This window comes from Pollachius pollachius, assembly GCF_949987615.1.
Source record: "Pollachius pollachius genome assembly, chromosome: 4".
In the NCBI taxonomy this organism is placed as follows: Eukaryota; Metazoa; Chordata; class Actinopteri; order Gadiformes; family Gadidae; genus Pollachius; species Pollachius pollachius.
Genome location: NC_136937.1, coordinates 22,750,920 through 23,029,544, shown reverse-complemented (window position 1 = coordinate 23,029,544; position 278,625 = coordinate 22,750,920). Strand labels below are relative to the sequence as shown.

Below are 278,625 nucleotides of genomic sequence, written 5' to 3'. Positions count from 1 at the left end.
CACACACTTTACATCTCATCACTAGGAGGACACACTGCGGCCTGACTCAGAGGAGGGAGCGGTTCATATGTTCTACATGCTAATATAGTCTTTGTCTTCAAGAATCACCTATTCAGAGATCACCTAGACTCTGCCACCCCCTCCCACCCCTCCTACTTGTTGTATGTTGTACGTCCTGGCACTTATTGTATGCACTTATGTATGTCGTACTTAGTTACAGTACCTAGTTGTGTAGCATCTTATCCGAGCTATCCTTGTTGTATACAGGGAATGGGTAAACCTAGTGATTGTTAGTGGTTCTTGGCACTTGGTTCTATGAACATCCTTACTGTACCGACAGTGATATATGATTGTTTCTCCTTCTTCTGACAAATGTACTTATTGTAAGTCACTTTGGATAAAATCGTCTGCTAAATGCCCTAAATGTAAATGCTACCGAACTGTTTAGATAACTTGCGTTGTGTTGCGCTGAGACCAGATGGGAGGAGATGATGTAGGATGGTCTATTTTTGTGTTGTGTTATTTGGTGCAGAGAAACTACACTTCTCCACTGGGTTTTTTGGTTGAGTTGTAGTGATGGAATGGCTCCTTTTTCTTCTGAGTGTCGGAGACCGGAGGTGAAACATCTAGAGAATACTGGCTGGAGACACCACTAGTGCTGTCCACATCCTCTCTGTGGCACACACTAGAGGAATCACTCACACACACAAACACACACACACATATTTACTCACTAAATCATTAGCCCATCTCCCAAAACATTCTTCCTCCCCTCACACACACCATTAGAAAGACAGACAGATAAACACACACACACACACACACACACACACACAAAGGCCATCCTGCTCTTCTGTGCCAAGTGATTTATCTGACAAGGCTATAATCTCTCTGGCCCAGATACCGACTACACTCTGCCCCCCATCCCCCAACTTGTGATGTCATCGTCACCACAATCCGTCACCATGACAACAACTATCGGCCCCATCCCCAAATTCTGTCACCGTGAAAACAGCAATCGTCCGCCATCACCACAGCTGTCCCCATGGAAACACTCAGTCCCGTGACCACATCCCCTCCACATGGCAACATCGAGCGACGTCGCCACAATCCTTCATAACAATCCGTCATAAGCCGTGCACACATTTTCCTCTTCATCACCACCAGACATCCCCATGACAACCCTAGTCACAATCAGCACCATCCTCAACTTCACCATCACCGTGACAACCATCAGCCTGGTCTCACCAACATCGCCCTCATCACAAGTCGTGGAGTCATTATCACCATCCTCCACCGATGACAACATCACCACGACAACCCTAATCAGTACCATCACTGGGACAACATTTAGCCTGGTAACCAACATCGCCTTTATCACACACATGTGGTCACCATCCTTGCTAGCACCAACATCACCATGACAACCCTTGTCACAATCACAGAGAGAGAGAACGAGAGGGAGAGAGTTAAAGGTGGACTTCCTCTGCGTGCTTCGGTGCAGTAAATTCCGGCTCTTCCTCTCCCCAGCACCCCTCTCCTCTGACTGTGCTGGAGGCAGTAAACACATCAGTACCCCCCCCCCCCCCCCTTACTGGAAGCATATGATCTTGATGTGATGGACAGGCTGACAGACAGGGGGACAGACAACAGAACTACTTTCAGAGGGGTACAGTGCTCTGGGCTAATTTGTTGAGTTTATGTGTCTGTGGCATGAGGCCAGTAAAACACTAAAAATGCTAAATGTTGAATTCTAAATCTAAATTTTGGCATCATCGGTTGTCGATTTTATTTTAAACGTAACTCGGGCTCCTCATGGCCGTCCATATGTGACGCAAATCCACTCAAAATTGTCCGGCTACCTATAATCTGTGAAATCTATCCCGGACCACAACCCTCGCTAGGTTACCAGAGGGGAATGCGCCTCTCCAATCCAATTAGTATCATCTCTCTCTCTCTCGCTTTCCCTCTCATTAGGGAGGTGGACCGAGTGAACCCAATGTTGAACTTTGAAAACCAGCTTGAAGATCAACAATCGGCTGCAATGGGCCCTATTCACCTTGCGGCCATCTTGGATGCGGAATTCCACATTCAGGATGGCTGCTAGGTCAATAGTCAGTTGGAATAATTGGACTGAAATGGAAAGTGACAACTTCTTTGTTTTTGAAAAATTTACAATCTGTTGCATACAAAAGTGCAATTTTCTTAGAGCACAAAATCAATTCTGCATTAATCAGTTTTAATGTAATGTCTTCATTAAATAAAGTAAATGCTGATAAGATGAAAATCTCTTGACATTTTGTTCGCACACTTTACCCTTTTTACTTATAACTTGGAATGGGCATTTACTTTTGTCTTAAACCCCCTCAAAAAAGTAGTATTTCATACAACAAAAATTGATTCTTATGCCCAAGCAAGCTTGATCCAAATGCAAAAATCTTTATTACAAAAACATAAAAAATAACCTTTAAATGAACAGTAAGGCATAACGATAAAAAGTGAACCTCCAAAATGTGGAGTAAATGAGAACGGGGTCCAGAAACGTGGAACCCCAATAAAATCAATGTCTGCATCAAACAGCACCTTAAAGTGAGAGCAACACACACACACACACACACACACACACACACAGATTCTGCCCTAGTACTCAAGTTGCCAGGAAAATAACTCCACTCTAAAATTGACCTACATTTTAGGCCAATTCCGCTTGATGGGAACGCAATGCTGGCTGTTGAAATGAATTCCCGCAAAAAAATACTTCAGGTCAACAGTCTAACACTGCCACCTGCTGGAACGTAAGCATTTTATAACAACTGAAATCATAGAGGTTTCCTTGACTGTGTATGCATCATTCAGAAATGGTGTCGCTGCCCAAGGGACGGATCCTTAAAATTCCTAAAGGGCGTTCAACCAACGATCAAACAAATCCCCTGACTGACAGCCAGTGAGTGCAGTAGGACATCTTGGTTCTTAAGGTCGTCTGGGTTCCGCCATCAGGTCCCATCAGGCGCTGAGATCCATCATGGTGGCTCGCTGACCACGCAGGCCCCACAGCCCTGAACTCCATCCACATCTTCAAGAATCTTAAGGAATCCAAACTTTCACTACCGACTAAGAGCAAACAGCGGGTCCCTCCATCCCGCCCTCAGAACCCCCCAGCCTCAACAATCCGGGGTCAGCGGTCAGAGGCGCAGGGGGATGACGGGCCAGTACTTGGGCAGCTTGCGGTCGCAGTTGCGGTCGAAGTTGAGCTGCAGCCCTGCCTCCATGGCCTGGATCTTTGCCGCGTCCACGCCGTACAGCTTCTTCATCTCCGCCCTGCGCCGTGCCCCTGGCCGCTCGTTGGGCGCGGCGGCCGTGCCCAGCCGCGCCCCCCGGTGGAGGTCCTGGTCGGCGGGCACGTAGCAGGCGTGCTCCTCGTCCTCCAGCTCCTGCTGCTTCTCTGGAGGGACAGAGGGAACAGCGGCTCTTAAAGCAACGGATGGCCATTTGTTTCAGAGGCCTTTTTTGATCATATTCAATAATTCAGATAATCTGACGTATACACTACCGTTCAAAAGTTTGGGGTAACTTAGAAATGTCTTTTTTTTTAAGAAAAAGCACAGTTTTCAATGAAGATAACATTCAATTAATCTGAAATACAGTCTAGACATTGTAAATGTGTCACTACTGTGTTCTAATGGTACATTGTTTAGTTAAAGTAAAGGAAGACTTCCTTGAAAAATGGACCTACTGGTAAGGCACAGACTTGGAAAAGTCTTTTTTAATAAACTCCCGGTACGCTAACTAAGTGGTTGATGCTTAGTTTTATGTGTAGGGACCCTAATCATGCTACTGCAGAGGTTTGGTGCTATTTTGTGCAACATTAGCCAGTAGCATGGAGGCCATTTGGGCTGTTACATTGCTCCGGGCAACATTGGGCAAGCTCTATACTCGATTATCAATGGAAAAAAAGGTGCACAATCTGTTCCTTCGGCACGAAGGAAATAATTGGACGGCCCATCTGTCTGTCTATCTACCAACACACTTTAACAACATGATATATCTAAAGAAGTGAATCAAACCCACTTCGAGAATGCATTCCCCCGATGCTGATGGAGCGTTACAGTAGTCAATTGTTCAAGCAGCTTTTACACTCTGAGAAGTATGGATGGCTGTTTGACTTGATTTCCACGTTTGAGGTGGTGCCGGTTGTAAGCCTATGTGGGATTGTGTACTTTATGTTTAATGTGAAAAGGGTGGAGCATCATAAGATAAGATAAGATAAGATATACTTTATTCATCTCAGCAGAGAAATTTAGGAATTTAGTATTTAGGAATACTAGTAGTTGTATGATCGTTGGAATGCTAGTGCAGTACTAGTCTATTCTTTACTCTCTCACAACACCATTAGCTATTGTGATTTACTCCCAACCACCGGCCATCATATTGTCTGTTCACAGAGGCACACACCTTCTATCAAAATCTTAACGTATTGGAGGCTTTCTTGGGGGTGTTTCCATTTATTTTCTGTTAGGAGTCACTTACTGAGTTCTTCTCTGTGCTTCTCCGTCTGGGCGAAGTACTGCCGGAGCTCCTCCGTGATCTCCATGTTGCTCACGTCACATTCAATCTCTGGTTCTCCTTCCTCCAAGTCGCTGGCCTCCTCCTCTTCCTCCTCACAGCCGAGCGGCTCAGGCGACTCCCTGTACCTCTTCTCCCCTCTCCTCCCCCGGCCGCCACCGTCCCTGGCCCCGCCGTGCCGTTCAGTGTACAGGTGGTTGAGTTGGTTGGAGGAGGATTTACCGGGGTACAGCTGACCGTAGCACGCCGGGCCATGAGCCACGAGCAGCGCCTTGCTAAAGGCGCGTCGGTGTGTCTGGTACCAGCCCATGGCCTGCTGGTAGTGCCGCCAGTAGCGACTGTACGAAGGGCTGGACACCCAGACGGTCTCCTCTGTGGCCTGGAAGCAGGGACAGAAGTACACAACACATACGCGATAGGTTTAGTAAATACAGGAATAGAGGGACGATGGCACAGTGATCACAAGCGCCGTTGTTCTGCCAATCTATGCTACCTATCAAATCGTGCTACTCATCGGTTCTGCACATGCGCATCACGACAATATTGAAAATTCCCAAATATATCCAGCAGGTTTTAACAATACTGTGCTACACTTTTCTTGCTTAAGTTATTTATTTAGTTTAATTGATTATTGATGCTTTTTTAAATTATATACATACATCACATTCATTGCACAAACTGTAACCCTGAAATCTCCAATAAAGATGTTATAATATAATATCAAAATATTCTACGCATATTCTTCCAGTTTACATGGGGTGAGCAGTGGTGTAAAATAACGTGGGAGCATCGTTTGATAAGAGGCAATTGGTCTGCAGAACAAAACCAAACACATAAGGGAGCGTGTGTTGATACTGTGCGTTAACACCAAACGCGACGGGTCGACAAGATCCCATACAAACTGAACGTAGAGACGCGTATCGGGCGAATTATTCGCTAGAGAAAACCGGTGACAAGTTTTGATTTGTTTCGCCCTTTCGCCCGTTCACGCGGATTTGTGGCGCGACAAATTCGCTCGAGTTTAAATATTTCAACTTTGACGCGAAATTCGCGTGATGACAGCCAATCAGCGTTCGACAGCGTGGCCACTGAGTGACATGTGTAACGTAAAAGCCAATCAGCGTTCAACCGGCCAACTCAGTGCAGTGCAGTCCGGGGTGAACCGCAGCATGGAGGATAAATTGATTGTTGCCGTTTGCGACTCCCGGAGCTCTATATATAATAGTATATAATATAATATAATATAATTGTATATATAATATCACGGCCAAAAGCTCTGTGTGCCTCCGGATGGCCCTAGCGCGGGGAGCTCTCATAGGGATTGGGCTTCTCGGGGTTTGTTTACCGGCGTTGCTATGGTTTCCGCTCTTGTGCGTTCCAACGGTTTATTAGGTAGGCCTATCTAATAAATCTCTGTCTAATCAATACTTCATTCACTGCCTCTTCCGTGGTCATTACAATATTATGAATAGACTGCGTCGGGTCCTCCGACGTCTCTCCCTCTTCCACAAAAGGTAAATACATGCAATGGTGGTTATCTCGGCCGTGGTTGAGAATGAATTTGCATGAAGCACCGTTGGCGGCCAAACGCTGTGGCGCGACAAATTCCTCGACAAAACTTCCACAGCGACAGATTATGATTTGTAACGCGACAAAACTTCGGCGACAACGCGAACGGGCGACAAATGTCGCTTTTGGTGTGAACGCACAGATGGGTAGCAGGACTCAGACTACGGTTGGAACATCTGACAACTTAGGGAGCATAGAATGGAAGAACACCGTCAATTTACCATGAGGATCCCTTGATTACAAGTCAACTTACCATGAGGATCACTTGATTACAACTTACAAATCAACTTACTATGAGGATCACTTGATTACAACTTACAAGTCAACTTACCATGAGGATCACTTGTGCAGCAGGATGGAGGATCACTTGTGTAGCAGGGAGTGGACCGCAGATCAAGTCAGCGTAGGCAGACTAGTCCCTGATAAATATAAAACATGGGATAGGGACATCATTAGAGCGTTACTCAATGGGATAAACGTCAACTTGAATAACCGGACAGCCGGTAGTACAGGAGAGAAAAGACGATGGACGTCAACAACTGAAAACCAAGATGGACGCACGCACAAATGGCGTGCGTCAACCACAGGTCAAAACACTTATATTTATCATTTATTGGCAGTATATAAGATATGCAGCGTTAACTGGTCATGGTGGGGTGTTTACCTTGTGACTCGTTGCTGGTTGATTGTTAAAATAGTCTCCCCAGCAGCCTTACAAGAAAACACACACTAGGTTGGGTCACTGGGTACCACAACAGCGCCCTCTACAGGACGAACGGAGAATACATACAGACCCCGGATGGGCATTTGTAGATTGTCATTGTATTTTTTATTTCAAATATTTAAATTAGCTAACTATTATTATTAAAAAAATATTTGAATAATCTTTCGATTATATCAATTTCGTTTTACCTCTTCCATGCAAATAAATCCATCGAAATATAATAGAAGAGAAGGCGTTTTTCAGACACGTGGTTAAGGTCATGTGACGTGGCGTAATAGGGGCGGGGTGTCATGTCAGAGGGGCGGGGCGTCGCGCCGCCACCACCGACTTGGAAGCGAAATACAACGGAGTCGAAGACTCGTATAATGTATTTCTCACCGTCGGAAGGGAGAAAGTGGTGACCATTAAAAGGCCGTGGTAAGCGGCCATTATAAATAGCATTGTGGGTTTAAATTTAAGCATTATATGTTATTATGGGTGTGCTGCTTTACGGACGACGGGCGCCAGATTCATTATATACCCAAGGTTTAATCAACGCCACTTTTAAACCAATATGTCCATTTAGTGATGGTCCAGAACTAGAAATGACCCCAGAGAGGATCTGAGACCTCTATTACAATGAATACAACGACACACAGGGAACACTTGTGTTATTCAAACGGAAAAAAGCATTCTAAATAATGTACTTTGTTAGGCACTTGTTTATTTGGCATTTATCCTAATAAACAAGTCAAAGTATAATAGTAAAGAAAATAAAGATTCGCTGCATTGGCCGGGAATTGAACCCGGGCCTCCCGCGTGGCAGGCGAGAATTCTACCACTGAACCACCAATGCTTGCGACAATTGACATGAGGCACATTTCAGTCAAAACTGTCTCTATCTCAGTTAAGATCCATGTGCTATACCTGTACTCGGGCGGTCTACTACTTCTACTCAGCAAACAACCTTTCGGATTTCTGATGCACATGTCCGCGTATGAAAAACAATACAGGCGATAACCCTCACGTGACACATCACCTGGCTGCTGCCGTCATCTGACCCCCAGGTGCACCTGTAACAAAATCCTAATCGAAAATGAATACCTCGAGACGTTTCCTCATCTCGCGCATTTCTTAACATATCACCAAACACGGAATGTGACTGATTGATTGATTGACGGATTGATTGATGTCATCCTGGTGCTTTGGCTCCGCAGCGCAGAGCCAAAGCACCTCCGGGAGACGCGTCGACCACTATAGGATCATATCATCCATTGAGACCTAACCCTCCAGCATGGCCTTCGAGCTGAACCCGTCCGAGACCCCAGAGGTACGCACGCCACGGTCTGGGTCATGAGAGCTGTGTACCCGCATTGGTTGTTGTCTGTTTTAATATGAGCGCTGCTTGTCTGTTGTAGTTGTTGTGGTTGTTTGTTTTGTACAGTCCCTGCAAAACAAGATTGAAGAAACGCGAGAGAGGGTTCGCTCGTACGATCCAGGTAAGGCATGTTTAATTTATGTTTATGCAAATGTCGGAAGTTAACAATATAATTAAACAATTTGTAGCCTATTTGAATCTCTTTAGTGTATTTTCTGGCTCCCAGAACGAGTTCAGAATGTCTCAATTGAGACGTTCAAGGGGATGATCGAAGTCTCATCAAATAAACATTGCTTGGGTTTTAAATAGCTTTCCCAATTGTCCCATTGTATTATTTATATGTATTGAAATGTTGTTCTGGTTTGACCGACTGTTTATATCTATTGTCATTTTGCACTTATGTTTTTATTTGTGTGTTGTAATCCGGGCGTCATTGAAAAAGCGAGCCTGCTCTCAATGGCCTTCCCTGAATAAATAAAGGTTAAATAAATAAAATAAAAATACACATGTTTGGCTTACAATGATGACCGCCTGAGCCATGACGGATGAGATTTTGTGTATGTATTTATGCATGTATGTATGTATGCATGTATGTATGTATGTATGTATGTATGTATGTATGTATGTATGTATGTATATGTGTATTTGTGTGTAACGCATGTAACTTTTTGTGCACTCCAGAGTATTTGGGCCGGTACCAGCCCGTGGACGTGCAGCGGCTCTGGGAGGATGATGGCTTTGTGGCGAGCTACCTGGAGGCCAAGCGTCACGTTGTGGCAGACACCGTGAAAATGATTGACGAAAGCCTGCAATGGAGAAATGATTTCAGCGTCAATGGTGCTGTAGCCATAACACAAACACACACACAGACAGACAGACAGAGATTTAATCTTTAGAGTAATCAAAAGCTTTTTACTGCATCAGGGTATTTGGTTAACAGCCGATGAAATTACCCTGATCATTAAGCTATATGCTACCCTGCGCTGTCTTAGTCAGAACAGTAAACGATGTTATAGTGCATACTTCTAATATATGAGCGACGTCAACAAAATGTTGACACTGAGAGGTTGACAATGGGACTGGCTGTAAAGTATTATAGAGGGTCTACTGTTGAAGACACAATGGGCAGAGTCCATGTGACTGATGCGTCAGCCTCCTTCTGTCTAACCCTCAGGGGCCCATGGAACTTGCATTTACATTAACATTGAGGGCATTTAGCTGACTTTTATCCAAAGCATCTTACAATAATTACATTGGTCAGAAGAGGGTGAAACAATATATTGCTGTTGGTAGGCAAGGCAGCTTTATTTATATAGCACTTTTCATACACAAGGCAGACTCAAAGTGCTTCACATAAAAACATTGTCATACAATAAAATTATTTAAAAATTAATTAATTGGTACAGTAAGGATGTTCATAGAACCAAGCGCCAAGCACTAACAATCGCTATGTTAACCCATTCCCTGTAAACAACACAGATAGCTAGGACAAGATGCTACACAACTAAGTACTATAACTAAGTACTTTAAGTGACCAGGAACTTGTGCCCTCTTGGCCCTGACGGCTTTCATGGTTTCCAGCAGTCAACATTGGTGTGGTATGTGTTTTGTTTTGCATACCCATGTTTCTGTGTGTCCTCCCCTCGCCAGACATCACAGAGGACAATCTCCAGAAGTCCTTCCTGGAGGCCGGGATGCACTATTTCCGAGGCTACGACAAAGACGGCAACAAGCTGTGTGGGTTTTTTGAAATAACAAATTTCTCTCTCCCCATGTATCTAGGAGCCTGCGACACTCTTGTCTTCTGCTAATATAAAAGGGCCTAAGAACCCTACAATGCTGAATCAGAATCAGAATTACTAAGAGAATCAGAATTATTACTTTTACTAAGTACACAAGAGGAAATTATTAGGCTTGGTCCCACAACAGCCACACACATGCCTAACCCTCAACATCAGCAACAATACAAGATAAGTAAAATTAAGTACCAGAAGCGGTAGTGGTACGAGCCAGGATTGATTCTAGTGCAAAAATGCTGGGAAATGTAGAGAAATAAGTATTTAAATAATCAGTTTTTGTATGGCCTGGAGTTTGGTCTGGGGGTAGTGGATTCCCTGGGGGAAGACATTGACAGTATGATACACAGGGAAACTCTTTCCCTTTTGGGATGCGAGTACATTAAGTAAACCAGGGAATACAACCCATAACCCTGCACACTGCGGCACTGCACGCTGATAAGAACCCCTGTCCCTGTTGGTGCTTTGACTCCATGGATTTATGTCGAGAACCTCTGTCAGGGCCAGGACTAATCTGTTGTTTGTGGCGTCAGTCTGGTTCCGCTTGAAGCTCCAGGCAAAGGACAGCCGTACGCTGCAGGAGAAGAAGAGGTACCTGGCCTTCTGGCTGGAGCGCTTCGTCAGGCACGAGCCGGGCGCCCTGCTCACCACCGTGTTCGACATGTCCGAGTCCGGCCTGGGCAACGTGGTGAGACTCCCTTCTGTGACCTCCTGTTTTATTTGGATGAGGCACCCCGGCCCACCACCTGTTGCATGGTTTTAAAAGAGGAGCGGACGAATCAACCCCGCGTAGTATGGGGAAACTCAAACTGCCAACACACTTGGGTACATTTGCACAAAATCCAAAAAGTTGGGAAAAGTTTTAGAGGAGCATTAAATAAATGAGGAAATACATGTTTAGCATATACCTACGACCCATAAAGGCCGTCTTATCCTAGCTATCTTTGTTGTCTACAGGGAATGGGTTAACCTTGTGATTGTTAGTCCTTGGCACTTGGTTCTATGAACATCCTTTCTGTACCGACAGCGATATATTGTTTCACCTTCTTCTGAAAAATGTAAATTGTAAGTCGCTTTGGATAGAAGCATCTGCTAAATGCCTTAAATGTAATGTAAAGGTGTAAGCCGCAGCCAGGGACTATTATCGTGACACTTTTGGGATTTTATCTTTAGTTGCTTCAAATATTTTTAATAAGCGTGAAAGAGTAATATGATTCAAGTGTTGCTTGAATCATAGGGGTTTCTAAGGAAGGCATCACCCTTCCGATACGCGAGTAGTAGTCTGCCTGATGTTTGTTTTAACAGGACACACTCCTCTCTGTGTCCACTCACTTCCCTTTAAGGTGCCGACCGCATGCGTTTGGACTTTGTTTATTTAAGCCTTGAGCAAAGTCACTGTGAAACCTGGAATTTAAGTAAAAGCTTTTACTAGATCTTAGTTTGACTTGGTTAGTTTGGCCAGGTATTTCTCTATTTTGTTTAACTTTATCACATCACTGTATATGGAAATCCACTTGATGTAAGAAACTTGTCAGTGATTGTTATATATGTTTGGTAGAAAGTGCCATTTGAGTAATGTCATGGCTAAGAGTTTCCTGGCGCTTGGTATATCCCACTTCTGTTGTGTTTAATGTTGAGCTTTCTCCAAACACCTGTTTCCCTCCCAGGACATGGAGTTCCTGAGGTTCCTCATCACCTGCTTTCAAGTGTATTACCCCAGACTGCTGGGTAGGTGTTGATCCTCATGAGACAACATTCACACAGCTCCAGAATCATCTGTTTACCTTTTGAATTAATACTACCCAGCTGTTTTGTACTTATCTATATTTTTTGGTTTTGTTCCCAGCTAAAATCCTCATATTTGAGCTGCCATGGATTATGAACGGTGAGTGTGGTGGCGACTCTGAACGCCGCACACCGAGCGGCAGCGTTCCTTGACAGTTGGGTGTGTTTAATGGGGGGGTGGGTTCCTTGGTAGTGAATTTCATGCATTTATAAAACAGCTTGATGCAATAATGCCCCATGAGTAAAAAAAAAAAAAGCAATGTGTAACGGTTTAAATTGTTTTTTATATATATATATTTTTATGTATAATATTTTATATTGTAAGGAAATGTAGTAAACATTGTGTAAACAGCATGAATTTTAAGAAGAAACTTGCCTAAAGGGGTTATTAATGTGGGGTGAAAAAGACACATGGAGATGCCGGGGATTGAACCCGGGGCCTCATACATGCAAAGCATGCGCTCTACCACTGAGCTACATCCCCCTCTCTAGACAGGCGGTTGACTCAAAGGGCGTTTCTTGCAAAACAGGTCTACCCTCCAATAGCTCTATCCCTTTCATTGCTGAAGAACTATGAGAACACACCCTGTTTTTTGTTTATATGCTTTATTAGTATATCCCTGATGTACTGAAAAAGTTGTTTGTTGACCTAGAATTAAAGTGTGTGTGTGTGTCCCCTCAGCGGCGTGGAAGATTGTGAAGTCCTGGCTGGGGCCGGACGCCATCGACAAGCTGAAGTTTGTGACGCGGCACGACGTACAGACCTACATCGAGCTGGAGCAGCTCCCCCTGCACATGGGTGGGATGGTACGCCCCCCCCCCCTGCCATGACGACACGGGGTCTGGGCTACTGGGGGACGGGTCATTCACAATTCATAATTCATTCAACCCTCAGAACAATCTCTTTATGTGAACAAGTCCTCCACAACGATGTTTAGAGTGCTTACTGGCTAATGAGGAAGCAAGTTTAAACTCTTAGCACTTGTTTTAATGAACAGCCTTACTGTACTGACAGTGATATATTGTTTCTCTTTCTTTTGACCAATGTTCTTATTGTTAGTCGCTTTGGATTGAAACGTCTGCTAAATGCCCTGATAGTAAATGCAAATGTAATGGGATGTTTTGTAGCGGTGAGATTGTTTGGAATAACGTTCCCGTGTCTTTGGCTGTGTTGCAGGATGTCTTCGAGTACAGTTACCCTCCTCTGCCAGAGGACGACTTCCAGCCGCCGCTGTCCGAGTCGGGCCAGGGGGAGGTGGGTGACGCGGAGGTCAAGGAGACGGACGACCCGGAGCCACGGCTCAGAAAGGTCTGTGGAAACAGAATGGAACAAACCGCAGCGTACTGCACTGTACTATGTATAATATTTTATATTGTCAGGAAATCTGACAAATCTAGTAAACATTGTGTTAACAGCATGAATTTTAAGTAGAATCTTGCCTAAAGGGGTTATTAATGTGGGGTGAAAAAGACACATGGAGATGCCGGGATTGAACCCAGGGCCTCATACATGCAAAGCATGCGCTCTACCACTGAGCTACATCCCCCTCTGGGTTAAAGCACTGGAGACAAAGCTTTCTTGTTGCAAAACAGGGATCTATAATAGCTTGATCGCTATGACAACACAACTATGACAACACGTTTTTTAAAAACTTTAAAAACACTATTATGAATCCTATGCATTATTATATGCTTTATGAATATGAAATAGTCTGGGGTCTGCATTTTGTCTTGTATTTCATTTATATTCAGGGAATTCACTTATATTCAGGGACTCTTATATCTAAATCGACAATTTAACAATAAGTACATTTCTCAGAAGAAGAAAAAACAACACTTTTTCGCTGTCGGTACAGTAAGGATGTTCATAGAACCAACAATTATAAGTGCCAAGCACTTACAATTGCTAGGTTAACCCATTCCACATAGACAACAAAGATAGCTAGGATAAGAGGCTAAACAACCAAGTACTATATTTTAATACGACATTGTACGACATACAATAAGTGCATACATTAAGTGCCAGGACGTACATCATACAATAAGTAGGGGGGGTGGGAGGGGGTGGCTATGCAGAGTCGAGGTGACTCTGAACGAGTGAGTCTTGAAGACAAAGACTTTTTTAAGGAAAGTCGCTACATGAAGTCCTATTTTGAAGTATACAATAAGCGTGTAAATCAAGTGCCAGAGATGTATTTCAAATGTACGTTTTCATAAATATCCAAGTTTTGTATGCAAGTTGAAGACCAATTGAGCACAAAGTATTCCACATACCTGTGCGCGTACGTTCCCATCCCCCGCTGTAGCTGTGTAGGCATGAGTGTGTGTCTGTGTGTCCCTACCCGCCATGTGTGGAGGAGGGGGACGGTGACTCCAGGGCCAGGGTCACCAGACGACCCACCACCACCTTCACAGGCTCCCTGCTCCGCCTCAGGTAGCGTTGGCTTCTTCCTAGCGATGACCGCTGACCTTGTTGTGCGACCGGTTTGGACGATCACAGTTGTGCCTCTCCTTCTCTTTCTCAGCCCAGGGCGGGAGCTGTGCTTCGGCCAGTCAGAGGGTGACCGACGATGTGTCATCCTTCTTGAGAACATCCCCAAAAACCTGGTGGCCTATAAGGTGAGTCTCGCCTTAACAATAAGACAAAGACTCTTTATTGCATTATGTGTAACGGCAATAAACAATGCTACATGCTAAACACTTGACGTACCTTACTCTGTAAGTCTATCCCTTTGCCATAACTCTTACTGTGCACCTGGATATGTTGTGTCAAGGTTCGTACCACGGCCCCAGACAACTACAGGGTGAAGCCCAGCAGTGGTGTCCTGGATCCGGGGTCCAGCGTGGAGATCATGGTCTCACTGCATGGAGGTAGATCTCTTCGCCCTCTATCGGTCATCTTGGTTCTGACCGCTAGCGGAGTTGTGGAATTTAATGAAGAATTCTGCGTTCAGTTCCCCACCAAGCTAGCGTTCAGAACCAAGATGGTTGCTAGGTGAATAAAGCCCATACACCCTTGCATACAAGTTAAGGAGCAATACTTTAAATCATGTGTGACTATACATTTAATGCTACATGCTTACATGTTAGAGTTTGATGGATAGATATGTAGTAGATTGAGTGTAAGAACACAAAAAAAAATCAGCCAATCACAGTGAGATTTCCCCTCACTGTGATTGGCTGTTTCAGGCTCCCAGGCCTCTCCTCAGGACCGCTTCCTAGTCATGGCCACTGAGATGGAGAAGGCCGTTGCCGGGGACAACCAAGATCTGGCCCAGTTCTGGAAGGACATCCCCAAAACTAAAGTGATGGAGCACAGGTGACGGCGGCTTCCCCTGAGGACGAGGAGGAGGAACATTTGCAGTGTTTTCTTTATTTTATGAATAATTATATTATTGGTATTGAGTATTCGGAAAGAGTTTTAACCTTTTTTTAATTGTCAAGTTTCTGTATTTTTTTCGATCTTTGCACAGATTTTGATTGGCCTTTTTGTGTTTCCCTTTCCCCAGGCTACAGTGTAAAGTTCTTCAAGGTGTTAAACCTGCCCACATCCAGACCACCAACCCCCACGCAGACCTCACTAACGGCGCTGGCGGCCAACAGGACACGCACACTATGGTAACGGCCCCTCCAGATTGGTTTAAGAGGCACTGCATGGTTAAGAACCATGTTGTGTATTATAATACTTCTACCTTTTACCTTCTGCCTCTAAAAACTATCTTGTGAAACTGTCTTGCTAAACAAAAGACCTTTAGTCTTCTTTCATGCAACATAAGCGCCTGTGGCACCTTAACGCCATATGCCCCTTAAAGGAGGAACCTCTGTTCTGTGTTCCTTCTCAAGGGTTCTTCCCTCTGGCCTGTGAGTCCCTTTGAGACGCGAGCTGTGATTAAGGTTGACCTAATGTAGCTAAAACTGCAGTAGTTTGACTTAAAAAGCCCTTCTCAATGCTGTTTGTAGCTGCTGAAACTTCTGGCTGGATCGAGGCGCCTGGAACAGAAGCTGGATCACTGCCTCTGGACAGAGAATGTTCTGATTGTCATGGTCACCCTACTGACTGCCATATTATCCTGTTGTCTCTACACTCAACACACTGGGCTGGGGCTATTTTAACGGGGCCCCAGGCTTCTTCGGCTGGATCCAGAGCACTGATGAAGACCCCTAAGTCGGGTATGGTTGACAGACTTCTAGGAGAAGGGGTGTATGTGCGCGGGAGGAACAAGCTGTTTGTTGTTTGTTTGTTGACCGAAAGTTGTATCCATTTCGGCATTATTTATCATCCACCTCTGGATATATCATTTTTTGTGAAATGTCTGCTAATTGCAAAGCTGGAAATAAAAATTTAAATTATAAAATATATCCTATGGTTTGGATTGCATGAACAAAATGTCATCAGTGTCGTTCAAAATTGAGTGCGGAGTACAAAAGTACAACCTTGGTTTATCTCAGGATGAGCATTTTGAAGCTCAAATACTGCATTCAATGGTTTGGCTGATATGTTTCCCTAGCAGTAATCCCTTTTTACAACAGCGATAGCTTGAAAGAAGGAAGGGCCACAAGATTCTCTCAATGCAAGCTTGATCAGATGGCCTTGGTGGAGCTGGTAGAAGTAAATGTTCCTAATGGCACATGATATGTAGAGACAGATTGTACTTGTACAACTCTATTTAGCAGTTCTGACCTGTTGGTGGTGCTAGAGATTTATCCAACAGAATCAAACTTGGAGCCTTGGACTATTGGGAACGATTTGGTAAAAGTCAGCCTGGAGAACACACCACACTAGAATAAGTGATAGAATAATAAAATACACAATTATCTGAAGTCAAGCAAATGAAGGACTCTATTGTGGTTGTCGGCACCATTTTTTTTCCCTCCAATAAAATAACTTGTGTGCCCTGCGCTTTAGTGACATCACAAGCAGGGGTGTCGACCTCGAGATATGCTGGATATACAGTCCCTGACAAAAGTCTTGTCGCTTGGGTACAAGTTGACCTTAAGTGCCCCTCAAATATATGTCTAATCAAATTTTTTTACAAGAAATGGTTAATTTCAAACCCAACAGCTTTTAAAATAATGTTTTGGTGCCAAATAAAACTACTGAAAAGCATTCTAACGTTCACAGCTTGGTAAAGCCCACTGAGTCAGTTTTTCAAAGACAAAAGTCTTGTCGCCTTGTCATATGATGCACCCAATCCTAGATTACAGCCTCACCTGTGATCAATAATTGATCAATCAATTAGTGGGTGTGTATAAAAAGAACCCCAGCACACCAGACCTTCATATCAACTGCAACTTGACCTCTGACAACATGCCTAAGATTCACCCTGAGACCAAAGCGTTGATTATCAAGAGGCTGAAGACCAGATCCACTGCTGAGGCGGCTGACACCTTCAATGTGTCTCAGCGTCAAATACAAAGAAAAAGATTTGAAGAGACTGGAGATGTTTTTGACAAGTCCAGGCCCGGCAGACCCCGCAAGACAACTGCTCGGGAGGACCGTTTGTTAGCTCGAAAATCTAAGGCCAGCCCCTTTTCCACTGCAGCAGAGCTCCACCAGGCCTGGTCAACTCAAGTCCCCGTGTCAACCAGAACAGTTTGTAGAAGTCTGTCTCAAAATGGCCTCCATGGTCGAATCAGTGCCCAGAAACCAGCACTAAACAAAAGGCATTAAAAAAAACGTATGGCATTTGTCAAGGCCCACAGCCTGCTAAATGGATGGACGCTGGAAATGTGGCAGAAGGTGGATTTCTCAGATGAATCTTTGGTTGAATAACATCATAGCCGCCGCAAATATTGCAGGAGACCTACTGGAGCCCACATGGATCTGAGATTCACCCAGAAAACAGTTACGTTTGGTGGCGGAAAAATCATGGTCTGGGGTTACATCCAGTATGGGGGTGTGCGAGAGATTTGCAGGGTGGAAGGCAATATCAATAGCCTAAAATATCAAGAAGTATTGGCTACCTCTTACATTCCCAACCATAACAGGGGTCAAGTTTGCAGTAGGATGGTGCTCCATTGCATACTTCCATCTCTACATCAAAGTTCCTCAAGGCGAAGAAGATCAAGGTGCTCCAGGACTGGCCAGCCCAGTCGCCAGACATGAACATCATTGAGCATGTATGGGGTAGAATGAAAGAGGAAGCATGGAAGACGAAACCAATTTTGATGAACTCTGGGAGGCATGTAAGACTGCTTTCTTTGCTCTTCCTGATGACTTCATCAATAAATTGTATGAATCATTGTCGAACCGCATGGATGCAGTCCTTCAAGCTCATGGAAGTCATACAAGATATTAAATATTGATCTCACAGTACCACTACTTAATTCACTCATGTTATGCAACATTTTTTTGTATTTGAAGTAAATTATTTGTTAAATTTTCACATTACTCTCTGTAGGCGACAAAACTTTTGTCTTGGCAAAATCTGACCTTTCTGTGTTCATTAAATGATCAATCTTTCTTCAGTGAAGCAAATTTATTTTAGTATATTAAACTTAATTTGGGAGGGTTTTAGCTTTCATATGAGCCATTTCTAAAACCAATGGATTAATTAAAAGTCAGGTCATAAGCTGTTTCTACAAAATCGATAAGTGACAAGACTTTTGTCAGGGACTGTATAATGCCGCCTTCAAAACACTCAGAATTTCGGAGGTTCGGACCTTAAGCTCGGAGGAAAGTGCTTTGAACACTTTGCTCAGTCTGAGTTTACGCTCAGTTTCATGCGGAAGTAAAGCTACCCGAGTTCTCAGAGTTCAAATCACAACAATGCCCATTTCGCTGTCATTACATTGACATACTAAAGTGAACTTGCAGCACGCACTAAGAGGCAAACTTAGCACCCATTCTAACATTACAATACATTATAGCTTACAATTATAAACATCACCAGATCATTGCTCGCTCATGTTCAACCTTCGCAAACAGTTCTAATAACTGATTCATCTGATTCAGCAAAGAAGCGCAAAGAGGCCCCTGTTGGCATCCATCCTTGTTATGAAGTCTAGTCTCACGAATGATGTTTTTCCGGTTTTATGACATAGCCTACAAACTTCTGAGAAGTGTTTCCTGAATGCTCTTATTTCGGAAGAAGTCAAGGTTTACGTAAAGAAACGTAAAGAAAGAGCCTCCGAGCGTTTTGAAGGCGGCATAAGCCTCCCAGTTACTACAGTCCACTGGGTAGGCTGGGAAGACTGATCTATCCAGCGGACAGCTGGGTGGATACACCCATTTGTGATGTAACAGAGCAGGGCATATTTATAAATTGCTTTTAATGGCTTCTCACTCACACCTGGTGGTAAAATGTCAATCTGACTGATTTTCACTCATATGTTATATAGCTGAGCCAATTTACTTTATTTTACAGTCACTTCCCTACTATACTTATCTTTAGTTACATATATACTTTATTTTATAAAGGTGCAGATTTGATACATTATTTATGCTATTTCTACAATACTGCTCTGGTGGTTATAGTTGCAGGCCTACCCGTAACCTCTTATTCCGTCATCCTGTCGCTGCTCAATGGACGCCACTGCTGGTGAGAGTAGGTGTCTGATCCTCCTGGTAACTATTGAAAGCCAGGAGGTCCTGTTGCCTCTACCTATATTATGTGAAATGTTAACAATTTTGAAGAGAAACTGTGTGTGCATGTATATGTGCCTGAATGACAATCATTTTGTTTCAATAAAGGGTTAGACAACATCATGCTCCACATGACCATGGGAGCATGATGGAGGCTCTGCTGGATTTCTCTTTTTCTGACCCATTTGATGTTTAAAAGATCAAAACAGAAGAGAGCACTGGTTTGAGAAATACTTGGTGCTAATACTTTTTGATGCAACAAACAAAGACAAATAATACTACGAGAGAAAAATGAGATTAAAATGCAGCAAATCGATCCATCACTGCATTGACTGCATCGATGCTTTGGTCTTTACGGAACTGATAAGGCTAGGCTGATGCAATCACACTATAATATGGTAAGAATCAACCAATCAAATCACATGACAAGCAGAAACATTCAATGGTCTTGATCATTTACGCAAATGAAAAAAATATGATTTCATAGGTTAGTTTGGCTACTTATAAGTCAGTCCGATATCTTCATATATATACCTGTATATATTTATTATCGTAAATATTTTAAGCACCAAAATCACTGGTGGTTTTGCTCCCCCTGGTGGCGGGTAGGCGTGTTCACCGTAAGGATCTGCTGCTTATTACACTATTACTACTGAAACTATTCACTGTTAACACTCGAACAGTTATCTCAACCTATATAACTATATATTACCTAAAGCTTAATATTGTAGGTTCCTTAGTAACACTCTTGTAAGGTATCACATAAAGCACAAAGCTGTAAACATAAACAAAAACTTAAACCCTGCTACAGGTATCACATAAAGCATAAAGCTGTAAACGTAAACAAAGAACTTAAACCCTCCTACAGGTATCACATAAAGCATAGAGCTGTAAACATAAACAGAGAACTTAAATCTAACAAGTGCACAACTTTCCGCTGTTTTTTCTCTTCACCAGCTCATACCACAGTCCAACAGTCCTGAGAGATCCAGACGCCCCGGCGGGCGTGAGACACGACCTGAAGAGGTCACATATGTGTTATTTGCCTCTGTATGTGTGTGGCTCTTTGCTTCCCTAGTAGTGTCAGTGGGTGTGTCTGTGTTACCTGGATTTTGGCCTGTATCAGGTGTTTCGTCTGTGTCTGGTGTTGTCTGGGGCTGTGTATTTTGTACTGGGCGCAAGTGGGTGCGATTACGCCTGAGCTGTCCTTCATTAGTGTGAATGAGGTAGGACCTAGGTGTTACCGCCTTCTGAATGACAGTGCCCTGCTTCCTCTCTCTTGTCAGCCACACGTCCTGAACTTGCTGCAGCTGTGGCAGGGAACGAACTCTGTGACGCAAGTTGTAACGGCGTTGTTGGTCCTCCTTCGCCTGCTTTTCAGACCTTCTGAAGCCCTTGATGTTCGGCCACCGAGGACGGAGCGTTGCTGGATGTTGTGGTATGTCGGAGCGAATTTGTCTAGTAGCCACTCTCCAACGGTGTAGCCCGATATGTCTGTAGCGCTTTTGCTTTGTCACCTCCTCCTTTCCACAATCCTTTAACTGTGGCCACCGCCCGCTCTGCCTCTCCGTTTGCCTGGGGGTATCTGGGGCTACTTGTGACATGAGTAAACCCATACCCCATGGCAAAGGACTCGAACAGTGAACAACTGTATTGCGGCCCATTGTCAGAAACGACAATCTCTGGTGTTCCATGGCGACCAAAAACATCCTTGAGGGCAGCTACAACAGTCACAGCTGAAGCTACCTTGAGACGGGCTACCTCTATGTACCATGAAAAATAGTCCACTACAAGAAGATATGTCTCATTTTCCCAGAAAAACAAGTCTGAGCCGACTCGTTTCCAGGGTCTATCTTGCACAGGTGTGGTCAGCAACGGTTCTCGCTGTTCTGCCCTATGCTGTGAGCACGTGCTGCAGTTTTCCACCATCTGACTGATTTGGACAGATAGTCCTGGCCACCAGACTGACTGGCGGGCCCTCGCTCTGCATTTTACGATCCCTTGGTGCCCACAGTGGAGATTATGAAGAATCTCCCGTCTCATGTCACTTGGGATCACAATCCTTTGGCCTCTGAGAAGTAGCTGTCCAGTCAGTGTGATGTTACCCTTTTCAGGCCAGAAGGGGGCCAGCTCTGGGGGGAGCATATGTCTTTCTGGCCACCCCATCTCACAGTACCTGATCAGCTTCGCACAGACCGGGTCAGTTTTCTGTCTCTCTATAATTTCTTTCAATCTGGGCTCTGTGGCAGGAAGACTTTGAGTGACCGCATCCACGAACACAGTGACCGCAGCCTCGTTTTCGCTTTCCTCCTGTGTGAAAGTATGCTCTATAGGGGCCCTTGACAATGTGTCAGTATGTACATGAACAATGTCATAAGTAAACCTCAGCAGCCTCAGTCTAAATCTCAGCACTCTCGGGGGAAGTTCGTCGAGAGCCATGGTGCTTAGCAATGGCACTAGTGGCTTGTGGTCTGTCTCTAATCTGAATTTCAGTCCGATGAGATAGGAGGACAGACGCTCACATGCCCACGTAGCTGCCAGAGCTTCTTTCTCTATTTGTGCATAGTGTTTTTCGGTATCAGACATACCTCTCTAGATGAACACAATGGGTCTCCATGTTCCATCTGGCTGCTGTTGAGTTAGGATCCCCCCTAGTCCAAACGATGAGGTGTCCGCCGACACGCACGTTTCAGCTGTCGGTGAGTATGCAGCCAAAACCTGTGTGGAACTCAGTTCTGCTTTGAGCCTTTGAAAGGCCTCCTTCTGTGGCTCTTCCCAACACCACTCGTTCTTTCCACATAGCAGGTCTTTGATCGGGCGTGTGTAGGATGCAAGATGGGGCAAAAACTTACTGAGGTAATTGGCCATTCCCATCACTCTCTTCACCCCTTCGATATCTGTTGGTGCAGGCATCTCTTGTATTGCTTTAATCTTCCCTGGGTCAGGTGTCACCCCGTCCACAGTGACACAATGGCCCAGAAACATCATGCTGTCTTTTGCAAACTCACATTTTTCCCCATTTAGTGTCAGTCTCTCTTCCTTGAGTTTTCGTAGGACCTGACGCAGTCTCTCATTGTGCTGGGTTTCGTTCTCGCCATACACAAGTATGTCATCTGTGTGACACACTGCACCTGCGCATCCTTCCATCACCTGAAACATGCGACGCTGAAAGTGTTCGGGCGCCGAGCTGATTCCAAACGGTAGCCTATTGAACGCATACCGCCCGAACGGGGTAATGAAAGTCGTCAGCAGCTTGCTTTCATCTGACAATGGGATCTGCCAGAAGCCCGACGTGGCATCCAGCTTTGAGAAGATTTTCGCCCCAGTGAGCATTCTCAGAGTATGCTCTACGGCTGGGAGAATGTGTCTCTCTCTCAGAACCCACTTATTTAAGTGTGTTAAGTCCACGCACAGCCGTATTTTTCCATTGGGCTTGGGTACGACGACAAGGCCAGCACACCATGGTGTAGGTTGTGTCACTTTGGAAACCACCCCCATGCTTTGCATACGGTCAAGCTCTGTTCTCACCTTATCATGCAGTGGGAGAGGCACACGCCGTGGAGAAGACAGGGCGTATGGGACAGCATCCGGCTCCAATGCAATCGTGTAGGGCTCCTTTAATATTCCCAGACCCGAGAATACAGTGGGGAACTGAGCTTTGAAATCCTCCTGTTGCACTTCCACTGTATGGACATGCTTCACTAGCTTGAGAGCCATAATCGCTGGGAGACCTAAAAGAGGCTTTGTCAGTTCATTAACAACATACACTTGTTGTTTTTTTGCCTTCTCTTTACTGGTCAGGTACCCTTCAAAACATCCTTTAACGGCCAGTCGGTGATGCCCTGGTCCATACAACACCTTACTAGGCTGCCTGAGTGTTCCATGTATTTTACTGGAATAAGTGCTGCTCGGAATTGCAGTAACTGCAGCTCCTGTATCTAGTTTGAATGCAGTCTCCTCACCGTTCAGCTGCAGCACTCCCAACCATTCTTCCTCTTCACCCGAGCGCACTTCTCCCAAAAACGCAAACTCCTCGTCTTCCGAACTAGTGTGCCCCTGTGTAATGTCATGCACACTCTTGGCTGACCTGCATTTTTTAGCGAAATGTCCTTTTTTATGGCACTTCCTACATTCCTCATTACGGGCAGGGCAGTCTTTCCAGAGGTGTCTCTTGGCATAGCCACAGTTGCCACATTCTGTGGGCTGGCTATCCGCTGTGTCATGAAATCCTTTATGCCCTTTGATGTGTTTTTTGTGTATCGCTTCAACATGCCCTGCTGAAGACTCTGCCCCTCTCAGCACAGGCTGTTGCTTTTTTACTGCTGCACTTTGTCTGACTTTTGTCATTGCCTTAGCTAATGTCAGTTCTGCGTCTAGCTGTAGACTCTCAGCTATAGCTTAGCATCTAGTATGCCGACCACTATTCGATCCTTTATCAGCTCTTCCCTCAGAGCCCCGAACTGACAATGTTCTGCAAGCGTGTGCACCGCTGTGATAAAAAATTCCATGCTCTCACCCGGCTGTTGACTTCGGCGATTAAAGCATGCCCTTTCATAGATCACGTTCCTCTTGCTGACGCAGTGCTTTTCAAACGCATCAATCACCGACTCCTACGACTTCTTGTCGGTATCAGACAGAGGTAAAACACTGAGGATGTCTTCTGCATCGTCACCAGCTGCATACATAAAAGCGTTCACCTGAACGCGGAAGGACGAGACGGGAGCCCAGGTTGAACGGGGCTCGGCGCCGCCGCCTTGGCCCCTGCCAGCGGCGGCCCCGTTGCAGCGCAGCCTTCCTCCCTGGTTGGGACGCCCGTCCCCAACAGTCCCTAGAAGTCCTGGGGGTGTGGTCGGGGACCACCGCCATCGGGGCCCCCACCAGTTCCTGCTGTAGGGCGGCGCTGGAGCGCCGTCCGTTCACCCCATCCTCCGCCGCCCTCCAACGCCTGGCCCTCCGACGGCCACGCCGCAATCCTTGACCCACCGACACTGCTCCGGCTCGAGGTCCGGTGGCCTGGGTTTCCGGAACCGGTCCTTGTCCTGTCCGGACTGGAATGCCACTGGCATTGTGCCACGGGAGAGGGCTGTCCCAGCCGCGTCCACCCGGGCACCACAGCGGCGGCAGCAGTACTTGGCCGGACCACACTGGTCCTGGCAATCATCCTCCGTGGACGGCTGCAGGCTGGGTTGGTCACAAAACTCCCGCTCCACCCTTCCGCCACGTCGAGGGCCACATTGAGGGTCGGGGGCATGATGAGGCGGACGTGCTGCCCCTGCTGCGGCGGGGCAAGTCCCTGAAGGAAAGCATGAAGGGCTAGCTCATCCCTAGCAGCAGCAGGGAAGTCGGGGTAGCCCCGCTGGGCGTACAATTGAATGTCTGCTGCGTAGACCCCCAAGCTTTCCCCCTCCCGGCGGCGGCGGCTGGTTAGCAGATCCCGGCTGTCGTTCACATCCGCCCTCTGCCCGAAACACCTCTCCAATGCCCGGAGGTCCCGTTGGTCCTCTGGGGCCAGGTCCAGGAGCGCCTGCACCGCCGTCCCCTCCAGCGCCAGGACGAGGTGGACGACCGCCTCCCCGGCACCCCAGCCGTTGTGCCACTCAACAAGCTGGAACTGAGCAAGGTACGGCTCAAGCTGCGTTGCCCCGGAGAACTTCGGCAGCTTCACCGCCGTCCTTGCCACCAGGGGGCGGTTGACCACTGCCATTCCTCCGTCCGTGGGCCGCTGCGCTCCCACAATGCAGGGTGCGTCGGCGTCAGTTGGGGCTTCCATGGGCTCGACCGTCAATCCCAATCCTTTATCCACGTGCGCAGGCCAATCCCACTTCTGACACCAATGTGGCAAGCAGCACGGGAAGGACGAGACGGGAGCCCAGGTTGAACAATTATGCAGTTCCGTGCCCCATACACCGCACGACTACGGACTGCCTTTATTAACAACCACGAACAATACAGAAACACGGGACACCTGACCAACACACACAACACTCTCACTAATGGTCCCGATCACACTACACATCACATAACAAATAACACAACCAATAAAGACCCTAAACCCGTTAACCCCACTTAACCTAACAACAGAATAAATTAACAAAACCCCTTTTGTCAACTGACAACCCCGATTCCCAGAATCCCCGCGGCTCCGGAACATGGCGCCCACACCCGTGGTCGCCACAATATGTAGTTTTCGCATAAAATGCAACAATCTTAAATTTACTAGAATCATTTATGTTAAAACAACCTAACTCTAATGGGTTAAGATTGCAAATCAATTCTGCTTACAACTCCAAAGCAGTAGGTGGCAGTTATTCCTAATTAGTAGTGCCCCTCTCCGTTGAAGGCCATGGTCAAGGTGACATGCCTTTGTTGGCAAAGAGGAACCGTCATTTTGAAAATATATATCATGTGTGGAAGAAGGTAAGTTTAATCTTTTACCATCCATCAAACAGAAAAGCAATACGTCTGCAGAAATGTTATCGACAGTTAGTTATTGTACTCTTTTGCATTTTGGATGATTTTTTCGTTACTGGAGGTTTTATTAGAGTGCATTAATATATCCGACGGTCGCCATGCGCATAGCTAACTAAGCTTACACGCTAGCATCCTGAGGTCGACGGCATCATTGACAACGCGCGGACTCATTTACAAAACCGCAGACGCTAATGCAGGCACGGAAAGGTCTTCTTGGCCGCGGAAAGGTCGGCACTTAATAGTCATTCGCTCTGTGTTTGGAAACTACCACGGCATCCTGGCACCTTAGCGGGGTTTCTCTGTCAACTTCACGTAGCATTAGCTCCTCTAGCTGGTAGAGCGTCAACACAGCCGTTCCTCGCTACGGAGCTTTTCACAGTCTGATGTTTTTCACTTTGTTGACGAGGTGTGCTACATTGAGTGTACTGTTGCACTGCTTGTGTGGATTAGCACATAGCCCGGCATTTTTCCAACCACCGACCTCGCCCAGCAACTTCTCAGGTGTCATAACATGAACATTTGCTATGGATGTCTAACCGTATCTGTCGGTCGCACCGCGGCACGTTCACACGTTCCACAAACACACAGAAGCATATATTCCATGTATTTGTCCACCAAAAATAATAGAACCATCAGTCATACACTGTATTAACTATTGTTTTTATATTTGTAGCTCCTTTTCTAAGAATGTTTAAAGTCATATTTCTCCCTCATCCTGTCTCTCTTTTCTCTCAATTTATCCCAGAAATTTGTGTCCAGTGTCATCTTACAAGAGATCACCATTCACCATACTCCGGTGAAAGTGTCCTCTTCTACGGCTTCATCAAACAAGAGTGACTGCGGAAAAGGGAGTCATCTGCTAGTGTCAGGTTCATGATTTAAATACTTTAGTATATAAATAAATGTAGTGACAAGCTGTTTAAGCTCAAGTAAGGTGAAAAGGGGAAAATAGGAAATGAAAAATATTAAATATTATGCCTGATTTTACTGTTCTGTGTTACTGATATGTGGAGGTGCATGGAGTGTAGTGTATCTTTTTCATATATCATATATCATAAAAATTGTTACATTTGAAAGAAAGTATAATTCAATGTTTCGTTTGCGAAATCTTCTACCAGTTGATTAAAATGTTTTTTATCTTTTTTGATTGGCCTACATACTCAGACTGATGCCATTGATGTCGGAAGAGAGTGCATCATCAAAGCCCTGTGTGTGTACCTGAATGAAGAGCCCGAGAACCTTGTGAAAGAATACATGGTATGTAATTTAGTTTTTGTGTGTTTGTTAGTTTGAGTGAGTGAGTGATAAAAATGGGACTGGTATAAGATATCTTTACATCTATTTCCCCCTTTTTTCTGTGAAGAACACAGATGGTGAAAGCAGTGAAGCTGCAATGATGGAGACGACATTTGGAATCTCTGTCATTCGCAAGGAAGGTGCAGAGCCAGATGTTGGACCGGAAGATGTAGGTATTGTTCTGGAGGGTGTGCAAGTTCTGGATGAGCGGGGAAACGTACCACTTGCTGTGGCCATGTTGTTTGCGCTTGTATATGCTCTTAACCTCAGCTACCCGCCACAGCTGAGATACACCTTTGAAGCTTTGCAGAAGATCATCATGGTGCTTGATGGAAACAGACTCTCAAAAAAAAATCAAACACTGAAAACTCTACTTGCGCGTTAGTCACCATCAATAGAGTAAATTACAGGTAGGGGTTACTCTTATGGGAAGGTATTTGAAGCCATTTGAGTATTAACTGTATTTACTAAAATGGCAAGCTGTGTTTCTGTATTAATACTTCCAACTGTTGCTATTTTGGGCTTACAAAGTAGAATGTTTTGAATTGTTTCTTTAAACAAAGGGAAGGTAAAAAAAAAAGGTTTTATTTTCTACTATACTAACTATTTTGTTTGACACTTGAGCTATGGATGCACAATGCTGTATTTTGTTTGTTCTCAAACATTTTTCTTTGCACTCAGTTGCCAGGACCACTTTCTGTGTATAACCAGCTTTGATTTGTTTTTTGGTAATCAGAAAGCTGTAAATATAGACACCTAATGTCAGTTGTTAAATGGTTTTGTCTGTGTATAGGAATGTATGTTGCAGACTGATTTCTCAAAAGCCATTTGAGCTTTTTTTGGCTACCTAGAAGAATCCAGAAATGTTCTGTTTCTGTAGATTTGTTTTACTGACATGAATACATTTTATATGTTGATGTTGCCAATGAGATGTAAACTGGGGGCAGGCTCGACAGTGGGCTCCAATTTCCTAACCCAGCAGTTACAATTTATGCTTGTACATCTGTCTATCTGTTGTTTTTTACAGACATAACATGATGTACAGACTGTTAAACACTGAAATTGCACGCTGTATTGTTTGTTGTATTTTCACAGCAACAGTCTGTTTTGCCTTTTCTGGTAAAGTAATTCCAACAAATCCAATTTGCTTCGTTTTTTTCTTTTCCAAACTTGACACCAGCTGGGGGTATATAGGCTGACATTTATGTTTAAATTGCTGAATATGTATATGTTAAAAATTATTTATTTTCTGAATAATTACTATTGATAAAGGTAATCTCTTAGGCTAAAGCACTTCAACCTAACTTTGTTTTGTTGGCTCAGCACAATTAATTCATGTACTGTACTATTTTAAAAAGTAGTTGTAACTACCCTATTAAATTAAGTAACTCATAATCCTATCATACAAGTTTAAATGGCGTAAGAAAATTACGTTGGTATGTTAAATTTACCAATACAAATCTAGTTGGACTGACCCCTGGTAATTAAGTAATAGTAATGCAAATACATCATATTGACCCAACATATTTACATTTTGTTCACTCAACAAAATAGTTTCTCGCTAACTTAAAGCATTTTATTTAGGTGGAAATTATTTCCATAATTTTATTACGCTCCGGGAACAAGTTATTTTTTTGAGTGCAAGCACTAGGTATCACGCCTTTGAAAAAGTGGAAGCTCAGGTGCACTGATTTGGAATGTGGCCCCGTATGTCGTCATAAGGGGCCAATTTACCTCCTCTTTCTCTGCCTTGCCCGCCCAGAGAATTTGGCCCGCCAATGAGACAATGAGCTACGACCGTGCGAGCGCCACGTGTGTGTGTGTGTGTGATTCCACACACACTGTAACTCAAGTGTTGTTCACTTCTTTTTTTTTTTATACTTAAATTTTTATTGAGTTTTTAGCATATTACAACTGCACACAGTCAGATCTACTTGCAAATGTTAATTCAGTGCAGATAGAACAAACAATTCAAACAAAAACAAACAAAAATAGAGCCTGTGGGAAAACGTGGTGTAGACAAGAAGACAAAATACGAAATATGTACAGTTAAGCACAGTTCGAGTAGATGCCTTACACTCAAATGAGTACAGATGAGCAAGTGTCCTTATAGTTGGTCTAAGTAAAGTATCCACTTCTGCCATCTCTTAGCATACGGATCTACCCTAAAACCTAACACACAAGTCAGTCGTTCCATTTTTCTTACTTCCTGAATGACGCCAAACCATTGTTGCTGCTTAGGTAAATCAGGCTTATACCAGCTTCTATATTGTGGTTTTCCTTGCTGCTGTAAAGAGTACTTTTACCAAGTATCGGTCCCTCTGTAGTGTAACCAGTGAAATGTGACCCAAGTACAAGACAGTGCATGACAAAGGAATCTTGTATCCAAGCACATTAATTAGGACTAAATGTACATCGTCCCAAAATGCCTTCAGTTTTTCACAACTCCAAAAAATATGTGAGTGGTGTGCTTCTAAGCAGCCACACGGGGTGTTGAAGATACTTTACTGCTGATTTTAGGTGTAATAAAAAACCCCACCAAATTTTTCCAGTTGAACACCCTCAGTTGTTGTGAACTTTTGGAAATATGTTGAGTTTCACACATATCGTACCATACATTTGATGGAATTTTGACATATAATTATTTTTCCCACCTTAATTTTAGATATAATGTTGAGTTGCCCTTACATTCCATAATACTTTCATAAAACATGGAGATTACTTTTACACATTTACTATTTGGCTTATATGCATTCATCATATTCTTTATAACAGGGTTTATTTCGTGAGAAATGTCCATCTTAATTTCATTATTATAATAATCTCTAAATTGTACATACTTAAATGTATATACAATACAAATGTTTCTTTTAGTTTTTGGAAAGTCTGTAATTCTTTGTTTTTTTCCAATATTTTACACACTGCCTTTTACTGCCCATTGTTTAAATATGGCATCACTTTCTCTTGGTTTAAATTGAGTGTCAAAGGCTATCCATCTATGTGCTTTCTGGTCTTTCCTTAGTTTAAATTGCCTTACAAAATCTAACCAAAATTCCAGTGCACCAGAGGTTATTGAATCTATTCGACTTTTGAATAATAGGGGATTTATTTTTCTCCTAAAACCGACTGGATCTGATAACCCTCAACATATGTCTCAATTTCCTTCCATCTATCGAAATAGCTATCATTACACCAGAGAAAAAAGGGACGGAACTGAGCTGTATAAAAGCAATCTTTGAGATTTGGGAGTGCCATTCCTCCTTTATCCTTGGCCAACTGCAGTGTTGTATATCTTATTCTAGGCTTCTTTCCATCCCAAATAAACCTAGAAATAAGCTTATCCCAGGTTAAGAACTGGTGCTTAGGGATCCCTACTGGCAAAGCCTGAAACAGGTATAGCAATCTTAATATGTTCATCTTAATTACATTAATCTTACTGCCAAAATCCGATGGATAGGTGGACCATCGTTCAATATCGTTTTTGATATTCTGATTAATCAAACTATAGTTTGCCTCGTATAATTTGTTCAAATTATTTGGAATGATCACCCCTAAATATTTAATTTCTTCCATATCCCATCTTAAATCATGTCTATGTTTTATTTCCTCTGAAGGCTTGTAATTAAATGAAAAAAAGTTGTGTCTTTGTAATATTTAGTTTGTAACCAGCATAGAAATTAAATTCTTCAAGGATTTCCATCAATATGGGGAAGAAATTCTTAGGATCCACTAAATGGCCCAAAATATTGTCCGCAAATAAACTAATTAAATGATCTTTTTGTCCAATTGTGATGCCTTGTATTTGTTCATGTTGACGGATTGTCTGGGCCAAGGATTCAATATAAAAAGCAAATAATGTGGGGCTGAGACAACAATCTTGTCTAGTTCCTCTTTGTAATATAAATGATGGAGATAATGACCCATTCATTTAAATTTTTGCTGTTGGTTGTTGATAAGTGATCTCATTAAATCTACAGATTGTTTGTTGAAAATCTATCTAAAGTTTGATACAGGAATTGCCAATTGACCCGATCAAAAGCCTTTTCGGCGTTGAATCTTAGTAATAGGCCTACTGCTGTTTTATTTTCCCTTTCTATTCTATCCACCAAATGTCGAGTCCTTCTAATATTGTCATGTGTTTGTTGTGTGTCTATTAATTCTGGGAGAATATTCTCAACTCTTTCCTGCGTAATCCAAGCCGTGTTTGCCTGCGTGTAAAGTTCTGATCTGTTGTGGTGCGTGCATGCGTGCTGCCTGTGTATCTGCAGCGCCTGCTTGCCTCGGCACGTTGCCATAGCGATCGATTTGATTGACGGCTGATGGCAGGGTTCATTGTAGGAGACATGCTTCCCCTGTGGACTATTGAATCGCCCAGATTTAGAAAAATAATAGATAGAATACCCGCGACTCGCAAGCCAACATCCGACAGGAAAAGATTTTCCCATTACCTGAACAAGTGTTATACCGACATGGAATCTAAGCTCAAAATAATTTTCGAGTCCTCCCTGGATCATGTGTCCACCACGGTTGACATTTGGTCCGCCAACAACAAAAGTTACTTAGGAATGATGGTGCACTGGCTAAACAGCATTAGCCTACTTTAAAACTTGAGAAGGCTGCTCTTGCCTGCAAGAGGGTGAGAGGAAGACACCCTTACGATGTCATAGCTTGCGAGCTTGACTGACCACTTAATTTTTGTCCTCATGTTTCCCAAAGCCTGTGTTTTGAACTTTGTGTGTTGCTACTGGTTGACCTCACCATAGCTTACTTTATCCTGTTGTTTGTGAATTTTACAGTGAGACATTTCTTTGTGCAGACAGGGATATTGTTCTTTCATATGGTTTCATATGCTATTTTGTATAGATTTATACAATAAACACTGAGTGATGATAGGGCTATGATGTTTGTCCATGTATCTACAGTAAATTAAGAAACGGGAAAGTAAAGTAATAAGCAGTGAAGTTACTTTTCAAATGCAGTAACTAGTAGTAATCTCATTACAATTTACAACTAATAACTAATTGTAGACTGGTGTGTCTTGAGAAGGACCACTGGCGTCAAGTAGCCACTAGATAGAGGTATTGGACCGCGTAGCAGGACGCGGCGTGACACATTTATCTTCAAGTATTCTTTCATTTCCAATTGTATCTGTTCTACAGCTGCTTTGTTATTTAACATACCTACATTTAACCTCAAACCCGTCTTCCTCTTCCTTCCTTCTATTTGAACCGTCAACTGAAGGGCACTGTGGTCAGAGACATCAGCTACCCAATTCTACATTATTTCAACCTCTTAACACTCACTTTTTGGTATAAAAAATAATCTGTCCTAAATACAAATATGGAGCTGGGTAGTGAGTGTAGTTTGTGTCAAATGGATTAATATGTCTCCAGACATCACAGGACCCGATATCATCCCAGGCTGTGTTAATAAATGTTGATACTTTGTTTCTATTTCTTGTTAAGCTCGTTGTGTGTAAATGTTGATTCAATACTACATTCGAATCTCCAACACATATACAGACACCCTGAGCTTCCAGTGCAATCACGTCCATTAATGATTTGAAAAACAGTTTTTTATATCAGGGGGTGCGTATACATGCACTAAGGTTACTATCCTTTTCAATCCTACCCTTAACAATAAGATACCTGGCCTCCTTTTCTTTTATTTCTTCATAGGATTCAAATTTAAACTTATTGGCACTGTTCTTTCTCTGCTTGTTAACAAATGAAGTTGTCAATAAAGTTGAGCCATGTTGTTAACGCTGTATGCTGAAGCACGTTAAAAAGCTCACGTTAAAAGCAATAACCTCTGCTGTGTATTAAAGGGTCGCAATGCCGCCATAAGCAATTTCTTAGATAGCAGCTAAGCTAACAGCTAACGTACATTTATGTAGATTGTGTTTGTTTACTTTGTATACGAAGGTTAAGAACTGATTATCAGGAGCCATAATGTACTTTTCTTTTATGTATTTCCATTGTTAGTAATTACCATGTGCATTAATATGTATTTTTGTGAACTGTGTAATAATTAGTTAGGATGTAAACAGACATAGTGAAACCTACACATGTTGTAGAGCAGTGTTTAGACATGGAAGACAGAACGTGTCGTTAACAAATGTGTCGCAATGTCTGTATATGTCTACAGAACCCAGTAAAAGAAACTATTCTTCAAGTCACTCTTGAGTTTAATTATTCAAGTGTGCTACAAAATTTGGTGGCAGTGTAGCCGGCTCTGCCTGCATTTCGCCAGCTACTGCGTTGTGTTCCGGTGCACTCACGACAGGACGCTGATGTTCATTTATGGCACTTTATTCTGTTCAAATTCCAATGAGAGTAAAGATTAATAATTCTCTTCACGGAATGAATTAGCCTCTCCCAATCAAGTGGAATGCAGACTCACTACAATATAATATTTCAAAACCAGAAAACAAAATACAGAATTATCATGGAAAATATATAATATATCGCATTAGGCTCATGTGTAGCATGTGTATGTCTGTGTCGTACGTGTATGTCTGTGTCGTGTATGTTGCATGTACTTTACATCGGGCTGTTTAGTACCATGGAACAATAAACCATACAAGAAAACATTTCAATTAACATATTACATTTTAAACCTGGTATTGTTATTATGCTACATACCTGTTCAAATTCCAATGAGAGTAAAGATTAATAATTCTCTTCACGGAATGAATTAGCCTAACACAAGAAAAAACAACTGAAACATTTGGGCTATATTACACAAAGAGAATGGCGAGCGCTAGCATACAATGAAACAAACCACGAGGTTAGCTATGTTAATAATCTTTAAAGCTCTCAAAACATCAATATTCTCGATAAAACACGACCAAATGTAAGTGCACCCATAATGAAATACATGTACAAGTCATCATGTGTACCAAAACTAAAGTTAGAACAGGTCAATTTCAAGTTTACATTGCACCGCTGTGGATACGCGCCTCTCCCAATCAAGTGGAATGCAGACTGAAAAAGGAACGCGAAAATCTAACACATAGCCACCACTATCCAACAGAGAGCGCACCTTCACAACAAACACATCTCCCAATACCTATAAATTACCACAAACAATACAAGATTTTGGTGAAATAAAACTCCCCTAACCACAAAATATAAAATGCATTCTTTAACCCGTTACAGCAGCGGTGGGATCAGCGGTGCTTCTGTGAGCTGAGAAGAGAGAGATTGAAGTGTCCAAACACAAAATGGAGCTGGAGAGTCTGCAAGATCAACTGACCAAGTCTCTGGTGCAGTTGCAGTGTAAACAGCTACACAAGGTGTGTTTTCAAGCAAAAATCTCTACTGAAAAGCAGACTAAAAAGAATACGCAGATCAGATTAATAAGTGAAGCAGCTGAGAAAGCTGTATAAAATGAAGAGGAGGAAGTGGCATCTGCATTTCTTGTCCGCCTTATAACAACTGCAAAGGAATTGATGCAAATTAATGAACAACCACAGTTGAGTGAAGAAAATTCTAGCAATGTTGGAGCATTAGCTAGTCTGCAGCAACAATATGCCGCACTGCAACTGAGTTTTCAAGCCTCTACAATGAAAATGGAGGAAGACATAATGAGGTTGACAAATAAAATGACCAGTCAGGAACCAAGCAATCCTGTGTCACCACCAACAACCCCCTTTTCAGTTAACCAACCAACAGCGTCCTCTTCAGTTACCAATCCATCTGAAGTGACCATTAGAAGGGAGTTCAAAATAAGTGGTCAAATTGGAGAAAGGGGCCAGAAAGACAAACTCTCATACTCTAATCTGACCCACCAGATTGATATGGGCTTAAGTAAAAAAAAAAAGTGAGGAGGAAATTGTTGAGGCAGTTGTTAGAGCCGTAAGTCCTGGCTTGACTTTACGTGACATGCTAGAAATAAAAGCAGACCTCACCCTTTCTCTTTCACCATCTTAAAGGGACATTACAAAGAGGACAGTTCTACTGATCTTTATCATCGGCTTCTAAATGTCACTCAATAAAGCAATGAGTCACCCCAGAATTTCCTTTTTAGGGCAATAGAATTAAAAGAGAGGCTGTTAGTTAAATCCAGAGAACTTGGTTCAGATGAACACTACAGCCCGGAACTCATTCAGAAAATTTCCTAAGAGCTTTGGGGATGGGACTCATTAGTGACAATATTAAATACCAGCTCAAAGCTTACCTGGATGATCCAGCGGTCACTGACGAGGTGCTGATTGTGAAAATCAACGAAGCAGCTATTCTTGAGTGGGAGAGACAACAAAAATTAAAAATTGAAAAGAGCCCAGAGTGAGAGAAATTCGAGCTGAAACACAGTCAGTACCAAAGGCAACAGTGGGAGCAGTTGGTGGACAAGAACGGGCATACTCCACACTCACAAAAGGTAAAGTAAACCGAACACCACAAGCAATGACTCACACAGAATCTGAACTTCTTGTTGTAATAAAACAGCTGAGAGGAGAGGTGGAAGAAATTAAAAAGGTCATGTCTGAGTCCCCTAGATCTTTTGCCCAGCAGCGAACAGGCAGGAAACGTTGCTGCAGAAACTGCCAGGAGAACAATAAAGGAGATAACTGCGACCATTGCTTCAAATGTGGACTGAGTGGACATTTGTCACGTGGATGTAGAAGTGGAAGGAGGCCCGCTGATAAACAAGGCCAGGTAGATATGTCATCTAGCACTGTTACAGCTACACCAACGCCACCTGTTGACAAAAACAACCAGAACGAAAAGCTCAGGGATGTCTACAAGATAATCACAGATAGCATCCAGCACTTAGAGGCTAAAGTGGCAGCTAAAACACAAGATATGACCCTACAAAAGGAGGAAGTGGTCAGTGTCAGTCTCCTCTCCCCAAAACAAAGAACAGAGTTACTCAGTCTGATTGGCAAGAAATATGTCATTACATGCCTGTTAGATGACGTAGGAACTAAAGCTTTGTGGGACACTGGATCACAGGTCTGCCTAATCAATGAGACATGGAGACAACAAAACATTCCACATGCTGCAGTCAGGAATCTAGCTGAGATTCTGGGAACAGATAGATTGGATAGGAGGGCAGTAAATCAGACACCAATTCCTTTTTCTAGGTGGGTTGAGGTCACATTCAAACTACCCTCAAACAGCACCAAACAGCTTGAGCTCTCTGTGCCAGTCCTTATAGCTGATGGAGATGGGGTGGCAGAACAACCAATCATCGGTTACAATGTAATTGAGCAGGTGTTAGCGATGGGTATAGAGCCACCAAGTACTGTCACAGAGGCAGTCAGTGCAGCATTCTCATTTGACTGTAAGAAAGCTGAAGTATTTCTAAAAGTAATGAAGCGTGGGGACGACGAGATAGGTGAAGCTAAGGTTAAAGTGGGTAGAGAGATGAAGTCTATAACAGTTCGTCAAACGAAAACTGTGAAGTGCAGTGTGAGGGCAGGCCCACTCCCAGACCACCAGGACGTGTTATTTGAACCCTGTTCACAAGAAGAATTACCAGAGGGGCTCAAAATTGAAGAAAGTGTGATTCACTTGCAGAGAGGTAGCTGGTCATATGTTGCTATTCCAGTCACAAACAGCACTAGTCATGATATCCTATTGCCACCAAGAACCATACTGGGACAAACACAGAGGGTTAAAACCATTTATCCAGCAGATACAAAACCTGTAGACATCAGTCTGTCAGCAGCAAAGTTCCCAGACACAGAAAACACACAAACAGTGGTGATAGAAAAAAGAGAAAAGACTAAAGAAAACACTAAAGAAAGAGAGAGCGAGGAGAATTGGGATTCCCCAGTCCCCCTTACTCACCTTACCCCATCACAGCAGCAGCAGGGCAAACAACTTCTCAGAAAGGAATGTAATGCTTTTGCTAAGGATGAACATGATGTAGGGACCATCCCCTCACTGCAGCTCAAGATTCGTCTTAATGACCCCACACCTGTAAAGCGAACATTCATATTAGTGCCAAAGCCGCTTCATAAGGAGGTAAAAGAATACTTGGAGGATTTGTTAAACAGAGGCTGGATAACAAAGTCTAAGTCCCCTTACTCCAGTCCCATTATGTGTGAGAAAAAAAGATGGAGGCCTTCGACTGTGTTGTGATTACAGGGAGCTGAATAAGATATCCATTCCTGATCGCCACCCAATACCCTGCATACTATATATGCTGAACAGCCTCAAAGGAAGTTCCTGGTTTTCGGTCCTTGACCAAGGGAAGGCCTATCACCAGGGCTTCCTGGAAGAATCAAGCCGTCCTCTCACAGCATTCATAACACCCTGGGGACTGTATGAGTGGGTAAGAATCCCTTTTGGTTTATCATCCGCACCAGCAGAGTTCCAAAGGTCTATGGAGGAGTGTTTGCTTTGGCTGAGGGATGAGGTTTGTTTGCCTTACTTGGATGATAATCTTGTACATTCTCAGACATTTGAACACCATCTGAATGATCTGAGGCAGGTACTGCACCGTTACCAAAGCCATAGAGTCAAGCTGACACCCAGAAAATGTGAGGTATTCAGAAACAAGGTGAGATTTCTCGGGAAGCTGGTTACTAAGAAGGCTACACTATGGACCCTGCAGATATTGACCCAGTGCAGGCCATGAAGCAGCGGAAACCTACCACCATTGGTGAGTTAAGAAAATTACTGGGATTTATTTCCTACTATCGTAGTTACCTCCCTAACTTTTCTTCCATTGCAAAACCCATGTATGATCTCCTCACCTCAGACAAATGTGTAAAAGGTAAGCCAAAACAAACCAGTCAAGTCTGGAAGAAACAAAATGGTGGAGGTCAGTTGCCATCACCTCATCCGATCACATGGTCTCCAGAACACCAACAGGTACTCTGCTGTCTTATTGACTTTCTCTCTGAGCCACCAGTGTTAGGGTATCCGGACTATGAACAACCCTTCACCTTACACTGCAATGCTTCACAAGTGGGGCTTGGGGCTGTGCTTTATCAGATGCAAAAAGGGAAGCTGGTGGTGATTGCATATGGGTCAAGGACGCTGACTGCCCCTGAGAGAAACTACCACCTCCACTCAGGAAAGTTGGAGTTCCTAGCCATGAAGTGGGCCATATGTGAGAGGTTTAGAGACTATCTCTATTATTCACCACCATTCGCAGTCTATACAGACAACAATCCTCTCACGTATGTGCTCACCACAGCCAGGCTTAGTGCAACTACTCATAGGTGGATAGCTAAACTCGCTGATTTCCAGTTCACTATTAAGTACTGTCCAGGCAAAGCTAATAGGGATGCTGATGGACTGTCTCGCATGCCCTTAGATATAGAGCAGTACATTCTTACATGCACACAAGCTGTGTTGCCCGAAGTTATGCACAGTATGACCCAGGCTATAGCTATTCAGTCACAAGAGAGTGAGCCCTGGCTTTGTCCCGTGACCATATCCACTGCTATCGCTGAAGACAATGATGGTGTAACATCAGTGGGGGAAATCCCTAAAACAGAGTTGAGAGAGGCACAATGAGAGGATCTAGTGATTTGGCAGGTGTTAAAATATATGACATCAAAACAATGGCCTAAGTGTGAAAAACGACCTCAAAACAATAAAATAGCTGGACTGGCAAGACAAAAACATAAACTGCACCTTAGTGATGATGGACTTCTGTACAGGGAAACGACAAACAGACTACAGCTCCTCCTGCCTCAAAAGTACCATCGGCTGGTTACAAAGAACTCCATGAAGATATGGGACATCTTGGAGTGGAAAGGGTGATGAATCTCATCAGAGAGCGCTTTTATTGGCCGCATATGCAGAAAGATGTTGAGCATTACATCACACAGGTGTGTAGCTGTCTGAAAACCAAACGTCCAAACAAACCAACCAGAGCACCTCTCACTAACATCATCACCACGTATCCTTTCGAGTTGGTATCAATTGACTTCTTACATCTGGACAAATGTAAGGGAGGATATGAACATATCCTTGTTGCGATGGATCATTTCACACGGTTCGCCCAGGCTTACCCCTGCCGCAATAAAGCTGCCAAAACAGCTGTAGAAAAGATATTTGGGTTTGAGGTTTGGGTTCCCTACACGCCTTCATCACGACCAGGGTAAGGAATTTCAAAACAAGCTGTTTGCTAAACTAAAAGAATACAGTGGGGTTAAGGGGTCCAGAACCACACCATATCACCCACAGGGGAACGGCCAGGTTGAAAGATTCAACAGGACAATTTTGGCCATGCTCAGAAACTTACCAGAGACTGCCAAAGCAGATTATAAAACGTCACTAGCAAAAATGGTTCATGCATTTAACTGTACTCGCAGTGAGGCCACGGGCTATGCACCTTATTTCCTCTTATTCGGTCGCACTTCTTTGGTAGTATAATAAGGGTCTTAACATATAAAACGAGGCATTGAGAACTTTGTAAGTGTACAAATTGTTTATTCAAAAGGACATTTTTTACACACAATACCATCAGTAGATCACCCGTCGATGCCATTTTGTTTTTAAGACTCGATAGGTTTTTATATGTTAAGACCCATATTATACTACCAAAGAAGTGTCAGGTTACTTTTAGCCTTTTAAGTGGTTTAAAATAGGGATTTAGTTTTTACCATAACCAGTGCCCCCACCGTTCCAAGTTTATAGGGTTTTGATAGAATCGGCTAAAAACAGCCAACTGAAGAAAGCGTCTATATGCGTTTTTTGTGCTCCAAAATGAACGTTTCAACTCGTTATCTTACAAAACATATCCCAAATCCATTTTACATCGGAATTACCCTTTAAATGTTCGCAATGCCGTCATAAGCAACTTCTTAGATAGCAGCTAAGCTAATCTTCTCCCGGTGCCATTAGGGTCCGGTGGCAGTACATTTATGTAGATTGTGTTTGTTTACTTTGTATACCAAGGTTAAGAACTGATTATCAGGAGCCACAATGTACTTTTCTTTTATGTATTTCCATCTTAGTAATTACCATGTGCATTAATATGTATTTTTGTGAACTGTGTAATAATTAGTTAGGATGTAAACAGACATAGTGAAACCTACACATGTAGAGCAGTGTTGAGACATGGCGGACAGAGCGTGTCGTTAACAAATGTGTCGCAATGTCTGTGTATGTTTACAGAACCCGGTAAAAGAAACTTTTCTTCAAGTCACTCTTGAGTTTAATTATTCAAGTGTGCTACACTTGCATAAAAACTATATGTCTTCTCTTTTTTCAATTTTTCCATTACCTTGGACCTTTTAATCGGGTTTCCAAAACTGTTCACATTTAAGGACTTTACCTCATCAGGCTGCATCACAACTAAACGGAGTTAATCTTACACCATTATGTTTCCACAGGCTGAACTTTGAAACCATAAGCAATGATAACTGGAACACAATAACAAGCCTAGAACGGCTTAGAACAAGCATTATAACAGTAAAGTGAAGGACTTCCAAAGTCTGAAGAGCATTCTTCAGTTTTTAGCTGAGGAGGGAATAGACCTCTCACAAGGAAAGGGCCCCCTCCCCAATAAGTCTGCCAAAAACTGTCTCTTGAACGTGTGAGTCCGTTGGTAGAGCCGAACTCTCGCTGCCCCGCCAGCCAGCACATGAATACAATGATTATCTCTATGTTAAGGGCCGCTTCTTTACCATCAGTTTTTGAAAACTACTGTTCATCTCGGCGTCTATGCTGAAATTTACGTAGGCGCTCTTTAGCGCGTCCGGTGTTACACCGAATTCTGTGACCAACCGAAAAGTGTGACCCCAGGGGGCGCTGTTGCATATGTTTAGCAATATGCCCGAGTTTGAAGCGTAGACAAGCATGACAAAAACATAAATAAAACATAAGATCTCCCCCCAACCAATTACTTTTTTATTAAAGGTGCTTAATAAATACATTTGTTTTGATTTGATTAGCATTTTACAGACCCATACAATGATTGCGTTTAGTACGGTCCTTCACCGTTGCTTCTTTACCCATAAAAAGCTACAGTCAGTGTTCAATTACGCTGATTTACCTTTGAGCATTTCCTATTATAGGCTACTGTGTAAAACACTGTTTAGAAATAATTTTAGCATCAAGAAAAGAAAGACCCACCGGTGGGGGGAGATCTTATGTTTTATTTAAGTTTTTGTTATAATGCAAACGTGCATGTTGCAGAAAACGTGCAACAGCGCCCCCTGGGGTCACACTTTTCGGTGGGTCGCAGAATTCCGTGTAACACCGGCAGTGCCCACATCTGTGTTTGATCCCACTCGCTGCTACGGTGTAACCCGCTGAAGAAGTTCCAACAGGTTACTCCTACCGGGTGTTCTCTCTGGCACCTCCACGCTGTATCCCCGCTGCCGGAGCTCCTGCGCTGCCTCCCAGGCACTGCCGTACACCTGCACACCGCTCTCCCAGTAAGAATGCGCAAGGTTAAAACGTTTATGTTCACCTTCGCTTTCTGCTCAATTATAATGCAATTTTAACTTCCTATTCTGTTCAATTTTCTGTCATGCTTTTTTTTTTTATCATGTTTCATGTGTCTTTTGCGGATTATATTAAATCTACTGTAAACGTATTTGTAACACCTTATTGGATTAGCATATTAAGAATTCTTTATACAACAATATTCCTTAAGTTGTTTCTTTAAACAGTACAAAACAAACTTAACCTTATACTTTATAAATCACATAAACGACATAACCTTGGGCCCAAGTAGGAAATAAAAGAGAATAAAAGAAAATGAGTGTTGTGATTGTTCCGTGTTGGATTCTTGCACGATATGCGTAATAGTAGTGGCCGTGCGGATCCTACCAATCAATCGATAACTCACAACCGGTCCAAAGAATTTCAAAATGTTCATCCCAGTTGATCCTGGTTCAATGGTAGCTCGCCATCTTTGGACGGGATCGGTCAGTATGGAATCAAGCGTCAAAAGAAAAACCTGACCGAAAGTATTTTCACAACAGAACTGCGTCGCACTGACGATTCATTCGTTTGTATCTGGGTTTGGTTATCTGACTAAATGAATTGCACAGTGGCTTGTTCTGGCTCGGAGCATGAACGCATGCGTTCCTCTCCGTCCCCTACGCGCGCAACTCACGGCACTGTCACGCGACCAACTCCTCCCGCAAACAACACTTTCACACTTCAAAATAAAAGTAACTCATAATGAACTTCAATCGAAAACCAACGTAACCTTTTTCATACACTTCAAACTAAATGGTTATATCAATACAGCATTTTAACCAAGTATATTCCTTCAATAGCCCACCAATTAATGCTTTAGTAGCCCTTATATTGACAGGGTTACATATTTTATGCATTTATTGTAACCCTGTTTTATTTTATGTTTTTATGTGAAGCACATTGAATCTGCCTTGTGTATAAAATGTGCTACATGAATAAAGTTGACTTGACTTGACTCTCATCAAAATGTCAATCCTCTGTGAAAGGCAAAATCGACACCCTCATTTAAGTCGTGCATTAACCGATGGGTGCCTCTTGGTACGGCTGTTTTAACAGGACCGCTTGCTCATTGGAGCGAGCTTCTGGGTCTGGTACTGGCCCCTCTTGGTAAGGAACACTCAGAGATGGGTATGATTGACGGGTGGAAGGGTGTGGACTAAACATGCTGGTGTTCATAAGTTGACTGAACGATGTATTCATTACTCATCCACTTGTCAGCTAAATGTTCCAGGCTTTCGTACAATTTTGAGTACTAAAGCCCGGAGAGAGCATTGACACGTTGAAATGGTTCATCGTTGCCATCATTTGTCCTCATGCTGTACACATAACTTAGGTGTATGTGCCTCTAGGTAAAATCATTAGTTTTTGTATCAAGGTATCAAGGGTCAACTGACATTTTCTGACATGTATTTGACTAACTTAACATAACTGCTCTCACACCGCAGAGTTCCTGCTTCTAAGATAAGATAATACTCATGGCTGGCCTGCATGTGGGTGTTTTACAGCAGCAGACAAACGCTTTAAAGTCTAGAAGACCGACCGAGTATGTCAGAAACGAACCGTGGTCTGAGAGCTGCATGGGGTAAGATGCATTTCCGTGCAATGAGCCGGAAAAAGCAGTCCTCTGCTGAGATGTGGAAGCAGGTGTTGTGGCTTCTGCTGCCGCTTCCATGGATAGGTCTGTGTGCAGTCAGCAAGGGTACGTTCACTTAGCAACACTATTATATATATATATTTTTTTTTTCTGTACATATTAATATTTATATCCTGTACATATGTTTTAGTTTTATTTAAACTATTTTGTTCTGAATTGGTTCTTAATTGCACTGTACCTTGTTACTCATTTTACTCTTTTTAACTTCTAATACTATATTTTTATTTTTTATTTATTGCATGCTAAGGAGCGCTTAAGGATACAACAATGTCATTGCCAGCTATGACTGCTTTGCTTGCTGGTGAAAAAATAAGTTTGCATCAATCTATGATAGGAAAATAGATAGAAAGATAGATAGATAAAACATTTTAGGGCCACTTAATTACCAATGAATCAAGCAAACTAATGTAAATAAATGTTCAGCGGTTGATTTGTTTGTTTGTGGTTGACATGATGTCCTCTTCGTTGCAGTGTCTCTAGTAAAAACCACGGGGTCAGAAGAAGAGTCGTTGGATCTCTGCTTCGGTCACACTATTGACACCGTCTTGTTTGCCACGTGTAAGAAGAAGAACGACAGGAACAGTGGGAAACCGTTTAAACTGCCTTATGCTAGGAACAGGAGCTTATCATGGACCCAACACAGCAACGCCTCGGGAATAGCATTGACTGTGAAAAATGACACCCTGTTTCTACACCTGAACGACCTCCGACCTTCAGACAGCGGGAACTTCACCTGTGAATGGATGTACCTATGATGGAGGAGTACACCAGCTGCATCTTCATCTTACACTGGACAGAGGCCTCGGTCTGTGAGGTTACTGTTGTGGGATCACTGTTCATGACGACTACGGTAATGTGGCCGCTGTAATTTAACATTTTACTATTCGTAATTATAGGCTATTATAGAAACTTCCGGTTGCCTGCGATTAAGGTTTATTTCGGGGTAAAATTGTCGATGAGAGCACTGTATTTTATGTGTATGTTTTGCCCAACGTCTGATTATTGAGGTGGCTGTAGCCTACTAAACCCCATCTGCTACTCTAGCCGTTGAGATGCTTATCTCAGAACTTTCACACCTAACTCCATAGAAAATGGTCTAACCTGTATTGGAGAGTCTATCCGAGATTGGCATATCAATGGCCACCAGCTTAAAGGAGACATATTATGGTGTTTTCCCAACAAGTAAACATAGTATTTGAGTTCCAGCAAAGCTGTTTTTGAAGCTGTTTACTGGAAATAGCTTTTAGGAAAAAAGATCTTGCCTACCAATATTCCCCTCTGTTTCAGTATCTCAGAATGCGCTGTTTCTGGTATCTGTAGCTTTAATGCAAATGAGCGGCTGCCCATTGACCAATGAGTTGTCAGACTGAACCACAGCATGGAGGAGATTATCGACAATAAAATGACCTACGTGGTACAAATACAAAAAAAAAAAATCTCTTCACGGGCGCAGCCATTTTGTTGAGAGCGTCATCACTGCTCTCGGTCTACTCTCAGATTTTCGAAAGATGAAGACAAAAAGGAGGCGTGCCTTCGAGAAATGCCGCAAGAAAGCTGGGAGATCTTCGACTTTCGACTCAGAAGTCTGCCGTTCGTGGACTCAGGAACACACCATTATTTCAGAGTGCAGCATAAAGCTCCGCTTCGCTGGAACTTCAGAAATGCTTGAGAAAAGGTAACTTGTGTGGACGCTACCGCATTACTTGGTCAATAAAAGTGCTAAGTTACTCAAAAGCTATTTTATTCAGAAAAAAGCTTTTTGTTGATAGTTTTTGGAACGCTTACATTTACTGTCAAGTCGCTTTGTCTCATTGACTTGGTCTCATCCGTTACGGTGGTACTTGTTTAGCAAGAGTGAATATTGTTAATTGATTGTTGAGCACAGGGGATTCATGCGTGACACCCCCCTGTTTATATTACAATGGGTCCCAATGGAGACTCTGGCCTCTCAGTCTTTTTGAAAATGTGGTTTGATTCATCACATAAATCTACTACTGTGAAAGAGAGTTTGTTGCTAGGAGTTGCAGAGAATCAGATTGATAACTTTCTAAATTGAAAGTAAAATAAAGAAATATATAAATATATTTACTAATATACAAACTACTGTTATTTATATTATTATCATCCACTTATTATTAGTTATAATTTACAAACACGTTTTTGTTAACACTATTGTCATTATATTAGACATAACACATTCGTAATAAGATTGTTATAATGATATAAATATTTTCCTCAGATTTACACTAGAATGCTATTTACATTAAGGCTTACACACGTCAGAGCTCAAGCATAGAGCACCCACATACACACAACGCACGTCAGAAGTAAATGCTTTCATTCTGCTGTGATTACCAGGGAGCCCTAAGAAACTTCATTTTGACAAGTTTTGTGCTTGGCTGAACAATTTAAATGGTAGATATGTGACTTAGCGGGAATCTCATACAACTCAGGCTGAAATATCTGCTTGTGCGGTACGCTTCAGCTCTGATATGTGGAGGATCATGTGTGGCGATGGTGTTATTAGTAATACAAAAAATAATACATATTGTAGAATAATTATAATAATTCAGCAGCCTTATGTCTTGTCCTCCCATCAGATGCCTGTGAACTCACACTGGACCCAAACACAGCCCACAGATGACTCTCTTTGTCTGAGGACAACAGAGAGGTGACGTGGGTTGGAAAGGAGCAGTCGTATCCTGATCACCCAGAGAGATTTGACTCCTTTAGCCAGGTGTTGTGTAGAGCGGGTCTGGAGGGGAGCCTCTTCTTATATATTAGTTAAAAACATATAATTGCCGAAATTGAGTGATAGGTTATGCAATTAAGAAAAAACAACGGTGGGCCTCTTCATAACTAATTTATATATTTTTTTAATTCAATAATGTAATAATTATTTTTCTAATAATTTTTGGTGCCCCCCCAGGTACTTGGTGCCCTACGCACTCTGCATACTTTGTGTATAGGGAGCGGCGGGCCTGAATAGTGCATATATATATATATATATATATATATATATATATATATATATATATATATATATATATATATATAGGCCTATAGATAAGTACATTTATGCATATATAAATATAAATACACACAAACACACGCGCACACACACACACACACACACACACACACACACACACAGACAAACACACACGAACACACACACACACACACACACACACACACACACACACATTTGATTTAGGCAGATAGTGAATATGGAGGGCCCTATTTTAACGGTCTGAAACGCAAGTGAGAAGCGCCAAACGCAAGTAGCTTTGTGGGCGGTTCTATGGCGATGTCGCTAGTTTACCGGCGCAAAAAATGACTCTTGCGCCTGGCGCAAATCTTAAAAGGGTTGTACTGAAGTAGCCTAATTACCCGTAGGTGTGGTTTGGGCGTAACGTGCAATAAACCAATGAGAGTGCCAGCTCCCATCCCCTTTAAGAGCCATGAGCGCATTTGAATCTGACGAGTTGATATTTTGACAGCGCGTCTGCAGTCTCCGATGAGACAGATGCACATGAATTTCAAACTTCAAATGTCTCACTTTATGGCCAAATAATACGGCCTAATTCACACATGGAATAAGGTTTTCTTCCACAACTTCAGAAATACTGAGTCCTCAAATAAATTTCGGCAAAGAAAACTTATATGATATAACATATGATATGCGGTAACTGTGGTTCTATTTAATGATATACACAATACATTATAAACATCGTTGCTTATCAGTATTGTATGCATTATCATTATCGACTTGTGTTCCTAATATGCATGTGACCCCCCGTTAATATACATTGCCATGGACTGTATTATGCGTTACGTGTTTAGTTTGCGTGTGTTTAAACAGATGGACGCACACACGCGCGCCCGCATTCATTAATTATTTTACACATACACACACGTGCGCCCGCATTCATTCATTCTTTTTAACACTTACTCGCGGTAAAACAATGTTTTCTCACGATCAAATACTCATCAATCCTAAAAGTTATGGCCATGTACACGATGTCTGTGTCAAGAAAATATGTGTTTGCTGTACGGTGTTTGCAGATGCATTGATTTAAAAGTACAACTTATTACCGCTGTATCAGCTGTTCTTTCCCAAATAACTTACCAAGAATGTGTGGCTAGGTAGATGAGAGAAGCAAAGTGTATGCGCGAGGAGCACAAGCAACATTATGCATGCGCCCTTAAAATAGCATCTGAACAACGCGCCACTGACTTTAAACCAGGTATTTCCTGGTTTGTGGCGCAAGTGGTTTCTGAAACTGCAAAATAGCGCCAGGGAACGTTTGCGCCAGAACACGCCTCCTCCTTTCGGCGAACCGCCCCTTGGGGCGCAAGATCATTCCCTAATTTACCGCAAGTGGCGCAGGAGGGAAAAGAACGCTCTGCGCCAGTTGCAAACTAGCAACGACACATGCGCCAGTGATTAAGTCAATTGCGCCGGGTGCAAGATAGGGCCCGGAATGTAAAAAGCACTCTGATTGGCTTTGGATATAGCCAATGAGGCACAGTGAATCAGCAGCATTAGGAGAGTAGAGTTAGGTTATATATCACAATTTGGCTAAAATATGACAATTTTGCTATTAGCATCAGCTTCTAACTAACTCCCCCGGATGCAGTGGCTCTTCACCCTCTCAGTCACACCGGATCATTAGCACCCTGGTTAACTAAACAGGTTTTATAAAGATTAATTCGAAAAGCTAATGATTTTCATGTGACAGGTTGGCCAGTAAACGGATAATGACAACGCCGCCTAGGTTTTGTACTAGAGCCCTAGGAGCTCAATTAATTTAAACTATTTAAATCACAAAAGGTTGGTTTGGGGAGGGATGTAGCAAAAACTCAGTAGGAGGAAGAGACTAAACTTTTAAATTAATAGCAATTTATTAAACCAAAGAATTTTGTCATTTTTGCACATGAAACAATACGCTACGAATCCCTGAGCCGTCTGGCCATAGGGAGCCTCAGTGATCAGCGCCGCTCTTCAGTCCCTCGTCCTTCCCCTGTTCCAGCATCGCTGCGGAAAACAGAAAAACAGTTTGGTGGCACCAGAACAAGTTCAGTTATTAAATATCTGTTTATGAATAAATTAATATGTAAATGATCTGATTTGTAATGTCCAGTACCTCTTATTAGGTGGGAGCAGCACGCAGTGCTCAACGATTGTTCTTTTTAGGTTTTATTCTATCTTTCTTTCTTATTCTCTACAACCTTTGGGAACCTACTCCTTCCTCAAATTTACCCCTAAAGACTCCAATTCAACTTTTCAATGTTCAGATTAGCTTGGAATCGTGTGCTTCCATTCACATTTAAAAAGTATTTTAAGATATAAGATATCCTACTTTAAAATATAATTTTTACAATGGATGTCAATGTTGAGTTCACGTGATAGCATGACTATCACAAAAAGCTAACCATTTCAGACGTGGCAGAGCACAACGTCAATATTTAACCTAGAAAAACGGATAAATATTAAACGTTTACATTATTTATTTTTTCACTGTCGCTAAAATTATCAATCAATTAGAAATATGATTGTTATTTATAGACGTTTGTCTGTTGGGACCCCCGTTTATATGGCTTGAGGCTATGCTTGCTACATATCCGGGTTACTAGCTGAGAAAGCCTAATCATTTTGTGCACTTAATTCAATCAACTAGAAGGAATAAGGTCATAACATACTTTTCCAAGTTACTACCACACACACACACACACACACACACACACACACGCACGGACGCACGCACGCACACAGACACACACACAAACACACACACACACACACACACACACACACACACACACACACTATCAGAACAGCTGAGCTCAATGGCGGAGTGGTAATCAGGAGAGTCGGGAGAATTCTCAGTGGCCGCTGGGCTGATTACTGTGGGATAACAATATTTCTTTATTTCTGCGCCGTCCGGCAGCCTGCGCTGTGCACTCCGCTCTCTAACTATCTCTCACATACAAACACACGACTGTTAACGTTGCAACCAAGTCTATGTGTGCAGAGCAGAGTAAATGAGCGGCCCCTCTCCAAGTGGCACAAGTGGGCCTTGAATTGCAATTGGTCAGAAACTTAATGACATTACAGTTATGAAAACATTGAACTCTGTTGCAGGCTCGTAGAGAGCGTATAGATTTTCCTGGGAATGGGATAGACATTGTGTTGAAATGGATATATTTCAACACAATGTAATGGATATATTCAGATTCCGAGCATCAAGTAAAGACGCTGCAGGTGAAATGCTAGGATTTAAAGCAGGGAGCTTGGAATTAAGCATTAGTTGCCAACATGCAAAGTATCATGTATATGTCACATTTCAAAAAAAGCTTTCCCCAATTTAGATTGTATCATTAGCTGGCCAGCTTGGACATCGCGCTTTAACAAATAAATGGGAGTAGGCAATGAAGAAGATGAAAATGGGCAGATTTTAGAAAAAGTAGCATTCTGGTCAGTATCAGAATGATTTATCATTACACATGTTGTATGGTGGTAGCATGTTTGTAGCCACAGAATGTTTTAATTTTTGCAGCCAAAGAGTCAGCCCAGTGATGCTGATGAGACAGGGCTAGGAGGTAGCAGAAAACTACAGGTGTGCAGACTGCACAATGTTATAAGTGCAACAAAGGATACGATGCAGTTTCTAGGAGCAAGTTTTAATATTGCAGGAAATGACAGGACAAATTTTATGATTGCAATATGCTATAATATCTAGGCCTCAGAGACCATCGTGATTTTATTATTTTTTTCTAAGGAGCTAGAATGGGGTCTTTAGTTGATTTTACAATTGTTTGTCAATTGTTTGTAGTTTTTGTTGGTTTGGAGGCAAGACAGCTGTATCAAGTACAGGGTTTCATTGTTCAGTGGCTCGTACATGGAAAACACCCCTGACCACTCCACCCAAATGGGTTGGGCCTGTCTGCATTATGTAACTCCCAGGCTGAAAGTGAGTCCCGATCTGGCCCTGCCTCATATATTCTATATTTTAGCTCAAATCTATTCAAACTTGATCACATTAGCTATTGTTTAACTCTTCACTATATTTGTTTTCAACCATTTTAAATTTTTTAAATGGTGTGCATGTTTACATTATTTATTCCATTTAGACTGTTCAAATCTCTTCACTTTACTTTACATCTTAAATTCTGTGGCTTTACTAAAACATATTTTCAACTTCACTTTGCATTACAGCTGCATTTTCTAGTTATTTTAGTTGTTCTGTTTATTGTGTCAGGGACAATGTATTCTGTTGCATTTGTAATAAAGCATAATCATGATAAACACCTCAAGTTGATCCAACTGAATGTTCTTGCGTGTTCAGCCGATGATTCTTCCTGTTTCTTCATTTGAAATCCTCCATGTTTAGCCAGATCTCAGCTCTATTGGTTATCCTAGGAGCACACTTCTCTATATGTCGATATTATACCATTATAATAGTATACTACAATAGTTTTCATATTATTTATACTTTTCCTTATATACTTCTTTTACTTTTTAAACACCTAAATAAGCTAATGTTAGCTTTCGTCTTTTGGACCATTTTATCTTTCACCATTGGCAGCTGATTTCATCTACAGCTCACGAAATGTTCTCAAACTTTTAATTCATCTTTGTTGTTTTCAGCATTAACTTTGTAGCTAGACATGTAGTTTTCTGTTATACAATTGTATTTTTTATTATATTCCTTGCGGCATGATGACAACATGATTATTAAGAGTCATGTAGTTTCATAGAGAGTCATGTTAGCTTCCTAATTAGACAGCCTAACACAACTCACCACAACCCTGTTTGTCTTCTTTCATACTGGGGCTGACAGAACCCTAGAGCTGGCCCTCACAAACACTGCAGTCCAGTACATGGCCTAACTTGTAGTGATTTTATCCCCTTTGGACCCTATCCTCCTCATCTCAACAAAACACAGCATGTCAGAGAGGGAAATCATGTTTTGGTCCACGTAATGTCAATGACAATAGCGTGATAGAAATAGCTCAAAAGCCAACCTTCTCCATGGTAACGGCGCTGTTACCCTTAAGGAATATGGGTTGTCAATTACGGCTCCATGACATCTGAACTTGATTGTTTTGTTGTTGCATGTTGGCTCCAAAATGCCCACCCTCCCCTTACCAGAAACGTAACTGGAACCATCTCAGTGTAGTGGAGTCTGTGTGTGTGTGTGTGTGTGTGTGTGTGTGTGTGTGTGTGTGTGTGTGTGTGTGTAGAGGCTTCATGTAGTTTGTTCTGTTCTCAGCACACATATTTGTATTGGCACACAACGTATGCCAATACAAATATTGAAACATTAGAATTAAACTGTTAGCATTGGCCTGCACGCAAGTTGCAGCAAGTGTCCCTTAAGTACACACAAGTTGAATGTGTAACCAGGTGCAAAATCACATCCCCTAGAAAGCACACTCAAACTCGGTAAACACTAGTCAACATACAAAAAATATATAATTGGACACTTAAAATGGACACTTAAAATCCCCTTTGCCACTCGGACTGGCAGTCCGGCAGAGAAAGGGATTGTACTCAAGGAGCTGAGCTGCCGCCGAGTTCCCCCCCGCCGGAGCTGCTCTTCCGCTGGTCGACAAAATTTTAGCTATGCTCTGATTGGAGGGGAGTGGGGAAGTGGGAGGTAATATTCAACTGCGCCGAAACTGACTCGCCTGTTTGGTTACTGTAGGAGGGGTACTTTCAGAAATGTACCAGAAATGTACCAAATACCAGAGGGGACACAACTATTTGTCACTTGTGATGGATGAATGTAAGCTTTACAAATTGTTCAAACAGTAAAATTGGTGCAAATGAGATGTTATTCACTGCTTATACTGCCACTTCCTGAAAAAAGAGAGAGACAACAAATTAGATGAATGTAAGCTTTACAAATTGTTCAAACAGTGAATATAGTGCAAATGAGATTTTCTTCACTGCTTATACTGCCACTTCCTGAAGAAAGAGAGAGAGAGAAAAAATAGAGGAAGGTAAGCTTTACAAATTATCTCTGTCCGATTTCCATTGAGTAGCCAATCTAAATTAAACCCAGTCAGTAAATCTCCATTCAGACAAACTTCAGTTCTCAGTTCAAAAGGCTATGGGGAAATGAAACTGAGTGCAAAACCAGCATACAACGTAATCAAGTTAAATTAACATAATATAAATTTATTGATGGTTCAAACCACCGTAAAAAACAACACCTTATTTTAACCTTATATTCCAAAATACATGTGTGATTTTGCAGATCCTAGCACGGGAATAGCTCCCCTTATCTCAGTATACACACACAATCACTGAAACATACAATCACACACACTACACAAAAATAGACAATTTAGTTCTAACACATATACTATGCTTCTAGAGACGTTTATGTGTTTATGTTTATTAAACGACTACTGGTTTGGACAGTATTAACTACCACGCTCCATCAGAGTCCTTTTGGGCGGGCCTCACTTCCCTCAGTTTGGTGAGGTGTGATTTTCCCTGAACTCAACAGAGTCCCCAGCGCTGGTTGACCCCTGGACTTCTGTGGACGAGTGGTAGGACTGTGACCAAGGCCGCCTTAATGCACGGGCTTACCTGGGCTAAAGCCCCAGGGCCTACGACGATCAGGGGGCCTATCATGAGCTGCAGTAAAAAAAAAGCTTTTTTTTTTTATATACTGCCCCCCGATCGGCGTAGGCCCAAGACAATGTGATTTTTTGTTTGGGGCTTATGAGCTCATGAGCCAAGAAACAAGAGGGCCACTAGTGGTAGCTGGGCCCAGTGGCCACTTGACACCGGCAAGTAGTCGACAACGGCAAAATGTCGGGAAATAATTTACGCTTTATAATCACTTTATAATAATTTATAATTTATCTTCATTGTAAGATCCCCTCTCAGGGGGCCTACGAAACCTCTCAGCCCCAGGGCCCAATGGCAGGTTGATGCAGGCCTGACTGTGACTGTTTAAATTTTCAGATGGTTGTGCTAAATAAAAAATAATAAAAAACCTTCAACTTGACTGACAATATAAAGGGGTTTGGCCTCCTTCTTGCAACTAAATTAATACTATTATCAAGAGAGAATGGGTGAGGGTACAGACGAGGTGTGAAAAGTGGAAGGAAGAGCGGCGGGAGAGAGAGTAATAGAGTGGCGAAGTCACGCCCTTTCCGGTAGAGCCCATGGGACCTATGAGATCAAAAAATATGAATGACTTTCAATGGGGAAAGTGAGGCGGCGGGGGGGGGAGAGATTGGAAGGACAGAGCAAAAGATGAGAGAGAGCAAGAGAGAGTGGGTGAGGGTATAGACGAGGTGTGAAAAGGGTGGAAGGAAGACCGGGGGAGAGAGAACTATTCGCTAGGTGCAGGGTCTCCAACGGTTTCTACTTCCGAATTCCGGTGTGGGTTGGTACGCTTCCGGTCTTGCTGCGCTAGTACCAGAGCGATTGAGAAAGCAGCTACACTATGGCGTTATTCTATTCAAGATGCTTGCAGGATTTGCCTTCAATCTTGATAAGTGACGTTCAGGTGTACGATTACTGTTTAGTTACCTAACATGAAATATTTTTAATAACTTGATTATGTCGAATCCCTACAGTTTCAAACAGAGATCCAGCACGGAGAGTCAGTGTGAGGGCAATCTGTCATATGGCCTACAGGAAGAGTGAAAAGCCTCACGACCTCAGAGTAGGGAAAACAAAACATGTATAACCTAATTCAATTTCTGGGTTGTTAATGTAGCTCGAGCTGGTGATGTGGATGTAGAATATAAAATAAGTCTAGTTTGCTGACATAAACCTTTGCGTAGCTTATCTTTCATTGACACCCCAGAAACTGTTCCTGTTCCTTAGAGTATAAGTATATACGTTTAAGCCCAGGGGTGGCCAAACTTGCTCTTATATTACTGGTCGGGTACATAAGTCAGTGTTAGGTAAGTGCTGAATGTATAACCTGAATCTTGGATAGTCTTACCTGTTCGACGTTCAACTTACACTGCTCTTACTTATTATGATTCCTGAACACCATTTAAGAGGTAAGTGTAGCATAAGTTTAGGTGTTAGTTTAAGCCTAGGGGTGGCCAAACTTGCTCTTATATTACTCCATGCACATGTTACCCAGGCATTCATTAGATAACTCTGGAGTACTATAGAGAACAGGGTTTTTCACAACTACTGTTACACTTTTAACTGGTCTTGTAATGGTCCTGGACAGTGTGTGTTTTTCTGTATGGGATCTGCAAGCAGTTTGGCCATCCCTGTTTAAGCCTATCCATGGTCAGGTACATGAGTCAGTGTGAGGTAAGAGCTGATAGTGTACCCTGAATCTAGGCTTGTTCTTGTTTAATGTTGTTCTTACATTGTTACACTTCTATGATACCTGAAAGCCAATTAAGAGATAAGTGACACCGGCTTATTTGTGTGGATGTCAAGTTGCCGTATTTGAAACTGAGCAGAACTAGATGTTTATTCTCTCTCTATCAGTTCAGTTAGTTTAATAAACTACAATGGTTGCATTTTTTCCATACCCACTATTGCTTGAACCATACGCCTGCTGTGACCTTTCACATATTTGGTGTAATTTTATAGTAATGCCATTATGACTTCAACGTGACATGTAAGTAATTGTGTTTACTTTTATAGATGACTTTTGAAAACAGCTCGCCTGTTACAATTGCTGCTGCTGAATGCTAGCCTGGCTCCGCCCGCGTAAGTACTTCCGCTCAATTTGAATTTCCCTTCAGTACTACGTCTGGGTCTGCGGTATGTTAGTGGGTTTTCTCCGTCCAAATTTTCTGCGTCCAATCAGCGAACAATGTGAGTAGCTGAGAACAACGACATTAAAGTCAGCTCTCGTTGACGGACATCTTCCCGCACGAAAAGTGCGGGAAGAAAGTGTTGCACAGCTTTTCCGAAACCCTCTTCCAGAAACCCCCAAAGCAGCAGATAAGATCAGGGACAGTGCCAGTACCTGTGTGTGATCGCATATCCAATGCAGAGGTGTGTGTTTGTGTGTGTGTGTGAAAATAAATTAACTTAGTTTAAAAAGTCACTTTAACTGAGTAACTAATATAGTTTTTATCTTTCTAGGCAATGATCCTGTCTTATATCGCCAAACACTCCCTTCCTCTCTCAATTGCACCTGACCTAGTGGAACTGACTCAGAAACTGTCTGCTGACAAAGTAGCACTGAACAGTGTCAAACTTTCCAGAACTGCTGCCTCATACAAGATGGTGCATGGTCTGGGCCACACATTATCTGAGAGAACAATCTCCAACTTGAAGCATTATCCTTTTTCATTAAATGTGGACGAGAGCACATGTAGCAGCAACAAAAAGGTGCTTGCAATGCTTGTAAGCTACTTCGACCAAGAGCAGAAGAATGTTGTGGTTGAACACTTAGGCTCTCTTGAAGTTCTTAAATTCAATGCTGCTACCTTGGAGAAAGCCATCTGTGACTACTTCAAGGAAAAATAAATTCCCTGGTCCAACCTGGTCAGCATAATGTTGGACACGTGCAACGTTATGCGAGGCAGCAAATCGCGATTGGAAACCAGAATCAGACAGAAACATTGCCCAACACTTCTCGATGTAGATGGTTGTAGATGGATTCCTGTCACCATGTGCACAATGCTGCAAAAAAGTTTGCAGAGCCCTTTGAGAACTACCTGGAGCAGTTGTTCATAGATCTCCATACTGACCACAAGTGGTCATCAGATCAGGTAAATTAATGTACATTTTACACTTTTAGCTTAAGTGCAATTACTAGTTTGTTTGCATTGTTTCTCTAATGCTTTGAATGGTGTCACTTAGGAATCTAAGAGGATATGTTATGTCTTAATTTGCAGCTCATGTACCTCAGAGAAGTCGCTGAGTACATGGACATACCTGCCACAAATCCCCAGAGGTTTATCCCCCACCGTTGGTTGTCTGCATACAATGTTGTCATGCATACCAAAAGAATGCTGCCTGTTTACAAGGTCCTAAACTTTGGTTTCATGGAGAATGAGGACAAAGCTCTGTACAAGGATCCATTGCAGCAGCTTTACACAGACTACCATGTCAGTGAGAAGGCACAGCAAAGGATTGCATTTTTGCACCAAGACCTCAGCAAGAAAGGTATGTATATAGTTATTGTAAAACTTTTCAACTGAATTTGATATGTTTGTTTAAACAAACAACTTAAATCCCCTTATTGAATGTTAGTTATCTTAGTTAATTGGAGTTCAACAGTCTATATCTGTTTGTATGTATATACCTATTAAGGTATCAACCTTTTCAGCATTGTTATATTAACAAGCTAATATGACTCGATAATGCAGTATTTGGATTTTTGTGCAAAAGAATATCATGTGCTGAGTAGTATTGTTGGTTATTCTTGGGTTTATTTTATTCATAGTTGCAAGTGTTTTAATGTGAATATCATCACGTTTCTGTGCTATGTGTTATTAATACATTGTGTAATTTTTTTTCCTTTTGGAAGGTATGACTGAATCAGGGAAGATGAGGAAGAGCCGAGTGGTAAAGAAGATATGGTTTGAGAGCCAAGGAGTAGAAATGCATCTCAGTGTGTACCTTGGTGTACTCCCAATGTTTAAGGAGTCTGTGATGGTTTTTCAGGTGAGTGTTTCTTCTGTAAACATATAAAACATAATAATTTTCAAGGCAACATATAGAAATAACATGCATTTTTTGGGGGGATAAAAGCTGGTTCAGTATTTACTGAAATTTGCCTTTTCTGTGCATTTAAGGGAAGTCAAACCCTGGTCCACAAGCTACATGATAAGCAGCTTGAAGTGTTTGTCAACTTTCTGGCATGCTTTATCAAACCTGAGTATCTGAAGATGTTGCCCAAACCATTGGTGGAATTGGACTTGACCAACCGGACACTGTATTCTGAAATATATATCGGAAAAGTGGCAGAAAACCTTGTTGCAGCCAATCCTAAACACACAGTTAGTGTGTGAAATAGTTTGCACAACTATAGTGTAGATATTGTTGTATTTACTAATTGTTATACTCTGCGTACTTCGTTCATATAAGTGAAAGAGTGCCAAGTAGTTGTGGAAAGAGGCCAGGTTACCCTGACAAAAAAACACTCTCACAGTAGTTTGATGGTAATATGGCTTCACTATAGAGAAAGTGTGCTGCATCTATGAACCCTTAAAAGTAACTTTTATGCATTTCATGTTTTACAGACAAACAAGGATTTTCTTCAGAAGGTGGCCAAGGCCTACGTAGCTTGTGGCAAGTGCATGCAGACAAAACTGCCACTTCGAAGTTTGACTCTACAAGCCTTGTCCTCTATCGATCCTATTGTGAGAGGCCATTCGGAGGCAGGGGCTCAACTGAAGAAGCTGGCTGGGATCATGAAACACCTCGTTCCTCAGGAGAGTGACATCACCAGGGAAATTATTCGGTACACCATCGACCCAACACTGGCCCAGTACAAAGAGGGAGACAACATGGTCATGTGGTGGGCCAATGTTATGAGCACAGGGAAATATCCAGCCCTCAGTAGGGTTATAAGAGGTGCCATATCCATCTTCCATGGGCCCATGATTGAGTCTTCCTTCAGCCTCATGGGAGACATAATTGACCCTAAAAGTTCAAACATGAACATTTCTACTTTTAATGCGATCCAGACAACTAAGTTTGCCATGAAGTCAAGGGGCATGACTGCTACCACAATGTTCCAAAGAGCTGATGTGAAGTTTGGACCAGTAGACAAGAGACTGTGCCAGAACATGAGGTCTGCAGGAAGAAGGGATAAAGCACAGAGAGAGGAGAGGCTGTTAGAAAGACAAGGAAACAGGTGGAGTATGGCTACCAGAAAACATGTGCAAGTGCACAAGAGAGCAAGAGGACTGCACAGGAAGAGGACAAGCAAGCACGGCTGAGACATGCAGCTAAGCAGAGGAATGCTGCTAGGCGTAAAAAGCTAGAAACCCTCCAAGTGAAGGCAAAGAGATCAAGGCAGTGATGGATGCCTGGCATCTTCGCTTTAAGGCAGAAATGTGTACAGATAATTGTTATAAAAATGTTTGGTGAAAGGAAAAATAAATAAAACACAATTTACTACTTAAAATCTGTCCGTCTGTCTCTTATGAAGCAGTGTATATTAAATTGAATTTCCTATTTATTGAAGCATATAGCATAGGCCTTCTTATGTTAATAGGATATAACGCTGTCATATTTTTCTGACATCGGGTAGCTCTCTCTTTTTTTGCCATACATGTGTTTGCATCCCTAATGACTCAACCCTCAGACTGAAGGCAATTCCCGCCGTCCTTAGCTGCACAGAAACAGAGCAGCGATGGCATAAGCCACGGACTATGGTAAGCACTTGATTCTTGATGGCACATTAAAATTAAAGCCCAGCCACAGCTACTACTAGCAAGTCCAGGGGCAGTTATTACTCACCGGGATGCAATGGTGTGATTTTATTGTTTTGGCTGAGGAGGACATTCTTTTGCAGCGTATCTACAGGGATGCTGCGGTGGCAGGGGATATAAAGGAGAAGAGGGATTATTTATTTTTTCACTTTTATCTTGGTAAAAACAGTGGTTGACTCTTTCACCTTTTTCCATCCTGTAGCTTTTCGATTTATAGTATGAAACGTTAGTCCTCTCATATATTAGTTGTTCAAACTCTTGGTTTTTGTTCAAGTTTGTCTAGTATATCCTGGGTAACGTCTTGTTTCTCTTGTCAATATTCCAATTTCTTTTTTAATATTTCAATATAAGAAGTCTCTATGATGCCATTTTTATTGTATGCCCTCTAAAGGCACACTTAAAGGCTTCTCAAACTGCATCTGGGTTGGCTGAACCTACATTATATAAAAATAAATCTATTATAAATTAAATTTAAAATAAATAAATAAAAATAAGTTTTTCTACAAATATCTTCCCCTCTAGCAGTTTTTGATTGAATTTCCAATACCCCCTGCCTTTTGGATGTTCTGTCATTTCAAGATGCAGTGATATAAGTTGATGATCAGACCTCAATTTGTCTTCAATCATTACTTGTTTAACTACATACCAGGGAAAATGAAGTAAGAAAGTAATCTATGCGGCTTGCTTGATTTTGCCTTCTCCATGTATATCTTTGTAGCTTGGGATTTTTTATCCTCCATATATCGACTAAGTCTTTCTCATCCATTATTGTTCTAATCTCTTTATGTGCTTGTGGGTGATACGAGATGTCAACGTGTGAGATGTCAATGATTGCATGTGTATGAGTTTGTTTTTTTATTTCTCCCCTGCAGTATTTCCTTATTAAATTATAAATTCTCTCATGTCATTTCCAGGGTTTTTTCATTGATGTTTTAAGTCAGTAAAACCCAAAATGTAGTGTTAAGACCACAATGCCACACTGAACAACTCCTCAATGTTCCCACATACAGACAGAGGTATTTCCTTATCAAACAGTTTGTTTTCTTTAACCCTATTTATGCACCTCTCCACATGCATTCTCAGACGTGCAATTGACTGCCTGATATCCTCTCTACTCATTTGCTTTTTATGAGAGAGAAAGGCGGGTCGATACACCTTACATCCAGCAAGGTTGTCAACCAAGAGGCCTTTGTCCACCATGAATGCCATGTCTGGCTGCAGCAGCTTTGCAATTCTAGAACGCTTGAAAATTTCCCGATCACTCATGGATCCCACATATAGTCCTGACACAAACTGTAAATGTATAAAAATATATATTGAGTGAGTGATGATGCATCGGACGGTGTATGTGTTGTGGTTCAGTGCATGTTTGAGTTAAGAGTGGTTATTGCTCTGGGGAAGAAGCTGTTTTTGAGTCTGTTGGTTCTGGATCTGGTGCACCTGTAGCGCCTGCCTGAGGGCAACAGGTCAAACAGATGGGAACCGGGGTGTGAGCTGTTCTTAACAATGTTTTTTGCTCTGCTGAGACAGCGGGAGTTGTAGATGTCTGCTAGTGAGTGGAGGGGGCATCCAATGATCCTCTGTGCGGTCTTTACGATTTGCTGGAGCCCTTTTCTGTCAGCTTCAGTGCAGCTCCCGTACCACACTGTGATGCAGTAGGTCAGGAGGCTCTCCACAGATGAGCGATAGAAGGTCACCAGCAGTTCACGGTCCAGGTTGTTTTTCCGGAGCACCCTCAGGAAGTGTAATCGCTGCTGTGCCTTCTTACTGAGCGCCGTGGTGTTGGCCGTCCAGGAGAGGTCAGCAGAGATGAGGGTGCCCAGGAAGTTGAAGCTATGGACCCTCTCCACACGGTTGCCGTTGATGTATAGTGGGTTGTGGTCTGTACTGTGTTTCCTGAAATCTACAATTATTTCCTTGGTTTTTGTGGTGTTGAGTGCCAGGTTGTTCTTTGACCACCATGCTGTGAGTTTCAGGATTCATCTGTGGGCAGCCTCGTCTCCTCCCGTGATGAGCCCCACCACAGTGGTGTCGTCCGCGAACTTGACGATGGTGTTATCTGGGTGGGCTGGTCTGCAGTCATGGATGTAGAGAGAGTACAGCAGTGGACTCAGTACACAGCCCTGAGGAGAGCCGGTGCTGAGTGTGTGGGTGGAGGAGAGGTGGGTGCCAAGTTTCACAGTCTGAGGCCGGTTGATCAGGAAGTCTTTTATCCAGGAACAGGTGAGTGAGGGGAGGCCTAGCTTTAACATTGGTAACTGTTAGAGCTAGGTGGGGGTCGAAGGTGGGAGGGAGGCAGGCTTTAATGTGTTGTAAGACCAGCCTCTCAAAGCATTTCATGATCACAAGTGTTAGAGCTACTGGGCGGTAGTCATTGAGGCTGTCTGTGACTGATTTCTTGGGAATGGGAATGATTGTGGCTGATTTCAGGCAGGATGGGAGGATGGCTTGTGTCAGGGAGAGGTTGAAGATGGTGGTGAACACCCCTGACAGCTGGTTGGCGCAGGCTTTAAGCACCTTCCCGGGGACTCCATCTGGTCCAGCAGCCTTCCTGGGGTTGGAGCCTTACTGCACTGAGCACCCGTCTCACGTCGTGCTCCAGAGAGAGTGAGGGGGTGCTGGAGGCTGGTAGGGGCCGGTGTGGTGTGGCTGAGCTCTGCTGTGGTGTCTGAAAACGTGCAAAAAAGCAGTTCAGCTCCTCTGCCAGCGACACGCTTGAACTCCCAGTTGTAGTGTCACAGCCTCTGTAGTTTGTAATGTGTTGTATGCCCTGCCACACTTGCCTTGGGTTGTTAGCCGAGAGCTGGTCCTCTATCTTCCTCTTGTATACTGCCTTTGCTACCTTGATGCCTCTCTTCAGGTCAGCACGGGCAGCCCTGTATGAAGCTCTGTCACCTGACCTGAAAGCAATGTCACGGGCCTTGAGGAGCATACAGACTTGGCTAGTCATCCAGGGTTTCTGATTCGGAAAAACAGGGATACATTTTTCCACAGTGAAATTTCCAATGCAGAACTTGATGTATGATAGCACAGCCTCTGTGTGTGTCAGGTCCAGGTGTTTAAATACATCCCACTCAGTGTGTGTGAAACAGTCCTGTAGTTGAAAGAGTGCATCCTCAGGCCAAGTTGTGACAGTTCTTGTAGCTGGAATTGTTCTCCTTCTAAGGGGGGTATATGCTGGAGTAAGCAGCAGGGACAGGTGGTGTGACTTGCCAAGGGGAGGGAGGGGTATGGCTCTGTATGCCTGCTTAATGTTCAAGTAAACATGATCCAGGGTGTTTTTCCCCCTGGTTGGACACTTTACATGCTGGAAGAATTCTGGGAGTACTGATTTAAGGTTTGCCTTGTTAAAATCTCCAGCTATGATGTCAACGCCATCGGGGTGGGCGCGCTGATGTTTGTTTATGACATTTAATAGGTGAGAGAAAGCTGTGCTAACATTAGCATCCAGTGGAATGTAAACAACAGTGACAATCACTGCTGTTAGCTCTCTCGGTAGAAAGAAGGGTCGGTATTTAACTGACGTGAACTCCAGGTCGGGAGAACAGTGCTTGCCAATGATAGTGTTATTGTTGGATCAGTCATTATGAACATAAATGCAGACACCCCCTCCTTTGCAATTACCCGAGTCCATGTTTCTGTCCTAGCGGTGGAGCGTGCGTCCTGCTAGCTGCACTGCTGCATCTGGGATTTGCGGGTGAAGCCAGGTCTCGGTTATCATCAGAAGTCAAAAGTCACGAACGTGGTGGTTTCCGGTTATTTGTAGTTCCAGATCCTCTGTTTTGTGAACTATGGAGTGAGCATTGGTAAGGTATATGCTCGGTAGAGGTGGCTTGCGCCGGCTCTGCGCCAGCTGCCGGGTCCGATGACAAACCAGGGTGATCCCAGAGGTCTCGCTACCTCGTCTGGTATGCTGTGAGTGCGATGGAAGTCGCCTGATACCAGTAACTTATAACAAAACCCAATGTCCAATAGATCCTGGTGACTGTATGATCGATTGGCGAAAGTAAACGCAAACATGCCAAACAAACAAAACAAAAAACACAGAAAGGGAGAGCCGTGAGCCGCTGCATCTGTGCGCGCCGCCATCTTGCAAATCTTACTTCAGGTGGGATCCACAGACGCTGGCTTCCCAGCAGGCAATACCGGAAGTGTGTCCAAGTATACACCATCTGACTGGCAGTGCTGCGGTGGATACTGACCTCTCTGCAACGTCCCTGAGAAGTACACCGGCATCAGGAAGAGCAGCAGCTCGTCAATAGGTGGAAGTTTCTATTGAAAAACCTAAAGAAAGTTTTTGTAACCTTGCAGACTAACATTTATTACTTATTGTTATTATTATTAAAGATTTTAATCAGAAGACATGATACAAAAGTGATCTGTGTAGCATTATACTTTAATTAGTTAAACCCCAACCATTGGTAATTATGAAACACACTATGTAACAGAATTGTGACACTACCACATTAGTTTAGGTGCCATAAACTTTCATTATGAATGAGTGCAAATTTTGCATGATTATTAACTTATCATTACTCACAGATATTAAGCTTCATTCAGAAGAACCCCTTGCACATATAATTTAATATAGAATTACAATTTTAGTGTTACATAGGCTACAACTCCTCTAGCCTACATACCATTGTTGGGTGAGATACTGTGTTGCTGTTGCTGGCAGATGCCGTCCTTTTGGAGCTGGTAATCCTCACCATCTTGCTGTTCACGGCAGGCTCCACCAATCTCCAAAATGCCATGAAATGCAAGTGGGACGCAAACCTGGTCTAGAAACGAATGTCCGCGTCCGATCCTACCAGACGCTGTATCCCAAAACGCTGCCGTAGCTGTAGCACCTCGACCTGGTGTTGCAACTCCCTTATTTGAAGACGCAAGAATTTCTTCTCCTCAGCCAACAAACTTGCTCTCACCCCTGTTTCTGGTATCACACAGTATTCGTGATCAGGTGGCAGTGTCACAACTTCCATCTCGGATTCAGATCCTGAATCCGAGATATCACTGTCTGGCCGCGGACGACGATCCCAAACACTGGGTCTGGGTACAGGTCATTCATATCCATTCCATTCAAAGAGAACAGGAAATGTTCCCTTTTGTAACCTTCTCAATCCACTAGCAGTCACAATAATATCCGTGGCATTAAGACGCCTACTACAGACCCGGGTGTGGTAGGGTTGAAGGCACGACCCCTTCGGATCGTTCTCGTCCACTCAGCCCTCAGCGCGGTGTCAACAGGGAATCAATGGAAGCTAATTTCCTTATTGTATTTAGACGAGTTTGAGCACTGGGCACACAACAATGTAGCGCTGAATTCCTCACCTGTTGATAGGCCAGTCGCCGTTCTTTCACTCGAAAAACACTCATACTACGTCTACAAAACAAACTTGCCGGTGCCGTGCCGCTCTAGCTGTCAAACGCTGCAATCAGAAAGTAATAGACCGGAAGCGTACCAACCCACACCGGTATTCGGAAATAGGGACCGTTGGAGACCCTCTGCATCTAGCCTATAGCTGTGAGCCAATTGAGCGGGGGAGGGAGGTGGGGAAGGTAGAGATAGTGTGAAATAGGGGAAAAGCAAGGCGGGGGGGGGGGGGGGAGAGATTGGGAAGGAGAGAGCAAGAGATGGGAGAGAGCAAGAGAGAGTGGGTGAGGGTATAGACGAGGTGTGAAAAGGTGGACCGAAAAGCGGGTGAGAGAGAACAAGATGGGTGAGTAGATTGAGTGGGGGAGGGAGGTGGGGAAAGGGGGGGGGGGGGTGAAGGGGGTGGAAAGAGCGGGAAAGAGAACAATTGATGCAAACGCAAACCAAAAATCACAGCTTTTACAAACACGACAAACAAAATCAAATAGACAAACTTAAATCCCCGTGGTTACATGCTACCCATGGTACCAATTTGAAGTTTACTCCTAGGTTTTGGTGCATTTTCTATGGACCATCCATTAACCATGAAAACGGTCGCCTAAACTTTGTCTGTACGAACGTGTAAACGTATGGTTACGTTGGTTTCCCTTTATTACTTCGTCGGTAGTCCCTTTATTCACATAAACGTGTAATCCTACAGGTTATGTTAGTTTCCCTATATTAGCTTATGGAACAGACTATGGATCCTCCATTAACCATGCAAAGGTCTGCCTAGGCTCAATGACCCTTGGCCCTATGAACGCTGGCCTCGCGAGTTCGCGCTAGTCCCGCCGGGATGGGATGTTGATTGAACAGGCTTTTATTGGCGTTATTATGCCCCCTCACTCCCCTGCGAACCTAGGAGGGTCACCTCCCTTCATCCTATCGAACGGGTAAACCTACAGAATCTTTAGTTTTTGAGTTTGAATTAGCTCGAAGGTGGCCCTTTATTCTAACGAACGAGTAATCCTAAAGGATCCGTGAGTTTTCCTATATTAGTTTGCAGATAGTTTCTTTAGTTTAGTTAGTTCGAAGGTGGCTCTTTATTCTAAGGATCGTCCATTAACCATGAAAACGTCCAACTAATTAGTTTGTTACTAGTCTCGCTTTATCACATGGACGTGTAAGGACTTGCTGGCTCTATTTAAGCCAGTTTACCGTTCAGTCGTCACTTGAACGTCCGAGGGCTAACGACACCCTGTTATAAGCAACCGTCCTGGACTTTACGACTCCGTCACATGAGAGAACGTATTATACCACACGCCAGGTTCTTTTAGGAGAATGACAATCAAAACTGGCTTACCGTGTATAACCCAGTCAACACTACAACATATTTCAAAAAGGCTCTGCTTACCTGAGGTGCGGCTGTTGACTGGGAATACAAAGCTCCTTGAGTTGAGTCGTCCGGAACTCAGTCCTCCTGGTTTGCTCGCCAATTGATGGAAAACTATTTTGATCCTTTGTGGTATGGTTGTCTCGGGCTAGGTATGACTCGGAGAGTGGTAAATATTCAACACGTGGTTTATTCTAACACACAAGGTAAACAAGCGTGCGTTCTGGAGGTGGTTCATGAAACATCTCTCGAACACAGGTAAACAAACCGTTATATTCGGAGTGGGCGGAATGGTAAATAAGCTACGCCTACATGTTCTAATTTACCCAGGTAAACCTCTGGTCTGTCTTGGCTTAAACAGAAATGAAAAAGTGGCCATGTTTTTAGTCTTAAACTTATATACAAAATCATTAAAACCTTATATGGTGTTGTCCATTATGTGGTGGAGAAACCATTCATAACTGTTGTTAGCTTGAAACATGTCATCCGAAAAAAACAGACTTGCCAATAATTTACATCACTTGCTGTAACACAGGAGGGATAATAATCAATGGTACAATGACACACATTGGAATCCGCTGTGTATGACAACAACAGAGATAGGTCAAGGCCTGCCCGCCCTCATTGATTTTCTGTAAAGCAAGAACCTATTCTACCAAATAAAACAACATTAACATCACATCCCCTTCCTGGCAGCAATGCCAATGATGACATAATGTCTACGCTTATTGCTGACATTAACCGCACAGTTGCAAAATATTACTAAACAATACAAGGCAAACCAGGCTGCCTCTTCTTACCAGGATTCAAAAGATATTCAGATGTTCGAGTCAGCTACTCAGTGACATTTTTTTGTACTACATAACTTAGAAAGTAAACCTAAACGGTCAAATTCCCCTCCAATCACTATTTGCTTCTGAGCTGTTAAAATGTCTTAAATGCGTCTTGCGTCCGAGAGTTGCGTGAAAGAAGCGCTCAGACACACCGGAGTAGAATGAGGGATGGGGCAGATAGTGTGACATATGGGTACAAAAATCAGGTTTTAACTGAGGAGGCAGTGTTGCCCCCTCGTGGCCCCGGGCCTGGACTGGAACTCAAAGGGGAGAAACTGATAGGCCTAGGGAATTAGAAAAAAAAAAAAAACAATAGTGTCCACTAAATGACGACTACAGATAATTACAAGAGTTGACGAGACCATCTTTGGTTAAACACAGTGATGTTTCCTAGTGACGTTTCTTAATTTGGAATTTATTCACTTACATTTCATTTTTTTCGTTTCTTTTTTGCTTTGTGTTTGTTGACAGTATGAGAAGCATACTGTCCAAAAATAGTTATATTGAAAAACATAATCGATGAACCCCTTTAATTTACACTTTATAAATAGGCGCATGTGACGACATCCGTCTGCTCCCAGGTTTGAACAGAATCACTTCTCCCTTATCAGAGTGGCCTATAACTGCTCCCTGATCAGAGGCGCCTAACCCGCCGCGGACTTTCGCCCCTCACGTTGGACATGTCAAAATAAAGCGGAGCAATACGATCCAGCCAGCCAATATGTTCAAATCCAAGTCGCCGAACAATCTTTCCAAGTATGTGTCCGAGCCGTGCCGCGCCGCGGGGGAGCAGATGTCCATGGTGGAGTGTGTGTGCAGCGCGGGCTTCAACTGTGAGGTCCACCCGGTACCTGGGGTGATCCAACCGGTACCGGGGGCGCAGCCCGGTGCGCGTGGCCACGGACCCCCCGGGGCGGCGTACTTCAAGGTAGGAGTGTGTAATTGAGTTAATATTTAAGTCATTTCTTAGTCATCTATGACTTCTTGGGCAGCGACACATTGAGGTGTTAGGCTACATCATGAGAACCGGGTTTCTTTTGGGGTTGCTGTCTCTGTATTTGTGCGGCGTTAAAAGTGCAATAGGTGTATAGTTGTGGTTTCAGTGACCACGTGTGTCGTGCTGAGGGCCTATGATATGAGCCGGCCCGGCAGTAGGAATCCCTACATGGTTTAGAGGTGCATTGGGGACTAGACCCTTCCAGGACACCTTCCAGGACCCAATTTTGCTTCATAAACGACGCTAATGCATAACGACGTGATGCTTCGCAGCTACACTCTACATTGTAACACTATATAAAGTTACCATATATATAACAAATATACATAAATATTGTAACTGCATATATTGTCATATATATGTATACATATGACAGTATAGACAATAGAATACAATAATTGCAACGGCTACAGTTGCACTTTGAACAGCGGTAAACAAGTGGTGTGTTTGTCTTACCTCACGACGTGACCCCTGGTCATGAATAGAGTCATGATGAACTGAACATGCCTCATGCAATATATTTGTTTATTTTTAAAACCTGAATTAGTGGATTCAGCAGAAACATAAGAGACATATATATGTATTTTTTTATTATGTTGCATTTCTTTCTTTCTCTTTTATTATGTTGCCTTTATTTCTTTGTCTTGTACCAGACATCTTTCAAGAGGGTGCCCTGAAGAGTCCAACATATATTACTTTTGACTTTAAGTAGAGTCACATTTGGAGGCTTATAGGAAGGCTTGCAACGTCTCCCTCTTTCTCTCACACACACACACAAACACACACAGACACACACACTGTCTTAAAGACACACACTAACTCCATGACACACACACACACACACACTAACTCCATGAAACACACACGCACACACATTATCTTAAACACACACACACACACACACACACACACACACACACACTTAAAGACACACAACACACACACACACACATACACGCAAGCACGCACACACACACACACACACACACACAATCTTAAAGACACACACACGTGTTTCAGGGCCATATGAGGTCCCTCGAGAGAGTCTCCATGGGACCGAAATCTTTATTTCTTTTGTCCTTCATGTTAGCTGAAGCCCGTGTCAAACACATTGTTTTCTGGCAATTTGATCTGCAATAGTGGGTGCTGCAGTCTGTAATTGCAGTTTTGCCAGAATATAATATCCATGTATGAGTAGAAAAGCAGTAAATTAGTTCATCACCATCTCTCAGGTGGAGATAAGTTAAGGCAATGTTTATTTCCAAAGTCATTTCACCAAATGGTTTTACAGATTTAAAAAGGCTTGCATTTGACGTCCTTTTGATTATAAGTTTACATGTGATCCTAATCCTGGCAGATTGTACAAATGTGGGCTCATAGAGTCCATGACATTGTTAATATAAACCAAGGTTTAAAAACACTGTGCCTCTCCCATGTCCTTCCCCCCGCTCTGTCCCCCAAGGAGCGCGGCCATGACAACCCGGCCTACGAGAGCGGGAGCCAGGGCGAGCTGTACCTCCCGGCCCCAAGCGTACCCGTCTACGCAACTGCCCTCGATCGGTACGATGCCGCCAGTCGCGTCCCCGACCTCCCCGAGGTCCCCAGAGGGGAAGCGACCCGGACCGTGTGGATCGGCGTGGAGGGGATGACCTGCGGCACCTGCGTCCGTTCCTTGGAGGAGCGCGTGGGGGTGGTGGCGGGGGTGTCCGGTGTGCGGGCGTCCCCGGAGGATGGTGCGGCGGTGATCGCGGACCGGCCGCGGGAGATGGTGGCGGACGCCCTCAGAGACGTCATCGGGGAGATGGGCTTCGCCGCCAAGCTGGGGGCCGGGGAGCGCCCAGCGGTCCTGCCGGTGCTGGGGGCCCCGGCGTTGGGGGCCCCGGCGTTGGGGGCCCCGGTGTTGGGGGCCCCGGTGACGGTCTGCATCTGGGTAGTGGGGATGACCTGCGAGTCCTGCGTGCGGGCCATCGAGGGGAGGGTGGCGCAGGCCCCTGGTGTGCGTTCTGTCACCGTGTTGCTGGAGGAGGGGAAGGCGACGGTGACCTTCGACCCCAGCGTGACCCAGCCACCGCGGCTCAGGGCCGCCATCGAAGATATGGGCTTCCGGGCCTTCCTAGAAGGTTAGGATCCAAGGAACAGCCGCTGTGAGATACGGTCACGTCCTGTACGTTTGGACTAAATAAGAAGTCCTTTAGGGTTCTTCTAATTCCTAAATTCCTTATTTTAAGTTTGAAACTAGGACTAAGTACTAAAAATGGTTGTAGATTCATGAGGTAGGATGTAGATTCATGAAATGCCAAACTGGCCAGCAACTGAACGCGAAACAAACACAACTTACAGCATATAAAAAAGATAAGCACACTTGATGTAGCAGATTTTCCGTCATTTCCTACAATGTAGTGCTATAGCTGTAACAGCTTCCTCGCTTTTCCATTCCTCGTTCATTTCTGTAGTATTCAAGTATGGAAAACAGTTACACATTTTGCCTTCCCTGTTCTGGCTGGAGAAGAAACATGTTCATGTGTTTTAATTCACAGCCTGTGTTGCCTTCTGTAACCAGGGAAACCAGAGCAAGTATTCCTTGGAGTGGATACCAAGGGCTCTTATGTCGGCTGGGACTCCTTTCCATTTTTTCTCCTTTGTAGGATTTAATGACACGGCAGTCTGCCAAAGAGGGGAATTAACTGGAGTCGTTAATTTTGTATGGTATATTATTCTATTTCGGGTGTCAAGGTCACAAATACTTAGGGGTTTAACTGAGTTCAAGGAATATTCATCATAAAAAGTGGCACATGCTGTGATGCTGCTTTGTTGTGGAAATACTGACGTTGCTCACTACAATATTTTCCTTAATGTATAATAATCTGTAATTTATTGCAATATAACCAATTTATGCCAGAAATAAATGTGTAGCATGTGGTTTGAAATGGTGGTTGCATTAAAGGTCCATGCTCCACGCCACCTAAGTGACTTTTATTGAGGTCCTCCGACCACAGGAGGTTTCTTTTAAAGTTGCAAAAAGTGATACATGGCCTGGTACTCCTTGTTGCCATGTGAGTGTGTGTGTTGATCAATGGTTGAACCTGTTGCACACTGATAACTCAATGGGCAACAGGATTGTTATCAGACTCGGCCAGGTGAGGCTGCTTAAACCAGCCATCATCCACACACACATACCCAAATACCCCAACACTGAAGCCCCCCCCCCATCCATAAAGAAATTGTAGAGAATTCTAGAATAAAATAATTACCTGAACCCCAGTGTCCCCACACCTCCCAGGGTGACCCGCCACCCTGACCTCCCCCTCCGTCCTCCTGGGGACCGGAGTCTGGGGCTGGTGCCTTGCCTGGCGGAGTTGTTGGTGTATGTGGCGTGGGAAGGGCTGTCTGGAAGTGGCTGCTGGGGTTGAGGTTCAGCTGGGCTGCGGTGGTAGCCACATGCTTGGGCGGCTAGCCACAGATGGTTGCCTCGCTTGTGATGTTTGCTGTGCTGCATATCCCGTCCTCCCCCATGCTCCCCCATCCTTCCCCGTCCTCCCCTGTCCTCCGCTGGGCTCCACAGAGCTGCTGGGGAAAGGGCTGTTGCTGGGGGGCTACGTTGCCGCTGTTGGTAGCCAGTCCCTGGACACCCCCCCATATCCCAAGCGGTTTGTAGAGGCCCCCTCATTGGGCACCAGTGTAGCAAAGGTCCATGCTACACACAACCTAGGTGACTGCCACACTCCACCTAGGTGACTTTAATTAGGCTCCTCCAAACATAAAGGACTCAGGGTGGTGATGTTTGACATCCGGTTTATTGTAAAAGTTGCAGAATATGATACATGGTGTGTCTGGTGATGGCTGGTTTAACCTATGCACACTGATTACTCAATGCCCAACATGTCTGCAGCCTCACCCAGCCCCAGAGTCCAATCAGACTCGGCCAGACAAGGCTGCTTGAACCAGCCATCATCCGAGCACACTCCAACAGTGGTATTGAAGGAATGATCAATCGCTACCACGTTGGGGCCTTTAATTGCTATCCTATATATCTTTAAAGCATTGTTTTCTCTCTTAAGAACCCTTGACCCAAAAACCGCTGGCAAAGTCATCTGACCCGAGCAAGGGTTCACCGACGCGTGGCTCGATGGCCAGGGGTAGCAGCACGGGGTCCCAGAGACCACTCAACAGCCACCTGGGTGACCTGTCGGATGCCTTGAAGATAGAGAAGTGCTTCATCAGTGTAACGGGCATGACCTGCACCTCCTGTGTCGCCAACATTGAGCGGAACCTCCTCAAACACAGAGGTGAGGACGTTATCGTGATGAAGATGATCCGATGACTAGCTCACGCTGGGGCGCCACTGGAAATGCAACATTGCCGTCGGTGACCTACATGCTAAATTTGTTAGAATTTAAACTTTGTTCTATGAGATGTTCTTTTACCTGAACGCACTTTGCCAAACCTTTCCAAAATGCTTAATTATCTGGAAACTTGATTTTAGTAAACAGAAACATTTTATCACGTTATTGCCAAAATGCTGTGAACATCTGCCGAATATATTTGGGGCGCACAATGATTTTTTGTTTTGTGTCGTGTCAACAAAAGGTATCGTGTCGGTGTTGGTGGCTCTGATGGCGGGCAAGGCGGAGGTCAAGTACCACACGGACCTGCTTGACGCCATGGCTGTGATACAGCTCATCGAGGAGCTGGGCTTTGGGGCTTCGCTCCTTGAGGATGACGCGGCCACCCAAGGGAAGCTGGCCCTCACGGTGAGACTTCATCCAGTGGAGGATAGTCGCATGGTCAGGGTGTTCCAACACTCTGTGTCCGCAGCCTTGATGCCCGCTAACCCTCTACCTGCTCCCTGATGAAATCAGTGTTATTCTTTTTTGAATTACAGTTTCCCAAACAACTTCATAGTATTCAGACTTGGTTAAGAAATGTTTTTGACAAATTTGAAGAAAGAATTTTTTTTTTTCAAATTCTGTTAGGTTTCAAACTTTTTAGAATTTCAAAAAATTAAAATTCCTGTTTTGAATTTTCATGAGTATTAAAAAAGCATTAAAAAAATATCACACTCATATCCGAAAAAATAATGGATCTGCATTGTTTATTGGGAAAGTGGGTCACAATAAAAAACAATGTAGTCATCATTGCGTGGCTATCAACACCAATACCAAGGAGTGTAATAACTCGGTGCTCCCCTGCTCCATGTCCAGGTGACAGGGATGACGTGTGCGTCGTGCGTGCACAGCATCGAGTCCAGACTCACCAGTACCAGAGGGGTCCTGGCGGCCTCTGTCGCCCTGGCAACCAACAAAGCTAACATTCGGTTTGACCCCGAATTGATTGGTGCTCGCGACATCATCAGGACCATCGAGGTAGTGCAGAACCACGTCTAAGACAGAACAACTATGACTACTATGACGACAACAACAATAACAAAGATGGCACCCTAATCCTTTCTCTGTTATTTATGTTCTTCTTAACGCCAGCAAATGGGGTTTGGGGCCATGCTTCGAAAATCAAGCCATCAAAATTACATCGACCACTCTAAAGAGATTAAACAGCAAGTATCCATTTCTTCATATTTCTTTAATAAATGACAACATAAATATCTAAATTAAAATATATATTTTTTGTAATTTAACTACGAATCAACTAATTGTTTCAACACTTATTGCAAATCTTGCAGCCAAGATATAAAATAGATACTTTGATGAATAATGATTGATTAATCAATGTAAAATTGTGATCCTGAAGTATATTTCATGAAGTACTTGAAACAGAGTACTAGAGTAAAGAAAATGGGTGTTGCGTGAAGACTTGATGAATCCTTGGTGTCCAGGTGGAAGAGCTCCTTCCTGCTGAGCCTGCTGTTTGGCGTGCCGGTGATGGGCTTGATGATCTACATGATGGTGATGGACAGTCAGCATGGAGAACACGGAGGAGCCATGCCCGAGGAGCAGAACGTGCTGCCCGGCCTCTCCATCCTCAACCTGGCCTTCTTCCTCCTCTGTACCCCTGTACAGGTACCCAGTAACCCCATACTGGGGGCCTCCTGCGCAGTGTAGGGCCCCAAAGCAAGTGCACATTGAGCGTCCTGTGTGAGCATGGTACTCAGCCAAACTAATCAAAGGTTTCCTTCCCAGATGGCCCAATATCATCGATTAAATTGATATCTAATTCTGATTATTAAAGTGGTCGTACATCCACACCAGATTTATTCAATTGATTATTTTATTCTTAATTCTAATCCAACATTAACCATTTCAAATCTAACCTAATGTAAACCAATCTAAATCGTCTGATCCTCATATACTCATGTAACCCGAGGTCTTCATCTCCTCCTCATGTAGCCCTAGGTCCCTGTGTTATCTTCATCTCCTCCTCATGTAACCTGAGGTCTTCATCTCCTCCTCATGTAAACCAAGGTCACTGTGATATCTTCATCTCCTCCTCATGTAACGTGAGGTCTTCATCTCCTCCTCATGTAAACCGAGGTCACTGTGTATCTTCTGCCCTAGATCTTCGGAGGCCGCTACTTCTACGTCCAGGCATACCGCTCGCTGCGCCACTACACGGCCAACATGGACGTCCTGATTGTGCTCGCCACGTCCATCGCCTACGTGTACTCGTGCGTGGTGCTGGTCGTCGCCATGGCGGAGGGCGCGGCCAAGAGCCCAGTCACCTTCTTCGACACGCCGCCTATGCTCTTCGTCTTCATCGCCCTCGGGAGATGGCTGGAGCATGTGGCCAAGGTGATTGGATTGGTGGTCGGAAGGTCACGAGCATTCGTAGGGAGCTAGCTAGGTAGTTGTAAAAGCTAGCTAGGTTGTTAGTTGGATATGCTAGCTACCTAGGGGATTATTGTTATGGGTAATGATGGCCAAAATAACCTAACAAACACACCACATATACAGTACAGATATAGGCACACGTTAAGGCCCATGGTGAAGACCACATGTCCCAACGATAGGGGCCGTCAGATGCTCACACAATGCACACACTCATTCAAATCTATCTGCTGATAACACTCGGCCACATCCAGGGGTGCTCAAGGCCAGGCAGGTGCTCTCGAGAAACCCCCACACCAGCCTTGACACACACAACTCGCAACACGCAATTCGCTAGAAGAAAACACATAAGACTGATACACCCAGAAGGACATTACGCTCATTTGAAGCAGAACCTCTACAGAGGCGAAGCTCCAGACGACCTCAGCGCTGTTAGGGACTTAGACATTTTCGCTCGATCGATCTCTTACCCTCTATAGCTCAGTATAACCTTTTTCACCTTACTAAATAAATCCGAGGCCCTCGTGCCGACAATTTTATCTCCTCTCCGTCTCAGTTTATCTGTTCAAGTAACTAGGCAGACTATTTTTCCCATCAGTAATTCCAAAGAGTTATCCTTTTCTTTTTTACCTTTCCCAGCAACAACTGGTTGTAAGATCACACAGACCTCTTGTCAAGTACATCTGCTCTCTTTGCAGAGTGGCCTAGCGTTCATGCAAGGGCGCAAAACTGTTAGAAGACTCTGTAGCGCTATGATTGGTGCTCACAAGACTAGAGAGGAGACTCTTGTATGCTGTCGTGGAAATATTAATCATAACTATAATCAGTGTTATATTATAATCAAATTATAAAAGTATCTAGTTACTGTGGAAAGTAACTATTGCGTTTACTTTCAAGTACATTTTTAAATGATCAAATGTGTCAAATAATTTGGACCCCATGTCCACCCCCGCCCCTCTGTAACGGAACTCAAAATACATGTGCATGTTCATGCATGGAAGCGTGGGATGCACGGAAGCATGCATCGTTGAAAGATGTATGAATTACTTTACACCGAACTGGCATTATGTGCATTTCACAATTACACACGTTCTATTAATTTGTTGGAGGGAAAAGTAATGGCTATACTATACTTCCATTTAAAGATGGCTGTTTTTGGATTATTTAGGTTCGCCATTCCAGTTTCATGTTGACTCACTTGTATCGTGTGTCCGACTATACGTGCTTCGAATGTGTGTAAACAATAACCGCCCAACTCTACCTCTGATTGGCTTACCGTGACATGTATCTCTCTATCTCAGCCAATCCTTTCATTAAGGCGATTGTCTCGTACCTACTAACCAAGGAAGAACAGTAAAGAGAGAGAGCGAGAACTAGTGGGTCTGATGAAAACAATTCTTAAATTATAGTAATGCGCTGCATTTTTAGGAAGTAACGGTGACAGTGCTATAATGATGGGAAGAGTAATCCAATTAGATTACTTCTCACTGAAAAGATTAACACAGTTAGCAACGCGGTTGTTTATAACGCCGTTATTCCCATCACTGACCATAATACACAATTATAAAATTACATTAACCTTGTTTACATAATTACTAGTCAATCTAACAGGAACTGTTTACATTCTCCTTGGACCTTAAGATACCACGCTTCCTCTCTCTAACTGAGAGATGTTAGGATTTGCATTCCCACTGGAGCCACTGAGTCTGATACTGAGGCCAGGCCAATCTACTGGCTTCTTTGTTGTGTAGATTTGTTTAACTGTATTGCAGTCTTGCAGACATGTCCACTTCCCCCATAGTGTATTGCATTTTAACTTGGCCTCTCCCGCAAATCCTAAACTCTCCAGGATGGTCACTCCCACTTACTCTTTGTTACCTGTTTTTTCCCTACCCACAATGCAAACGTTTCCCTTTAAGAATCTTGTTCACCCATTGTCTCCCTGACTGTATCCTTGGTAACTTTGCTGCCTGTACTTTCCCATGATCCTGTTCTAATATTAAATCAAATATTTCGCTGGCCGACGTGTCCTAAAAGGAAGTTTCACTTCATCATTTGCTTATATTAAATAACATTCTATTCTACACATATTGTGTGCTACTACATTTAGAAGTCTCATCTGTCCTAGACACAATATCTCATAAAGAATGGTGCCACGACCTGATGCTAGATGATGATTCTACATGGAAAAAGCTAACTAGCAAGCTGATGATACGCCATCATACAGGGATCTTGACCATGTTTAATGCCGTAACATAGTAGGTCACACCTGAGGTTTGTTAGTAGAGGTTAGTAGAGGTTGTTAGTAGAGGTTTGTTAGTAGATTATCAACTTTATAGATTGTATAAAACAAAAAAACACGATCATAAGCTTTGTAAACACTGTTATGAGCGTTTTATAACCTCATACTTATGAATCATCCATTTGACATTACAAGCTGTGAAATTACATTGAGATTTAAAGCATAAGCAGTAAATTTGTATACGTAAATACAATTCTCTGAAATTTAAGTTCCTTAAATTGAATTTAAAAATCCACTAATTCACTCGCATGATTATTATTGATAATAATGTGATGTCATTCTTATTAATGATAATGTCATGTCATTCTTATTAATGATAATTTTAAATCATTGTAATTAATGGAAATGTGATGTCATTCTTATTAATGATAATGTGATGTCATTCTTATTAGTGATAATGTGATGTCATTATTATCAATAATAATGTGATGTCATTCTTATTAATGATTATTTGATATCATTCTTATTAATGATAATGTGATGTCATTCTAATTAATGACAATGTGATGTCATTCTTAACAATAACAATGTGATGTCATTCTTATTAAAGATAATGTGATGTCATTCTTATTAATGATAATTTGATATCATTCTTATTAATGATATTGTGATATCATTCTTATTAATGATAATGTGATGTCATTCTTATAAATAACAATGTGATGTCATTCTTATCAATGACAATGTGATGTCATTCTTATCAATAATAACCGGCCATCTTCTGCTGGTGTTCAGAGCAAGACGTCTGAGGCCCTGGCCAAGCTGATGTCCCTCCAGGCGATGGACGCCACCGTGGTCATGCTGGGCCCAGACCACTGCATCCTCCGGTACCTCACACACACACACGCATGCACACATGCACTCACTCACTCACTCACTCACTCACTCACTCACTCACTCACTCACTCACTCACTCACTCACTCACTCACTCACTCACTCACACATGCACTCTCTCTCACAACCACACACACACAAACAGACACACACACACACACAGTTTTCCATAGAGCAATGGGCCAAGGTAAAACGTAATAAAATTATAATTTTTGGCCGGGAATAATACACACATTTTATTTCCAGATATTATGTTATGGGGTTGATCATCATTATGACACAGCCCCTTTAATGCCAAGTCACACAGTGCTCCAGTGACTGCTCCTTCTGAGGGCCGTGTTATACACACTGCACCAGCGAGACGGAATGCTGCAACAGTCTGGACTTCCACCACCTTAAAACTCCAAAACCAGTCTTTTACAGTGCTGCTCAGGTTATTCCTCTTCTATATAGATGGGGGTATAGATCAGTAGGTGATGTGTACGCCTTGGTATGGACATAACTTTAGTCCGTGAGGGGAATGATCCAGGTAGTGAGGCATGCGTTCGTGGCGTGTTTTTAAAAACACTTAAAGCACAACAGTGGTCTGAATCAGAGATCCAGGTGGCCGACATCCTCTGTTCACTGTTTTCAAACGGTTATTTTATGTAAGGGTTTCCGACCTCATCCGATGAATGTTTAACTACCGATCGAACTGTCATTACCACAGAACGAGTTGTGCACACAGTAGCTGAAAACACAGCTGACTTTTATTTGGACAGCATTTTAATATATTGGATTGTCACTCTTTACAGTGAAAGTGAAATGTGTTTTTTTTAAATGTACAACTGAATTATATGTATGCTGTTATCATGTTGTATGTTGTAATCAAGACTTGACTCCAACACTAGCCGCTTCGCTAGGGCTAACTCGCTAGTGCTAACTCTGGTGTGTTTGTCTGTGTGTGCGTGCGTCTGTATGTGTGTGTGTGTGTGTGTGTGTGTGTGTGTGTGTGTGTGTGTGTGTGTGTGTGTGTGTGTGTGTGTGTGTGTGTGTGTGTGTGTGTGTGTGTGCGTGGCCGCAGTGAGGATCAGGTTTTGGTGGAGCTGGTGCACCGGGGGGATGTGGTGAAGGTGTCTCCGGGGGGGCGGTTCCCCGTGGACGGGAGGGTGATGGAGGGCAGTTCCATGGCAGACGAGTCCCTGATCACAGGTAACCCTGGACCTCTGCTCCGTCAAGGGGCCTTGTGTGTCGGATCTGGGGAATAATGTTGTATGTTAATCAAGTGAACCTAGCTAGTGTTGTTGTTTAGCTCTGTGTGTTTGTAGGAAGTCGTTCATTAACTCTGTAAGATCTAAAAGGATCGCTGTCGCTACTTAGACATAAAATCCTTTTGATTTCTTGATTCATTCCTCCTGGGACTTGCTGAGTTTCTAAGTCTTTAGGACAATTCTGTGTCTCTCTGTCTCTCTCTTCTCTCTCTGTCTCTCTCTGTCTCTCTCTCTCACCCTCTCTTGTCTCTCTTTGTATCTCTCTCTCCCTCTCTCCCCCTTCTCTCTCTCCCTCCCTCCCTCTTCTCTCCCCCTCTTTCCCTGTTAATTCTCTCCCTCTCCAGGGGAGCCCATGCCCGTCAGTAAGCGGGTGGGTAGCCGGGTGATCGCCGGCTCAATCAACGCCCAGGGGGCCTTGCTGGTGGAGGCCACCCACGTGGGCTCGGACACCACCCTCTCCCAGATTGTGAAGCTGGTGGAGGAGGCCCAAACCTCCAAGGTGAGGCCGTCTGTAGTCTACACCCATCACAGGCCTTTCACACATTCTCCAGATAATCCCCAGTGAGGCTGGATGTGTGGACAAAAATGTAATGTAAAACCCTCACCTCCGGGATAACCTACTGGGCCCCTAGTGTAAAGTCTGGATTTTAACGCACCGGGCCCCTAGTGTAAACTCTGGAGTTCAACCCACCGGGCCCCTAGTGTAAACTCTGGAGTTCAACCCACCGGGCCCCTAGTGTAAAGTCTGGAGTTTAACGCCCCGGGCCCCTAGTGTAAACGCTGGAGTTCAGCCCACCGGGCCCCTGGTGTAAAGGCTGTAGTATAACCCACCCGTTTATTAAAGAAAAACGTCCTACATTGCTGCTCTTTGTTTCATGTGTCACATTCTTCTTTTCCAGTGAATTTATTAGCAGGCTACACTGTGTCGGGCTGCTATGATGTCACGATGCTTACGTAGCTGCCCTGGTTATCGCCATCCGGCCCCGCCCTACCTTAAGGGTACTGTCGGTGGTGGAAACGCGAGCCGCCCCTAACCGCACCTCACTGTACCGCACCTAACCGCAGCGCTCGGTGGAAATGCGCCATAACCCAACGGGCCCCTAGAGTAAAGTCTGTAGTTTAACCCACCGGGCCCCTAGAGTAAAGTCTGTAGTTTAACCGACCGGGCCCCTGGTGTAAAGTCTGTAGTTTAACCAACCAGGCCCCTAGAGTGAAGTCTGTAGTTTAACCCACCGGGTCCATGTTATAAAGTCTGTAGTTTAACGCACTGGGCCCCTACTGTAAAGTCTGAAATTTAACCCATTGGGCCCCTGGTGCAAGACTGGAGTTTAACCCGCTGGTCCACTGGTTTAAAGTCTGTAGTTTAACCAACCGGGCCCGTGGTGTAAAGTCTGAAGTTTAATCCACCGGGCTCCTGGTGTAAAGTCTGATGTATTGATGACTTTTCTATAATGCGACTGGCACGAAATCGGGAGCCTCGTACTTTGCTCTTCTCGTCTGTATTTTGCGTTCTAATTTGTTGCTGTTTTCCACTCTTCTGTTTGTTTCGCGGACACGTCTCCCTTCAAAAAGACTCATCCTCACAGAACCTCACTTGTCACCTACGACGTGTTGTAAACAAAACACTGCAACGGCGTCTGCTTTCTGCGTAACCTCCTGCCTCCTACACCCCTCACCAAGAGTAAACAGAGAATGTGTGAACAAGTGTGTTGAGGCTTATCTCCAGCGGTGTGTTGCGTGTGTGTGTGAAAGGCCAAGTCCAGATCAACTCTAGACCTGATGCTCCGCGGTTCAGCCTGAGTTCATGTGTGAAAGACCTCAAGCTGGCTGACTTTGTTTCTTTGTACGTCTGCTTATGTTTATCTTTGTCCATCACTCTGACCGTCAAGCTGCATGCAGGCCTGCCTTTATATTTTCAGCGCCGAATCACCAAAGTGAAATACGATGCAAAAATGTAAGTAATAAAATAGTCTAAATCTCTCTCCATCTACCTTTTTCTCTCTCACCCTTCCCCTCTCTCTGTCTGTCTCCGCTCTCTCTCCCTCCCTCCCCCCCTCCCTCCCTCACTTCCAGGCTCCTATCCAGCAGTTTGCAGACCGGCTAAGTGGCTACTTTGTTCCATTTATCGTCATTGTGTCCGTCCTAACGCTGCTGGCATGGCTAGCAATTGGCTTCATCAACTTCGACATTGTCAAAGACAACTTTCCTGTAAGGGTGTTGACAGGGCGGGGATGGTGGTGGTGGTGGTGGTGGTGGAGGGGGGTCATGACTCGTCTCATGAAGACAGCCTATGGGCTTTATTGGTTCTAAATTCTAGCTTGGTAAAGTAAACTGCATTCAGTTCCTCCCCACCCAGCTAGCATTTACAACCAAGATGGCCGCTTGGTTAAACCTTTTTTACTCTGACCTTAAAGCGAAATGTAACGCATTTTGAAAAAAGATGTGTGGACACTTATCATGATGACGGCTTGTAAAAATATGTGTGTCTGTGTCTGTGTGTGTGTGTGTGTGTGTGTGTGTGTGTGTGTGTGTGTGTGCGTCCTTGCTCCACGGTAGGGCTATGACCCGGACATCCCCCGCACAGACGTGATCATGCGCTTCGCCTTCCAAGCGTCAATCACGGTGCTGTCCATCGCCTGCCCCTGCGCCCTGGGGCTGGCGACCCCGACGGCCGTCATGGTGGGCACGGGGGTGGGGGCGCAGAACGGCATCCTCATCAAGGGGGGGGAGCCCCTGGAGATGGCCCACAAGGTAACAAGCTCTAACGTACATATAGACGCACACGTACATATACACGCAAACACACACACGCATACATATTTGCATGTATGAGGAAACAAAGCTTTCCTCACACATCAACGCAGTCGTGAACCTATTTTGGTTCTGCGTCGAGTTTTAGTGAGCAGACCAATCACAGCCCTAAGGTTAACATTTTTGGGAGACACACGTCAGGCCCTTGGACGCAAGGATGCAAGGAGGGTCCGCAAGGACGTAACGGGTCCGTAACCCCCTTGTGTTGCGTGAACGTTGGCCCTTTAATGTACGCACTTATTGTATGTCATACTTAGTTATAGTACTTAGTTGTGTAGCATCTTATCCTAGCTATCTCTGTTTATACGGGGAATGGGTTGACCTAGTGATTGTTAGTGCTTGGCCCTTGGTTCTATGAACATCCTTACCGTACCGACAGTGATATATGGTTGTTTCATCTTCTTCTGACAAATGTACTTATTGAAAGTCGCTTTGGATAAAAGCGTCTGCTAAATGCACTAAATGTAAATGTAAATGACATAGTGAGCAGAGAGAGACAGCAGCTGTCTGATCCCCTGGTGCCATGTTCGTCTGGGAACATCTCGACATCTCGTGTGGACTTATGTGATGCAGAGGAGCTGATGGATAAATCAGCGACCGTACTGGATGTGTGTTATCTATTCTAGAGTGGGCTCCTCTGACCCGCTGAGCTCAGTTTATAGGGACTCCTCCTTGCCCTCTGGCCAGCTAGGGGAGAGGAACCTGCAGGGTTTAAACATCAACAACAACTAGGAGGCATGTTGCTCAGGAGGTAGAGCTGGTGGGCTGGTAACCGCAAGGTTGCTAGTTCAATCCCCGGCTCCTCCTAGTGTCGAGGTGTCCCTGAGCAAGACGCCTCAACCTGACTGCTCCTGACAAGCTGGCTGTCTCCCTGCGTGGTTGACTCCCCCATCAGTGTGTGAATGTGTGAATGAACAGGTGAATGTGAGGCGATATTGTAAAGCGCTTTGAGTGGCCACTGGTTAGAAAAGTGCTGTTTAAATGCATTCCATTAAAAATGCCCCCCCCCGTTCCCATGTTCAGGTCAAGGTGGTGATGTTCGACAAGACGGGCACCATCACCTGCGGCGTGCCGCGGGTGACGCGGGTCCTCGTGCTGTGGGAGGCGGCCCGAATGCCCCTGAGGACGGTGCTGGCCGTGGTTGGCACCGCCGAGGCCAGCAGCGAGCACCCCCTGGGTGTGGCTGTGGCCAAGCACTGCAAAGAGGTGAGCCTGGGGACCGGGGGTGGCGGGGCCACCCAATGGGACCTCAGGTGGAGGACCCCACGTCTTGTGTCCTTTGGATAGTTACCGGTTAGCTGAGCACTACACCTTTTTGATGGCTAACTGTTTAGCTGAGCGCTCCACCTTTTTGGTTGCTAAGCGGTTTGCTGAGCGCTACACCTTTTCAACCAAATCCAAACGCTAACACATACACTCCCCCCCCCCCCCCCCCCCCCCCCCCCCCCCCCCCCCCCCCGGATCCCGTGGGTGTGGTGGCACAGGAGCTGGGCGCGGCTGTGCTGGGCTACTGCCAGGACTTCCAGGCGGTCCCGGGTTGTGGGATCAGCTGCCGCGTGTCCAACGTGGAGCAGCTAGTGGCAGCGGCCCCCGAGGTGGTGGTCCACCTGCAGGGGGCGACCACGGTCGAGAGCCTACTGACCGCAGATGGCCAGCCCCGCACCACAGGTAGGTGTGTGCGTGTGTGTGTGTGTGTGTGTGTGTGTGTGTGTGTGTGTGCGCGGTCGAACAATGAAGTCACAACTCTTCTCTGTTTTGGCACTGCAACGGTGGAACGAGCTCCCTGCCGATGTCAGGACCGCAGAGTCGCTCACTGGCCTCCTCCCTTACCCCCCGTCGCCCCTCCTCACTTTCTCTCCTAAAAACACCCGTCTTACGGACTTATTGTATGTTGTACGTCCTGGCACTTAATTTATCCACTTATTATATGTTGTCTGTCCTGGCATTTAATGTACACACTTATTGTATGTTTTAAGTCCTGGCACTTATTGTACCGACTTATTGTATGTTGTAGCCCGACACTTAATTTATGCACATGAGATATAAATGCAGTTCATTTACCATTTGACCTAATCTGTCAAACGTATCTATGATCAAACAAGCGATAGTTTGCACTGGTTCTGTAACGTTCTTCAATGGTTCTGTAACGCGTTGACTGGCGTCTCCCCAGCAGGCAGCGGCGGGTCGTACTCGGTGCTGATTGGCAACAGAGAGTGGATGAGGAGGAACGGCCACCACATCGGAGCGGACATCAATGCCGCCATGTCCAGCCACGAGAACAAAGGACAGACCGCCATCCTGGTGGCCATAGACGGTACTGCTGCTACTACTTCTGCTACTGCTGCTACTACTGCTGCTAGAACTACTACTACTACTAATAATAGAACTACTACTAATAGTACTACTACTGCTAGTACTACTACTGCTACTACTGCTGATAGTGCTACTACTAATACTACTAATGCCAGTACTACTACTACTACTGCCAGTACTGCTACTACTGCTACTACTACTACTAGTTCTTCTACTACTGCTACTGCCAGTACTGCTATTGGTACTAATTGGATATCCCAGATTAGCGAAATAGACCGAAGAGGAAACAGATGTTGGCCATAGACGGTACTGCTGCTACTGCTACTACTGCTACTGTTAGTACTACTACTAATGCTACTAGTACTGCTGCTACTACTACTACTATTACTACTTCTACTACTATTACTACTACAGCTTCTACTGCTACTACTACTACTGCCAGTACTGCTACTACTGCTTCAACTACTATTACTACTATACTAATACTACTACTACTACTTCTACTACTGTTACTGCTTTTGCAAGTAATGCTATCGGTACTATTTGGATATCCCAGATTAGTGAAATAGACCGAAGAAGATACAGATGTTTTAGCATTTTTTTTTGTAATATTTTTACTAATGTACTAATGTATACTATAGTTAACTATATATATAGGATATCTGTACTATATTTTAGAATAAAGCTGTCCCTATAGGTCAAGGTTTTTCTTAAGCTCTACAGTAAACTTTTGTGTTTTGTGTGCGCTGTCGTGTGTGTGTGTGTGTGTGTGTGTGTGTGTGTGTTTGTGTGCGTGCAGGTATGATGTGCGCCATGCTGGCCATCGCCGACACAGTGAAGGTGGAGTCGGCGTTGGCCATGCATACGCTCCAGAGCATGGGCATCGAGGTTGTCATGATCACCGGGGACAACCGGCGCACCGCCAAGGCCATCGCCGCACAGGTGAACGCACAAACACACACACGCATGTACACACACACAAGCACGCACACATATACACACATGGACGGTCTGAATGCATTGCAAAGATGTAAACTAAGAACAATGTAGACTTGGAGATGAGTACGTTAGGGATGGGTTTGGTCTCGTTTTAGATTGCTTTGGGCCTTTTTAATGGGTGTATTGATAACTTTCCTGTTGGTTTGTCTGTCTGTCTGTCTTTATTTTTATCTAGTAATTGATTTTCTGCCTGTCTGTCTTTCTTTATTTTTTAAGTGGATGTCTGATTATTTGTCTGTTTGTTTGTTTGACTTGACGTATTGTCCGTCCGTCTTTCAGTTTTTTTAACTGATGTATTGACCATCTGCCTGTCTCTCTTTTTGTTTTTATAATCAATGTATTAATTGTCTACCTGTCTGTCTTTCAGTTCTTTCGAGTGGCTGAATTAGTTGTCTGTCTTCGAGTTTGCTTCCCTGAGCCCCTGACTGTGCGTGTGTCTCCCCGGACCCCCCAGGTGGGCATCAGGAAGGTGTTTGCGGAGGTGCTGCCGTCCCACAAGGTGGCCAAGGTGCAGGAGCTGCAGGAGAAGGGGCTCCGCGTGGCCATGGTGGGGGACGGGGTCAACGACTCGCCCGCCCTGGCGCGTGCTGACGTGGGCATGGCCATCGGCACAGGCACCGACGTGGCCATCGAGGCCGCCGACGTTGTCCTGATCCGGGTGAGCTCGGGAACGCCATTTTCATACTTTCGTAACAATATTTGCATTACTAACTGTCGAGTTCTCCTGGCTTTTCTGCCTCAATGTCTGCCTGAATAGGTAAAATGGAAAGGAAAAGGAAAACATAGGCTAAGGAAAACATAGGACGCAATACACAACTCTTTTCCTTTGGACAAATATTCTTTCTTTTATTTTCCAAGTTTTCAAAGGTTTCCACCTTGTTTTCCATTAAAGGACTGTTCTTTCAGCTGGGGTTTGTCAGAAGTTTGCTAGGTGTTTTCAGCAGGTTGTCAGGTTGATAACATTTAAATAAAACGATAATAAGAGAAGAGAAAGTAAACCTACCGTATATCCCGCACTATAACGCGCACCGGATTATAAGGCGCACCTTCAATGAATGACCTATTTTAGAACTTTTTTCATAAATAGGGCGCACCGGGTTATAAGGCGCATAGCATAGAAGATACTGCAGTCAAACGTTTGACTGGGGATGCGTTATGCATCCACGAGATGGAGAGACGGTAGACGGTAGTTCGTCTGCGGATGGAGAGTTTACGTCTTTTCATAAAACGAAAGCACCAAGAAGGACCGCCTCGAAATTCATCGATGTTCATTTCCCGTACTAGCGCTGTTGCCTTCATTCGAATAGTGACTGTAGAGACACTTCTACTTGCTGCTCTCTGTTCAACAACCCACTGTTCGAGTTTGTCCTCTAACTGTGGCCATCTTGCTTTGTTCCCTCGGAAACTCTGTTTAGTTTTCTTTACTTGGCGCAGGTAATCTTCTTGCGTCCTCCACTTCCGTACCATTGATTCATTAATGTTGAATTCTCTCGCTGCTGCTCTATTCCCATTTTCTACTGCGTGACTGACAGCCTTGAGCTTGAACTCTGCGTCGTAAGTGTGTCTCTTGGAAGGTGCCATTTTGGAGTCTTTATACGTGACGTGGTGTGGGACTGTGAGTAAGCGCAGTAAAATGCTGTGTGCACTGACTACGATAGCCGTAATGCTGCAAGCGGTGTGGCTTTATCGTAGTCGTAGTGAAACATTTTATTATTATTATTAAATTGTTTTTATTGGTTTTTCATACTGAAACATTTTGACAGAGCGCCGTTTACAACCAGTATGGATCAACCAATTAACCAATTGATCCATATATAAGGCGCTCCGGATTATAAGGCGCACTGTCGTTTTTTGAGAAAATTACCGGCTTTTAAGTGCGCCTTATAGTGCGGAAAATACGGTACACTTGTAACCTACGGTCAAAATTATCAGCAATTTCATACTGCATATGATATATATATTTTCTTAACATATGCCACCTTTTACCTCCCAACAAACCAATATAAACAAATGTACCAAAACAAGGGGAAATCATTTACAACCAATACGACGACTATGCAGTCGTCTTTACATTGATGTGCAACCGGTTGTAGTTTTAGACTTTTGATTGGTCCTTTGTCTAGCCCAGTGGTCATCAACCTTTTTAAGCCCAAGATCCCTGGCCTCAGCCTTGGTGAAAGGCAAGATCTACCTATAGAAGCGTTGAGAGAAAAAACACAGCCAAGATTTTACTTCCAACTTGAGGCCTTTTATTTTGATAATTGTATTTGAATTACATTGGCTTTGGTCCAATGGTCCAAATTGATGCAACAAAGAAAACACTAACAAAGCATATCAAGCCTAGCAGTCTTGAATTTGACAATGTACCATAGATTCTAAGTTTCATTATATAATTTCATTCCAACACAAAAAGTAAAGGCATGTGGGCTATTTCCCATAAGGAAATTATTTTGTTCATAGTAACCAACAGCAACAACAAATCAACATACCTATTATTATTATTAATAATAATAATAATAATAATAATAATAATAATAATAATAATAATAATAATATTTACTTGCAGTGAGCAGATCATATGAAATGCCATTGTTAACTGTTATGATCAGTTATGATTATATTATTATTATTATTATTATTATTATTATTATTATTATTATTATTATTATTGTTATGATCTATATTATATATTACTCTGGAAAGAAACTATTGTGATACTTTCAAGTACATTTTCAAATGCTCAAATGTGTCAAATAATTTTGACCCCATCTCAACCCCTCTCTAACGGAACTCAAAATACATGTTCATGTTCATGCACGGAAGCATGCAACGTTGAAAGATGTTTGAATTACTGTCCCCTACTACGTAGGAAGGGGGCACAGTTGAATATTACCTCCCACTTCCCCACTCCCCTCCAATCAGAGCATAGCTAAGATTTTGTGGACCAGCGGACGAGCAGCTCAGACGGGGGGAACTCGGCGGCAGCTCAGCTCCGGGAGTACAATCCCTTTCTCTGCCGGACTGCCTCCCCCGCTGGAGCTGCCGGACTGCCGCCGATGCTTCGGCGGCAGTCCGGAGGAGGTGACATGGTAGAGAAAAGGGATTGTACTCTCGGAGCTGAGCTGCCGGACTGCCACCGAGCTGCCCCCGCCGGACCTCTCAGCTCCTGGAGGACACCCGCCGGAGCAGCCGGAAAGCTTCGGCGGCAGTTCAGCTCCTGGAGTACACCGCCGGAGCTGCCGGATTGCCGCAGAAGCTTCGGCGGTGGCCGAACGGCTTTGACGGCGGCAGTTCAGCAGCTACGGCGCGGGGAGCTCGGTGGCTTTATGATTCATAATATCAGCCAAGGCGCACATAGCTTTTGGCCTTGATATTACATAGAATATTATATAAATACCCATATATAATAGTATCATTATTATGTTATATTATATTATACCATATTATATTATATAGCTGTAGAGCTCCAGGAGTCCGCAAACGGCAACAATCCCTTCTCCTCCATGCTGTGGTTCAGTCTGACAGCTCATTGGTCAATGGGCAGCAGCTCATTTGCATTAAAGCTACAGACACCAGAAACAGCGCATTCTGAAGGGACGGAAACAGAGGGGAATAGCCGTAGGCAAGATTTTTTTTCCGAAAAGCTATATCCAGCAAACAGCTTCAAGAACATGTTTTCTGGAACTAAAATACTATGTTAACTTGTTGTGAAAACTGCATAATATGTCTCCTTTAAAGAAAGGACAGCGGATAAAAAAAAGGCGCCCATTCATTCCTATGAAAACTGCTCAATGGGGCAGGGCAACATCAAGGAGAGATTTGCTTCATGGGCGCCTAGTGCCAGATGCAGAAATACTCTTGTTTTCTAGCATTGTTAGCATTGTAGCATCGTAACAAGAGGTCTGAGCGAGCACAGTTGCATTGTTTACCGACCATGGAAGTATAAGTTACTAATTCCCCTGATGATTCTCTATATGTGATCTTTAAATTACACTCCTCCTGCCATCTGGGCAACAATTATTATTTATATTATTATTTTTGATTAGTTTGTAATCTAAAATATATAAGTTGTAATCCCTTGAATATACATTTTATTTTTGCATTTTAAAACAATCATAATTACCACTCAAGACTAACACGAGAAGTTAACGGAGCAATGCACTGAGGCCTCTCGGATGCCGGCCGAAACAACATTTGTTTCAATACGACTCCTTTCAGCTGCCCACCCCTCCTTTAACTGCAAACAATGGCTAATAAAACGCTTGAGGTGGCTTTTTGAAAAGAGAAAACTTACATTTTGGGCCTCTACGAATAGTAAAATCTCCTAACCTTTATGCCTCCTTTCCTTAACCTTTGTGGAAAATGTCATCGGGACAAGGAGAGATGAAAAGGTGCTTCCTTTCAAAGAAAGGAAAAGAGAGCGCTGTTTAAAATAGTGATGGGTCGTTCACGACCAAACCAGTTCAAATAAATGAATCTTTAACAAGAACGAACCGAACTGATTCTTCTCTCTCATTCAATAAATACTTGAATCTTGAATCTTGAATCATTCGTTCTCAGACTCGACTCCTCCCAGACCCATTAGTCGCTGACTCGCTGTTCGTTCACTGACTGTGACTGGTGAAGAGGGAAGAGGCTTAGTGAGCGAGCGTACGATAATACGATTCAATTTCAGTGAAATGGTAAATGCATGCTGTCTTTGTACTCATGCCAGATTAATCAAATATTTGAATGTCTTGTCAATCTGTCTCGTTCTTTCATGGTCTGTCTCCACCCGGAACCCCCACCATCATTGCTAAATCAAGTCTATTATCTTGCTGATATGTTAAACATCCAATAATCAACTTACACCCCCCCCCTCATCCCGCTGCGTTTGGTTAAAGTTGTAATGTTGTCTTGATTGATGACCAACTTTCACGATCATTTGAGAATGAGAACGAGGGAGGAGCTGAGTCTGACCGACTCAGCTGAGAACCGTGCATTCCATGATTCGATTCACCGCTACCGGAAACTCGACTGAACGAACGAAGGAACAAACGATTCTTCTTGGCAAACTGACCGACGCGAACTGAATCAAGGAAAAGAATCATTAAATCCATCACTAGTTTAAAATGAATTAACCTCCACTTTTCCTAACCGACACCATTGCGCGACGGCGAGTATTGCTGACCTCTATAGCGTAGTTTGACTACATCAAGCGCTCTTTCGATGCATGCGTTCTTGTCGTATTGATTTCAATCAGGTTGCCGCCAACAGTGAGAATCACTTAGGTCGGACTTGGCCAACGGGAATATTTTAGGCGACTTGAATCCCAATTCACATGTGAAAAAAAAGAGGCTAAATTTATGTAGATGTTAAAATTGACTGCCCCAGTAGTCTTTCTTAAATGTGAAGTCTGAGTTTTATTTTCTTACAGTGTATATTGTGTGCTTAATAACCAGCATAAATTAATTCATTTCGATTAAAATAATGTTTCTGGAATTTGTATCCGTTATTATCAATTGTATTTTCTTCTCTTCTCTTCTTCTGCTTTACCGTTTCTCCATGCGTCTTCATGTAGAGTCGGTAAACTTTGTCAGTGGCATGTTGCTTTAAGTATTGTAGCCGTAAAGGATTATCTCCTTTCCTTTCGTAAAGGTTGCTCAGGAGTGAACTATGCTAAAGGAGGGTTGAAGGATGCATCAAGGCTCCTTTCCTAAGCATTTTTAGAATTCAAACCACCTTTCCTCCAAGTACTTCTGGGTCATCTTATTAGGAAAGGAAATTTCCTATGCAAAAAGGAGAATTTGTAGAGGCCCCATGAATCGAGGGACCATGGACCTATTAAAAAGGGTCCACGTCCCACTAAAACAGCTGCGATACCAGGCTTGGCCGCTGAGCACTGGTGGATTGCGGAAGTATGCACTGCTCCTGGGTGCCTGGAATTACTTGACACCGACGTGGAAAGGCACTTTTGTCCAGGGCATAGTGTGCATTTCACGATTACACTCGTTCCAATAATTTCTTGGAGGGAAAATTAATGGCTATACTTCCATTTAAAGAAGGCTATTTTCGGATTATTTGGGCTCGCCATTCCTGCTTCTCGTTGACTCACATTGACTCAATGTGTAAACAACACCCGACCAACTCTACCTCTGATTGGCTTACCATAAAATGGTACTTGACCACAACCAATCGTCATCATTAATGCGATTGTCTTGTTCCTACTAACCAAGGAAGAACAGTAAAGAGAGATAGAGAGAGTAGTAACGCCGTTATTTAGAACGCCCTTATTCCCATCAGTGATTAAGAGAGAGAAGCAATTGCATAACTGAAAATTGGCATATTTTATTTGTGTATGTAGTTTACTATTAGTAGTCTGCTATCCTCCCTCTCCTCCTCTTTGGACTCCCTCTGTCCCTTCCACTCCAGACCGGCGCGATCTTCACCCCCCCCCCCCTTGGCTGTCTGAATTTCTGCAGACCCATAGAGCAGAGTTGCGGGCAGCTGAGAGGAAATGGAAGAGATCAGACTGTCCTAATGATCTATCTCACTATCTCTTTCTTCTCTCTGATTTCACCTCCACTGTGTCAACAGCCAAATCTGCCTTCTACCGGACCAAAATTAACTCCTCCGCCTCAAACCCCAGGAAACTGTTTTCCTTGTTCTCTTCCCTCCTCAACCCTCCCTCTCCTCCTCCTCCTTCCTGCCTCACTGCTGATGACTTTGTTACCTACTTTACCCAGAAAGTAAAGGACATTAGCTCCTCTTTTATCACTGCCACCATCCTCCCTCCCCCCACCTCTGCCTTTACCCAATTCATCCCTCTCACCTCAGACGAGGTCAACAGAATTATAACATCTAACCATGCCACCACCTGCCCCCTTGACACTATCCCTTCCTCCCTCCTCCAGGCTGTGTCAAACGACATCCTGCCATTTCTCACCGCACTTATTAACTCCTCCCTCACTTCTGGCATTGTTCCAACGTCTTTCAAGACTGCCAGAATAAAGCCTCTCCTCAAAAAACCAACCCTTAATACCACTGACATCCAGAATTACAGACCGGTATCTCTTCTTTCATTCCTCTCTAAAACATTGGAACGTGCCGTCGCTAACCAACTGTCCTCCTATCTCTCATCTAACAATCTGCTTGACCCTCACCAGTCAGGCTTCAAAAAAGCACACTCCACTGAGACGGCTCTCCTCGCAGTGACTGAGTCCCTCCGTGCGGCCAGAGCCTCGTCCCTCTCATCGGTTCTCATTCTCCTTGACCTGTCTGCAGCATTTGACACTGTGAACCACCAGATCCTCCTCGCCACTCTCGCCGAACTTGGCATAGCTGAATCTGCCCTTTCCTGGTTCACATCCTACCTGATGAATTGCACTTATCAGGTAACATGGAATGGCTCCTTGTCCAAACCTTACACGCTTGATACAGGTGTCCCTCAAGGCTCTGTACTGGGGCCTCTCCTGTTCTCCCTCTACACCAGATCTCTGGGCTCTGTAATCACATCCAACGGCTTTTCCTATCACTGCTATGCTGACGACACTCAGCTATTTCTCTCTTTTCCCTCATCTGACAAAGCCCTGATTGCAACACGAATATCTGAATGTCTGGCAGAAGTCAGCACCTGGACAACTGCCCATCACCTGAGGCTTAACCTCAACAAGACTGAGCTCCTCCTAATACTAGGGAAAGATTGCCCACACATGGACTTACTGGTCACTGTTGAGAATATCACTGTATCTCCTTCTCCAACTGCCAAAAACCTTGGTGTAGTGTTGAACAATCAGTTATGCTGCACCGCAAACATCACTGCGGTGGCCCGATCCTGCAGATTTGCACTTTACAACATCCGCAGGATCCGGCCCTTTCTCACAAGGGAAGTAGCTCAGCTTCTAGTCCAGTCACTGGTCATCTCCCGCCTCGACTACTGCAACTCGCTCCTGGCTGGACTCCCTGCCTCTGCGATTAAACACTTGCAGCGCATCCAGAATGCGGCAGCGCGCCTCGTGTTCAACCTACCAAAGTTCTCACATGTAACCCCACTCTTCCAAGACCTCCACTGGCTCCCTGTAATAGCTCGCATCAGATTCAAGATGATGGTACTGGCATACAAGGCAGTCGATGGAACTGCCCCTGCCTACCTCCAAGCATTAGTAAAGCCACACACCCCAGCTCGATCCCTCCCTTCAACTACCTCAGCTGGACGTCTGGTACCGCCATCGCTAAGAGCAAGCATCAGCGAAGTCACAACTTTTCTCTATTTTGGGACCTCAGTGGTGGAACGAGCTCCCTACCGATGTCAGGATCGCAGAGTCGCTCACCAGCTTCCGCAAAAGACTCAAAACTCACCTGTTCAGAGTTCACCTCGACCCTGCATAGAAACCAATGCACAGCCACCATTGAATGTTGTACGTCCTGGCACTTGTACATTGCACTTATTCAAGGTACTTAATTGTGTAGCATCTACAGTAGCTGCTATCTTTGCTTTACACGGGGAATGGGTTAGCCTAGCGATTGTAATACTTGCACTTGGTTCTATGAACATCTTTACTGTACCGACAGCGATATATTGTTTCACTTCTTATGACAAATGTACTTAATGTAACAAATGCACTTATTGTAGGTCGCTTTGGATAAAAGCGTCTGCTAAATGCCCTAAATGTAAATGTACTATTATTTTTTGGGAGCTACAGGGAGAGTCTCAAAGATCTACCAGTCGGTGCTTCCCTCTGGTGTGACATTTCTAAATTACTTAAATTAGTTAAATTAACTTTCATTTTTTACCTCTGTCCTAACAATAATCTGAAACTATATTTTTGTTTTTAACCCTGATCAAGTTACCATAAAATGTTGCCAGAAGATGTATCATGCTGATGATGAAAATCATCTTTCTGATGCCAATAAAAATACTTTCTGGACTAAAATCTATTGAAAAATTAACAAAATCTAAATCAATATATTTCAAATGAATCAAGGGAATGATCATCTTGGAGTATCATCACAGTTGCGAATCATGGGCTTTTAGTGTACATCGTTTTTTTTCTTTATAAATATTCTCTTTATCCCTTTATTCATTACTTTTGACTCTAGAGCTTCTGTAACAAGTCAACATCCCCGTTGAGGGATTCATTAAGTGGGTCTCCTCTTTATTATCCCCTAGAACGACCTGATGGACGTGGTAGCGAGCATTGAGCTCTCCAAGAAGACCGTGAGGAGGATCAGAATCAACTTTCTCTTCGCCCTCATATATAATCTGCTGGGGATTCCCATCGCTGCAGGTGATCTACACACGAACACGCACACACTCACACAAACACATTCGCACACACACGCGCACGCACATACACACACACCCACGTACACACGTGCAAACACTCGCACGCGCAGACTCGTATACGCACCCGCTCTCACATGCAACAAACGCACATGCTCGCACACGCTCACACACTCGTCGTAAATTATTGTGTGAAACATGTCTAGTGAGAATAATTCAAACTAATATCAACCCAATTGTATTGTCCTGGGGAGTGACCTTCACAGCAAATACAAACAAATGGATGCACTGCGCCCTTTTCAGATGACACATTTGAATGAATTGGGGAGTAGAACACCTTATCACCTATAGCCATCCAAACCTCATTCTCCCTGGTTTCCGGTCCTCATTAATGCCCTGGTCTCCACGCTGCGCCCCAGGTGTGTTCATGCCGGCAGGCCTGGTGCTGCAACCCTGGATGGGCTCGGCCGCGATGGCTGCCTCCTCCGTGTCCGTGGTTCTGTCCTCTTTGCTGCTGAGAACGTGAGTATGTGTGAAGACCTCCGCTCACGCTATCCCCCTCCCACCCCCTACTTATTGTATGTCGTACGTCCTGGCACTTAATGTACGCACTTATTGTATGTCGTACTTAGTTATAGTACTTAGTTGTGTAGCATCTTATCCTAGCTATCTTTGTTGTATACGGGGAATGGGTTAACCTAGCGATTGTAATTGTTTATCACTTGGTTCTATGAACATACTTACTGTACCACCAGCAATATATTGTTTCACCTTCTTCTGACAAATGTACTTATTGTAAGTTGCTTAGGATAAAAGTGACTTCTAAAATCCCTGAATGTAAATTTAAAAAAAAGTGAGCATGACTAATGTTAATTCTGTAGTCCTGGACGTTTCACAGATTTCCCGACTGCAAACACCAAAAGTAGATCTGATCTTATCTTGGGTTTCCTTTATTGTCTTTTAGTGTGTTTGGTTGAAATGCAATAGCTACCAGATATATAATTATTTAGCAGGGTTTTTGGGAAGCTTTCATAGCGGCATTCAATTGGGATGTGACCTAGCATCACAAACACTCTGGGCTGATGGGGACTGAACTGTGTGGTGTTGGCGCAAGAGTTCACATTTCCGACATCTTAAAACCAGTACCCCAAATTATGGGGAATCTCAAAAGAATTACCCGTCAATGCCATGTTGCCATAATTGTGTCCATTAACCAAACAGGGGCGTTGTACCCTGGTTTGAAGTACCCTGTTCTCCTTTCCGCCCGTCTCCCCGAGGCCAGCTACAAGAAGACGTCCACAGAGCTGTACCAGTCCCGGGCCAGGGGTCACATGCGGAGCCTGCAGTCCTCCCAGATCAGCGCCAACCCGGGCCAGGAGGACCGCCGGCGCCTGGGCCCTGCCTCGCTGGACCCTGACGGGCCGGCCGCCCGCCTCGAGGCCCCTGGAGCAGCGAGGGACTCGGTCTTCCCTCATGGAACACCGAGTCGTTTAAGAAGAGGGGAATGTGTCTGAGAGGGATTGGTCGATTTGTTAGTTGTTGTTGTTGATTAAAGGTCCAGTGTGTCGAATTTATAAACAGCTAGCGGTGGGGATTACAACCCACCGAAAACTCAGACCCCTCAACCCTCAAACTATTGACCGCTGGGGCCTTTCCTGGCCTGTGTTGTGTAAGGTGCAACATTAATTTTAAGAAAGCGACATTATCGGCTCTAGACTGCAAATAAATCATTTTTTTTATTTTATCAATCATTATCACTATGGTCACTGTACATGTTGAAGGACATTGTGGAGGTTACAGCCTATTCACGATTCCACACCCAGTCCTCTGATTGCATCCATAGTGGTGAACTTCATTCATAGACCTCTAATTATCATGCATGTTATATGTTTTGATCAGTCATCTCGATAGCAGTCGGCGCTCCAAGCCAATGTTGACTCGAACTGCGGGAGATGAATATACCAACTTTCCCGAAGTAGTGGTAGCCTAGTTTTAGTTTTCAAACAGGGAAATCATCCTCAAAAACGAACATCTCCGAAATACGGATGCATTTAAGAATGCATGCAAGTCTGTTCCGCAAGATTCCACTAAATTCTACACACTAAACACAACCAAATGTGGCTAAATTCCATTGACAAATCTGAAAACCTATGATGGAAACTTTTTATTCTCTCTTCTGACCCAAAATACTTTTTATTCTCTCTTCTGCAACATATTACTTTTTATTCTCTCTTCTGGAACAGATCCCTTTTTATTCTCTCCTCTGGAACATATTCCTTTTTATTCTCTCTTCTGGAATACATTACTTCTTATTCTCTCTTCTGGTACACATTACTTGTTATTCTCTCTTCTGGAACACATCACTTGTTATTCTCTCTTCTGAAACACAGTACTTTGTATTCTCCCTTTTTGAATACATCACTTTCTCACTGCATTTCAATGCTCTTTGAACAGAACCTGGTGATTATTTGTTGAACCCTCGTTGACAAGCTTTTCTCTGAGTTGAGATGTACTGCCAAACCAACTGGTTTGGGACAACTAGTCTTGCATAAAATAAAAGATGAATGAATTATTATTGATTTAAGTCATGTTTCAACTTTATGACCAACATATGAACCGTTAGTTTGGCCATGCCTCACCGTCCTCGAGAGGCGAGCCGCCTAGGGGTCCGGAAGGGAGTTGGGGTTGGGGTTGGTCAGGAAGGTCTTGAGCCATATAAGAGCAGGGACTGACCCCTGGACCATGAAGCGGCCCTGACTCCCAGGCTTACTGCTAGGAAGACGCCACAGGCTCAAAGGCACAGAAATGGATATGAACGCCAAAGGTAATGTGCCTCGTTTGTACGTTTCTGCAAACCGTGAATACGCAGAATCTCTACGTTTCAGAACCAAAATATATGTAATGTCAACTTTTGTAGATACGTGGACATCGATGTAGTGTGTATTGATCGCTCGTGGTGCTTTTGATGTGCTTTTGGTGTTTGAAGGGAGTAGAATGGGAGAAAACTGGCAATATGATGATTCATAATTTTTTTCCAGTTACGCTCTACCAATTTTCACAGTGAAATCAAAACAATAAGGGAGCCTAGCAGTATTTACAGATACATATATATTTTTTAAATGAGACCTTTCATGGAGTGAAAGTAGTAATATGTACAAATATTAATTGTTAACAAAAATAAATATTCGTGTTAGCACTAACAGCAAACGTGTTATGCTTACAAAATGGTAATTGAACTAATACACCACCATTTGGAAGTGAAGTCCATTAGTTTTGAGCCATCTCAACATTGTAAGGTCAGAATCACATTGTTGGTCAAAAAGTGATTCTCTCGCTCCGAAAAACATTTTGCACACGTAAAAACTAGAGAAGTTGATATTTCTGTTCCTTTTAATGCAAACGTGTCACCAGGCTTACAAGAGGGTTGTTAAGCAATACACCACCATTTGGAAGTGAAGTCCATTAGTTTTGAGCAATATCAACATTGTAAGGTCAGAATCACATTGTTGGTCAAAAAGTGATTCTCTCGCTCTGAAAAGCAATTTGCATACATAAAAACTAGAACTGCTTACAAAAGGGTAATTTAACTAACACACCACCATTTGGAAGTGTAGTCCATACGGTTTGAGCAATCCCAACATTGTAAGGTCAGAATCACATTGTTGGTCAAAAAGTGATTCTCTCGCTCTGAAAAGCATTTTGAACACATAAAAACTGGAAAGTACATAATTCTGTTCATTTCAAAGCAAACGTTTTATTAGGGTTCCAAAATGGTTATTTAAGCAAAACACCACCATTTGGAAGTGAAGTCCATTCGTTTTGAGCACAATCAACACTGTAAGGTCAGCATTACATTGTTGGTCAAAAGTGATTCTCTCACCCTGAAAAGCATTTTACACACATAAAAACTAGAAAAGTTGATATTTCTGTTCCTTTCAATTTAAACGTGTTATTATGCTTACAAATGGTTATTTAAGCATAAACAACCATTTGGAAGAAAATTCCATTAGTTTTGAGCAATATCAACATTGTAAGGTCAGAATAACGTTGTTGGTCAATAAGTGCTTTTCTCGCTCTGAAAAGCATTTTGCACGCATAAAAACTAGAACAGTTGATATTTCTGTTCTGTTCAATGCAATCGTGTTATTTTGCTTACAAAAGGGTTATTTAAGCAATAGACGACAATTTGGAGGTGAAGTCCATTAGTTTTGAGCAATATCAACATTGGAAGGTCAGAATCACATTGTTGGTCGAAAAGTGATTCTCTCGCTCTGAAACGGATTTTGCACACATAAAAACTAGAAAAGTTGATATTTCTGTTCCTTTCAATTTAAACGTGTTATTATGCTTACCAATGGTTATTTAAGCATAAACAACCATTTGGAAGTAAATTCCATTAGTTTTGAGCAATATCAACATTGTAAGGTCAGAATCACGTTGTTTGTCAAAAAGTGCTTCTCTCGCTCAGAAAAGCATTTTGCACGCATAAAAACTAGAACAGTTGATATTTCTGTTCCGTTCAATGCAATCGTGTTATTTTGCTTACAAAAGGGTTATTTAAGAAATACACGACAATTTGGAGGTGAAGTCCATTAGTTTTGAACAATATCAACATTGTAAGGTCAGAATCACATTGTTGGTCGAAAAGTGATTCTCTCGCTCTGAAACGCATTTTGCACACATAAAAACTAGAAAAGTTGATATTTCTGTTCCTTTCAATTCAAACGTGTTAGTATGCTTACAAATGGGTTATTTAAGCATAAACCACCATTTGGAAGTGAAGTCCATCAGTTTTGAGCGATATCAACTTTGTAAGGTCAGAATTACATTGTTGGTCGAAAAGTGATTCTCTCGCTCTGAAAAGCATTTTGCACGCATAAAAACTAGAACAGTTGATATTTCTGTTCCTTTCAATTCAAAAGTGTCATTATGCTTACAAATGGGTTATTTAAGCATAAACCACCATTTGGAAGTGAAGTCCATTAGTTTTGAGCGATATCAACATTGTAAGGTCAGAATCACATTGTTGGTCGAAAAGTGATTCTCTCGCTCTGAAAAGCATTTTGCACGCATAAAAACTAGAACAGTTGATATTTCTGTTCCTTTCAATTCAAAAGTGTCATTATGCTTACAAATGGGTTATTTAAGCATAAACCACCATTTGGAAGTGAAGTCCATTAGTTTTGAGCGATATCAACATTGTAAGGTCAGAATCACATTGTTGGTCGAAAAGTGATTCTCTCGCTCTGAAACGCATTTTGCACACATAAAAACTAGAAAAGTTGATATTTCTGTTCCTTTCAATGCAAACGTGTTATTTTGATTACAAAAGGGTTATTGAAGCAATACACGGCCATTTGGAAGTGAAGTCCATTAGTTTTGAGCAATATCAACATTGTAATGTCAGAATCACATTCTTGGTCAAAAAGAGATTCTCTCGCTCTGAAAAGCATTTTGCACACATAAAAACTAGAAAGTTGATATTTCTGTTCCTTTCAATGCAAACGTGTAATTATGCTTACAAAAGGGTTATTTAAGCAAAACACCACCATTTCGAAGTAAAGTCCATTAGTTTTGAGCACAATCAACACTTTAAGGTCAGCATCACATTGTTGGTCAAAACGTGATTCTCTCGCTCTGAAAAACATTTTGACATAAAAACTAGAAAAGTTGATATTTCTGTTCCTTTCAATGCAAACGTGTTATTAGGCTTCCAAAAGGGTGATTTAAGCAGTACACCACCATTTGGAAGTAAAGTCCATTAGTTTTGAGCAATATCAACATTGTAAGGTCAGAATCACATTGTTGGTCGAAAAGTGGTCATCTCGCTGTGAAAAGCAGTTTGCACGCATAAAAACTAGAACAGTTGATATTTCTGTTCCGTTCAATGCGATCGTGTTATTTTGCTTACAAAAGGGTTATTTAATCAATACACGAACATTTGGAAGTGAAGTCCATTAGTTTTGAGCAATATCAACATTGTAAGGTCAGAATCACATTGTTGGTCGAAAAGTGATTCTCTCGCTCTGAATTGCATTTTGCACACATAAAAACTAGAAAAGTTGATATTTTTGTTCCTTTCAATGCAAACGTGTAATTATGCTTACAACAGGGTTATTTAAGCAATAAGATGAGTAACTTTAATCTGATTACTCGTTTGGAAATAGTAATGCGTTAGATTTGTCGTTACTGAAAAAAGTGGTCCGAGGCCAGTAATGTGTTATTAAGTAACGCGTTACTGGCATCACTGGTGACTATCTCCACGCGTGCATATACGATTGCTATCCTTTTGCTTCATAGTTAACATACTGTGGCGATCAAACCAGAAGCGGAGGCAGGTATCCGGTGTAATAGCCGGTTGGCTTTATTCCACGAACTTTGCAAACTTCACAACAGCTTAACAAGGCACACATGTATCGCTCTACACCCACATTTCACACACTCCTACTCGGAGCTCGCACAGGAAGACACCCACACACACTGCGCAACGTCCCCCAATCACAAGCCCCCATGTTGCTGGACCTAGTAACCCTGCTTGTGATTGGACTACAGCGCTGTCACTCACTAGTACACATACCAGGGTCGCTACACTACCCCCCCACCACAAAGATCCTCGCCCTCGAGGAGACTAACAGCGACTACAGAACAAAAAATACATGAGCATGAAACAACTCAAATTGTGCATGTTTTTTTTTTTTTTTTTAATGTCCAACATTTCTTTTACTAACTAGGAAGATCTGGGCAGACTGCCATCACTTCCAGTGAGCCCAGGGCGCATTCTTGCCCTTCTAAGAACTCGGGTCTCACTCCTAACTACTCCTCTTCCCAGAGAGTGTCTACAAAGTCCCTGTAACGCCCCGGGGGTCTCCTCTGACGGCGGGGCCGCCCTCCTTCCTGGGCTGGAGCACCTGGACCAGGGGCTGAGTTGCTCTCCCCGTGAGGAGGGGACTGTGACGGTGAGGGGGGTGGTTCAGCTGGGTCTGGGCCTGACGGGGGCCTCAGAGTGAGCTCTGGCGGAGTTGGGGGTGGGGGTCCTAGCGTCCCAGGCCGGGAAATGGAGGCGTCGCCATTTGGATGAGACGTGGGAGGCTGAATAGGCGAGGCTGGTGTCCCCTCTGCTTGCCCCTGTGAGCCCCCACGGTACGGGGCCAACCGGTCTCGATGAAGCGCCACCCTCCTCCCCCTGCCGGGGAGCTGCACCCTGTACACCACCTCTCCCCACCTCTCCAGTATCTTGCAAGGGCCCACCCACTGGCTCTCAAGCTTAGGGCACCGCCCCTTTTTCCTCTGAGGGCTGAAGACCCAGACCAGTTCCCCAGCCCGAAAATGTCTCCCTCGGGTCCTCACGTCATAATTACGCTTCTGCCTCAGCCCAGCTTGCTGCTGCTGTTTCCGGGCAAAAGCGTGGGCCAAATCCAGGCGGTCCTGCAGCCTCCTGGCATACTCTGGACCTGGGGGGGCCTCTGGGGAGTCTGGTGGACGGCCAAACGACAGCTCGGCAGGGGTACGGAGCTCTCTCCCCAGCATGAGAAGAGAGGGCGTACAGGAGGTGGTTTCCTGCATGGCAGAGCGGCAAGCCATGAGCACCAGGGGTAGGTGGTCGTCCCAATCTCGCTGGTGCTGTGACGTGATGATGGCCAGCTGCTGGCCCAACGTGCGATGAAACCGCTCCACTAAGCCATCGCTCTGAGGGTGCAAGGGCGTGGTGCGGGTTTTGTGCATCCCTAGGCGCTCACACATAGAGGCAAAAACCCGGGACTCAAAATTCCTCCCCTGGTCGCTGTGAATGGTCTCCGGCACTCCAAAACGGCTGAACATGCCTTCCACTAGCACATCGGCCACCGTCACTGCCTCCTGATCGGGAATAGCGTAAGCTTCGGGCCATTTAGTGAAGTAGTCGATAGCCGTGAGTACATACCGGTTACCCTTGTCGGAGCGAGGCAGCGGCCCTACTACATCCACCGCCACCCTCTCCATGGGGGCTCCCACTGTATGCTGCTGGAGCGGGGCATGAGAACGACCGGGGGGACCCTTACGTGCTGTACAGGCATCGCAGCGGCGGCAGAAGTCCTCTACGTCCCGCCGACACTGGCCCCAGTAGAAGCTCTGGCGAAGGCGTCTAAGTGTCTTAGTCACCCCAAAGTGCCCCGAACCTGCAGCTCCATGCATGGCCTCCAACACTGCCTCTTGCAGGCCATGGGGGACCACGACCTGCCATCTCTGTTCTCCTGTTGCTGGTTGTGACCACGCCCGCTGTAGTACCCCCTGACACAGCCGCAGAGCCCTGAATTTGGCCCACAGCCCCTTGGTTATTGCTGAGAACCTTGCCACTTCCTCCCATGGTAACCGCTGCTGAGCCTCCACCCACTGTAGCACAGGTTTAAGGTCGGGGTCCTGCTCCTGTTGCTGCCTCCATTCAGCTGGGTCGACCATCTGCAGCTCGCGGCAGATGAGTTCTTCTACCCGACGCACAGCGGCACAGCCCCCGTTTTCCTCCTGCAGTTCTCTCTCACGAGTCTCTCTCCGCTCGCAATACTGGCACCCCACCGCGGCACACGGGCGACGTGACAGGGCATCGGCGTTGGTGTGGCGGGCCCCCGGCCGATGCTCCACGGTGAAGTTGAAAGCCTGGAGCTCTTCTATCCACCTGGCGACCTGTCCCTCTGGCTCTTTGAATGTCATGAGCCACTGGAGAGCCGCGTGGTCTGTCCTCACTCTGAACAGTGGGCCGCACAGATAGTACTTGAAATGCCTGATGGACAGCACTACAGCCAAGAGCTCCCTGCGGGTGACACAGTAGCGCCTTTCAGCCTTGTTGAACGCTCGGCTGAAATATGCCACCACCCGTTCCCCATCGGGGCCAGTCTGGGACAGCACACCACCCACCCCCGAGCCACTAGCGTCCGTATCCAGGAGGAATGGCAAGGAGGGATCAGCTGGGGCAAGAACCGGGGCTTCGCTCAGAGCCCGTTGAAGGCTGGTGAAGGCCTCCTGACACTGCTCGGTCCAGAGAAAGTCGCAGTCTTTTTGTAGCAGCTGAAACAGGGGGGCAGCGGTGCAGGAGAAGCCCCGTACGAACCTCCTGTAGTATGAGGCTAGGCCCAAGAAGCTCTTCAGCTGCTTCTGGTTGGTGGGTGCTGGCCAATCGGTGACAGCCTGCACCTTGTTCCCCAGAGTGCCAATGCCCTCCTCTCCCACCTTGTGACCCAAAAAGGTTACCTCTCGCTGCATGAAGTGGCACTTTTCTGGGTGAAGCTTAAGGCCAGCAGTCCTTATCCTCTCCAGCACTTGACGCAGGGCTCCCAGAGCTGTCTCGAAGGAACTTCCATGAGCCAGGATGTCGTCGAGGTATACCAGGCACTGTTGCCGGGGGACCCCGGCCAGCACCCTGTCCATCAACCTCGCGAAGGTGGCCGGGGCATTACAAAGGCCAAGACTAAGGACCTTGAACTGCCACAGCCCCCGCCCTGTGCAAAACGCTGTTTTGGGTCTTGCCTCCGGGGAGAGGGGAACCTGGTAATATCCGCTGCGGAGGTCCAAGGAGGAGAACCAAGAGGACCCGGAGACCAGGTCCAGAGACTCGTCTATGCGCGGCAGGGGGTAGGAGTCTTTCCGGGTTATCCCGTTCACCGGCCGGTAGTCCAGACAGAGCCTCCAACCGCTCACCTTCTTGGGGTCCATGACAACGGCGGCGGCCCTGGGGCTGTCTGAGGGCTCGATGATGCCTGCCTGCAGTAGGTTACGAACTGCCTCATCGCAAGCCTCTTGACGAGCCAGGGGGAGGCGGCGAGGCCGGCACTTGATGGGGCGTGCGTCCCCCGTGTCGATGTCGTGATGTACTAGGTGAGTCAACCCCACCTCCTCATCGCTCATGGCAAAGCTGTCTTTGAATTCTAGTAACAGCTGCCACAGCTCCTCCTGCTGTTGAGGGTCCAGGCCGCCACAGTTCTTCCTCCATATATCTCTCACAGCCGATATTTCCCCCTCTCTCTCTGTATTGGTCGAAAGTGACCGGGACGTGGTCGCGTGTACGGTGGACGTGGTCCCTGAAGGGGTGCTGTTGACTCCAGCCTCCACCGTTCCTCTGGGCTGCAGCTGTGAGGCTTTTGTAAGAAGAGGGGGAGAAGGTGAGAGGGGGGGGGTCGCACCTGATGGGGAGGTCGAGGTGAGAGAGGGGCCGACACTCCGAGTGGGAGTGGCAGGAGGGAGGAACGCGGCCGGGGTGATGTTGAGAGCTGCCCCTATTGATTCACCAGCCGGTGTGAAAAGTCTGACAGGGGGTGTGACAAGGGTGTCTATGGGCAACATAGTGACGACTGGTCCCCCTCGGAAACTCACCAGGCCCCTCCCAAAATCCAGGACACATCCTGTAGCTTTTAGAAAGTCCAAACCCAGAATACAGGGTTCCTGAACGGCAGCTATCCATAGCAGGTGACGTACCGCCCACCCCCCTAAAGTCACTGAAAACCTGCTTTTTCCTGTCAGGGGAGCTAGTTCCCCGGTGACGGTGCGCAGCCACTTGGCGGTCGGCTCCAACTGGGTCCCCCCAGGCACCACATCAGGTCTCACCAAGGAAACTGTCGCCCCAGAGTCTACTAGAGCCAGACATGGTACACCCTCCACAGTGACTGAAATATAGCACGACTCACCCACCGAGGCACGCCCCACTAAGATGTCAGGTACCAAGCTGGTGTCATCGTCTGCTGTGGAGGCTGGCTGGGAGGTAGGGGAAGGGGGTGGAGTCCGCATATTCCCCTCTACGCGGACCCGGAGCCGTTTCCCTGAGCCGGGCGCTGTTTAGGGCACTCTCTAGCCAAATGCCCTGGCTGTCCACACTCCCAGCAGACTCTGGGCCCTGGCCGCGGCCGTCGTACGGGCTGTAGTGACATAGCTCTGATCAGTTCGGTCATTTCAGCCGCCCAGGCCGGTTTCTCCTCCACTGTGGGGCCCCCGGCTGCCGTCCTCACCGCCAGCGGGCTTTCTTTTACGCTGCTCCCTGCAGCTACTCCCCATACGATCTCCCTCTCTGCAGCCATCTCCAAGGCTGACTGTAAGGTCCGTGGGTGCTGCAGCTGAACCTGAACCCGCAGTTCAGAGGGGAAAAGGGCTCGGATGAACTGGTCACGGGCTAGTTCGCTCTGTACCCCCGGTGGCATGTGTGCGTAAGCCCGCCTGGTCAGACTCTCTATGTCGTTGGCCAGTACACGTAACGGCTCCCCGGTCCTTCTGCATCGATTATTTAGTTCATTACGAAGGAGCTCTGGTTGTAAACATTGTCCAAAACGCCTCTGTAGGGCCCCTACTAAAGCCGTGTAACAGTGTCTGTCTTCGGGGGTGAGCAGTAGGAGACAAGTCAGCGCTTCGTCAGTGAGGCAGAGTGCTAGCTGTAGGGCTTTAGCTTCTGTCGACCACCCCACTGCATGAGCTAACAACTCAAATTGTGCATGAAAAGCCTCCCAGTCTGACCTGCCAGAGTACTTGGGTGTTTTAACGGAGGTAACAGAAGCGGGAAGATGAACGTTGTTTACCTCGCGCTGTTCTCTCTCTCCGGTAGAGAGAGGGTTGCTGCGCCGCGTGAAAGACGGCGTCATGCTCGACTCGTGAGCTATTTCCACCACCGTCTCTCTCCGGCTCTCCTTCGCCTCACGTGCAGCTCTCTCGTACCCGCTGGCGGTTCCCGACCAACCGTAGGCTCCTTCCTCCACGTCTCTCCTCTCCTCCTTCACTCTTGTCCCGCCGAAGTCCTCCATAACGTGCAGCTAGCGAGATGGCTAATCTTCTGCTGTGGCTAGGCTAGCTCCCGACCGGATCCTTAGTTAACGTCCGAAGTCACTTCTGACACCAGTGTGGCGATCAAACCAGAAGCGGAGGCAGGTATCCGGTGTAACAGCCGGTTGGCTTTATTCCACGAACTTTGCAAACTTCACAACAGCTTAACAAGGCACACATGTATCGCTCTACACCCACATTTCACACACTCCTACTCGGAGCTCGCACAGGAAGACACCCACACACACTGCGCAACCTCCCCCAATCACAAGCCCCCATGTTGCTGGACCTAGTAACCCTGCTTGTGATTGGACTACAGCGCTGTCACTCACTAGTACACATACCAGGGTCGCTACAATACCAAAACTTTACCAAATAAAGTGAGTTAAAAGCGAGGCCCGGCGCTCTTCCCAAACAGCGGAAGCTGCCATATTGAATTTACGCTTTTTCTTGAATGAGCTAGTGATGGGACGTTTGTGACCGAATCAGTTCGAATGAACAAATCTTTAAAGATCTCCTATGATACTGCTTTTCTGGTCTTAATTTCTCATTAATGACTCATATAGTGCAACCTTACATGAATCACAGCACAAAAAACGATGACGATTTTCGGGAAACTCTTCCTCTCATTTGGGTGCTTTCAGCATCCTCTGTCAACACTCGGCTTCGTCCTTCTCCGCCCCCTTGCCCTCCTCCCATCAACCCCACTCCTTTGTGATTGGTTACCTTCTGGAAGAGCATGTTGCAGCATTTCCATACATGGGAAATCCGGATTGTTCTACGTATATTAATCCCGGAAATTTGAACAAGTGAATCGCGACCGGCGTCCCTAAATTTTAGCGCTCTGCACAGCCACCCCAGACGGTTAGCAGGGAATACGTCTAAATGCATGTACGTCATTATTTTACACTTTAGTATGGTTAAACATGATTATAAATCATTATAACAACGTTTATAGGTCATAAAAGTCGAAAAAGCATGAAAGGTTTTCTTTAACAAGAATGAACTGAACTGATTCTTCTTTCTCGTTCGTCTCGTTTGTTCTCAGACACGACTCCTCCCAGACCCACTAGTCGCTGACTCGCTGTTAGTTCACTGACTGTGAGTGGTGAAGAGGCTCACCAAGCGAGCGTACGATAATACGATTCAATCAGTGAAATCGTAAATGCATGCTGTCTTTGTACTTTCTGTGTCATGCCAGATGAATCAAATATTTGAATGTCTTGTCAATCTGTCTCGTTCTTTCATGGTTCGTTCTCCACCCGGGACCCCCACCATCATTGCTAAATCAAGTCTATTATCTTGCTGATATGTTAAACATCCAACATCAACGAACGAACAAACGATCCTGAACGGTTCTTCTTGCCAACCTAACCGACGCAAACTGAACCAAGGGAAGTAATCATTGAATCCATCACTAGAATGAGCCCCCGTGAATGAGCTTACCGGCTAGCGTTTTGCACAGTGTAACCGCGCCCGTATATGCTACCGTAATGCATGGACTTGCCTCACCTCCGACATTTACCTCGAAGGGGGAAGGGAGAGGTTATGGTTAGGATTGGGGGAGAGAGGTTTAGGTTAGGGGAAGGGGAGGTTAAGGTTAGAGCTAGGGGAAGGGAGAGGTTAGCAAATAGATTCAGCTGATCACCCATCGTTCAGGTCCAAGGAGGCAGAGGAGTAAAGACCCTTGTAAAGACCCTTGACCCTCGTTATCTCAGCCATGGTTGAGAAGGAATTGGGGGAAAGGAACTTTGTCTTTGACTCCATGAAGTACATGAACTGCGACATGCTGCCTGTCACCTGTTGCCGCGAGGCACCACCACCCGGCAGCAGGGCAGCGGCAGCGCGCGGTTCAGTCTACTTCAGATTGATGTGGAAGTGGAAGAACCAGTGACGTCGGAGAACCCGACAAAGTCGTTTGTGATTCATAATATCGTATGGAGGCGCACACAGCTTTTGGCCGTGATAATATGTATTATATAATATAGATATCTATGTATTATATGAGATTATTTAGATATAGAGCTCCAGGACTGTAACGCAAGTGTTGTACACTTCCTTATTATTTGGATAATCGTTCTGCTGTTGGTGTTATGGCGCATAACACGTCGGACTCTCGTCTCTGGTATTTCCACAACGAGACTCGTAGTGGGGTTTTCTCTGCCATGGTTGAGAATAAATTGGGGGAAAGGAACTTTGGCTTTGACTCCCTGAAGTACATGTACCATGACATGGAGGAGAAAGGGATTGTTGGCCGCAAATTTCAGCCACTTGAGCCTCGCTTCCCGCTGCCGAGGAACCACCGCCTCGGCGCTGCAGGAGGCGGTGGTGCGCTGACCGCTGCCGTGGTCCCTCAGCAGAGAGGCTCCGGCGGGAGACATCCGCAGTCAACAATCGTGGAATACAATTCATTTCTCCTTCATGTCGTGGTTCAGTTTACTTCAGATTGATGTGGACGTGGAAGAACCCAACGCGGTCGTTTGAGATTCATAATATCATCTGGAGGCTCACACAGCTTTTTGCCGTGATAATATAAATATTATATGATATAGATATCTATGTATAATATGATATTATTTAGATATAGAGCTCCAGGACTCCCATGTGTTCTAGAATATTTACAGAACACGGCTAAAGGCAGTGTGCGCCTCGCCATTGCGATACATCCACTGTAAACAGAGCGCATGGTACCGTGGCTGCAAGCTGCTCAGGGCCGCTCCTGGCTGGACTTCCTGCCTCTGCGATTAAACCCTTGCAGCGCATCCAGAATGCGGCAGCGCGCCTCGTGTTCAACCTACCAAAGTTCTCACATGTAACCCCCCTCTTCCGAGACCTCCACTGGCTCCCTGTAATAGCTCGCATCAGATTCAAGATGATGATACTGGCATACAAGGCAACGGCGTAACCACGCATTCTTTGGGGGGGTCGTGTCCCCCCCAATGTTGAGAAAATACTAACCTGTCCCCCCCAATATACAGCAGGATAAAATGTAAAATATATGACATGTTCTCTTTTTATGAACCCTGTCAATGGATCGGTCTCTTGTTATGTCTTATTTATTTTCAATTTATTTCCGTTTGTTAAGAATCCCCCCTCCTAATTGTACACTTGTGCGATTTAGTTTGAAACCACCTCGCGACTTTCTGCGTTGTCATGGTTACCCCACACTCTTTCTTCAGTGAGAGCCAAGAAAGTAAAGAGTAATGGAGGATTTGAGGTTACCGGTACGTAAAAAGCAGAAGAAACTGGACCAACAGCCAAGCATACGGAGTTTTTTTCAGACAGTAAGTAACTTGATACCGAGCTTTGAGTAAGCAAATAAAACGAGTAGCCTCGTAAAAGCAGAATATTAAATATAGCTCATGAAGGTCAGTCGCTGTTCTTTTGATAAAATGACATGGTTACGATGCAGGCAGCACAGAGAGAGAAGGAGAGAGACAGCCTAGACAGGCATGCTGAAAGCAGTGGCCAGACAGGGACGTGCTCTGAACATGCAGGTGATCAGGTGAGTCATTTGAATGTAAGTAACGTTATTTAACGTGTTGGAGAGGAGGTAACGGACAATTTAAGGTTACTTAAAAAGCGGATAAAACTGGACCAGCAGCCGAGTGTACACGTTTTTTTTTTCTCCAGACAATTAGTAGCTTGATACCGAGCTAAATGTGTGAGTAAATAAAACGAGTAGCCTAATTAAAATATGAGTCGCTGTTTCTTCTGATAAAATGACGTGGGGTCACAATGCAGGCACCACAGAGAGACAGGGAGAGAGACAGGCATGCTGAAAGCAGTGGCCAGACAGGGACATGCTCTGGACATTAGGGCTTTGACTTCGAACTTCGTGATTCGAATATAATTCGAATATCAAAAAAATAAATCAAAATTCGAACGAATATTAGGCAGCCCTTAATATTCGAACCTTTTATGGGCAGGCCAAGAGGGAGAGACGTCGGAGAACCCGATGCAGTCTATTCATAATATTGTAACGACCACGGAAGAGGCAGTGAATGAAGTATTGATTAGACAGGGATTTATTAGAAACATAATAAACCGTTGGAACACGCAAGAGGCGTTCTACGCATAGCTGTAGAAGACCATTCTAGGCGTTCTACGCATAGCTGTAGACCGTCAAGTAGTAGACATAGACACTGAACATAAATAGTATGTACTAAGTATTCGGATTCAGCCCAGGTATTACTGAAGGCATTTAATGGTCAAAATATTATTAATAAATATTCGAATATATTCGAATATTAATATTAATAAACAAACGAAATTCGAATATGATTTTTGGGCAAAAGTCAAAGCCCTACTGGACATGCAGGTGATAAGGTGAGAATTTTGAATGTGAGACTAGACAGCCTTACAACATTGTTTATAAACTGGGCCTACATGTCAGCAATACATAAAAGTAGCCTACTTCTAATACAAGCAGAGTATATAGACCAAAATGATCACGAAGGTCAGCCACTGTTCTTCTGATAACATAATGACATGTGGTCACAATGCAGGCAGCACAGACAGACAGGGAGGCAGAGAGGCAGGCTGAAAGCAGTGGCCAGACAGGGGTATGCTCTGGACATGCAGATGATCAGGTGAGGAATGAATGTGAAATATAATGCAATTTAGTATTGCACAAAGACAGTCATTTTAAGTATGAAGCTAAGTAAGGCATTACAGGTACCTGCATCTTGTGTATGATAAGTGAAAATATACAGGTAATTCCAACGCTACACGTTATATTTCAGGAGACTGACAGGGAAAGAGAGACAGAGCCAGGCAGAGGAGGCAGTGGTTTAGATCAGCATAAGGAGGAGCTTGGTACCTGCCCACACCAGCCCAATACCCGCTTTATCGAAACTCAGTCCCTGAAAAATAAAACGCTCAAATTTCAGGACAGTTGGTTTAGGCAGTACAAATGGCTTCACTACAGTCCCTCACTGAAAGGTGTGCTTTGTTTTTATTGTTCCAAATATTTTGGAGAACAGAAATCCGCTTTAGCCAGTAAGGCTGATGGTGCTTTTATCAACACTGGTTTCAGTAATTGGAAAAAAGCTCTCCAAAGGTTCTCTGAACATGAAGACAGCGATTGCCATTCAGCAGCGGTGACAACATATTTGCACCAAAAACAGCCTGTCAGTACTCAACTTTCCTCTCAGTTGCAAAAGCAGCAGCAGGTGGCCAGGAATAGTTTCTTGAAGATTGTGGGGGGGGTGATGTGCTTGGCCAGACAGGGCAATGCTTTAAGGGGGCATGACAACAAAGAGGGCAACTTCCACCAGTTAATTAAGTACAAGGCAGAGGGTGATGAAGAACTTTCAAGCTGGCTTCAGCGGCACAACAATTTCACCAGCCCCAAAATTCAGAATGAGGTCCTTCAAATTGTCAGCAACACAATTGTACGCGAAATAACACAGGAAATCCACTCATTGCCAGTGGTTCAGTTTTCCCTTATAATTGATGGGACACAGGATGCAGCAGGAGTTGAGCAAGAGTCCTTCTGTCTGCGCTTTGTTGACAAAAACTTGCAGCCCAGAGAGGAATTCATAGGCCTGTATCAGGTCACATCCACAACTGGAGAAAACATAGCTAGTGTAGCTAAAGATGTTTTGATTCGCCTAAATCTCCCACTTTCACAGCTACGAGGTCAAACCTACGATGGGGCAGCCAATATGTCTGGCAGGATGCAAGGTGTGCAGGCTCATATCAAGAAAGAGCAGCCTCTTGCAGTATATGTTCATTGTGGGCCACACTGTGTCAATTTGATCACCCAAGCTGCCTGTGTATCCGCCCCCGTTATAAGAGATGCAATGCAGTTAGTGCATGAGTTGGGCGTTTTATTCAATCAGTCTGGGAAGTTCAAGGCTATCTTCACAGCTGTAGCAAAGTCAGATCGAACAGCTACGCATACATCTTTGAAGCCTCTCTGCCCCACCAGATGGACAGTCCGAACGCCAGCCATGCGCTCTGTCCTCTCACAATATGAATCTGTGCTCACAGCCACAGAAGAGATGTCTCAATCCACCACGATGGAAATGTCTGCAAGAGCCAGTGGCCTTCACAAAAGCTTTTTGAGGGGCAATACCATTCTCGGCATCATTCTGGCAGAAGATGTCATGGCTGTCATGGAGGAGCTGAACATTTCTCTGCAGCAGAGAAGCCAAACTACATCAGGGATGCTGGCTGCTGTAGACCATGTGAAAAGAGGCCTCCAGGCCAAAAGATCTGAAGTGCACTTTGACTGGCTGTACTCCAGAGGTTCTCAGATTGTCACATCTCTTAATCTGCAGCCAATCAAGATGCCTCATGTGCGGCAGCCTCCGAAGCGCTTCACTGGTCCAGCCACATCACATTCTCACTCCACTGCCCAAGCGTACTACAGAATGCAGTACTACAATACCTTGGACACTGCTGTGGTGCAATGCAATGAGCGCTTCAGCCAGGACGGGCTTCAAAGACTGCAAAAATTAGAGGATGTACTCATCTCTGGGAACATTGATGCAGTTGTGGATGAATACCCAGAGTTGGATGCCATGGCTTTAGAAGTGCAGCTGAAAATGTTCCAGGCCAACTACACTTGTACAACTTCCTCAGAGGTAGCAGACACTTTCCGGGAAATGGTGCCAGAGGTGCGACATCTTTTCAAGCAAGTCGAGATCCTTTTGAGACTGCTGATGGTTGTTCCTGCCTCCTCAGCAGAGGCAGAGCGAAGTTTCAGCGCCTTGAGACGGCTGAAGACATGGCTGAGAACCATGATGACGCAGACCCGGCTGAACAACGTTGCCATTTGCCATGTTCATCAGGAAAAGTTGGATGCTTTGGACAGGAAACAGATCTGTCAGAGCTTAGTTGAGCTTAATAATGAACGCCTCCAGGTTTTTGGGTCATTTATTTAGTTAATACTTTTCCATCTCAGTCCTATGCTGCCTTTCCTTTGGCTGTAGCACTTTTACACCTACATAGACATCCCATGTTCATTTCTCTTCTGTGTTCCAGTCAATGTAAATAATTTTCAGTGTAAATAATCAGACTTGCTTTTTATAGTAAAAATCAAGATTTTAAGTTTCATGCTTTGTGCAAGTCCCTGGAATTAAAAGTCCTCAGCAAATTTTTTTGTTAAAGTCTGTACATCACAAAAGTACATCAGTAGTTGTCCTAATTAAAATAACATTAAAAAAACATGCTTTGGGTTTGTGGTATTTTTCCATTGGAAGCTATCCTTTTTGCTACAGTACTACTGGAAGAGCATAATTGTAATTGGTAGGTGTGTTTAAGGTCAGTAAGCAACTAACCAAAACAAAGTGTGTGTGTGTATGTGTGTGTGTGTGTGTGTGTGGGGGGGGGGGGGGGGCGGGGCAGACATTACATGATTACACTATTCCTTTAGATGTGAATTCAAATGGTCAATGTAGTCCTCGAAACTATGTTCTAAATGTCCACATTTTCATATATAAATATAGAATTGTAGGCAATGCACTTAACAAATAATAATAAAAAATTGGACCCCCCCAATGTCTAAACCATGGTTACGCCCTTGATACAAGGCAGTCGATGGAACTGCCCCTGCCTACCTCCAAGCATTAGTAAAGCCACACACCCCAACACGATCCCTCCGCTCAACTACCTCAGCTGGACATCTGGTACCGCCATCGCAAAGAGCAAGCAAAGGTCGATCAGCGAAGTCACAACTTTTCTCTGTTTTGGGACCTCAGTGGTGGAACGAGCTCCCTACCTGTCAGGATCGCAGAGTCGCTGACCAGCTTCCGCAAAAGACTCAAAACTCACCTGTTCAGAGTTCACCTCGACTCTGCATAGAAACCAATGCACAGCCACCATTGAATGTTGTACGTCCTGGCACTTGTACATTGCACTTATTCAAGGTACTTAATTGTGTAGCATCTACAGTAGCTGCTATCTTTGCTTTACACGGGGAATGGGTTAGCCTAGCGATTGTAATACTTGCACTTGGTTCTATGAACATCTTTACTGTACCGACAGCGATATATTGTTTCACTTCTTATGACAAATGTACTTATTCTAACAAATGCACTTATTGTAAGTCGCTTTGGATAAAAGCGTCTGCTAAATGCCCTAAATGTAAATGTAAATGTAGGCCACACACACACCCACCCTCCTCCTTGACCCGCCTCTCTCCTCCTCATTTGTATTAATGCTACAGACACCGAAATGGCGCATTTGGGGAAAGCTCAATGTGCGACTGGCTCGTAGTGGCTGTAATTCTGCACCACGGCTGAATTGGAACGTCTTCAAATACTGTGTTTGGGGTCTACTAATATCTATATTAAAGCATCCATGAAGTAGCGTGCCATGGGACCTTTAAATGGGGTAAGTGAGGGAAATTTGAGCTGTGTTCAGTTTAAGTACAGTTTAATTGATTTGTCAAAAAGGACCTATATGATAAGAAAAGGTTGGGCCAAAGGGAATTCCTAAAATTAAATAAAAATCGTTACGAGTGAGAGGATGAAGGTGAATGGGCTATGGACTCCAGGCCGAGGGGCCTGTCGATGTTAGTGTAGACTGAGTCAACGTGAATAGATATTAAAGTGTGTTCAGGGACGATAAATGGCTTAGTTTTTCCATAAATATAAACAAGTTTTTGATGTAGCTCAGGATAATGGATTGATGAAATAATCTACAAAACTCAGCTAAGCGATAGGACTCAGAGAGAGAGAGAGAGAGAGAGAGAGAGAGAGAGACTACCAACCCTTGTAAAAATCAATGTTTGTGTGGGTAAGTGCGTGTAATGCCTCCTTATACCGTCGGGGGATGCACTAGCCCTTCAAACAATGTTTGAAGGTAATTCAAACTCGGTCTGCTGGTTTATTACACAAACTGTATCCTAACAGCTTTTCTACATCTATCATTTTTTCCATAATTCCGATTGTAACAATCGTTTTTTTTTTTGTCAATTTTATCGCATGATAAATGCACACACGCGGGCCACTCATTAATGAACAATATCTTTAACCTGGTGTTGTTTTAAAAGGTGCAACAACGTCGACCGCCGAGAGATTTGAGGTAGACGTCATTACTCATCTCTCTCTCTCTCTCTCTCTCTCTCTCTCTCCCCCCCCCCCCCCCCCCCAGGCGGACCACACGGCTCCACATCTCGCTCAAGTGGCGCCACCAAGCACATCAAGGGAGAAGGAGAAAGCTTTCTTTTCTCTTTCTGGATTCCTTTTTCCTAATGCTGGTCTACCATCGGAGCATTATAAGCGAGCAAGAAGGAACCAACCTTTGTGGACCTAGGATGAAAGACTAAGAGAAGTAGTTTGTGTTTGCGTGTGTGTGGGTTGGGGGGGGGGGGGGGGGGGCGATGACAACGACGACGACGAAGAAGTTGAGAAGACGGATTATTGGTCCTCACCTCGGAGGAAAGCCGAGGGTCCGCCGGCCGCGCGTCATGGCGTTTTAACGCTCAGGACGGAATACTCTGATCTGCTGAAGGGAAGATGTACAACGAGTTGGCGGGCGTCCTTTTATTTTTTCTCATCGTTCTTGCAACTCGGTGAGGATTTTACATTTTCAAGCGTTTCTCTATTTTTAAGAGTTCTAAATGTTCGTGCTTTTGTCTTCTGCTTATTTTTGGAACATCTTCCGCACGATACGAATCCATGGCACACACAAGCACACGCGCACGTGCGCACTAACACACACACACACACACACACACACACACACACACACACACACACACACACACACACACCGCTACTGCAGGTCAACGCGCGACATGAATCCATGAGTCTCATGATAACAAAAATGTGTCTTGAGATCATCTTAGAGACAGTTTTTTTTCCTGGGCGTTCTTCTTAATTCATGTCTTCCTCCTTCTTCTCCAACAGCTCCGACCAGCTGGAACACAGCGAGGACCCCCTGGACCCCCACCACGGCCCTGTCCGTCAGGTCATGGCCCTCCGGAGCCACCAGGCGGACGCCACTCACATCCTGAACAACTTACTGAAGGAGTACGACAAGACGCTGCGACCCAATATTGGTGGTGAGTTGAAAGTTGTCGATGGATCGAAAGCTGCTATATTATAATGCATGTTATGTATGTTATAATATGTGTTATAACTGCTGTGATGTTTTGGGTTAGGGTTAGGGGAGACAGGGGAGTCTAAATATTCAGGTTGAGCTGTAGTTTGATGGACATGGATTGTCATTGGTCGATTTGATCACAGCTTTATCTATTTCTACCTCTGTCTTTCTATGTATCTATCTATCCATCTACACCTTACCGTTCTGATAAGAGCCCCCCCCCCCCCCCCTCGTGATAAGGTCATCTCCACAGACAACCTTTATCCTACTTGCAAAGTACGTGACATTAGTGTATTCTGGGGAAGAGTATTATTGGAGCTGTGTCATCCCGTGTGGTTGTTGTGCTGGGAGCAGGCTGGCTGTGCCTCGCTCTGTCGCTTTCCACGGTGCTGCTGACTTTTGGCTGAGTGGGATTAATTCACATGCTTTGGACGAGCCACTGACTGTGGTTTAGGAATCCATCTCTGGCTTGAACCTCCAAAAATAAAAAACTTTTTTATGTAAAAAACATGAAACACTTATTGACAGCGCTCATGTGCAACTATAGATGATACTGAAATAAGATATTGGGTTAGCCAAATTATAACTCCAGAACAGATGTGGGCAGTTCACGTTGGATATAGTGGATCCTTTAATTAGGAGTCAAAACAAACCAAACAACTGGGTCACCTGAGCCCCTTAACAGTCCTGGGTCATTCTGTGGCTGCATGGCTACTGGCTCCCCTGTCAACGCACTTCAGTTCAGATCCAATATGTGGAGGACATGTGTGATACAACAAGGCTTAATCAGCAGATTAAGGGTAACCCCCTCAAGAGGGAGTCATCGACTGCAAATAAGGCAAACCAATGGTTTTATGTACAGGTATCAGAAAAAATGGAAATTAACTGCAAGCCCCCTTGGATAAAAGTGATGGCCAGGGAGGGATTGGTGCTGGGAGGGGGTCAAGATGTCCATTTGAATTCCTGTGGTTCTCTCCAGTTTCCAGGGTCCCTCTGGCGGTTAGCTGGCTTGTTACTACTCGCTGTCCTGCTGCTTTAATGTCCCCTTCCTGTTGAGCTCTGGCATATTATAACAACATCTTTCGTGTTACAAATCATAATATGTGACTGTGGATTGTGTGGGGATGATGGCTGGTTGAAGCAGCCTCACCTGGCCCGAGTCAGACTGATTTAATTCACATTTAGGGGATTTTGCTGACGCTTTTATCCAAAGCGGCGTACAACCATTCATTCACACATTCACACATCGACGGCAGAGTCACCAGGCAGGACGACAGCCAACTCGTCTGGAGCAATAATGATGAGGCATCTTGCTCAGGGACACCTCAACACTCATCCCGCTCTACCTCCTGAGCTACTGCTGACTTTGGGGCTTGGTGAGGCCGCACACCTGTCCTGCATTAAGCACAGAGGTTAAACCAGCCAGCACCAGACCGGTTTCATCATGAACAACCTGTGTTCCTGCTTCAGAGGACACAGCACAGCCACCGAGTTGGCAGCAAGGACTGCTACAGTGACATTTGGGGGTTGACAGTTTTCCTCCAAAGCCTCGTACAATACAATGATTGCTTCTGTTTCTTGCCATTCAATTAAAATAACTCTTGCAAACTTTGTTTGCATGGTATGAGGTTGCAACGCAGTTAAGACATGTTAGACAGACAACATACAATTATGAGACGGCAAGTTCAAATCAGTTTAAGGCTCTATTGGGACACTGGCCAAGGTGAAAGGGCCAACTGCCGTACTCTACGGGCCACACGGTACTAGAGATACAGAAAAAGGAAAGGATTCCTGGAAATGTTGAGTGACAATTTATTAAAATGAAAATGAATGAATGAATTCAACTTAAACTAATATCTGCATCGGAGTACACCGCAACCCATCCCACTGCACTATGTGTCGTCGGAGTGACGTCTTTTCTGTGTCGTTAGTTGTCGTCAAATTTCGGTAACGCCAGGCGACGTCTTTTCTTTGACGTCTACCAAATGTCTAATGTTGATGTCTGTGGGACCTCTGTGTAAGGGCTATTTATAGTACAAATGTGGTAGCATCAAATGTAGACTAATTTTAGACATATTTTTTATACTTCTAGATTTTATTTTCTGTTTATATGTTTATGGTTGTTGGCCATTGGAAAATGGGAAATAGCTATTTATTTAATTGGACGGCATAGCATAAAAAAGACGTGTAAAATTAGTCTAAATTTGAAATCACATTTGGACTATGAATAGCCCTTACACGGAGGTCACATGGACGTCAACATTAGACGTTTGGTAGAAATGTTGAACGTCAATATGACGTCCAAGTTGGGTCATGGTTTGACATCCAAATAGTTGACCTAGTTTGGATGTCAAATAGATGTCCAGAATTGGTCATGGACCGACGGACAAGATATAGACATGATCTGCACGTCTATCTGACGTCCAATGTTTAGTGGGATATCAACTCTTTAGCAAGCAAACATTGTGTAAATGTAATTTGACAAAACTGTTTAACTATCATTTTTGTTTTATTTTGTGTCGTCGAAAACTTTACAACTTTCACTAATGCCTTATTTCCACCGAGCGGAGCGGCTCATTTCGGTGCGGCTGGGTTCGCTTATATTGGCGATTCCAATGCCAAAAGTTGGGCTAGGTCCCAAAATAGTGAGCACACTGAGCCACTCTGAGCCGCTCCTTTACTTTTCTATCAATGTTACTTTATGCTTGTACTTTACAACTATTCAGTTGGAAATATTCTACTCTTTACTCCCCTCATTCATCGGATTACTAAAGTTACTTTAACATTTTTTTCTACAAAAACAATAGTTTAGGAAAGAGTTTATAAATTATGGTATCGCTCCTGGTTTAAGGGTTGCTATGATTTCACAATGCTTACGTAGCTGCCGTGCCTATCGCCATCCCTGATGGCTGCCCTAATATAAGGGTACTGTCGGTGGTGGAAACGCCAGCCAGGTTTAGCGTAACCGAGGTGTCCTGCTCTGAACCGCTCCGCTCCGCTACGTGGAATCGAGGCATTAGGTCTTTTAATATTGATCTGTCCTTTCGACTTATTGTCCTCCTTACCCTCCCCCAATGGAGTCCCTCATCTGGGATCCTTCTCATGGGTCCCTCCCTCTGGGGTTTTAGGGGAGTTTTTCCTCATCCATTAAAGGGCTTAGGGCAGGGGTCGGCAACTGGCGCCCCGCGGGCCATAACTGGCCCGCCAGACATAATATCTGGGCCGCCAGATTATTCTGAAGTTAGATGATTTTTTAATATATTTTTTTATATTGAATATCTATATCTGTTCGCTTGAATGTTAAGGGCCGGATACAATGAAATTTTTTTCTTTCACAACCGTTTTTGAATTAAATTGTATCAAATCCTGCTAATATTCCCGGAAGGTTAGAGACACACTCGTCACGTTCACGCGTGAGCTGCGAGGAGCTGAGCGGGAGTTATTGGAAACTGCAATATTAAATTAAATGGAACCCCCCTCTATAGGCCTATATGCAACAACCATGGCGACCTGACATTACGTATTTGTGTGTGATACTGCACGTAGAGAAAGGCAGGAGCTTTTGACAGAAGTCCACAAAAGATTTAAGACGCCAAGCTCTGAGACTTTGCTGTTTAACACAGGTAGAGTCTCTGATGAGGCTACTTCGCCTATAGCTTTTCTAACGGTGAGTAGGCTAGGAACGGAGGTTTGTGTGTGTGCGCAGCAACCGTCAGTCAGCAACCGCAATGGTGTGTGTATAGGTGTGTGTGTGTGCGTACAGTCAATCAGCACCCACCGTGGTGTGTGTGTGTTTAAGAGTGGTTGGCTGCTTTTTTAGGTGCACACTACTGCCCTCTCTCCAGCATAAGTCCGTTCTACACTGCCAAGCCGGTTCGGTCGAGGCTTGGCACGCCCGTTGATTTCACCGTCTTATCTCAAGTTTCCTGTATAAAACCGAGGGGGCAAAATCCCCCATTCGTCACGGCGCGAGCGTTCTTGGTTCACTGGAGAAGGCGGGGCTGCGCACGGAGTCTAGACCTCTTTAGAATAATTTGCATATGCCTGAATGTTTTTATTTTTTTATGAATGAAGACACCCGCATGCAAGAATGAGTTCATGTCTGATTGTAGGCTACATACGCGATTAACTATTTACGTGCAAAAACGCCAACATAATCTTTATTTTGCTGACCACTTTTGGGTTAGGGTTTTTTATCCTGACAAAAGCCTCGTAAGGACAGTTCATCTGCGTCTCTCTCGTAGATTGCACCATCTTTCAACGTCTTTGTTTAATACGACTGCATCAACTTCTCTCACTTGATCAGCAGCTTCCGGATTTCACTTTCTCTCCTGTTAGAATTGCTCATGATGATATCACTGAGTTGTCTCTGTGGAGACAGTGCAGCAATATGGAGCCAGTATCCTGCCATAATTCAAACCAGAAAAAAAATGTTTCAAAGGCTTGTAAGTCTGGGTTTGAAAACTCAACACCTTGTAAAAAAGTTTTTGCAACATTGAAAAAAGAGATTATAGCCTGAAAAAAAGTTCAAACATCTGCAAACATGATTTTGTGTTCTATTTTATCATCTTCATCGTTTTCACCAACACATTTTCAAAGTTAAAAAAATTTCACCAGCACATTTGCAGAGTTTAAAATCTGGCACTGTTCTAACAGAGTATTTCATTGTTTCCCGGTTTTGAAACCTTGTAAATGGCATTCTGCAAACAGGTGTTCATATATTGAAAAATAAGTTTTGAAAGGTTGAATATTTATTTTTAAAAACTTGTAAAGGTATAAATTTACACCATTGCAATGGATTTTTTTAGAACTCACTTTTCAGCACTGACTTTTCAGAGATTTGACCACACAGGCGCAAGCTTTAAATCACGTGATTATTGGCATTATTGGATTATTATGGATTATTGGATTATTGTGATTATTTTTTTTTCCTTTTTGCAGATCAACGATTTCAGACCTTTGACTGTCAGGAGTTTCAAAACGAATGCACGATAGATGTTATGTATGTGGTATACCCACATAATGAAGGAACTACTTTTTGTTGTATGCGTTGCCTGTTCTATGTGTGCGCATTGATTTATGTCCCCAGTTATGTAGATCCAGTAAAAAACTATGTTGACTACAACTCCTGGTCTAGACATCCTTATTACGTTATAATTATGAAGTAATACACAACAATTGGCGACGAGAATCGTGTTGTATCCCCGCGGTGCAATGCTCCATAAGACAGGTTGAATGTGTCTTTGATGGCCGTCAGGATCACGTTGTTTACCCACCCGCATGGCGGCTGCGTTAATGGAAACGCTACGGAGTATCCTACAGAAGAAGTGACCGGATAAAAGTTTCACAGTGAGTGAAGAGCAACGAAACAAGTGAAAATGAATATTGGACGGATGGATTGTTTTGACAGTACTGTAGAAGATTGGTCGGCTTATGTGGAAAGACTTGAACAATACTGTGTGGCAAATGACGTGGAGGAGGAGAAGAAGGTTGCGGTGCTTTTGAGTCTGATGGGAGCTAAGACATACAATTTGCTAAGTAACCTCACATTACCGGATAAGCCGTCTGAGAAAACGTTCCAACAGAATGTGGATTTGCTAAAATGCCACTTGAATCCGAAGCCACTAGTCATAGCCGAACGTTTCCGATTCCATAAGAGAGATCAGTTAAAGATGGAGTCTATAGCTGAATATATGGCGGAGCTGCGGAGATTGGCTGAACATTGTGACTTCGGGGCGGGACTTTTGGATGCACTCAGAGACAGGCTCGTATGCGGATTGGACAATGACAATACACAGAAAAGACTTTTGACGAAGAGAGATCTAACACTGGATATGGCATATGACATCGCCGTTTCAATGGAAACTGTTGCAAAAGACGCAATTCAATTGCAAACGAAAAATATGGGAGAATGCTCTGTGAATAAATTTCACACAAAACCAAAGGACAGAACACAGTCATGTTTTCGGTGTGGGAAAAATTCACATGACTCAACTGAGTGCTGGTTCAAAGATAAAGACTGTAGACAGTGCAACAAACCTGGACACATACAGAAAATGTGCAGGTCGAAGCAAAGTGATAACAAATCATACCAAAGGAAAATAGGAAAGAGGGACAGAAATGTACATCAGGTCAGTGAAACTGATTCAAGCGACTCAAATGCAGATTTGTCATGTCTGAAAATTCATTCTCTTAAAGAGACAGATCGTAACATCATATGGGTGACACCTGAGGTAGAGGGAGTGAAATTAAAGATGGAGTTGGATACAGGATCTGCCCTCTCAATCATCTCACACAAAGATTATGTGAGTACATTTCCAAAGGTGAAACTGAAGCCAACCTCAGTAATGCTGAAAACATACACAGGGGAGAAAATCTCTCCTATGGGAAAATTGAAAGTTAAAGTTAAACATGGGAAGGACAAGCAAAAGTTGGAGTTGTATGTGCTGCAGAGTGAGGGTGTGACATTTGGACGTGAATGGATGAGAAGCATTCATCTCAACTGGCAGTCAATAAAGGCAATACAGATCACCTCAAAGGAAAACAGAAGCACTACAGATGAAAGACTGAAACGGATACTGACACAGTCTGCACAGGTTTTCCAAGATGGAATAGGCACCCTGAAGCACCTGAAAGCACAGGTTGTTCTCGAAGAAAATGCAACACCAAAATTCCACAAGGCTCGTCCTGTGCCCTACGCCATTCGCCCAAAGGTGGAGGCGGAACTACAGCACTTGGAGGATCAAGGTATTCTTTCCAAAGTCGACTGGTGTGAATGGGAAACACCAATTGTGCCCGTGGTCAAGAAGACTGGTGCTGTACGAATCTGCGGTGACTTCAAGGTCACAGTGAATCCTGTCCTGCATGCAGACCAGTATCCCCTCCCACGCATTGATGATATATTTGCGTCCCTGGCAGGTGGAGAGCGTTTCTCAAAGATAGACCTTGCTCAGGCATACTTACAGATGGAAATGGAGGAGTCTTCACGAAAGTATCTGACGATAAATACCACAAAAGGCCTTTACCAATACAACAGATTGGTCTTTGGTATATCTAGTGCCCCAGCGATATGGCAACGCGCCATGGACCAAGTACTCCAAGGGATATCGGGAACCCAATGCTATCTGGATGACATCATTGTCACGGGAGTTGATGATGAGACACACTTGACAAACCTACAAAGAGTTCTGTTGAGATTGGAGGAGTATGGATTGAGGGCCAACAAGGACAAATGTGAGTTCTTCAAAGACTCAATTGAGTATTGTGGTCACATCATTGACAGACATGGACTCCACAAATCTCAGGACAAAATCGATGCTGTTCTGAGAGCACCAAAGCCGGAGAATGTGAGCCAGATGCGCTCATTCTTGGGCCTCATCAATTACTACCACAAATTTCTGCCAAACCTCTCCACTGTGTTGCACCCTCTACACCAGTGGTTCCCAAACTGTGGTACGCGTACCCCCAGGGGTACGCCACGTGACACAGGGGGTACGCGGAAAAATGCAAAAGAAAAAAAATAAAAAACATCGTTTGTAAAGAGCGTCATTACATGTTTAAACCGGCGGATTAATAAGCGCCTGTTCACTCACTGTCATGCATAGACATGTATAGGCTACCCTCTGGTGGTCAGTGAATTAATTGCACTGCCGAAACAAACACGTTGCCCGCCGCCCGGCTAACCGCCGTAAATGGATAAATGGCTAAAAAGGATAAATTGCCCTTCCAGAGGGACATCCACTGCTGCCACCAGTCAGCTAACAGTCGAAGGTGCACTTTCCAGCGACAACAACCCACATTATTCGTCACCTTCAACGTCGTCTACCTTTGACCGGGATGCTAGCGATGCACCTGTGGCTGGTCACGCTGAGAGCATAGCCACGGACAGTGGTGAGGAGTCCGATGCAGAGCCTCCTGATGCGGGAAAGCATGCAGCGACGGGCAAAGGAACAACCTCGTCAAAAAGGCGAAAATATGATGAAAACTATATTGCTTTGGGGTTCACTAAGATTAATACTGGTGGATTTACTCGGCCACAGTGTGTTATATGTGCAAAAGTACTGTCTCACAACTCAATGAAACCGTCACTGTTGCGCAGACATTTAGAAACAAAACATGCTAATTTGAGAAATAAGCCACGGGAGTTTTTTGAGCGAGAATTGAGAGGACTTTCTACCAGTAAGACTTGCATACGGGAGACAGATACCGTTAATAGGAGCGGGCTACAAGCATCTTACATGGTGAGTTACAGAGTGGCTAAAACTGGCAAACCACACACTATTGTCGAGGACTTAATTGTCCCTGCTGCCATGGATATGGTCGGGACGATGCTGGGGGAAAAAGCCAAAAAAACTATACAGACCATGCCTTCATCCAATAACACTGTTTCTCGGAGAATCAGTGACATGGCCGAGGACGTGTTAAAACAACTACTACGTCGTGTACGAGCCAGTGAATTTTACGCGCTACAGCTGGATGAGTCGACAGATGTAGCCGGCCTGGCAGATGTCCTGGTATATGTGCGATACATTCATGAAGGGACAATTAAGGAGGACATGCTTTTCTGCAAATCTCTGGAAAAAAGGGCAACTGGAGAGGACATTTTCAAAATGCTGGACACCTTTGTGACATCAAACGGACTTATGTGGACACAATGTGTTGGTATCTGTACCGATGGCGCACGGGCCATGTCCGGGAGACACAGCGGAGTAGTAACGCGCGTGCAAGCGGTTGCTCCTGATGCCACTTGGATTCACTGCAGCATCCACCGAGAGGCTCTTGCTGTCAAGGGAATGCCTGCCAGTCTGAAAAATGTTTTGGACACAACAGTGAAAATGGTGAACTTTGTGAAGGCCAGGCCCCTGAACTCTCGCATTTTTTCTGCATTATGCAGTGAAATGGGCAGCGATCATGAGACGTTGCTACTTCATACAGAGGTGCGCTGGTTATCAAGAGGCAAAGTATTAACACGTTTCTTTGAACTCAAAGATGAACTTAAGATTTTCTTCAGTGATCACAACTTTCATTTGTCTGAGCATCTGCACGATGAAAAGTTTCTTACACGCCTGGGTTATCTGTCCGATATTTTTTCTCGTCTGAACGAACTTAATCTTGGATTACAAGGGGTTTCAGCAACCATATTCAACGTGCGAGATAAAATTGAAGCCATGATAAAAAAGTTGAACCTCTGGTTAAACTGCACGGAGAACAACAACACAGAGGTCTTTCCCACGTTGCATGAATTTTTATGTGCAAATGAACTCTGCCTGACAGACAGCATGAAACACGAGATAACCGCGCACCTCCGTGAGCTGGCTGCACAGCTGTGCAGGTATTTCCCCGAATCTGACAGCTCAGACAGTTGGATACGTCATCCGTTTACAGATGTGCCTGCTTTCTTATCAACATCTGAACAGGAAAGTCTCATTGAGATCACAACAGATGGTTCCCTGAAAATGGAATTTAATCAGAAGCCACTGTCGGATTTCTGGATCGGACTGTGCACAGAATACCCCGTGCTGGCCAAACGCGCTGTTAAGACTTTGATGCCCTTTGCCACCACGTACATGTGTGAGAGTGGATTCTCAGCTCTGACAAGTATGAAAACAAAATACAGAGCAAGACTTTGTGTGGAGAACAATTTAAGACTCAGACTTTCTCAAATTCAGCCAGATATTGCAGACCTATGCGCATCCTCTCATGCACACCCTTCTCATTAAAGCTGCGGTGAGTTTGTAATTTAGTTTCAAGCGGTTTATAATTGAATATGTTCTAGAAATGTAGAAATGTTTGGTAGATTACTTTTTTCAAAAGTGAACTGGTGTTGCACACTAGAAATGCTGGTAAGAATTGATCCATTTGGTGAAAAATAAAAGAATATAGAAATGTATAGAAATATGTGTGTGTGTGTGTGTGTGTGTGTGTGTGTGTGTGTGTGTGTGTGTGTGTGTGTGTGTGTGTGTGTGTGTGTGTGTGTGTGTGTGTGTGTGTGTGCGTGCGTGCGTGCGTGCGTGTGTGCGTGCGCGTGGTGATGGTGGTGGGGGGACTTACAGACAGGTTTTTTGTGTGTGCGGTAGTAGGGGGTACATGGCTGGAGGTCAGATGTCTAAAGGGGTACGTGGCTGTGAAAAGTTTGGGAACCACTGTTCTAGACTATTTCTGTATCTGGCCTTTGCTTTCTTCACAGCACGTTCAAATTCAAATGTAGCAATTCTATATAGAATATAGCTTTTAATAACCCAAATTTTGTTTAATCTCTATGTTGAACCATGGCTTGTTATTGCTAAAAACAACACAGACTTCGATGGTATGCATGAGTTCTCAAAGTTCTACAAAGATGATTTAAAGAGGTGACTGTGTCAGTAAAATCGCCTAAACCATCGCATGCTTCCCTAAAAACATTCCAGTTCTTTTGTTCCATACAGTCACTTAACATTTCCGCAGCAGCTGGCGACCATTGTCTAACTGTCCTCGTGATGGTTTAGCAGTTTTTAATTGTTGACGGTACTGAGGCATTAAAAATATCATGTTATAGTCGATTGACCTAGAGGCGCACGCGCCACAGCAAGGAACGCCTGAGGGAGTGTAAAATAGCATTGATACAGGGTTTTCTCACCTCTCATAGCAAGGTGTATCTGTCATTTGTACCTGGGGAGTGATTTGTTCAAGTTGACATGGTTGAAATCCCCCATTAACAGAAGGACTGAGTCTGTGTGCGCTTTCTCAATATCGTGACTTGGGCAGCCAATTGCTGCATAGCAGATGTGGCTCCAGTCTGCAGGGGGATGTAAACAGCCACCAGGATAATGGAGGCGAATTCCCTCAGTAAATAGAAGTACCGACATTGGATAGTGAGGGCCTCCAGTTCAGGTGAGCATGACCGATGTATTGTTGTAGTGTTGGTACACCACCTTTCATTCACTAGGAAGGAGACTCTGCCCCCCTTCTTTTTCAGAGAGTCAGCGGTACAGTCTGCCCGGAACAGTGAGAAGCCGGCTGGTACTTTAGCTGAGTCGGGCACTCCCTCATGAAGCCAGGTTTCTGTGAAGCACATCACCGAGCAGTCAGCAACGTCGCATCTGGAGCTGATCAGAAGGGACAGCTCATCTGTCTTGTTAGCCAGCGATCGGACGTTAGACAGGATTATGCTGGGCAGTGGGCAGCGGTGTTTGCGCCTCCGTAGATGCACGAGAGCCCAGAGTTGGTTGGGTCGGCGGGGTCGGTATGGATTCAAAGTCCCTTGATGAGTACAGCAGTCTTTGGAGGAGACTGCTGCACGATGTCCTGAATATGCAGTAATTCATGTTTCTCATATTTAATCAGGCAACCCACACGATCCATACTTAGACAAACAATTAACAGCCAGAGTAACCATAGCAGCACCATGTCGGCATTCTCCGGCGCCATCATGAATCGATGATACTGATAGGCAAAACTCAATGTCCAAAATCATGTTTGGACATTGCTTGACCCCTAGGGGTCAGTGTTGGGTCCCAAACTGTTCATCTTGTATATAAATTATATTTGTAATGTTTCCAATGCCTTGAGGTTGGTTTTGTTTGCTGATGACACATATCTTCTGTTATGGGGAGAATTTCCTCACTAAAGAAATGAGCAAAATGAAAACATGGTTTGATAAAAACAAACTATCATTAAACTTAAGCAAAACAAAAATGATGTTATTAGGTAACTATAGAATAAACATACAAATCCATATAAAGGTAAATGGAGTTGAAATTGAAAGAGTTTATGAAAAGTTATAATAGACGATAGAGTGAGCTGGAAATCACACATTACACATGTGTAATCAAATCTATCAAGCAGCATTTATGTATTAAACAGTAAAACAGGTTCTAGATCAAAAATCACTCCGTATTCACTACTGTTTACTTAGAGAATACGGTCTTGGGCAACACTTAGAAAACTTAATTACATTCACTAACTATTCTCCAAATAAAAGCAATACGCATTATTCACAATGTAAGATGTCTGGATCACAGTAAGCCATTATTCATACGTCAAAATTATTAAAATTCACAGATCTTGCGGAATTTCAAACCACACAGATAATGTTTAAGGCTAAAATGAACATATTACCTTTAAACATTAAAAAATTATTCAGTGATCATGAGGGGGGTTATAATTTAAGGGGGAAATTAAATTTCAGAATGCAGAGCATCAGTACGACCAGGATATTATTTGTATTTCCATTAGTGGTTTGAGTGTGGAGATGAAGCAATGCCCAAACATTAAGTTTAAAATGAAATATAAAGACATTTTTTTCACAAGGTACAGGAAAGAAGAACGTGTTTAACATAGTGTATATTTTTATATGTATATATGTATTTGTATATTTGTATATATGGTGGTATTTATATAATATTGAATGTTTAATTCGATATTATTAAAAGATAACTAGACAATACTATTAGATAAATATGACAACAGGGCTCCAGAGTGCGACCAAAATATTTAAGAGTGCGACTAACATTTTTCCTAGGTCGCACTGGTGCACCCGACGCTGCCCGGGTGAAAACATAAATTTCAGATATGAAGTCTTAATGATAAACTCATCTGTCATTTCGTCGAGAAAGTCTCTGCTTATGAATGGTTAAGGCTACGTTTACATGATGACGGTCTAAACAGAAGACGGAAAAGTGGCGTCGCGTCTTCACTATGCATGCCAGGCGGCTAGGTGGTGCTGTGCTACACTATCACACAACACCGCCATGTCTGAGCAGATGCGTAGAATCTTCCTTCTTCTCTTATCCGCGCCACGAAAACCAAAAAGATCCTTCTCTTTTCAGTAATACTATCTGTACATATCCTGTACATTTCGTGGAAAGACTCCTGTAAGTTTATTAGAGCTGCCAGAGCAGCTTGAAGGTCCGACACATAGATATAATCCAACATGTTTGTTTATTTCCCTGTACTGGCGCATGTATGCAACGTAAACGTGTATGCAACGTGAGAAGATCTGAGCAGAGTTTTGCGTCTTGACAGTGTAAACGGAAAGTGTATTCAAGTTTTCCACTCTGGAGGGTTGTTTCAGATTTTTGCGTTTTTAAGCCCCAAAAATGCGGTCACCATCTAAACGAAAGGCACTTCCAATAAAATATTTTGTCGTTTTTACGCGCAAGCGTCCTCTGGAAAACAGGGCCTAAGAGTTCCCTTCCTTGTTTTTTAAGGTGAAACGCAGTGACACTTTGTCCCAGGACAGACAGCGCACTCCGGTATGAAGGAGGAGAGTCTGCTGCGCCTCATCCTCACAGCTGCGCACATAGCTGACTTTTATTGCTAGGTTACCTCTGTGTATACTGCAGGAGGGATGTTCACATTACGCATGCCCTTATTCTCGTGATATGTGTTTTGAAACGTTTCTATCATTATTTATTTAAATAAATTAAAAAACTTTAAATGTAGCCCTTAAATTTAGTTGTTTTTGTCAAACAAATGAATTAAATGCTGACTCATCTATTTAACATTTTATTATATTATTTATTTCATTAAAATCAAAAGGGCTTCGCGACCCCCCGTGTATCTTTGGCAGCGGAACGCATTGCACTGCGTTAACTGTCAGGAGTGCGGTCAGAATAATGCCGGTAATAGTTCATTTGTAAGTGGGTCAACAACGTTTCGTATCGAAACATTAAAAAAGCACAACATGTCTAAAAAACACACTACATACCGTGGCAAGTGTCATGGCAAACATTGCCAAAGAGGAGTTGGCATTCGCCAAATTTAAATCTGAAATTATTCTCATGAAGAAAAATGGATTAAACGTCAACCTGACGTGTAGCAATGACATGGCATGTGCACAATTCATTGGGGTAATAGCTGACACCTTAAAGCAAAAGACAGCTGCGGAAGTCGGAAATACCACATACATGTCCTTCATGATTGATGGCGACACAGACGTCTACCAAGGAGAGTGTGATCGTCTACAGCCGCATTTTGCGCAAAGGGAGACGACATTAAAGGCAACGCAATGAAAAATTTGTATTTGTATATATATTAATAATATATATTTTTGAGTTTTACAGCAGTTATTAGGAAGCTGATAACTCATTATGGATAAATCCATTAGGGAGCAGGGGTGAGATTGACCTTTTTCTTCTTCTCACCACTTTTTGAACAGGTGAAGCAAGTGTTATACAGTTAATTTTCATTTGTGGTTTTCATTGTGTATAAATATTACTCACAACTCACAATTACACCACTATTGGTACTTTCCACTTGCTTCATCATTTTATTTTATTGTTTATTATTGCTTTTTTTTCTTTACTTGTTCGAAATAAAAACATTTTCAATTAAATTAAATTTTCAATTCAATCATGCGGTAACATGTTCCAGTTATGCCCAGACTCATTGGCTTATTGAGTTTACACACTAAGGGCCCTATCTTGCATCCAGCGCAATAGACTTTCTACACTGACGCATGTGTCGTTGCTAGTTGGCAACTGGCGCAGAGCGTTCTTTTCCCTCCACCGCCACGTGTCGGTAAATTAGGGAATGATCTTGCGCCCCAAGGGGCAGTTCGGCGAAAGGAGGAGGCATGTTCTGGCCCAAACGTTCCCTTTTGCTATTTTGCAGTTTCAGAAAAAAATTTCGCCACAAACCAGGAAATACCTGGTGTAAAGTCAGTGGCATGTTGTTCAGATGCTATTTTAAGGGCGCATGCATAATGTTGCTTGTGCACCTCGCACATACACTTTGCTTCTATCATCTACCTAGCCACACATTCTTGGTAAATTATTTGGGAAAAAACAGTTGATACAGCGGTAATAATTTGTACTTTTAAATCAATGCATCTGCAAACACCGTACAGCAAACACATATTTTCTTGACACCGACATCGTGTACAAGCCCATAACTTTAAAGATTGATGAGTATTTGAATTCGAGAAAACATTGTTTTACCGCGAGTGAGTGTTAAAAAAAATGAATGAATGCGGGCGCACATAAAATAATGAATTCGGGCGAGTGTGTGTGCGTCCATTTGTTTAAACACACGCAAACTAAACACGTAACGCATAATACAGTCCATGGCAATGTATATGAACAGGGGGACACATGCATATTAGGAACACAAGTCGATAGAGATAATGCATACAATACTGGTAAGAAACAATGTTTGTTGATGTATTGCATATATCATTACATATACACAGAACCCCAGTTACCCCATATCATATGTGTGTTAAGTTTTCTTTGAAATTTATTTGAGGACTCAGTATTTCTGAAGTTGTGGAAGAAAGCGCTATTCCATGTGTGAATAAGACCATATTTTTTGGCCATAAACTGAGCCATTTGAATTTTGAAATTCATGTAGTCATGCATCTGTCTCATCGGAGACTGCAAACGCACTGTCAAAATATCAACTCGTCAGATTCAAACGCGCTCATGGCTCTTAAAGGGGATGGGAAATGGCACTCTCATTGGTTTATTGCACGTTACGCCCAAACAACACCTACGGGTAATTAGGGTACTTCAGACCAACCCATTTTAGATTTGTGCCGGGTGCGAGAGTCATTTATCCGCCGCTAAAATAGCAACATCGCCATAGAACCACCCACAAAGCTACTTGCATAGCTGTCGGTGAAAAGGTCTCTTTATAGGCAATCCCTTCCACTTGACCCTACCCCTTTGCAACAAATCTGGCTTTACAAGTCTCAGATCCATCTGGGCTCTCTTTCACTGCATATACCCAGCGACCTCCCACCAGGAACGGCGCCAAGATTCCACTGGAAGCTTTTAGACGTGAAGTCTGATTTACCGAACAACTGTTTGAAGAGTACAACAAGGAAGATTAACTTTTTTGTTCTGATCTGCTGAAGGAGTGAATGTGCCTCAATCGCACTCTGACCCCCCCCCCCCCGCGTACTGTTTATTTATTTATTATTAATTTATTTTCTTGAACATGTAGACATTAAGAAAAAAAAAAAATTAAGAATCAAGATAGACATATATGACAAAATTAAATAGTCCTATTACATGTTAAAAAAATGAGTAGAGGGAAACAAAAGCTTGTAGGTCCCTACCCCCTTCTTTCAGTTAAATTAAACATTTTCACGCTCATGTATTTATATATTTACATACCTATTTTCTTATAATTGCGCATTTCACAAACATCACTATTAGGGTGCACCATTTGCCACACTTTGCCACACAAAAAAAATTGAATCTGTAATCTAGGATAGATTATTTACACTAACTAAATTAAATTTCCATGAGAAATTGTATGAAATTCTATTGATATCTAAAGGGTCCACCGAGCCTCTGAAATGTCCAACTAATGACGGACATACAGCTGGGCTGAAAATATAGTTTTTCTTAAATAACGGCAAAAATAATGGATCTAGCCCTATAATGTCAAAGAAAGTTGAATATAAATATGGACATTGCGCAACAGTTGGTGCCAGTTGTGTGTCTCTATCTGTATTACTTCCTGAGATATGGCAGAAGTGTCATTTTTGGGGGGAAAACGCAATAAAAATTGCCTTCGCCAGGCATTTTCCATAATAACCGCATGAAAGTAAGCTATCAATAAAATCTTAAATTATATTCCATTAACTCACATTATAATTTCATAAGGTAACATAAGATTACCCTATTCTAGAACTATGAACACCTTAAATTTCAACGTCTAAGACAAACTGTAAACCTCATAAAAACATATCATATAACTGGGCAAATGGTTAATCCATGAACATAGAACATACAGAATTCTTAATAACTAAGCACCATGTGATTGATGTTTTAACATCAAAGAACATACACTCTTTAAATGTTTCCCTTCCTCTTCCTCAGGTTTTGTGTTTTCTTTCTGTCTGCTTCCGCCACCTGCAGAACATTCTGGTAATGTTCTTCTCCACTTGCAGAGCCTATGTAGTCTATGCTGAGCTTCACATTACGCTCTGCGCTTTCATTGACCACATTCATGGACTCCAAGTGAATCAAGGCGTCATTGTAGGCTGGCTCAGGAAAGCAGGGTCCAGATGCAGAAGATGAAAGATACACCACGAATCAGGTCCCACCAGGTTTGCCACTGTCGTCTTTTGGGTTATCTTTCCTGGAAACTTGGGTTTGCCGAAACCTGAGCCATATCTGTCATTTGGAGGTGTGCAGGAGGTAGATGGATGACAGCAAGCAAGCTTGTGGCCAAGGATTTCTTGTGCTGGGATGGTATCTTGCTACTGAAGAGGGCTAGTGGTACCATCTCAGCTGTTAGGTACCACTTGTGTCTCTCGAAGGCCTTCATTGCACTCTTCAAAAGTGACAAAGTCTCTAACATTTCTAGTCTGTTGCCTGGAGGTGATCTTGGCAGTAGGAAGCTGAGCAATTTGATCCTGGAGCAGAGAGAACTTGATGGAGTACAACAACTTAGCCATCCAGCGAGCCCGATGCATGGCACCTGGTTGCTTGAAAGAGAATGGTCTCTCCTCTGGATATGCATCCAGGAATACTAGGCACAGCTCTACAAATTCCAAGTATTCATCATGTTTTTGTTGAAGACTTTCTTTGGCAACTTGAATGGCATTAACCTGTAGACTGTGGATTACCTTCCAGGCTGCAGCAGAATAAGATGTCACATTGAGTCTGCACAAGTCCTGTGGTTCACTCTCAGGTAAGAGAGAGAAATTCTTCTTAAACTTCGAGAAGAGAGCCACCTCTGGGGATTTAGATGCTTCAATCTTGAGGTCTGTGAAGACATGGTCCAGCACAACCTCGACAACATGATGCCTGCAGGCGGACCACAAGAGAGCACGACCTAGCTTCTCCTGGATGCTGATGCAGGCTGTGGATAGATGGCCTGCGTTGGAAGCTGTTGTGTCAAAGGCCATATTGACCACTCGGCCTTCACACTTCCACTCCTCCAGCAGGTTGTATGTCAGCTCACTGATGATGACTCCACTGCCAGGTGTGTAGGACGGTACACCCAGAAGCTTACTGTCATGGGTGTTCCTTACAGAGACTCCTAACCTTCAGACTTTTTTGGTGTCGTCACAGATGGTGTTAACTTTGAGTCCCATTGAACAGTAAGCATCACAGGAGGTTCCCAGTTGTCCTTGTTGGATGTGGATATTTGCTTCATTATCTGTCTATGGCAGGGCTATTCAATTAATTTGGAATTGGGGCCAGTTCATGAAACTGAGGCAAAATAAGGGGCCGGAGAATATGAGTAATTATGGTAACAAAGAAATTACAACAACATACTGAAGGAGTCAATATAATCTATTTTGTAAATGCAGAACAACATATGAACATTGTGATGCAGTAAGACACATAGGCCCAAGGCATTGTTACATTCAAATGGCAATACAATGTTGAAAAATCCGAGACACAGACAATTAGAGAAATGCAATTAACTAACAGAAAACATCCACTTAATAGCACATAACTGTACCAACTTTACAGCTCGTTATCCTCAATTGACAATGAGGAGATAAATTTCAGTGTTACAAGTAAAGAGGGAAATAATTCTCAGAAAAATCAAACTGTCCCCCTTCTCCACTGGCTAAAAACAGAAATGCAGCTAAATGGTAACTGAATCCAACTCACACTTTTTTCCTTCTAGAAAAATAAAATAGACTGCCCCATAAATCCACGCATGGACTACTAATGTACTCACTTCTTTCCATTTTGAACATCAATCATACACCTTAACAATCAGTCTAGTTCAGCCATATCACAGGTATTTAAGATTGCACTCATTTGAGTTACAGGCAACATCAAATATATATCCAACAACAACAATAAAACCAAAGTGCATAGTATGGTACAGAATAGAACTATAACAACATAACAGTGCACGGCACTTTATCAAGGCAAAACATTTCAAACTGCATTCAACAATAATACCACATCAAGAAAAATATTAAGAGCATAATATGGGGTGAATAATAATTTTAATTGCATCATACTGTTCAAAAATCAATCCTCATTTCTTGCTTGACTAACATGCCTGCTACCTTGCATGTAGTTTGCCAACATTTGCCATCTAATGAGAAAAATGGCATTTTTTTGACTTGGCAAGAGCAGTGAAGTCAGGTGTATATGTTGTCAGGGCAATGCACAAGCACTGTTGCAGATGCTGGTCAGTGAGGGATATGCGATTGTGAGTTTTAATGGCATTCATGTGTGAGAATGATGACTCACAAGTGTATGTTGAGCCAAACATTGTCAGAAGAAAAAGTGCAAGACCCCTTGAATGTGGAAATTTCTCTCGGCTGACCTCATGGGTCCAGAATTTTTCAAAACCTGCCTGCTGCAATGACTGTCGCAAGTCATCTGACGACTGAATGTTGGTTGGTTCAAATGATGGAAAACGTCGCTCAAAAAGCAAACAGCGGCATTAAACTCATAATTTTCCATCAGAGACAGAAACTTGCCAGCTTTTTTCAATTTTGAAGATCGGAGAAACACCAGAATCTCCTCTCTTCGTTCACAAAACGTTTCAAAGCGTTTCCTTTGCAAAGCCATCTAATGTCATTGTGAATGAGCAAATCTTTATATTCAGCAGACATGTCAGTCAACAGCTTGCGGAAAAGGCGGTGCTGTAAACTGGAGGTACAACGGATGAAGTTTATAATTCCCATGACGGAGTCCATAGTCTCTTTTAACTGACCACTGAGCTTGGCACACAGGACGCTTTGGTGGATGAGGCAATGTAGCGATCTCACCTGCGGAGCCGCTGCTGCCATCCTCCCGGCGAGCCCCTGATCCCTGCCCACCATCGAGGGCGCACCATCCGTCACCAACATGTTGACGCGCGCCATATCCAAGTTATTCTCCTCAAAGAATGAAGCAATTTTGGTGAACAGAATCTCACCAGTAGTGTGCCCCTCCATGGGAATTAGTCCAAGCAGATCCTCACGAAAACATTCCCCATCAAAAAACCGCACATAGTGGCACAGCTGTGCAACATCACTGTTATCAGTCGACTCATCCACGGCCAAAGACATCACCTCTGCCCTCCTCAGCTTGTCCAAAAGCGTCTCGAAAACGTCCGATGCAAGGGACTCAACTCTCCTCATATTTGACGTGTCAGAAATTGGAATTTGTTTGATCGAATCGATAATGTTTTTTCGTGTGTTCTCATCAGTTACCACATCCTCAATGGATGCCAGCATACACTCCTTGACCATCTCTGAGTCTGTAAACGGCTTTTTCTTTTTGCCCAATATCCATGCCACTCGTAATGATGCCGCAGTTGCTCTCTCTTGATCCGTACAGGCCCGAAACAATATGCGACGTCTTTGCTCATAACAAGATGTAAGGCCCGTTATCTTCTGCCTCCGAGCAGCAGAGCCCTGTGGGAAAATAGCATCAAAATTAGCATGGGTTGTCTTGAGATGCCTTCTCAAATTATATTCTTTGCACACGGCGAGGCACTCGTTACAGATTAAGCACACAGGATTCGCATCAACGGCAATAAACGTGTATTTCTCTGTCCATTCATTGTTGAACTGCCTGTTCTCTGAGTCAACTTTTCTTTTTTTTAAGGTAGAGAGAGAAATTTTTAAATCAAACTTCGTGCTTGACTTGAAAGAAAGTCAGAGCAGGCCTCTTTGATTGGTCATGTGTGGTCCCCCAAAATATATGTCCGGCCGAAACAGGTAGATATTCTACGTGTTTTGCCTTTGCTTAATTGGGTGCATACTGCCTCCTACTGCACGAAAGAATGTAAAATTAACCATAGTATTTTTTTTTTTCTGATATTTTTTTTCATTACCCATATGTAATAACTACACTTCACTCCAAGGGCCGGTACAAAATCCCTCAGGGGCCGGACCCGGCCCTGGGGCCGCCAATTGAATAGCCCAGTATTAATGGAACCAAACCTACAAAGATACATGTATGTCTACACTTGTGCATTATTCTTGAGCAAGTTCTTGCTGCTGTTGTTATCCTATAGTCCTTGTCAGTACTTTGTCACTATGGCAGCTAAGCCATTGCAAAAGGATAACAGCCTAAGCCAAAAGGCTAAATCAGCAGCAACAAGGAAGTCCATATATGGACTGGGAGCTACAATAAGCAAAGATGATGCTATCATAACAGGTTCCCGGCTTCCCAACTCTAATCAAGTCCTCAGATGTCTGATGTGACACATCCAAGACAGAGCATCTGAGCTGCGTTCCAAATGGAATGCAGCAAAACCGGTGATGGAACAAAGTCAAATATTCTACCAGAAAGCCAACATCCCAATGATAACTCAGATAAAGGCCATGAAGAAGATAATAGCCTTGTCAGATGAGAATGTCAAGATAAGAGCCATTCCAAAGAACCGGAGGGAGCTGCTGGCTTCACAGGATAAGCTACAGAAGATGCAGGTCAAGCTTCAGGAGATGTTTGCCATCTGGCCTTCTAATGTGGAACAGCTCATGAAGAACCAAGAAGATCTGACCTTTCTCCACTCCAGACAGACAAACAGATTGGAAAGCAACCTTTGGTGCTTTGGACAAGATGACTGCTGCAAAGGAGGAGAGGAAGGAAGCCCGGTTGTTAGCGGAGAATGAGAAAAAACGCATGTATGAGGAACAGGCATTCACATCTAAGGGAGCCTTCAGCAGCAGAGGTGGTGAGTATTCTGATGATGATGATGAATCTTTGCAGCAGCCTTTCAAACAGCGACCAAACAAGTGTGTCAAAAAAACCGGCACCTAAGTCTTCATTCCTCATGACATCTTGAAGCGTTCCAAGCTGGTATCACTAGCCACGAGGATGAAGCTCACTCCATCTAAGCAAGCTGCTTTCACTCAGGGTGTAATCGAAGAAGCTGGCATTAATATATATAAAAAAAAGATTTCATAAAACCACACCAAATTGTTGGTGTGATCTTTGTACCCAATATTACATCAACATTTTTTTTAAATTGTGCATATAGTCTGTAGGGTGCTTTTGTAGGTATTACGCCACACTTCCACACAGTTACTCAAGTAAGGGGAAAACAGTGTACAGTACAGTGTATATAGTGATTTTATATTCATTATGCATCTTACATTGACTAGTGTCCCTCACATCAGGCCAATTTTGAGTGTACACGGGTGACCTGAGGTTTCCAGCTGAGATTGTGGTCTATTAATACACCCAGAAAGGAGTTCTCAAACACCCTTTCTATTTTAAAGGAGACCTATTATGGTGTTTTTCCAACAATTAAACATAGTATTTGATTTCCAGAAAACATGTTTTTGAAGCTGTTTGCTGGAAATAGCTTTTAGGAAAAAAAATATTGCCTAACGCTTTTCCCCTCTGTTTCAGTCCCTTCAGAATGTGCTGTTTCTGGTGTCTGTAGCTTTAATGCAAATTAGCAGCTGCCCATTGACCAATGAACTGTCAGACTGAACCACAGCATGGAGGAGAAGGGATTGTTGCCGTTTGCAGATTCCTGGAGCTCTATATCTATATAATATAGCCTAATATAATATAATAATAATAATAATATTATGTATGGGTATTTATATAATATTATATCTAATATCACGGCCAACGGGGGAAGCTCGGCGGCAGTCCAGCAGAGAAGGAGATTGTACTCTCGGAGCTGAGCTGCCGCTGTGAGTTCCCCCCGCCGGAGCTGCTCGTCCGCTGGTCTTCAAAAGCTTAGCTATGCTCTGAGGAGTGGGGAAGTGGGAGGTAATATTCAACTGTGCCCCCTTCCTATGTAGGAGGGGGCGCTGAAACTGACTCGCTTGTTTGGTAACTGTAGGCGGGGTACTTTCAGAAATGCATATCTCACTCAAAAAATCATGTGCAGACTTTTTTCAAAGTTTGTATGCGTGTGGGAGCACCAGAGACCCAAAACATCCCAGGAAGTGTTGTTTTCATAATATGTCCCCTTTACTGTTTTCAATCATTAGTTCAATATGTTTGTTTGCTTGAGTGTTACGTTTACCAAAAACAGACATTTGGTTTTCTTTACGTTGAGTGATAATTTATCTATATCAAACCACAATTTTAACTCGGTTAGCTCACTAGAGACATCCCCCATCTGCACAAACTGTTTTCTTTGTTCTATGTAGCTGCTATATTAATAATAGCTTGTTCTACTATCCTCATATCAATACCATTCCAGTCTGTTGATGTTTTATTTTTAAACTTGTTAACAATATAAATTATTTCATTTTTATCTGCATCCTTCAGATATATAGTATCTGGGTTTCTCTCACCCAAATAATGTGAGACACTTCTCCCTTGTGGAGGGTTTAACTCCTCTGCCAGTTTGGGGCCCACATTTACAAAGAATTTGTCCACCATCTCATTTTTGTCATTAATAATCTTGTCCTTGTCTAGAAATTCTTCGAGAAAGCCCGAACTGGTCGATTTATTTCTTATAATTGAATTTAGTATCTTCCATGTTTCCTTTATATTGTTTTTATTCTTATCTAGTAATTTATTATAATAATCTTTTTTACAATTTTGCATAATATCAGTTAATTTATTTCTATATCTTTTATACTTAATTTCTTTCTCCTTATTTCTATACTTAATAAACTCTCTGTATGAGTTGTTTTTTACAGGCCTTCAACAGACCCTTTGTAACCCAGGGTTTAACTGAGGAATTTGCTCGTTTTCTGCTTTCCTGAATTGGACAGCTTCTGTCATATTACATCAAAAAAGTTTGCAAGAAGGATTATAAGCATAATTGACCTCTCCTGTGTCATAAACCTTTCTCCAGTCTTGAGCCCTTAATTCATTTCAAAACTTGTTTAGAGTGTCATCCGTTCTTAATCTCCTTTGTATCATTTCATTCCTTTCAGTTTACCAGAGTTCACAGTTGTAGATTACAAACACCGGCAGATGGTCACTGATATCACTTAATAATAATCCACTTTCTATATTATCTATTAGGTTATTAGTAAGTATGTTATCTATAAGTGTTGCAGATTGAGATGTAATTCGACCAGGTTCAGTAATAATACTATATAAGCTGATGCTGTGCATTGCATCAATGAATTCCTCTATCGGTGTTAGTTTGTTAGGATTTAGGAGATCTATCTTGTGAAGTTAGCTTTTGCTCCATGTTTGTAGCCATACTCTCCATCACCTCCTTGAAATTCTCTATGCTACTGTGCGAGCACCTCCACAATAACATCATGCAGAATGAAAACTTTTGTCACTGCGGCCGATCTTGAATCCCACCTGGTGTCACACCCTCGCTCCAATTCCAATGACCTAGCCACATCTCTCTTTGCGCCTTAAGAAAAAGGGAATGACATTCGCTGCCGCACATGAAGTTGTGCAAGGTGTTGAGAGAGTCAAAAAAAGTTGAGGCATCTAGCGATGTCCGGGCCACAGCTGACCGGACAAGGTTTAACCTATGCAAGTGACAGTGTTTTTGAAGGTGCCCTTAAGGATGGCTTGGACACCCCCCTAATGCCCAGACACCACCGATGCACCATCAAACCCAAAACCAACGGAAAGGCTTGGGTCTATTCCAAAAGGTGTGACAACTTCTAATATTTTCTGTACTATCGCAACAGCAGTCATGTTGTCTGTGGCTACGAGGCCAACAGCGTGCTCTCGCACAGTCCTCATGTGTACATACCGTAAGCAATGACCACCAGCTGTTATTTAGATACATCCTTCCACTCGTCTGCTAAAATAGCATAGAATGATCCTTCATGCAGTTCACGTTTAATCCGTTGCAACAGTAGAGTGCACGCATCATCCAACAGGACATTAAGAATTTCGTGACTGAGCATCCTTGCATTGCTAGGGATTGCATCTAGTCGCTCTTGAGTTGCTTTGTCATGCCTGCAGACAAGTCTATAAAATTCAAGGAAATGACCTCAGTTTTTGAGCTCATTCTCTTGGTTGCCACGCAGGGGTACTTCTTGTTTGGCACAAGTGATAAGAACGTCCAGAATGACTTTGATGTGCTCCCGATTCCTCTCTATGATTCCACCCTGTCTGCCATTTGTGTTGTTGAGTTGATAGATAACAGAGCCATGCTCAGACATTGACAGCTTGTACTTGTTAAATTTCTCCAGTGCAAAATTGTGCGATTTGCTATTTTGGTGCTTTAATCCAGCGTGATTGAGGTGCTTCCAGTCCCGGTATCCAGTCTGGCTAAACTGCAACATTGTCCTTTACTGGAAATGACTTTCACACTTTCAAATCACTTGGAGCTAGCCTAGCATACTGACAAACTGCATCCGATCCCAAACCTCACATGTCTGGCACCTTCTGCTGAACTTGCGCAGAAAAATCAACATAGACATAACCAGCTTTTTTATTAAAAAATTTAAAACTAAATATTTTGACTATTTTATCACAAATGATGAGATAATTTACAGTTTTTTAATAATTCTTGATAAAAATTAAAATATTAAATCGTTTTATTTATTTTCTGCAAGAAAAGTTTTGGGTGGGCCTGTTGAACAGTGGGTGGTCGTAGCTCCATCCGTCCCACCCATAACGCCGTGCCTGCCTCCCACTGGTTGTTTGCCTCGTGCCAGTTGGGTGAGAGTGAAAGTGTAATTCTCTGTCAAAGAGTTCATCTCCTCTTTCATCGCGTTAGCCCACATCTTTGACCTCTTAGAGTCTATAGCCTCTCTAAATGTTTTAGGTACACCATAAGCCACTCTGTAGAAATAATCAACATTTTCACTTTCGTCATTATTACACTCTAAGTATTCTGGAGTCTTTCTCTGTCTCGTAGGATACCTCCTTTCTCCCTGTTCTCTCTGAGTACTATCTGGGGTTTGACCTGCCTCAGCAGTCTCCTCCACACTGGACTCCTTACTCTCCTTAGGCTGTCCCTGACCCTGGTTGACTATCTTCAGTGGTGTATCTCCATAACTCTCAATGTCGTCCTCCATGCCTATCTGTCTGAGTCTGACTATCTTCGCTACCTTTGGTGATGACTTTCACCAGCCTATTTTTGTCTCAGGATAATGCACGTTATATGCTGGACTATATTTATCATAGCCTACAAAGATTCCCTTTTTATACCTAGAATCCAGCTTCTTCTTATCCTGCTGATATACATAGCATTCAGAGCCAAATATCTTCATGTTAGATAGGTTAGGTGTTTTTCCGTGTAAAAACACGGTAAGGTGTTTGCTCTAGACCAGTGGTATTCACTATTTTTTTCAGGAGAGCCGCACTGACAGGACGACGTCAACAGGAGAGCCATTTTTACCGCAAAGTATCAAAAGCTATAAATCCAGTCAAAAATAAGTATGCCTGCTTAATAATATGTCCTCCCTGAAGCAGTGTTTCCCACAGAATTTTGTGAAACTGTGGAGGGAACCCGGTCCTTAGCGGGGTCCGGGGGCATGCTCCCCCGAAAGAAAATTTGGTACCTTTTAACCTGGAATGCATCAATCTGGTGCACTTTGAGAGGAAAATTAAGACTTGTGTGACTGTGTGCTATTTTCTGGAATAATGTGGAGACACTGGGTCACATAACATGGAAGCTATTGAAGAATAAGTTTATAAGAATAAGTCCATCCAAAGAGGACATTCTCTCTTGTTATGCAGGAAAACCGCCAATCTGGCAACCCCGCTGTCAGCGTAGAGCCGAGCAAGTTTAAAAATATTTTCTAGACAAGGCTATATTTCCACCTTTTAATGCCGCTGTTGATTTATTTTTTAAATAATTGTTTGTATTGTTTTTTTAAATATCTGTATTCACTGCATGATCATATCACTGTATATTTTTACCGCCATGCGAGCCGCAAATAGAGGCTTGGCGAGCCGCATGTGGCTTGCGAGCCGCGCAATGAGTAATACTGCTCTAGACGATTACTGTAGCACCTGTTGCGGATTTGAGCTGCTGTCTGTACAGCATATGTCGATAATTGCTTTGAGAGGTTACACTCCAACAGCATGCATCAGGACATGTCGAATAAGGTTCTCCATCCTCTCTCGGCAGTTCCGTTCTGATGAGGTGAGTAGGGTGCACTTGTCTCATGCCTTATCCCGTTACTCCTAAGTAAAGACTGGAACTCCTGCCCGGTAAACTCTGTGTCGTTATCAGACCTTATGCACTTTATCCTTGTCTGCTATACATGTTTCTGTAGCTTTTGTCGTGTTACTTTTTGCTTTGATAAAGTATAAAAACATCATTCCACTTTAATCATCAGTAAATGCTATTTCATACCTGTATCCATCTTTATCTGCTGGTTCTATAGGACCGCATAGGTCTGTGTGTACTAGCTCTAGCATTGGTTGTTGCTTTAGCATCTGTCTGTTTCTGCTTTGTGTAAACTTGCCCTGTGTGCATATTTCAGAGTTTTGATTGGACTTGTCATTTCCCTTTTATCTACATCTCTTCAACAACCTTTTCTAATTTTGTAACATCATCAAAATTACAATGACCAAGTATTCTATGCCACGTTTGAATGTCATGACAACCATACACTTCATCAACATTTTCCTATTCTACTGAGCTAAGGTAATACAGCCTACCATAAACATCCATTTTGAATATGGTACCATTCTTGTGGACCATCCAGTCATCACCGTCCTTGAAGCGGATCTTGGCTCCGTTGGCTGTCTCTGCTTGGACTGTTTTTTTGTTTGTTGTGGAACCAATGGGATGTAGAGTGCTTGGGTTGAGCCTCGTTTTCACTTGTCGTCCTTCGCTGTCCAGCAAGTAGACTTTGGCGTCTCCCATCATCTTTGCCATCCCGCTCACCTTGGTCCAATTGGCAAGCTCGATCATGTGGTCCTCGGGTCTGAAGCTCATGTCAACTGTTTTGAACTTTGTGCCATCGTTGATCATGTGTGTTGTGGTGCCGCAGTCAGTCATGAGAACCTTCTTGTTTCCTCTTTGTGTTTCTTCAAGTCCCTCATCTTGAAGAAACAGAAAGATGTAGGCTCTGCCACGTCACTCCATCAGCTTTCTTCACATGGTCACGGCCTCGTCCTCGACCGTGCCCTCTTCCTCACTGTGGCGTGTCCTATTTTCATTCCTCTCTTCTTGCCTGGTATTCGGCAGGACATGTCCTGGCCATGTGTCCCTTTTTTACCGCTCGTATAACACTCAACCACAGCCAGGTTCAGTTTCTTTCCTGTTCCTCTTCCACGTTGCCACGCTAGTTTTCATCACGTTGTCTTCTTCTACATTCACGTCACTCTTCCAATATTTTTCCGTACTCTCATAACTTTGCAGTTTTGTTTTAAACTCGCTGAACGTTACAATGTAATTTGTCTGGGTGATGTGCATGACGAATGGCTTGTATGAATCAGGTAGCCCCTTTACTACCATGGCTATCTGAAGCCCATTACTAATTTGCTCGTCTGCTCTTCTCAATGATGTGAATGTAGTCTCTGCTCTAAAAATATAGTCAATGACAGTTTCATTGCTAGCCTTAAGAAGCGAGGAAAGTTCACAATACAAACTCACAACGCAGGGTTTGTCCTTTCCCTCGCAGTGCTCGCGAAGAATCTCCAGTGCTCTTCTTCCATCACGTTTTGCGTCCCTCATTACCAATTCAAACTCTTGTTGTCTAGACATTGCAACAGCTCTGCATATGCCTCTCCGTTCTTTGCCTCATTTTCCGCGAGAGCTGCTTGGTCGTCCTCATCTATCTGCGGGTCCTCCAAATTAACTTTTCTGAGGCCGCGCAACTCCATGTGCGCGAGGAAACTCGTTTCCCAGAGTTCATAATTTTTCTCATCACCGTTGAATAAAAGTCTGAAGCATATTTGGCCTGCATGACTGGGCTCATTATCTATTGAGCTAGACATCTCTGCAGCAGTCTATTGTAACACAGTCACCAAAGTGGTTCACAAGCACCTGCTAGTGGCTAATATTCACGGAGAAAAAGGACGGACCGCCATCGTCTCTTTGGTCCGGGAACTCACTAGGCAGTTTATTCTGCGCATGCGCCCAATAGCATCCCAGTGCACGCAGGCACACATGTTTGAATATGACATCACTGCGTAGACTTATTAACATGGCTTTGCTATTCATATTATCAAATATGCTTAACAATTACCTTCGATGACATGCTTGTACACTGCAATAAACTTGGGGATGGTCTACTGGACAGCGAGGTAAAGATATACCTGAGATGAAGATGGCATAAGCCCATAAACCCATGTATGTACCCCATATGTGATATCCGGATATGATAAAAATATGAGCTTAAATCGCTCTCTATGGGAATAACACATGCTTATCTTGATCTACAATATAGCCCCGCCCCTGAATGGAAATTAACTTTCTACCAGACATTGGCCAGAATGCATTAAAAAAATTCGTATTGTGGGTTGGGAAAAGCTCAAACTGATTGTTTGGTTCTCCTTTACACTTTGACTACAAATAACTTTGTCAAACTTATGCCCAAAATGTGATTATTATTCACCTTTTTCCTCCACAGACTGAATTGGCTTAGAAAGGAAAGGAAGAAAGGAATCAGATGATTCTGCCTGATGATGTGGTGGGTGGGTTTTGAATGGGTTTCTTTAGACATTTGAGTATTGCTGATCCTTTGTTACAAAAGTAAAGGCTGCAGCAAAAAGTAAAAAATAGCGGGTCCAGTTATTTTTTTTATCTACTTTTGTCTATCATTTGATATTGCAGAGCATTGGTCAGGGGTTGACCTTGTGACGTATTTGCCTTGTAGAAGGACGGGTAGTTTTAGCTTTTTCAGTGCTGTGTTCAAACCCAAATGCATCCCAGAGCAGGATGCCGCAAGAATAAGGGCATTAGACAGCACGCAGACACACAAAGCAATTTGGAATTTCTATTCCAAAATGTCTGTCAACTGCAGCTATCCGGCACCTCAAGTTGCAAGGGGGGCAGCAGAAATGTCCTGTTGCCAAGAGCGCTACACTGTCGGACACGAAGAGGCACATGGTGGGGGAAGGGGGAAGAGTGGGATTTATTGATGCTAACTCCTGGTGATTTAGCGAGGTGCCCATTTCTAACGAGCGTCGTAAGCGAAGGGCCGCAAAGACAATACAGGCAGAAATGTAGGTAACGCTTTAATAAGTCCTTTAATGTACACTTATGAGTACTATATGTTGTCAAAATTGATATAATGTAAATTAAAAAAACGACATATACTGTAAATACAATGTTATAGCCGAGGCAAAAAAACACACATTAAGACGGCTCTTTGGAAAAAAATATAATTTTACTTTTAAAAACGTCAGAACTTAAGTTAAAAATATACTTGCACATTAACATTTTTTATTTCAGAACTATCAAGAACAACATTTAACTAAATAAAAAACATTTAAAAAATAAAAATGATGTCTGACACAAATTCCAGTGTGAAATGATTAAGACTTGACTATTCATTTAAAATAGTAAATGAATAAGAATAACAAAACGATCAAACAAGTAGTCTAGTCCTTTCTTTTCACCATTCTAGCCTACTCTGTACTGCTTAGCAACATCATGTAGGAGCCTACCAAGAGGGCCATCTTTGTGTTTCCTGCCCAGCCATTCAGACCACTCAACGAGACAAAGATGGTCTGACAATAAACGCTCAGTTTGATTGCCTCTTTGTCTCCAAACTTGCTCTTTAATGCTACGCCAGGCTCTTTCAATGTGATGAGTGTGGGCACCTGTTTGAGGATCTACATACCACCTTGAATGATTCACAGTCATGTGATTGTAGCCAAGCGCAGGCAGGGCACGATAAGGACGCCATTCATTGCTTATGATGGACTATCCTATCCTGACATGGTACGCTATCAGTTGGATGAGGTCTTGTCGACCTCTTCTTTCTACAAGGCACAGCACTGGCTTTGCTCTGTGACTCCCCTGCTGCTGCACTTCAAGCATGCCGAACACCCATTTCCGTCTTCTCCAAGTTCCACCCATTCTTCCTCTCCCATACTGTTGTGATGATGCAAAACAATAAATCATGAAAATAAACAGTAAACAACTTACAGGCAAAGATGTTTTCAACATAAGTAAATTCAAGACACAGGATCCTATCTATTTTCCCTTTTTGAAATAGTGACTGTCACATTGATGAGCTTCCAATTAATTGAAGAAAATGGCTAAATGCTTCAAAATGTCAATGGTAGCAGTAGTTCATTCTTAAATTACTAGAATTATAAATGCATTACTCAATTAGAAATTGCTTACATGATTAAAATAATTGTCATCATTCTACCATTCATATGTATGTGACAAATAAAGAAAACACGTACAACAATATCCTAATCTGTATGAAGATTCTTAAAACATTCAATATGATTAAATTTCAAGTACGTGCAGACACAAAAACAATAACTCACCTTGCACCACAAACCATTTACAGCTAGCCCTTTATTCAAACCCTACACACCTTTCTCTTATGGCGGAAATGGCTCTCATCGATTACGACAAATTCCCGTTGTCCACCAAGAAGCTGCCCTCTTCGTCGTCGCATTCGGTGAACAGCCCTTCGACAAACCTTCCACAGCTTTTTGGCCATCTTGGAAATGGTTGCGCTACTTGCAGCTACAATGTCTGTCATCTTATTGACCTGTCTGAGGCGTAGGCCCTGTGCAAATCCATAGAACCAATAAAATGCATGAGAGTTCAATGTTGTCACTCCCCTCTAGACAAAATCGACATGGTTGCGACGTTTACAGTTTGTGAGTGTTGCGTCTGTTGAGTGAGTGAGAGGCTGCCGGACGGCTCTGCATGGAACTTTTATAAACGCAATATTGTTATCCCGCAGTAATTAGCCCGACAGCCCCGAAATGTTAACGGCCCACCGGGAATTCTTCCGACTCTCCCGATTATCACTCCGCCGTGTGTGTGTTTGTGTGTGTGTGTGTGTGTGCGTGTGCGTGTGTGTGTGTGTGTGTGTGTGTGTGCGTGTGTGTGTGTAGGCGTTATTCGATAGCCTGATTATGTATATAGGCCTACATACGGTAGGAATATTCATACTGGTTTAAATAATAAATGTTATAGTATTACCCATCTTTGCTGAGCAAGAGTTTTATTCGAAAGTTCAGTGATTGAAACAAATTAAAGCCTGGAGAATTACGGTAGGCCTACCACTGTCATGTACCTACCCGATCAAGTGGACTGGGTCAAATTCACTGCAGGTCTCTCTTCTTATATCCATCTTACCAAATATATTTTATTACTGTCCTTCTCAACACTCTCTGATCTCACTAAAAGGCTAGCAGCACGAAATCAAGGGATATTTAGAATAGAAAAAAATGTGCGATTAATCGCGAGTTAACTATGACATTAATGTGATTAAATATTTGAATCCCTTGACAGCACTAATATATATATAAATACAACTGAGGACATATTTATACATTTCACTTAACAATTTATTACTCAAAAATGATTTACCGATAAATGAACTGCATCCACTGAAAGAGCGAAAGTCTGGACTTCGTGAAAAAAGACTTGTCCCTACTTGTTTTCACAGTCTTCGTCCCTCGTCCCTCACTGCTCTCTGGCATATCCTTAAAAAAGTTCACAGTATTGTTTAATTGGTTAAGTTATTAATTGGTAAACAGGCTATTGATGCAGCTTAAAAAATACCATTATTGTGCATCAATCACTATGAACTTTGTGCAGTAACCTACAATTTGCATCCCGTATGCATCCCGGGTCGGCTTAGCTCAGGAGGTAGAGCAGTTGCCTTGTAACCGAAAGGTGCTAGTTCGATCCCCAGCTCCCCCTAGCTGAGTGTTGATGTGTCCCTGAGCAAGACACTTAACACTAACTGCTCCTGACGAGCTGGCTGTCGCCTTGCATGGTTGACTCTGCCGTCAATGTGTATATTAACCGATGTAAGTCGCTTTGGATAAAAGCGTCTGCTAAATGCCCTAATTGTAATTGTATAATAGATGATGAAAAGGGGTTATAAATGATGCATGTTGGAACACAAAACTGCTAGTCAATTGTGCTTGTAGGCAGGCAGGCTAAATGTACAGATAGTTACATGCTACTTAAATGACATTAGCCAAAAAGGAAGAAGACGATACATTACCAGCTGTAATGATCCCTGCTATTCGTCTTTGAAAGTTTCATCTTCTGGTGACAAATGCAGCATTTTTTTTTTTCATGAGAAGTTTTTTTTTCTGTAGGTATTTGATTAGCTTTAATGTTTTTCTAGTTGAAGTACCTTCAAAAATGAGTTTTCTGAGCGCCTGCAGCGCCATCTTAGCATGCTAGTTTTGTAACAGCATATTAAAAGTCACAGATTTGTATAATATCTGTATTATACAAATAATATGTTGCCCAATTTTAGGCTAGAGATGCTGAATGCTGTTAATTTCCATTGCACACCTTGAACACCTTGTTTACTTATTATTTTATATCCTAGCACGCGGCCAAGATGAAGTCCTTGACAGGTACCGCAGAGTGTTGAGTGTCTTCAAAAAGAAGAAATCCATAACTGCGTCCTGTGAAAAAGTGGGAGTGGATCGTAACACCATTGGATTAAATGCTCCCATTGCGGAACTTGCCATTGGGGCCCCCGAAAAATATGCTGAATATAATGAGCAGCATACTGGAAAGCTCAGTGAATTTATTAGAAAATGTAAGGATGCAATTCATGAAAGTGACACTGTTGAGGATGCAGTTCAGGCCCTTAAGGGGAAGCTGTTGCCTTTGGGGAAGGGGAGTTTTTAGGGTGATTTTGGAATGGAAAATTAGTGTGAAGTTAAAGGTTTAAATACTTCTGCATAGCTGTTGCATTATGGAGGTTGAGATCAGCACTGTGACTTTAAGGAGTTTGGGGGAGACGTGGCTGTATCAGAAGTCAGCATTGTACTGTTGCAGAGGGAATCAGCAGAAAAGGGCCTTTTCACCACATATATAAATGCTTACCTTAAAAAAATTATCTGTTCAAATGTACACATTTATAATTTCACTGCTTTAGTTTAGAAACAGACAGCCATTTATTTTGCACTACCTTTCAAGCGTAGTTCGGCCTTGTATTAACACGCCATCTCGTGTCGGTGCATAGTCAATAAATGGGTTTGTAATGCGTTTATTAACTATAAGAAACTCATAAGACTTATTAATGTTATTTAGCAATCAATCAATAGTTAACAAGCTTCTTATAAGTGCTTATAAAAGTCTTATAATCTCACAATAAACATGGTTATTATGCTATTATTGACCCTTATAGATAGTCTTATTAACCCCAATTAGAGTTAATAAGCATATAATAAGGTCTTATTACCTATTAACAAAGGCTTTTTACAAGGACCTTAATATAAAGCGATACCGAAATGTCTTTAATTAGCTCCTTATGTAGCGTGGCGGAAGCAACCTGGTCCATCCTAATTGAGGCATTAGCTCGTTCTATAACTCTATGCTTTCTAGGGTCTAAAAGACTCAATGCTTACAATGCTATCAATGGGAACAAGAGATGCTAGTGCTGTTGCTGGCAGGGACAGGGCCGGTAAAACTGTAGCACAGTCTTTATATCACATGGGTAGAGCATTTCGGTGCAGGGCCTTGTGTGAAAGTGGGTATGAGTGAATCTTGGATAGGGTTTCACACCCTCTTCTCTTGACTCTAAGTATCATCCCTGGCCCTTCTCATATCATGCCGTGTGCAGGCCTCTCAGAGATCCAGGTAAGCTGCACTTTTGTAGCTGCAAACCTATTCTGCCATCATGTTAAGAGCATATTGATGTTCTTTTATTTTTTTATTTTTTTTAATTTATTCAGATCCCCATTAGCTTCCACAGCTGTGGTTGCTAATCTTCCTGGGGTCCACAAAAATACACAGACATATAAACATACATACAGTACAAAGACCTATCAATATCACAAAAGTTAGAAAAACTGTATAGACAACACTTCAACACATCGTACAAACATCATTAACCTCTCAATAAAAAAAAAAGTTTACAAGTACATCAAGCATAGAGTCATTCCTGTTGTGTAGATTCCCTCAGCACCTTTTTGAGTGATTTTTTTAATCTATATTTACCCTTGACCCTTCTTATGCTAATGCATAAGGAATTCCACTGACTGATGGCTCTGTAAATGACTGCCTTGTAAAGTTGATTTGTTTTGGGCTGTGGGAGGTCAAAACAGCCTTTTCTGACCAGTCTAGTCATATGGCTGTGCCTTGAGCCTGTCTGAACGAGCTGTTATGACAAAAAATTGGGTTTCCTATCAACAACGGCATTTCAGGTAAACATTACAAGACTAGATGTTACTGTAGCCAGTCAACCATGACACTGTTTTGCATCTTCATGACATTAGTTCTAAAAGTACATTGAAGAGCCAATCTTGCAGCTCTATTTTGAGCCAGCTGGAGTTTCTTTATATGTTTTTTAGCGGCGCTGGACCAAACAACCATACAGTACCCTAAGTGTCAACTTATCTGGGTTTTGTTGTTGTTTGTGCTTGCCCAACTTGAAATGGCATGGATAGACAGAGGACGCAGGACAGCTCAAATCCTTTTCCTTGTTTTTATTGAACATTTATTGTGCAACAAGCATTCCGGATTAGGATTAGGTTGAAAACCTATTGATGAAGAGAAATTAAATCAAGTTAGTTCTCCAAATAATTCAAAATGCGTAATCAAACATTTAAATCAAATCCAAATAAATCTGTTAGATATTATCAAAAACAAAATTATATAATTACAATATCACTATGTTATCTAATATCACTGTATTATCTAATAATCAATGGTCTTCCATACAAACATTTCTACCACGTGCGCCTCCACCAAAGGTGCCCAAGAAGTCACTAAGGACGTCTGCGCTGTCCCATGTGCTGTCACATGGAAGACATGACAAACGAGAAAAAGTGCCAGAAACCTGCGCATTGTGCAAACTACCCCTTGGTTCAAAAAATAAATGACCTACCAATGCGTGCTCTTGCGTTCTCCCGTGCACAAACCCTTCATGGCCCGGCCTGAAATCGCAGATCTTTATCGCCTCACCTGTGCTCACTCACCTCATGTGCCGCAATCAAGTAAGTGCCGCCCGGTGTGATCACAAATCAAACTGGCTTCATACATAGCGAAACCCCTCCGCTGATATGTATTCTAAATAACCTAAATGTGACCTCTGTCTTCACAACCATTAGTTGAGCTTTCATTTACAAATGATGCCTTCTGCATGAGGAGGTGGTTATTACTTCAAATCACTTTCAAGTTAATCTCGAAAAGAACTGACAACATAAATCACGTGTGATTTATACATTTCACCTCCATGGCCACTAGAGGTCGTCATCCATGAAACTATGCATATTAAAATCTAAATGTGTCTTCACACTAAGTGAGAGAAAACTAGAGCCTGAATCACCTGATTCCTGACTGAATGTGTCACATAGCAAGGGCATTTTCTAGTCATAGCAATACCCTGTCCCATTTTTACAGCAATTAAATCAATATGGTCAGACCATAACAATTGATCATCTATTATAATGCCAAGTAATTTAATTTTCCTTACTTGCTCTATTGGAATACCACCCATAGATAGATTTAAACAGGAGTCCCTGGCAATCCTTCTCCTGGTACCAATAACCATGCACTTAGTCTTAGTGATGTTCAATACTAATTTGTCATCCTCTACCCAGTCAGACACAGTTTGTAATTCTTTACATAATACATCAGTCAGTTCCTTGCATGTAGATGCAGCACAGAACATAGTCGAGTCATCAGCATACATTATTACTATTGTCTGTTCCAGAACATAGGGCAGGTCATTGGTAAAGATAGAAAATAAAAGAGGACCCAGACAACTTCCTTGAGGCACACCACAGAGGACATCTTTGCTGACTGATAAGCTTCCATTGAAAAACACTCTCAGATGTGATGTGTGGTACGTGTCGATGCAACGGTTCAGCTGCAGCACTTCAAATAAAGATGGCTGAACCCCGAATCAACAAGGCACGAAGGCCTTGCTGTCACCGTGTCACATGGTGAAACACATGTCTGTCTCTAAAAATTAACATCTTTGGACCCATAATGTCCGTCAGGATGGATTTAGCTGTACAGTGAAAATTTCAAAAAATAAGTTCTTCTTCACAATACCTTCACCAAAGCTTTAAATGACAAACAGTTTTGATATTCATGATCTATGGACTTGCTTGTGTGTGTGTGTGTGTGTGTGTGTGCGTGTATGTGTGTGTGTGTGTGTGTGTGTGTGTGTGTGTGTGTGTGTGTGTGCGCGTGTGCATGCTTTCATGTGTTTGAGTGTGTGTTGATGTATTGTAGTTGTACAGTGTCTGCCACATGGACCTTGGGACGCTGGTTCAATTCCAACCTCGTCCAAACATTATGTGAGACATGCCTTGAAATAGAATAAGGTTTACTGTGCCAAACCCATGATTTTCTTGAAAATGGCGCCCGCTGGGATAGGCGGTTCGTGGGGGTGTGGCTAGGAATACCTCTAAAATTGCTGGTATTTCTTTGTTCCTGCAGGCTCAGATTGTGAATTGTATACATGTCAAACATAACATATAAAATGCAGGAGTTTTATATGATGTGTGTGTTTGTGTGTATGTGTGTATGCATGTGTCTGCTTTTGTTTTCCTCCACTACAACCCCCTTAATGTGCGCCTTGGATACAGGCCTCCTAAACCAAACAACGACTTCATTAAAGAGTTCAGACTTTTTATCTGATTATGTTACATCTTATGTCGCTTGTTGATTTTAGGCGATTTCAAAACACATGTCTGTTGTCCCGATAAACCGCTGGTTAAAAAGTTTCACCATTTCATGGATTTGTTTGGTCTGGTGCAACAAATTAATCAGCCTACCACTATACTTGGTCACATCCTTTCTACTGCAAATGAGCTTCCTGGCTGCATAGAGAACTTAGTGTCTCTATTTACCTCATCTTGAATATTCAGCGAGGACATAGGACAATCCTCTGTCCATGTTGGGTGGCAAAAACTCTGCTTCCTTGATCATCTCCCCTGTCAATCAACCAGTCTTGGACCTTTCTATTAGTATTTTCCTCTGAATCATGTATGACAACCTAATAAAACATTTTTACAATTTTCTGACTTCAATGAAAAGATACAAAAAGTAGAATGGGGACATTTTCTGCAGAATAGGTACATTCTCAGTACAAAATGGCTGTAATAAAAATGGATGATGTTTAGGATGAACTTCCTGTATCACACGTGGCGGTTCATCCAGCTTGGGACTCAGTTCTGTGAGGTCAGGGGGGTGGTTTATTAGCAGGACACTTCTTTCTCTCTACTCTGCTCCTTTATTTGAATCCCCTTCGTTGAACGCCAGCTGTGCCACGCACACGCAAGTGGCCACTTGCCATTTACTGCTTGGAAAGTCTACAGATGAAGATGAAAAATATTGCAAATGGAAGCAGAGTTGCTCCTTGTTGTCCTGGCAACAGTTTACCTTTTCTTTTTGTTTTGCTACTACTGTATTGGCAAAGATGAAGTGAAATTAACTCTTTCCCTCCCTCCCTCTCGCCTCCATCTCTCCTCCCCTCTCTCTTCTGCCTTCTTTCTCTCCCTCTCTGCCCTACAGTGAAGCCAACTATCATCGATGTGGGTATCTATGTCAACAGCATCGGGCCTGTGTCTTCCATGGACATGGTGAGTTAAACCTCATATCTCTTCCTCACTCTGTATCCTCACGCCTCCCGCTTTAAATGTATAAATACTCCCTTTGCCTCCAAAATTCTCCCTTTCTGTCTCTCACTCCCTCCATATATTACTCTCTGTCTCATACTTACTCTCTCCCTCTCCCCACCACTTTCTCTCCCTCACTCCCCCATTCTGTCCGGCTCATCTCTATGTTTTTCTTCCTCTCTCACCCCATTGCTCAATCCCTCTCCCGAGATCTTACTCCTTCTGTCTTTCTCTCTCTCCCTATCGCTCACTCTCACACTCTCTCTCTTTTCACTGTGGACATCTCTTTTACAATCTGTTTCAAAAAGCACAGTTATGAAACTGTTAACTAAATCTTCATTTTTTACGCTTGTTTGCGTACCAGGAGAGACAGACATGTTCCACCTGAAGGGGAACACACTGTGAACATAAGGAGTTTTTGTTTTGGGAAAACTGCGGGAAGAACTTCCTGTTTCAGTTGATGTTGACCATTGGCTGCTCCGATCGTCAATTGAGGTTTCCTTGGTGATTGGCTGGTTGCATTGTAAGCCCTGCCTAGTTCTAGGTTGAAACTTCAGTGTGTACAGAAAGATGCAGCCTACTCTCAGTTCTAAAATTGAATTTAAGACTTTCAACTCATTAACATCTTAATCATCAAAGGAAAACAGCTGCGGGGAAGATCAAACCATCACACCATCTCTCCTGCCTTAAAGATAAAATACGTAATTTTCGGCAGGGGGGAGGGTGTTTCAATCAAAACAACAACAACAACAGTCTGGGTTCGATGATGTCGTTTACAGTTAAAAACAATCTGGCACGTCTCGGCAGTGATCATGTTCACGGATGAGGTAATGTATGAAAGTTTAATTCACGGAACGTTTAATCCCATAATGTAATTTCATTATAAGGAAATAGCCTTAACTAATGCCAGTCAAAGTAGCTTTAAGATGCTGAGTTTAGATGAGCTACAGATTAGTTGAATGGGGAATTCCATCGTTGGCAAAGTTAGCCTAGCCCTGTTATCTGAGGTCAAAACAATCAGTAATGTTTCAGCGTGTTGAACGTCGTTATACCTTCATATTGTAGCACATCGTAGAAGGCTAGATCGATATTAAAATGTCCCTTTTTAAATATTTCGGGAGTATGAGATCCATTGAGATGTTGCTCTAATATCACATGCAAAAGCTGATGAAACAGCCATCGATTACGGAACATGGATTATTAACCCCTTTATTCTGAGACGTAAATAAGACATAATATTTATATAACTATATAATATCCACCTTTGGACAAAGCAAACAATGTCCTCCTTCAGTTCATACCCTATGGACCATCTGTAACTGATATCTTTAGTTAGCTCTCCTAATGAATACACATTGACAAAAAATAATGATGGGTTATAATGTTGATGCGACAATGAAGTTGTGTCAATAATTCAGGTTTTCTACTTCTTAAATTTCTAACATGAGGTCCATTGTAAAAATAAACCTAATTTAATAAAGTTTCTAAAATGAAATCTATCGGAGGGTCAGTCGATACATAGTTTCGCAAGCGAGATACAATGGAGCAACTACGTTATTAAATTAGTGATCAGATAAAGCCTTGTGTGGTTGCTATAGAAACTAATTAGCTACAGCTGAGCTAACGTTATTCACCGTAGTTCTAAACATTGCAGCATTTTAAAAATGGACAAATTCATTGTCAATTTTAATGTATTTGGAGAAGGGAAGACATTTGAGGACTTTTTTAAAGAGCGACGAGGACGACGGAATGACAAAAGCAAAAGACAAGGCCCAGGGTACCCTTTCCGAGATCTGACAGATGAGGAGCTGCGTACAATTGAAGACGGGGCCCTTGAATCAAACACGAAAAAGGCAACTGCCTTTGCTATCAAGGGGCTATTTATTAATTTGAGTTTGAGTGTATATAATGTAATATAATATAATATAATATAATAATATAAATATAATGGCTAAATAATTTTGTTATACATTTATTGCAAATAAAAAATATTTTGAATAAGGAATGCATGTTCGATCTATCGTAATTAAAGGGGACTGCTTTTTGAGAGAGATGAACTCAAACAGAGTATACATTAAATAAGCATGCAATACGAATAAGAAAAAGCATAATTATTATAAGTATTTGAATTGTTTTATTAGGTTGGCAAGCAAGAAGTAGAATAAACTTGATAATCACCTCAAGGCAGGGCCATAAACAGTTGGATATGCCCGGCTCGTGGAAGGTTAAGCCGTCCATGAGCCAGGCATATCAAGCTGTTTATTGCCCTGCCTCTTGATTGATGTTGTTGATTATCCCTTACATGGCCATCGCATGCCACGTGGGGAGTTTTCTTTATTGCCCTCCTCCTCCCCCTGAAGAACACACCATCGCAGCCACCCTTCTCTTAATAAAAGTTATTGCCCTTATGTTGACAATTCTTTGTCAAATTATTTTTCTTTTAAAATCCCCTAATCGAACACACACCGGTTTGTATATGTGCTAGCTGACTGTTGCCTGGTTACGTTGTTGTTTCGGGGCGACACGAGAACAGCAATTGTGCTCCCCACCCCTTTCTTCCCCACTGTTCCCAGTCGAAGCAGCAGGCGCCTCTGCCCCTAATCATGTGAGATGATTGTGTTAGTGCAGCCAGAAGAGATGTGCTTAACAAGAGTCATATAGTAACAGGAGACGAGACCACGTGTGTAAAGAAAGGAGCCTGGTTCTCTAAGGTACTACGTTCCCAGGGGCCGATGTTCCCCAGATGGCACATAAAGAAACATGCCTAATGGATTGTGACGGCCGATGAATGGACATTTTTTTGGGAGTCATTTGTGAGTTTTGATAGAGGCTTTCTACGAGTTCAAAGAAACACAACGTGAAATTGTGAGAAAGGGTCGGTCTCTAGAATATCACTGGAAGAGGAATGGTACGGGCTCATTCCCTAAAGAAATTGTCTTGGCCATCCACGTGTATTGGACGGCGTCAGGCCCCGACAAGCCAACGTACAGCACTGTCGATCACAGCTTTTTGCAGGTTGACACCTTGTGGAGAAGTCGTGGACTTCGTAGAAAAATGGTGGGTGGTGAGGGAGAAACCAAAAAATGAGAAAGAGAGGGTGTGAAAGAGAGGGTGAGAAAGAGAGGGTGAGACAGAGAGGGTGAGATGAAGAGCAGTCCCGGCCCAGAGTAATTTGGTGCCCTAGGCAAGATTTTAGCTGGCGCCCCCTTGCATAGCAGCAGTCAATTTCACAATCAACTTTCATACAATCAAATAGAAACTGAATGTGTGTATTCAAGATTTTATTTCTTTGAGTAAAAAATATCACACCAAATAAAAACTAAAGAAAAAAACTTTGGTAAAATTAAAAATAGAAAAAAAATAAGGCAAACATATTAAGCCGAACACTGCACAAGAAAACAAGTGACATAAAATGAATTAAAAATACAAAATAAATAAGGCAAACATATTAAGCCGAACACTGCACATGAAAACAAGTGACATAAAATGAATTAAAAATACAATATAAATATGGTATTGCACAAAATAATAAATAATGAAACCAGTGCAGACATAACAACACACACTATTGCACACAGTAAAAGAAAGAAAAATGAGAGACCTCTTGATTCACCGCTATTTACATGATTCCAACAGAGGGGGCTATCTGCATGTTGATTGTATTAAAGGCCTCAACAACACCTCAAGAAACTCACTTTACAGCCTTACTCTTCTTGACTTTCTTGATGCAAAGTCATCTATAATGTCATCATATGACAGCTGTTTTCCAACAATATGGTTGATGCTTATAATGGAAAGCCCACTGAGACGTTCTTGTGCCATCGTTGATCTCAGGTAGGTTTTAATAAGCTTTAGCTTAGAGAAGCTTCTTTCCGCAGAAGCCACTGTAACAGGAAGAGTGGCGGAGATCCTCAGAGCAACCCACATATTGGGATACACCTCTGTTAGCTTTTTCTCGTGCAGGATAGTCAGGAGTTCCATGGCTGTCATGTTCTTTGCTGGCAAAGGGGGAAAGTTTTGCATTTCCACACAAAGTTCCCTGTCATTAATGTCTTGCTGCCCATCATGGGTCAGAGCGGTGCTCAGGGTCTGACATTGTTGTAGCAGCTCTTCTTTTGCTGAGTTGGGGAAGTTGAGGAGCACTCCAAACTTGTCCTTTACCTCTCCAAGGTTCTGAAATCTCTCATCGAGTGAAGAGACAACTGTATCCACGACCACATTAAAAATTGTGGTTTCCATTTACTTAAGTGCATCATTGATAGGCTCATCTGGAGACTCATATGCAAAGTGCTTTTTTGTGGTTCTTAACCGCTGTTGTTTCAGTACAGTGTCCACGTTCATCTCTTCACACATCTCCTTTGCAGTTGTCTGTGCATCAGAAAACCCAGTGGTTCTGTAGCAGGCCATGGAATCTCTGGTTTTCTTCAGCAAGTCTACAGCCACATCTACAGTGGGGCAAAAAAGTATTTAATCAGCCACCAATTGTGCAAGTTCTCCCACTTAAAAAGATGAGAGAGGCCTGTAATCTTCATCATAGGTAAACCTCAGCTATGAGAGACAAAATGAAAAAAAAAATCCAGAAAATCACATTGTCTGATTTTTTAAGAATTTATTTGCAAATTATGGTGGAAAATAAGTATTTGGTCACCTACAAACCAGCAAGATTTCTGGCTGTCACAGACCTGTAACTTCTTCTTTAAGAGGCTCCTCTGTCCTCCACTCGTTACCTGTATTAATGGCACCTGTTTGAACTCCTTATCAGTATAAAAGACACCTGTCCACAACCTCAAACAGTCACACTCCAAACTCCACTATGGCCAAGACCAAAGAGCTGTCAAAGGACACCAGAAACACAATTGTAGACCTGCACCAGGCTGGGAAGTCTGAATCTGCAATAGGTAAGCAGCTTGGTGTGAAGAAATCAACTGTGGGAGCAATTATTAGGAAATGGAATTACATACAAGACCACTGATAATCTCCCTCGATCTGGGGCTCCACGCAAGATCTCACCCTTTGGGGTCAAAATGATCACACGAACGGTGAACAAAAATCCCAGAACCACACGGGGGGACCTAGTGAATGACCTCCAGAGAGCTGGGACCAAAGTAACAAAGGCTACCATCACTAACACACTACGCTGCCAGGGACTCAAATCCTGCAGTGCCAGACGTGTCCCCCTGCTAAAGCCAGTGCATGTCCGGGCCCGTTTGAACTTTGATAGAGAGCATTTGGATGATCCAGAACAGGATTGGGAGAATGTCATATGGTCAGATGAAACAAAAATAAAACTTTTTTTATAAAATAAAACAACTCGTCGTGTTTGGAAGAGAAAGAATGCTGAGTTGCATCCAAAGAACACCATACCTACAGCGAAGCATGGGGGTGGAAACATCATGCTTTGGGGCTATTTTTCTGCCAAGGGACCAGGACGTCTGATCCGTGTGACGGAAAGAATGAATGGGGCCATGTATCGTGAGATTTTGAGTGAAAACCTCCTTCCATCAGCAAGGGCACTGAAGATGAAACGTGGCTGGGTCTTTCAGCATGACAATGACCCCAAACACACCGCCCGGGCAACGAAGGAGTGGCTTCGTAAGAAGCATTTCAAGGTCCTGGAGTGGCCTAGCCAGTCTCCAGATCTTAACCCCATAGAAAATCTTTGGAGGGAGTTGAAAGTCTGTGTGGCCCAAAAACATAACTGCTCTAGAGGAGATCTGCATGGAGGAATGGGCCAAAATACCAGCAGCAGTGTGTGAAAACCTTGTAAAGACTTACAGAAAACGTTTGACCTCTGTCATTGCCAACAAAGGGCATGTAACAAAGTATTGAGATTACCTTTTGTTATTGACCAAATACTTATTTTCCACCATAATTTGCAAATAAATTCTTTAAAAATCAGACAATGTGATTTTCTAGATTTTTTTTTTCATTTTGTCTCCCATAGCTGAGGTATACCTACGATGAAAATTACAGGCCTCTCTCATCTTTTTAAGTGGGAGAACTTGCACAATTGGTGGCTGACTAAATACTTTTTTGCCCCACTGTAGCTGCATGGAGGCTGACTGCAACAGTTTACTCACATGCTGGATTTGGTTGAGGATGTCATACCATATGGCTGTACAAATGGAAAATCTGTAAGATCCTATCTCCTCAGCCAAAGACTGGGCTTCAACTCTCACCACAGGGTCTGAAGTAGTTTCCCTCACCTCCAGAAGAGCCCCTCTGACTTGCCTATCCTGGTACCTTACTGCCTCAATGCTTTTCATCCTGCTTTCCCATCTCGTCTCTGACCATGACTTCAAAGTGGTTTTAACATGATTCAGCAGGGTATCCCATCTCTGGGTGGAGGCTGAGAAGACCTTGAATAGCTTTGTTAAATGTCCAAAGTAGCTGATGGCTTCTGTTGTGCTCTTTGCAGCATCAGCTATCACCAGATTTAAAGTGTGGGCACCGCATGCAACAAAAAAAGCTCTTGGGTTCTGCTGAAGCAACCTTCATGTTGGCACCGTTGTCATAGGATTGTCCTCTGCAGTTCTCAAAGGGGATGTTCAGCTCCTCCAGCCTGTTTAGGATGAGAGATGACAAACTTTCCCCTGTTGTCTCCTCTGCCACAAGAAAGCCCAGGAAATGTTCTTTAACTTGTGGTAAGTCTTGTAGTGATACTGTCCTGACAATGACAGAGAGCTGCTCCTTAAGACTCAGATCAGGGGTGCAATCTAGTATAATAGAGAAATATTTCATTGTTTTGATCTCATCCACAATGCTTTCCAGTATTTTGGAGCTGATGGAGTCTATCAGTTCATTTTGGATTGTTTAACCCAGATAATGTGTGTGACTGCTAGCTCCACTTTCCACCCTCCCAACATGCTGCTTCATTACTAGATCAAATTTGGCCTTGAGTTCCACCTCTTTCAGAAAGTTGCCATTGTCTGGTTTATTTAATGTATCTGTGGACCCCCTTAAAGCTATGTTTCTTTCAGCTAAGGACTGAATTATTGCCACCAATCGAGAGAGAACATCACGCCACCTGTTTCTCTCAGCCTCAGCGAGTGCCATCTCTTGCCTATCTATTGTAAACCCCTTTGCAAAACGGACATCCAACTCCTTCCATGTTGCCATGTGGGTATTGTGCTCCCAGCTATCCTCATGAGCTTTCAGCAACTGGCTTGCATTTTTCCAGTCCTTCAATCCCTCTCCTCTATTAAGTTTGTAATCTTTTGTAGAGAACATTTTGCAGCAGAAGCAGTGCAAGCTATCATTCTTTTTGGAGTACATCAGCCAGCTCCTTTTGATTTTTTTCCCATTAACTAAGACTCTTTTAAAAAAAGTTATGCTGACACCTTCTCCCATCGTTGTTTTGGGGAAATGTGTAACTGTTTTTGGTTTGAAATGGTCCTCTGTGAACTAACTCTCTCCCTACTTTGTCTGTAAGAAGAGATGGCCAGTCAGCAGGGTCTATAGGTGCAGCCTTTAGTCCTGATGCTGTGTCACTGGGCTGTGCAGAGGTAGACGGGACAGGAGCACCTGATGCTGTGTCACTGGGCTGTGCAGAGGTAGACGGGACAGGAGCACCTGATGCTGTGTCACTGGGCTGTGCAGAGGTAGACGGGACAGGAGCACCTGATGCTGTGTCACTGGGCTGTGCAGAGGTAGACGGGACAGGAGCACCTGATGCTGTGTCACTGGGCTGTGCAGAGGTAGACGGGACAGCAGCACCTGATGCTGTGTTACTGGGGGTGGTACTGAAATATTTTATAAGTGCATCTGAAGAGTATATGTGACGACCGCATGTTACATTTTAATAAAAAAAACAGATGCTTGGTGTGCTATACATGAGACTAATATAGACTAATAATGAAAATGTGATGAGATTCATTCAACTTTATTGTCATTGCAATGCAATTCAGTCTAACCACAGTGCAAAAACCAGTAAAGTGCAGTGAAATGAATATATTTGTATATATAGCCTATGAATGATATGTGAAAGCTTAGGTATGAAATATTAACAGTAACACACTTTAACTGCACTTTAACACTGATGTAAACTTTAACAAACATAAACTGTGACACATAAAACCAAATGCTTACAACCACCCTATTACAAAGCGGATGGACAACTAAAAGCATTTTAACTGACATACAAGCAGGAAAGACACCTTTAAAATAACACCTGAACAGGCCTAACGTTAAGTTTCCAAACGTCCCTGATGAATTTAAGGTGGAGTAACATTAACACACGTCGACTCAGCTATTTATTGATTATTAAACAATGTTGCTATCGTCCGAAGTAAGCTAGCAAGCTAACACGCTCCAACAACGGTAACTACGATGCATTAAACTATTAATTTCATGCACTTTATCACATTGACATTACTGTACCTCTATCTTTTTCACGTTTTTCCTCCTCTTCTTTCCTTCTTTTCCTTCCTTGGGCGCCGGATGGCTTCAGTCTTTTGGACATAATTCCGATACAGTGTCATTAATCTTTTTCTTCGTCTCGGGGTCACGGTCCGGTCAGATTCAGGCAGCTGGCCTCTTGACCCCGCCCCCCTCACAGAGGGCAGGTACAGAGCAACGAGCCAGGCAGGCACCCAGAAAAAAGGCTTCTCCATTATTTAATAGTCTTTGCTATAACTTTATGTTGCTGTGGGCCTATATAATATTTCGAAATAATAGTAGTAATGGCACTGGTAAAAAAAAAAGTAGTATTTATATATATATATATATATATACAGTGGGGCAAAAAAGTATTTAGTCAGCCACCAATTGTGCAAGTTCTCCCACTTAAAAAGATGAGAGAGGCCTGTAATTTTCATCATAGGTATACCTCAGCTATGAGAGACAAAATGAAAAAAAAAAATCTAGAAAATCCCATTGTCTGATTTTTAAAGAATTTATTTGCAAATTATGGTGGAAAATAAGTATTTGGTCAATAACAAAAGGTCATCTCAATACTTTGTTACATGCCCTTTGTTGGCAATGACAGAGGTCAAACGTTTTCTGTAAGTCTTTACAAGGTTTTCTCACACTGCTGCTGGTATTTTGGCCCATTCCTCCATGCAGATCTCCTCTAGAGCAGTTATGTTTTTGGGCCACACAGACTTTCAACTCCCTCCAAAGATTTTCTATGGGGTTGAGATCTGGAGACTGGCTAGGCCACTCCAGGACCTTGAAATGCTTCTTACGAAGCCACTCCTTCGTTGCCCGGGCGGTGTGTTTGGGGTCATTGTCATGCTGAAAGACCCAGCCACGTTTCATCTTCAGTGCCCTTGCTGATGGAAGGAGGTTTTCACTCAAAATCTCACGATACATGGCCCCATTCATTCTTTCCGTCACACGGATCAGACGTCCTGGTCCCTTGGCAGAAAAACAGCCCCAAAGCGTGATGTTTCCACCCCCATGCTTCACTGTAGGTATGGTGTCCTTTGGATGCAACTCAGCATTCTATCTCCTCCAAACACGACGAGTTGAGTTTTTACCAAAAAGTTATATTTTGGTTTCATCTGACCATATGACATTCTCCCAATCCTGTTCTGGATCATCCAAATGCTCTCTAGCAAACTTCAAACGGGCCCGGACATGCACTGGCTTTAGCAGGGGGACACGTCTGGCACTGCAGGATTTGAGTCCCTGGCGGCGTAGTGTGTTAGTGATGGTAGCCTTTGTTACTTTGGTCCCAGCTCTCTGGAGGTCATTCACTAGGTCCCCCCGTGTGGTTCTGGGATTTTTGTTCACCGTTCTTGTGATCATTTTGACCCCACAGGGTGAGATCTTGCGTGGAGCCCCAGATCGAGGGAGATTATCAGTGGTCTTGTATGTATTCCATTTCCTAATAATTGCTCCCACAGTAGATTTCTTCACACCAAGCTGCTTACCTATTGCAGATTCAGACTTCCCAGCCTGGTGCAGGTCTACAATTGTGTTTCTGGTGTCCTTTGACAGCTCTTTGGTCTTGGCCATAGTGGAGTTTGGAGTGTGACTGTTTGAGGTTGTGGACAGGTGTCTTTTATACTGATAAGGAGTTCAAACAGGTGCCATTAATACAGGTAACAAGTGGAGGACAGAGGAGCCTCTTAAAGAAGAAGCTACAGGTCTGTGACAGCCAGAAATCTTGCTGGTTTGTAGGTGACCAAATACTTATTTTCCACCATAATTTGCAAATAAATTCTTAAAAAATGTGATTTTCTGGATTTTTTTTTTCATTTTGTCTCTCATAGCTGAGGTTTACCTATGATGAAAATTACAGGCCTCTCTCGTCTTTTTAAGTGGGAGAACTTGCACAATTGGTGGCTGACTAAATACTTTTTTGCCCCACTGTATATATATATATATATTATATATATATATATATATTTTATTTATTTATTTTTTTTTTTTTTCTCCCCCCGTTTTCGTTGCCCGCTGCAGATTACGGCGCCCCTAGCATTTGCCTATACTGCCTATGCCCAGGGCCGGCTCTGATGGAGAGGGTGAGAAAGAGAGCGCTCCCCCTGCTCCTCCCCTCTTAAAACAGGGAAAACTCCTGTTGATATTGTTTCTTGTTGGCGCATGGCCGGTCCATGTGCCTCTCTGACCGTCTCAGAGCACATCTGGCACTTAAGAGCTCTGTCCATTAGTCGTCCAGGACATTTAGTTCTTGTTGTCCTCACCAGCCACACACACACACACACACACACACAAAAATAACACAAGCAACATCATTGATGCATGCTTTGTTTTTGTTTTTTATTCAGGACTCACAAATAGGAAAAATGTTTCTTTTGCCAAAAATAAACAGACAAGAGATGGACGTCCTGAATAATTGAGTCCAATGTATGATGGAAAGTCTTTGGATGGATTTTTTCAGGGGGGTTTAGGTAAACAAGCCCAGAAGCCAGACGCAAACAAGGCACAGAGCGTGTTTTAGTCACAAATTCAAATTGACAAAATGGAAGATCTCCACGACACACACACACACACACACACACACACACACACACACACACTGATACACACACAAGCATATTCATTCATGTATATATTACACATGCAAAAGGGGGATGCAGATAAACTGAAAAATCCTCCCATACAAACGTACAAGGCAGGGCAGGCATACACACAAAAACGCACACTACTCAACAACAAACATCAAAGGCTTTTGCACTCCGAAAGGCTCTCTGGTACTTGAAGAAAGAACACTGTGTGTCCTCCTCATGGCCAACTTTGATTTGGTTTTAATATTCTTAAGTTTCTTCGGGTTTTGATGGCCGCTTCAAATGTAGAACTCCCATTTAGACTAACTGTCTCTTCAAAGTGAGGACCAATCCCCACAAGCAGAGATTTGGAGGACTTGAACGAGGGGCCTGTGAGTGGGGGACGAGGCAGCACGGTAAAAGGTCCCATGGCATGCCACCAGGTGTGGTATGATTAGCCGCTACAAGCCGTTTTGGAAATCTGCCCCTTATGACATCACAGGTGGGCATGTCCACCTAGATGTGTGACGGATAGATGAGCAACATTTGCCACAGTCCACTGGGTAGACTGGTAGACTGATCTATCCAGCACACATCTAGGTGGACACGCCCACCTGTGATGTCATAAGGGGCAGATTTCCAAAACGGCTTGTACCGGCTAATCACACCACCCCTGGTGGCATGCCATGGGACCTTTAATGAAGAACCTAATGCCCATTCAGGGGTTTCTCGTACATGGGGGTTCCATGAGGGAGAGTCTGAAAGCTGAGATTACTAGGAGTAAATTGTTGATCTTATTTCTGAAGCCACTAAATGCACGTTCCTCAACCTCTTTCGTCAATAGACCTCTGGTTCAGATTTTTGCTGAAAATAACAAATTCAAAGTTAAAAGAATATATCAGAGGTACGAGGGCCACATTAAGGTACCAAAAAAATTTGACACCTTTGAGATTGTTTTGAAAATTAATTAATCAATGTGAAGTCTACAGGGATAGAGTAAATTAAGCTTGCATAAATGGAAGGTTTCATTTCCTCCTGAGATAAATGTCCTGTTTTAGATTGAGTTCAACCCAGTGTATTATCAGCTATTAAAGGTTGGCAGCCCCAAAGAACTACACACCCATAGTACAACATCTGAAATACCACGGCCAGGATTTGAATCCAATAATGTATTAAAGGGAGGTTTTATGGATGTAGGTTTAGGCAAAGTCTCCAAATAAAATCAATGAATCCAATGCAACTGATGCAGAAAGTACAACACACATGTGATGAGACAGTAAATAAATTACATTAAATTTAATTTACTGTGACAAGACAGTTAATTACAGCAAGGTTATGATGATACATGATTGTGAGGATATACAACACCCTGTGTGGATTGAAAATAGTTTCAAGACACTGCGTTATCCATTTCTGGTGTTTTTTTTCAAACACAACTTAGATTAAAAAAACAACAAATAACAAAGTCTCAGCTTTCATATGATATAGACTTTTTGTAGATAACATGACGTGAAAAATATCCCTATTGCGACCTAGCTCTTGTTGTTACATGGTTATTAGTTTGTTAAGGGTTGTTTAATGTAACTAACATTGGTTATGATGGACTAAAAGTTGAAAATCTAATTGTTAAACGGTTGTCTCACATTTCTTATGTCTTCTTTAATTTTGGGAGTGGGGAGGTCCAGATATGGTTCCTCTCATGATCAAGTGGTGCTGTAGGTAAGATTCAAGAGCTATTATTTTAGTGTAATTTTTCAGAAATGGCCTCTGCATTGTCAGCTAAATGTGAACAAAAATATGCGTTAGAATATGTCTCATATGAATATGAATATGAATATGACATGAAATGAGTCAATTTACATTTTACCTTTACACTCATCATAATCTTTCCCATGATCGGTTTGGGGATATCCATCTTGTCTTTGGATCACAGGTGCGTGAAATGCAATACTTCTCAAATGCTGAAAAACAAAGGGAGGGAGCAAAGAGGAAGGGTTTGTATCTTTCGTTTATATTATTTCAAAATGTTTCTCTCTTTAAAGATCTCAAATCTTAGCAATAGCACCTTTAAGCCCATTACTCTCCGACATAAGTCGTTTCTGGTTTCCTGGATCATCCGGGGTTGTCCAGGCTGACATTTGTCCCTATTCCTTAACAGGTGAGATAGATATTTTCCCCCCAAAAGGAGTTCGTAATGAGCCCATTTTGCAGCTCGGAGCACAGTTAGGCGGAATTGCTGCAGCTTAGTTTGTAACTCAACTAGAAGGTGACATAGAGTACATTTAAGCGACAAGTTGGCTTATGTTGGCTACTGGTTGGCTAATAATATAACTGTGGTTTTGAGTAAAAGTTGGTAGTCGTGAGTATGGTGAATACTTTGCTTTTTGAATCAAGCCCATTGTTTCTGGGGTTAATGCGAAGGTTTTAGGTTATAAGTAGATAATATGGCAGATTTCAGTTGTGAATGAAAGTATTTTAGCTTTAAGGTTTACACAAATGTTTTTGGTTAGAAGAAGATTCTAACCCTTTTTACATTTATTTTCTGAAGTGAGGTTAGTTTGGTATATAAAGTATTGGTAAGTAAAGGGCATTGCGAAGAGTAATAAAAGGTTTTGTAGATTGGAAGAAGATTGGTATTTCAGATGAGTCTGACCATGTGATGTTGTTGAGGTCAGAGGGAGGCTTGCCAATCAGTCCGTTCGCCAGTTATTTGCCCCTCTTTTCCGTGCTTGTATGATGATATGAGTTCAAATGGGGCCGACTCAGACAGGACCGAGAGCAAAGACAGAAGTTGCTTGATTACTTAATTTTTTTTCATGTATGTTACATTTTTCTTGCATCCCAAGCAGCTCTATTTACAAATATCACAGACAAGACATCAGGACAGGACATCAAAAACAGGACATCAAGACAGGATCCACCATTAAAATAAAAATACATTCATTCATCATGACATCACAGCAACAAACAACAACATTTAAGGCCCATCAGTGTGCATTCGGTCTGGGATTTAGTGCCTGGTTCAGTTCCAGGATTGATTGGTGAACAAATGAGTGCTTCAGTCTAACCCTTTTAAATGTTGGAACCCTATAACTCCGGTTTGATGGTAGTAGATTGTATTCTGTGTTTAGGACGTGGATGTGTTTGGAGGAAGTGTTGTTAGCCAACCTTTCTGGAGTGGTTGACCTTTGAGCAGATTTTCAATGGGTGGAGCATTTTTTTCTATTTTAAAGAAGCGGACAAACTCTTTTACCATGTGGGATTACTCTTGTACCATTTGGGGTTACTCATAATCACAGTTACTAAAAATGACAAAAGAATTTGTCGACTTGCTCCGAAAGATTTGAGTTGGCGGAGAAACCCAATTCTTTGTTTAGTTTTGTTGCAAATTTTGTCTATGTGATCTTTCCATGATAGATGATGGTCTATGGTTACCCCCAAGTATCTAAATGAGGACACCTGCTAGATTTTTTCTTGATGGATGACACGAGGAGCGGAATGAATACAATGTCCTCTGTTTTCTTGGTGTTTATCAGAAGTGCATTATTGTCATTCCCCTCGACCAGTTTGTTCACGCCAAGTTGGTGAACCTTAGGTTTTTCGGGGCCTGCCTGTAATTCCGACGCCTCATTATTCCAACATTTTAATGTTCAGAAATATTTCCCATTAGATCGACACGCCACTATGCCGACGGTTCTATGTTACGAAACGGAACGCATTGGTCCGAAGTGCCGTTTTGCCGATAAGTAAAAAAAGAGGCGCATTAGGCTGATGATCCTAAATGCCGAAAATACACAACCCCTGGAGTTGTATAGTCTCTCTCTCTCTTTCTCTCTCTCTCTCTCTCTCTCTCTCTCTCTCTTACACACTAAGCAACAAAATACAACCTACTAGGCCTACATCTCATGTTCACAATGCATATTGGAGAGAAAAGTGACAACACTTCACATCATTTCGGGGAAACACTAATAAAATAAATAAATAAAACCAGCTGCCATCGCTATGAGTCGCGCAATGCATGGGCATAAACTGGCCCGTGAGCTGGAATCAGTGCCGCTGTCTGACGGGACCATTTCCCGGCGCATCACCGATATGGCCCAGGACATAAAGAGTCAGCTGATTGACAGAGTGAAGAAAGGGAAATATGCTTTAGAGTTAGACGAATCAACGGATGTATCAAACTGTGCCCAGCTGCTTGTTTTCGTTAGATATAGTTTTGATTGAAAACTTAACGAGGACCTGCTATTTTGCGCCCCGCTGGAGGGAACATGCACAGGCGAGGACATTTTCACAAAACTTGACAACAAACTGAAAGAAGAGGGACTGTCTTGGGATGAATGCATCGGTGTGTGTACAGACGGTGCTGCAGCAATGCTGGGGAAAAAGAAAGGACTTAAAGCAAGAGTCTTATAAGTGGCGCCCCACATAAAATTCACGCACTGTATTATCCACAGAGAGGCTCTTGCGAGTAAAACACTCGGCCCAGAGCTGAAAAGTGTTCTTGAGACTGCAATAAAAATTGTCAACCACATTAAATCGCGTCCACTTAACACCAGGCTGTTTGCCACTCTCTGCAACGAACTGGGATCACAGTATGAGGGCCTGCTGTTCCACACAGAAGTCAGATGGCTTTCGCGGAGAAATGTTCTCAGCCGCCTGTTTGAGCTGCGGGACAAGGTGCGCTTATTTCTGATGGAGCATGGGTCCCAGCTCGCTGACCACCTGACTGACCCTGACTGGTTAACAAGGCTAGCGTATCTGTCTTGCAGAAGGTGAAAACACAAGCATCATGTCAATGAGTGATAAAATCTGCGCATTCAAGAGAAAATTGGATCGCTGGACTGCACGAGTTGAAATGGGCAGGATTGACATGTTTAATGAGCTGGACGAATTCATGGAAGAAAATGATCTGAGTGTTCACATTGTGAAGACGTCTATAACTACCCACCTTGAAGCCCTGCTGGAACACTTTTACAAGTATTTCCCTGAGGAAACGGCTCCGGAACAATATGACTGGATAAAATCCCCATTCACTGTAACCATCGCAAGTCAAATGTCAGCTGGCATGGAGGACACACCGATTGAGCTGTCATGTGGCCGCACTTTAAAGACAGATTTTAATTGCAAGACGCTTGCTGAGTTCTGGATTTCAGTCGAGAGGGAATATCCACAGCTGTCCAAGGCTGCGATGGACGTACTGACGCCGTTTGGCTCCACATACCTGTGCGAAAAAACTTTCTCTGCACTGACATAAATGAAAAATAAATACAGATCATGTCTAAGCATGGAGGATGATCCGTGTGGCCGTCTCCACAATTAAACCGAGAATGGACTTGCTGTGTTCCGCGCATAGCGCGCATCCATCTCATTAGATGAGATTAACGCTGAAACATAGTTGCCAACAACAATGTTGTTGGCAACAACAATGTTGTTGGAAACCATCAGTAAACACATATGTTTACTGTTGTAAACATATGTTTACAACAGTTTGTGGATATGACCCTGACTGAGATATTCTTCTGTTCAAATGGAAATGAAAGTAATGTTTCAAAGTTTGCACATGACAGCAATACTGTGCACTCATGTTACATGGATATTATTTTGACTGAGGTATTCTGCTTTTTATCAAACAGTAAATTTCTATATGTAAAATCATATCAGGCTGCTCTGTTCTTTTGTGTTGTCGTTAAGCCCGTGTTTGGATAAGCCTAGTGCGTATGGCCTGTGCGCACATTTTACTTTATTTTTTCAGTTACATCCGGGGATAGTGGGGGTCGCCAGTCTCTGGCACCGTTATTTTGGGGGTCGCCGGTTGAAAAGTTTGGGAACCCCTGAGTTATAGTACCGGGAGTTTATTAAGAAAAAGACTGATTTCCAAGTCTGTGCCGGCTGATTACCAGCTACCATAAATAATATAATAGAGGCGCCATATTATTTACGGTAGCCGGTAATCCACTTATGTGGACTTCCTGGAAACATGGACCTACCTGTAAGGCATAGACTTGGAAAAAAGTGTTTTTTAATAAACTCCCGGTATGCTAACTAAGTTGTTGATGCTTTGTTTTATGTGTGGGGAACCTAGTCATGCTAATGCAGAGGTTTGGTGGTATTTTGAGCAATATTAGTGGCTAAAAAAATGCAGATATGGATGCATTCACAGTGCCCTTAGCCAATAACATGGCAGTGATTTGGGTTGTTACATTGCTCAGGGCATTCGCGGGCAAGCTCTATGCTCGATTATCAATGAAAAAAAGTGTCTTATTTCATGGGTCTTCATGCCGAAAAAAACCCTGGGTTAAATCTTCGCTGGAACACTTTAATGTACTGTTCAAATCCAGGTAGCATAGTCTCCAGATGCCGTGTTCTTGAAGAAAGTAGTCTAAACCGGATCGCTTTTAACTCACTTTATTTGTTAAAGTATTTCGCTATTGTAACAATGAAGCAAAAGGAAGGGAATTGTATTTAACATGTGCGTGGAGTGACCCATGGCTGACCTATCTTCTAGCCACGGGGCTACCAACGGGGCTGCCATGGGTTTCTGACCTCCTCTCGCTCCTGCTTTGCGTTTGTATCAAGTAGGCGTGGCCTATGTGACGTATTGGCTCCGGCTTCCTTGTCTGTCTAAAAGATGCTGCCTTCTGTTGCTGGAGTAGTTATTACAGCTTGTATGTATTGTTCTGCTCTCCTTATGGCTATGTTTAGTAATTGCAGCTTATGTGTTCGATCCTGCTTCCTTGTGGCTATGTGGAGGTAATGCAGCTTATGTGTTCGATCTTGCTTCCTTTTGGCTATGTGGGGGTAGCTTATGTGCTTAAAATACGTAACACAGACAACACTGATTCATGTCCTCGAGCACTATTGCCGGTGCTTTGGGATAATTGGGTTGTAATTCATGAACACATTCCGATATTGTTCTAGTTGCCAGTGCCGCTTTGCCGCTGGGAGGCACGTATACAATAAAGATCAAAATACACCCATGGCAAATAAAAAGTTCTTAACAACATGCTGAGAATTTCCACATTGGGGTCACAGATCTTATATTTTACTAAGGGCGCATGGCACCAAAGATCGTTAATGTATACATAGATGCCACCTCCTTTAGATTTTCCTCAGCCAACTGCATCTCTGCGCTCACTAATTTGAATCCAGGCACTTCAAAGAGGTTATCGAGCATAGTCGATTGCAACCAGCTTTCCGTGAATCTTCATAAAATTCATTACAGTACCTTGTGTATGTCCATATTGCGTCTACTTTGTTGTTCAAAGAGCGCAAGTTACTGAGGATGATGGTTGGGAGGGGAGGCCGATTTTGTCTCCATCATAAGCGGTTCTGAATGCCACTTCTCCTTCCTCGTTTCTTCTTCTGTTTAGTTCTGATCAATGAGCTAATGTTTATGCTATCATATGAAACTAGGTAACCAAACGTATCTAATACTAACAGTTGTTTCATGCTAGCTTGTCAGGAAGGGGCCAAGTAATGCTCCCAAATGTGTCTGGTCACAAATACTGATTAAAATGAAACCTAAATTATTATTTCTGCCAAAATATCAATTATCTGAATGTTTGACCGTGAGAGTCAGTGTGTTGTGCTCTTGGAGTGGGTGGTCCGTTTCGGATTATATCGTTCTATCGCGCTGCAGACTGTTACCTTTCAGAAACAAGCCATTTAAACATTCTCGTATCAACGGAACGTGAAACGGTATCAGAGCTAGCGACGACTAGCATCTGGCTGCCAGGCTACCAGCCGACAGCGCTAACCGGTGGCCGGCTGACAGCTGCCAAAAGCAGGAGAAAGATCGAAACCGGGAAGAATGGGTCCGAAGAAGGCTTTCACGGCCGAAGAAGCCAAGGACATAAAAAGGTCTCTTGACTTCCTATCCGGCGAAGTTGCCGCGATGAGGAAACAGCAGAGAGAGATCCTAATCCTGGACGGGGAGATAAAAGTGTTGCGGATGCAGAGCGAGGAAAATAATAAACAAATTATCCATCTGGAAAGCAGAGTGTCTGACCTGGAGCAGTACACTAGGATTAACAACGTCATCGTTACCGGCTGCCCGGTGAAATGGATGTCAGCTCCACGGAGCAACAGGTGCCTGCTTTCCTGCAATCGAAGGGGATTGACCTGGACTGCTGAAAACCAGCGACAATCCGGCGGTCGTCATCAGGTTTGTTAACCGCAAACACAAGACCGCGCTGCTGAGACAGAGGAGGAAGCTGAAAGGAACTAACGTGTTCCTGAACGAGCATCTCATTAAACACCACACCGACATAGCCAGAATGGCTTGCAATTTGAAGAAGCAGAGGAAAATTCAGAACACTTGGACTGCAAACTGCAAAATATTCATTAAGCTAAATGGTTCACCCCCGGAGGCTAAAGTGTTGGTCGTCAAGCACATGGAGGAACTGGATAAATACCAGTGAGCAGCATGCATGAGCTGGATCATAAGGAAAAAAGCAACCCTCAACAATGACATAAACTCAAAGTATTCACTCAAATGCATCTGTAGACAATAGCCACATAACTCAGGGGATCATGAGTAATGACACTGAAACTAAAAACTTTGAATATACGGATCATAATGCACTGGATTTGGAGAACGAAATAGACCCGGACAAAAAAGATTGCTCTTCCATCAACAACAACTGACACTATTACACTGGGGAGCAGTTCAATCGGAGCATTAAGGCCGATGGCAAATTGTCAATTATTCACTTCAACAGCAGAAGCCTGTACGCAAACTTCACTTTTATCAGGGAATACTTAGAAACATTTTCACAACCATTCAATCATCGCAATATCTGAAACCTGGATCAATAAGGACAGAGAACTGGACTTTGACATAGATGGTTATGAACTTAGTTATATAAATAGACAAAATAATGGTGGAGGATGAGTAGCCATATATGTGGACAAGACATTAAATGTGAATGAATGTGCAAGACAGTATGAAAACAGTAGTGGACAATGTTTTGGAATGCATATCAATAGAAATCTGCAAAGACAAAAGTAAAAATCTGATCATTAGTTGTTTACATAGGGCACCTGGCTCTAATATTGAGGGTTTTAAAGACTGGATGGAAGACATTTTCTCCAACAAGGGTAACAAAGCCATTTTCATTTGTGGAGACTTCAATACTGACCTTCTTAATCCAAATAAACACAAAAAGACAGATGAATTTATAAACACAATGTACAGCATGAGCTACTATCCCATCATTACCAGACCTAGCAGAATCACATAACATTGTGCCACTCTCATAGACAATATATTCACTAACGACATTGAAAACAGTACACTAAGCGGACTATTGATAAATATATAAGCGTCCACCTACCAGTTTTTACAGTTTATGACAGGAACTATAAGAACAATAAGCCAGTCAAAAATATAGAATACAGATGAGCTAAATCTGAATAATCGATGATTGCTTTTAAAAATGAACTGCTGGCACAGAACTGGAATGAAATGTATGAGAAAATTGACATTAACAGTGCATATGAAGAATTTCTCAGAATATTCAAAACATTATACAATAAAAACTGTCCAATATACAAGAACAATTAAATACTCTCAATGTCCATGGATCACGAAGGGTCTACAAAATGCCTGTAAAAAGAAAAATACACTGTAACGAAATTTAAAAGGCTGAAAACAGAAGATGCTGGGAACAAATATAAAACATATAAAAATGAGTTAACTAAAATTATGAGAACTAATAAAAAAGACTACTATAGAAATATATTGGAAAAGAACAAAATCTATATTAAAGGAATATGGAACATACTGAACAGTGTCAGAAATTATCCTAAGTAGTTTTTGGTTGATGAAAAGGAGGAGTACAATATGGATGTTGTGGCCAACTGCTTTAACCAGTTTTTTGTCAATATTGGTCTGGAGCTAGCAGGAAAAAATCCTGATCAAGGGACATCTGAGCTAAATATGGAAAAATGAATTAGTATAAATGAATTCTCTATGTTTCTCACAGCAGTGGACAAAAGGGAAATTGTTGAAATTGTTTTGAATTGTAAGGGTAAAAAATCTAATGACTGATGAGATAGATATGACTGTGGTAAAAAGTGATTGATGGAATAACAAAATCATTCACATACGTCTGTAACTTATCATTCCAAACTGGTACATTTCCAAACAAAATGAAAATAGCAAAACTCATACAAATCTGGAAACAAACACGACTTCACAAATTACAGAGCAGTCTCATTATTGCCACAATTCTCCAAAATTCTTAAAAAACTATTAAGATATTGATCAATTATTGTTAAACTTGATCAAAAAAAATTGATGGTATTTGGAAACTGATGAAAAAATGAAAAAATAAAGATACAGATTGATGGCTTAGGTATTGAACGAGTTAGTCAAATAAAATTCCTCGGTGTAACAATTGATGAGAAACTTAACTGGAAATCTCACATAAAACATATACACTCCAAGTTGTCAAGAAGCATTGCGGTATTATATGAAGCTAAACATGTTCTGGATCATATATCACTACACATCGTCTATTGTTCACTGGTTCCACCTTATTTAAGGTACTGCGAGAGGTTTGGGGCAATAATTACAAAAATACATTACATTAACTGTTTATTCTGCAAAAAATAGCTATATGGAACATTTTCAATGATGGGTATAGTGATCATACCAAACAATTATTCATATAGTCAAAAATACTCAAATTAACAGATCTGGTTGAATTTGAAAAAGCACAAATAATGTTTAAATCAAAAAATAACAAACTACCGGTAAATATTCTAAAAAATGTTCACACAAAGAGAATGGAGTTATTTTTTACGGGGATTGGTTAATTTTAAAATAAAGGTGCGTACAACCAGCAAAAGTTTTTGTATTTCTGTCTGTGGGGTAAAATTGTGGAATAGGTTAAAAGAAGGGCTCAAGCAATGCCCAAAGATAAAACTATTCAAAACGAGGTTAAAGGAAATGATTCTCACAGGGTATTTTCATGAATGTTTTTTCTTTATTTTCTTTATTTTTTATTTTTTGAGAAATGTGTTAGAAATTATAGTATATATTTGATATGAACTTATAAGTAATATACTCAATTTTTTGAAAATGATATATTTGGATACATTAAAAAAATGATATATATATATATATATATACAGGGTGCGATTTGCCGGTGGGGATGGTGGGGATTATCCCCCCCTCTGGTTTACACGTCCTACCCTCTGCTGAATTATTTTTATCCTCGGTGGAGATAAAAATTATCCCCCCCACCCAAAGTATTTTCACCATTACATTGTAATAATTAACAACCAAAATACACAGGGTCCGTCTTCATTTGGAAACATTTTAAAATGTTTCTCAAAATTATCCCCCCCTCTGGTTTTTTCACAAATCGCACCCTGTATATATATATAGATATCTATATATATATAATTAATAATAATAAATGAAAATGTTAATAATAATTATTTTTATGACTAAGGAAGCTTAATTACAATGAGTTACGAAGGGGTGGGATTAAATAAGTGTAAACTTCTTCCCACTCCTTTTCGAACATGTTGTTACAATTATCAAGTATTTGTCACTCATGTATCTAATTATACTTTCTATGTTGTGTAACATATTTGTTTTCTGTATGATATTTTCTGTTTCTTTTAACATGTTCGAAATAAATTGAAATCAAATCAAATCAAATGTTAATCAATAATTACTTTTTCAAAAATGTTCACAATTACATAGTAAATGTAGTTTGTTGCATAGATATGGACACTGTGTGTCCTGAACTTCAGGGACACCTTCCTTATAGTGAACTGCACCCCATTTGCTTAATCCCTGTCTAAACGGCATAATTGCTTATTGTAACCTATCTGCTAACTATTATTGGTCTATTGTGATCAATGTTTCTTTGTGTTGTCTTTATACAGTAAGAGCCAGAAAAATTCTCATCCCCTGAGGCAATGGAGAAGCCGGACTCGGATTTGTCGGAGTCAAGTCCGTTGACTCCAATTTTTACTATTGCATAATTGTAATGGGATTTTTTTGTTGTTGTTTTAAAAGTAATAAAATATATATTTTCCTTAAAGTTTGTTTTGTGCTTCACCACTTTAACATTGTATTTACAGTATTTGTTGTTTTTTTATTCACATTTTATGAACCATGATAACAAATAGTACTCAGTAACTGTTAATAAGTATTAAAGGACTTATTAACCTTAATAAGCCTTGTTCCCGCTTTAGATCCCGTACCTGCAAAATTAAATAATTAATTGTTTAATAAAGGACTTATTAACCTTAATAAGCATTGTTCCACAGAGCATATTCTACTGCTAATAAAATAATAATGTATCTGTTATTATCTTCATGAAGCAACAACAAATGCTTAGTAAAGGTTTAACACTGACAATAGGTAAGTTAGTAAGACTCAATAGATGGGTTTGTAATGATTTTATTAACAACTATAAGAAACTCATCAAGACTTTTATTAATTTTATCAAGCAATCAATAAATATTACTTATAATAGTCTTTTAATGTCACAATAAACTTTTATTATGTTATTATTAACACTTTTAGATACACTTTTAGTCTTATTAACACAAATTAATGTTAATAAGCATATAATAAGGGTCTAATTATCTTTAACTAAGGCTTATTACATTGACCTTAATATGAAGCATTATTGACCTATTCTGTCGTTAAGGTTGGAGGCTGACCAAAGCACATCACCCTGTCTCTGTCTCTAAACACGCTAGTAATTAATTGTATACCTGCGCACTCTAAGGCCATTCAAACAATGCCCTTATTCATTTCCATGCAAAACATTTGAAAGAAAACAAAATACTGAGCGCTCGCATTTATTTATTTATTTACAATATTATGTAAATATATGTTTTGCACTGTGTGAAGGCAGAGCCAATGGGAAGGGGGATCATTAACCTTAATGTTTTGGCAGGTTGGTTGAAAAACTAAAATGTGTGACTAGAGTGCAAGATCATTTAAGTACAGCAGAAAGAAAATTGAGGTGCTCTTCCGGATTAAGACACTTTGAAATCAGCTTGTAGTTTCTCTTTGCCTTTGTGTTTCTGGGCATGGCCAAGTATCATGGTCTCCCGATCACAATTTACCTAACCCTTTAATAATATGACTAATTTTGCCAGAAGAAATTCAGTCTCTGTGCACGGATGTGTATTTATTTATTTGACAGGGACAATGCACAGCTCATTAGCAGTATGAGAGTTAGAGTTAGCTAATTTTCATCTGTACTCCCTGGGCAGGAAACAGAGGATAACATATCTGTCAAAAGGGAAACCTACCAGTGGTGCATAAAGACAATAACACACGATTTTACAAAACTAAAACACAACCATACAACACCAACAATAAAATCTCAACACACAACAACAACAAAATCACATCATTGGGCACCACAACAACAACAAAATCACAACATTGGGGCACCTCAACAACAACGGTATCGTGTATGGGGTCTAGACAAGCGATTCCTAAGCATTTTATTACTGTTGCATTTATTGTTGTGAACATGATAAATAGACCATCTTTACTACCGGTCCTCATTTTTTTCATTAATATGCCGGTCCTTGGAACAAAAAAGGTTGGAGGCCCTGATCTAGATGAACCCTTCCATCATAGGGGTCGGCCATCAGGATCGAGGATCGAGCACTTGTTGGTTAAATTATGACTCTAGAGCGGACACAAGGTAGAATGTTTTCGCACAATCAAATGTTCTTCAACATTTTTTAATGAATAATAAAGAAAAAGAGAGGATCATATTATTCCACATTTCCTTTGCACAATGCGCCATTTGTTTCAACACATTAACACCGACCATTCTACATCACAGACACTGAGGTTTTCATAGCAGTTTCTACATTATGTTTACTATCATTTAGAAAGCACATGATGGATGTATTACACATATTTTTATCTCCTGTACCCACTGCGAGAGTATTCTTCTAATACTCTGTTAGCGAGAGTATTAGAAGCTTCCATCTATGCATCGAAGGCTTACGTCAGCATCAAGATACGACAGATAATGTATTGTCTATAGCTGCAGGCAAGATTGTACATTTATTGAATTAACAAGTAATGGTCTTTGAGGTTATCAAACTCTGAGGTGACAGGGTCTACAAACTCTGGGGGATAGGAAAAAAATGTTTCAGAAGAGCTGGCCTTGATCTATATTGAATTCAATAAAATGTAGCTCTTGACTGTGCTGTTGCTTTTAAATATTTATGGGTGGCAGGGACTTGGGAATGTTTTAGTTTTTTTTCTGGGTGGTCTTAAAATGTATATGAAAGGGGTGTACAAACAAACAAACACACAGACACACAGACACACAAACACCTCAACGAGACAAAGTCATAACAACACTTTTGTATTTTTGTTAGAATTGTAAACTCTGAAGGCCAATTTCCACCAGATCCATATCAGTACAGCAATGAAGCAGCTGCGTTCCATGCTTTAATCCACACTAGAAGTGCTCCGGACACGTTCCGGCTGAGATATGGCTCAGCGTCGTCATAAAGGACGCAGTGTTTTTCCACCTCGAGGATCAACAATTCATCATCCTTATTTCAGCTGTTGACTACTGACTGAACTCCTGACTGACTTTTTGTAATGTTAATGAATCAGCGGGAAGTGTAAACTCATGAATATTCATAGACTATGCTACGTGATTGAAAGGGAGCTTCTCCGGCAGCGGAACAGCTCCTCCGGCGGCGGAGCAGGTCCTCCGATGGCGGGAGTCCGCATACTGCAACAATCCCTTTCTCCTCCATGTCGCGGTTCAATCTGGACTTCAGAGAGTCAAAGCCAAAGTTAATTTCCCCCAATTCCTTCTTAACAAAGGCCGAGATAACCCCCACTACGAGTCTTTACTTGTTGTGGAAGAGAGTCGGAGAACCCGACTCAGTATTTAAGATTCATAATAGCAGAGAATATTCCAGTCAGTTCAGCAGTGGTGCAATGAATGAATAAAGATCGTAAACACGTTGAAAGAAAAAAACATTTATAAAAACATGTACTTTTAATTCACGTGAAATCAAAGCGTATTGTTTTGGACTGTTTTGAAAACAGGTAGGCTTTTAGATTAAAATAAGCAATGCTGTAGCAAATCCTACGTCGTCATTTTTGTAGCATTCAACCAATACTGCTCCTTTTAGGAAGTATAGAATAAAGGGCAGGGATAATGCATGGTTGATGCCAGAGTTATCCAATTTACTCCATGAGCGCAATGTGGCATAGTCTAAAGCCAGGAGTACTGGTCTTGGATCAGACTGGTTGCTCTTTAGGCAGCTGCGAAATGCAAGCACAGTGGCAATTAGAAAAGCCAAAGCTGATCATTTCCTTACTGAAACTTCAAATAACCTAAACAATCCGTTGAAATTCTGGAAAACCATTAAATCAATAACTGGAAATAAAAATGTTATTGAGCTACCTCCATGCATTGTCAAAGACTTTTAATGAGCATTTTATTGCCTCTGGTTCACTTTATAACTCAGCTCAAGGCTCCTCTGCTTGCTCTGATAGTAGTTGTTTTTTTGAAGGACAAGCTTTAACTTTTGGCGCTGTTACACTTTCAGAGGTGCATAAGGCCCTGAAATGATTAGACACAAAAACATCGGCAGGTCCAGACCAGCTTGAACCCTACTTCCTAAGCTGCTGATTTTATTGCATCGCCTCTGCCTTATCTTTTTTATCTATCCCTGGAGACAAACGAAATACCCCTTATTTGGAAATCTGCCTTTGTTCTCCAACTGTTAAAAGGGGGGGACCCCACTGTGCTAAACAACTATAGGGCCATCTCCAAACTGTCTGTTTTAAATAAGGTGTTGGAATCCATTGTAAGCCAACAACTGAAGGACTTTTTGTCAACAAACAGTATTTTATCTGAATTTAAATCTGGTTTTAGGAAACAACATAGTAGGTCAACAGCTGCTTTAAAAGTGGTGAATGATTTTATTGAATTTTCAGACAATAAGCAACATTGTGCAGCCCTTTTTGTTCACCTATCAAATGCTTTCAATACCGTTGATCATGACTTTGTTAGAAAGACTGCAGCATCGGTTTGTCGGATCAAGCTGTCGGTTGGTTTAAAAACTATCGATCAGGCAGGTCTCAGTGTGTGCGAGCAGAAGTTATTACTTCTAGCTCTCTTAACGTATCCAAGGGTATGCCACAGGGATTGGTTCTAGGACCTTTATTATTTACTATTTACATTAATTGTCTGGATTGTAAAACCCCGAACACAAAGTTTCACTTTTATGCTGATGACACAGTGATATATTGCTCTGCGTCTACCCCAAATCAGGCTCTCTGTCAGCTCCAAATTGCTTTAAACCGTGTGCAATGTAACCTGTGTGATTTAAAACTTATTTTATAGACAAAGGTAATGCTTTTCACAAAAAATAAATGAAAGCCCTCAGACCTCCCGCTATAGCCACTTTGCAGGGCTCTGTCATTGAATCTGTGTCTCAATATTAATATTCGGGAATAACAATTGATGATGCTCTCTCTTTTAAACCTCATATCCAGCAGCTTTTGAAAGAACTAAAGATAAAATTAGGTTTTTACTTTAGAAAAAAATCTTGTTTTTCTTTTGAAGCCAAAAAAGACTTGTTGCTGCAACCTTTTTGTCTGTGTTGGACTATGGTGATGTTTTGTATTTGAATGCATCTTCAAAATGCCTACAGTCTTTGGACACGATCTATCAAGGAGCACTGAGAATTGTTACTAGTTTTAAAACCCTCATGCACCACTGCTCTTTGTATGATTCAGTTGTATGGTTTGCCATGTCCACCCGCAGACTCCATCATTGGCATATCCTAATTTATAAGACTATCCTCGGTGTTCTTCCTACATACCTGCAGAAGTACGTTATTCAGAAAAGCACAGGAACTATCAGCTCCGCTCTGAGGACTTGTTTTTACTGACTGTGCCTAGGGTCCGTAATGAACTGGGGAAAAGGGCATTTAGTTATGCTGCTCCTTTTTCATGGAACCAGCTGCAAAATGCGCTAAAACTTAAGGAGCTGGTTTCTATAAACAGGTTTAAATCCTTTCTTAATGATGTTGAAGCTGGCTCTCCTGTCTGTACATGCTTTGTTTGATGCTTTTCTGACTGTGACTCTATTTACAGTGGGGCAAAAAAGTATTTAGTCAGCCACCAATTGTGCAAGTTCTCCCACTTAAAAAGACAAGAGAGGCCTGTAATTTTCATCATAGGTAAACCTCAGCTATATATATATATATATATGAGACAAAATGAAAAAAAAAAATCCAGAAAATCACATTGTCTGATTTTTTAAGAATTTATGGTGGAAAATAAGTATTTGGTCACCTACAAACCAGCAAGATTTCTGGCTGTCACAGATCTGTAACTTCTTCTTTAAGAGGCTCCTCTGTCCTCCACTCGTTACCTGTATTAATGGCACCTGTTTGAACTCCTTATCAGTATAAAAGACACCTGTCCACAACCTCAAACAGTCACACTCCAAACTCCACTATGGCCAAGACCAAAGAGCTGTCAAAGGACAACAGAAACACAATTGTAGACCTGCACCAGGCTGGGAAGTCTGAATCTGTAATAGGTAAGCAGCTTGGTGTGAAGAAATCAACTGTGGGAGCAATTACTAGGAAATGGAATACATACAAGACCACTGATAATCTCCCTCGATCTGGGGCTCCACGCAAGATCTCACCCTGTGGGGTCAAAATGATCACAAGAACGGTGAACAAAAATCCCAGAACCACACGAGGGGACCTAGTGAATGACCTCCAGAGAGCTGGGACCAAAGTAACAAAGACTACCATCACTAACACACTACGCCGCCAGGGACTCAAATCCTGCAGTGCCAGACGTGTCCCCCTACTAAAGCCAGTGCATGTCCGGGCCCGTTTGAAGTTTGCTAGAGAGCATTTGGATGATCCAGAACAGGGTTGGGAGAATGTCAGATGAAACCAAAATAGAACTTTTTGGTAAAAACTCAACTCGTCGTGTTTGGAGGAGAAAGAATGCTGAGTTGCATCCAAAGAACACCATACCTACAGTGAAGCATGAGGGTGGAAACATCATGCTTTGGGGCTGTTTTTCTGCCAAGTGACCAGGACGTCTGAACCGTGTGAAGGAAAGAATGAATGGGGCCATGTATCGTGAGATTTTGAGTGAAAACCTCCTTCCATCAGAAAGGGCACTGAAGATAAAACGTGGCTGGGTCTTTCAGCATGACAATGACCCCAAACACACCACCCGGGCAACAAAGGAGTGGCTTCGTAAGAAGCATTTCAAGGTCCTGGAGTGGCCTAGCCAGTCTCCAGATCTCAACCCCATAGAAAATCTTTGGAGGGAGTTGAAAGTCTGTGTTGCCCAGCGAAGGCCCAAAAACATCACTGCTCTAGAGGAGATCTGCATGGAGGAATGGGCCAAAATACCAGCAGCAGTGTGTGAAAACCTTGTAAAGACTTACAGAAAACATTTGACCTCTGTCATTGCCAACAAAGGGCATGTAGCAAAGTATTGAGATGACCTTTTGTTATTGACCAAATACTTATTTTCCACCATAATTTGCAAATAAATTCTTTAAAAATCAGACAATGTGATTTTCTAGATTTGTTTTTTTCATTTTGTGTCTCATAGCTGAGGTATACCTATGATGAAAATTACAGGCCTCTCTCATCTTTTTAAGTGGGAGAACTTGCACAATTGGTGGCTGACTAAATACTTTTTTGCCCCACTGTATATGTTCTCTGTTTTTAATATGATTGTCTGTAACTGTGGAACTGTGCTGCTGCCTGTCTTGGCCAGGTCTCTTTTGTAAAATAGTTTTTTAATATCAATGAGACTTCTCCTGGTTAAATAAAGGTTAAACAACAACAAAAAAAACTCTCAAGCCAATACCCTGTCCTTCCCCCAGTCAGACCAGATCACACAGAGGGACACAAGGAGTTTATTACAGACACACACAGGGATTCAGCGATGGACTGAACACAACTGAGGGAACAGAAGCGGGGTTCATGACATTTGAATCCATCTATCTTACTGGAGAGGTGGATGAAGGGGGTGGTGGACAGTGTTGCCAGATTGGGAAGGAAATATGGCCCAATCTGGCAACACTGCTGGTGGACAAGCTACTGGGAGAGGGGTGATGTACGTGTTACTGGTAGAGGGGTGTGCGAGCTACTCGGAGAGGGCTGGTGGACGAGCTACTGGGAAAGGGGTGGTGGAGGAGCTACTGAGAGAGGGGTGGTGGGCAAGCTAAGGGGAGTTAAACACTAAAGCCAATACCCTGTCCTTTCCCCAGTCAGACCAGATCACACAGAGTGACACAATGAGTTTATTACAGACACACACAGGGATTCAGCGATGGACTGAAAGAAACTGAGGGAACAGAAGGGTTCATGACATTTGAATCCGTCTATCTTACTGGGGAGGTGGATGAAGGGGAACGTGGAAAGTGTTGCCAGATTGGGAAGGAAATTTGGCCCAATCTGGCAACACTGCTGGTGGACGAGCTACTGGGAGAGGGGTGATAGACTAGATACTGGGAGAGGGGTGGTGGACGAGCTACTGGGAAAGGGGTGGTGGAGGAGCTACTGGGAGAGGGGTGGTGGGCGCGCTACTGGGAGAGGGCTGGTGGGCGAGTTATTGGGAGAGGGCTGGTGGGCACGCTACTGGGAGAGGGCTGGTGGGCGAGTTACTGGGAGTGGGGTGGTGGGCATGGGAGGGGGTGGAAGAGGGTTATTTTCCACAGGCGTCACACTCAAAGCAGCGCATGGTTCATTGTTTTGGAGATAATATCCATGAATAATGCAGCTGCTCTGTCTTGGTCTTTTGTAGGTTAAGGCTGTTCCCTAAAGTGAAGGCTGCAGCCTTGCTAGAACACTTCCTTGCTAGTCACGTCCTATGGAGATGAGGCTAAAGTGCTGCCAAGTATTTGTAGTGTTCAGAGTTTGAAACGACTTGCTGGTGTGGAAGCGCTTCCGCTTTTTAAATATTGCTCCAGTGTTAAATATTTTAATATTTTAATTGTTGAAATTGTTATTGGCGACAGTAGTTTGTTTAAACACCACCTACTTACATATTAAAACAAATCAATCCATGCAAAATATAGCCTATCATTACCTTGCAAAAAGGTTTGAAAGAAATCGCACAGGTTAATTTTTTGCATTTACATGATTAATCTATAAAAAGCAATACGGCACAAAATATTTCTGAAATGTTCAAATAACTTCACTTGTGTAAAGCAGTGTGTATTGCTTTCTATATGCAATTTTTACATATCCTGCACAGCGTGTGAACGCAAAGCATTGTGGGTATTTTGGCTCGCTGAGAATCCATCGATGCATCCTTGAAAAATCTCGGAATTCTCAAAAATAAAGGACGCGAAAAGCACATCAATGCTCCCATTGATGTGTATTTGAACTGAACTGACATCATTCACTTTTACTCTGCTACTTTTCCAAAATAAAATGTATACTTTTACTTCGATACATTTCCCTTTTGCATTTTGGTTACCCGCTACAAAATAAAAGCTGAAGAAATTAGAAATGTCATGATGTTGGTACGTGGGAACAACAGGTTTGGCCAATCAATGGTAGTCCTAGCTAGATTGGTAACGTTGATCAATCCACCACGACTATATTTTGTTTAGCCTCATGGCAGGTAACAATGGTGTTGATGTTATAGTTTCTATATTTTGAAAGTTCCAATGAATCGCAATTTTATTAACAGTATTTACTTGTACTTTTACTTTCAATACATATACAGTATACAGTACATATAATATCTGATACTTTTTATACTTACTCAAGTAGTGTTCTATTGGGTGACTTTTACTTTTACCAGAATCATTTTCTAGTGTGGCTTCGGGTAATTCTTCCACAACTGGCTACATGTCAGTATGGAGGAGAGAGGGGTTAGGCGTCTGGCTCAAGGTAGTGCTTGTGGACATTGGGGATTAGACCTAGTAACTTAGCTATCTCTCTATCATCTTCCTCGTTCTCTCATATCTCTCATTTCTCTATCCATACACGCGCGCTGCATGTCTGTGTTCAACACGATTGCTATTTCTCCGCCTCTGTTATACGCCATTTTTCTGCACGTTTGTCCTACTAAAAAAGGTGTTTTGAAAGTCTGTACGATGTATAGTGCTACTGTATATATCCCTCTGAATGAAGCAGCAGACACATGGTGAGAATCCGCTAGGTTGACCTTCGCAATATAGCCAACAGACAGCGTTTTTACTCAGTCGAGTGCATCCAACTAATATAAACACGAGTTTAGAAACGAAGAAAGGCATTGGTGTTTAGATTTGGTTGATTTTAGAACTTCAAACAAAGTTGTGATCAGATCGAACACGTTTCAAGAGGTCAGCGTCAACAGGGGTCAAAGTTGGAATTGTAGGACATTTGAACACACAGACATACAATCTAGCCAGCGTAGCAGCTTTAATCTTCACGGCTCTAGTCTTTTGGTTCAACTTATCTCCCTATCTTTCTTAGACAATATACTGGACAGAAATAACCTTGTCATCCTTTCCTCCAACGACTGTAAACGCATATATCCTGAGCAACTACTCTTTCTCCTACCCGTCACTCGGATGTCAACCACCTTTTTTTCCCCCCATTTTGTTTGCCCTGTTTCTCTCTCTGTCTGCTCACAGGAGTACCAGATTGACATCATATTTGCCCAGTCGTGGGTGGACCCGCGTCTGCAGTACAACAGCAGCACCATGAGCATCCTCAACCTCAACAGGTGTTTGTTTTTTCTAATCCATTTAATGTGTCAGTGTGTCTACATACACACTAGAAACCCTGGTTGTATCAAGCTATGCTAGTGGCCATGAAAACATGGTGATGAGTTTGTTTAACAAAAGCTTTTTTTCAACCTGGACCCCATATTCCCGTATTTTTGCATCTAAATTACAAATGCTGACATTTATTTTTGAAATTGGTCCAGTATTGCGCGAGAGCACTTCAGCCTTTGCAGCCAAATGGCTGCAATGTAACCTATGGGGCAATAGCGGCGTTGGGCTTTCGTGATATTACGGTATCCCAGGGATTTAGAATTCTCAAAGGTATGTTTTTTCAATACTGCATGAAAAAAATGCAGATGGTCATCTTTCTATACAACTTTTTTGTTTTGTTTTGAAGCAGAATATTTAATTAAAAAGTTTTAAAAAAGGGTCTTGGCAGTTGCTTTGTTTTGTCTTTGCGACACTGCATTCGACAAGTAAGGGATAATGTATAGAACGCCGGTCATTCTCTGCATTATTGGCCTTCAGGTAGAAGCAAGACCGGTTCGCCCTGTCAAGGCTTATTTTTCGATGCCGGCGTTCTATACATTATCCCGCTTATTACAAGGCTACTTGCAAAAACTAAAACAAAAAAATACTTCACACAGTGTGTCTTTTACGATTTATTTGTTGCCATTCATAGTGTTGATCAGAAGAAAAAAATAGTTTGCCAAAGACGTTGATGTCGCTTAGCAACCGAATATGCTGGGGTTGATAAGTTACCGGACTACTTGCTGAGTGCTACGAAAGACGTGAATCAGAGGCAAAAAAAAAAAAGCTGACCGCTGGAAGTTGGGAAGGCCTGTGCAAGTGACGGGGCATTCCACAGCATTAAGAAGAGACGTGTAATAAGGAACAATAATGACCACTCTAAGGCGGGGGAGTAAAAACGTGATCACAGGTATCACAGAGTATTCTTCCCTAAACAGTATCCAAACTAAAGCACAATCAAACCGGATACATTTCAGGTTTAAAAGCGTTAACAATGGAAATACCATTAAAAATGCTGTTTTAAAGTGTATCCCGCTAACTCTTAGTGAACTCTGAGAAGCCAGTTGAGTTCTGGTGCAGCTGTAAAGCAGATATACTATATATATTAAAGATTAAATGACGGTTCCTATCTATAAACTATTATATGGACCTCATGTATTGTAAACCAAGTAAGACTTTTTTTGCACATTGCAAATTGCATACTTGACACACGGAATTGTAGGCATGACAATCTCATACATATAAACACATACAAAGACTGCTTTCAGAAGAAGCTCTGCTTTGTTTATCATATACCTTATACCCCGGTGAAATGGAAGGTATGACAGTTTGAAAACAAATTATATAGCCCTACATCCTCTGAAAGTACTTTTGTCTGACAAAATTACACATTACGTTTGATTTTTATGTCTTCCACATTAGTCGCCTAGACCCCAACTGATGGGTAAAAGGTCGAAAAAGCTTAAAGTTATCTTTTTATCCTATCCATTGGCGACATCCAAAGTGAAAGAGTCATTGCCACCCAGAGGTAACGACTAATCAGCCTCACACCTGGTGGTACAATTGGGGCCCTTGAAGTAAAAACGGTAGGAATTAAGGCCCTGTTTACACGAGGACGCTTGCGGGTAAAAACAACAAAATATTTTATCGGCAGTGCCTTTCGTTTAGACGGTGACAGCGTTTTTGGGGCCTAAAAACGCAAAAATCTGAAACCACCCTCCAGAGTGGAAAACTTGAATACGCTCCGCCGTAGCGTTTCTGTCTACACTGCCAAGACGCAAAACTCTGCTCAGATCTGCTCACGTCGCGCACGCGTTTACGTCACATACAGCGCCAGAACAGGGAAATAAACAAACATGTTGTATTATTTCCATGCGTCGGACCGTCAAGCTGCTCTGGCAGCTCGAATAAACTTACAGGAGTCTTTCCACGAAATGTACAGGATATGTACAGCTAGTATTACTGAACAGAGAAGGATCTGTAATTATGTTTTGGTTTTCACGGCGCAGATAAGAGAAGAAGGAAGATTCTACACATGCGCTCAGACATGGTGGTGTTGTGTGATGGTGTATCACAGCACCACCTAGCCGCCTGACATGCATACCCAATCGAAATCCACACACTTTTGCGTCACCGTATGCGTGCAGATTTCCTCCCGAAAACGCTAGTCTAAACGCGTATGTAAACGTAGCCTAAAGGAAGCAAGGAAGTAATTTTGATATTTGTTTACACACTGGAAGCAAAGCAAGTGGTTTAATTTGACCTTAAAAGAAAATGTTTAATCTGGGGGCAAAACCTAGACCAAAAAAAATTAACATGAAGAAATAAACCTGTTGAATGTGTGTGTTAAATGAACTGGTAATTTCTCGTTTCCCTTTTCCATGTCCCCCGCTAACGTTGTCTCCAAACAGCAACATGGTGGGGTTGATCTGGCTTCCTGACACCATCTTCAGGAATTCCAAAAACGCAGACTCCCACTGGATAACAACACCCAATCAGCTGCTGCGGATCTGGAACAACGGAAAGATCCTCTACACTCTGAGGTACAAAATATACCAGTGATAAAAAACGATAATTACATTTAAATAAAAATAATTAAACTATAATAAAGATAAAAGTGGCTTTTACTTGCATAATTCATCCAGATGTAGAAAGGGTACAAAGGATTTGGAGCTTACACCAGTTATATAACGGCTCATTTTAACAGGGTGCTTTGGCTGGGTTACCTACATGCCCATTGCCTTCAGCTGCAGAAATAAAACAAACGAGAAAATGAAGGTTAAAACCTGGATTCATATTAGTGAATTCAAAAGGTAGAGAAAATTAACAAAAAAAGAATGGAATGGTTTATTCTTTTTATTTCAGACCTTCATTTGTAATAGAAACTAAATCTATCATTTTGTAATTTTAAAATAAGTTGAGTTTAACAAGGTATTTGATTGACCTTTTTTGTGTTTATTTATTAGCTCATGTTTCAGGCTTTATAAAAAAAAAGAATCTATAAAAAATATAGTTGGGAGCAACCTACTGTATGACTGACCATATGACTGTATGAGTATGGTGATGGCCTAATGCAGGGGTTCCCAAACTTTTCAACCCGCGACCTCCAAAATAACGGTGCCAGAGACTGGCGACCCCCACTATCCCCAGATGTAACTGAAAAAATAAAATAAAATGTGCCCACAGGCCATACGCACTAGGCTTATCCAAACACGGGCTTAACGACAACACAAAAGAACAGAGCAGCCTGTTATGATTTTACATATAGAAATTTACTGTTTGATAAAAAGCAGAATACCTCAGTCAAAATAATATCCATGTATAGTATTGCCGTATGTATAGTATTGTAGCACAGTATTGCCGTCATGTGCAAACTTAACTTTGAAACATTACTTTCATTTCCATTTGAACAGAAGAATATCTCAGTCAGGGTCATATCCACAAACTGTTGTAAACATGTATACATTGTTGCTGGCAACTATGTTTCAGCGTTAATCTCATCTAATGAGATGGATGAGCACTGTGAGCGGAACACAGCAAGTCCATTCTCGGTTAAATTGTGGAGACGGCCACACGGAAATCATCCTCCACATTTAGACGTGATCTGTATTTATTTTTAATATATGTAAGTGCAGAGAAAGTTTTTTCGCACAGGTATGTGGAGCCAAACGGCGTCAGTACGTCCATCGTGGCCTTGGACAGCTGTGGATATTCCCTCTTGACTGAAATCCAGAACTCAGCCAGCATCTTGGAATTAAAATCTGTCTTTAAAGTGCGGTCACATGACAGCTCAATCAGTGCGTCCTCCATGCCGGTAGACAGATGACTCGCGGTGGTTACAGTGAATGGTGATTTTATCCAGTCATATTGTTCCGGAGCTGTTTCCTCAGGGAAATACTTGTCAAAGTGTTCCAGGAGGGCTTGAAGGTGGGTAGTTATAGACGTCTTCACAATGTGAACACTCAGATAATTTTCTTCCATGAATTCGTCGAGCTCATTAAACATGTCAATCCTGCCCATTTCAACTCGTGCAGTCCAGCGATCCACTTTTCTCTTGAATGCGCAGATTTTATCACTCATTGACATGATGCTTGTGTTTTTACCTTGCAATGACAGGTTAAGTCCAGTGCGTGAATTTTATGTGGGGCGCCACTTGTAAGACTCTTGCTTTAAGTCCTTTCTTTTTCCCCAGCATTGCTGCAGCACCGTCTGTACACACACCGATGCATTCATCTCAAGACAGTCCCTCTTCTTTCAGTTTGTTGTCAAGTTTTGTGAAAATGTCCTCGCCTGTGCATGTTCCCTCCAGCGGGGCGCAAAATAGCAGGTCCTCGTTAAGTTTTCCATCAAAACTATATCTAACGAATACAAGCAGCTGGGCACAGTTTGATACATCCGTGGATTCGTCTAACTGTAAAGCATATTTCCCTTTCTTCACTCTGTCAATCAGCTGACTCTTTATGTCCTGGGCCATATCGCTGATGCGCCGGGAAATGGTCCCGTCAGACAGCGGCACTGATTCCAGCTCACGGGCCAGTTTATGCCCATGCATTGCGCGACTCATAGCGATGGCAGCTGGTTTTATTAGTGTTTCCCCGATTGTGTGTGGCTTTTTTGCCTGTGCAATTAAATATGCCACCTCATATGAAGCCCTTTGAGCTTTGGTTGGGATTGTTGTTTGGTTAATTAGGATTTTCTTTTGGCCTTGCAACTCTTTCTCCTTTCTGCCGAAAAATATCAAGCGGTTTAGCGGCAAGAGAGGGGGGCTTAATTTTCATGTGTCTGAGCATTTTTCAGGCTTTCGGCTCTCACCTGCAAGCACCTCTGTACACACTTCACATTGGGGATGTTCTATTTCGTTGACAACGACACATGTGAATCCATACTGTAAATATTCCTCTCGATACTTGCGACACTTGGAGGAAGGCTGATCCGACTGCTTATGGACCCCCTTATGGCGGGCACCTCTTCCCGCCCCAGAGGTCGATGGCCAAGGCGATTCTCCGCTCTCCTCTGCTACCCTCTCCGCTGGCTTCTCTGCCTCCTCCGCTGACCTCTCTGCCCTCTCCGCTAACTTCTCTGCCCTCTCCGCTAGGTTCTCTGCCTCCTCCGCTGGCTTCTCTGCCTCCTCCGCTGGCCTCTCTGCCTCCTCCGCTGGCCTCTCTGTCTTTTCTTTGCTCGGTATTAACCAACGTTTCATTTTGAAAAATCATCAAAAAATCATCAATGAGCTAGTTCAGAGAAAATCTACTGGTCCACTTTGTGATGTTTACTGTGGAGCCGTAAAGTGACCTGACACCTGCAAATGATGCTATCGTTAATTTGTCGTAATCACCTCAGGAGGAAAATCTGTAGTTTTATTTTAATTTTAACTACCATGTTTCATAATTTTTACAACTATGGCTGAATTTTTCTGTATTTTATTTTTTCCAAATTAATTTTATTATTAATTTTTTTATAGTTTGATTCATGGAAATCATTCCGCGACCCACCCCTCGGCGTCCCGCGACCCCCACTTTGGCAACCCCTGACCTAATGAATACATGATGGGAAACATTTTGTGATGTGATGGCTCACAGAATAGTTGGTTGAGGTTGGACGTGAACCATCCAATGGTCATAAGTCCGATGCAATACCACTACACTACATGGACATGTAGACTGGCAAGGGCAGGTTGGAGTATATTTTGAGAAATAGAAGTCTTCCGTACATGGAGGTATGGTGAGCTTGGTCGATATGGTAAAATGGCTTTGCCTTAAAAGCTGGATAACCGGAAGTTAACATATCAAAACAATCACCAACCATGTTTCTAAAGCATACTGTTTCAAAATCCACTTTCAAACGGACGTTTGCAAAATTATGTGTGTAGCTCATTAAGGCCCAGCCTGCATTGTAGAGAGGCCGCGGTTCAGAAGGGCTTCAAATGAATGCACCTAATTTCAGACATAGACTTGAAATGTGGCATGGGTATACTATGGAATCCACCCTTAATAGTCATATTCAAAGACTGAGCATATGTGTTTTTGACGCAATGTTAGTGCAGTTTAAACATCGGAGAATGAGTTTCACACCATATAATCCCATGGTTGCTTGGTACATGTGTGACGAGTTTGCAGCTTTTACCACTTTCGGTACCAAAGCAGTTTACGTGTGGGTGTTTGGTCGAGTTGTACCCATTGCATGAAGTCTAAATGATCTGACTGGTTGCAATATGAAAGTTGTTCATCATGACAAATGGTGCATGCATATTGCACCTTCTTATTTGTAATGGTAGCCTGTTCTCTATTTCCTGAATTCCTGAACTCTAAGGCCTTGTTATAGCGCCACCTATGTGTTAATCTTGCCCATCTTTTGATTCCCTTACTAATTTTACGAGTTCTACAAGCCTGCCAATTTGTATAACTTCTGGAGCCAAAAAGTCAGGTTAAAAATAATATAGGGTTCCTACGTCATTCGTAGGACCCCTAATTAATGAGACCTTCAAAAGGGAAACTTTGGAACTTCACCGGCCTAAAGGGAAAATGAAGCAGGAACCAAAGAAGAGTTGATGTTGCTTTTCCTTTCACTTGAATGCACCGAATTGGGATGAGAGAAAACATTTATGAAGTTAGTCTGGTGCCTCAGTTGGTTTTAAACCAAGTGACATCACCGAAATGCGTGTATTTCAAGGTCATTCCTGTGTTTCTTGTGGGTCAGCGTCGGCCTTCGAATATGTGTATGTCTGTGTGAGTATGTATCATCTTGTGTGGATGCGTTTGTCACGTGTCCCACCAGTGGACAGCTGGCAACGGATCATCTTGTCACATATCGCTGACTGGAAAGTTTCCGTTCTTGTCCCGTTCATCATCGAGTAGCGTACATCGGAAAACGGGTGCAGCGGCCCATTAAATCCCGCTGTCACCAATCCCAAATGGAAGGGAGATGGTGTGGGTTCAAACCTCATCCTCATCCTCCTCCCCACATAACCCTAACCGGTTGACAAAATGATACTAAGCAGAGAAAAGTCGGAGAAGCTCTCTGGCTTGTTTAATCTTCCACATGATAAATGTTTTAGCAGGTTTTCTTTTGCGCTGATCCCTTCGGTCTGTGTGCCTTGTGTGGGCACCCGGGGTCTAAGTGGAGAATTGCATCTCTCTCTCTCTCTCTCTCTCTCTCTCTCTCTCTCTCTCTCTGTTGACTCGTGGATTGGGCTACTGTCTTTGGAACAAAGTTTTAGAAAATTCCCTGAGCGAAAAAGGAAAAGTGAAATTGCCGTAATGGATTATCCTTTCTGTATTTAAACAATGTTTATGTTACTACATATTCCTGAAGTAGCAGTGAGGTGTTTAAACACGTCTATATATTTATTTTGCCGCTGTTCAGTAATCCACGCGTTACACATGTCATGCCTGCACCTATTATGGCCTAGTCTGGGAACCAGAGGAATCTGCTAGCTCAGGTTTTACTTGCATAAGCATCAGCAATCACAACTGTTTATTTCATAGGGGGTGTGTTTAATCCCTGTACAGTGTGATGCCTTATTGGAGCACCCGAGAGGCTTTTTGATAAATGGATGGATGGATGCAGCTGATTTGTGTCAAACGTTGCTCTGATTGGTTGTAGGTCTATCTAGTTAATAAAAGAGAGGTTCCAGACTAATAGGCATTGGGGAAATGGTCCGTCGTTGCCAGGCCATGTAGAACCATCTGTTGATGTGATATTCAGAATAAACTCCACTCCTCCAGCACCGCAACCGGGCGTTACCCAACCCCCTGGGAATGAGGATAATGATGATGAGGATGCTGATATTAATGATGAGGATGATGATGACGATAATGATGATGATGATAATGCTAGTTATGATGATGATGATGATAATGCTAGTTATGATGATGATGATGATGATGATGATGATAAGGCTGATTATAATAATACTGATGATGAGGATAGTAATGCTGAGGAAGATGAAGATGATAATAATTATGATGATGAGGATGATGATGATGATAATAATGCTGTTGATGATGCCGGTTCAGTTTTTACTTATTCTCTCCAATTCCTGCCTTTCTGTAATTGTGGTTGTGTGTGTGCGTGTCCGCGTGCATGTGCATGTGTGTTTGTGTGTGTGTGTGTGTGTGTGTGTGTGTGTGTGTCTGTGTGTGTGTTTGTGTACAGGATGACTATCAATGCAGAATGCCAGCTGCAGCTCCATAATTTCCCAATGGACGAACATTCCTGTCCCCTGGTGTTCTCCAGCTGTGAGTATTGCCGATATGTTAACACACACACACTGGTGTTGGTCAGACGATATCGGTCAATGAAGGTTTGGGAGAGGCTCACAATGACTGAAGGCGTCTGACAGCGTTGAAACGCAGGCTTTTATCTGATGATAAAACAGTATTCTCCACCACCCCCTAGCCCACCTCTCTCCACTTCCGGCCGCACTGCACACCACCCCTCTTCGGTCTCTCTGTCTACCAACCAAGGGGAACCAAGCGACCGCCCGCTATTTAATTGCGGCGGCGGGCAGGGGGAGGGCTGCTACACTTCTTCCACTCCTCACTCTCTCTTTGGGTCTCTCTTGCTCTCTCTTCAGTCAATTCAATTAGAAAGGACCCACATCATCCCCCCTCTCCATTCATTGAGTCGGAGTCCTGGAGCTTAACATTATATTATGATGTGTCGTAATCGCTCAGATTATCGTTACAATGTTCACAGTGCGGTCGTCGCTGACGTATTCCCTGATTGCCTCATTGCCTGAACCAGCGGCCCCCATTTTTATTGTTGCTATAGCAACCAGCTGTTCTGATCCGTGTGATGGGGATAGTGTGCGTTTTGTGAAGTGTTTTTTGTTTGTTGACTGTTTCGGCTCACAGCACAAACCCACAATTACAGACTAATTGCTAAAACATTTTAAGAAATCCCTAAAAGCGATAAGTCATAGGTAGCCATGAAAGGCTTTATTAAAGCCCTTATTCAGCTCTCTGTTAACATCTCAATTGACATTTTCTTTATGACCATTTTTGATATATAGTTTTTGGATTACTTTTGCGTGACTCCCTCGGAAAACAAAAGGAAGGCAATTCTCTGGTTAAGGAGTTAGGGTCTTATGGCGTGTTTCCACTGAGTGTCGCGGTATGGTTCGGTGTGGAATGGTTCAGCAAGGTTCGCGTTTCCACCTTCAAAAGATGGGAAGGGTCCCAAAATAAGCATGCTGAGCCGTACCTATTTTTCGGTACTCCTCCGTTGGGTTAGCAAGCTATCTGAAAGGGTACTGAAAAAGTAGAGCTACACATGCTGTCCGTTGATTGGCTGACAGTATTGTCACTTCGTGCGACAGGAGGATAAAAAACAAACAAACAGCAAAAGCTTAGTTTTCTGAATAAAATGTCTTGCAAAAGTTTGCCGTCTTTCTTGGAAGTCCTACATTGTTGTTCTTTGTTTAATGTGTCGTGTTCTTCTTTTCATTGCATTTATTAGCAGGCTACACTGTGTCACGCTGCTATGATGTCACGATGCTTACGTAGCTGCCGCGGCTATCACCATCCGGCTTAAACCCCGCCCTACCATAAGAGTACTGTTGATGGTGGAAACACAAGCCAGATTTAGCCTAACCAAGCTGTCCCAATCCGAACCGCACTGTACTGCACCGAACCGTACCTCACCGCTAGCTGGATACGGCCATGGAATTGTTTGAAGAAACATATTTGCACCAAGTTGTACTTTAAAAGCAAGTCATTGCGATTAGCAACAGCCTTTTAGGCTAACGTTAGCTTGTAATCCCGTGGGGGGCCATGGCAGATGTTTGAGCAGCTAGCTTTTCCACAACACTCCGGATACATAACAGCTCACACATTTTGTGTGTGTGTGTCTGGGTTTTTCTGGGTGTGTGAGTGTGCGTTTGCCACACACACACGCACGCACGCACGCACGCAAACAGACACACCCACACACACACTGTGTCTGTACAGAGTCACACACACACAAATGCAAAGACAAACAAATTGAATGAGCAGAAATTGATTTTTGTGTGGTTCAGGTGCGACAACTCACAGGTGGGATTTGGATAATGTCATCTGATAATGCAGATGTTTTGTCTGCATAGTCAAAACTACCAATATTCTATGATCATTTCATGCAATATAACATTGGTTGTAGTTTTGTTGAGTCTGAGAGATTTCGTGGTCACTTTCCATGTGTCTTTCATTTTGATTGTCCAAACAAAATAATGTGTCCACACAAGATCTCATTAAATTTGACCAATTCACACACAGACACACACACTGAGTGTCTGTGTATATTAAAGACTTACATTTTGATATTATGTACAATTTGGATTCAGTCCGTAGGTTAAACAAACTAAAGAAAAACAGAAGGAGAATAGAAAGAGGAAAATATTTAATTTGTGGTGCTGGCCAAGGGACCGTTTAACCCTAAAAAAACAAGTGATTCTTTCAGGTCAGGCTCATTCAAGTTACTCCATTAGTTATCGACAGCCACTCTTCCAGATGAGTGAGCTATTAGCATAACCAGAGTTTTCTCCAACTCTAGTTGTAAATAAATCCATAGCAATAATGTGGAAACCGCAGTCGATAATGTAACAAATTTCTGAGCATAATATAATACGAACAAAAGGCATCAGGCTGATTATCATTTAGGGGGCCACTCAATGACAAGCAGAAGCGTCATCAACACGCCCAGTGAAGTGGTGTGAGAAATACAGACTTTCTACTCCTCATTCACATATAAGGTAATTTACATTCCATGCGGAGAAAATACTACCTCAGGGGTAGTATTATTCAGGAGATTTTCAGGGTACAAATGTCAGGATATGTTGTTCACACATACGGCCCATCAGGAGAATATCGGGACTTACACGTGTGTCTGAAAGCAGCTAGTGTGTGAGCATTTGATTACATTATAAAATTAGTCAATTTATGGTAACAAGGGTAATTGTTCAATGGAAAGTGTAGTATGCTATGCATGCAAATCAATTATTAAATAGCTTTTACTGTTATTCAGGGCTGAAAAGTGCATTGACATTTTAAAATGCAAGGCAACTACTATTGGTTAGTTGAAAATAATAATCATCATTTAGATTAAACATCTCTTCCAGTGTCCTGGCCAAGACAGGCAGCAGTAGCCTACAGTCACACATAGCATGCAGACAAAACATAAGAAAAATTAAACAACTAAAATAGTCCACAGGGGGGAAGGGGGATATCAATATTGCAAGACATTTCGGGAGGCTCAAGGAGAAGAGTAATATTAAGTTTGAGCAACAAAGTGTAAAGACGTTTCGGGGGGCTCAAGGAAGAGAGTAATATTACATTTGAGCAACAAAGTGTAGTCTTGTGATGGAATCTATAGACATAATTCACCATACTGTGTTATTGAAATGTTTTCGTTGCGTTATAGGGACACTGTCTCTTTAAGATCACGTGACTTGTGTGTTGATATGCCGGTGGGCGCGATGTTTGAATTTAACGTTTTTGATATGACAAAACAACCTAACGTTGCTTGTTGAGGTGAGAAATCGTCTGTTCCCTCCTTTTATCGCAATTTCTACAGTCTATAGACAGAACGTCTTACCTGGGAGAGTTTGTCGACCGCGGAGCCGTTATGTTTAAAAACATAACGTCTTACCTGGGCGAGTGTGTCGCTCCGGTGTGTGCGTGTGTGTTCTTACCTGCGTGTGTGTCGATGGCGGACCCATCATGTTTAAAAACATAACGTCTTACCTGGGCGAGTGTCACTGTGGTGTGTGCGTGTGCGTGTGTTTGCGTCACTTCCTTTGTCTTGACCTGCGGTGTGTGCGCGTGCTTGTGTGTGTGTGTGTGCATGTGTGTGTGTGTTTCCGTGTATGTTCGTGCGCATGTGTGTGTGTGTGCGGTGTGTGTATGCGGCGTGTATGTGGCTGCTTGGCACATACGCACATGACCAATTTGAGTAACTGGTGCGACAGGCCTGCTATTATAGTAGTAAGATTAGCCCTCTCTTTACTAAAACCAGGTTCACAGATTCTCTGTTATGACAGTCACTCGATAGCATTCAACAGTCTTGCCATCGGCTTCCGACGGAGATGCATGTCATCCAGTAGGTCTGAAACCACCCGAATATGGGATCGTTTCCTTATTGTAGTAAATTTATGATTTTACCTGTGGCTTCATGCAAACAAATCAATCAAGACTGTATCTGCTAATATAGAGTTTTGTGCTCCTTTTTTTGAGATTTTAGTTACAGGTTGTGCAAGGCAGGAAGTACAGACCAAGGGACTAGGTTTCATAAAGAACCCTTCCTTCCTTTCTTCCTTCCTTCCTAATTAGCTGGATAATGTAAAATATAATAAATATTAAAAGACCTTTCCACAAAAGGAATCCTTCCACAGGACAGACACAGGCCTGCCGCTCCGGGCGACCATTATTATGCTCGCTTAAATTACTTGGACCGCTAACAAGGAGATGGCTGGAGCCAAGCGGCAGATGGCGGGTATAAAACCCAGACAACAGCATTTGCAAAAAAATTGAACTGGGGATATTTGCCATCCCCCTCCTCTCTTTCTGTCTGCCGTCCAGATGGCTATCCGCGAGATGAGATTGTATACAAGTGGCGGCGCAACTCAGTGGAGACGTCAGACCAGAAGAACTGGCGGCTCTACCAGTTCGACTTCATGGGCCTGAGGAACACTAGCGGCGTCCTGAAGACAACGGCTGGTGAGTCGGGGGGCGTTTTACGACTATCGAAACCTCTTAGCCTTGTTTGGACCCAAAATATAGAAATTAAGAAATTAAGTAATGACAAAATGTTAAAAAAACGTCTGTACAGTTTGACAAATTTAACTACTGCACCATACATTCTTAAAAAATCTTTCAAAAGTTAAGACTTAAGACTGAGAACACATTAAGATAAACATGTTCTAAAACACTTGAAAGAGCGAGGGCAGAGATAGGCTGCTGAACCACGTTTTAGAATGCCCGTTGCCCTAGTAGAGATGTTACCATGACGCCCACCCTCCCAGCCCATTGGGTAAACATTTCACCCCGAGCTAAGAGCCGTGGAATATTCCCTATGGCTAGAACTGCAAATGGGTTCCTTTTGTTCTTTTTTTTTTTTTTTGCACGTTTGACATAAATCACTAGGATTAATGATTCAAAGGGAAGTTTAATTATTAAACTCTCCACTGCTCCTCTCTCCCTATCTCCTCTGAGCTCCGACACTGGGGGTAAGGTCTTGTACAATGTGGGCGGGACGCATTTCTGGCATTTTGTTTGGTTGCTTTGCGGAGTTGGTGGCTGAGAGGTGTAGAAAATATTTAGTGTAGTAAAACAAACAGGTGTCCAACAGTAATAACCCGACCCCACATTTGCCGAGACAATTTTGCCTACACAAGGGTTCCGAATGTCTTCTCAAAGAATCAGTTCAAAGAAGATGACGGCATGTTGTTAAGGGTCCCTTTAGTGAGGCGTTCATTGACCAGAGGATAAAGCGGCTTTATCAGCCTCAGTTTAACCTTGTTTACCAGCTGCATGTGTCCCACCTGTTAATTTTTTTTCAGATTATTTTTGGTGCCATATGCTCATCAGAGCATATGGATCACGGTCTGAACTGTATAATATGAGCTGGCTCAACGCTCAAAGTTTAAAACTCCTAGGCATCTGTATTTTTGAGTAGACGACACGCAAATAGGGCTTTAAGTGCTATAGGTTGAAGTTACCATAATGATATTAGGTACTATTCATATTAGTATATTAAAATTAAAGTTGCAACATGTCAAATTATTAGTTAGTTAAGGAATTCAATTTGATGCTGAGGACATTTCTTATAGACTGGTCAGTAACCAGCTGTAAATTCTTACGGCTATGTATCAATAGCTTATGAAGGAACCTTATTGTAAAACTTTACTGACAGTGTTAATGTAAGTAATTCATCTGATGTTGATGCCCAGTTCGGACCAGTGGGGCCCAAATTAGGGGTTGACACCACATGTCATGGTTTTGAATAATGTTTTTTACACTTTGGAATTTGGAGGCATCTAGTGGCCGTGCATGTGTTATTTAAGTATTTTCTGTTTTCTTGCATTGCTAATTACTCCTGTCACCTGTGTCTTGTTGCTCCTGTCACATGACCAATCAAGCCATGTATTTAAGCTCTGCTTTTGCCTATGTGCAATGCTTAGTCTTTGGTGTGCCACATTTGTACTCTGACCCAAGTCTTGTATAGAACATTACTATTGATTCTCTGTGTCTTGACCGCTTGCCTGCTCTCTGGACTACCCACTTGGATTTGCCCCTCTGGTATGACGTTTTGAACTTTTGTCTTTTTGGTGAAGATTTACCTGTTTTTGAGTATACCTTTTGCCTTCTCTGTTGGACTTTTTGCCCTTTTTGGATTTTGCCCTCACTTTGGAATTTTGTGATCTTCTGTGTTTTTGCCCAAAGACTTTGATATAAACAACACTTCAGTTAACCCTCTCTGCACTTGAGTCGATACCCTTCCCTTTTGTTCACTGGGTTTAGAGTAGAACTGTGGATTTGCAGATCCGGGCCCGATCCCCAACTCTGACACCACATCTCTTTGTTTATATGCTACACTCTATTAATTTTGGTTGTGGAGGCCTGATTCTGCAAAATCTTGCAGGATTCATGATTGGGAACAACAAATTTGTCAGTCTTGAGGGGAAAAAAAAAAGCCAAAGCTGAGAAAAATGTTAGTTGGTTTTCTGCCGCTTTCTAGCACTGTATTTGCATTTCCGAAGGAAATTTGCATTCTTGTATGTAATTAATTCCTGGAGGCATCCCTTTTTGGGGCTGGGGTGAGCAGACTTGCCCCTCCACTCTTGCACCACACATGACCTTATGCAGTGTGCGAAATACCCGTCCATATTCGGGGGGGGTCCCAATACCGATATAAATGTTGTCAGTATGCAGTAGGCCTATCATTACAATATTGTATGAATGCGAGCCAAGACAATCAGTCTATAGCCTACATGACATCACACACTAACACTTTTTGATAATCCGACAAAGTATTCATAGCAACACTGACATAGGAGGTTGCATTGGCTAAAGTTGTTTGGATACACGTTTCATAACAAGAGGCAAAGTAGTGCATTAAAATGCAGACACAACAATATTTGGCACCAATCTGGCGCACTTACAGAGAAATCAACTGAATAAATGCCGCTGAATAAATCGGAGACTGGCACGCAATCCGTGCACTTGCAAATGAGAGCCTGCAGTGTATGACCGATAGTGTGACATTATTTAACCATCCATCTACAGCAAATATGATCAGACAGATACGTCATTGAACACATACGTAGGCCTACACAAAGCACATTCGTCTAACCGTGAAAACAGGCCCATCGCTCAAATGGAAAAAAGCACCACGGCGGATGCTGACAGACAGCCCACAAAAAGCACCACGGCGGGCTCTCTCTCTCTCTCTCTCTCTCTCTCTCTCTCTCTCTCTCTCTCTCTCTCTCTCTCTCTCTCTCTCTCTCACCTTAAGTTAAGTTAAAATAGACCAAAGATGCCTTGGCTCAACTTCTTGTGGTTGCCGTCCAGGTTTCCAGGAAGAAGACAGGCGATGTCCTGCTTTAATCCAGCTTCTGACAAACGGAACTGGGTCGAATTTGTCCAGAGGAGGTCCGTTGAGGTCCACAAACAGGAGTGAAGACAGGCTGTCTTCGCGCAACCTGTTGCGCGTCTGGTGGTCCGTGTTATTAACTGCGGAAAAGCCTTGTTCGCACTCAGCTGACGTGGGGAGATACGTGCGACTTGCTATGCGCATACTTTCCAATGTTTTCCCCGGTGCAGTGCCCTGTAATTTCCAGTCTCGAAACTGCTCCACGGCCTCCCTGGTTGGTAATCCAAGTGCTTTCGCCAGGCTGTGTACTTCTGGTTCGCCATGCAAAAGCAGGTCCTCCTGCTCTCTTGGCCAAAAACGCTTGTCAAGAGCTTTGAGCATCATGACCAAATTTGACTCCGGTAATCGCTTAGTTAGAGACGCAATCACTGATTCATAAAACCGAGACCTGTTTATTTTCGCCCTGCCTTCACTCAGCTCTGCGCCCTTAAAAAGGATAGATGAGACGGACTGTTCGGCCTTCTTGGTTGATTTACCCCCACCAGATGTCTTCATGGTCGCCAAAACATTAATAGTTTGTTCGATGGCGAGACTTGAATCCACAAGTGACATTTCTCTTTTTTTGCAGCTTGAGAGACAGGCCCTGGAGTTCACACAGGATGTCTTTCATGGCAGCCAAATCTTCCACAAATCCTGAGTTAGCAAGGTGCTTCAGAAGTCCCTTATATTTTTGCCTTTCAAGATCATTGCGTGATGTGTCCTCACTGGCTGTTTTGAAATGGTGTGCTAGTGCGGGGAAATCTTTCCATACTGCCTTAACTGTTTTAAAGCTACTGGCAACCCATCTGATGGAGAATATTTGACCTATTTTCAGTATTTCCATGTCGAGCTCGGCCGCTGCTTCTCTAAGCAATCTGGCGTTCCTGGTTGACTGATTGTAAAGGGAGTATAACTTTGAAATAAAGAACTCAAACTGATTAGTGCCAGCCACTTCTTTAAGAGCATCTTTGACAGCCAGTTCTAATCTATGCGCCCGGCAGTGAACAGACTGCACGTTCGAAAACTTTTCCTTAAGTCTAACGACAAGCCCACTGGCTTTTCCTGTCAGCACCGCAGCTCCATCGGTGGCAATGCTTATCAGGTGCGTCTTCAAAAATTCATCATCCATTCCCGCTTTAAGTAGACTCGCCATCATCGAGTTAAAAATGGATTCAGCATCGACCCCATCTGTAAGTTCCACTAGATCCAGGAAAACATTCTGTACATTCCCCTTGCCGCTGACATCACATCTTACGTAGAGTATTAGATAGGCCCTGCCATGAATGGTGCTTTCGTCAATTGTGATTGACACCCGTGAATCCATTTCTTTCACACTGCAGACAAATTTGCGGCGCATTTCCTTGGCAACGTGACTGATTATTTCTGCGCATGCATGGTCAGATTTGTGGATATTACCAACTTCGGCTCCATTTAGCTCCTGCATTGTCATTAGTGGGTTGAGCTTTTTGTAGGATAGCCTTTCTTTTGCCACGGTGTAAGCTGTTCTGAACGAGACTGTGGTTGTCTTGAGTAACTCGGATTGTATGTCAATGAACGTGTTCGGGAGGGTGTCTTTCCCTTTCATCTGCGCTATTTCTACTGACCTTGTGTGGGCCTGGCTGTCCCTGTGTTTGTATATTTTCTTCCGTAGCCTCTTTGCCTCAGAGCTCGTAACATCACCGTTGATCCATTCTTCTGCGAGGTGTACACCCGGTCCCTTTTCTGACAGTAGCAACGTTTTTGCAATTCTACACACTAAACACCCCAATTTTCCTGCCTTAATGTCAAGCCAAGCGTTGCGATCTTTCCATTCGCCCACCTGCTTCAGTGTCCAACCAGCCGGCAAGTCACTTGTGCTAGCAGCAGTAGTAGGTAAAGTTACCGCAGCACCTGCTGCATCTTCGGAGCACTTAGCCTCAACTTCACGTTGTTCTTCTTCTGGGAAGCCGGGTGGGAGAGGATCCTCTGTTCTTGCCACTGTGCTAGCTGTACTAGCATCGTCTTTAGGCTCCTCTTTATCTCTGAGTGCCACCTTTTTGGATGTGAATCCAAAGTGTGTGAGTGATACATTCACGCGCTTTCGCTTGCTAGCCATTTTTAGTGTAACTCAACATAAGTCTTTATTCTGTTTGGCGCGCATGGCTAATTTGCATAGAGCACAGGACTGGCTGGCTCCGCTTGGCAAAAAATAGCACATTAGTTGTGAATAAATGTTTTGAATTCTGAATACATGGTGAGCATAAAACATTAAAGTGACCATTAATATATATATAAAATATTTTTTTTATTTTTTTTGGACAAAATTTGAGACCCCCCTCAAATTTGCTTTTGAGGCTTTCAGGGGGGCTCATGGGTCAATCGGGGGGGTCGAGCCCCCCCGGACCCCCCCGTATTTCGCACACTGACCTTATGTATTATCTCTGTGTTCAATCTCCAGACCCAAGCACAAATTCACTAGTCATTTTCTGCTGAGGTGACTGCAAGAGGGAAAATAAATCTAATAAACAAACCCATTAATTAAATCATTAAATGATATGCATGTATTTGCCTTTCTTCTCACTACCTATTTTCTTTGTAATTTGATTTGGCCCAGCTCTTTAGCTGAGCATACCGCCAATTAGCTAATCCAAAAATACCTTTACTGGTTATTTTGGAAATTTACTGGTTTTAACAATCTTGGAAAAGTGCTGCACGTCTCATTTCTCTTTCTTTCTTTCCTCTATTTCCATTTTTTCTATTTCTGTTCCTTTCCCTACACACCCCTTGTCTGCCCTTATCTACTAGCATCTAATATAACACCTCAGCTAGCATTTTAGCTAACATCTTATCAGTTCGAGAGTTGCTGAGGTCATGGGAGCCATTTTACTTTTTTCTCCGAGATGGCAGTTGGCTTCGTCTAATGTGCCATCTGATGAACTCAACACTGGGCCAATGATTCATGAACCCATCCCCCTTGTGCAATCTAAAACCCAAAGTGTAAAACAACCTATGTATTAATTTTATTATGTTTGTATTATTCGTCAGGAAGAAGTTAAACTCCTTTAATTTATTTTGTGACATGAATAAATATGAAACTCAAAAGCTCCGGAAATAAATTGAAAGAATCCCCAGCGAGTTGGGATAACACTAGCCTATTATAAATTCATCCTAATGATCATTTGTATTTATTTAAATGACTTTTTACATGACAAGGGGGGAACCAATTCAACCTCTTTGTATCCAAAAGAGATTGGATGTATCCATGGTGAACGTTCCAGCGGAGCTCTGTCATAGGCTAATTATGGATTAAACATCGGAAACCTGTTCTGAAACGGAACAAATGTCCCCCCTTTGATACTTCAAAGTGTATGTGCCAGCGTGTACAAAAATGTTATTTACTGCATGATTGTGGGAATGAGGCACTAATTGTGTAGTAACTCGAGTCACCACAGTGAAGGAAAATTGCTACTTTCAGTCAGTCCGTTTGACCGTTTATTCTAACTGTACGTACGGTGAACCCAAATGTGACATGTAGGCCTCCATATATCAAGTTACTTGTTTTTATAAATACATCCCATGCTCCGATGAGGCACCTCTGCAATGATCAAACCACAGTCCTATTTAAGCGAAAAACGATAGGCAACCTTCTCCTTGAACTACTGACTGTTGCGGTCCCATGCGGTAAACCCTGTTTATCGCATGGAAAACCCTGAACCCTGTGTCTCACAAAATAAAATAACAAAAAATCCCATCCTACCCTTGAATTTTAATTCCACCCCACCGCTAAAACATGAAGGGATGTGAATCTTCGGCCCACATTGAGGTCCTCTCCTGTCTTAATGAGGTGTCTCACACAAGTGCCATTAAACAAGGATCAACAAGGTTGCGGACAATTGGTTTGGATGTTTCTAGTTAATGTGGCGGCTCCACTCAGAGCCCCTTCACCGTGTCCATAGTTACCTTCCATAAGCCTTCTTCACCTTATGCAATATATTTTATTAGCTCTCCTTTAATTCCCTTTTTTGGCCTCACTTCATTGTAGATGCCTCTTTGTGTGTGTCTGCGTGTGTGTGTGTGTGTAATCTTTAAATTTGAGTTTGCTGGCGCCTAGTTCACTCTCATTGTTTTCCTGACCATCTTTTGATCTATTCGTTTTCCCTTCCTTTGGTTATTTATTCCCCCCACACAACCACTGATGAGTTGCTGGCTCTTGTGGATTGGCCCTTTCTCCCCCCATCTCCTCTTTCTCATTTCTCCTGTGGTGGGTATTTGGCCCATGTCCAGGGCCGCTGCTAAGCTTTTGGAGGCCCTAAAAGCATAACTGGTAATAAATTGGTCAGGGAGCCCCCCCCCCCCTGTCATCAATATATGTAATATATGAGTTATAATATAAAATATATAACTTTCTTAACAGCAGCATTACAATATAATAACAAATGCAGGCTGCAAAGATGAACAAATATAATTATGCACATGAATAAGGTATGAAAGGAAATCATCAAAACAAACACACACAACCAACTATTTTTCACACAACCAAAAATTACCTGAAAGTGCAGTATTGTCCTAATCAAAATATTTTCCTTACACTATGCAGAACTGTAACTGTTGGATAGTGTGCAATACTAAATTGCGTGTGCATTCTCAGAAGCCGCAGGTAGCTTTACAAACGACTTTTCCTGGCAGCGAAATCGCTAATCAAGTCATCATAAGACACCCTATGTGCCACTTAAGCGTTCTTGTCCTGTTGTTGACCGTAGATGTTTTTTTCATAACTAATATTCACCATTAACTAGTTGCTTATTAATATGCCCATGGCCCTTTATTAGTAATTATTAGACACACATTAATGCCTTATTCTTTTTAACCTTATTCTCCCCTTCTTACTCCATTAATTAAGATTTCGCCCAATATAAGCTAATTATTGTTTAATAACTGCAAATAAAGCCTTTATTGGATATGAGTAACAATGCTAATAACTAAGGTAAAATTTGGGCTTTGTAAAGGGGCAATAGCCCAAGAACAGTCGTTCCCTCTTTATTATTCTGAATTAGTATAGTCTATTCTTATGGAATACAACGCAAAACTACAAGTGATAATATTACCTGTATTAACTATTAATTAAGTCTTGTTAACTCAATATGTTCCCTATTCTAAAGTGGGGTCTTGTTTATATTCAACTCACAAATGCTTTGACCCTTATTAACCCAAACATCTTCCCTATTCTAAAGTTGCAAACTCTTCACATTTAGTTAAGTCATTACAGCCAAGTTATCACAAATGCAGGTTTATTTATTTTGAATAGCAAACAGTCAAGCCATACAGAAAAGACTCAAAATGGCATTCAGGTTACTGCACTGAACCAAAACAACGTACAAAGACAAAACCAGGACCCCAGGTCAATTATATCATTTTAAGCATTACATAACTCTAGGCTTGTGCATCAATGCCAGTTACAACACAGAGGTGCTTACAATCCATTAAATCAGCAAACAAAAATGATAAATACTTAACATTTATCTCTGACTTAATCAAATTAATTTAACTGAGACTTCTTTGTCGTAAAAATAAGACCGAAATTTGTTGCAGACCGGATATTTTTTTCATGTCATGGAAAAGCATTTCCAGTAGTCCAGGTCTGTGGTGGTTACCACGCCAGTAGGTCCACTCAATAACATCTAAGTGATCTTTCAGCATATTTTGTGTACTGTTTCCTCTAAGTCTCCATATAGTGGATTTTCACACTCCCCAAAGATCGCTCCAGGTTTTGTGTATGTGCACCTGTAATTGGATCAACAAAACATTCTCTATGGTTAACAGTTAGATGATTGTAACCTTCATCATGAAGACGGCGGTATGATCTCCATCTATCTGAAATGATGGAGCTTCCTTGACGAATGTGCTTATTTATGATGGAGAGGAGATGACGGAGATGGCTGAGCGGTGAGACATTATCCTGAAAACAGGTCTCCTCCTGTCTTCCTTGATGCCAAACATTCCAAACACCCAGGAACTCTGGTTGCTTGCCCGTCCTCTGTTGTACTGAAATGCACATAACCAGTCATTGTTATTGTTATTTCATGAATATGTAATGAAGTACTGAAACAATAACACCAAGTCAATGACAACCTTAATAAAGAAGTGAATGTTGCTGTAATCATAGTATTAAAGATTAGGGAATAAATCAAGGCACAACATTTCAAGTGTTTTCTACAGAATGTATCTTAATGAAGAGCAGCACAGGAATAATGTCATTTCTTAAAATGGGCCTTACTCTCCCCCATCATAATGATAACTAGATCAAATGGAATAATAATATAGTAGGCTACACTACAGACTGACACAATATCTTTGCAACATAATTAAGGCATCCAGTGGCATGTTTACATCTGGATAAAGTATTCCAAAATATATCATTGTGTGTGTGTGTGTGTGTGTGTGTGTGTGTGTGTGTGTGTGTGTGTGTGTGTGATTGATTTTCGGAGCAGCCCTTTTTTCCTTAACCACCTGTTAAACTTCATGGCTTCTTTGGGGCACTACCGAGAATACGTAGCTGGTTGTAGTTTAGTGAGAGGGTGAGTTTGGGCTCCACTTGCCATTTTGACCTAATGTTATATATAATGTTATATATAATATATATGCTAGCGGTGCAAATGTGCTAGTGTGCTTTGTAAACAGCACTCGACCGGAAATGGAAAACCGGCGGGCCACTATGAATCATGGGAAATAGAACAGTTGTGGAATAAGGTGGATCCCAAGATCTTTTTTCTTCTTCTTTTTAAGTTGCCTCGCCTTGATTTCACCTGCTATCTATCCTTGTTTAATCACTTGATAGGAAGGGGGAAAAAACACAGAAAAAAGCACGGAATTCCAACTATGACACTCCAGTGATCGACATGACTATCCACCAGTCTGTGTTTACTAGCCACCTACTATCTCTAGCGTATCCAATTATCATAGTATCTACTTCAGTTCCCCTGTCGTTCTGGCGGGCGCGGACACAGCCAGGCAGTTGAAGAAGCAAACGAAGAGTTTAGATATTTCGTGTGCAATGCACCAAAAATGGCGTGGTAACCACCCCAGACATGGACCACTGTGAATGCTTTTCCATGATATACGAAAAAAATATCCTGTCTGAAATAAATTTACATATTTCGTTCTTTTTTTTATGATGCAGAAGTCTCAGTTAAATTACTTTGATTAAGTCAGAGATAAATGTATCTGTCAAATGTTTATCTTTTTTTGTTTTCTGATTTAATAGTTAATTCAGGTAATATTACCACTTGAAGTTTTGTATTCTATTCCATAAGAATTGACTATCCTAATGCAGAGTAATTAAGAGGGAATGAATGTTCTTGTACTATTTCCCCTTTACAAGGCCCCAATGATGCCTTGGATATTAGCATCGTTACTCATATCCAATAATGTCTTTTTTAACAGTAATTAAACAATAATTAGGTTATATTGGGTGAAATCTTAGTTAATGGACAAGTAAGGGTAAAATAAGGTTATACAGAATAAGGTATTAAAATGTGTCTAATAAGTACTAATAAAGGGCCAGTATGTTACTAATAGGCATATTAATAAGCACCTAGTTAATGGCAAATATGTGTACCTGAATATAAAAAGTGTTACCATTTTTTTGTAATGTAATAATGTAATAATTATTATGATTTGTTTTTAGCAACCTTCATTTTGGGGGCCCCCGCCAGGTACCTAGGGCCCTACACGCTTCGCGTACACTGCGTATGGGGAGCGGCGGCCCTGCCCACATCAAACATTTCTGTGCAAACTGTTTAAGAATACAGAGTCATCCGAACTTAGAATAATTAGGGTAATATATTTAAGTAATAAACCTAGAATACCATACAACAAACAAACAACAGACATACAATAATCCAAGGCCTCACAAGTCCTCAGATGGGAGTTCGCCCTGTGTCTCTCTGAGATCCCTGCAAGGAGAAGTCCAAAGCATTGGCAAAAGCAAGGACTACTTACACACTTGCATAGGTCTCAGAAATGCTGAGAACAGCTCTGGTCCACACATGATGTGTGATGGAAAAATCCATATGTTGTTTCTCCTTCATCATGTAAGCTCTGTCTCCTATTCCTTCAACCCGGTACCACGGGATTTCGTGCTCATGCGCACAAACGTTAATCTATAGAATTGTGTCCCAGAGCCCTCTTCGTGCTAGACAGAACGAAATGTAAACCAATGCATTCTAAACGGGAGCGTTTCGCCGATGTTTTCGTGCTACACAGAACGAAATGTAAGCCAATGCATTTTGAATGGGAGCGTTTTTCAGATGTGCTCCACAGAACGTGTGTTTCTCAGACAATTATGTTTCCATTTTTGCATTTTTGAAGCAGACCTCCTCTAGCATGCTCTAGCATACAGATCTTGTTATAACGATAATTGAATAAAAGCTACATGGTCTACTTATAATATTATAACTAAATAATTGTATATTTAGATATATATATATAATATGTATTTTAATGTTTAATTAATTCAATATTAAACCAATGCATTTCAATCTGGAGATTGTTTTCGACTTCAGAAGGGGGGGCGGGCTGCGCAGTGCACGCTCTTGCATACAGATCTTGTTATATCGATAATTGAATACAAGCTACAATGGTCTACTTATAATATTATAACTAAATCATTTTATATTTATATTTATTTATATATATATATATATTGTGATATTTAATTAGTTCAATATTAAACCAATGCATTTCAATCTGGAGATTTTTTTCGACTTCAGAAGGGCGGCGCAGTGCACACTCTAGTTATGGATTGGTCGAAACAACAATAAAAAAAACAAAACATTTTTTCTGATTTTTGCAGCAGACCCCCTCAAAAACTGATACTAACCACGTCCCTTAAACCCAGTCTCACACCAGAATGTAGTATAACTACGTTGGTCCACAGCGCAAAAGGTTTTGGGTTAGGTGAAATGGGTGACGATTGGGGAGGACTTTGTGGTTGCAGTTGTAACTGGCCTATTGTACCGTGTGTGAGGTGAGGTCTAGGTGTGGGTGAAATGTGTGATGAATGTAAATACTTGTAGGATGAATGTGTACGGGGTGGTAACTGGTGGATGTATGTGTAGAATGGATGTGTAATGAATGTGTACTTGATGGTGGTTGTGTGTGTTGTGAATGAGGAATGGGTGTAATGAATATGTAATGGGTGATGAATCTGTAATAGGTGTATTGTGAATGATGGATGTGTAAGAGGTGTAATAGGTTTAAGATGTATGGGGATGGTAGACGAAAAGTATAGTAGGTGTAAGAGATAAATCGATGTAATGTGAAAGAGTGATGTGTAATAAATGTGTAATAGCTGGTGGTTGTAGTGTGGGTGTGTGATAGTTGGGGAGTGTATGTGGTGGTTGCACGTGTAATGAATGTGTCACAAGTGTATTATGAATGATGAATGTGTAGTGGGTGTATGGTAGATGTGTAAGGTGAATGTGATATGGATAGTGGATGATGGAAGTGTAATGGATGTGTATAAAATGGGTGTATAGAGTGGGTGTAGTAGATATGTATTAGGTGATGGGTGTATGCTGGTTATGGTGAATGTATGCTATGCTACGGGGGATCCATTGGTGTTCTATGTGTCTGAGTTGTTGGGTGGTCCATCTGGGGTCTGACTCTAATCCAATGATGGTGAGGTGGGTGACGGGGTGTTGTGCGAAATGTTTGACCAGAATGGTTTGTAGGTGCTGGTGTTTGATGTTGCGGAGGGGTTGTTTTAGTCGGATGATCATAGTATGTTTTGTTTCCCCGATGTAGTTTATGGCAGTGTGTGCATGTGATTATGTAGACCAGGCATGTCCAAAGTCCGGCCGGCGGGCCAATCTTGGCACAGAGTTATATTTTATATGTCCCGCGGCTCCCTTACGAAAATGTATTATTTATGGCCCGCCAGCCCGCCACCATTGCAATTTCTCTTTTCACCACATTGTGGCAGCACCATTCTGGCGCTAGCCACATCCGCGACCCCATTAACCTGACCCCTCCCCCCACAGGTAGGCTAATAAGGGTTAGCAATTGCATGGACGTATTCCTACATCATGGCTGCTGTAGCTAAAAAGCGGAAGGTCGATAAAGAGGACCGTCGCTTCCAGGAGCGATGGAAATTAGATATTTCTTCGCTGAAAGCAGAAAAAATTGAATTTGCCTTATTTGCAAACAGAGTGTCGCCGTTGCAAAAGAATTCAATGTGAAGAGACGCTATCAGACAACCCATGCTAATGCATACAACAAGTTCACAGGGAGCGACCGTGCAGAAAAAGTAAAGCAGCTTGAAGCTGGTTTAGCTTTCCAGCAGCGGCTCTTCACCCGGGCTCGGGGCTCCGTAGAAAACAGCACCAAAGCCAGCTATGAAGTGGCGATGCTTATCGCTAAACACGGGAAGCCTTTTACAGAGGGCGAGTTTGTCAAAGACTGTGTCATGAAGATGGTGGATAACATTTGCCCTGAAAAGCAGCAAGAGTTTGCTAATATGTGTCTAGCGCGCAACACCGTGGCCCGCAGAATTGAAGAATTATCAGCGGACGTTAAAAGGCAAGTGGGTGACAGGGGAGTGAATTTTGACTGTTTTTCTTTAGCCTGTGATGAAAGCACAGACGCGTCTGACACTGCCCAGTTACTTCTTTTTTTGCGAGGAGTGGATGATGAAATGAACATAACAGAATAGCTGCTGGACCTCCAAAGTTTAAAAGGCTAGACAAGAGGAGTGGATTTATTTGACTCTGTCTGTTCAGGTGTTGATGACTTTAAACTGCCGTGGAGTAAAGTTAGAGGTATTGTTACCGATAACGCACCCGCTATGGCTGGGGAACACAGGGGCTTATCAAAACTGATATGTGAAAAAGTCAGCGAACAGGGAGGCAACGCTGTTAAACTACACTGCATAATTCACCAACAGGTCCTCTGCGCTAAATGTGTGAAATGTTGTGCAACCGGTGGTAAAGACTATTAACTTCATTCGCTCCAAGTCGCTGCACCACCGCCAATTTCAGCGGTTCCTACTCGACACTGATGCGGAATATGGAGACGTTATCTATCACACCGACGTGAGATCGCTCAGCTGCAGGTCAGCGCTGCAGCTGAGAACTGCTTGAGGTCCAGACTAACTGACGCCCACCTGCGTGACATTTTACGCATCTCAACCACTGCTGTCAAGCCAGACCTGACCCGTGTCCTGCAATCCAGATCTCAGTATCACCCCTCTCATTAGTATCAGTAAGTTGCCTGTTTCTCTGTCATGTAAAATGTTAAATTGAAGTTTCTGAGTGGGTCAAATGTAAGTTTCATGGACAAATATACTTCTTGACTTCACAGGATTCATTACCTTCTATTTTTGTCATTTAACAGATCTGAAAGAAACACTGAATTAATTTGTAGAAACCTATTCTCACCTTGTGGCTTACACTGCCACTTTAAAGAAATACAATAGGCTATTGTTCTTTGACTGTACAGTTCATGTTACTTTGTTATGGTCAAAAAGTAGTCATTTGAAATATGTCTTCTGAAATTAACCTGGACGGGCTATTTCTCACTTCTTGCTTGTGTGGTGTGATCTGCAAATTGTTAGACCTATTGTATGTTTATTTTTTTGCATGTCCATTTTTTATGGTCAAATTGTTGTTAGTTTCCTATTGTTCTGAGTTAATGAAATTGAAGAAAATACTTTTTTCTTTTTTTTTTAAATTATTTTTAAAAATATTTTTATTTGAGTGCAATTCTTGTGATACAGTTTATGTGAATTTGGTCAAAAAGTAGTCATGAAATCATACATGTCTTCTCAAATTAACTTGGACATCAATTCCTCAACGCTTGTTCCTTGTGTGGTGTGATATACAAGTTGTGAAAGAGACTTTTTTTCTTCTAGCATTTGTTATGTCAAATTGAAGTCTATTGAAGACTATTGCATATTGTTAAATAAAAATGATGAAATGCAATTCATTTGTATGTGACTTTGTTATGGTCCAAAGATATGACGGGAGAGGCATTCGGCCCTCGAGGTATTTTAATTTTTCAAATATGGCCCCCTTTCAAAAATTTTTGGACACCCCTGATGTAGACCATGTTGGGGGAATCAATACATGGGGGATGGAGGTTATGTAGAGTGGTGTGGCTATGTGGGTTGGTGATGGATTTGTGTGGTTTGAAGTAGTGTGTGATAGACGGTGGTGGTTGTGTGGGTTTGCAGGTGAAGGTGGAGGTGACCAGGAGATCTTTGAGATTTTTATTTTTCCTGTACGCAGTAATTATTTTGTACTCTTGTAGTGGTATATGTTGTTGCTGTATGGTAGTGAAGTGGGATTTGATGCTGCGGTGTATGGAGAGGGTTCTATGGGAGAAGGTGGGGACGAAGGGTAGGATGGTAGTGAGGGGAATCTGTGGGTAAGGGTTAGGTGTGTGAAGGGGGGTGGAGTTTGTGGTTAGGAGAGGGGGAGGGGTTAAGGTTATGGTTAAGGTTAGGGTTAGGGAAGGGGTAGAGGTTAGGGTTAGGGGAAGGGGAGGGGAAGAGGTTAGGGTTAGGAGAGGGGGAGGGGTTAAGGTTAGGGTTAGGGGAAAGGGAGGGGTTAGGGTTAGGTGTGGGGAAGGGGAAGAGGTTAGGGTTAGGAGAGGGGGAGGGGTTAAGGTTAGGGTTAGGGAAGGGGTAGAGGTTAGGGTTAGGGGAAAGGGAGGGGTTAGGGTTAGGTGTGGGGAAGGGGTAGAGGTTGGGGTTAGGAGAGGGGGAGGGGTTAGGGTTAGGGTTTGGGAAGGGGTAGAGTTAAGGGATATGGGAGGGGTTAGGGTTAGGTGTTGGGAAGGGGTAGAGATTAGGGTTAGGAGAAGGGGAGGGGTAAGGTTAGGGTAAGGGTTAGGGTTGAATCTGGGGAAAGGGAGCGAGTTTGGGTAGGGAAGGAGAAGGATGATTGGGGTTGGGATGGGTACCTAGAGGTTGGTTGGTATTTTGTGTGCGTTGTATGGGATGTCTGATAGAGGATGATGGTGGGGTAGCTGGTGTGAAGTCGGGTGTAGTGTATGGAGCAGTGTGTGGGAAGGGTGGGGAGGGTGGGGTTTTGATTGACCTAAGAAACCTTTTACTGTAACCCCGTGTCCTAAGTGCTGTGAAAAGTGTGCTCATGGCGTGGTGGAGGTCAGTGTGGTGGGAGCAGATTCTGTGGTAGCGGGTGATTTGTGACTTGATGATGCCCCTGAATGTGTGTTTTGGGTGGTAACTGCGCTTGTGAAGGAGTGCATGTGTGTCTGTGGGTTTGAAATATACCCTGATGGTGAGTGTTTTGTGTGTGAGATCTGAGTGGGCTGTAGTGTGACTGTGGTGTCCAAAAAGTGTACCTGTGTGGTGTCTATTATGTATTTTACCTTAATTGTGTCGTGGTGAGTGTTGAGTGTGTGAATGAATTGTGGAAAAAGTGAGATGCCGTGTGTCCATGCACTTATAATATCATCTAAAAATCCGAAATAAAGTAGTTTGTGTGTGCATTTGTGTAGTGCTCCCCGCTCCCACTCGCTCACTGAAATAACTTGAAACTGACAAAAGTAATAATAAATAAAAATTTACTGAAAATTAACCAATGAAAATCAGACATTGCTTTTGAATTGTGGTTCAACAGAATCATTTTAAAAAAACAAATTAATGAAACAGGCCTGGACAAAAATGATGGTAACCCTAGAAAAGATTGAAAATAATTTGACCATAGGGAAATATTAAACTAAGGTGTGTCCTCTAATTAGCATCACAGGTGTCTTCAAACTTGTAATCAGTCAGTCTGCCTATTTAAAGGGTGAAAAGTAGTCACTGTGCTGTTTGGTGACATGGTGTGTACCACACTGAACATGGACCACAGGAAGCGAAGGAGAGAGTTGTCTCAGGAGATTAGAAAGAAAATTATAGACAAGCATGTAAAAGGTGAATGCTATAAGACCATCTCCAAGCAGCTTGATGTTCCTGTGACTACAGCTGCACATATTATTCAAAAGTTTAAGGTCCATGGGACTGTAGCCAACCTCCCTGGACGTGGCCGCAGGAGGAAAATTGATGACAAAATGAAGAGACGGATAATAACAATGGTAACCAGAGCCCAGAACAACCTCCAAAGAAATTAAAGGTGAACTCCAAGGTCAAGGTACATCAGTGTCAGATCGCACCATCCGTCGTTGTTTGAGCCAAAGTTGACTTCATGGGAGACGACCAAGGAGGACACCATTGTTGAAAGCAAATCATAAAAAAGCGAGACTGGAATTTGCCAAAATGCATGTTGACAAGCCACAAAGCTTCTGGGAGAATGTCCTATGGACAGATGAGACAAAACTGGAGCTTTTTGGCAAGGCACATCAGCTCTATGTTCACAGACGCAAAAATGAAGCATACCAAGAAAAGAACACTGTCCCTACTGTGAAACATGGAGGAGGCTCAGTTATGTTCTGGGGCTGCTTTGCTGCATCTGGCACAGGGTGTCTTGAATCTGTGCAGGGTACAATAAAATCTCAAGACTATCAAGGCATTCTGGAGAGAAATGTGCTGCCTAGTGTCAGAAAGCTTGGTCTCAGTTGCAGGTCATGGGTCCTCCAACAAGATAATGACCCAAAACACACAGCTCAAAACATCCAAGAATGGCTAAGAGCAAGACATTGGACTATTCTGAAGTGGACTTCTATGAGCCCTGATCTAAATCCTATTGAACATCTGTGGAAGGAGCTTAAACATGCCATCTGGGGAAGGCACCCTTCAAACCTGAGACAACTGGAGCAGTTTGCTAATGAAGAGTGGCCCAAAATACCTGTTGACAGGTGCAATAGTTACATTGACAGTTACAAAAATCATTTGATTGCAGTGATTGCCTCAAAAGGTTGTGCAACAAAATATTAAGTTAAGGGTACCATCATTTTTGTCCAGGCCTGTTTAATTAGTTTGTGTATTAAGATGATTCTGTTAAACCACAATTCAAAAGCAATGTCTGATTTTCATTGGTTGATTTTCAGTAAATTTTTATTTATTACTTTTGTCAGTTTCAAGTTATTTCAGTGACCATTGTGGGTTTTTCTTTCATTAACAGAGGGGTACCAACAATTTTGTCCACGTGTGTATGAGACCAACTATGTCTCAGGAGAGGTTTACAGCCTTGCAATACTCTGAATCGAACATGAGCTGGCTCTGTCACTTGACTTTAAGGATTTGATCAATGATTTTGCTACCTGGAAGTCTCAGCGGTTGGATTTTGGCATTTAAATGATTAGTGCAACATGCTGGGAAAAAGCTATGATGTTTTTCATATGTCTTTTTTCATGAAGTTGTTCACGTACAATTCATATAGTGTAGAAATATCTGTAAAAAACCTTAAGTGAACTTTCAAAGACTATAGAACACATTTATTAAGCTAATTTGGGGTTGTTGTCATATGAGTTACAGTAACACAAATATATAAGGTTGAGTAATATAATGCTAACTGAAAAAGTCAATTCTATTTGACTTTTTAGAGTGATTAGGTTTCACTTGCTTTATATTTATATTTTCTATATTGCTCAAGTTTTGATTTAACAACTTGATAAATCCTGTCTTTTTCTTACTGGATTGCTGATTACTGTAGAACACGGTTAGCTCATTTGGGGTGTTTTACATCTTATTTACAGCAACACAAATATTTAAGGTTGACTAATTTATTGTTAACGGATTTCCATTCTATTTGACTTTTTCGAGTGATTAGGTTTGACTTTCTTCATATTTATATTTTCTATATTGCTCAAGTTTGGATTTAACAACTTGATAAATCCTGTTTTTTTTCTAACTGGATTGCTGATTACTGTATTTACCGTGTCTTCTATTAAATTTGTGCACCTGAAAATATGTCCTTTTTCAGTGGATTTCCTGCAGTGCAGGTTGCAACATCTAATCATATTTCAATCAGTTAAGTAATAAATCAGTTTATAATTTTGACTGAATATAATGAGTTAGCGCCCAAGGGGTTGAATTCAGAAGCCTGTTTACTGAGAAGTTTGCAGGAGCCAGTCTATTAGCTTATTTCTGTCTATAGTTACTATAACCCAGGTAAATGTGTAACTAAATGTGCAAAGTAGTCTAGGTAAGTAGGTTTATCATGTTGTTATTCAGAAACAGGACTTTCTTCTGTTGATAATTATCACCCAATTTTTACCCAATATTGCCCAAAATTGAATGATTAGAAAATGCAAATGAATGAATATTTAATATTTAACATTTGTATATTTAATCAAAAATATTTGTTGAATATTTTTTTGGGGGGGGGGCGGAATTCATAGGGATGTCCCTGCTCAGATGCATTCTCATTCTTGCATGCTCTTGAATCATAGAAAAAATAAAAAACATTTGTAGAATGCAAATTATTCTATAGAGGTCTAATCTCCGTGCGTAGCCCCACCTTCTCCAGTGAACCAAGGCCCCGTCCACACGGAGCCGAAACGGGCGACAACGATCCGGTTTCGTTTTATGCGGTTCAGGAATATCTACGTATAGAGTCATTGCGAAACCGCATAGAGCTGTAGAAAAGCTGTAGTAAATATTCAAGGTGCTGGTTCTCCACAGAAAAAAGGGGAGCGCATCAAGCCTGCGCGCATACAGCCTGCGCGCTGTATACAAACATTCAGTCACGAGGAGATTCAACCTTTTAAATTGAGCAAAAATACTTTTTAATGTACAGTTAGTAATTAAATTCATCAAGTGGCTTTATTTAAAGCTACAAAAAGAATACAAATAAAATAATAAATAAAAAATTCAATGCAACTCTGACGTCCCCCAGCTGGTGGGGGGCTAATGACGTCATTGTTTGCGTTTCAGGCGTTCGCACAAATCCTTACACGAAACCGCATAGGTCCGGGTAGATTTGAAACTTGGGTGGTTTCAGAAATGTGCGGTTTTGGGCACCGGATTCGCCGACTCCGGCTGGACGGTTGGCCGAAACGCAAAAGACTTATGGGGTTTCACCAAAAAATCGGCTCTGTGTGGACGGGGCCCAAGAAAGCCGGCTCTGTGACGACGGGGGATTTTACCTCCTCGGTTTTACACAGGCAAGGCAGTGAAATTGCCGGGCGTGCCAAGCCATTACCGAACCGGCTTGGCAGTGTAAAAATACCTTATCAAACACACACACTCTCTCTCTTTCTATCCTTAGATTACCCTCTCTCTCTCTCTCTCTCTCTCTCTCTCTGTCACTCTCTCCAAATCCCTATTGCTGTCACTCAAATACAAGTCAGCTTTATTGCCAAGAAAGCAGTTAAAAATCAAACATGGAAAAAATAATGACGATGAATAACTAAAAACAATAAAGTATGTCTGTCTCCCTCCCTCTGATTCGATGGGCATTCCCCTCTAACTTCTCCCTCCGTTCTCGTCCTCCGTGTCCCTCCGTGTCCTCCAACCCCTGCCTAGGCGACTACGTCCTGATGACGGTGTACTTCGAGCTGAGCCGGCGGATGGGCTACTTCACCATCCAGACGTACATCCCCTGCATCCTCACCGTGGTTCTGTCCTGGGTCTCCTTCTGGCTGAAGAGCGATGCTACGCCCGCACGCACCGCCCTAGGTACCTGAACACCACCAAAACACCACTAGAACCGCCCTAGGTACCCCACCCTTTCCGAACACCACTAGCACCGCCCTAGGTACCCCACCCCCACCTCAACAACACTAGCACTGCCCTATGTACCCCAACCCCACCCCAACACCATTAGCCCCGCCCTAGGTACCACACCCCCACCCCAACACCACTAGCACCGCCAGCACCAAAGCCTCCACCACTTCCACCTACCAAGTTGGGAAAACACACACTACGCGTGTGTGTGTGTCTGCTGTGTGTGTGGAAGGACACACAGACACACAAACCTACCTTTATTGACACCTAATCAAACATCCCTTTAATAATTTAAAACTGTGGCTGTTTAATGTATTTAATTGTATTGTATTTAATTATATTAAATTCATCAATTTAACATTAATATTATTTTTGTGGTAGTTTTATTTTAGCCATTTCATTTGCAATATGTTTTATCCTATTTTTTCTGGTTATTTGTGGGTACCGGGGCATGCTGCATAATTGTGTGTAGATGAGAGAGAGAGAGAGAAATACCCCTGTATGTGTGTGTTCATGTGAGTGTGTGTAAGCGCATCAAAGATGCACACTCCAATAAATGCATATGTACTGTGTCTGTGTGAGAGAGAGAGAGTTATGAGGGTTGTGTGTGTGTGTTTGTGTGCGTGCGTGCATGTGACCACGTGCACACAGACTGCCATTCTAGATTATATTTCGTAAAAAATAAGACAGAAACGATACATTCCGGCATCTTTCTCATGCACGCAGTAATTAGTTATGGATATATTTAGTCTGTTTGGTTACCATTAAATGCATGTGTTTAATTTGCTCCCGTGTTTGGATTCATTAATATTTTCTTGCCTAAAGTCCACTGGCTGTTCTGTGTATGGTTAGTGTAGCTCCCGCTTTAATGTGGACACTGAGGTAAGAAGAGCTTATTTCCAAATAATCGGGTAAAATTGTGTCAAATACAGCGTGTGAATCAAATGGACTAACTTCAACGTACTTAAAACGATGTGACAAATAAATACATTTAAAATAAATTGGTATAGTGTAAACGTCGCCATGGCTGTGTCAATAAAATGAAATGTCATTTGAAATATATAGTTCTTCTCATCGAACGTCCTGCCGGTTATGTCGACTGAAATGTTAGGGCAATATTTTAAGCATTTGAAATTGTTACCATGTCACTAAACGATATAAAGGTGCATCCAAAGTTTGTTTGTTTTTACAAACCTTTGAGGTTTAGTTTTTGTATTTTCAGTGATATTTAAAATCAGACAAGGAAAATAAGGTTTTTGTCTCTTACATTTATTTCGCAAATGAAAATATAGATAATCTGGCCACTTGTGTTTTCAGTCTCTGTCTCATTTTATTTTAATTAATCAAGCTGATCAAAGGTTTTGTAAGAGAAAGACACTCCTTGCCGAATGTGACTAAGGCTGTTTCTCAATCTCGGAAATAGTTTCTTTCTTCATGTTTTTTCACTAGCAACCGTTTACCTTTGTTTTAGGGCATTTTTACCACTTTTTATTGAAAAATGTCCTTGGAAAATGCTACGCTATATAATGCGTTTTTATACTCTCTAAAGTCTTAAACGGTGACAAATCTTTGAAATCTGAAATCTCTAGACAATGTTTTTAAAGTACAACTCAGGCTCTTTTGATCTACACAAATAGATAGAATGGATCCACAACAAGCTACACCATAAACTTCGTCAGACAGCATAATCGTCGGGCGAGCTTCTACATATTTTTTCTGGCCTTTAGAGGCGTTTTCAGGCTCTGAACGCACGCAAACTATTAGCGTACCACAGCTGGTAACGCTCGCCCTGAACGCCGAAGGGATTGGAAAGTTTTATGTGTGTATGATGGGTGTACTGTAAATGTGCGTGCTGTCCTCCCCCCATCTGCCCTCCAGTAGGCTTTGGGTATCAAGCAGATAGGATGGTGGGAGGGGCGACGGACTGGGAGGTATGCTCAGAATAAGAAGCATACACTTTGCCCTGTGTTTTTAATGAAGACGTTCAAGAAATCAGCCTTGGTGCAGAATTACAGCCTCTACGAGCCAGTCTCACAATGAGCTTTCCATGAACGCATAGTTTTTTACCGCCAAAATTCTTTTCCCCCAATTCTTTCTCAACCATGGCCGAGATAATCCCCAGTAAGAGTCTCGTTGTGGAAGTACCAGAGACGTCAGAGAACCCGACGCAGTCTAGTCTTTACGCAAACCTTACCTTATGTTGCAGCAGAACGGTTTTCCAAATAACAAAGAAGTGTACAACACTTGCTTTACAGTGAGTGTATTCACACACACACATGTGGCGCTTGCACGGTTGTAGTTCATTGTCTCATTGGCAGGCAAAATTCTCAAAGCAGAGAAAGGGGAGGTAAATGGCCCCTTATGGCGACATATGGGGCCAAATTCCAAAAGCGTCTGAGCTTTCATTTTTTGCAAAGGCGCAGCAGGATACTTAGTGCTCGTTTTACACCTAACGCCATTTCTAGCCACTGGGGGACCATAGGCAGGCTAGGGGAACTAATTTGAATGTTAGAAAACCTCATAAAGTGACATTTTCATGCCATGGTCCTTTAAAGAGCTCGGTCTCTGACAGTCACCCTTGATCGCAGGCTGGGTCTTCCCCAGGCATATGAATCTAATTGAATGTTTACTTTCTTGCAAACTGAACAGAAATCAGCCAGGAACGACTGCTGAAGCTGTTCCATTTGGTACTTCTTGGTCTGTCCTTGTATGTTTCCGTCCTTGTACTGTCAATTGAAAAAGCTTTCAATAAATATAAAGATTTGATTTATATACAATAAGAAAAGTAACATTCAACAATGTCACTGTTACTCTTAGTTATTTTTCACAAGGCCTTTAATATCAACGGGATATTATTGAATTTGACTATTTAGGTAATTAGCTGTCGCTTCCAGTGAATTCTGACACTTGTCAATGATGAACAGGTATGACGTGACAATGAGGTCTAGATCAGTAGCAAGGCAGCGCACCGTCTGCAATCCACATCACCTGCTGACACCGGAGCTGTAGGTGACCACCTGTCTGCGTCAGAGAGCATATTAACGTGCACTTGGCGGCAGTAGCTCAGTAGGTAGAGTGGGTTTGGTTAACCCTAACCCTAACCCTGGTCCCTGAGCAGGACACCCCCCCGCCTAACTTCTCTTAGCAGAGAGGTTTGGCGTCCCCTGTCTATATAAGCTATAGAATGGAATCATGATGGTAACCCACCATCACTCCAAAGGAGACTCGACTTACTTTCCTAACGTGCACTCTTGCTATGGATCTTGTCATTTGCCTCTAAATATGTGCGTTAAAAGGGTATATTTAATCTGTATAGAGTCATTGCAGAGCTGATGTTGGCTGAGGATATTAATCCTGATAATGGCTTTAAAAACAAAATCCAGATGCCTTGTGGGAGCTTGAATGTCGGGAACTGGGATCCCACATGCTGTGACCGACTGATTCTGTAACTAATGCTGCATTCCATTCACCTCGGAAGTTGGATCTGGAAATGATGTCATGCTTGGGTTGGCGACCTTCCAGGATGAAAAGTCTGAAAACCTAGATGCTATTTATTATGAGCAATACCAGTTCTACCTGGTTCAGCCATTGTCAGCAATACCAGTGGATACTGCAGTACAAGTAGCCCTTATCTTTGTTCACATACAAACACTGTAACATGTCCACAGATAAAAGTTGGATGGTGCTGTGTACGACTGATTTAGGAGAGTTAAATAAGTCTAATAACAGTATTTAACAACGGCTTTCAGTCCTGTTCATGTGCAGAGCTGCCATCCTTGGATGCTGATGTGGGGGTTCGAATTAACGTAAATAGGTCCGATTTCCTCCAGGCCACGGCTATTTACAGTTGCATAGCAAACTGTATACACTTGGTCGCTTCGCTGAGTGCTAGCAACGCTATCTTTTGCCTTGGTGAATTGATCAGTCAAACTTTATTTATTGTTGAAACGTGGCTCAACGGTGTGCAACAATAAGAGGGAGACCACACATCTTGACTTAAACACATCATGTTTAATAAAGGATCTAGAATTCAATCATGAAATATGCTTCAGTAGATCAGTATGTCTGCAGTGTGTGGGTGCATGTGGACGAGTTTATGGGAGGAAATGTAGAAAGTGATACAACTAAACACAAATGACACAAAATGTCAGTCTGCAGGCCAGGGAGGAAAGTGAGCAAATCTGCCAGGGCTGCTTTATAGGCTCCTGAGCCAAGCCTGCTTTATAGGCTTCTGAGCCCAGTCTGCTTTATAGGCTCCTGAGCCAAGCCTGCTTCATAGGTTCCTGAGCCAAGCCTGCTTCATAGGCTCCTGAGCCAAGCCTGTTTATAGGCTCCTGAGCAACCTGGTCTCACAGGAATCCGTGAAATGACGCTTAACTCAAAATCCGTAGAATCCTCACGGAAACACGCCAATTTCCGTGATATGGCAATGGATTTTGCTCCAATGCAAGTTGATGACACTCATATTCTGTGGCCCACACACAGATACCCGTACAACGACTGAGTCGACCACGGGCGCTTAATTCAAAATCCGTGGTGGCCTCACGGAATCACTTAAATTGTCTGTGATATGCCAACGGAATTTGCTCCAATGCAAGTTAATGACACTCACATTCCGTGGCACACACACACACAGATTCCCCTCTCAGCGACCGAGTCAACCTGGTCTCACAGGGATCCGTGAAATGACCATAGCGTATATATATATATATGAATGAAATTCATATTGACGGTATGGGACTATATCCCTGTTCTCGCCCATGCACCGATCTTGAATTTAATAGACCATTTTCGTTGCTTCGAGGAGGTCTGGTGGTCTCCGTATATAATAAATAAATAAATAAATAAACATCTCTATATGACAAAATAAATAAATATCTATAAATATGTATGTGTATTTATATATATATATATGTATACATATATATATACACATACATATTTATACATAGGCCTATATATTTATTTATTTAGTTGCTTCGAGGACGTCTGGTGGTCTCCGTATATAATAAATAAATAAGTATGTATATACCTATTTACATACATATATTTATATATATTTATTTATTATATACGGAGACCAACAGACCTCCTCGAAGCAACGAAAGTGGTCTATTAAATTCAAGAAGGGCCGGCGAGAATAGGGATATAGTGCCATACGTCAATATGAATTCCGTTCATAGAATTTCCGAGAGGATGGTCAATGGTCAGATACAGATCTCGTTATAATAATGATTTATATCGATGTAACGAGAAAGGATGCAATGATAACGCCACGAAAATAAAGGCTAGGCCTACATGGTTATAACTATTTAAATAGAATTAACTTATAAAGCGTATAACAGACAACGAGGCAATCTAGTTGTGGGCCAGCAGAGGCTGCATTTTAACCAAATTCGGCCTATAACCTTATACATATAATAGTCTAATTCTATAAGTCAAATGTATGATATGCTGTAGGCCTATGTATAGGCTAGTTTTTTATATTCTGAATGTTTAAATATTGCCATACCTGAACCACATTCCCAATAGAAAAAGCACACCGTGTTACTTGGTGTTACAACCCTCTTCGTTGATTGGATTGGTGGAAGTGGATTGTCAATGGTCAGATACAGATCTTGTTATAACGATAATAGCTACATGGTCTACTTATAATATTATAACTAAATAATTGTACATTTATTTATAATAAATATTTTAATATTTAATTTATTGAATATTAAACCCATGCATTTAAATTGGGAGATTATTTTCGACTTCAGAAGGGGGGGGGGGGGCGGGCGGGCTGCGCAGGATTCGTCAAAACAACAATCCGATAAATCAGATTTTTGAGCAGACCCCCTCAAAAATTGAAACTAACCATGTTCCTTAAACCAAGTCCCACACCAGATTGTAGTAAAACTGCCCACAGCGGAAAACACATTAAAATAGCAGCTCTAAACATATGACACGCCTACATTTTTTTGGCCTATGGGCCTGCGTCCATGTCACATGACTGTCATGGTTGCTATGGTGGTTGCCATCGACCCCCCATCATATCTTTCAATTTTCCAATGTTTAGACTTGTAATTAATAAGTAACTTTTGAATTCTACTTGACTAATTTTTTAATCACTGTCTGGTGGCTAGTTACGTCACTCTGAGAGATGCGCACAGACATATTTGGTAGTGACACAGCCTATTACCTATTCGTGAAAGCAAAACATCAAGCTCATTGATTGAACGAGGCAGGGTTATTGGAAATAATTCATTAAGAGATCTTGTGTGAGAGGTCATTCCTCCCCCTGAGTGTGTATTGACTACTTCTGGTGATTGAAATGCTCATTGCAAGCTTCCTATTCATGTCTAGTGTACCCTACTGTCCACAAGCACCCCTCCTCCCCATATGGATATGGAGAATTGTTGCCGTGCCCCAATGGTGGTGATGTCATATCTATGAAAGAGGGCATTCAAATATACTACAATGATCAATTAGGAGGCCGAAGCCCTAAAGGAAGTGATGCAATAGGTAAGTTATGAGTTAAGGACAATAACAAGTAAGCTCTATAGCTTACTTGTTACTGTCCTTAACTCAGAACTGGGGTCTCTTTTATATCAACGGGGGTCTCAAAGGACGCATACAATCATCAACTTAGGGATTCCAGCCCTTCGCTTGCAAGATTTTGGCCTGAAGTTCTTCTCAGACCTACAACCTAGCCATCCAATATTCATATCTGAGAATCAGGCCTCTCTTTAATAATGACAAAAAGCCTCTCAGAAGTGTTGCCTGCAAGACCTAGTGGATCAGAATGTGGTTGAAAGACAGCTTTTGAGATAGGAAGGTCCTACCGCCTTGACTACCTTATTCTAGGGCGTAACTGGGACCCCCACACCGACCCCCAGGGTTAGGGTTAGGGCTGGCTTTTTTCCAGCGACGCACAATTTTCACAGATTAATCCCAAGATACACCCTGGTTGAAGGTCCAATGGACAAGATTCCATCTCTTGTCAACTAATTTAGATTAATTTCTAGCAACGGCTTGTTGCCAATGCGTTTCAACGGAGCATTTGATGATGCTGTGTGAGCCTTTCCTGTAGGGCTGGAGCCCCCAGTTGATAATGGTGTTTGTTCTTTGAGACCCTCTAAAGAGATCCCAGGTCTATAGCTTACTTGTTAATGTCCTCGCCTCAGTCACCTATTGCATCACTTCCTTTAGGGCTTCGGCCTCCTAATTGATCATTGTAGTATATTTAAATGCCCTCTTTCATATATATGACATCACCACCACTGGGATGTGGCAACAATTCTCCATATCCATATGGGGGGGAGGGGGGGGTGCTTGTGGACGGTAGGGGTACACTAGACATAAATAGGAAGCACACTCAGGAATGACCTCTCACACATGATAACTTCATTAATTGTTTCAAATAACCCTGCCTCGTTAAATCAATGAGCTTGGTGTTTTGCTTTCACTAATAGGTTAAAGGCTGTGTCACTACAAAATCTGCCCATGCGCATCTCTTAGAGTGACATAACTAGACACCAGACAGCGATTTAAAAAAAAAAAACGAGTCAAGTTCAATACAAAAATAACTTATTTTACGCGGTTTAAACTTGCTAGTCGAAACTGCCTAAAATGGAAAGATATTCCAAGGTGTCCTTCTATTTCCTACCCAGCGGACCCTAGTTTACGACAAAAACAACACAATTGACGGCAACTTAGTTGCCGCCCTTAACGTCGTTAACGTGGTTTGGAGCAGAGATGTTTGAACTCATGAAGTCGTTTGCAAAGTGAACGGTGCATACATTGTGTACATTAATGTTCCTTATCAAAGCATCCCGCTCCTATCACAGGAATCTAGAATCAATATGGTCGGGGCTTTGTTCAGGATATTCTGCATATAACATGAAAATGTATTAAATGCAGGATATATGCGTGGGTTGTTACAGAAAATGAAATAATGGCCATAGGTCGTATAGAAGTGCACATGGATGTATACGATAACTGTGGGAAAGGGGCGGTCGATGGCAACCACCATAGGATTGTTGTTTTGACGAATCCTGCGCAGCCCGCCCCCCCTTCTGAAGTCGAAAATAATCTCCCGATTGAAATGCATTGGTTTAATATTTAATTAATTAGTAGGAGTAGACCATGTTGCTTTTATCGTTAACAAGATAACATAACAAGATCTGTATCTGACCATTGAAAATCCACTTACACCAATCCAATCAACAAAGAGGGTTGTTACACCAAGTGTACACAGTGTACTTTTTCTATGGGGAATGTGGTTCAGGTATGACAATATTTAAATATTTATAATATAAAAAACTAGCCTATACGTAGGCCTACAGCATATCATACATTTGACATATGGAGCTAGACTATTATATATATAAGGTTATAGGCCGAATTGGGTTAAAATGCAGCCTCTGCTGGCCCACAACTAGATAGTCTCGTTTTCCCATTATACGCTTTATAAGTTAATTATATTTAAATTATTATAATCATGTAGCCTTTATTTTCTTGGCGTTATCATTACATCCTTTCTCATTACATCGATAAAAAAATTTGTTACGAGATGTGAATCTGACCATTGACCATCTTCTTGGAAATGAATGAAATTCATATTGATGGTATGACACTATATCCCTATTCTTGCCTGCCCTTCTTGAATTTAATAGACCACTTTCGTTGCTTTGAGGAGGTCTGGTGGTCTCCGTAGCCTATATAATAAATAAATATATCTAAATATGTATGTATGTATGTAAACAGGTATATACATACCTATTTTATTTTACCTATATATTTAATTATTTATTATATATGGAGACCACCAGACCTCCTCGAAGCAACAAAATAAATAAATATATAGGCCTATGTATAAATATGTATTTGTGTATATATATATATATATATATAAATACACATACATATGTATATATATTTATTTATTTTGTTATATATAAATATTTATTTATTTATTATATACGGAGACCACCAGACCTCCTTGAAGCAACAAAAATGGTCTATTAAATTCAAAATGGGTGCATGGGCGATAACAGGGATATAGTGCCATACCGTCAATATGAATTTTATTCATATATATATATAGGCTATGGTCATTTCACAGATCCCTGTGAGACCAGGTTGACTCGGTCGTTGAGACGGGGATCTGTGTGTGTGCCACGGAATATGAGTGTCATTAACTTGCATTGGAGCATATTCCGTTGGCAAATCACAGACAATTTAAGTGATTCCATGACGCCACCAAGGATTTTGAGTTAAGTGCTTATGGTCGACTCGTTCATTGAAATGTGGATCTTTGTGTGTGCCACGGAATATGAGTTTCATCAAGTTGCATTGGAGCAAAATCTGTGGCCATATCACGGAAATCGGCGTGTTTCTGTGAGGATTCAACAGATTTTGAGTCAAGTGTCCGTGGTCATTTCACGGATTCCTGTGAGACCAGGTTGCTCCTGAGCCAAGTCTGCTTTATAGGCTCCTGAGCCAAGCCTGCTTCATAAGCTCCTGAGCCAAGCAACCTCAGGTGAGTTGCATCTCGCCAAGTGGTTTGGCTCCGCAACCAGCTCCCTGCACCGAATACACACAGCAACACCACAACAGAATACACGCAGCAGCATCAACACAACAACAAAGGCACAATTACAACACAAAGGGCTTCCCAACAAGACACTAGGGAAACAACACTACAAGAGGTATAAACTAAAGAAGATTGCATGCTAGATTTGAAGAAAGGAAAGATTTGTATCTGGAATTATTCAACTCTTCAAAGGTGGTACTTGTGGAGTCATGGGATTCAAGCATTGTTTTTTTTTTTCTATTTTTAGAATGTCTACACATAAGAGACAGGCAGGTTTTCCTTGGCAACATTATTAAAAAAAAAATCAAATGTCCCCAAAACAACAATGCAACACAGTTGTAATGGGGTTTCTTTCCGACACATCTCATTATCCCTCTGGTCTAACGGGGAGGTTAGACAGAACCCAAGTGCACAGACAGACGACAGTTGTAGGACAGTTTCAAGGATTTATTCTGGTACAGGATCGGGCAGGCAGAGAGCAGACAGTAAAGTCACCGACAGGTGGGCAGGGAATCGTAGGTGGGTCAGCAGGCGAGGAGTCGGCAACAGGAGGGCAGAAGAGCAGATTGGGAGTCGGGAACTGGAGAGCAGACAGACCGACAGGGACTCGACGTCGGGCGGGAGGTCAGGCAGGCAAAGGGTCGACAACAGGAATTCAGGCAGGTGGATCAGGAGACGGGGACAGAGGGGCAGACAGACCGACAGGAGCTGGATGGCAGGCAGGAGGTCAGACAGGCGACGGTTTGTTAACAGGCAGAGTGGAGTAGACAAAGTCTATCGGCTGTTAATGAAACAAGAGACAATCTGGCAAGGACTGAGTGAAAGGAGAGGACTGTTATAGGGGAAGCACAGGTGAAGGTGGTTGGGTTAATTAGGGGAGATCAGGGTGGCAGGCAGGTGAATGGAAAAACCAGGGGCGGACCATGACATCAGGTGTATTTGAAGTCTGACATCCCCTAGTACCGTTTTAATGCATCTTTGGAGATGTGTGAAGCGCAGTGCAATCTTTTTACGTTTTGCAGGTGCCGGCATTAAACATACATTTTTTTTGCATAAAACGTGGGCGATTGCGATTTGATCACAGAGCAATGGTAGTATGCATGCATCGGTGGCCCCCCGTAATTTCAGACAATGCACTCCACCTTCTTCTAAGCTTTTGTCTAAAGATCACGCCTTCATCTGACCACGAGACACCTCGGTTGCTATGGTTTCATCCACTCAAAACTGAGGGACATTATTCATAAAAAAGAAAAAGGGGGGGAAATCCTGGAGTTTTTTGTGGGTTTGAAGCGACATAATCCTCCCCATCCCCAGAGCCTATCCCCAGATCCCAGGTGTGTTGGCGTAACCTCATTTTATTGCCCCTAGATAAGCAAGCGAGATAATGAACACACTTTTACACAGTCACTGCACTACTGAAAAATAAAGAACCGCAACTTTCAGTTCTGCTGAAAGTAGCCGGTTACGTATGCTTGAAGTACGTTTCCAGAAGCTAGAAGAAAAAAGGGCGAGAGAGTCTAGAAAAGCCCTTGGGTAGATCAGAGAAAGTACCTTGAAATAGACGGAAGCCATCATCTCCATGGATACTACAGGGGATTACAGTGGCATACGGCGACCATGAAAGACATCCACAGGATGTGGATGAAAAGATGAGAGAAGCGAGGGAGAGCATAGAGAGAGAGAGAGAGAGAATAGAGAGAACAGTCAGAGACGAAAAGGTGGTCATCTTCTGTGTGGTGTGTTTGTGTGTGTGTCTTTGTCTGTTAAAGCCCTCTTGTTGAGCATAGGTCTATTACATGTCACAGAGAATGTCTCCCTTACAAAGAATTTATTAAATTTCATTGAGAGATAGAGAAAAATATAAATATTGAGGTTCTCTAAAATTCCACAAAGAAAATGATAATATATCCTGTAAATAAAGTAGCCTACTGTAACATGGTCTGTTATGATACTGTAGGGAACAGTTTCAAAACAAGCACATTAATTACATATTCACTTAATAATTATTAAGTGAATATGTAATTATTTATTTTGAATTTATTTTAATTCAAAATAAAACACTAAATATAGATGCAGATAGTCATCTGAAGCGCCAATTAGGTCATCAGATGGATGTGAACTGACCTGAACTTATTCAAAGTAAATGAGCAGTGGTTCACCGGTTATTAGCTGATGTGACCAAGCAAGGGATTTAGTTATTTCAGGGGCAAGGCCACTTGTCCTGAAGCGGGGACATTTCTTTGAGATCATAAAGAACGCATTCCATGGCCTCAAGGCCATAAGGTAAAAAACATGATTTTGTTTCGGTCCTCCTTTATAGATAGATAGATAAATACTTTATTGATCCCCAAGGGAAATTCAAAGTCACAGTAGATTGTACATGTCACACACAGCATACACATAACAAACAAGATGATAATATAAAATATCCACATGGATAAATGGACTATGAAAGATATGCTAAGGTGTTCTTGGAGAAAGTGTTTCATGATGGTAGTGGAAATAAGAACGCACAGCAGTGCAGGGATATTATCTAGGAGCCAGCATTGAATATGGACAAGAAAAAGGTATAATGCAAGCATATTGATAATTTAAACAGTATAGCAGTGCAATGATAAAGTCTACAGAAAGACTAGAGGTACGTTCGCAAACATAGGCGATCGCTCGCGAGCGATTTAAAACCTTTTCGGTTAAGCATGCCGATGTCTTCAAACGTTCGCGAACATAAGCAAACTGTCAGAAGAGATAGTTCTCCTCAAGCAGACATGGATCACGGACTGCAAGATATGTGCTCCCAGATGGAGATTAACCCTAAACTATAGCAAGAACTGTGCAACATTTAAACAATTCCTTTGTCTATATTGAAAACATTAATTCCTTTCCTACACTTAGAGCAATAGATACATCGTTTAATATAGCCTATCTACACCCTTACTTCAACTGATGTCTTGTGCATCCTAAAATGTGATCTGAACGTGACATCGCAGTAAGTGGGCACAACTTCGGTGACGTAGCCCTCTATTCTTGAATCGTCCGAATTCCTTGTCTGCAGTATACTTTCTACGAGATCGACAACTTATAGACCTTCTTCTGTAAACTTGTCAATTATCATGGAGGCTGCAGCTAATACAATGGCCTTTCTTGTCGCCATTTGTTTGTTTACAGTTTGTTTACAGTTTAAAATGAACGTTTAGAACGTTGTCTAAAAAACATTCAAATTTTATTGTTTAAAGTCAACACGCTCGCTGCCAACGTTCCCCAATGTTCGCCAATTCTGAACGCACCTCAGTATTAAATATGTAAACAGTAATAATTGAAAGAGTAGGATAGACAGTCCAGGCCGGGGGGAGGGAGGGATGGGTTATGCATAAGTGCCTTTATAGCCAGTAAACAGTGTAACAGTAAACAGTGGACAGTCAGTAGTACACTGTTTACGGGAGGTAGTGTAAGCGTAAGTGGTGGGAAGGGAGATAGACTACGCAGAGAAGTATATCTCTCCTCTTCCTCCCTTCAGTGAAACATTGTACAGATGTACAGATGATTGACAAATCAATTCCTGAAAGCATTAATGCCTTTTTAATAAGCAGTGTAACACATCATTTTTTAACGAAAGAATCATTTAATTGTTATTCGTACTACGGTTTAGAAAAAGTTTAGGGTTTCATACCACCAGTACAATCATTGAATCCTTTAAGCTAAAATGTACAAGTCAAAAAATACATTTTCAATTTAATCTATCAATTAAATAGAGTCCTCATCGTTTGATGATTGGGATAGGAAAGAAGATCTGATCTTCTCTGGCCCATAAGAACTTGTGTTTGACCACATTTTGGCAACCCCAGCTCGCCAGAGCACTTTGACTGTGACACCCGGCAGCAGACTGATTCTCTATGCCAGGGGTCAGCAACCTTTTCAACATGCAGTGCCAGTTTGACATTTACCCGTTAATGAGTGTGCCTTAAGCAACAATATATTAAAAATTAAGCTGAACTATGACACAGCGACCAAAAACATTTCCAGAAGACATGGAATTGTATTATTTCCATAAAGTCCACAATCATGCATCAACATTTTAAAGGTTTTTTTGGTTGTTATATTTGCAACATGGGCTTACAAATTATAATCTTTCTGTAACTAATTTAAACATATTTGCACTGGGAGGAAATGCCCCAAACCGAAAGTGCAAAAAAAAATCGGTAGTATTGATTATGCTGCCGCATTGTGCAGTGACATTTTTTGATAATAATAATAAGAATTAAGTGTGCCAATGATTATAAAATGAATAATAAAAAATTAAGTGTGCCAATGATTATGCTGCCCCGTGCCAGTGGTGGCACGCGTGCCTAGGGTTGCCGACCCCTGCTCTATGCCCTTGTAGTAAGGCTTAAACACCAGCCTCCCTGCATCCACTACATTATAGAGAAATGGCTCTCTAGCTGAGAGGTGGACACAGGGAAGTCAGTACAATTGTTGACAGGTGCAACAGATTTGTGTTATTCTCCTGCTTGTAATTCAAGAAGACTTTCTAAAGAGGTCGGAATCTTTGGCCCTTGTGGTAACGCAACATTTCTAGCTATGTTTACAAATCCACCTTTTTAGTTTCATGATCATTTGAAGAAGGCTACCCCATTCAAAGGGGTGTATCCTAACTGGAACTTCGGTGGGTCGTGTTTTCAATCAGCGTGCTCACACCAGAGCTACCATACTGCTGTGAATAACAGCACTGCTCAAAACCTTTATCCATCAATAGCCATTCTATTCGTTTTCAGTCTACTACGCATCTGCTATTGGCTCGTCTGGTGCTCGTTTAATACCGGACATTAGTATCTAGAGCAAATGAATATAGCTATAGCTATTATAGCTCCTGTTGATGAAAATATATTCAGTTGATGTTAGTTAATGTTCTTCATCAATCTTCCATACGTAGTCAATAATATTCAAATGTGTTACATGTAAGATCGATCCAAGGGTTTAGGCTGTATTTTACCTCAAGTAACCGATATTCATCTGGTTCAGCTCCAAAGTGACTTAAACCAGGCTTCCAATCACTGGCGTGAAGTTGTGGGACTTAAAGTGACCAACTTTGTTCTGCTCCAAAATGGCCGCCACTGGGTGCAGGAAAAGCGCTCAACCTTTGTGTCTCCTCCCCCTCGCAGGCATCACCACGGTACTCACCATGACCACACTGAGCACCGTCGCCCGCAACTCCCTGCCCCGGGTGTCGTACGTGACGGCCATGGACCTGTTCGTCACCGTCTGCTTCCTGTTTGTCTTCGCAGCCATGATAGAGTACGCCATGTTGAACTACTATGCCTACAGTGTGAGGCGCCCGCCGCCAAAAGCCAAGCGCATGGTGAGGACGTCTTCAGTTTCCTTTGATATCAACTTAATGTTCACACACTTTTTTACAAGAGTCTGTTTATAGTCCCAGGTTTTTTGCGTGTGAGTGTGTGTGTGTGTGAATTCAATTCAATTCAATGTATGCATGTGTATGAGGGTAGGTGCGTGTATGCGTGTGATTTTGTGGTTGAACGTGAACATTCACTTATCATTCTCTTATCCTAGCTATCTTTGTTGTATACAGGGAATGGGTTAACATAGCAATTGTTGGTGCTTTGTACTTGGTTCTATGAACATCCTTACTGTACTTACAGTGATATATTGTTGTTTCTCTTCTTCTGACAAATTAGCTTATGTATGTCGCTTTGGATAAAAGTGTCTGATAAATGCACTAAATGTAAATGTAAATTTACTTGGGCAGTGATCTGGTTGAAGCTGCTATTTTCCTTTCCCACGCACACTTTGGTTCCAGCCCTAGCCTCCCTCCTCTGTATAAAACAAAAGAGGAGAAAAAGACGGAGAGAGGGAGAGGGAGGGACACAAAGGGGGCTAATGTGGTTGCGTGGGCTTGCACCTGTGGACTGAGGGTCTCGAGGCGAGAACGCTCGCCTACCCACTGTCGACTGAGTCACCCGCAGAACTCATTCTACCTGTACCCCTTCCTTACACACACACACACACACACACACACACACACACACACACACACACACACACACACACACACACACACACGCACACGCACACACACACTTCTTTTACCCCTCCCCCCCATAATTAATCCACCACATAACTTAGGAATCGCATGCTTCTGTGTGTGCCTCTCCTGGGGTGGTTGTGAGTCCCACGACACGCATTTCAGAGGCTTTCCTGCTTTTGAGGCAACGTTAAGTTTGACTATTACGATGTATTTAACGTCCATTTCCTCTTCCTCCTCCTCCCCTACTCATCTTCCTCCTCCTCCTCCTCCTCCTCCTCCTCCTCCTCCTCCTCCTCCTCCTCCGCAGTGGCGGTTTGGTTTGCAGAATGCCTCTTCTTTCCATTCCTTCCCTTTCAGTTTGTCTGCAGGGAAGCCTTGTTGCTAACTGCCTGCCGCCCCCCCTCCTCCCAGCCCCACTAAGTCGCCCACTCAATCGCTTCTCATCCAGCATCACACGGATCTGACTCCCTCCGTTTCTCGCTACGTTGCTCACTCTCTCTGTCTCTCGCTCACAGCTTTCTCTGTCTCTTGGCTCTCTTGCTCTATTTCCGCTCCCTCTCACTCAGTGTCTCTCTTTCTGCTCTGTGTCTTGTTCCCTCTGTCTCTCTCTCTCTCTCTCTCTCTCTGTCTCTCTCTCTCTCTCTCTCTCTCTGTGCAACCTAGTTTTCCTCAGTCTCTGTCCTGAGGGAACAGAATATGAGAAGACAAGGCAGGAAGAAGGGGTAACCTTGAATAAGATGTTTTCAGAGAGAGTATGTTATACAATATATTACAAGAGACACATGACTCGAGTTAGAAAGAGAATAAGAAAAATACAAAAAAAATTCTTCATTTGTAGGGGTTGTACATTATAATATATTCAGGTATAAGACTCATTCTCAAATGATACAAAAAATTAAAGGAAAATACTTTTATTTTCATACAGCTATACTGGAAAAATACAAAGCTGTTCTTATAATAAGTATATTAGAATAAAATGTATTGGATTCTTACAGACAGACACGCACAAACAGCACAGTGAGACACTACAGTATAAAATACCAGGGCATTAAGGAGAACAGGAGAAAGTAAAGTAACCAGACAATATCTCCTCTCTGATGACCAGAATGGGTCTACTCAGCCGACTAATTGCATCACATGGAGCCAGGCTTTGAGGGGGTCAGCTTTCTAAAGGTTAAGGTTTGTAAAGAAAGATAGAGAATGAAGTGGACGGAACTGGATCACGACACCAGATCAATATCAGACAGTGTGGTACAAACCAAAACATCACACTATTCATCTATTCCCTGTGGCGGCAGATTTCCATTGCCGTCGTGTAGAAAATAGCATATCGTTATGTACGTAATGTACAGCTCTAGGTTGGTGATAGGTTTGAGGTCTGCAACAGACGTAACTGATTATACGAATCCCAGCTGAATTAAAATCCAGCATTCCACTTTATTAAATGATAATTTAATTAACACGTCACAAGTGGCGGCTAATGATTGGAAATAAGCCGCCAAGGAGAGCTTAGATCAGGCCCTGGCTCTATGGGTACAGTTTCAGAAATTAATTACTGGATTAATTAGTGGAGAGAATAGCACCACAACACAAGCATTCATCTACCACATATATCTTGTTTCTTTTTATCGCTTTATTTGGCTCTCCTTCTCCTTCCCTCGCATCGTCACTCTCTCCTTTTCCCCATCGCTGTATACCTCTTTAACTTGCTCTCTCTCTCTCTCTCTCTCTCTCTCCGATTCATCCCACTCATCCTCTCTCACAGGGCTACTCGTTCAGCGCCGACCGGGGTCGGAGGTGTCTCTCTCTCTCTCTCTCTCTCTCTCTCTCTCTCTCTCTCTCTCTCTCTCTCTCTCTCTCTCTCCCCAAACCAGTAACTCATGCTGTCTCTCTCTCCCTCTCCCTCTCCCACAGGGATACTCCTCGTTCAGCGCCGACCAGGGTCGGAGGTCAGCGATGCCCAGGGGCAGCTCGCTGCTGTGGTCTCAGGTCTACGACGAGGACGGCTGCCTGTACGAGTGTCTAGACGGCAAGGACTGCCAGAGCTTCTTCTGCTGCTACGAGGAGTGCAAGGAGGGCGGCTGGCGGAGAGGAAGGATCCACCTCGACATCCGCCAGCTGGACGCCTACTCCCGCGTCTTCTTCCCCACTTCCTTCCTGCTGTTCAACATTGTGTACTGGGTCAGCTACCTCTACCTCTAGCCCCCTGGGGAGGGTTTAGTGGTGTGTGGGAGGAGATGAGTCCCTGGCTGTACCACCCCCTGACACGAGCCCCACCCCCAGCTGACCTCCTTCAGTCGGCCCGCGCCGCACCGCACCGGACCCCCAGGCTGTGAAAGGCGAAGGGTCTGGGGCTGATTTAACGGGGTTAGGGTTACAGGAGAACAAAACAATACTAGAAATAACCGGTCAGTGGTAGGGGCTATTGGTCTGAACCACAATGCCCTCCGTTGGTTCGGAGCATTTTTCAGGAACAGGGGGGCGGATCTTTTGAGCAATTTTCTTCTAGTTAGTGCTCAAAAAGAGTGCTACGATTCCATGGCGAGCATGGAAGTGATTAAGGAGAAGGAACACATGGGCTGGTTGGTTTGTGACTCTCTGAAAGTCAGAACCGAGACAGGAACAAAAACACAGCTATGACTCAATGAGCGTGAAGCGAGGATTGAGTAGCAGCGTTGTGCTGACTCCTGGGTCTACAAACACAGTGCCTTCTTCATGGACGGCGTGCCAGATCAGAGAGGGGTCCTCCCCGTTGACTGTATTACCTCATTGCAGCCCCTGCAGGAGCTGATTTTGTTTTGTTGTTCTCCAACAAGTGTAACAAGGAACTTTTAGCGTTTTCAGAATCATTAACGAACGATAAAATCATTGATAACTCGTCGTTCATTTTTCTATCTGGTTGTTTTCGATTTTAGTTACTTACTTACTTTTTCTGAATTTTGTATCGGAATAACTAAAATTATCATTTGTTTTGTTCTGCTTCAAAATGTATGTTTTCTGCATTGTTTTTCACAGTGAGTAGATGGTTAGCACACATGGGTGGTTCATTGTTAGGTGACTTGAATGTTGTCGTGGGCTGTGGTTTAGAGCACTCAAAGCTTGCTTCTTTCGGCCAGTGTTACTGAACCATGAAGCTTAGGTTCGAAACTGTACGACTGTAATTCAAAATGTATAATGTATAAATTGTATCAATTTATGTGGTATTTCTTACACAGACAATGACTACCATACAATTACTCACTCGTTCAATAATAAATTAAAAATAATAATTGCTAACTTTTCTTCCAGGCAAATACATCCAATGCAAGTTGAACGCCAATCAAATCTTGTCCGGGCGGGCAGTGTGTGGCTTATTGCCTTGGCCCTGAAACAACAACAAAAAGCCCATTGTATCTGACAGCACATACATCAGCATACCAAGTCAACCAAGTCAACGTTAAGTGTATCACAGTTACAGCCTCAAAGGACTCCAAGGGGTCCCGTTATATGACAGCCACTAACCCTAAGAGGCTGAAACTGTCCGGTGTATGTCTGTTTTATAGTCAGATCTTTTGGCTCTCTATACGACACCACACCACACCATCAATTGTTTGTCTCCGATGGTTGGGGGAGAAAGATTTGAGTCCTACAGTGTAGAGCGAGCCCCCACAGAGACAAACGCTGATGTTACATGGTGTGATACTCAGAGATATACAGGAGTACTTCTGAAAAATGGATGACCAGTGATGAGCCTGTGGATTGAGAGCGAGCATTCTTTCCACTCAAAAATTGATGCACACCCGTATGGTCACACTCACACACAAACAAGCAAGAGATCACAAACAGACAGACACACGAAGAATAAATATGCATGTACAGCCAGATATTCACCCTCAAGCACACATACCAACAGTTTGTTGTTTGGAGATGATGGACACAGAAACACAGAAACACAAATGCACCAATGGGTTTGTGTAGGGAACTACTTTTGAGGGGGCAACACCTTTGATTTTGTTGATTCATCTCTATTCCTGCAGCCCCCTCCTTTCCAGTTTTGGGGTAATTAAAACACATGATTCCCCCAGTATTTATATTTGCTCAGAGAAAGGGATTTTACCGTGAGTCTTAGCTAATTAGTGTTTTCTATTGTCATCAGTTGTAATGTAATGCAGCCAGGGCCAGACCCTCCGTTCTGCCATCAGCCTCCATGCACCAATCACATCGCTTTATTCATGCATAGTTTTTTTTGTGTGTTTGTATGTGTTTTCTGCCTAGAGAAATTGAGACATACTTTTGTTGTTGCATAAGCCCCCACCAACAAGTTTATATCTGGCTGTTTTTTGTTCTCTCCTATCTGTTTGTCTTCCATCTATCTATCCATATATACATATCTAACAATATATCGTTCTTTCATCTATTCCTTTATGTATCTATTTCTTGATCACTGTCTGTCTGTGTCTATTCATCGATGGATCAATAATCCAGCTCGATCTATTTATCAATTGCTGTATATCCGTCTCCGTCTATCTATCTACCTACCATCTATTTATTTATGTTTATCAATCACTATATCATTCTGTTTCTATCCATCTACCTACGATCTATCTCTTTCTGTTGATCAATCTGTCTATCCATCTACCTATGATCTATCTCTTTCTGTTGATCAATCACTGTGTATCTGTCTCTGTCTATTCAAGTCAATCTCTTCCCTATGCGTTTCTCTCACTGACTGTTAATGATGACCTGAGAGGAAGGGAACGGAGGAGTGCATCCTGTGCTGTGTTTTCTCTCTCTCTCTCTCTCTCCCTCTCTCGCCTACACTTTAACACAAGACAACACACAAGTGTCCTAGTGTGTTGAAATACCTAATACCTAATAAAGATACAACAAAACAAACTAGTCAACTAGTGTTTTGTGTGCTGTATCATGGAGATGTATGGAGACAACTACATACCCTACTAAAAGGGAATTTGAGGGATTTTTTGTTTTTTCTCAAATTCTGTAAAAGTCATTGTAACAGGGTTCACTAAACGCTTGGACACCGGGTTTGCGTTTGTAATCCAAAGACTGTTTACTTCGGTCCCCCGCAGTTCAACACACCACAGGTCATTAAACGTAACTTATACTCCGCTCCAAGCAGTTACAGGGTGCGTTCCTGGGGATCTCTGGTAGCGATCGCCTCTCTCTCTGCTCCCCATTCTCCCTACTACAAACAAAGCAGGCACATAAATACACACTCCCTTATTAATTGCGAGCAGGTGCCTGCAATCAGGCCCAATCACCCCAGTTGATCTGGTGCGCTCCCAACCCACTCATACTCCCGCTGCAGGCCAGACGCCGCACGTCCCCCCAGTCATACTGCAGCCAATTTTCAGGTATGGTTACCAATAATCCCCTCTACCCATAAACCCAAATTTGTGGTACTGCACCCAAAGGTGGCGCTATTGTAAAAAATCATGAATTAGGCTTATTTCTCCTCACCAGATTGACCTGGACTCAAAATTCTTTCAGAATATTAATCTCTAGAATCAGACGCATTTATTCAGGCTAAATATGATAAAAAGATTCACAGGCTACAAAAATAATCAAAAATCCACCAAAATCGCCATATAAAATCTTTAGACCAAGCCTAACAAAAATCATTGAACAGAATTTGTTTTACTTAGTTCAATTTGAGAAATATTTGCCAATAAAGTTGGAGCAGTTAGCCCATTTTTCTTATATGACCGTTTTGTTATTGTATAAAAAAACATGTGACTATTATTAGGTGGATACCAATACCTCCCACTACTAATAAACCCAAATTGTGGTATTGCACCCAAAGGTGGCGCTATTTTTAAAAAAATATGAACTAGCCTTATTTTTCCTTACGAGATGACCTGGACTGAAATCTCTTATTTGAGATGCATCTCTAAAATCAGATGCATCTTTTTCACCCTGGTCTTCTGCTCTAAAAATGTTTACTTTTCCCACAATTTCATAGAAAAGCCAAACGTCCACAGTCTTAACCCATTTTGCCTATATGACCATTTTGTTATTGTATAACTACCATTCGGCTATCATTAGGTGGGTACCATTAACAGTGCACATTTTCAGATCTGTACTCTTTTAAGAAAGCCCTTAATTCTCTTGTGAAATATGTGCTTGGAGTTTTCTTTATGTTGTGTGCTTATCAATCAACATTTTCACCATGTGAATGAGGCTTCATGTAGTTCAGGAATGTCAGCAGTGTTGTGCCTGAACGCCTTCATTGAACTCATGAACTCGTTCGTATTTTGGGTGAAGGTGAACTGAACTTACTGTATTACTGCCTGATGAACGTTACTGTGGGCTCGTTCATTCTGGTGTCTGTGAACGGCACGCTCACTCGGTTTAACTTCGTTCAATAGGGGGATCATTCGTTTATCAACACGGCTGATGCGCGCGCAGAACGCCGTGTTGTTTGACCGGTTGCCATGGTTATCTCCGTGTGGTTAATTTGCAGTTGCGGTGTTGTCAGCTTACTGTTACTTTAAACTGTAATCAGAAAACGCGGTTATATGCTATATACCCTATAGTATCTGTCGTATAAAGGCTGGGACGAATTTCAAATGATAAATGTGTACACTTTATGTTGAAAGTATAGACCGTCGCGATTTCCATTGAAACGAATGGCTTGGTGATTATTCTTCAAAATGAGAGCTGTTAAATTGTGAAAAATTAATTAAACTGTAATCAGACAACGCGGTTATATGCTATAGACCAGGGGTCAGCAAACTTTTCAACATGCAGTGCCAGTTTGACATTTTCTCGTTAATGAGTGTGCCTTAAGCAACAATATATTAAAAATTAAGCTGAATTATGACACAGCGACCAAAAACATTTCCAGAAGACCTGGAATTGTACTATTTCCATATAGTCCACAATCATGCATCAACATTTTAAATGTTTTTTGGGTTGTTATATTTGCAACATGGGCTTACAAATTATAATTACATATCAGAAACATTCAGAAACTCATTCAAAAACATATTTGCACTGTGAGAAATGTAAAAAACGAGAATATATGAGAATGTTGGAACCATCCACATCAATATCTTTAAGACATGTACAGCTTTGCAAAACCATGTGAAGGCAATGCATACAGGCCACTTGTAACAATATTTTAAATATTTTCTTCTCTATTACTCACAACATAGGTTTAAAAACTATTAATTGATCCCATTTCAGAAAACTGCTTTCTGTAACTGATTTAAACATATTTGCACTGGGAGGAAATGCCCAAAACAGAATAAAGTGCAAAAAAAAAATGGTAGCAATGATTATGCTGCCGCATTGTGCTGTGAATTATTTTAATAATAATAATAAAATAAAAAAAAAAGTTTTTTTTTTTTTTTTTTCAAAGTGTGCCAATGTTTATGCTGCCTCGTGCCAGTGGTGGCACGCGTGCCTAGGGTCTCCGACCCCTGCTATAGACCCTAGAGTATCTGTGGTATAAAGGCTGAGACGAATTCCGTTTCTGGCCAACGAGCAATGAGTCCTCCAACAGAAATCAATGGGATTTACAAAATGCGCTAAATGTGCAATAAAACACCATAGAAACTGTATTTCGCTACGATACTTGATTCAACCACTCTATTTCATCCTAGACAAACCACACAGGGGGCTCAATGTTCAGAATACCGGAAAAAAATAATAGCTCACAGCAACATATTGAAAAAAAGAACTATGAACTAGTTCATTTTTTGGAACTGTGAACTTAGTTCAACATTTTTAATTATGAACGTTTAACTGAACTAGTTCATTTTAAAATTTGTGAACCGAACTTTGAACTAGTTCACGTAGAAAGTGAACTTTCTCAACACTGAATGTCAGTGGCTCAACGGGATAATGCCATGTACTGGTGAGGCTTAGGTTGAGAGTTTGAATCCTGATTACATTCTGTCATTGCCACTCATTTAAGAAACACAACATTGAACAGCACCTGAAATTCATCAGGCAATCAACATTCCGGCTCATTCGTTTCCAAGAATCGGTCTGCCAAGACACAGTATGGCATTAAGGGTAACTTCTTTGTTAACCATTTTTCCTTCATAATTAACTCATATTTATATTTCTTTCGCTAGTGTCCTTGACTACAAATGTTTAATTTCCCCAGAATTTCAAAGATTTTTCAGGTATATGCTTTGAAGAAAGCCCTTAATTTACTTGAGAAATGTGTGCTTTGAGTTTTCTGGATGTTATGTGCTTATCAATAGACATTTTGACCATGTGAATGAGGCTGCAGTTCAGGTTTATAAGTGGAACATCTTTCCTTAAATATGACAGTTATGTTGTATTTATATATCTTACATTAGTGTGTTCTTGACTTTTAATTTTGCTCGGACACCGTTAATCAGCGCTTGCGGTTATATTTGTAATTATTTTTTAGCAAACCTAGCCGTGCTCAATTTGACCAAGGTAGTTCTGATCGAGCAACCTGATTGGTCAACTACAACTTAAGAATATATCAGATCATGACAGTATGGAAGAAATTAATGATTATATTCTATGGTAAACCATGTTTATTATTAGGCCTATATATCTAATGGTAGAAAACATCTAAAACGCCTCTGGATTTTTATCTAAGACTTGGCACGGCGCCAGGGAGTCAGAGCGTAAGTTAGAAGTCACCACGACACCAGAGGCTATGGGGTGGATGCGTGCTGACCTCAGCCTGGTGTTTAGATTAGTGTTTCCGGCCACTCGCTTAAAGGAATTTATGACTGATCGGCCGTGGGCGGCCGTGGGCGGACACCTCAAACAAGAAACAGCTTTGTATGTGAGGATAAAAAAGAGGCCGGGATCTGTTAACCGGCAGTGCTTTGCAAACTACTCGGCTTTGTTGTTGCCTTTTTAACGATAAAGTATTTTTGTCGTACTTGCTCCGGACCCCTCGATTTCTTTTGCTCTCTTAATTAGTCAAAGTGAAAGAACTCGGTTATTTTCTACCACAACAGCACACAGCCGTGGTACAATGCAATTGCAATGCAAGTAACCATGATGCAGGAGGATAAATATGCTTAACTTTAGGCATGGCTTTCTTCCTCTGTGAGTGGACTAAGCCACTGACGATAATGCTGGTTAAAGGAAATGAGAACCCAGGTTCAATTTCTGTGGTGCTGAACCAGAAAGGAAGCAGTCAAAGTTTTCAACTGTTGATTACACTATGCGTTTTAAAAAATGTACCATCTAGTCGTTTAGCCGATGCTCTAGATCAAAGTGGCGTACATTGAATTTTTGGTTGATCTATTGTAATTTATGATACTTATCTTATCTTTTTTCAATGCCAGTGTAAAGTACTCAATACACACTAGACTACATACATACACATTCATAAGAGTGTTCCGGCTGGTTGGCTTGACTAGGGAATGCGATTATGAAGGGCAAGGATGGACAATTGGACCAATATTTTGCTAAAACGGGCTCTTTTGCAACTGAGGTATTCTGGGTCTGCTGTCAGATGGGAGGCGGAGGGTGGAGGGTGAGGTGGGTGCTCTGAGACATGGGGGAGGGGGGGGGGTTATGTGTGCCCTCAAGCTCAGAATGGAGGTGATGCGGTCAGAAATGGTTGGGAATGTGGGTCCAATGACTTGAATCCAGCTGAACAAGGACCACGGACGCTCAATATGATTCATGTCAAAAGTTAAATGAAGTAGCATTGTCCGGGGTATTATGGGATGTTGGTGGAATCCCAGGGGGCACATACATTTTGAGCTAATGATGACTTAAATCACGATGACAGACGCACACTAGCAAAGTTGGCATGCTTCCACCCAGAGCCTCCCTGACCTAGATCGGAACGGAAGCGACGAGGCCGAGGAGGAAAAGAAGAAGAAGAAGAAGAAGAAGAAGAGACGCAGAAAATGAGTGGCCAGTTGAAGAACGCCTTGTTTTTGTGTTTGTGGATGACAGTGACAGGTGAGGGATGCTTTGGTGAATACTCTGCCCAGCCTGAGTCATAGCAGATGGGCCATACAAAGGGGGGGAGGGGGGGGATATAGCAGGTGGCCAGGTGGTAAGAACAAAACAACATGATTTCAGAGGAATCTAGCACCTTGCCAAACCACTTTTCCTGAACTTTTTGCCAAGATGATTTGCAGGAATATTTACAGATTACAGCAATGAGAACATCGGGGGTGATTTTTCTGAAAAATGGGCCAATAGAAGGAGCCTGCCTATGAATAGAGCTCTACCAAGCAAGACGGGTTAGTTGAATGGAATCTAGCTACAGCACCCAGACTTTCTTTTACTTCTTTACTTTGACTTACTAAGAAACATCAAAGAAGAGGTATTGGTCCTTTATGTAAGTCCATACTGTGGGAAACACACTGATGACCTTCATATAATCTGGTCAAGCACCAGGGAAATCAGGGTGTGTTGCCTCTTTTAAGGGCTTCACCGATAGCACTTACAAGCTGGACAGCGCTAAAGTTCTATGTAAAGAATTGTATCACGGCCTGTCTTGGAAATATCAATCATAGCTATACTATACAGTTATATACAAATTATATTAACCTTGTTTATATAATTACTATTCACATTAAAAGGAATTGCAACCATTCTCCCTGTATCTTAAGATACATCCCTTCCTCTCTCTCACTGAGAGAGGTTAAGATAGTTCACATTTGCTTGGTATACCTTAAAGTCTCTGACACACTGTCAGAGATCCCTGATAGAGCCATAGAGCCTCTATGTCTGATATTAAGGCCAGGCCAATTGACTGACTTCTTTGTTGTGTAGATTCCTTTAACTGTCTTGCAGCCTTGCTTGCGGACTTGCAGATATGTCCACATCCCCCATAGTGTATTGCAGTTAACTTGACCTCTCTCGCCAATCCTAAACTCTCCACGATTATCACTACCACTTACCTTTGTTACCTGTGTATTCCCTACCCACAATGCAAACGTTTCCCTTTAAGAATCTTGTTCACCCATTGTCTCACTGAATGTGCCCTTGGTAACTTCGCTGCATGTACTTTCCGATGATCATGCTCTAATATTAAATCAAATATTTTGCTGTCCGACGTGTGCTAAAAAGAAGTTTCTCTTCATCACTGCCATTCAACGTGGAAGTGGAAGAAGAGTTTACTGAAAGTGACCTCACATTTACACATGTTAGATGTGTTGACTCATGTGTTGCTTTCTGCCTTTGTTGTTACTGATAATGTTTTGGTGATACATTTGCTGCTCCCAGTTTACTCTGAGAGTCCTGAGACCAGTTGTTGAGTACATTCCATCGATGGATCTGATTTTGAGATTGGCAAAATATGGATCAGGGATCTCTGACAGTGTGTCAGAGACTTTAAGGTATTCCAAGTCACTGCTGAAATCATTGCTGCCCACTACTGGCATGGAGGGAAATACAGAAGAATAGGATGTAGGATGATTGTTAAAATAAATTCAAAGGCATTTCTTAATAAACATTAAAAATATCAGCTTCATTTGTCCCTTACTTTTGTACAGTAGGTCTAGGTTTTTTCCCTCCAGATGCATTTTGGAAGAAAACCTTAATCAGATTCAGTTAAAAGACAAAAAATGTAGTCTTCTCTTTTGTGAAGCAGGCCTGGTGTTTGGCAATTGAAACAAAATCGATTTTATTTGCAACATTCAATCATAGTATGAAAAAGAGCAGCAATAAAGAATATATAATAGTGAAATCATCTTGCTCAACTTTTGGTCATTGAAATAATCTTAGATGTGGCTGAAAATTGGATTGTGTTAAGGGTAAACGTATTGTAGCGACCCAGCAGGACTATGGGAGGAATTTATGGAGAGTTTGTGGGGGGAAGAAGTTGCCCTAGTTCAGCCTGATAGACCAGTTGGGATAGGGGGCGGGAACAGCTAGCCAGTGTTCGGGATCTCTATATGGTTTTGGGGAAACTAGCTGTACTGAAAGGACAATTAAGCCTCCGGTCAAACGTCAGCCACTCTGTACCTTCATCATTCCGCTAGTTAACCCGCAGTGTTGGGCCGCAAATGCTACAGTATGCTGTCAGATAACATATTTAATGTTTAACTAGTGTAACGTTTAGGTGGAGCAGTAAGCCCGATTTCTAAAGAGGCCCGGTCGATATCCTCCATTTAAAGGTAACATATTATACCACCAGGTGTGCGTGTGATTAGCCGTAACAAGCCGTTTTGAAAATCCTATGATGTCAGAAGAGGCTGATTTTCAAAACTTTTAACGGCTAATCACACTCACACATTAACTTGATTCGCTGCTTGTCTTTAATAGTGCATTTCCTAACAGTGGTGTTGATTGTCCCTCGACCCTCCAGAAAGGGTATATCACGCTGCTGCCAGTCAGTTGTTTAAAGGTTGTATAAATTAAAATGTGCTACTTTAGCTACTGACTGTAGAACCAAATTACTTATCCAGCCTTAGAATGACGCGCTGCAAGTGCTTTATCAATTGAAAGATGGTTCGTGGTTGTACCTCTAAAATGAAAAATGGGTTATAGGACCTGGTTTTCCGTTTGTCAGATAAATGCAAACAGTTATGGACTTTTCCTTTTCCAAAACGTAGGGCTTGTCCCACAAAAAATCTTTTGGCTCAATATCTTGCCAACTAACCTGATCAACAAGGGATACAAGACTGTTTTATTAAAAAAAGCTGAAACAACCAGAGGGTGCAATAAATAAAATAAATAAACAAAAAAAAAAAAGGGTGGCTCTAACTGTTCAGTCTGTCGTTGTCGTGTGCGACAGCTGCATTATGGATGTCGACGCTTATTGTTGTTTGGCAGTTCTTCTCTCACATTAATATGTGACTAGTGGTGCTAGCACTCAGTGCTACAGTATTGTTCTGCTAGTAAACCCATTCCTTTTACCCCCTCTTTCATCGTTAGTTAAACGGTATCATTTACTACATTTATTTTATCATTCTCCACTGCCATCTGTGATTTCTACGCATCACACATCACACACAGTGACTCCCTTGTGTCCTACTGGGCATAGACATAAAGAACATACACTCCTGTTTCATGTACCCCAGCGCCTTGTTGGTTATTTTACATTTACACTAAAGTAAATAAGCAGGTGATTTTATCCACAGTACCTTACAAGGGACACTGAGGACATTCAATGCACCTGTTCATGTTGGTTTGTGTTGTTTGTGTTACCCGTCGTCTGCATTTGCATGTAAAGTTTTGCACAAACTATGAATAAAAAGCTTAAGAAACGACTTATGGTGCATTTTTGCAGGTGCGGGTCCGTTCGGTGAGGCTTTGTGGAGTAGTGAAGGTGCGGTTCGGCACAGCTCAGTTACGGCTTGTGATTCCACCGCCGACAGTACCTTTATGGTAGGGCGGGGTTTAAGCTGGATGGTGATAGCTGCGGCAGCTACGTTAGCATCGTGACCTCATAGCAGCCCGACACAGTGTAGCCTGCTAATAAATCCATGGAAAAAGAAGACACAATGAACAAAGACCATCAATAAGGGACATCCAAGAAGGATGTTAACTTTTTGCGCAACATTTTCTTCAGTAAACCAAGCTTTCGCCGTTGTCCAGAAATACCTCGCGGGTACTGTTTGTTTGTTATTACTCCATGTCGCCCGGAAGTGACGATTCTGTCGACCAATAAACGGACGGCGTGTAGCTTCAGGCGTCTCAGTGCCCAAAGAGGAGGAGTACTCTGAGACGAGTATGGCTCAATACGGCTCAGCCCGGATCACGGCTACTTTTGGCGTTGGAAACACTAACCGTGCCGCACCTTTGCACAATGAACCGACCTGCACCTTCCGGTGGAAATGCGCCTTTAGACTTTAGCAGGATGGAATAGCGGTATCACAAGAAAGGCAATGCTCACACTCCTGAAACAGAAACAAAGGATCCAAATAGCATCATATGTAGCAAAAAAAACGTTGGCACCAAAGGTGTGTGACAAACATCCGGAGAACACTGTTCAACGGTCACATAGCAAGCTGTAATGACGAGGCCAGGGGCAGGTGTGAGGCCCAGAAACGCAATACTTTTACTTTGATGGACTGGTCAGGGGAAACATTCATACACTGGTCTGAATTAACAGTACTTTGATGAGGACAGGTGGAAACAGAAGTTCTGCAGTAATTAATAGACCCCCTGCCAGTAACATCAATAATCCCAACATACTATGATACCTGCAGCTCCGGGATTGAGTTGAAACCACCCCACCCAATTCCCTAACTTCCTCTGCTTTACACACACACACTCACACACAGACACACACACACCTACAGTAAATGCACGCGCGTGTGCATTGCCCTTTTATCTGCACATACACATGGATAAACATGAACGTGAGTGCTGATCCTAGAGTGTGTGTGTGTTGCGTGCGTGTATGTGCGCGCATTTGCAGGATTTGTAAGCGGCGAGTTGGCAGGGAGAGGGTACAAGCAGTGTCTCACAATAGACATCTCTGACTTCATTAAAGATGCATCTGTCTATTCCCGCATGGATCCTAAATCAAGATGCCCCCCGCCCGGGAGACTTTCAGCCACAATATTTATCGTTGTCAATTGTGGCATGGAAAAATGCCTTTCTCTTCCCTTACTGTAAATCTAGCCTGTGGTTTTGGTGTGACTAAAGGCCTCAACACCTGCATAGCAATGGGTCCCACTGGCTCCTGCCCTCATGGAGGCATTTTCAACGTTCCTTTGTCCTGCCATAATCTCCTGACTCCTGGGGGGGGGGGTTACGGAGGTTTTTCATTAGTGATGGGGGAGTCATCACCCAGGCCAGCTGTTGCTGCCATGCCCTTGAAAACAGTTTCCTGATTTGATTTTGAAATTGCTCAAAACCCACCACAATATGTGAATTATTTGGGGACATTTTTGGTTATTCTTCATTGGTCCAAAGACTTAAATGTTTGCACGTATTTCTACCACTGGAGAGGGATGTTTGGAATAAGTTGTAGTCATTGTGTGCAAATGGCCTGCTGAGGCTTAAAAATGACTTGTGAAAATATGAGTCATCACAATGATTCTTTGTTGTCCCGTTACACTGCCTAATTGCTTTGTAATTGCATCAGGCTTCTAATAACGTCTCCAAATCATTCATCGAAATAACATTCAGACTGGTTTTCATAGAAGTATCTTCATGATACTCTGTATTAGGCGGAATGGAAAGGAAAGGAATCTGCTCATCGACATAATGTTACATTTTCAACTGTAAACAAATAAAATCCATTCAAAAAACACAAAATTAAATAATAATGTTTTGTTCGTAGGAAATATGAGTCTGTTTTTTCAGTCGGAGAGTACGTAAATCTTCAGCCCTTGTTGCTCCCCTCCCCCTGCCCACATTATTTGCATTTGCAAATCAAGATTAACCAAAGGAAAAATTAACACCAATCTCGCAGCAGCTTTTACCCCGTCCCCAATTTCCCATCCCACCCCCCAAGCATCCCTGTAGCTGATGACGAGGAAACGGCTTGCAGACGGTTGAGATGGTTTCTGCCAGCATTAATGAACTCTCTAGGCAATTATGTTTACCCCACCTGAGCCCAGTTGGAGGGTGAACACAAAGTTGCCTACCTCTCACACTCAATGATAGCTGTTTAGAAACAGAAGAGGACTCATTCATGTTTTATTTCAGAGATCAGTTTTAAACGTTGACTTCAAATCCTTTAAAAGGCACAACACGGCATGATATCCTGAATTCAATTCTTTCCTTCCTCAGGAAGGGATTTGGGTCTAAAATAGCCACCTCATTTGATTACAGTGCTCATTCAGAATGGGTTTAAACGCACTGGGCTTTGATTGCTTTATTTGGCCACGGTAACACTGACACACACACATATACACACCTAGATCAGTGGTTCCCAAACTGTGGTACGCGTACCCCCAGGGGTACGCCACGTGACACAGGGGGTACGCGGAAAAATGCAAAAGAAAAAAAATAAAAAACATCGTTTGTAAAGAGCGTCATTACATGTTTAAACCGGCGGATTAATAAGCGCCTGTTCACTCACTGTCATGCATAGACATGTATAGGCTACCCTCTGGTGGTCAGTGAATTAATTGCACTGCCGAAACAAACACGTTGCCCGCCGCCCGGCTAACCGCCGTAAATGGATAAATGGCTAAAAAGGATAAATTGCCCTTCCAGAGGGACATCCACTGCTGCCACCAGTCAGCTAACAGTCGAAGGTGCACTTTCCAGCGACAACAACCCACATTATTCGTCACCTTCAACGTCGTCTACCTTTGACCGGGATGCTAGCGATGCACCTGTGGCTGGTCACGCTGAGAGCATAGCCACGGACAGTGGTGAGGAGTCCGATGCAGAGCCTCCTGATGCGGGAAAGCATGCAGCGACGGGCAAAGGAACAACCTCGTCAAAAAGGCGAAAATATGATGAAAACTATATTGCTTTGGGGTTCACTAAGATTAATACTGGTGGATTTACTCGGCCACAGTGTGTTATATGTGCAAAAGTACTGTCTCACAACTCAATGAAACCGTCACTGTTGCGCAGACATTTAGAAACAAAACATGCTAATTTGAGAAATAAGCCACGGGAGTTTTTTGAGCGAGAATTGAGAGGACTTTCTACCAGTAAGACTTGCATACGGGAGACAGATACCGTTAATAGGAGCAGGCTACAAGCATCTTACATGGTGAGTTACAGAGTGGCTAAAACTGGCAAACCACACACTATTGTCGAGGACTTAATTGTCCCTGCTGCCATGGATATGGTCGGGACGATGCTGGGGGAAAAAGCCAAAAAAACTATACAGACCATGCCTTCATCCAATAACACTGTTTCTCGGAGAATCAGTGACATGGCCGAGGACGTGTTAAAACAACTACTACGTCGTGTACGAGCCAGTGAATTTTACGCGCTACAGCTGGATGAGTCGACAGATGTAGCCGGCCTGGCAGATGTCCTGGTATATGTGCGATACATTCATGAAGGGACAATTAAGGAGGACATGCTTTTCTGCAAATCTCTGGAAAAAAGGGCAACTGGAGAGGACATTTTCAAAATGCTGGACACCTTTGTGACATCAAACGGACTTATGTGGACACAATGTGTTGGTATCTGTACCGATGGCGCACGGGCCATGTCCGGGAGACACAGCGGAGTAGTAACGCGCGTGCAAGCGGTTGCTCCTGATGCCACTTGGATTCACTGCAGCATCCACCGAGAGGCTCTTGCTGTCAAGGGAATGCCTGCCAGTCTGAAAAATGTTTTGGACACAACAGTGAAAATGGTGAACTTTGTGAAGGCCAGGCCCCTGAACTCTCGCATTTTTTCTGCATTATGCAGTGAAATGGGCAGCGATCATGAGACGTTGCTACTTCATACAGAGGTGCGCTGGTTATCAAGAGGCAAAGTATTAACACGTTTCTTTGAACTCAAAGATGAACTTAAGATTTTCTTCAGTGATCACAACTTTCATTTGTCTGAGCATCTGCACGATGAAAAGTTTCTTACACGCCTGGGTTATCTGTCCGATATTTTTTCTCGTCTGAACGAACTTAATCTTGGATTACAAGGGGTTTCAGCAACCATATTCAACGTGCGAGATAAAATTGAAGCCATGATAAAAAAGTTGAACCTCTGGTTAAACTGCACGGAGAACAACAACACAGAGGTCTTTCCCACGTTGCATGAATTTTTATGTGCAAATGAACTCTGCCTGACAGACAGCATGAAACACGAGATAACCGCGCACCTCCGTGAGCTGGCTGCACAGCTGTGCAGGTATTTCCCCGAATCTGACAGCTCAGACAGTTGGATACGTCATCCGTTTACAGATGTGCCTGCTTTCTTATCAACATCTGAACAGGAAAGTCTCATTGAGATCACAACAGATGGTTCCCTGAAAATGGAATTTAATCAGAAGCCACTGTCGGATTTCTGGATCGGACTGTGCACAGAATACCCCGTGCTGGCCAAACGCGCTGTTAAGACTTTGATGCCCTTTGCCACCACGTACATGTGTGAGAGTGGATTCTCAGCTCTGACAAGTATGAAAACAAAATACAGAGCAAGACTTTGTGTGGAGAACAATTTAAGACTCAGACTTTCTCAAATTCAGCCAGATATTGCAGACCTATGCGCATCCTCTCATGCACACCCTTCTCATTAAAGCTGCGGTGAGTTTGTAATTTAGTTTCAAGCGGTTTATAATTGAATATGTTCTAGAAATGTAGAAATGTTTGGTAGATTACTTTTTTCAAAAGTGAACTGGTGTTGCACACTAGAAATGCTGGTAAGAATTGATCCATTTGGTGAAAAATAAAATAATATAGAAATGTATAGAAATATGTGTGTGTGTGTGTGTGTGTGTGTGTGTGTGTGTGTGTGTGTGTGTGTGTGTGTGTGTGTGTGTGTGTGTGTGTGTGTGTGCGTGCGTGCGTGCGTGCGTGTGTGCGTGCGCGTGGTGATGGTGGTGGGGGGACTTACAGACAGGTTTTTTGTGTGTGCGGTAGTAGGGGGTACATGGCTGGAGGTCAGATGTCTAAAGGGGTACGTGGCTGTGAAAAGTTTGGGAACCACTGACCTAGATCATTCACAAATAGAAAAAGGGGAGAAACCTTTATCAAACCACCTCATTTCAGAAGCAGTTAATCAGGACTTTCACATGTCTTCTCTAGAACTTGAATCAAGTAAAATATGCATGCCTAGCCTCCTTGCCCGCTAAAACTTCACAGACGACGCTATCAGAACACGTCATCACTTTGGAGCGTTTTCCGCATGTTAACCAGGGACTGAAACCACACACATACACATACACAGCTGCATGCATGGCAACCTCTGTGCATGCACGTGTGAGGGTGACTGATAATCTTTACGAAGCAGAGACCCCATTGAGACTATTTATAACCCAATCAGAAAGCTATTCAGCAACCCCACCTCCCACCACCACCTCCTCCCTTCTCCTTCGCTATGACTGCTGCAGCCACACCAGGTCCCTGTGTGTGTGTGTGTGTGTGTGTGTGTGTGTGTGTGTGTGTGTGTGTGTGTGTGTGTGTGTATGTGGCGGCAGTAGGTGGTAAGCCTCAAAATAATTTCATTACCAAAATAGACATTTAATTATAAAGTAATTTGCCTGCAGTAACAAACAAAGAAATCATGCCCCACTCCCAAAAATTTAAATTGCTTGTTTGTAGCTTAGGAGTAAATGCAGTGTGTTTGTTTGTGTGCACAGTAAACCAGGCTGGCTTTCCTTCAGATGGACATATCAGGGGTTTTCCATCCTTTTTTGACTGGAGTCACATGAAGTGACGAAATTTTGACCGTCATTATAGCGTTATGTACCAAATTTACCCGGCATTTGTCGAAAGAAAGGTGACGCACTGCAACAGAGAAGAGGGGAAGAGTGGTTGCCGTTTTCAGCTCACAAGCTGGTGTGAATGATTTTCTGATTTTCACCCATATCGCCATGAATCTTTCATCATCCTGTAATGACACGTTTGTATAAATCCTAGGGGTGTAACGGTACACAAAAATCACGGTTCGATATGTACCTCAGTTTTTAAGTCACAGTACGGTACGGTTAATAGTTAAAAAAAACTGCTCGTTTCTCAACAACGAAGAATGGCCGTAGATAAGCAGCACTGAAATAAACCACCAATAAACTTGGTTATGGCATTTGCATTTCTGAATTCCCAGACAGGGGTTGTTGAAATAGTGTTGTGAGCTGGGTTTGCACAGCGGTGATAGTAACACCTGGATGGTGCCTTTTCAAATGCGTGTGTATGTTAAAGTGCTGTACGTAGACACAGAGAGCCCTCTCCATAGCCGGTGAGCCTGTCGGAGACCCTCTCCGTAGCTTACGTGCGCATCCAATATTTTTTAACTATCCGTCGATGCCATGGACCTATTGGTCGACGCAACGGAGACGGCAAGGGCTGCGATTGGCCCTCTAACAAAATCATTTCCTGAATCACTTCTCCGGTCTGACTTTGCACCTTAATTACTTTATACATTGTTTACTTTGCACCATAAGGACCAATAAAACACCAAATAAGATTTGAAAAGCTTTGGAAGTTTATTTACAACACATGGTTTGTAGTCAACATATAAGATAGATTGGGCGGCAAATTGCATTGCGTATCCGACATCCCGATGGAGAGCTGCTGAAGGGTTTCCGTAGTTACGGAGTCGGATTACGGAGTTGGAGTAGTATACTTTGGCTAAACGGTCCGGGGGGAACTCCGACTTCAAGTTTTAAATTCCGCATTGCACAACAAGCCTTTACATTCGCCATATAAACGCTATGTACGCCACATTTACGAACTGCGGTACACCTCTGTAACCACACCGAAGTGCCTGTACCGTGACGGTTCGGTACAAATACGTGCACCGTTACACCCCTAATAAATACTGACCAATATTATATCTTTCAGAGACTGGCTACAATTAGCACCCTAAATCCAACATCTGATAACAGGCCAGGCAGTATTATCACAGACTACAGCTTTTCTGCTTGCCTGCATCATCAGGCGGAGGTTTTGGGATGATTAAGATAGGGTGACCAGACGTCCCCTTTTGCCCGGACATGTCCTCTTTTTGAGACCAAAAAATGTGTCCGGGGGGTGATTTCAAAATTGTCTGGGATTTTGAATTTTGTTAAAGCCTCTAACATGTTTACATTGATTTTGCGTTGCGTTTCTCTTGGTTGTTCACAACCTAGTTAGGCTACGCCCTCCCCCTACTCAGTTTTATTCGCCTTGCATTGGTGGAAGTGAGTAGGGGGAGAGGTAAGGTAGAGCCTCTGGATTGCACGCTCTGACTGTAGAGTTACCGTCATTGGTCGATAGCCTTCTCTCTTGAAGCATTTAATTGGTCAGCATAATCGATAGCCCAAACTTCCTTGTTTCCCACAGCACATGTGTCCGGCATCTGCAGCTATGCCAAAACGTAAATGTACTGTAGCGCCGGTCAGGGAGAGACGGAAGAATGAGACGGGAGACAGGTTTCAACCGCTTAGCACCACTCTCGCGCCCCTTACACCGCACGACTGCGACAGTTGGTTCTTTATTTTAACAACGAACATAACAGAAACACGGGACACCTGACCAACACACACAACACTCTCACTAATGGTCCCGATCACACAACAATGGAACAACACACAATTAATAAAGACCCCAAACCCGTTAACCCCACTTAACCCCAACAACAGAACAAATCAACAAAACCCCTTTTGTCAACTGACAACCCCAACCCCAACTCCCAGAATCCCCCGCGGCTCCGGAACATGGCGCCCACACCCGTGGTCGCCACAGTACGTTCACGGAAGGGGAGTCTGTGCACCCAGAACAATTTCAAGAACATGACCTGTAAGGATTTTCATTCCTACTTAATGAGTTATCGTCGATTGTTGGGAAAAATTCAGTCCTGCCGCACATGAGGGGTACTGAAAAGTATCCTTGCCATAGTGTAATGGACATCTTTTGAAATGTCTGAAGGGTTTTATTTTGTACTTTTTACCTTTATTGTTTTATAGGGAGAAAAAAAGTAACAGAAAGAAATACTTGTCATCTGAAAGAGAGAACCACAGTTTACTTAACAATTTACACACTTTATATATATTTTTAAGCATAGGACTGAATGCCACAGAAATATCAAAAAATGTTTTTGCACATTTACAACATTCAAAACTTCAGGGAAAAGTATTCCTCTGCTGGTGTTGCTTAGGCCAATTGCCTTTCAAGGCAGTGTTGCTTCTGCATATTAGTGTTGTTAAGGGCCAATAAAGCACATTATCATACATTAGTCAACAAATGTGTCAACATGTATGTTGACACATTTGAATGCAGTCACATATTACATTAATACCACCCCCCCTCCCTAAAATATATAATCATGAAAATAGCAATTAAAAATTGGCAATCATACTTAAAGTACGAATACAACTTCACAAAAATATGACTGCACAAATATAAAATCTAGGCAGGGTGATATGCACTTGCTCTTTAGTAGCTTAACTACAACTGCCAAGGCTCAGAACAAATGAGTGCAATTTGCATACAAATCTGAAAAATAATTACACAGCCTTTCATAACTTGCTTTTTGGTCTTCAAAGGATCACAAAAATGTTAAATTTCTCTGAGGTACGCTCCAATAAGCATTCTAATTCCCACACCATAGTCTACACATGTCAATATAAATTAATTTGGCCTCTAAAATGTGTGTCCTCTGGGTTTCATGATTTGGACAGGGACCGACCGGGAAAGATAAGCACTGTTAATTTCCCATTTTTACCATTAGCCGTGTTGTCCTCAGACCAACATCCCAAGTGTGAAAAATATCCACACTGGGTCAACACTTTAGTATCTACTGAAATATTACATTTTAAAGGCTGTCTTCAGTCGTCTCTGTGTACCTCTGTGCTTGCAGTTCGGAGTGACCAGTTCACACTGGAGCCTGACTATTACTATCATGTGAAGAACCAAACCAAAAAATCTGAATTGAGCACTTAAGGCTTGCAGTGTGAACAGAGCCTTTGACAGCAGTCTAACAATAAAGGGCATGATGGTCAAGAGGAATGACTTTAATTGAAATGTAGAGGATATAAAAAAAATCAGTATTTATGCCAACTTAAAATACTTGGAATGGAGTAAAGTAGTGTTTGTGAGTGGATAATGGCCCCAGTATGATACTGCCACCAGTGTGAGAATGCAACCAGTGTGCTAATGCCACCAGTGATACTACCAGCAGTGTGATAATGCCACAAGTCTAAAAATGCCACCAGTGTGATAATGCCACCATTAGTACTACAACCAGTGTAATAATGTCACAAGTGTGATACTGCCACCAGTTTGATAATGCCCCCACTGTGATAATGCCCCTACTGTGATAATGCCCCCAGTGTGATAATGTTACAAGTGTGATAATGCCACCAGTGATACTACTACCAGTGTAATAATCCCACCAGTGTGATACTGCCACCAGTTTGATAATGCCCCCAGTGTGATAATACCCCCAGCGGCAAGTGGAGCAAACACAAATAACAAACCAGACCAGTTTTTTAATTCTTGGCCACAGCCTCTTGTATGACTGGACAGATAATATGGTAACCAATGACGATAAGGCTTTACTGGAGTCCACAACTATCAGGCTATGGGGAAATAAGGAGGAAACAAACAAAAGACAACCTCTCCATTTTCCATTTTCCGTCCGTCCGTTCTCCAAAATATATTTTGCATGGCAACATCTCCTACATACGTCTCTCTACATGCCCCTCACCTGTCCCAAGCCCAGTCATGAATCTGCAGTCACCCAGGTTTCTACGGCTCCAAGTCTTTCCTCACAGAGACGGTTGGAATTTAAAATGTTGCTATGAAAAATGCATCGCTGTGGCTCTGCTGGTATTCCACTGGGCCGTGTTTGCTGCTGACTACGGAGCTCACAGAAAACTCATGCTCCTTGACAGTTCCTTCCCAATTGCACCACAGGCTCAGTCAATAATGTAATCGGACACAACACGGGAGCATTTGATGGCCTATTAACAACGGAAGAGAACATAACAGACGATGCCCATGGCTAAGCAGAACGACAGAGGAGCCCCGTGATGTGATGGTGAGATCTCATTCTATTTTTAAATCCATTTTGTGCTAACGTCGTCCTAAATCACACCAAAAGGGTAATGCAGAATTAATAGTCGCAGTGATGCATTGTTAGCGAAGTGCACAGGCAGTTCCTGCACGGCCATTGCAAGTATAGTCCCTGTTTGGCCATGCCACCAGTTTGGCAGCCCTTTACTGTCCAATCCGTCTGGCAGTGGTCGGCCTCCCTACTGTCATCATCTATCTTTAGTCATTTTTACACTGCCAAATATGTGTTATACCCGCCCTTTTCCTGGCATGGTCCGCGCGTTTACACTGACCGAGGTAATAAACCAGGCTTGATTTCGCACCCCAATATTCCCTCTCGAACCTTACACATATTGGGGGTTTCATTTTCATGTAAATGAGATTAGACGGCATCGCGGTACCAGGGGCGGGACTTGGGTAGAGGTGTTGATGACACAGCAACATCAACATGAGTAGTTATAACTGGAGACAGTGAAATCTGCAAGCTGTTGACCATCATGGGAGATAAGGTGATGCAGTCGCATTTAACCAATGGGTAAAGATGGTGCGATCTACGAGAAAGCAGCAGAGGAACTTTCCTTATGATAATAACATGTGGTCAGCAAGGTTTTATAAAGAGGTCTCTGTTTGTAGCCCCACCTACACCAATGAACCAAGAAAGCCGGCTCCTTCACGAAGGCGGAATATACCCCCTGGGTTTTGAAATTGCGTGAAAATGCCAGTGAAATTGCAGGGTGTGCCAAGCCGCGACCATACCGGTTTGGCAGTGTAAAAATGCCTTTTGACTCCCCCTCTCTCGACGGGGCTAAATGGAGAGTGGGCAATGTTGGGGTTACGGGGCACAAGGCTGAAATGAGGTAGGTAAAAGGGCCCAGGGTTTTTTCAATTTGTTGGTTTATGCATTGAATGGGGCTTTAGGTGTGAGAGTGTGTGTGTGTCTGGGAGTGCTTTACGAGTGCTGCTGGATCTGGAGGTCACTTTGTCAGTTTTTACCACAAGGAAACCCATGCACATGCAATCAGCTGCTGTGTGATATGGCTAGTCTTTCACCAGCTTAAGCCTGCCACGAAGATATGATGATGACCTCAGTGCTTTGCCAGAGCTGCGCTTCATGTTTTTGGTGGTATGCTAGCCTCGCAAAATAAACTTTGATTAATATCTAAAGTCTGAAGGCAGAAACGCTCAGATCCGGGTGAAAGACGACTCAATTTCTTTCGCTTCATATTTGTTTCCATCCTGTTAGCGCTATTGTCAAACACATAGTCAGCCAGCAGTAGTAAACTCTAAAACAGTGCATGTAGCGGGATCAAATTAATTGCACATATTAAATAGACATTAAAATCCCCTTCTGGATGCTTTATCCACTTCACCCCTTACGGTTTCTGTCCGAGGCTCCGTCCCGTATCGCCCCAGAGGTTCTAACATAGGATGAGCAGTATACTACAACGTTAGCTGGGCAACATTAATATCCTATGGGTGAAAATATTGCAAATAAATGCATTTCACCTATTGTATCTGAATGATATGGTGTGATTTGTTAAATCCCCTGTCAACCAACAAAGTCGCATGGCAACTGTTTTGACTTAGTAAACCAATCAGAAATTAGACCCACCTTTAACCATCAGCAGACGGCAGTTACGGAGATTAATCCTTTTCGGGACGAGCCACAGACGAGATTGAACGTTAGCAACTGTTTTTGAATAGTAAGCTACAGAACAAAGATTCCCCCGTCACTAAAAGTCTCGAAAAGCCTGTGCATTGAATCGAAACCCTTGGTGAGTCTCCATGTGAAAAGATTAGGATTAGAATTGTGTTTTTGGGACGAGAAATGACGTGCTAAGCCGCTAACTGGCCGCAGCTAATGCTGCTTGCTAACTTCTAGCGTAGCGCGTAGTGTCACTACACTTGGCGTGGCGTGTCGTGAGGCCTGTTGCTGGGGCTGCGGTCTGCGGGCAGACTGTAGTTTTGACGGTGGGTTAAGCATTTTCTTCACTGTGTGATGTTGCAGTGTGTTGATGTGTCAGTGATGCTGCTAGCTGTGTTAACCCTGAACCCTGAACAAAAGAGGCAAATTCTTATCATTTCTACAGTGTGGTAGGGACAAGAGACTTATTTCTATTTTTTTTCCTTCACACCTACCAAACCAGAGTAGTTTCCACAAGGACTGAGTCAAACTCAATCTTTGGAATAGGCTGTTCAAAATGTTTACTGTGTACTGTTAGTGTTATTGAAATGTGTAATTGAGGGATGTTTTAAGTGTTAGCAAGAGGTATTTTGAAAATCCTGTTGTTTTTTTTTTTATACTTTATTTTGTAAGGGTTGACTCTTTTCCAGAGTCTTTTTTTCCGGAAGAGTAACTAGAAACTTCCTGGTTTCAGTATTAGAATCATACAATCTACTAATAAACCAAAATATATATAACTAAATCTACTAATGAACCAAAATATATATAACTAAATGTGTGGTGGTATTGCAGAAGAAGAAAGAAATCACAGCCTTCTGTAACAATTCTGCAGAGGCTGTTGGGACCATGATTTGATTACAGTCCTTCAACTGGAACTGAAAAAAACACAACCTCCTCCTTTTGCCGAGCTGGTGTTCCTTATCAGGATGGATGAGGACAGACACGCCTCAAAGGAAGATCGAATGAGGAGACACCTTGGTCTACAAAAGCAAGTTCCTGTGCCATTCAAGCCACGAGCTGCAACGCACCGCCAAGCTGTTAACTCCGGTGAATTCTCTGATGCCACAGCCGCTGAGACTGATGCATTAAAAAGACAAATTGTGAATCTTCAATCGCAAGTTTCTACTCTGAAATCACCGCAACCAAAGACCAAGACAAGCTATCCCGAATCAGCAGAGATCAATGAATTAAAGAGACAAGTCAAAGAAATCAAAGCTCAAGTTGCATCAATGAACGTTACTCCTCAAAAAGCTATTTTTGATTTTTGTTAATAGTCAAAGTCAAATCCCCACGCTCGGAGTGCAGAACCACCAGATTAAAAAAAAGACATAACAGAGAACAGCAGAGCAGCGAAGTATTAGTGGGCTGGCTTCAAACCGCCCTCGTCCCACGTGAACCAAATCCTGCCCTGGTTGAAGAAAAGAGGCGTCAGTGTAATGAAAAGCAACACAAGTGGGATCAGTTAAACTACTGAGGGTCGCAGTTGAGGGCCAAACAGGGACTAACAAGAGAGAAAAGCGCCCAAAGAAAGTTGAATATGTAACTAACTCTGCTCAACATGAAACATCATCATCGAACTTCCAAAGGGGCTTGTGGGAACAAAGTGCACAGCTCAGATTATTATTGGAGGAAAGGAAGTAAATTGTCTTTTAGACACCGGATCTCAAGTCACTACAATCCCCCAGTCATTCTACAAGAATCAATTATCAAGCTATCCAAAGAATCTGCTGAATGACCTGCTGGAAGTTGAAGGAGCAAATGGACAAGCTGTGCCTTACCTTGGATATGCAGAGCTGAGTCTGACCTTTCCCCAAGAGTTTCTAGGAACTGAAACTGAAGTGCCCACATTAGCGCTAGTGGTTCCGGATATGACAAACATGCCCCAGATCCTCATTGGCACCAACTCACTAGATGTCCTCTACTCAAGCTACACTGAGAAGAAAATCAGCCGTCCTCAGTCAGCACTTAAAGGTCCCATGGCATGCTACTTTATGGATGCTTTAATATAGATATTAGTAGGCCCGAAACACAGTATTTGAAGACGTTCCCGAAATTCAGCCGTGGTGCAGAATTACAGCCACTACGAGCCAGTCGCACATTGAGCTTTCCCCAAATACGCCGTGTCGGTGTCTGTAGCTTTAATGCAAATAAGAAGGAGGGTGGGGGTGAGGCCCTGAGCAGCTTGCAGCCATGGTACCATGCGCTCTGTTTACAGTGGCTGTGTATCTTTAGCCGTGTTCTGTAAATATTCTTGAACACACCAGAGTCCTGGAGCTCTATATCAAAATAATATCATATTATACATAGATATCTATATCATATAATGTATATTATCACGGCCAAAAGCTGTTTGAGCCTCCAGAGGATAGTATGAATCTCAAACGACCGCGTCGGGTTCTCTGACGTCTTTGGTTCTTCCACGTCCACATCAATCTGAAGTAGACTGAACCACGACATGGAGGAGAAAGGGATTGTTGCCCGCGATTATTGACCGCGGTTGTCTCCCGCCGGAGCCTCGCTGCCAAGTGACCGCCGCCTTGGCAGCGGTCAGCGCTTAGGCACCACCGCCTCCTGCACCGCCGAGGCGGTGGTCCCTCGGCAGCGGGAAGCGGGCCTCAAGCGGGAGACATTCGCGGCCAACAATCCCTTTCTCCTCCATGTCGTGGTTCATGTACTTCAGGGAGTCAAAGCCAGAGTTCCTTTTCCCCCAATTCATTCTCAACCATGGCTGAGATAACCCCCACTACAAGTCTCGTTGTGGAAATACCAGAGACGACAGTCTGACATGTTATGCGCGATAACACCAACAGCAGAATGGTTATCCAAATAACAAGGAAGTGTACACTTCCTTGTTATTCCCTGTAACTTGCGTTACAGTCCTGGAGCTCTACATCCAAATAATATTATATAATGCATAGATATCTATATCATTTCATACATATTATCATGGCCAAAAGCTGTGTGTACCTCCAGACGATATTATGAATCACAAACCACTTTGTTAAGTTCTCCGACGTCTCTGGTTCTTCCACTTCCACATCAATCTGAAGTAGACTGTACCGCTCGCTGCCTGCTGCCGGCTGCCCGCTGCCGGGCGGTGGTGCTTCGCGGAGGTGGTGCCTCGCGGCAACCAGCGGCAGGCAGCATGTCGCAGTTCATACTTCAGGGAGTCAAAGCCAAAGTTCCTTTCCCCCAATTCCTTCTCAACAATGGCTGAGATAACCCCAACTACAGTCTTGTTGTGGAAATACAAGAGACGTCAAAGAACTGACGTGTTATGCGCCATAATACCAACAGCAAAAACTTGCGTTACAGTGTGTGTAATCACACACACACACACACACATGTGACGCTCGCACGGTCGTGTCTCATTGGTGGGCCAAATTCTCTGGGCGGGCAAGGCAGAGAAAGGGGATGAGCTTAGATTCTTTATGACGACATATGGGACCACATTCCAAATCAGCACGCAATGAGATTTTCATGCCAAAGGACCTTTAATGGTTACAAAGCTGTTCTAAAGACTCTGGAAGTGAGACAGAAGCAAGCAAGTACTGATGCCATTGGATGGATAAAGGTAATGGGAAACACACCCTAAATCATTCCAGGAGGATGCACAGTGGTGCTAGATGGGCTAATCCATGTGAACAGAGCTCACACAGAACAATGGGTCACCCTGGAACCGCTGTCACAGTCCTCGCTGCCCAGCGGGTTGCTGGTGGCTAGCAGCTTACACACCTTACCTGCTGAATGATCCTTTCACACAGTTCTGATAAAGAACGAGACAACGACGAACGACATAGTGATTCCCCCAAAAACTGTGCTAGCTGAGGTGCACGCTATCCAACAAGTAATAACAAAAGAGCAGTACATAAGCCCAAGTAATTCCAACCACAGCAAATCAGAACCTGCCCATTCCAAGATGGAGTTTGATTTTGGTGATTCTCCTGTGTCACCTGAATGGAAAGACAAAGTTACATCGCTGTTGAACTCCATGCCTGAAGTCTTTGCTCAAAATGACCTTGACTTGGGTCATACAAATAAAGTGAAGCCTCACATCAAACTAAGTGATGAGACTCCTTTCAAACATAGAGCCAGACCTATTCACCCTCAGGATGTGGATGCAGTGCGGAAGCACCTTCAAGAACTGCTAACAGCCGGCATCATCCGCGAATCAGAATCTCCCTTTGCATCACCCATAGTGGTGGTTCGAAAGAAGAACAACTCAGTACGCCTGTGCATTGATTTCAGGAAGCTCAACTCCCAGACAATAAAAGACGCATACGCCTTGCCCAATCTGGAAGAAGTTTTCTCAGTAATGACTGGCTCAAAGTGGTTCTCAGTCCTCGACCTGAAGTCAGGCTATTATCAGATCGAGATGGAAGAGGCTGACAAGCAGAAAACTGCATTTGTGTGCCATCTTGGATTCTAGGAGTTAAACCGGATGCCACATGGGATAACAAATGCACCCAGCTCATTCCAAAGACTGATGGAGAGGTGCATGGGTGATCTCAACAGGAAGGAAGTGTTGGTCTTCATTGACGATGTTATAGTCTTCTCTAACACTCTAGAGGAGCATGAAGTCCGACAGCGACAAGTCCTTGTTGCAGTCCTAAAAGAATATGGACTGAAACTGTCTCCAGAAAAATTTAAGTTTTTCCAAACTTCCGTCAAATACCTGGGCCACATTGGGTCCCAAAATGGAGTTGAGACAGACCCAGGGAAGATTGAAGCCCTAAAAACCTGGCCAAGGCCAAAGAACCTCAAAGAGTTGAGATCCTTTCTTGGATTCTCTGGATACTACCGAAGGTTCATTCAAGATTACTCGAAGATCACTAAACCTTTAAATGATCTCACCTCAGGGTACCCCCCTCTCCGGAAAAGCAGCAGCAAAGTAAAGGAGAAGAGCGGTCAGTACTTCCATCCCAAAGAGTCTTTCGGTGAAAGATTTCAACATCCTGACTGAAAAGCTCACTTCTGCTCCTGTCTTAGGTTTCGCAGACCCCAAAATCCCTTATATATTGCATACAGACGCCAGTACCACTGGCTTGGGCGCTGCATTATACCAAGAGCAAGATGGGAGGAAAAGACCGATAGCCTTTGCAAGCAGAGGGCTCACCAAGAGCGAAGCCAAATATCCTGCCCACAAGCTGGAATTTCTAGCCCTCAAATGGGCTGTCACTGCAAAATTCAGCGACTACCTGTATGGGACAGAGGTCACAGTGACAAAATCGACTTGGTTGCGACGTTGACAGTTTGTGAGTGTTGCGTGTGTTGAGTGAGTGAGAGGTTGCGGTTTCACAGCTCAGGCTGCCGGACGGCACTGTAAGTAACTTTTATAAACGCAATATTGTTATTCCGCAGTAAACAGCCCGGTGGCCCCGAAACGTTAACAGTCCACCGGAAATTCTCCCAACCCTCCCGATTACCACTCTGCCTCCGTGTGTGTGTGTGTGTGTTGCTGTGTTCCAATATCCATACTATCCGTACTTACTAGCCTTAGTTTGAGTATGTAGGGCGTTCAAATTCAGATCGGGCAAAAATAAGTGTACTGAAAGGACCCGGATGGTGTACTCAAAACGGTCAAATCGCGAAGTGTGGTTCGACGTACACTTTTCGTACTCAACGGCAGCCATTTTAGCTACGTAGCAGAAGATGGCGGAGCCAGGCTGAGCCAAAGTCGGCGCATTTTCCACATAACCTGCATTAATAGAGTCATTTTGTAGTTTTTATAGCTTTTTATAGCTGCTAGGCATAAAGAGTTCACCTATCAAAGCAGGATGTTTATTGCAGGGGAGGAGCCGCGGCGGCAGTCATGATCGTAATTTCCGGTTAGTGCACCACGGAGTATTCGATTTGGAACAACACTGACATCTGAAAATTAGCGCATTACTGAGTACGATAGTGTAGTACGTTTAAGTGTACTCATGGAAGTATGGATATTGGAACACAGCACGTGTGTGCGCGCGCGTGCATGCGCCCAGGCGTTATTCGATTGCCTGGTAATGTGTATTCATGTATGGTAATATTCATACTGGTTTAAATAATAGTATTATGCATTTATATAGCGCGATTCTGGAGCTTGCTGCTTTGCTTAGAGATGATCCAGAGCAAGAGACTACGCCACATCAGGCGACCGAAATGATAGTGAAAGAGCTCATAAGTGTTTTTGCCTGGGTTGTAGGCAGTGGAGGGAAACGCAACATTAGGTTTTGACTAACTGGTGTAATGGCCTCTTCTTTTTGTAAACGAGACAAATACCATGGTCTATATAACATGGACAGTCGGGTCACAAGTTGATCTGGCTGCCTCCTGGTATTAGGAAGAAGACTAGTTGTAGTTGTTAGTGCTGCAGCTGATGAAGTGTCTGTGGCTAAATGGCACAATGGAATGGAATCTCAACTTGAATTATTTTCCCCCCAAAATGGTATGAGTTCGAATCCCATATTTATTATAAAAAAAAACACATTTTCCATTTATTTTGGTTTAAAATGGTTCTATGTGACAAGTTTCCTCCAATTAGACTCCAAATACGAATGTGATGGGTATGTTTTTGACATTTTATTGAAAACAAATCAAAGAGGCATTCGTAAGGACAGCTACGAGTCTTTTCCCGATTTCCAACAGCTGCCGTAGCCACGACAATAAGCGACACATTCGGCTGATGGTCACGAGTTAAACTGAAACACTGGGTTGAATTCACTGCGGGTCTCTCTTCTTATATCCATCTTACCAATATATTTTATTACTGTCCTTCTCAACATTCTCTGATCTCACTAAAAGGCTAGCAGCACGAAACAGCAGCATGGAAGAGATGCGCTACGCAAGGATAAGAAAGAATACCGACGTTGAATTTGCAACATTTTGCAACAACTTATTCTAAATCTGCCCATACATGGACACGTCAGAATTTTGCGGTTTTCACTGGCTACAATGTTGCATCTGTGGCTGCTGGTAATGCAACCACAAACAAGTCTACTCTACAATCCTATTTTCATCATTATAAGGTTTTTTTTTATTTTTTAATTGACGGCACAGCGATATGGGGCTATTCCAAAAAGATCCGGGGCTATAGCCTCGAATGAGCGCAAACAGAAATAAAGATGGGGAAGACTGATGAAAGGGAACTGAGTAGGAATGTGGGGAGGAATACGGTTAATGTCACCGATTGGAGATGAGGGAGAGACCTGGCAGAGAGAGAAAATGTACAGGAAAGAGAGAGACAGAATGAGAGTGAGCAGGCAGGGAGACAATGAAAGATTGAGAGCGAAAGAGACTTGGCAGAGAGAGATAATGTACGAGGAAGAGAGAGAGAGGGTAAGCAGAGAGAGACTCAGCAGAGAGAGAGACAGTCAAACTGTGTCAGATAGAGAGAGAGAACAGGCAGTGACTAAGGCAGCTGCTGGTGTGATGCTGTTTTTTCAGATTTTTCAGGACACTTATTCCTAAAATAGTCATCGCAATAAGTGAGTGAGCAGAGAGGGACTGCTTGGATAGAAACACACAAGTACACTCATACAATAAATATGTTTTTACTGAATCTGTAGTAGAACGCCTTCACACAGTTCACGTTAAATGACTAGGATAACATTGCAGGCACCGTGATTTACAGCATTCACATGAGGAGCTACGTTCAGGAACATTTATATCTTGCCCCCGTTCACACAAGGCAGATCAACGCCAGGATATGGGCCAAGAGGCCGCCCAGCAGGGGTGCTAATCCAACATTGAGAGAAGCTCACGTTTTTCATACCAGGGCCCTAATTCCCGATAACGATGGATCCATGCTCGTACGATCATTCTCATGATGGATCTTGCGATCCATCGTAAATTTCTTTGGAGCGTTTCCCGAAACTCCTTTTAACATGAACGCGCGTTCACTGCCCTCACAACATTCGTAGGATTGTAACTATCTACTGACACAGTGCTGAAATGGGCTCCGTAGGAGGGGGAGACGCAGGAATGTCGCAGGAAAATGGGGTTAAAAGCGTTAAAATATCTCCCCATCAAGGCCAACAGCAGAGTAGCATACGAAGAGAATAGACTGCAATAATATAAATGCTAAAGATATTAAAACACAATTGATTAGGCCTAGGCCGACATATGTATCAGCCCTAATGCAGTGTGCGTACATTTTTTTACGGCATTTTCCCCCCTGAAATAATTCCATATTAATAAAAATCAAAAATAGCTTGTGTGACAACTACATTTATCTTAATGTGCTGATTTCTGAAACATGCTTTGCACAGCAAAGAGAGCCGAATTTATCTGAATTTATCATAAGGTTTCATTGATTGTCGCGCACTCCCCTATGTCTTCTGTCATTCAGGGCCGCTGCTGGCCATTTCGGTGCCCTACGCGAGCGGGGGGGGGGGGGGAAGGGGAGCCTCTTTTTATATATTAGGTAAAAACATAATTGCCGAAATTGAGTGATAACCATAATTTTTGGTGCCCCCCCAGGTACTTGGTGCCCTACGCACTCTGCGTACTCTGCGTATAGGGAGCGGCGGGCCTACTGTCATTGATCAATATGAAGACATTTTGGCCACGATGGTTGAATTAAAATCAGAGGGAGACAGCAAGTGCAGCTCGAAAGCGACCTCCCGCACAAGAGCAATGGAATCATTTGATTTTATTATATGCCTTATAACGTGGCGTTTGATCTGTACATTTTGGCTGTGCATGTATTATAGGAATTTTAAATTGCTGCAATAAATTATGTTGTTGTTGACTTCTAACATGTCTCTATCTTTGCTGTTTGAATCTAACAGTAGTCATTAAGTAATATATTGGCGGTAACCACTGTTTTTGGTTGCAAAATTGAGCCAGCTGGGCATTCCGTGGTATTAGATGTGTTTTAATAAAACGCATCCAATACATGGAATGTCCGCTGGTGACGCCACTGAGGCTAGTACTGAGTAGGCTAACGATGCTCTTAGCATCCTATGAGTACCCCTGGAGTCCTCGGTCACTAACGAAAGTGGCGCTTAGTTGATTAAACCCGGTTAGAACTAACGTCAACTTCCACTTGAGGCTAAAGCCGCTCCATCAATCCAGTTCAGCCGCGCCTTGCTCAGGTTAGTTCAAGCCAGGCTTATGTTATCGTGGATTACGTGCGCTCATGAGATATGTAACCAGCCCGGAACCGTGAATGTCGAATCATGGATCAAATGTCTGAAAAGGACAGAGTGGGATCTTTTCCAGCGGTGAACAGAAGCTGCTTGTGGAGGTCTATGAGGAGTACAAGCATATAATAGCTCAACTAGGGAACACCGTAACCATTAATTAAAAACAGGCAGGCCGCCTGGCAATAAAATCGCCGATCTTTTGAATGAATATGTAGTATTAACAGCGTAACATATTTTAATGTAATATTGATTAGTAATCAGGGAGATAGTCTTGAGGTAACATGTCGGACTTGCACCCGGTCGTCCGGGGTTCAATCCACACCTAATCAGTAATTTAGGAAGGATTACTGGAGAAATAAAAAAACTTTTCATGCCATTTATTTTCCATTTCTTTGCCTAGGCCTATTCTAAATTGACTGACCTTAGTATTTTTCTCAACAGACGTTGTCTTGTCTGCCTGCCGTAAAACACGTGAATGGAATTTCTGTGGCTGCAATTTCCCATGCAGCATTGCCTCTGTCATTGTGACAAAGGCTTATCAGTAACATTAATATAAACATTAACTTTACCATGGGTTTTTGCAAGTTATATTTGGGTTCTAAGGATATTGTAAGACATATTTATTATATAAAAAAAAATATTTTATATTATTTCTCTGATATAAAGGAAATTTCTTGCCAATGGCAAGAAATCAATGACGTGCCCAGGACGCGAACTCGGGTGACCCGTACTATAGTGCAGATGCTAAACCACTCACCCAAATGCTGGTTCCCAATTTCAATAGAATACATAAATTTGTCTGACGCTTGTCAAAATTTGTCAAATGTGTTATGAAATATCCATGATAACAATAGATAGCAATTCTTTTCATTATTTTATTTGCCTCATTTAATCTTAGACCCTTCGTGAAAATATACGCTGTTTGTACATCATATATGTACATTTATGACAAAATCGTGAAGCTCAGTCTGTTGCTAATGATATCAAAATATTGTTGAAAACTTAAAACAATTAAACAGAAATCTGAAATAGTTGTGTTATAGAAGCATAACTAAACTATGTGGGAAATATTCGATTCCTGACCACTTTTACAGTCTATAGGCTTTGGGTCTATAGAGTGATGCCCTAAAGCACAGCCAGGTATGGTGTGTAACGGAGATCCCAAAGCGCACTTCTTTGGTTAGTACTAAATAAGAACAACTTTCCATTTGTTCACTTGCTTTAATGAACGACAGCAGTGAAATGACAATAACCAAACATGTCATGAGCAGCTGAAAGTGCTGGTAGGTTTACATCTAAACAGAGTCCTTCCTGTTCTGCTATGTGCAACAACATAGAGGTCCGTAGTGCAACAACATAGAGGACCATAGTGCAATATTCCCTATCTCCCCCTGAGCCTTTAACACTCTAACACAAAGGCTGATAAAAATAAAAGAAAAACAGTATCGAACGAACGGTCGTATGCACTTTGTGCCATAAAAACGAGCGGAAAGTCCGACATGAACGCAACGCCCACAAAACCCATTAAAGACTACCCCACAGCAAAGTCCTTATGCCAGGCAGGCACAGTGGTCTTCCTGGTGGACCGGCACAGGCCTGCCGCCGGCGACACGTCGGGTGGCGGTTGGAGAGAGGTCACAGGGGCCACAGAGGCCGGCGGCGGCGTACGAAGCACGCCCTGGGCCGGCACCACTTGCACGATAGATGAGGGCTGCGTCCAGCACCAGGGAGAGCCTGCAGGTGGCAGCGCCGGTGGTGGAGTGGGCCCTGACTCCGTCACGGGCCTTACTTGGCTGCTCGCAAGACCAGGCAGCTGCAGCATTGCATTAAGTGCTGGTACAGCGAGACGAGACGCCAGATCATCAAAGATCGAACGAGGTGGGGGCCGGTCGCTGTGGACCGGGTAGAACTTGCGCAGGAATCTTCGGTTCCGAGCTGAGACCCTGCCCGACCCGTCAATCTTGACCACGTACTGATCGTGCTGGCGCACCTCAACGACACTGCCCGTCCTGTCCCACTTGTTAGGGTGAGGCCCCGTCTGGTTCTGTACGCGGACAAAGTCCCCCACCTCGAGAGGTAGGAGGCGTTTGGTGTGCTCCGCCGAAGTGCCAGCTGTGCGGAAGTGGCGTTTGCGGAGGGCCTCCTCCCTCGCCGTCAGCGTCTCACGCCACATAACGTGCGGCCTGTACCTCCCGGGGGGAATCGGGATGAAGTCGCGGATGGGCCGGCCGAAGACACACATCGCCGGGGATAGCTTCGTGTCAGGGTCCGGCGTATTACGGTATTGGAGTATCGCCCTCTGCACAGCGTCATGTCGAGTTCGCCCTTCGGGCCTGTATTGTCAGTGGTGAGCCGCTTCATCGTCTTCACGCCGATCTCTGCGCGGCAGTTGCTGTGGGGGAAGGCCACCGATGAGAGGCGGTGGTGCACGCCCCATCTGCGAAGGAAAGACCTGGTCTCGGCGGAGGTGAACTCTGGGCCCCCGTCCGATGCAAGCTCTTTCGGAGTCCCGTACGTGGCAAAGGCACGGCGTAGTTGGCATATGAGGTCCACGGCGCCACCCGTCGACCTTGAGATGATCGGCCAATTCGAGTAGCGGTCAACTATCACAAGATAGTGTACACCCCTGTGCATGAAAAAGTCTGAACACACAGCCTGGAAGGGGTAAATGGCCATGACAGGCGGGTTCGGCGGCGCCGCGGGCGTCATCCGGTGGCAGTGTTCACAGCCATTCCGAGTGGCGCAGATGTCAGCCGACATGCCTGGCCAGAACACAGACGATTCCGCGCAGGTGGTCATCATGGAGACGCCTTGTTGGGCAGCGTGCAGGGCGCTCAGCACTTCGCCATGGAGTGAGGGTGGTATGACTACCCTATCCTTGTACAGGACCACCCCGTCAGCTGATGTGATGTCCTCGCGGTACTGATGGAAGCCACGAATCGCCACCGGCATCCCAGCCCTTGACTCGGGGAAGCCGTCTGCTGCCATCTCCTCCAACGCGCGCATATCGTCGCTGCTGCTCATGGCCTCCCTGACGCGGTCCCATGTCACGGACTGCAGCGATTCAAGCCCCGCAGCGCACCAGGCCAGGTCACCTTCCTCAACATCATCGGCCCTCGGCCCTGCCCACAGTATCAGAGACAGCACATCAGTGTGTGCGCTGGGTGAGAGGTGGGCCACCATGGCGGCATTGTCGTCCGGAAGATCCATGGGCGACGGGCACGGTGTGCCGACATGGCATCTGCAGCCCTGTTCTTCATTCCGGGGACATGTATGATGCGTAAACGATAGCGCAGGGTCTTCTCCTTGAGGTTCCTGAGACGGGGGTTGGGTACGTCGTCGAGTGCCCTGTCGCCAAGGAGTTTGAGCAGTGGCTTGTGGTCGACCGCAACAATCAGGTCCCTGCAGCCCAACACGAAGTAGCGCGCTTTGTCCAAGGCATCAGCGACTGCGAGCACCTCGCCCTCTACAGGCGCGTATCTGGACTCGGCCGCGTGCATGAATCTGCTGCCAACCAGGGTCACCTTCCATCCATCAGCGCAGCAGAAGGGCCTGACCGGCGCGCACTGACAGTGCTTCTGGAACAGGCAGAAGCCAACGAACTCTTTTGACCAGTCCGTGGCGAGGCATGTCGGCTTGGACTTGTCAAAGATGCGGACGCCGTGCTCGATCTCCTGGACGATCTCCTCCTTTGATTCGCGGAAAACGTTCTCCAATTCCGGAGACCACTGGAAGCGTACCCCATGCAGTAGGAGTTTCCGGAACGGTTGCATGTGCTCAGCCATACTGAAGGCGTAGGCCACTTGGTTGACCAGTCCGAACCAGGACCTGACGTCAGTGACATTGCGGGGTCGTGGGAAGTCTCAGATAGCTCCAGGTAATGGCTGCATGGCCGTACGTCAGACATGGTGATTGTGAAGCCCGCAAAGTCCACCGAGGGTGCGGCGAAGACAAATTCATCCGGGTTGAGGATGATGCCATTCCTGCCACAAACGTCCAGCCATTGTGCCGCCTGGAAGCAGCTCTCTTCAACTGTATCAGCCCACAGGAGCGTGTCGTCCACACACTTGGTCTTGTTGCCGATGTCCGCAACCACCTCATCATAGCGCCGTGAGTAACCGTCACCTGACGCCACATACCCTTGTGGCGCCGAAAGGTACCGGTAGCGCCCCCATGGTGTGATGAACGTCATCTTCATGCAGCGGGACGCTGTGGTAGCCATTCCAGGCGTCGAATACAGTCTTGCGTTTCCCACTGGGCACCTGTCTCGCTTGGTGGAAGGGAGATTGAGTGTGGTGGGTCTCACGGAGCGCATGCTTGTTTAGTGCTTGGAAATCGACCGTACGTCGTGGCTTGCCGTTCTTCTTCGCGCAGATCACCATGCGGTGACACCACGTCACTGGCGTGCCAATGGGCACTTCTTCCAGCACTCCGAGACGAACGTCCTGGTCAAGGCCCGCTTTCACCTCACCTTGCCAGTGTATGGCGACTGGGATGGGGGTGTGGCAGGCGACCCGCGTTGCATTCTAATCGAGCATGAGACGAAGCGGTGGACCAGACATCCTCGGCAAAGGCTGGTGGGGACATGTATTGAATGTGCTCTGAGCATATAGTCCAAGTAAGTGTCTCCGTAGAGCTTCCCTGTTAGCCCCCGTGGCCCGCATGGGGAGCGTGGTTGGCCTGGTTGGAGGTTCTGCACGCCGCGGGCAGTCACATGGGTCTGAGGTCGCGAGGTTGACCTCCCCGAGTGTTGGGAACCTGTCTGAGATCATGCCCAGGTCCACACAGGCTGCACGAGACAGGAATATACGGTCTGAGGTGTCAGTCACGTACGCGATCTGGCGTGTCTCCATTCTTTGGGCGTCGCTGCTGTTACCAGCGAACCTGACAACAGCGGCCCCGAGAATCCGTATGCCCTCATTATTCGCGGCCTTCATGGTCATGGATCGACCATACGACTCAATCATCTGAAATGTGTCTTTGAACTCTGCTTTGTACTCATTCTGAATCATAGCGTCCATCTCTCTGAGGGCGCACTCACACTAGGCCATCTGTACCGTGCCGTATAACTTATTCTTGCATGCGGGTGTCTTCATTCATAAAACAATAAAAACATTCGGGAGTGTGCAAATTATTCTAAAGAGGTCTAGACTCTTCTCCAGTGAACCAAGAAAGCCTGCGCCGTGACGAACGGGGTATTTTTGATCAAAAACTCAACTTCACTATCACACCAATGTGAACCGCTTGCCATCTTGTTTATTGTTTACTGGTAAAGAAGGGTCGCATGGACTATACGTCATTCAGCTTAGGTTGCGTAGCCGTGCGTGTGCGCGTGTCGGCTCATTAGCATCTGTACCGTGGCCTGAGCAAACCTCTCCCAAGTGTGCTCAGACCACGGAATGGAAGTGGTCTTGAGTACGGTTGGCGTGCCAAACGATCTAGACTTGAGCACGGGACTGGTGTGAAACGGACTTGGGCACGGTACAGATGGCCTAGTGTGAGTGCGCCCTGACTCTTTCTCTCTATCGACCACTATCTTTCTCTCCTGCAATTTATTGCCCGGCTGTCACACTTCATTCCATTTTCTTTATATTCTTGGGGGGTATTTTGTGGCGACCTTTTTGTGCAGACCTATTTGTGTTTATGTTGTGTTACTGCTATTGCCGACCTAAAAAAACTCCTAACGGTGACTCAGGAATCTGTCTTCAGCCTTTGCATAGTAATTTATTACAAATAATATTACATATGACACATATTAAAAATGACTTATTTTGGTGGATTCAATCCAAGAGTGTTTTTTGAAGGATGTATTAAACAAAGAAAATAGCCACGGGGATGTGGAAGAACATCTAGAGATGATACATCTATTTGAGGCCACAGGTCCTTAATAAAGTCAGGTTTTTGTACTTAGAAAGTACAGTTAAGTAAATCGACCAAGGAAAAGTAAACAAAGAAAAGCCCTCCCTGGCGACATCCTAAATAAATGATGATAGAACTAAAAGCCGGAGTGCAGGTCCGGACAGAGGAAGGCAAATTACGCAATAAAACCAAAAAAGGGCATCTTGCTAATCCATTAGGCCCAAGTTTTCCCTCCATCTTCTCCATCCATCTTCTCCATCCTTCACCCCCCCACACAGACTTAACCCTGTTTTTTTGTTTTTTTTAACTTTTATTTTAGAGGTTTTACATAATTTTACACATACGGACAAAAATCTGAATAAGTAGACGCATACAATACTTACACCCCCCCCCCCCTCACATAATCAGACAAGACAGTCAAAATAACAAAAATAAACACTACCTTGATGTTAAATTAAGTAGCAAACATATTAACAATGAGTCAAGATATACAGAAAACCAGAAAAAAATGGAATAAATAAATAAGACACAATAATTAAGATAAACAAAAAAATAAAAATTTGGGGCAAATTTCACATGTCCATTAAAATAGTCTCTTCACTGCAGGATTCAAAAGAGGTACCCACCAGAGCACGTGGTACTAAGAGGGGGCAGATATTTCAGTCCTTGATGTGCTGCAGCACTGGGTCCCATATGGCGAGGAATTTCTGAGAGTTGCCGGACAGTTCATATCTCAGCCTCTCTACATGTAAAATGCCCGTTAGTTCCTTTAACGTTAGTGTCAAACTGAGAGGCTGAATCTGATTTCCACAATTTCAGAATACATCTCTTAGCAATTACCATGCCATAAACCAGGATTGTGCAAGCATTATGGTCCAGCTCTTACAAGGTTGTGGAATATCCGAAGAGAGCGGTTTCAGGATCAGGAGATAAAGAAACATTTAAAACAGTAGAATACGAGTTTATAGAGCAGGATTTTATGCTTTTTAGCGCTCCCTCCCAGACATCGTCAGAAATTCCAATGTTTAAGTCTTTTTCCCAGGTCTGCTTTATTTTTAAAGTAGATTTGTCCTGCTGGTTTAAAAATATTCCTACAAAAGATGAAATCAGGTTTTTAGCTCCTGGTGTGCCCAGCAAAATTTTGGACAATGAATCATCGGCGGGCAAAGGACTCAAAGGATGGTATATTTTGTCTGACATAATTTCTCAGCTGTAGATATCTGAAGAATTGAGCTTTCGAAGTGAAATCTTTGATACTAGCTGCTCAAATGAACCAAAGTGACCATTTAAATAAAGGTCTTCTACTGTTACTATTCCCTTCCGACTCCAATCTCTGAATGCTGAATCTGTGAACAATGGGGGGAAGGCATGATTATGCCAGATTGGGGCATGTATGGACGTGCTCGGTAGTTCACAGGACCTTCCTAATTTCTCTGACCGTTGGACAGGATAAAGTGGTCTCTCTGACCATTGAACAGGATAAAGTGGTCTCCTCTGAAGGAGGCAAGCGATCTGGGAGAAGAGAAAAGGAGCGCGTAAGAGAAGTTTTTGGGGCCAAGCTTTTTTCAACGGCCAACCAGGGGTGCAGAGCAGATCTAACGTCTTTTTCATATGCAAATTGCCAGTACACCATCACTCTAGCATTGGCACCTCAGTAGTAATGTAAGAAACACGGTAACCCCAGTCCGCCATGCTCCCTGGGTTTCTGAAGATGGGCCTTTGAGATGCTATGTGCTTACATTCCCAAATGAAAGGCCTTATAATATAATCAATTTACCTAAAGTAGGATTTAGGAATACAAATTGGCACGTTCTGAAATAGATACGGAAGTCTCGGCAGAGACACCATCTATACTGCGTTCATACGGCCAATAAGGGAGATCGGTAACGTTCTCCATTTCTCTATGTTCTCCTTTAGTTTGTTCAACCTTTCCATGAAATTAACCTTAAAAAGAGTCTTTGGATATTTAGATAATTTAATGCCCAGACACTTTATAGTGGTATCCTCAGGTACGACTCTGTGGGGCAATGGTTCGTCCGGGGTGGGAATCTCGGTCCGGTCCGATCTCCTGCTCTGGAACGACACGTTCTTCCCCTAGACAGAGTATCAGTTCCTGTTTTATGCACCACACCTGCGTCCGATTGCCTTACTCCTTTGCAGGTGTTTCCAATTGCGTTAAGGGGTGCCGCGCTAATGCGGTCCCTAGTGCCCTCTGGGGGGAATGGGTGGTAGACCGCGTGTACCATCTGCCCCCTGGGCTTCCAGGGCCGCTGTGTCAGGGCCGGGTTGCCACAATATGTATCGTATATAATGCAAATATTTGCTTTAGACATAAAGTACAGGAGTCCCATAAGAACAACAAGCCATAACCCCCTATTCTTTATGCTTAAGAAGACGATGCTGAATGCGCCATAAACTGCATTGTCTGCTAACTAAGTCTCCCCTGCGTACTCATTGAGAAAATAAAATGTATATTACAACTGACTGAAATGAGGATAAAACTGTATAATTATGTATGAAGCATTCATTTGATTACTTAATTTACATTTTTACTGAAATCGCCCTCCCTCTTTCTATCCAACCTGTTGAAAGGGACGATTCACAGAGATAAAATAAGGAAGTGACCTTGTGCTCCAACTCTGTACATGGATCATCATTAAAATACAATCTATGTCGTTGGTAAGAGACAATACGGTGCAAGAGACGGCTGGTCAGAATAAATGTCCTTGAAAGAGAGGCAGTGAGAGGAAGCGAGATGTAACGACAGAGAGAGAGACAGAGAGAGAAGGAGAGAC

The 278,625-nt window shown here is 43.0% G+C and overlaps 4 protein-coding genes across 5 annotated transcripts; 3 read left to right on the top strand and 1 right to left on the bottom strand.

Annotated features, from left to right (window-relative positions):
* Positions 1–2,429: 2,429 nt before the first annotated feature.
* Positions 2,430–6,893, bottom strand: gemin8 (gem (nuclear organelle) associated protein 8). Its single transcript, XM_079734984.1, has 4 exons — positions 6,797–6,893; positions 6,464–6,551; positions 4,528–4,942; positions 2,430–3,442 (listed from the first exon to the last, which is right to left on the bottom strand). Exons 2-4 carry the CDS (start codon positions 6,464–6,466, stop codon positions 3,183–3,185), a joined length of 678 nt encoding a protein of 225 aa, XP_079591110.1. The 5' UTR covers positions 6,467–6,551; positions 6,797–6,893; the 3' UTR covers positions 2,430–3,182.
* LOC307074706 (motile sperm domain-containing protein 2-like) lies at positions 6,630–16,151 on the top strand. Of its 2 annotated transcripts, XM_079734981.1 has the most exons (16): positions 6,630–6,719; positions 8,053–8,165; positions 8,280–8,334; positions 8,895–9,050; positions 9,864–9,950; positions 10,543–10,697; positions 11,677–11,737; positions 11,856–11,894; positions 12,477–12,601; positions 12,972–13,103; positions 14,101–14,228; positions 14,320–14,413; positions 14,569–14,665; positions 14,984–15,113; positions 15,304–15,412; positions 15,755–16,151. In XM_079734981.1, the coding sequence occupies exons 2-16, from the start codon at positions 8,130–8,132 to the stop codon at positions 15,905–15,907; spliced, it is 1,557 nt and encodes a 518-aa protein (XP_079591107.1). In that variant the 5' UTR covers positions 6,630–6,719; positions 8,053–8,129; the 3' UTR covers positions 15,908–16,151. The 2 variants fall into 2 exon arrangements, with proteins under 2 accessions (XP_079591107.1, XP_079591108.1); XM_079734982.1 differs by lacking the exon at positions 6,630–6,719 and having other exon boundaries at positions 7,988–8,165; positions 14,152–14,228.
* Positions 16,152–66,812: 50,661 nt separating this feature from the next.
* Positions 66,813–95,245, top strand: LOC307074225 (copper-transporting ATPase 2-like; the record flags this gene model as incomplete). The annotated part of the gene is given in 23 exon segments (XM_079734244.1): positions 66,813–66,827; positions 66,830–67,111; positions 68,643–69,300; positions 71,239–71,466; positions 71,768–71,931; positions 72,382–72,543; positions 72,658–72,735; positions 73,012–73,194; positions 73,690–73,923; positions 76,997–77,088; positions 77,404–77,529; positions 78,160–78,287; positions 78,691–78,845; positions 80,420–80,554; positions 80,903–81,097; positions 82,181–82,363; positions 82,642–82,829; positions 83,335–83,471; positions 84,270–84,412; positions 84,924–85,127; positions 93,618–93,735; positions 94,151–94,253; positions 95,014–95,245. Coding segments are annotated over 23 exon segments (4,143 nt in total), but the record flags the coding sequence as incomplete, so codon positions are not given.
* A 20,197-nt stretch (positions 95,246–115,442) lies between these two features.
* LOC307074392 (gamma-aminobutyric acid receptor subunit gamma-3-like) lies at positions 115,443–237,833 on the top strand (the record flags this gene model as incomplete). The annotated part of the gene is made up of 9 exons (XM_079734540.1): positions 115,443–115,518; positions 153,960–154,027; positions 186,672–186,763; positions 189,206–189,337; positions 194,949–195,031; positions 199,349–199,486; positions 219,811–219,963; positions 234,748–234,944; positions 237,546–237,833. The coding sequence occupies exons 2-9, from the start codon at positions 154,019–154,021 to the stop codon at positions 237,831–237,833; spliced, it is 1,092 nt and encodes a 363-aa protein (XP_079590666.1). The 5' UTR covers positions 115,443–115,518; positions 153,960–154,018.
* Between the last annotated feature and the right edge of the window lie 40,792 nt (positions 237,834–278,625).

Bases quoted from the DNA above. Each gene is read 5' to 3' on its own strand.
- gemin8 (XM_079734984.1), bottom strand. The intron at 3,443-4,527 runs GTAAGTGACTCC...CTGTCCCTCCAG, and splicing joins GAAGCACAGAGAAGAACTCA to AGAAGCAGCAGGAGCTGGAG.
- LOC307074706 (XM_079734981.1), top strand. From the start codon at position 8,130: ATGGCCTTCGAGCTGAACCCGTCCGAGACCCCAGAG. The intron at 8,335-8,894 runs GTAAGGCATGTT...TGTGCACTCCAG, and splicing joins GGTTCGCTCGTACGATCCAG to AGTATTTGGGCCGGTACCAG. The intron at 9,951-10,542 runs GTGGGTTTTTTG...TTGTGGCGTCAG, and splicing joins CAAAGACGGCAACAAGCTGT to TCTGGTTCCGCTTGAAGCTC.